Source organism: Prionailurus bengalensis, chromosome B3, assembly GCF_016509475.1.
Source record: "Prionailurus bengalensis isolate Pbe53 chromosome B3, Fcat_Pben_1.1_paternal_pri, whole genome shotgun sequence".
Lineage (NCBI taxonomy): Eukaryota > Metazoa > Chordata > Mammalia > Carnivora > Felidae > Prionailurus > Prionailurus bengalensis.
The window spans coordinates 101,296,145-101,584,502 of NC_057355.1; the positions used below are offsets into that span (position 1 = coordinate 101,296,145).

Genomic DNA, 288,358 nt, shown 5'->3' on the forward strand with positions numbered 1-288,358 from the left:
TTATTTTCTTTTTTTTTTTAATTTTTTTTTTCAACGTTTATTTATTTTTGGGACAGAGAGAGACAGAGCATGAACGGGGGAAGGGCAGAGAGAGAGGGAGACGCAGAATCGGAAACAGGCTCCAGGCTCTGAGCCATCAGCCCAGAGCCCGACGCGGGGCTCGAACTCACAGACCGCAAGATCGTGACCTGGCTGAAGTCGGACGCTTAACCGACTGCGCCACCCAGGCGCCCCTGGATCTTATTTTCAAACAAGGTCACATTCATAGGTACTAGAGATTAAGACTTGAACATATCCTTTTTGGGGACACAATTCAATCCGCTACAAATCCCCATGTGTAGTCACAGGTTCTTCCCTGGCCTGTCATCAGGCACCTGGGATTCTTCCAGATATCCACGGGGCGGGGCCAGATGGAATATACTCTAGACATGAACAAGATCTCCATCTGGAAGACATTAAAGATGTGGACCTTATTCTGGGATTCTCATCCCTCCTCTTTCTTCTCTTTCCCTATAAGTATTTATTGAGGGCTTTCTATAGGCCAGTGATAATTCTAGGTTCCTGGCGATTTAATGGTAAGTAAAACAAAGTTCTTACCTTTATTAAGCTAATATTCTAGTGGGAAGACAAATGATGAAATCTTTCAGATGATAAGGAAAAAAACCCACAAAGGACTGGAAGAGAGAACAACACTACTTTAGACAGGAAGATCACAAGCAGCGTCTCTGATGAGCAGAGACCTGAATGAGAGAAGGACCCAGCCATGCAGTGATCCTTGGCGGAGGGAACAGGTGCAAAGGTCTTGTGATTGTTATAAAAAATATGTCCATGAAGGCATGAAACCCTTCAAGAATCAGAACTTAATCCCCCTGCCCTTGGGTGTGGGCTGAATTTGAAATAAATAGAATATGACAGAACTGATGGTATGTTACTTTTGTAGTTTGGTTTTATTTATTTTTTAATTTTTAAATGAAAAAAAATTTAATGCTTATGTATTTTTGAGAGAGAGAGAGAGAGAGAGCAAGCGGGGGAGGAACAGAGAGAGGAGGAGACACAGAATCTGAAGCAGGCTCCATGCTCTAAGCTGTCAGCACAGAGCTTTGACGTGGGGCTTGAACCCATGAACCATGAGATCATGACCTGAGCCAAATTCAGACGCTTAACTGACTGAGCCACCCAGGCACCTCCTGCAGTTAGGTTTTTTGTTTGTTTGTTTGTTTTATAATTTATTTATTTACATCCAAGTTAGTTAGCATATAGTGCAACAATGATTTCAGGAGTAGATTCCTTAATTCCCCTTACCCATTTAGCCCCCCCCCCCACAACCCCTCCAGCAACCCTCTGTTTGTTCTCTATGTTTCAGAGTCCCTTATGTTTTGTCCCCTCCCTGTTTTTATATTATTTTTGCTTCCTTTCCCTTTTGTTTAACTGTTTTGCCTCTTAAAGTCCTCATACGAGTGAAGTCATATAATATTTGTCTTTCTCTGACTAATTTCACTTAGCATAATACCCTCCAATTCCATCCACATAGTTGCAAATGGCAAGATTTCATTTTTTTTGATTGCCAAGTAATACTCCATTGTGTGTGTGTGTGTGTGTGTGCATATATATATATATATATATATATACCACATCTTTATCCATTCATCCATCGATGGACATTTGGGATTTTTCCATTCTTTGGCTATTGTCAATAGCACTGTTATAAACATTGGGATGCACGTGTCCCTTTGAAACAGCATACCTATAGCCCTTGGATAAATACCTAGTAGGACAATTGCTGGGTCATAGGGTAGTTCTGTTTTTCATTTTTTAAGGAACCTCCATACTCTTTTCCAGAGTGACTCCACCAGCTTGCATTCCCACCAGCAGTGCAAAAGAGATCCTCTTTCTCCACATCCTCACCAACATCTGTTGTTGCCTGAGTTGTTAATGTCAGCCATTCTGACAGGTGTGAGGTGGTATATCATTGTGGTTTTGATTTGTATTTCCCTGATGATGAGTGATGTGGAGCATTTTTTCATGTGTCGGTTGGCCATCTGGATGTCTTCCTGGGAGAAGTGTCTATTCGCCCTTTTTGCCCATTACTTCACTGGATTATTTTTTGGAAGTTGAGTTTGGTAAGTTCTTTATAGATTTTGGATACTAACCCTTTATCTGATATGTCGTTTGCAAATATCTTCTCCCATTCTGTCAGTTGCCTTTTAGTTTTGCTGATTGTTTCCTTCACTGTGCAGAAGCTTTTTGTTTTGATGAGGTCCCAAGAATTCATTTTTGCTTTTGTTTCCCTTGCCTCCAGAGACATGCTGAGTAAGAAGTTGATGCAGCCAAGATCAAAGAGGTTGTTGCCTGCTTTCTCCTCTAGGGTTTTGATGGCTTCTGTCTTACACTTAGGTCTTTCATCCATTTTGAGTTTATTATGTGTATGGTGTAAGAAAGTGATCCAGGTTTATTCTTCTGCATGTCGCTGTCCAGTTTTCCCAGCACCACTTGCTGAAGAGACTGTCTTTATTCCATTGGGTATTCTTTCCTGCTTTGTCAAAGATTAGTGGCCATATGTTTGTGGGTCCATTTCTGGGTTATCTATTCTGTTCCATTGATCTGAGAGTCTGTTTTTGTGCCAGTACCATACTGTCTTGATGATTACAGCTTTATAGTACAACTTGAAGTCCAGGATTGTGATACTCCAGCTTTGATTTTCTTTTTCCAGATTGCTTTGGCTATTTGGGGTCTTTTCTGTTCCCATACAAATTTTAGGATTGTTTGTTCTAGCTCTGTGAAGAATGCTGGTGTTATTTTGATAGAGATTGCTACAGTTAGATTTTAAAGAGATTGCAGCTTCCATTCTGGATTGCTCATTTTCTCCCATACCACTCTCCCTAGGGACAGCCAACTGCCAGGAGGGCTGCTCTGTGCTCTACAGAGAGGCCTGTGTGGCAAGGAGCTGAGGGCAGTGTCTGGGTAGCATCCAGGAAGGAAGTGAGGCCCTTAGTCCAAAAATCCATGAGGATCTGTGGCCTGCCAACAACCTTGTGGGTGAGCCTAGAAGGGGATCCTCCCCTAGTTTAGCCTTCAGATGAGACTGCAGCCATAGCCCAAAGCTTCACTATACTCTCATCCAAGACCTCCAGTCAGAACCAGCCAGCTAAGCCACTCCCAGCTCTCTGACCCTTAAAAACTGTGAGAAATAATAAACCTTTGTTATTTTAAGCTGCTCTGTGCATTTTATGAAGCAACGTGTAATTATTTAGGCCCAGAGGCTGCAGCTTGCTTGCCAAGTTGGAGAAATAGCAAGGGGCCTCACATAGTAAGACAAAGTGGGCAGGAGTGGGCACAGTAGGTGATGAGGTCAGAGGGCAAATGGGAGACCGGCTTGTGGAGAGTTTTGTGAGCAGCAGTAATGACTCTGGCTTCTAGTCTGAAGGAGGTGAGGATCCCGGTTGCAGAGTTTTGAGTAGAGGAGTGGCATGATAAACAGATGGACGTGATGGCACAGATGTTTGGGGAGTTTGAATGTGGGAGGCCAGTGGGGAAGCTGCCAAACCAGGAGACTGCCTGCATTGGCGAGGGCGTGGTGATGGTGCTGAGGGCTGACAGGGCTCCAGCAGGCCCTGAAGTTGGAGTCAGTCACAGAGGAAAAGATGGCACATTTCTGAAGAGTCTGGCCTGCATGCTAGAATTAGAAGAATTCTATGAAGCTTCAGGGGGAAAAGATGAAGTAATAAAATTGGTTTCCAAAGTACCTGGCAGCTCTCTTCTCTGACCTTTGGGCTTCTTAGGGAGACTCTTGTCCTCACAGATGTGTCTTCATGTTCCTTTTCCTCTTCCACTTCCTACCTATGAAAATCTCCTCACAGGGAAGAATCTATCAACTTGTTCCCAGTGAGGTATAAATAATTGATGAGATAAAAATCAATAGCATTTCTTTACACTAGCAATAAGCAACTGGAAAATATGTAATAGAAAAATAAGATATCTTTCACATGAGCAACAAAAGCTGCAAGTGACTCTAGGAATTAAAGAAGACACTTGAACTCTAGAAGGAAAAATTTTAAACTCTATTAAGGGACATAAAAGGGAGCACCTGGCTGGCTCAGTTGGTGGAGCATGTGACTCTTGATCTCAGGGTTGTGAGTCTGAGCCCCAGGTTGGGTGTATAGATGACTTAAGAATAAAATCTTTTTTTAAAAGGACATAAAAGATCTGAATAAATGGAGGGGTATTCCACACTCATGAACAGAAGAGCTTAATCTTACGAAAATGAAGATTCTCTCCAAATTAATGTATGAATTCAATCTTATCAAAATAACAGGTTTTGTTTTGTTTGTTTGTTTTGGAGAAACACTGAAAAGTTATTCTGAAATTTATTTGGAAAAACAAGTTCATGATTTAGCTAAGTCTACTTTGAAAAAGAAAGACATAGCAGTGATATTTAAGACATACTACTAAGCCACAATCATTTCAGACATTATGATACTGATTCAAGAACAGACAAATGGATACTTGGAACAGAGTAACAGGTAGCTTAGAGACAGAGCTGTGCTTAGGTTAAAACTTGGTTCCCACATATAAATGTGGGAAAGGACAGACTGTTTATGAGGTGAGAAAACTGGCTCACTATATTGAGAAAAATAAAACCGAATCCCTACCTACTGTATAGACAAATGTTAGCTCCCAAAGGGTTAAAGATCTATTTTCAAAACGATCATGAAGTTAGTAGAAAAAGTAGAAATCGTTGTAACCTATGTCACACGTGGGGAAGGATGTCTTAAAATGAAAAAAGCACAAACCAAGAGATGAAACAAAATTTGCTGGACATTGTTGAGGTTGCACTTTCTGTTCCTGCTGCACCCGTGGAGTGCTGGGCCTCCAGGGTCACCTGTGCAGACAATGTGATCTGGGCCAACCCAGTAGCTCTTCAGAGTGGTCCATTCCACTGATGGGGAAGTTCGCCCCCAGAGACTGAGGCATCTTTACTCACCCAATCTGACACACTGTGCAAATGGGACCCCATCTTTGTCACTTCCAGAAAACCTGTAAATCCTGTCCCTTCCCAGCTAAGCTACCCAGGCTTGGGGAAATGCTTGGTTCCAAGCCTAGCCTCTATCCAGTCCTCCTTTGGACTTACTTAAATCAATCCTCCATGCTGGGCCTCAAGTACAAAAGTTCTCTACTTTTCATTGGGAGAAAATAGTAAAGACCACCCAGATTTTTAGAGTCAACACACAACACATTAAGCACATATAACACAATGAGTAATTGAGGGGGAAAAAGCCTGATGTAACATTTCCTCCTGCTCTCCATCATCACAACGGGTTTTGAAAATTTAGAGAAGTCTTTACTTCATTCAGGCCCCCATTTATTTATTCAGGGTGCCATTCTGATTTCGGCTTTTATACTTGGCGCATCTAAGGGCCTTTGGAATTACTCTGAGATTTGGAAATGAATATTGGAGTGTTTCATGTCTGGCACCCACTCAAGTTACAGGGGTACATATATCAAGTTGTTGGACAAGGAGAACCCAACCCATGCCTCAAATATCCCACAATCCCAGTGGTGGATGACTGATAGAGACAAATATGGTGGGAGGTGCTAAGTCTAAGGAGGCATGTGCAAATGTGGTGTGGGATGTCACCTTGAGCATGACAATTACTATGAGGCAGAGCTTTCCCTGGGCAATGCTATTGTTCTGTGTTTTGAAGCTAATTGCACTTTTATTTATTTTTAAAAAAAAATTTTTTTTTCAACATTTATTTATTTTTTTGGGAGAGAGAGAGACAGAGCATGAACGGGGGAGGGGCAGAGAGAGAGGGAGACACAGAATCGGAAACAGGCTCCAGGCTCTGAGCCATCAGCCCAGAGCCTGACGCGGGGCTCGAACTCACAGACCGCGAGATCGTGACCTGGCTGAAGGCGGACGCTTAACCGACTGCACCACCCAGGCGCCCCTCAGACTGGTTTTAAAAATAAGGAAATGTGTTGGGGCGCCTGGGTGGCTCAGTTGGTCAAGCGTCTGACTACATCTCAGGTCATGATTTCATGATTTGTGAGTTCAAGCCCTGTGTTGGGCTCTATGCTGACAACTCAGAGCCTGGATCCTGCTTCGGAGGCTGTGTCTCCCTCTTTCTCTGCTTCTCCATGCCACCGCCCCCCTTGTCTCTCAAAAATAAACATTAAAAAAAATAATGTGCTAATTCATATAATAGGAGCTCCAAATATATGGCAGGCTCAACGATATCATTAGCCACCTAGGTTTTTTCTGCCTCTCATTACTGTTGTCCATAGGACTCATCTGAAGCCTGGTTCCCCTTGTGTTTCTAATATGGCTGCTCATAGCAATTTTGGCTACATGATTCTTTGTTCGTATGCACTAGATGAGAGAGCAAGTAAAATCCTGATGGACCAACTCAGTTCATATGCCCACCTCTGGTTCAGTAGCTGTCACCAAAGGATTGCCATATGTTGTTTGGCTTAAACCTTGGTTACTGAACCAAACTCAGCCAAAAGGGGAACAGGAATTACTGAAATTGGTTTGGGTTAATCAGAGCACTTTCCTAGAGCAGAATTAGAGGAGATGGAACCATCTCTTGAATCTCTCGGGCTGCATATAAGGGTATTGGATACCTCAAGAAAGTTGGGATTCTGTTGGGAAGGAGGGAGAGGGGAATGGATATGGAGCGGGCAACCCAAAGTGACAACTTCAAGGCCTGATCTACAATAAAGGGAAGGGCTGCCGGATGCGGTGCAGATCAAAGAGGGCTGGTGAAGACACCAGCAGGGATCCCTGCAGTGTGGGTCTCAGACAAATTCCCCCACATAGTATGCCACGAGGGAGAATTCAACACTCCCTCGTTAGAAACATTGGGAACAGGATGCTTAGGCTGACTGTGGGAGTTTCCAGATGGCACTGAGAAGCAGCAGGAGAGGTGGGGTTAAATGAAGAAACACACACTCTTGCCATATTTGTAGGAAGCAGTCTGTCAGTGAAGTAGGTAGGGTAGGGAAAAAATACCTATGAATTGTGAACAGCCCCATAGTTGTTGACCACTGCAGACTCTGGAGTAGAAAGGGCTAAAGCATTACACACACACACACACACACACACACACACAATTTTGTGTTATAAGGAATTTTTGCCAGCTAACACCAGTTCAGTTCCTCCTTCACCCACACCTCCCACAGATTGCTCTTTCAGGCATACTCCCCTCCTGTCTGGGTCTGCCACTTGTTAGCTGTATGACCTTGCAAACTTGTTGAACCTCTCTGTATTTCATTTTTCTCTTCTGTACATTGGTTTAGGTTATCAGGATATCCTTGTGTATCAGGACAATAGTAATAGTGACCCTCCTAGGGCTGTTGTGAGGACTAAATAAGTTAATACATACAAAGCACTTAGAAAAGCCCTTGGAACTTAGTAAGCACAATGTAACTCTCTCTATATACCAGTATATGCAGGGTATAGACATTTTGAACAGATCTAAACCTGTGAACTGCTGTGGACAGTGACTCTATTTTACTTCCCACGTTCTTCCTTTTTGAATGGGAGTGTTTCTGTTATCCTTTGCCTGCTCCCCCCCCCAACACGCCCCCCTGCCACCCTGCATGTTAGGTACATGGGCAAGTGGCAGTTCACATTTGTCTCACAGGTCCACAGATGAGCAGGAATTGTGGTCCAGGAGCTGGACTTCATGAACTGCACCTGTGGAACCTCAGCCACACCTGGCTTGGTCCAGACTTCAGAGTGATGCTTTAAGGGGATGAGACTTTTGCAGAACTTGAGAGCAGGTGGGTGCATTTTCCTTGTGGGAGGAAAATGAATCATTGGGCCCCCAGTAAATACCCACATCCTAGTAGTCACTCCCTTGTATAATTCCCTCCCCTTGACTTTAAGTAGGACCTGTGACTTAATCCTAACCAACAGAATGTGGCATAGAGGGTGGAATGTCACTTCTGTACATTACATAGGATGGGATAAGATGGTAAACAACTTGTCAGCAGACTCTGTCTATTGACTCTCTCCCCTGCTGGCTTTGATGAAGTGAGCTGTTGTGGGGAGAGGCAAGGAACTTAGAGTGGCTTCCAGCAGCCAGCCAGCCGGAAGCCAGGCCCTCAATCTGACAACCTACAACAAACTGAATCCTGTCAACAGCCATGTGAGCTTGAAGCATATCCTTCTCCAGTCAAGCCTTAGATGAGACCCCGGCCCCAGCTGACACTTTGATGGAGCTTTGCGAAAAGCCTTAAAGCAGAGGACCCAGCTAACCCGTGCCTGGATTCCTGACCCACGGAAACTACAAGGTAATAAAGGTGTGTTATTTTTGTCACTAAATTGATGTTGATTTATTATGCAGCAATAAATCACTATACAAATATATTTGAAAACTTAAGTTTCTGATAAAGGTAGCATTTCAGCTTCATGGGGTGAGGATTGGATTTTTCAGTAAGATAGTGTGGGAATAACTGGATAACCATCTGGAGAAAGGTGGAGACTAGATCCTACCACTACAGAAAATTCTGCTGGGTCACAGATATAAATGCTAAATGTAAACTAATACATATTATATAGAAAATATTGGGGAATATGGGAGAAATTTATCATAATTTCAGTGGAAATACTATAGAAGCTAAACTTTCTAGATGCCAGGAGTGAAAAGTTAACTTCAATAGCAGAAAACTAAGAAGAATTCTGTATGAAATAAACATTGCATGCATGGGGAGAAGAAAAACAAACTGACAAAAATTTTCTATATATACATTGACAAAGGGCTGTTTTCCTTAATTCATAGAGTTCAACAAATCAGAACCAATAGTACAATAGAGAATGGGCAGAGAACAGAGCTCACAGAACAGAAAATACTGTTGCCTCTCAAACATAGGTAAAGATGCTTAGCCTTACCAATAAGAAACCAAATTAGGTGGCACCTTGCTGGCTAAGATGGTAGAACATGTGACTTTTTAAAAAATTAATTTATTTTATTTTTAATTTAATTTTTAAAAATTCATATCCAAATTAGTTAGCATACAGTGCAACAATGATTTCAGGAGTAGATTCCTTAATGCCCCTTACCCATTTAGCCCATCCCCCCTCCCACAACCCCTCCAACAACCCTCTGTTTGTTCTCCATATTTATGAGTGTCTTATGTTTTGTCCCCTCCTTGTTTTTATATTATTTTTGTTTCCCTTTCCTCATGTTCATCTGTTTTGTCTCTTAAAGTCCTCATGTGAGTGAAGTCATATGATACTTGTGTTTCTCTGACTAATTTTGCTTCGTATAATACCCTCCAGTTCCATCCATGTAGTTGCAAATGGCAAGATTTCATTCTTTTTGATTGCCAAGTAATACTCCATTGTGTGTGTGTGTGTGTGTGTGTGTATGTGTGTATATATATATATATACATAATATATACATAATATTTATCCATTCATCCATTGATGGACATTTGGGCTCTTTCTATACTTTGGCTGTTGTTGAGAGTTCTGCTATAAACATTAGGATGCATGTGTCCCTTCGAAACAGCATACCTATAGCCCTTGGATAAATACCTAGTAGGGCAATTGCTGGGTCACAGAGTAGTTCTATTTTTAATATTTTGAGGAACTTCCATACTGTCTTCCAGAGTGGCTGCACCAGCTTGCATTCCCACCAGCAGTGCAAAAGAGATCCTCTTTCTCTGCATCTTCACCAACATCTGTTGTTGCCTGAGTTGTTAATGTTAGCCATTCTGACAGGTGTGAGGTGGTATCTCATTGGGGTCTTGATTTGTATTTCCCTGATGATGAGTGATGTTGAGCATTTTTTCATGTGTCGGTTGGCCATCTGGATATCTTCCTGGGAGAAGTGTCTATTCATGTCTTTTGCCCGTTTCTTCACTGGATTATTTGTTTTTAGGGAGTTGAGTTTAATAAGTTCTTTATAGATTTTGGATACTAACCCTTTGTCTGATATGTCGTTTGCAAATATCTTCTCCCATTCTGTCGGTTGCCTTTTAGTTTTGCTGATTGTTTCCTTCACTGTGCAGAAGCTTTTTATTTTGATGAGGTCCCAGTAGTTCATTTTTTGCTTTTGTTTCCCTTGCCTCCGGAGACGTGTTGAGTAAGAAGTTGCTGTGGCCAAGATCCAAGAGGTTTCTGCCTGCTTTCTCCTCAAGGATTTTGATGGATTCCTGTCTTACATTTAGGTCTTTCATCCATTTTGAGTTTACTTTTGTGTATGGTGTAAGAAAGTGATCCAGGTTCATTCGTCTGCATGTCGCTGTCCAGTTTTCCCAGAACCAATTGCTGAAGAGACTGTCTTTATTCCATTGGGTATTTTTTCCTGCTTTGTCAAAGATTAGTTGGCCATACATTTGTGGGCCCACTTCTGGGTTCTCTATTCTGTTCCATTGATCTGAGTGTCTGTTTTTGTACCAGTACCATACTGTCTTGATGATTACAGCTTTGTAGTATAGCTTAAAGTCTGGGATTGTGATGCCTCCTGCTTTGATTTTCTTTTTCAAGATTGCTTTGGCTATTTGGGGTCTTTTCTGGTTCCATATAAATTTTAGGATTATTTGTTCTAGCTCTGTGAAGAATGCTGGTGTTATTTTGATAAGGATTGCATTGAATACGCAGATTGCTTTGGGTACTATTGACATTTTAATAATTTTTGTTCTTCCTATCCAGGAGCGTGAAATCTTTTTCCATTTTTTTTTTGTGTCTTCTTCAATTTCTTTCATAAGCTCTCTATAGTTTTCAGTGTATAGATTTTTCACCTGTTTGGTTAGATTTATTCCTAGGTATTTTGTGGTTTTTGGTGCGAGCATGTGACTCTTGATCTCAGTATTGTGAGTTCAAATCCCATATTGGTTGTTGAGACTAAATAAATAAAACAGAAAGAAAGAAAGAAGAAAGAAAGAAATGAAAGAAATCAAATTAGAATTATGAGAGACCATATTTTAACCTATTAATTGGTTAAAGAAGTTGGATAATCCTGTGCTGAGGAATAAGGGAAAGAGACACACTCTTGCATGGAATATAAATTGGAATAATCTCTATGAAGGACAATTTGACAAAATATCAAAATGTCAAAATACCGGGAGCCTGGCCGTGTTAGTAGAGCATGCAACTCTTGATCTTGGGGTTATAAGTTCACCCACAAGTTGGGTATACAGATCACTTAAAAATAAAATCTTGAAAAAAACCACAAAAAAATAGCAAAATGTCAAAATATAGCAATCCCACCTCTACAAATTCAACCTATATATAGACTCAAGGATATCCACCTGAAGCACAGTTTGTAATGGGTAAAGAACGAAAACAAACGACATGTGTAGTAACAGGGCACTGTTAAATATCCACTTAAAATGAACACATGAACAAGGGAATTCTATTTGTTCTGATATGAAACCTTTCCAAGGCTGTGAAAAACAAAGAATGAAACATTGTGCAATGTATGCTATTTGTATAAAAATTTACATACCTCAGACATGTTTGTACATGCAAAGAACACTTCTGGAAAAATACACAAGAAACGAATAATAAATAGTGCTTGCTTCCACAATGGAGAAGTAGGTGCCGGGTGGGCAGAAGGGAGAGGGATAGTACTTCTTATCCATAGTTTTAAAGAAATATTTTGGATGAATGTTAAGAATGGATCCTTTATTCACAGTTATTAATAAAAAAGCTTCAAAAGGGCAAAGTTTTGACACCCAAATGCTCTGTCTGGGACTTGCAAGGGAGTAATATTTTCCGGCAGTGAGAGCCAGTGAATGCCCCCTGTGTTGGAGTAAAGAACAGAGTGCCCACTGCATTTTTACAGTGCATCTTAAAATAGTGTGTTGCAAAGCCCAGGGAGCTCAGCCCTTCTTGATTGTTGGTTAGCAGACTGCCAGGGATCATTTTCCAAAAACCAACTTGCAATTCTCTATATTCCAGAAGGTTGTTTTTTCTGTGAAAATGTTCAGGACTTAGAGAACTGGAAAGCAGGTGGGGAAGGTTCAGAGGAGCCGCCCCCACGCACCCTTTCTCCCATTGCTGTCTTTCCTCATTCCAGCCAGTGCCACCGCTCCTCTGTCCTGGGTCCAGCCTTTGACACAGGCCCTGCAGCTGCTTCGGCTGACCCCTCCCCGCTCCGTCTAGGGGTCTGGAACAGCCCTTGCTGGCACCTCCGCAGCTGTGACTCATTGCAAATGCTTTGCATTCCGGGATGTTCTGCAGGGTCTGGGTCTCCCCTGTGGCTCGAAACATTAGGCGAGTTGAAAGGGAGGAGAAAGGAGGCCCCACAGCTGCCAAAACATTGCGAGGAAGAGGGGAAAACTGTGAGGAAAACTGGAGAGGTTTTGTGCCGGCAGGACCCCAGCCAGCCGCTCCCTGGCTGGGGCCTGCTGGTAACTTGAGCAGGGCCCGGGGACGCGGTGGAGGCAGACTCAGGGGCTTGTCCAAGCCCCTGCGAGGCCCATTCACACATCCAGAAGCACCACACGCCATCTGGAGACCATCTCCATCTGTCTGGGAAGGACTGGGTTGAAGCCACTCTAGGAAGCAGACATGTGTCTCATCCAGAAAGTTTTTGTTTCGAATGTTAGTTTACCTTTATTTCACTGGGATTGTTTTATTAGCTTATTTTCTCCCTGCCACCTATAGTTGTACACAACTTATACTCAGGTCAGTTGACATCTACTTTTAAAACGGTAGTGTTCTTTCTTTTTCTCTTCTGGAAGCTTTGGAACTCCATGTTGAGGTCTATGTTAAAAAAAAAACCAAAAAAGCTCAACTGTCCAGGTAAGGGCTGGGGGAGGGGAGAGCCCTGCCCACTCACCTTCATCTTCATTTCTTCCCTGCTGCTCTATGCGGACTCTAACGGGACATATTATTAAAAATCTTTGTAATCAGTCAACTTTATTGAAGTACATTTACTTATAATAAAATATACCCATTTTAAGTACACAGTTTGATGAATTTTGGCAAATATATATATCCATGTAAGGCCTAATTTGAAGCCATTGGCTGAGTAAATATGAACATAATGAAATAAAGGTACATTAAATTTGTTTTTGAATGTTTATTTTTGAGAGAGACAGAGCACGAGCAGGGGAGGGGCAGAGAGAGAGGGAGACACAGAATCTGAAGCAGGCTCCAGGCTCTGAGCTGCCAGCACAGAGCCCGATGTGGAGCTCGAACTCAGAACTGTGAGATCGTGATTTAAGCTGAAGTCAGATGCCTAACTGACTGAGCCACCAGGTGTAGCAAAATAAATGTTCATTTTTAAAGACGGAAATCAATAGTATTTAATATTCACTATATTGTCCCAACTGCATGGGTATGACATCATCACATGCTAAGGTTCCTTTATTATCAAACAAATCATGATAGTTAATTTACTTTTACTTGGGTAGAAGGAAACAACTTGAATTTAACACAAAACAGAATCAAAGGGAGTGAAAGATTTGCTAAATCTCCATAAAGTTGTCTTCCGTATGAGAAATGTTAGCTTTTATAAGCTCTTTAAAATTCAGAAGCAGGGCATCAGGCTCTTGATTTCAGCTCAGGTCATGATGTATAGTTCATGAGATTGAGCCCCAAGTCAGTTTGGGTGTGGAACCTGCTTGGGATTCTCTCTCTCCCTCTGCCCCTCTCCCCTCCCCCTTCTCTTCCCCCTCCTCCCTCCCCACTGTACATGAATTCTCTCTCTCAAAAAAATAAATAAAATTCAGAAGCAATTGTGAAAGTCATGTTTTTCTTTTTTTTTTTTTTAGCATTGATTGACCTTTTCTGTAAAAGATGAAGATAATGTTTTCACAAGACTCCCATCTAAACATCCCTTCTAACTTTTACATTATTTTTATACTGACATGTTTGTGACCTCAACATTCTCATAAGTGACTGTCCAATAGTTTGTACTGGCCTATATGTAAGTGGATTTGGTGTTCACCTAGAGCCTTTTATATGGCTTCTCTGTTCCTTTTTTTCTTATTTTAATTCTTGTCTTAACTGCCAGCCTATTATTGTTAAGTAGTTTTTTGAGAGAGGCTCATGGGTGCTGGGTTTCCTCTCCTTTTCATGTTTTGGAAAGCCTATCTACTAGAATGGCAACTTATTTTGTTAAGATATTCTTGGGTTACACGCTAGTCATTGCTTCTGTCTTTTGCCACTGGGTTCTGAGGTCAGTACGTCCCCTGCAGATAATTTGATCTTGTTGGTCTGAATGCTTGAAGAATCCTTTCTTTACTTTGGAACTTCAGTCAGGAGGCGAAGATAGGTCTTAGGGTTGAGCGGTACATTTGGAAGTTTCCTGAAACACAGCGTGTTCTTTAATTCAGCAGAGTCACTTTGGTCTCAGGGACATTCTCTTCAGTATTTTTAATTGGATGGGTTTACTACTTCAGGAACACCATTTGTCATTACATGAGAGCACTTTCATCCAGTCCCCATTACCTACCCCCTTTCTACTTACTTTAATCTCTTAGTTTCTTTTTGTTTTAAAACTGCATTTACTGTGGTTATATCCAATCTTTGCTTTATGTTGTAATTCAAGTTTTAGCTGTTTCTTACTCTGTTCCTTGCTGTTTTTACTTTAATCATTTATTTTGTAATTATGTGGGTTTTTTTGTCCTCAATTTTTCCCCAGCTCATTCTGCTTTTTTCTTTTTTTATCACAGGCTATTTGAGCTCATGTTTTATTTAATTCATGTTCTTAAAATGTTGTTTTGTGGTATAAAGCATTTGTAGGCAATTCCCTTGTTACTAGGGTTTTTCTTTTTCCTTTTCTCCCCCTAGGGTTTTTCTAAGTTGGACCCTTTATTCTATCTCTCATGTTTATGCTTTTTTCCTTTGAACTGGTAAAAAGCAAGTATGTTTGTAAAATAGCTTTGTAATTTTTTTCCCCCATCTGCTCACATTCTATCTAGATTTTCTACTCTCTATTTGTTTTGAATCAGGATTATTTTTCCTCTATAAATATCCGAAAGCACTCTGTTCCAGGGTGTTCTCCTCTCTACCACAGTCTGAGGGCTGGAAATTGTGGGTCCTCACACTTTGCTGGGACCTGAGATGATAGCAGGGGATGAAGGAGATCTACATCAACTAGGCAATATGCAGTCTTAGAAGATGTGTGCTCCGCTTCTCTGAAATTTTCTTAAATATCCTGGACAAGTTTTCTTTCACCCTGTTGGAGACTTCATCCTCCTCCTAGGGCTGAGGGGAAGAAGACTTCGAGGATTATTTAACAATCAGGATTAATCATTTAAACTGGGATTAAATAATTAGTAATGTGGATGACTCGAGAGCCTTACTTGCCAATTAGTTATTCAAATTTGTGGTATTTGGTGAAGTCCCGTTCTTGTTTGATTACTGTAGGTAAATATTTGCTTTACTCCTTTAAAAGATTATGTGTTCAGGAGCGCCTGGGTGGCTCAGTCGGTTAAGCGTCTGATTTCAGCTCAGGTCATGATCTTGTGGTTTGTGGGTTCAAGCCCTGCATTGGGCTCTGTGCTGACAGCTTAGAGCCTGGATCCTGTTTTAGATTCTATCTCTGTCTCTCTCTCTGCCCCTCCCCTGCTCTCTCTCTCTGTCTCTCTAAAATAAATAAACATTAAAAAATTTTTTTAAAACTATGTTCATTTCATTCGTCATGGGTTATAATTTTTTACCTGGAATTCTCTAATTTTTTTTTTTTTTTAAATTAAGAATAGCGTGCTGAGCCATGTGGGAGAGAACTGTCCTGGAGTTGACTTACCTGCTGTGATCATGAAGATTCCCCTTTAAACACAATCATGTCCAATGAGACAGGAAAACTGATTTCTTCTTCAATCATATTTCGTCTCTTGAGATTACTAAAAAGAAAAAAAAGAAAAAAACATAATTAGAACATAATTATGAGCAAAGAGAAAAAAACATAATTAGTTTACTCTTTAATGCCTATTACCTTTGAGATATGAAGAATGGAAACTTTATGTTTTAAATCCTTGTTGGCTACCTTATTATCCCCATATCTCTGGTGGTCGCTGGACAGAACATGTTAACTAACAAAACTGATAGGTTTAATAGATTGGTAGATAAGGGTACTGGTAGATATCTAGTGTATCAAGATTTGTTCAAGGCATCTGAGAAAACCTTTCTTGATATCTGTCATTTAAGTGACAGGATAGAGGTGTGTATACTGGGTGATTAATCAAGTAGGAGGGTTATAGCTGGTTGTCTAGACAACCATTTCCTGAAGATTAATGTGTGGCCCTCAAACCCCAGGGAAGCCTGGTCACAATACGTACTTTGACACTATCCTCTGTAATCCTTGGAGTCTGGAGAAACATGAAAATCTAGCTTACCAAGTCTGTAGCAGCAGAAATCTAGGAATGAAAACTAACTGGATGACAGAATCAGTCCCTGAAAGATATTATTTGCAAGTAATGAACCCATATCCACAAAACGAAAATATAGGTATAATAGGTATTTATAATTTGGGCTGCCCGGCATCTAAAATCTTTTCCTATTTAGGAAGAATCCTAAGATAATGATAGCGAAGCAGCCCTCTCTTCTACTCTAGAGATGAAAAGGGCCGCTATCCCCCTGGGACCACAAGCAAGGACAAGATCTAAGCACAACTAATCAAATGCTGCCACCTGGGACTATATTCTGAAGGGGTAATGACAAGGCTGAGGTCAATTAGGTATGCTTCATGGTGACTCTGCAAGGGGGAAGGTGTGGGGAGTCTGGAAGGATGAGGTGCATATCTAATGACAGTAGAACCAGCACAGAGGTGGTAGGTGTCCTGATGCCAGCTTTGGGACAGTGAATGTCCTCCTGGAAAGTGCTATGTCCTGAGCAGCCTGCTCCTGTGCTGACAGCTCATCTGGGCCTTGCCTCCCTGGGCTCCTATGTTATTCATTTCTACTGTTCTTTGTTTTTGTTTTTTGTTTTTTGTTTTTTTTTTTTTTAATTTTTATTTTTTATTTTTTTTTATTGTTGAGAGAGACAGAGCATGAGCAGGGGAGGGGCAGAGAGAGAGGGAGACACAGAATCTGAAGCAGGCTCCAGGCTCTGAGGTGTCAGCACAGAGTTCTAGGCAGGGCTCAAACTCCCAGGCTATGAGATCATGACCTAAGCCAAAGTCGGACGCCTAACCGACTGAGCCACCCAGGCACCCCATTTCTACCATTCTTTGATTCCAAGAGCCATGAGAATCAAAATACAGTCCATTTCTGCTATGGAACCATAGTTGTTTTCTGTTATTTACCATCAAGAACCTTGATAAGTACAACATCTCTGAGTTCAGGATCCAAAAATCAACTGAGAAGACCTGGATGCTTGGCAATTCATGTGAAATAGACCTCGCGAACTGTGATGTAATGGTTGTCAATAAAAGGGCATGGCTGCCAGAGGGCTGCAATGGGCAGGACAAAGATGGTCAGAGGCCATCTTATTTACTCTTCTGCTCTTGTGAACGACAACTTGAGTATATTTTCCTGTTCAGAGTGTTTTAAGGCAGAAAGGGACAGATTAAAATATGTACAGTGGGAGAATGGCCAGAAAGTTAGAGTCTATACGAGGAGCTGGAGAAATCTAACTTAGAAAAGCCATAGGGAGGGGCGTCTGCGTGCCTCAGTTGGTTAAGTGTCTGACTTCGGCTCAGGTCATGATCTCACGGTTCGTGAGTTTGAGCCCCACGTCCAGCTCTGTGCTGACAGCTCAGGGCCTGGAGCCTGCTTCGGATTCTGTGTCTCCCTCTCTCTCTGCCCTTTCCCTGCTCATGTTCTGTCTGTCTCTCAAAAATAAAATAAACATTAAAAAAAGAAAAGAAAAGCCATAGGGAAGACATTCTATGATTTTTCAAATTACATTACTGCTATGGGCATTGAGGAGGGCACTTGTTGGGATGAGCACTGGATGTTGTATGTAAGCGAGGCACCACCGGAATCTACCCCCAAAAATCAAGAGCACACTTTACACAATGTACATTAGCCAATTTGATAATAAATAACATCTAAGAAACAAAATAAAATAGGGGCACCTGGGTGGCTCAGTCGGTTAAGCGTCCGGCTTCAGCTCAGGTCATGATCTCATAGTTTGTGAGTTCGAGCCCCCTCCCGTCGGGCTCTGTGCTGACAGCTCAGAGCCTGGAGCCTGCTTCAGATTTTGTGTCTCCCTCTCTCTCTGCCCCTTCCCCGTCCATGCTCTGTCTCTCTTTCTCTCTCTCTCTCTCTCTCAAAAATAAATAAACATTAAAAAAATTAAAATAAAATAAAAGCTAACCAGATTGTTTTGCAAAAAAAAAAAAACCCACAAATTACATTACTGCTGAAATAATTTTATAAAAATATGATACAAAAACATGCAAAATGGCCTTAAAAATAAAACAACATCCCCCACACCAATATTGAGCTCTATGTTTATATCACAAAAGGAGAGAGAAAGTGAGGGCTGAGAGTTTTCAGATGGGACCAGGATAAGAAGGGAGGGTTGTTTGGACACTCCTGTCACAGGAGAGTGAGCCTTGGAGGGACCATTTCCTGGACTCCAATCTGACTAACACTTTCTTCTTCAGGGCCCTTATTCCTGGGGTGCAGATATCCTTTACTCCAATGGTGTTCTTAAACTAACTATTGTTCCAGAGACTCCATTGTAGTAGAAATACGAGATGTAAATTTACTGAAATATTTACTGAATATTTACTGAAATATTCCAAAGGTATCCTAGCATATACTATTGTATTCTTGCTCTGCCTTCTGCCTTCTAGTTTCTAAGGTGTTCACGTGAGTAATAAACCTTAAACCCTGTCCTTCCCCAAAGCTTCATAATACATCTAAGGCTGTTTCCATTATCAGAGTGTCCCTGAGGATAATATTGATTATTTTGAATTAACTATTTCAAGTATGAAATAATGTTATACATTCATTTCTTACTTGATTATTTCTTCCAACTTTTATGTGGAATGGAATTGAAATAATTGAGGATATTTTGCATTTTTGAGAAACCAAAACCTCTGAAGGTAATTCAACTCTTTTGCAAGCTTGTATGCAAACTGGTTCTACCACTCCCCGGATGCCCTGGCGTCAAGCATTGAGAGAGGGTAGGAGGAAACGGAGGCCTCCCCACCTTCAAGTCTCCTTGGCAGAGTCAGGGACCACGTCTTCTCCCAGAGAATACAATCAGGGGATTCAATACTGGCAGAGTTTAGAGCGTCAAACAAGAGCTTCATTCAGGCTCCTGAGGGTTGCTACAAGTAATACTGCTGTGAGTATCCTGCTGACTACTGAGCATGCATATTAACTAGCTTAACTTTTGTTCCTTGTTTTCACAGTTATGGCAAATGATCTGGGTTCAGCCATTCCTCCTTCCCTCGGTCCTGTCTTGCAACACATCTCTCTGTGAAGTCTGATTGAGGCTAGAAGAGCAACGGAATGGGCTGCGAGCTCCTCCGCGTGAGGGTGGGGAGGTGTGGAGAGGAGGAAGCATGGTTTATGGGATATTCTCCCTACAGCACTTAGGATAGTCAAAGCGCACAGTAAAGGACTGCTGGATTGAACTGAACTGAAGGGAACGTAACTAGCTGTCTCAGTATACCAAAACCACGCACAGGCAAGGAATGCTTGCTAGGGATCCGCACATTAGATAAACCAACTTTTTGGCAGGGAGAGAAGCTAGGGATGTATTTTTCCTTGATTTTCATATTATAGCTTGACCCATTGTATAATAATTTATTAAGAAATAAAGGAACGGAGGAATGCCATTTTAAAGAAAGTCAATAAAAACAGCATCCTTTTAACTCCTGTTGTCGTACTAGGTTTATTGCTTAGGAAAAGTGAATTGTCAACAATTCCAAAATACAGAACCACATGACAGTTAAATTTATCATGATATTTACCTAGAAGAAAAAAATAATTAAGGACTTAATTCCATTTCTCCTCACTAAAATTTTATTATCTCTTTTTTTTTTTTTAGAGAGAGAGCAAGTTGGGGAGAGGGGCAGAAGGAGAGAGAGAGGAGAGAGGAGAGAGAGGAGAGAGAGAGAGAGAGAGAGAGAGAGAGAGAGAGAGAGAGAGAGAATGAATCTTAAGGAGGCTCCATGTTCAGCACAGAGCCTGCCTCAGGCCTCATCCACAATTCTGGGATGATGACCTGAGCTGAAATCAAGAGTCAGACACTCAAGTGACTGAGCCACCCAGGGCTCTCCCAACTTTTTTTTTTTTAACAATTGTTTATATGGGGAGCAATATAAATGGCATATTAACTTTTATTTAAACAATAAATAATTTTATCTAAGCAATTAAACAAAAATATTACCTACACAGGAATTGGCATTATTACACTTAATACAGCAAAAGGAAGGAATGCATAAAGATAAAGAATTGGACAAAGGAAAATGGTAGTACTGATAAATCAAAAACCAACAAAATTAATAATTAACTTATTTTCTTTTTAATGGAGAAAGCACATGTGCTTAAAATAGGAAATGAAAATAGATTTAATAACCACAGACATGGGAGAAATTAAAAGACTTCTAAAAGCTGATTTTGCTCAGTTCTATGCAAACAACAATTTTTAAATGCACAAAATGGATGAATTTCTGGGCCAAAGTCAGATGCTTAACTGATTGAGCCACCCAGGTGCCACAGTAAAGTAAGATTCATATAAGGAATGCAAAGATGATTCGATCTTATGAAATATATCTATGTATTTCACCATATTAATGTTTCAAAGGAGAAAAATCATAGTGTCATCTCCATAAACGCTGATGAAGCATTTGAAAATTTCAACCATTTTTGATTAAAATGCTTAATAAAGTAGGAATAATCATTTTATATCACTCATACATACATACCTTACATGCTATATAGGCAAATACTAGAATGTTACCCTCAACACTATACCCAACCATCATTATCCTGGAGGTAATAGCCTATACAATCAGACAACAGAAATAAGTGAGAGGTATAAAAATTAGATAGTAAAGATAGAATATAAAGATGAATGTTTATTTATAAATACATAAATTATTATTTATAGGCAATGTGATTATATACCTGAAAAACTCGAGAAAATCACTTGAAAAAGTATGGCAAACAACCTGAATATTTCACTAAGGTAATTATGAATAAAGTCACATGAAAGAATCATTAGCGTTGCTATTAGGAAAGCTATATGAGATTGCCAATGTTGAACCTTTTTTGACTTACAGAAATGGCAATTTCAGGTGGGTCAGCCTAATTACAGATAAATAACAAACGCTGAGAAAACATAATGGGCAAAAGAGGTCATATGTAATGGTCACAAAAAAGGCAAAATAGTTCAGGATAAAATTAAGACGTGTTCATAATTCATACAAAGAAAACTTTCCAAAATTCTAACGGACACAAAACAAAACCTGAATGAAGGAACTTATCCTTTTGTTAGTTAGGAGGCTGCCAAGTCAACAAAGATTTCTGCATCTTCCCAATTAATCTGGAAATTTAACATAATCTCAGTGAAAACACAAAGACAAGTTTTTTAGAAGTGGAAAAATGGATTTTAAAGTTCTTATTGGAAAGCAAAAAACCAACCAACCAACCAACAAACACCCTTCAAAGTGAGAGCCAAGAAACTTAAAAAAAAAAAAAAAAAAAAAAGAAGAAGAATGAGGAGAAATCAACCCTACAAGACAGGGTAACATTATAAAACTGCAAATGAACAGTAAGGGCTTATTGATTTTTTTAAATTGAACCTACTCGGGAAACACTTGGAGGAGGGACACTCAGACCCTCCTCTTTTCCCCTGAAAGCAGGAAACAAATGTCCTTTATGAAAAATAGCATCCCTGTAATGAGAAGTAAAAAAGACATCCTTATCAACAGAAATAGGGACACTGAAGTCGAGAAAGCTATAAAATAAGCTTTGCTACTTTTTCACTAATTTACTACCTCAGCCCCAATTCTGCATAGAATTCCTTTCTAATTAAAGCCCCCAAATGGCTGTTTTCCTTAACCTGCAAATTCCTCATAAATCTATCATCCCTTTGTATAAAATGTATAAAAACTGCATGCCTTAGTCATTTCTTTGACTCTCAATTTCATTATTGGGTCTCTGTTCGCAAGGAACAAAAATTTCTTTTTTTCTCACGTCAATTTAATTCTTAGTCCACCTGGAAGACCTTGAGGGTAGGGGAGGAATTTTCCCGCACGAAAAAAGTCAGGGGATCTCGCTTGTTCTCCCTCTCACTCTCCCTCTCTCTGGAGTCTCTCTCTCTCTTGCTCGCTCGCTCTCCCCTCTCTCTCTCTTCCTCTTGAGAGGAAGATACTCTTGAGAGGAGGAAGAGAGAGAGAGGGGAGAGAGAGCGAGTGAGACAGACTTGTGAAGAATTTTAGTATGATAAATGTGGCCTTTTAGCTCCATAGGGAAACGATTGATTATTCAATAAAAAATGGTTGGACAGTTAACTGAGTGACTAGCTGGAAAAAAAAATTCACTCTATATCTCAAAATAAATTTGAGATAGAGCAATGGATTTAAATAGTAACACATGAATCCACGAGAGTACTAGAAAAAAAACCATGGAAAGATTTTTATGAGTAAATACTTAGGAAGAATTTTAGGAAGTTCTTTGGAGGAAGCAAGTTTTTTATGGATCTCAGGAGAAATGAGAGGTCTTAAAAGTCTAATTTCCTGACCAAGTGCTGGAGATTGGGTTAGCTGAAACCTCTGAAACTTTATTCTTAGAGGAAGGAGTGGGAAATCCAAGTAGTCCCTGTGTGCCGGCCTAATGATGTTGATATAATAAATGTATTGGACCATTTCACAATCTCTTGTGTAGGTTTTGAGTGGAGGGAGGTATATGCCATATGTCAGCTGGATAACCTTCTCCTTTGAAATTCAAAGGAAATTAGCTTGAGCTCTTATGTTCTCCCTCAAGGAAATCTAGGTAATTTCCAATTCCTAGGGTATTTTCCAATTCCCTCAGATTTTGGAGAATTAATTTATCTACTGTTTTGACCCACCATGGTTAGTATTGTGCACTTCTTTGTCCCCAAGGGAGGAATGGCAGCCCTTTGCTCTCCCTCCACCTTACATTATCATTCATACAAGACATTTGAATATGGAGCAAACTGTACAGAAGTTTGCTTGGTTCCTTCTCCCTTGAGACCCTCTTCACATCTTGTCACCTTTAACTTACCAGGGCTCTCAGGGCTCTCAATGCGTTGGTTCCATTCTCTTTACCTGCAGAACTATTTTGATCTTTTCCAGGCTTGCCTTTGCATATCCCAAAACTCATTGGTATGGATTGCAAAACTATGGCTCATCTAAGCGAATGTGAACCTTGAGCCTGCCAGGAGTACCAGCAAAAGACCTTTCTTTTTGGCCTCTGTGTGAAGTAGGGACCAGATATTTCCTCACTGGTAGGAACTACTATTCCATTGTCCTTAGGAGGCAGAAGTGGCTACAGTCAGTTTTGGTCTTACATAATTTGCTTCTCCATCATAGAAAGGACCAGATTTCATAGCCATCTGAGTTACGTTCTCCCCCTTGCCTTACATTACTCACCGCATAAAAGAAACAAGAAACAATTCAAAGGTAAAACACTACAAAATGACAAACTCATTTATGGAGTTCCTAGGTCCTGTGGGAAAAGTACTCAATCTAAGTCCCGTTGAGCATACTTAAATACTATTCCTAAAAAGTTTGGGCCACGCAAAGGCCAGGATTCATGGGCAAGTGTTATGATTTTTAAAGTTATTTAGGTTATCACGCTGACTTAAAGCCATGTCTGGATCGATACTTAGTTACTGAAACTCTTTCAGAATACTGAGACAGATAGTTAAATTGTCCTTTTAAGAGATTCTGACCCATTATTCCTCTAAATGTCTGGATAAGATATTTCTTTCCTATTTCCTATATTCTAAATTTTCCAATGCCCACCTCTGGGATAATAATCATATTGTTCAATACTTTCACAAGAATAAGAAACATTTATATTCTATGGTATTTAGACTGTGGTATGTAAATTTTTCAGAGATTATTCTTCATATTATTTTATTTCTGCTATTGGTGTTATATTGTTCGTTGTTTCTTATAGAAGAGAAAGCTTTTGGGTCAGTAATTTATGAACACAGTTAAAAAGTCAAAAGACACAAAAGACTATATACAACTAAAAGTGAGTCGTTCCCACTCTGTCCCTCACTACTTCTCTTTCGCAGAGGAAACCACTAGGAATAGCTTCTTATCTGAAAGATACACTATCCCCTTGCCCCCAAGTACACATTCTATACACTCCACGTTCTACACTGTGTACACACTGCTCTGCATTTGGGTTTTCACTTGAACATGTAGCTTGCGGATTGTTGCATACCTGTATATACAGGTTAGCTCTTTTGGTAGAATTGCCTTCTCTTTAAGTATCTTTAAGCTGCGCATCATTCAATTTTAGGAAGGCATTATCACTTATTGAACTAATCCCAATCAGTGGACACTTACATTGCTTCTAATTTTTAGCTCTCACCAACATTTCTGCAACGAATTACTTCGTATGCAGGCCATTTTACAGATAAGAGAGTATTTGAAGGGTATATTAGTGAAAGCAAATTGCTGAGTTAAAGGGTGTGAGCATTCTCAATTTTGATAGTTATTGTCAAACTGTCCTCCAAAAGGGTTGTGCCTAGGGGCGCCTGGGTGGCGCAGTCGGTTAAGCGTCCGACTTCAGCCAGGTCACGATCTCACGGTCCGTGAGTTCGAGCCCCGCGTCAGGCTCTGGGCTGATGGCTCAGAGCCTGGAGCCTGTTTCCGATTCTGTGTCTCCCTCTCTCTCTGCTCCTCCCCCGTTCATGCTCTGTCTCTCTCTGTCCCAAAAATAAATAAAAACGTTGAAAAAGAAGAAAAAAAAAAAAGAAAACAAAAGGGTTGTGCCTATTCATGTTTCCACTAGCAAATATTTGAAAATACCTGTTTGCTAGTACCCTGATCATCAGAGCATGTCATTAAATTTTTCGATTTATTTTTCACTTGCTTGTTTTTTTTTTTTTTTTTTGCTGTCAATCTTACAGGTGAAAAGTGTATCTCATACTTTTAGATCCTTCTCATGAAATGATTCAAAATGTCATCTTTATCATATACTAAATTTGTCTATTTGATGCATTTCTGGGCTTTCTGGTTTATTCCATTGGTCTCTGTTGTCTCTTCATACACTATTTGTATCATTTTGATCACAGTAGTTTCATAGTATGTTCTACTTTATCATAGGTCTAATCACCCTTACTGCCCTTCTTTCCCCTAAGAAATTTGCCAGCTAGCTTTTTCTTCTATATGAATTTAAGAAGTAGTTTGTCTTGCTTCAAAAAAAAATCCTGTTGCATTTTTATTGAGATTGCATCACATTAATAAATTATTCAGGAATACTACTACTTGCTAAAGTTTATCATTGCAGACTTACCATTTCTTATTGTTCTTTTCAGTCATGTCTTCCTGATGCTTATAACAATTATTGATTCTTCACACCATCTTTGGAAACAGCAGGGAAGATAGAAGATAAAGGATTAGCCCAAGATTACATGAGATAAAAAATCCTAAACTGGTTTTGTATCTACTATTTGGTAATGCCTCACCAGCAGATTTTACACAAATTCAAAAACAAAACATACTCTTCTACCAAGGATGAAATTTTCCTATTGCAAAAAGCCAGCAATGTGCAGCAACTATTCTGCAAATGTATTTCTTGTGTGATGATCTGTGGCCAAGCACAGAATGCATTCCTATCATGGAGTAACAATTTCAAAGGAATTTTGAAACCAGAGTTGGCTTGAATGTTGTACAATGACACCCAGGATCTTGGCCTACTTCCCAGATTTTCCCTTTTTGGTTTTCTAGCAAGTTTGGTCATGCCTGGGAATTTGCTGAATATGGTACTTGGATCAGTGACTTCCTGAATGTGACATTGGGATCAATGGCATTTGTCTGCCCAAGGATTTGTGGAGTACAATTTTTAGAAGTACCGCAGTTGTAAATAAGTTCTTTATTGAACTGATGCTCAGGCACAAGGGTGCAAATATGAAGGACACTTTGTGAATTGATTATGGAAGGCAAAGAACTTGAGAGAGAATGTTCTATTATGAATATTGCATTACATACCTGGGCACACTGGTGTTCCAGCTGGAGGATCTTCAAGTTCTTAAATAAATATCAAATGGATTTAAGAGCTATCTTTAATGCCTCCTTTGACAAATGGCCACTTACTAAAGGTCAGCCAAGACTTGATAAACAGTGGATTATCTGCAGCATCCCAGGCACGTCCTACCATCACCCTGGCTCAGTTAACATGGGGAGAGCTGACAAAGAGCCTGCGTGAGTTACTGAATTACTTAGGACCCAAGCACGCGTTGACATAGATCTGAGTGTATTTTTGGATTACATTTCCAAAACTATTATTGTTTTCACCGTTTTGTTTCAGTCAGCATTTTCTTCTCAATGCCACATATAATTATGAGCTGACTTAGGTAAAATATTTTAAAAATGTGTAGTAGTACATATGTACCTATATAACATCTGAGATTATTTGCCATAACATAAACGAGAACACTCTTCAGCTTGTCCCTCCAAAACAAAAAGACTACTGTACTCTGGAGTGTTATGCAAGAATCAGAAGAGCATAGTTTACTGAATGCTCAGCTTGTTTAGCGACATACCAAAGAGTAGGACAAAGGCTAAAAGCAAAAACATGGGGCAAGTTTTAAGCAATGAACTTAAAGGTATACGGATGATGAAATATTTAATTATCAAGGCAGAGAACAGGTTGTAAAATCTAGCTAATGAAAATATAAAGAGGAGTTATTAATGGGATAGCTGTTTAATTAGATGATTCCTTGGTTTGTTTTAAGCAGGAAGAGTGTTGCCAAAATCACAAGATTAGACCTCTCCGAACAGAGAATGGTGATGGTGTGATGTCATCTATCAGTTGCCTTTTACTCCCACTATAATGGCCACACCTTAGGCTACAAATATTAACTATTTAGACATGAGAAATTAATAAAAGGTGAGGCAAAATGGGCAGCAAAAGGAAATTGTTATGTTAAATTAGGCACATGAAGTTAGGAAAGCATTTACAAGTCTAGGAAATGACATAATACACATTTTATGATTCTCCTTAATAGAATTTGTCTCAACCAGGTCATACGAGGAATGCTTTTACAAACATGACTGTGCTCCCAGATCTTGAAACTTACATGAAGTATTATTAGATTCTGTGGTCACAGGACTCAACAAATCTCAGTTAAGTGGAGAAGAACAAATTCATTATGGAGGTCCTAGGTCCTGAGAAAGTGTTCAGTCTAAATCCTGTCAAGTAGGATTGTTGATATATGTCCTGTGTGTGTGTCTTTATATTTAATTTGTACTTATATTCTGAAAGATTTCAGGGTCTGAATTCTGGAAAAGACTTAACACCATTAAAAATGTGGTTCCTGGATGATTATGACAGAGTATAATACAGGTTATTTTCAGTCTTCTTAAACCTAAGGTATGTGGATTGACCATTCCCAGGATGATTTTATTCTTAGGCAAGAATATTTAGCTGTTGTATGTACTGAAAGAAATACAGGTAAGATTATACTCACTGAGCAACCCATTCGTCAAGACATCAGCCTTTTCTGCTCACAGCCCTGAAGGAGGCAAAGTAGGATGTGATCACCTTGGTCAATTTTTCTTGTGAAATGTGCGCATTTCTATTCTACTTGCAAGCACTGTGGTTATTTTTTTTTTTACCAGCAATAGAGACCACAGGCAGGGGAGTAAGCTAGAATTCTGAGTCACAATTCCCAGGCCTCTTCCTACGGATATGTATGTGGAGTGTGGTCCTGAGGCCCATCTGGAACACTTTCCCACACATTAGGCCGGGAGAGGCAGCAGGGCACAGGCTTAAGGATCCCTACAACATGGCTCCACCATCATCTTGTGTCTGTGTGACCAGGCACCGGCTACCTAAACCTTTGTGCCTTGGTTTCCTTGTTGGAAAATAAGGCCTGACAACAGTGTTTACCTCGTAGAGGTATTGTGAGGGGATGAAGGAATACATCTAATATTCCTAGGACAGTGCTAGGTACAGGTTAACAGTGGTTTTATATACAAGCCACTCGTGAGGATTTAATAAATTGTGCAAGCTGTAGGCTTCCATACCTATGTATGTAGACATATCAAATCTTTTTTACAGTTGAGGGGGAAAAATGAGCAGGGAAAACTTTGAAAACAGGTGGTGGTAGCAAATGTTTACCACCATAGATCCAGTTGAGAAAAATTCCCAGGCTTTGATGTGTCAGAAACAATTGTTTTCCAACTTGGCTCCAACAGCCCCCAGACAAGACACCCCAGTTGTTCCCATTGCCTGAGTAACTTTCCACTGTCACTACCTGTGGGACCAGCTTCTCTCCCAGACCTGTCCTTCCCCTCCACTGTCCTTTCCCCACATAAGTCATCTTTAGTGCATGTGCTCCAACCATCAGAGGCAAAGTTTTGTATAAGGACTGACCTTGGGGCATACTTATATATGGGTACAAACCTTAGCCCTTCCCCCCCAAAAGTTGTAGTCCCAAAGTTAATATTTATTTGAAACTTGGGAGTACACTCCCCTCTTTATAAACAAAACACTAAAGCAAAATGTTCTAGTCTCTCACACAAATTAATTGCCCGATTACCATTTCTCACGAATGCCATCTTTTTCTCCTTCCATTATGTTTCAGTTGCAGAGAGGGTAAATCATAAATTACTGTCTAGTATAGAGAGAAACATTCTGCAGCTGGAAGAAACTGAGAAAGCACTGTTTTTTGATTTTTTTCTCAATCATGAATTCAGTGATTACTGACTTCAAAATAGGTAACGGTCCCATAAATGGGAAAAAAGAACACATTCCAGGATGAAAGGATGGCAAGTATAAAGGTAGAGAGATGTGAACATGCATTGTTATGTTTAGGGAAGAGTATATGGCAAGAAGTAAATAATTTTTGGTCTCCGTAGGAAACTGCCAGTGAGTTACCACGGGCCCAAGTTGGGGAGTGCCTGTAATTGCATCTAGCTGGCCACATTCATTTGGTGCCGGTTAATTGGACTAGCTTTAAAAAGTATGCTCAAGTTCTATTTTGAACTCTATCCTGACGTACTTCCCACTCCTTTGCCACGCCCTAAGAGCTCATTTTGCCTTCTTTGGTGGTGGTAAAAAGCAAGGTCCCTTTTGTCTGAGCCTCGTGGTTCCAGGTCGCGTTTGCCTTTCCTCAAGGTTTTTCCCAATTCAGCAATTCCCATGAATTTTCATCAGATAGTTTTCCCACTAGGATGCAAATTCCATGAAAGCATGAATGTTCACATCTTAAAATTCACTGTTATTCCTAGTTCTTAGAATTGAGCTTGGTACATAGTAGTCTAGATATCATTCAAAAAATTTAAGAACCTATTATGTGTTGCCCTATGGAGGGTCCAATGATGATTTAGGTATGCTCTCTACTTTTAAAGATCTTACAAATGAGGAAAATAGATATATAAACAAACTCCAAGTCAAGGAAGAATGAAACCAGTGCAACTATTGAGGTATACATTGCTAATAGGGGGGTGCTATGGACTGAACATGTGTCTCTCCCAAATTCATATGCTGAGACCTAATCCCCAATGTGATAGGTTTAGAGGTGGGGCCTTTGGGAAGAGGTTAGGTGACAGGGTGGAGACCTCTCAAATGGGATTAGTGCCCTTATAAAAGAGATCCCAGAAAGTCCTTACCCCTTCCTCTTCATGTGAATGAGGAAGCAGACGCCGAATTGCTGGTGCCATGGTCTTGGACTTCTTTGCCTCCAGAACTGTGAGACATGTTTATAAGGCATCCAGGTTATGCTATTTTTGCAATAGCAATCTGAAAAGACTACAGCATGGGGCTCACAAGCGGTAATTAATTTCAACCAGGGGATTGAGGAAAGGCTTCACAGGACGTTGTCCTCAAAGAGAGAATTTTCATTAGGGATGTGGAGGTTATTTTTGGTCAAGTGATCATTAATTTGAACTCTTCCATTTCCAAGGGACAGAAACGCATCTCAAAATAGTTTACACAAATACAAGGAAAGTGTAACTGGGAAATCTGGCTTCAGCTCTCCCAGAACTCTTGGCCCTGCTCATGTGTGGATGCTGCCTTCTCTCCCATAGCAGATGGACATAATCTATGTTGCAGGAGGAAGGGGTGGAGTTTGGCCACAGAGAGCTCCATGCTCATATCACACTGGATTGTAGTTAATAGCCATAGAAGGTTATCTGCATTTCAAGGCCAGCAAATAAGATCGCATGAAAAAGTCTCTGCTCAGTCTAGTTTCAGTCATGGGCCTATCTCCAAGCTAATCACTGTACCCATTGCCAGGCCATAGTACAGACAGTGCTAGGATAGAGCTGTGTTAATAGGGACTCATACAAAGCAGAATATAATTTTAACCAGACATGGGAAAGGTTGCAAGAAGACTTTTGTAGGATTTGTAGCTCTATTAGAACCATATAGAGTGGGCAGGGCTGGGGTGGTACTTCATGAGAAGATCAAGAGGACCCAAAAAGAGAAGAAATAAGATGTTGGGCAGACGAGTACGACAGGTAACCATTATACTAAAACGCATGCACTCGTAGGCCAATGGGATGCAGTTTGCTGTCACAGAAATTTGATTGCCAGGGATAGGCAGTGGATCAGGCAGGAGACTTAGGATGGGCTAGGTCACGGGGAGCCTGCACTAATAAATGGGAGTCGTCAAAGGGCTCAACTGAAGGAATGTTGTGATCAGACCTATGTTACTTTACTTCCCCTTTCGCAGAAACATCACTCTGGGCTAACTTTTCTGGAACATCTAAGCTGTCAGACTCTCACAACCATGCACCAAGTCTCCTCTTCCAGTCCCGTTTGCCTTTTCTTTCTCTAGTCCTCACACTATCTTGCCTCAATTCTATATATAGTCCTGCCATCCTGGCCACTTGTTTCCCCACCTAAGGTCAATACCCCATTAAGGAATTACTTTTGTCCAGCACTGAAATTCCTGGATTCTTACAGCATACATCTAAAACCCTACTTTTCAGTCACTGTGGCACCAACCAACGGGAGGTGGAACCATGCTAGCATGTAGCTAATTGGCATGGGTTAATGGGGTTAATTTCTATCACTTATCACATATTCAGATTAGCCTGAAAGCTTGAGAACTGTGGTCATCTTTTGAACTCTGGACTGGTAAACTGTAATGGATTAAACTGTACACGATCTGAACATGCCAATCTCTTTCTTTACATGTATTTTGGTGTTCTTGAAGGGGTCAGTGTGTCCCTGTGGCCACCAATCCTCCTAGTGGGAGGTGGTACTGTGGCCATAGCTCATGAATGTGTAGATTTTAGTATATTTTACCCTTCATAAACTTTTGGGGATGATTACCATAAACTGTATAGGATCAGGAGGATTATGATCCTAAGAATGCTTAGAATAGTCTACTCTTTCAGGCTGTTACCATAGGGCACAATTGCTTGCCCCTAGTGAATGAGATAATGAATGGATCGATTCAGCTAGAGAAACATAGTATAATCTGAGAGAAAACTACATTTACCCCCTCCCCCCCCCCACCTGCTTCCCTGACATTATTAAATGTGCATGCACTAGCTCCAGCTGAGAAAAATCAAAATGGAACAATTCTAAAATGAAAATTATTTTTTTTGCCACGTAAGCAGATCTCTGCAGAGATAAAATAGGAATAACGTTTCCGTAAAAATTGAAGTTTCTAAGAAAATTAACCTTTCTTGACTATTGAAAATGAGAGGTAAGAAAAGAAAAAGAGAAAGGCCACCTTCTAAGAGTCATTACTGCAACCACTGGCAGCATTTCATACCGTTAGGGAGAGTGGGTGAACATTAGAAGAGGTCACAGAATGGGGCACCTGGGTGGCGCAGTCGGTTAAGCGTCCGACTTCAGCCAGGTCACGATCTCGCGGTCCGGGAGTCCGAGCCCCGCGTCAGGCTCTGGGCTGATGGCTCAGAGCCTGGAGCCTGTTTCCGATTCTGTGTCTCCCTCTCTCTCTGCCCCTCCCCCGTTCATGCTCTGTCTCTCTCTGTCCCAAAAATAAATAAAAAAACGTTGAAAAAAAAATTGAAAAAAAAAGAAGAGGTCACAGAAGCTGAAAAAAGGAGACAACATAAGAGTCTCGGGAGAGTCATAGTGCTGGCTACTTCTGAGAAATGTACCTAGCAGCAAAAAGCAAAAAGCTCCTCAGACTCTTACTGGCAGAGTTTGGATTTATTATGACAACCTTAGAACCAAAAATGGCTATATTTTTCTATGACAAATCTCACAGGAATCAAATATTTTCAGAGATCAAGCAGAGAAGGTAGTGCATGTGGTAGTGTAGCCAAGGGAAGGTATGAACAATGCTCGATGTTTTCCAGGAGAAATCATTAAGGGTGAAGTGCTAATACACTTGTTTTTCATCTTACTCCAACAGAAGACCACATGTAATCTTCCTAAAGAGTGACTCCCCAACATATCCTGACAACAGCAGGGTGGGGAGGAAGCAAGTTACGAATAAGTGAAAAACCATAAGGTAACAGACAATACTAAGCACGCTCCCACCCTTATCCAAACACAAAGGCAGGGGAAAAGTTCCTGCTATCTGCCAAGAGATTATTTGGGGGGGGTGGGTGGGAAACAAGCACACACACCCCCACAGCAGCATCAAAAATTTTCCTATTCTCCAAAAAGTACTTAAATTAAAAAATTTCTATTAGTTAACCTATGTTGGCACCATTTTGGTGGGGAGTTGTCATAAATTGATAAAAGGCCAACATACAAACACTAAGGAAGGGAGTGAAAGGAATATCAAATGTTATTTGACGCTACGCAACTTCCCTACCAAGGTTGCATTTGTCACCAAAATGGAAAACGAATAAAAGATTCTGGGGTATCCTTTTTTTCTTATTTAATTTTTTCGTCCTTTGGTTTTTCTTTTTCTTGAGTATGTTGAGTCTGAGACCTGAGAGGCCCTCTGTCCTGATCCGGTAGGACACTCTTTAATGAATGCCTTGGAAACAAAGGAGACCAACTGGGGAACCCACACCCAGAGCCACTTGTCAAGAGCCTGCAGCCAGTAAAGCTTCAGATTACACAAGAGGACTGGGTGGGGTGGGAAGGATGCACAAAAACTGAAAGTTTCTGCTCTTCAGAAGTTCTGATCTACTAGGGGAAGGAAACAGGCAGTACTGGGAATGGGTTGGGGTGGGGGGTGCAGGGGTGGGGACTAGGTTCTAATTCTGACTCTGTCATTGGCTGGCCACGTGCTCTTACGGGGTGGGAGTAGTCACCTGTCAAATGAAGAAATCACATGAAGGGGCAACTCTCTGTAAAATGAAGTAACAAAATGTGATCAGCATTTCTCAAAGTAGATTCCAATTAAAAAAAAAAAAAGTCTGGTTGAATAAGTTTGGGAAAACTTCCCTACCCTGGTTGATCCCCAACAGTACCAGATAGATTCTTACTGGATTTAGTGTATCAAAGACTCCTAGAGTCTTGCTGTAAAGGATTTTTTTAAATTTGGCACTTCCCAAACGTATTTTCTGGAAAAAAAACATCTGTTGACATTTGCAGAACATGCTTTGGAAAACACTGATTTCTATGCTGCTTCCAGCTTTAGAATTCTATCCTTAGTCGTTACTTTTCCATACAGACTCCATCACTTCCCTTCTCTACTGCTGTGTACTCAGTCTTTCATTGAGTCTTTGTGCTGAACCTCACATGCTGCCTCTCCTCTGGCTTTACTTTTCATGACTTTATGCTATTCAAATGTTCACATGAAACTCAAACAGGGTTGGACCAGATGACCTCTAAAATCTGTACAAACCCTGAAACTTTAGGATTCTTTGGTAATTATCACAAACATCCACTGAAGACCGAAACAGGATGTATATAACTGAGGCTGTTCTCATCACAGCACTGATATCTACTAAGAACTCTGAGATGAAATTCTAGATCCTGTCATTCTGAACACTGCTCTAAACTCAATACTATATTTCCTTGCAACTTCCTTTCCCCTGGACCAATGCAAAAGGAGAATACACAGGAAGACAGTGTGGGTTGTATGGGCTCTCTAGATCCATCTAGAAGAAATATAATTAAGAGTTCAGTGGGGGTGCTTCCTACCAAATCTTCTCTTTGTAGGTACAGCAAAAGTTTTTCACGTAAGTTATTATAACCCATATTGCCCATACTTCACCATAAAAATATTTAATGCAGGTGTTTCAAATTCAGTCAGAGGACCATCCAATTCCTGGCAGAGGCTTGAGGTCCAGGAATGACAGCAGAATATGGGTAAGAGACAACTTGAGAATATCCACAGACGTCAACTGGCCAACACTCAGTTTAGTAAAATTCTAGTTCTTTCTCTAGTGTATGATTATTATACCCTCTTTTTAGCTCTGCCTTGACCCTAACTTAGTGTCACACGTTTCTTCTTTAGCTCCGTTTCCATGCCAACAGGATTGTTTAAAAATACTTTTAAGACAGGGGCACCTGGCTGGCTCAGTCAGAAGAGCATGCAACTCTTGCTCTCAGCTGTGAGTTCGAGCCCCACATTGGGTATAGAGATTAAACTTAAAAAGACATTAAATACTTTTAAGACATACTCAATTTTCTCAATTGTCCAAATGTAGTAGCTGAGAAGACAGAAATATTAACCAACCTAATTAATCAGAAAGCCATTCAACTATTTTTCCTCTACTGCAGGCCTTATAGCAAAACCTCTAGGTCTGGTCTGCTCCACTTTAAGGGGCTCAGGTGCCATCATTGAAATGAGTGGTGAGCTGTGATACTGCCCTGACGGTTTCTTTCCCCGGCTACTCTGCAGGGGAATGCAAACCTGGCATATGGTGTGTGAAATGCCTTGCAGACTAAGATACCTCAGCCCCCAAAGAGGAAACAACAGAGAGAAAAAGAATGAAGATGAATGTTCACACATCACTGCCTGGAGGCTTCTACAGAACATGTGCAGTGTGAGAATTTTCAAAGGCTGACAGATGCGCTTTAATAGAAAGAGGTAAAAGATAAGATTCATAAGGCTTGCTTCACATTTTATAAAGGGATAGGTCTTGGGAAGCCCAGTATACTTTATAATTATGTTTTAAAATACAGTAATGTTGGATTATAACATAACTACTGCTGAAAATAAAGTGATGAGGGGTGCCTGGGTGACTCAGTCGGTTGGGCGTCTGACTTTCGCTCAGGTCATGATCTCACAGTTGGTGGGTTCGAGCCCTGGGTTGGGCTCTGTGCTGACAGCTCAGAGCCTGGAGCCTGCTTCAGATTCTATGTCTCTTTCTCTCTCTGCCCCTTCCCCACTAGTGCTCTCTCTCAAATAAATGTTAATTTTTTTTTTTTTTAAAGAAAATAAAGTTACGAACTAACAAAAAGGCTTTAGCAAAGGTCAATTTCAAAGTAAAAATAAGGTAAGATTTAATCCAAAACATTCTCCTTATTCTAAGTTTTGGTAATTCTTGGGACCCTAACTGGATTAAAATAGAACGATATGACCAGTACGCTGAAGAATCATCATAGCGTGTACACAAAATAGAGAATAAATTTTTAATGGTATCAAAAACAGAACTTTTTGGCCAATTTAGTACTTGCTGGAATAAAGTTGCAAAATGTTACTCAGTAACGGACTTAGCTTCTAAATCAAGCCGGAATTACACATACTCTGTATATTACTTGAGTATATACAAGTACATTCCATGATAACATGCAGAGACATGGAAACAAGAAGAGTACTATCAAGTCAAGATCACCATCTCTATTCTCTGTTGATGAAATACACTGAAAACAAAACACCTGTTCAGTAATCCAGAATAGCTAATTTTGAAAAGGGGGTTTTAAATGTTGCTCTTTTCAAGAACTCAGATAAACTCCGTGGGGTTAAATTTGATTTTGTTTTCTCAACGTGAAAAAAGAAAAGCAGATAATCTGCTATAGCTATGGGAATATCTTTTTCTTTTTCTTCCATATCAAATTAAAAGGTTTGATAGACTTACTGTCCCCAGGAAAAAGGACTCTTCGCATTCTACTGGTAAGAATGAATCCCTTAAAGCTCTCAGACATACGAGTGTCACACCACCTGCAGCAACATATGCTTAAAGTACCTTTAATGAGACGGTCACATGAGACAGGAGTTTAATTTTCCTGAGAACTAAAGTAGACGTATGAAATAAAACAGGGTATGAAAGTGACCTGAGTTCACAGGAGTCTCTAAATTTGAAAGAGATTGCTTCAGCTTTGCGAAGATCTCATCAAATGCCTTTTATAGCAAGAGTCACATATTTGGTCACGGGGCTTCGGGGCCTTTTTAAGCACTCAAAAGAAGTGCTTTATGTTGTGCAAATTCCATGAAAGCCCAGGACAAGGGACTGATGGTGCTCAGGAAAACCTACAGGTGAGCCCACAGATTCCACGGCTTTTTGTAAAGAAAGGAGTGGGTGAGATGCACAACTGACCAACTTTGCTCCCAGCTTGACAATTATTGGGCAGCTAAGAAAATCCTTGGAAGATAAGCAAAGACAGCACCTTACGTGGAACCTAGGGGAAGCCACTCAAAAGTGAGTTAGTTGGGGTAGAGATGGCTACTGGTCTCTTCTAAGTAACTCCTCCTTTGTATGTGAGAACCACAGAACATATACGACAAGTAGGACAAAATATCGGCTTCACAGTCTTCTCTCCAAATTACGCATTGCAACTTCTGTTATTATTACTGTCTGCAAACTACTAAGAGGTCACGTGGGAATTGTAGTCACTGAATAGCATATAAAAGAATACAGTGCAGCTTCAATCTGAGCTCTTCTATTTGCTCTGTAATCTAATTCAAGGCACTTTAAAATGTTTTGGTGCCTTAGTGTATTAACACGAAACAGGAGGAAAACACTCATTTACTTACCTCAAGGAGTACTACAGAGATGACTGAATCTTAAAGCACTTTGAGCTCCTCAGATGAAAAGCACTGTGGAGACAATCACAGCGGAGGAATACTCTTCCAGTGCCTCGGGATCCTGATCTATTGTGTCTTGTGTCTCAACCATGTTTTCTCGAACACTTCACAAGTAAAATCTGTGAGTGGCACTCCATCCCTTTATATACGTTAATTGTTTGGCACACAGATGGTTATATATTGAAAATAGTTGTAGTAGTCACCACTCCAAAGTTGTTTACTAATTTTCCCATAAGGTTAATGAAATGTAGCCATGATGGAGTACTTTGTGTCAAATTTAGAAAACTTTAGCTTTCTTCTGAGGTACATGTGACATAACGAAAAGTTCATTTTGTTTTCAAAATAACTGAACTAGTGTTATTTATGTGAAACCACAAGTTTTTAATGACAAAAATACTGAAAGTATGCCACAGTGTCTATATATTCATCTGAAGAGTACAAAGATGGAGTTTTGAGGAAAAAAGGGTCTTAACACTATAGAAAAGAAATGTGGTTCTTAAATTGTTCAAAGGAAACATTTTAAAAATGTAATGCTTCATGTATTGAAATAAAGCAGTTAGAGGTAATAAATTATAAATACAGTAGTTCAAATATTGTTTCTTTTTTTAGCATTAGTTTTTCTAAGCAAGTTAAATTCAAAAACACCTTAAACTCTGTTATCCTCTTCTGTCAAAGGACCTGTGGAAATAGAAGCTTTTGCAGAAATCGACAACAGTAATAACACCTTGTGGTCTTTACGTAGACTACACTGGATCTTGACCATTTTAGAGTTACAACATATTTTGGTTAATACATTAGATTCAACTCATTAATATGCCTTTATATTTGGGGGAAATTGGATTGTGATTTATAACGTAGTTCACCCAAACTCAATTCCAGGTCTTGCTTGATTCTCTGCAGGAGGCTCTGTCAGACTCATAATTAAAATGATGAAAAGTGTAAATAACTTCTTTCAGACTGAAAAAATATTTGTTTTTTAAATAAAGTGCTTTAAATTCAAATATTTCTTGCCCTAAACAAAACTGAAACACACTTAAACCTGAAATCTCCATCATATCTTGACACACATATTTTAACAGGAAGAAATCAGTTTGGGGCCATTAGTGTCCTTCAAGAGTTCAGATTGGATCTAAATTGGGTTTTGCATTATTATCGTGCTCATGTTTGTACATGAAGGTTAAAAGAAAGAGGGCAACATCCAAGGATGACCAATAGGCGGTATGAGATGTGACAGCTGACCAATAGCGGCTTTCCACAAGGCCTTCTCGGAGTTCAAAGTCAATTCTGTGATCCAATTCCACTGAAAGGAAAAGAAAGTCAAACAAGTGAATAAGTATTACAATATGTTCTATATAGACTTTACCTAGAGTTGAGAATAAAAATTTAGCTAATAGAAATGATTCTTTTATCCTTTCCCCCCCCCCCTCTTTAAAGTGACTTTCCACTCTAATCTCATGGAAAACAAACGAACACCCAAGACAGACTCAATAGCTCAGGATTCTATTTGGGAGAGTCCTTTCCTTTGTATGCTTAGGTCAGTATGGGATAATAAAGGAATAAAACAAACAAATCACTTGGTATCATAGAATATGTTTGGAGTAAAGAAACTGGGCTCAAATCCTAGCTTTCCCATTTAATCTTTGTTCCTAATCTGTAAAATAAGGAAAACAGCCCTCTGGCAGAAGTGTGGGCCAGGCTTATGTGCAATAATGTCTGGGAGTGCATGCAGCAGGTCACTCAAAGGCCCTCTCCATCACCTCGTTCTGTGGTTACTTTTTGTAGTCCTAGACTGCCTTCCTCCCCATGTGGCCACCATGGCACAGCCTGGTCCCCATGCAGTCAGCAGGGCCTCACATGTGCCTGAGACATACAAGTCCTCACTAAATGTCTGTTTGATAAAGAATCCACTGGGTGGCTGGGACAGTTAAACCAGGAGGAACAGTGGTGATCCCTGGGAGGAAGGACTTCATTTATAACAGCGCTGCGCTCAAACAATTCAGTGAATTTAATCAAGTCTTTTTCTAAAAGCCACAGAAAGTCCTTGCAATACCTGTTGGAGAAAAATCAAGGCTATAAGAGAATTGCAAAGGATCCATTTAATAAGTCCTTAGAGATAAAACACTTAGAAAAATAATACTTTGATCTCTAGGAATTCCTTTAAAAGAGTCAATGAGCTGTATAAGACTTTGAAGGAGCTATCTTAAAAACAAAGAACACCCAAATCTTTGTTCGAAGTGCCAGAAGATGTAGCAAGTGGCAAAAATCAACGAGGCTGGAGAAAAAGTTGGGTTTTGTTTTACACTGGGAATTTGGTTAGTTGCACATGGGAAATCGTATCACTCTAGAGAATGATTTCATATAAATGTTTAGCTAATGCTTATTTTAAATAGGTATTTTGTGACAATATCTTTTAGTGATTTAAAAGGGCATAGAGTTGTTACTTTTCTATTTAACTATGCTTTTCTGACAAGGAATGCCCACTGATCTATCTGTATATTTTAAGGTTACCCTTAAGCAGCATAAATACCAATTAGGTTATAAAACACTTGTAAAATATATTTACAAATTTTTTAAAACTTTTTTTCTCACTTAAATTACAATAAGCTAATCTGTAATACAGCAGAAATAGCTGAAATCTATATGGGGAACTGGGGGGTAGTAATGTCTGAATTTTTTATCTCTTGTACTCCATAGGACATTTGAGTTCGATTTGTCGGCACATTCTGGCACAAGATACAGGAAGATGAAAAACGAGGAATTCTCAGGCGTGAAGAAGAGAAGTCAAGCTGGAGGTAGTTACAAAGAAAAGAGGAGAAATAAAATGAAAAACAGAAGAGATGAGAAACCCACACATTAATATCGGCAAAGACCACGAAGTTATCATTTCTACTTTAAAATGCCACTGTAGAACAGCCTTTCCTAGTCCAACGGCCTTAAGTTAAACTTTTGTTTTAAAGTAAAAAAAAAAAAAAAGGGATTTGTGTTTTGTTATAACAACTATTATTTGGCTTTGATTTTATGTCCCTGAGATTTATTCTTAAATGTGGTTACTGTTGTGAAACACTGCCTTTCATATACTAGACACTCAAATGCTGAACTTAATTATTGCCCTACTCTATGCCCTTGTCATTCTTACCACCTACAGTCAGTATGGTTAACTAGACTTGCCATCTCTCACCCTGGTTATTTATGTGTAGGCTATCCTCATCAAAACGGTAATTAGGTAGCCAGCCTGTACCTGATGAATCTGTTTTAGTCTCTCATCCTCCTTCCAAGGTTTACAACAGGTAGTGTGGTTGCCAGTGCAGGTGACCTCACAGGTGCTGGTTCTGCAGGCGGATGGATGGAATAAGGTGGGCCTACATCTCACATCTCTTCCTTTTATGTAGGTCACAGAATTCCCAAGGGAGCAAGGGTCTAGATGGCAGTTACCATTCTTTATGTGCCGTGAGATGAGCTCTTGGCCCAAATAGGCCTAAATCTATATGGAGTTGCCTTGGACCTATTTTCTTAATATTAGCACATCAAAAATGAGTGGCACAACACAGCGGGTAGTTTTTTCCTAGTTTTACTCACTGAATTAGGTCAAAGAGAAAGGAAAACATAATATCATCACTCTGTCCCTTTTTTCTCTCTTTTGAGTGCCTTAAGTGCTAGAATTCCTCTATCCACAAAGAAAGGAATGAGATCCTGAACTGAAGAGAAGTGAAACTGAGAAAAAATACTGTGGGATCTTATCAATCATCAGCAGTTGCCTTAATACTGCCTTAAAGCATGGGTTATTTTCTTTTCTGGGGAGTCTGGCACAGAGGCCTAGTTCCCTTCCTATTCCCCAGAGAGAATGTTTGCAGTGTATGAAGTATGTAGGAGTGAAGTGTCATCAGGACTGTGCTTTCATCAGAGAATTCTCTGCACAAGGCTTGTCCACATGGATACTGTATTAGAAAACATAACACATGTGAATAGGAAGTGCACATCTTAGTCTTAAAATGTGTACGAATTGGACAGGTTTCTATTGCTTAATGGCTTTAACTTCCTTGGAGAGAAATTTTCAAAAACTTAATGAATCTTAAAAGTGGTCTTATTTGTAAGTATTAATTTTGGTCATAATTGCATGATTTTTGGCTACAGCAGACACCAAGAAAAATACCAGTAAAGCAAGTTGTGTTTTCAAATGACTAGCAAAAGCTTCTTTCATAGTAAAAAAGATTATGCTGAGTTCTTACTGGGTAAATTATGTCTTGTTATTTCTGCGTTGCCTCAGAGCAACTATACATTTCATGTGGTTAGGTGTTTGACATCAAGGAATATTTACATTTTGTGAACAGTTATAATTTCAAATATATTTGAGGATATTCTCTGTCCTTGATATTATATTCAGTTTTCATATCTGCCAAAATAATTTCCCAACACTAATCTGTCCTGAAAGATATTCAAATACCTAATGTTTGATAACAGATGGGCTTTGTGGGTAAATCTTGAATACAAAAAAACTCCAGGAGATGGCCCTCTACAATCTGGTTTAAGAAACTTTTCCAATCACATTCAGAACTATTCCCTTCTATTCATCCTTGGCTCTTCTCAAGAAAACTAACTACATACATACATACCTCTACATACCCTGTGCTTTTCCATATGCTGTTTCTTCTCCCTGCAATGTCTTTTCATCACCGTGTGTCCAAATTCTACCTCCACAGAGCCTTTTATAATTTTTCGAGGTGAAAGCATTTTCTCATTCCCTAGAACTGACGGAGTCCTTTACCAGTACCTTTGTTATGTGGCTCATCACATCTACCATATGTTATAAATAATTATGTAGCAATCTACTTCTCTACTAGGTAAATATATATTCTCTAGAAAATGCTCAATTTCCACACTAGCATTTAGTATCTTTATGGGCAGTACTGAAGTCTGTTTCATTTTGGTATCTTTTCTAGTGGCTATCTTGGTACTTTGGCTCATGGTAAACATTTAATAAATAATTGTTAAATGCAAAAAAGTAGGGGAAGAGAAATAGAAGCCATACACACATTACCATTTGAATCAGTTTGGTGTAGTTAATGTTTAGATAGCTGAGATGGTTTTAAGATAATACGTGTAAGGGCTACTTGAACGCAGGATAAATGAGTGGATTAACTTCTGTGTTGAATTAAATATGCAAAAACCAAAGTCAAATAATTTCTTCATGGATGTGACTAACTATTACATGAGCAGGGGGCAGAGAGAGCACTTATATAAGATCATTCCTTAAGGGAAATTCATGAAGTTTCATCAAAACAAACTGTTGCTAGGGAGCATAAAAACACAAATCAGTTTGTTATATTAAAATACTGTTTTGGAATTTTTATCAAGGAAGTTTTTTTGAAAACAGAAAAAATATGTATGGAAATTAGCAATTACATAGAGAAGTTGTAAAATTAAATGTGGTTAAAAATCCAAGGAAAAACCTGTAACATTTTTTGTTAAAGACAAAATCCAATATTAAAAAAAAAAAAAAAAAAAAAAAAGGAAAAGGAGAGGAGCTGTGGAAAAAGGAATGAAAGTTAATGATAAAAATGATTTTAAACTAAGATTAATCCTTAGTGGTACATTTAGAATCTGCTAAAAATTAAGAGACTGAAAATATCTCTTGTATCCAATAATGCTAATTTTTAAATGCAAACCTACCCTTCTTAAAGAAAAAAATATTTGTGTTGAAACCAGATAGCAGCAGCTAGGGCACACGCACAGCCCTAAGTAGTAGCGGTACTGATACCTGAAATACCTAGGAATAATTACATTTCTTACACTATGAGACTTTATATCTAAATGTCTTACATGTAAAGAACAGTGAACCTCTTTGCAGCCTTTGGGACAATAAAGGAGGAAGATGACCTCATGCTTTTCTTCCCTCTCCAAAAGGTTGCTTCTTTGTAGGAATGTACAGGAGTATCATTTTAGCACACTAAGGGACTAATCAATACTTGGGTTTCAGGACCCCTACTATTTAAGGTTAGAATATACAGGAAAAAATTACATATCAAATGGTCTGTAATGGTTAACATTCAAGCTGATCTCATAGAAGAACTGATGCAAGTTTTCAGTGAGCAGAAGACCTATAAGTGGATCATTTTTATTGTACTCTGAGTGCTATTCCTGACATATACCATACCGAGGGTATTATCTTTATTCTGCATTACATTTTCCGGAAAAAGAAGTTGTGGGAGATTAAAGAACGATTCCTGAAGTCTGAAATCTGTGAAAAAAAAAACACAAGATGCTGTAAAGTGTTGGCTGATGGTTACAAAGGGCCTTCAATGATGCAGTGGCCAAAAGTTAGAACAACACTCCCAAATATGCTGATTAAACCTAGCATACATAAAGAAGTACACACTTTGGTTTTTATGAAGAGCTCTTTCATGGAAAATGTAAGCATCGTTAACTTTGCAATACAATGTCATAATCTGTTAACACCCAGATATCCCCAAAATTAATAGCTCATTTAAGTTCTAACCTTGAGGCAAAACAATGTTAAAAGAAACAGATATTTTCTTTCCGTAATATGATACAAACATAAGGGAGTACAAGAAATGAAACTGTAAAACTACCGTAAATAAGCCCGGACTTTTCAAAAGAAATGAAGACTAGCTATTGATATTCAACTTGATGAGAATAAAGTGGGTTCAATTGACAACACATACTCTTCAAAGACAGAAACCCTGATGGATCATGAAAATTCAAAGCCCGTGTCCATCTTACCCTCAAAAAGCAAGAGAATCAAAGTTGGCAGCTTCAGAATAAAGGTCATCAGGAACTGAGGCAATCAATGCAAGCAGAACGAAGAAAGGAAGGAAGCCAGAATCACCTAATCACAATGACCAAATCCCAGAAAGAAGGCTTAAGGAAGAAAGGTTTTAGGATTTGCAAGATACAGCCACTATGTGCATAATAGAGCAACTATGACATAAAAAAACATCCAAATCAGGATTACAAAGAAGAGTGTATTATTGAAGCAAGTCTAACAATTAGTAAGGCAAATCTTGAGAATCTGATTTTAAAAGGTGGAATTCTACTATAATAGTTTAATTTGAATAGTTACATCTATGTCTAGAGATAAATATCTATAAGTAAGACTCATGATTAGCTCATATTTAGTGGAGTCTATAGTCTACAAGGACTTTACCATTAAGACCAACAAAGAAAGAATTTATATGCAAGACTGACAGAAAATGTATTTTGTTAAGCTATCAAAGTATAATGATGCAATGCAGCTGAGCACCTCTATTAATTGTTGTCCTGAAAGAAGAAACAGGTTTCTCTGCTATCATTTTGAAATTACTATGTTAAATAGTAAAAAGACCACAGAAACAGCTTTCTTCCTTCAGATCCTATGGATTCTCTCTTTGTCTTCGTTACCCTTTCTTGGGGGCTCAAATCCCACTTCATTCTTGTTCCCTCAGTCACCCTAATGTTTATTTACTAGCATCACTGCTGTGTATTAACATTACAAGGAATTGTGACTTTTTACCTGTCATCTTACAAAATTCTTTTAAACTATTTTTCTTCAGAAACTTTAGAGCTGTGATCTCTGTATGTCACAACAGAGTTTTGTATTTTTACAGCCGCATTTCTGAATAAGTAGAAGTGAAAGCTTAAGTCAGCAATAAGAAAACGAAAAAAATGAATTTTATACAAATATCAAAGTCTGAAATGAATTTTCTAGGCAGTGTTCAAAAGGCTTACAATTATAAAATTTTTAGTAATCAGAGTCTCACATAAATAGGAGTAAGTTAAAAAATGCTATTGGTCCGAATAGAAATGTCCAACTCAGGAATGTCCGGGATAATGGCTCCTGGAGTAGGGCTAACTGTGGAGAAAGATCCAGCCTCTAGAACCACCACACTTGAACTTCCTTTTTAAGTATGTTTGATGGATGGCAATGGACACTGGTCATTTTAAAATACAGAGTAGCAGACACAGCAAGAAGACAAGGCTACAAGTATCTGAAATAAAATCTGTTTAAACATTTATAGAGAAAGAAAGGAAAAGTTTTCCCTGATTGCTATAGTAACAAAAAGCAGCTAGTCTGAGAATCTACATTTCTTTATATAAGTCAATGGAAAAATAGGACTTATTAGTCTTCTTTTATGGACACTTGAAAATAAGGCTCAAATTTAGACCCTTGGGATTAAATACATATTAAATGTATAAGAGTTTCACAACTATTCAAGATTTTAAACCTTAGAAGTCTACTGGAAAGAATTAAATAGAGCTCCATTCCAATGCTAAGTCCAGCATAACTATCCATTCACTTATTCATTTCTTGAATATCTACTTTACACTAGGTAGCTGGGATAGAACTGGAAACCACACAGCGGATCCAATACAATATAAGCTTGAAGGTCTTTGTAATTTGGCTGGATGAATGAAACTCTGGAATTAGCAGCAGGATGGCTTTTAAAAAGTATCAAGAATATACACAGCAGAGGTTTAAAGCAATTACATGAATTTTTAAGGCTGAGAAGACCATATTTTTTAAAAATCTACTTTCTAAAAATCAGGGTGCTTTCTCCCAAAGAGATCTGTTTTATGCTCGGTGTTTAAGACCCTTGTGCCACCAGGCCCTGATTATTAATGTTCTTAACTCTTCATTCACCAATGCAGAGAGCAAAACTGCATTTACCTGGAAATTATACTTAAAAATATAATCAGGGGCATCTGGGTGGCTCAGTCGGTTAAGTATCCAACTCCTGATTTCAGCTCAGGTCATGATCTCACAGTTGTGAGATTGAGCCCTGTGCCAGGCTCCATGCGAAGTGTGGAGTCTGCTTTGGATTCTGTCTCTCTGCCCTTGCCCTGCTTGCATGCTCTCTCTCTCTCTCTCAAAAAATAAATAAAAAATATAATCAGAGGAAAAGTACTTTTTTTTAAAAAAAGCTAACTTATGCTTTACATTTTAGAGTTGACTGCTACCGTTAGTATCTTCATCCTCCCCGCCTTCAAGTTGTAAGAGATAGAGTATTAACTTAAAGTAAGAAAAATATGAACTAACATGCAGAATCCAGAAAGCCAGAACTGCTATGTGGAAGGGTCTGTGTTGCAACAGTGGTAGTGGGAAGCGAGCCAAGTGACTTCTTCTCGTCTTCTATTGAGTCTTTTGATGTCTCAGATGGCTGTGATGTAGATGAGCGTCCAAATCTCGAGAACAACATCCCTCCAAGGCCCTTTCCAATGCTAGCAGCCCCTATATTTCGCAAAACAGGGCAGTCAGTCTGTTGGAATCACACCACATACCAAGCTAAAGAGCACCATCCATAGTTACAGCCAATTGGCAGAGGTTCCAAGTCCTAGTCATATTTTTCCAGGGTGGGAACATAGGAAAGTTACAATTTACACTGTAGGTTTCTAAGTAAAAATGGTGTTGAATAGAATGAGAGTTGTACAAACTGCAGGAATACAGTGTACAAAAGAATAAAGATTCTATTTTATTCAAGTGATCACTGTTGATTACAATATTTGGGAAGATTAAAAACGTTAATGAAAGAATCATACCATTGACAGGGGCATATATTTACTATTGATATGCTTTACTACTGAAGTTAAGTGAGTATGTTATAAAAAGCTATCAATAAACAAATCTGGGAGTATGACAAAGTGAAATCTCAATGAAAAGCCTATTTATAGTGCCATCTTGTGGCACTTTATATTAAGGCAACCTGTAACTAAAAAAAAAAACGGACAAATTCAAGAGGCACATAAACCAGCGCTACCCCAAACATTGTGGCTGGTGCTGGAGATGATTCAAAGAAATTAAATATCCTTGTTGACCCCAGGACAGACACGGTTTGAGAGACTGTTAAGACATGAATTGCAGAACTGGTTGGCAGGGACACCCTTAGAACTCAAGCACTCCCTCATTTTACAGATGAGGAAGCAGGCCATTAAAAATGATGGGACTGGGGCGCCTGGGTGGCGCAGTCGGTTAAGCGTCCGACTTCAGCCAGGTCACGATCTCGCGGTCCGGGAGTTCGAGCCCTGCGTCAGGCTCTGGGCTAATGGCTCAGAGCCTGGAGCCAGTTTCCGATTCTGTGTCTCCCTCTCTCTCTGCCCCTCCCCCGTTCATGCTCTGTCTCTCTCTGTCCCAAAAATAAATAAACGTTGAAAAAAAAATTAAAAAAAAAAAAAAAATGATGGGACTTCCCCAAGATCTCATAGAAGGTGGTAGGGCCAAGATTAAAATGAGGGCCTTGATTCCCAGACCTTTCCTTGTCTATCCAGCTATCTCATATTCTAAATGTACAAGATCTGATCTAGTTAGAGAACCTTTGGGGATTTTAGCTCTCAAGTATGAACAGTGAGAGGGTAGTTAATTCTAGACATGGGGATTAAATGTTGGATGTTTTGTAATATGCAGAGTATTTTCAAGTACCCCAAATTTAATGCCTATTTAAAAAAGTACTTACATTTACTGATAAGAAATACTTAAGAGAAATTACCTAATATGCTTGCTTTGCCTATGTTTGTTATAGATTCCCCGTAGTGTCGACGGGACAAGACTGGTGAGGTCACAGGGCTTGGTATTGTTGAAATGCCTTCATTCTCTGAAATTGAGGTAGGTTCTTTTGCTGGGTGGAGAAAGCTTGGCTTCATATGCTCATAAGGTAGAGGATTAGAAGTATTATACCAGTGGATCTGGACAGGTGAAATGTTGCTGTAGTGTTTCAGTATTAATGGTTCTAATCTATAAGCCTTGATTTAAAAAAAAAAATGCAAAGAAACACAACATTAAGGCACGATGCTTGGATTTTAGTAAACTGTTTATTCTTATTCTATTGCATGCTCAATAGACCTTAGGGAATTAAAAAAAAACACCTGGTATTTCTAACATGCATTCCCATTTGTTCACTATTAATAATATGTAACTTGGTCTAATTATATATCCTTAATGATGAGATTATGGAAAAAACCAATTAGTGTTGGTCTAAGCTAACAGTGCCCATTAATTTGTTTTTCAGAAAAACAGATTCATTTTTATTAGGTTCTGATATCATATAACAATTAGATTTATGTTAGTCTCACCAACAAAGCTGAAGCAATAAACAGTAAACTAGGACACAGTAAATAAAGCCAATCTGTAACATCTTAGAAGCTCTTTGTAAACTCTATTTTCAAATAGATTAACATAGTAACAGCACAAATTAGATGCTGATTAAAGACCATTTGTCTAATGTGAAGAAGGGATAATATAGCAGAAAAGACAATGAATGGACTTGGCATTAGAATTCCCCAAGTTCACATTCTGGCCTCTGTCACTAACTGAATAATACCTACCAAGTCACAAGGTTTCAGAGTCACTGTTTCCTGAGCTGTAGAAATCAGATTAACACTTCCTACCTCACAAGGATGTTGGCAAGAACAGACAACATTTGTAAATACTGCTTAGCACAGTTCTGACATAAACTTTATTTAAAAAAACTTTACTTAAAAAAATCACAGGAAAAACTATAAAATGAATAATAAAAATAACTTAATAAAATGACATTGGAGCCCTCCTTTATGATATAACAAAACTTTAAGATTATACCAAGGACAGGGTATACACTGATAACTCAGAGTTCCCCTACAAACTCAAGTTCACTTTCAAGTTACAAGATAATGAGTAAAATGAATATATATTAATGAAATACTAAATGGTTAGCTGGGTGTTTTTACATATATTTTACTTAATCCTAACCATCTTAGGAGGTAAAATTTTGTCATCTGCATTACATAGATAAGTCTTGGGAGTGACTTGGCCAAGATTGTGCCGTCTGTATTTGAATCTAATACTAGATTCTCAGTGAAATTCATTTCTTAAAGATAGCATTTTTGATTCTTTAACACATAGGGAATTGTTAAAATTTTAATATTTAATCAATGCTATATTTACTTGGTACTAAAGATATTTGAAAAGACTTCACACAATTACATAAAGCAAACTTTCTGAGAATGAAGGTTATTTAAAATAATTTCTTTTAAATTTAGTTCTATCTAGCCTTGTCCCCAAAAAGATTTAAGAAGCGTTTTCTCATCTAAAAATCTTACTTGGTAGTATACAATTTACCCGGATGCAAGATCACTGGAGTGATTAAAAACATTAAACACTAAACATTAAAAAATTATTAACAGTATAAACATAAAAGAGAATGAAAAACCCCAGATTTAAAATTCGACCGGGCTAAAATAAATTCTTCCACTTTTTCATGTTTAATACATTTCAAATAGGGTCTACCAAACACATTTCAATATGGTAGCATGTTTTAAAGAAAAAAAAAAGTAAAATGGAATTTTCAAAATTTGTGGTTGCTGGGTTATTGGTATTACAATTGGTTGTGGTTAGACAGTCCAGAAGATTCCTATTCCTTGTACTATTTGTCCAGAGATAATAGTTTTTTACATTATGCTCTTATAACATAGATCACCTCTGAGGTATTTCCGAGCCCTAAATTAACCAAAACACCAATGTCTTAAAGATATGAACCTATGAATATATAATCAGATAAATCAACTCATTTCTCATTAGTTCAGTTGTACCTTGCAATATTTCATACAGAGTCTTTTATGAATAATTTAATGTTGAGGGAAAAATGTCTATAACTGCAACTCACCACTGGATCTGTTGGATGAAAAATATTCAGTAACCGATTACAAATCTCTCTGGGCAAAATATGGTCTTGACTTCCAGTGTTTCCTGGGCGGATGCCACGCAATGCCAAGAAAACCGCTAATGGGGATCCCATGCAGAAGAAATTCTCAACCTAAAATGATAAAGTCATCCCAAATTTTAAAACTGGTGGTAGTTTTTCTCAGCAGAATTTGGGCACAACATAACACATGGCAAAATATGAACAATAAAATTATCTTCAAATATGTCTTTTTTCACAAGCTTTGTTCAGATGGTATCTGCCACAATTATATGCCAACCATTAATTAGTCTAAAAAAATCCATTTTTAGAAGCAACTTCATTATCTTTAAATCTAACAGAAAACAAAAAATGAGAAGAAGAAAAGGAGAAGGAAGACCATTTCATTGTGTGTTTTCACACACTAGTCCAAGTTTTATCAAGCTACTATTTTGTGTAAAGTAATATTCTAATGCTATCAACGTTTTAATAAAGACCAATAAGGCAGAGGAATCCTGTGGGGGAGGCATAATAAAATAAATGAATAGGGGGAAAGCCTGCTGTAAGAGAGGGATAATTAATTCCACCTCAGAGTTTTTACACAGGAGGAAGCATTTTTTTTCCACATTAAGTTTTTTTTTTTTAATTCCAGTATAATTTACATTGTTATATTAGTTTCACGTGTAAAATATAATGACTCAACAATTCTATACATTACTCAAAGCTCATCACAGTAAGTGTCCTCTTAATTCCCTTTACCTATTTCATCCACATTCCACCCACCTCCCCTCTGGTAACCATCAGTTTGTTCTCTATGGTTAAGAGTCTGTTTTTTGGTTTGTCTTGTTTTCTTCTTTGTTCCTTTGTTTTGTTTCTTAAATTCTACATGAATGAAATCATATGGTACTTGTGTTCCTCTGGCTGACTTATTTCACTTAGCATTGCACCCACTAGATCTATCCATGTTGCTGCAAATAGCAAGATTTCATTCTTGTTTTTATGGCTGAGTAATATTCCACATCTTCATCAGTTCATCTATCAATGGACACTTAAGTTTCTTCCCTAATTTGGTTATTGTACATAATGCTGCAATAAACACAGGGGTGCATTTATCTTTTTGAATTAGTGTTTTCGAATTCTTTGGGTAAATACTCATTAATGGAATTACTGGATCATATGGTAATTCTATTTTTAATTTTTTGAGGAACCTCCATACTGTTTTCCACAGTGGCTGCACCAGTTTTCATTTCCACCCACAGTGCACAAGTATTCCTTTTTCTCCACATCCTCTCCAATACTTGCTGTTTTTTGTGTTTTTGATTTCAGCCATTCTGACAGATGTGAGGTGACACCTCACTGTGGTTTTGATTTGCCTTTCCTTTATGCAAAGGATATGATATTGAGCATCTTTTCATGTGTCTGTTGGCCATCTGGATGTCTTCTTTGGAGAAAAGTCTGTTTGTCTTCTGATACACAGGAGAAAGCATTTGCACTGGCCATAAAAAACAAAAAGGATTTCTACACCTGGGGCTGGTCATTGGGGCCAGAAAGGAGGACATTTTAGGTTGATACAATCCCATGAACTAAAGCAGAGGCAGGAGACAACCTGGCTCAATTTAGGAAGAATAAGTAGTCTGACATAGTTGAAAAATTGGGTGTCAGGAAAATGTAACTTGGAATGAGAATGCACAGAATCTTGACTACTTGGTTAAAAAAGTAGGACCTAATCGATTTTATGAGTAGTGAAGGAGAACAGGATTTGACCCATGTTTTAGGAGGTTAGTAAACCTGGTAGTAGTATGTGGATGAACTGGAAAATTTAGAGTCTGGTGACTCAGAGACAAGTTAGGAAACTACTGAAAGTGTTTAGGCAAGAGATAATCTGAACCTGGGCAGGGCGAGATGTTCCATTCAGAAATAGAAATGGGAGAGGAGAAGGTGGAATCAATATGACTGAATGAAGATGAGGATGAGGAATGAGTCAGAGGCAAGTCACAAGGTTTGGGTCTGGCTGACTGCGAAGACAGTGGTTCCATCAACTGCAACAGGAAACTCTAGGTAAGTTCTGTTTTTGTTCACAATTAAGTTTGAAGTATCTGTAACGTATCTAATTTACAGGGGCTGAAATTCTAAGGCAAGAGATACAGAATTGGATATGTCATCTCCCAACTCTATGTATCACCATTACAGAAGTGACACGTAAAACCAAGAGAAGTGGTAAGATGGCTTATGAAGTGCATAGATATGCATAGTGTATATCTCTCAAAATAAACAAACATTTAAAAGTAAAAAGGAGGAGTGCCTGGGTGGCTCAGTCAGTTGGGCATCCAACTTCGGCTCAAGTCATGATCTCATGGCTGGTGAGTTTGAGCCCCGCATTGGGCTCTGTGATGAAAGCTCCGGAGCCTGGAGCCTGTTTTGGATTCTGTGTCTCCCTCTCTCTCTGTCCCTCCCCAACTCACGCTCTCTCTCTCTCTCTCTCTACTTCAAAAACAAATAAACATTACAAAAAATTAAAACAAAAAAGAAAAAAGGAGAAGGGCTTTAGCGAGAACTACATTTGATTAGCAGAGGAAGGAGGTAAGACTGCAAAAGGGGAGGGAAAGGAGAACCACGATAATGCAGTATACATGAAAGGCACGCGAGAGGGCTTCTAGAAAACTGGTGTGGTCAGCAGCACTGGATTATATATAGAACATGACACTTGACCTCTTAAGGTTGCCTATCTTCTCTCATATGTCCCATTATCCTGATGGGTGAGACGTCCCAAATTCATCATTCCATCTCATCTCCAACATCTAAGAAGTTATTGCACTTCACCTCATGGTCTTTCATCTGGACTATAACTATATATACTTGTCTCTGCCTCCAGTTTTACATCCCTTTAATCTCTTCCCCACACTACATCTGAAGTGATTCTTCTTTTTTCCCCCCAAATAACGAATATATATTTTGAAAATGGTACCTCCATGTTAAAGAAGGTTTGAGAAAGTTTTTGTTTGCTTTTAAAGGACTGGGTAACTTCGACATGTCTGAAGGCTGAGGAAAATTAACTTGTGTTAAAACTATAAGAAAAAGCATTTGAAATGGTAGATAGTAACTGGGCTGTCTGAGTGGCTCAGTCAGTTGAGTGTCCAACTCTTGATTTTGGCTTAGGTCCTGAGCCCTGGGTTCGTGGGTCTGAGCCCTGCATTGGGCTCTGGCTCTACACTGACACCATAGAGCCTGCTCGGGATTCTCTTTCTCTCTCTCTCTCTCTTTCTCTCTGCGCCCCGCCCCCCCTGCTTTTGCATGCTCTTTCTCAAATAAACATAAAAAAAAGAAAACAAAAAACATCATAGACAGTGACACAGATGAAAACACCAACTTCTGAAAGGATTAAGATAATTAAAATAATAAAGGATAGGGAAAGATACAAAATATAGTTGAGATAGAAGAAAATTTAATGCATGCATGAGTGGGGGAGGGGCAGAGAGAAAGGGAGACAGAGAATCCCAAGCAGGCTCCATGCTCTCAGCACAAAACCCAGCAAGGGGCCAGAATGCAACAAACCATGAGATCATGACCTGAGCCAAACTTCTATGCTCAACCAATGGAGCCACCCAGGTGCCCCAATCCTTTTTTTTTTTTTTAAATACACTTTAAAGTTTATTTTTGAGAGAGAGGGAGAAAGAACGCAAGTGAGCAGGAGAGAGGCAGAGACAGAGGAGCAAGACAATCCCAAGCAGGCTCTCTGCTCACTACAGAGCTCAATGTGGGATCAAACCCACGAACCTTGAGACCATGACCTGAGCTGAAATCAAGAGTTAGTCGCTTAACTTAATGAACCACCCAGGCACCCCTATGTAAATCCTTTCTGCTTGATGTATACATACCTGTAAATACATGTACATCCTAGAAAAATGCTTTATGCTTTGGTCAGGCATTTCATAAATTTTTGTTACATTGTTATAAAACAACTTTTCTTTCTTTATGATTGGTATGCAGTTTGACAGACAAACACACAAAGGAATTCTTCTGTTTTTAAAATGTTTATTTATTTTGATAGAGAGAAAAATAGAGCACGAGTAGGGAGACACAGATTCTGAAGCAGGCTCCAGACTCGGAGCTGTCAGCACAGAGCCCAATGTGGGGCTTGATCTCACAAACCCGAGATCATGACCTGAGCTGAAGTCAGATGCTTAATTGACTGAGCCACCCAGGCACCCCACAAAGGAATTATTCTAAGAGTAATGACTGATTTAGTGAAATCTACACCCATCAAAGAATTTTCAAGGTGAAAAAGAGCTTTGGACCTTTAATCTAACCTCCTTTTCCAGAGATGAGTAAGCAGACGAATTCAGAGATGTTAAATAATTGGCCAGTGTTACATAACCAGTTAGTGGCCAAGTTTTGTGATCACAACCAAATTTTCCCACTCTTCAGACCAATATTTGTCAATAGTTTTTCTTTGTTTTTAAAGTTAAGTGGTCACCTGTAACAGACCTAACACCTATACTCTGAAAGTAAACCCATCTTTTGGTTAACAGGCATAGAAAGACTTCTGTTCCTTCTAGATCCCTGGAGTTCTAAATATTAATTTGCCAGTCATCAGATAGTCCTTTTTAAATTTCAGATTTCTGTATTTTTCCTCTATGAGTAATTAAACAACAATTAAAAATTCATATTATTAGACTACACATGAGTATATACTACAAGAATACACAATTATAGTATTTAAGTTCTAGTAATATGAATATTGAATTTTGAGATCCTAATACTTGGTGGATCATACTCTACTCTCCAGTAAAAAAAATCCAGGACATGAAATACAAGAGTTTACTTTTTCTATCAGATCAATTCTGCATATTTAACATATTGATCATATATAAAAATGGTGGTAAGGAGGCACCTGGGTGGCTCAGTGGGTTAAGCATCCAAGTCTTTTTTTTGGCTCAGGTCATGATCTCACAGTTCACGAAATCAAGCCTTGCATTGGATTCTGTGCTGACGGTGTGGAGACCGCTTAGGATTCTCTCTCTTCCTCTCTCTCTCTGTCCCTCCCCCACCCTCAAAATAAATAAATAAACTTAAAAAAAATGGTGGTAGAGATGGAACTCAACTTCCAGGTGGGATCACTCCAAAGATCATGCTCATATACTTTTTAAATACATAAATTTACCTTATGGCTTTTAAATATATATTTTTTAATGTTTATTTCATTATTGAGAGACAGAGGGAGACAGAGCATGAGCATGGGAGGGGCAGAGAGAGAGGGAGACACAGAATCTGAAGCAGGCTCCAGGCTCCAAGCCGTCAGCACAGAGCCCGACGCGGGGCCCAAATTCGCAAACCACGAGATCATGCTCTGAGCCAAAGCTGGATGTTTCACCGACTGAGCCACCCAGGTATCCCAACCTTATGGCCTTTAAATATGGAAGTTAAAAAAAAAAACATTGTAAGTCATAGAGATAGATTCTTATAAAAAATTTTCTACATCATTCCATTACTTAAGCAGTATGTTAAGTTCTTGTGATAAAAGATATTTCAAGAAGAGATGATATAGTACACTATATATGTGTATACATTCAAAAGGAAATGAGTATTAGGGAGCTTATGACATGCTCCATTTAACACTGCAAACGAGTTATTTGTTATTCAGCTACAGGCTATGTCCTTTCCAACAGGCAGGTCAAGGTCGACATCTCTCTATCATTTTTTATTCTTCTAAACAACTACTTTACCACAGCTCCATTCTGATGCTCAAAAACCCTTCACATGAAATATAAGTTCTTTATTTCTAGCTCTTCCTGTTATCCCACAGCCCCTTTGCCCCAAATCCTGTAAATTCTAGCTAAACTGTTTTGCCTACCCTGCTCCAAACCAACCACATACACCCCATCCTGTACTTTTGTCATATACTTCTCACTAAATGAAAGCAAGCTTTCCATCCATCCCTAAAATCATCGCTATACGCTTCCGCTTATTTTTCTTATCATCCATAACTAGCTGGTTACTAAGGCTTGTTATTTCTAAATACTAAATATTTCCCAAACCTATCTATATTTTTCTCTTCCCACTACTTGAGATTATTTCATGTTTCTTGGAGGTACTATGGGGTCATACCCCTTCACACCCCTGTTGTGCTGTTTCTCTTTTACACAGAATAGCATTTCTCTTTTCCTCCACTTGGCAATATCCACTTTACTGAGATTAAGTACAAATGTCATTCCTTTGTAAACCTTTCCAAGCAAAATTACAACCTCTCTCTCATGTATATATCATTCTATAAGCTACTAATCGTACCGATAACGCTGTGTTACAGATCCTGAGGGGTGGGGAGCCATCTTGTCCACCCTTTTCCTTGTAAAACCCCAAAACTAGCAATGTCCAACACACAGTATGTGTTCAGTATATATTCATTTGAAAGAAAAATTCAGGTTTCACTTGAATCCTACTGTCACACTTCAAATGATGTTTGAAAAGAAATTGAGATAAATGATGGAAATCTTATCTCTTTCCTTACCTTAAATTTTAAGGCAGGTGTTTGTGTCATGGATGACGCCTTCAATCCATGTAGCCGTTCTTCTATTTCTCTCAGTCTAGGAAGCAGTAGGAGATAATGTACTAATATTTATATTCACAATTTTATAAATATTAGATGCTCGCTAGTTCACTAAAGTATAAAGAAGAAAATGATGAGCCATTATCCAATCCCTCAAATTAATCCCTGTTGACAGTATTTGATAAATGCACCTGCTACAGTCTATAAACATTTATAAAATGATTAGTAAAAGTAGCCCTACTCTTCATAATAGCTGTTGTTAACAGCTTTTTGGGAGGATCCTTTAGGGAAATGTGAGGCAAATACAAACATATATATGACCTTAAAAAAAAAATCACACTAAATGTTCGCACCATATACACAGTTCTATGCTTCTTTTTTCTACACTTAATAGTGAATCTTGGAGCTCTTTTCATTTCATTGCCTCCTGATCTACTTCAATCTTTGTAAAAGCTGTATAATTGTCCTTCATACAGATCAACCACAGTTTATTAATCCTTCTCTGCTGATGAACATTTGGGTTACTTCAAATTTTTCCCATTATTATGTTTTGTATCTACTTACATTTAATAAATAATGGAACTAAGGTTCTGTTTTTTTTTTTTAAAGGTGCAGCTCATTTTCTAAACCTGTTTATTATTATTTTTTTACTGGATTTTATATCTAAAAGGCTGCTTGGAAGTGGTGCTGGGAAAACAGGGCAGCGACATGCAGAAAAATGAATCTGGACCCCTTTCTTACACCATACACAAAAATAAACTCAAAATGGATGAAAGACCTAAATGTAAGAGGAAGTCATCAAAATCCTCGAGGACAAAGCAGGCAAAAACCTCTTTGATCTTGGCTGCAGCAACTTCTTACTAAACATGTCTCCAGAGGCAAGGGAAACAAAAGCAAAAATGAACTACTGGGACCTCATCAAAATAAAAAGCTTCTGCACAGCGAAGGAAACAATCAGCAAAACTAAAAGGCAACCGACAGAATGGGAGAATGGGTTAGTATCCAAAATCTATAAAGAACTTATGAAACTCAACTTCCAAAAAACAAATAATCTAGTGAAGAAATGGGCAAAAGATGTGAATAGACACTTCTCCAAAGAAGACATCCAGATGGCCAACCAACACATGAAAAAATGCTCCACATCACTCATCATCAGGGAAATACAAATCAAAACCACAACGAGATACCACCTTACACCTGTCAGAATGGCTAACATCAACAACTCAGACAACAACAGATGTTGGCGACGATGCGGAGAAAGAGGATCTCTTTTGCATTGTTGGTGGGAATGCAAGCTGGTGCAGCCACTCTGGAAAACAGTATGGAGGGTCCTCAAAAAACGAAAAATAGAACTATCCTATGACCCAGCAGCTGCACTACTAGGTATTTATCCAAGGGATACAGGTGTGCTGTTTCAAAGGGACATACGCACCCCAATGTTTATAGCAGCACGATCAACAATAGCCAAAGTATGGAAAGAGCTCAAATGTCCATCCATGGATGAATAGATAAAGAAGATGTGTGTGTGTGTGTGTGTGTGTGTGTGTGTGTGTGTATACACACACACACACACACACACACAATGGAGTATTACTCGACAATCAAAAAGAATGAAATCTTGACACTTACAACTACATGGATGAGCTAGAGGGTATTATGCTAAGCGAAATTAGTCAGAGAAAGACAAATATATGACTTCACTCATATGAGGACTCTAAGACACAGAACAGATGAACACAAGGGAAGGAAAGGGAAGCAAAAATAATATAAAAACAGGAAGGGGGGCAAAACACAAGAGACTCTTAAATATGGAGAACAGAGGGTTACTAGAGGGGTTGTGGGAGGGGGGATGGGCTAAATGGGTAAGGGGCATTAAGGAATCTGCTCCTGAAATCATTGTTGCACTATATGTTAACTAACTTGGAGGTAAATTAAAAAGCAAAACAAAACAAAAAATGGCTGCTCTGAAGCATGCTTATACCTTCTTTCAAAACTATCAATTATTTTGACATTACAAAATATATGTATCTAGCCTATGGTACTTAATAATATTTTAAATAAAATCCTTAGACAACTACTTATGAGACTAAAACAAATCCAAGGCTTTCTGAGTAAAATTTTTGGTCAACTACATTGGTTGTTTTCATATGATGTTAACTATCAAAATGAGTGACTTTTTACTGTTCTATTAGAATCGATGAGATGCATTAAGAGGACAAAGAAGATAAAGGATGTAACTATCGATGAAGACAGGAATGTAATTAAGAATTATAAGGTAGTATCAGGAAGGCCACAAGTGATCAAATAATTATAAATCTGCCAAAAATTCATTTGCCAAGGAGAAAAGGGATTTAAAATTATTTTCAGAATAATAAGAAAGGCAAAGGCCCATCTCTAAGATTAGTAAAAATTACAAAGGATTACAAACTGGTAAACATTTTCAATAAGGATTCTGCACAGTGACTCAGCTTGGAATAAGTTTTAGATTTCACTCCTAACAAATTCTGAAGAAGAGATGGAAGGAAAAAGATGATGACAAAGCAATTTATTTTCTGCTATTGGAACATGCATGGAATTAGCATGAAAATTAACAAAATTGTCTCTCGCCGATTAGGCATGTTACCTAATAGTCTCCGTACTCCAAATATTATCATGAAAATCTTACAGTTTTCTCCTAAGAAGTCCAGTAATTCCATGAAGACTTTTAAAATTCTTTTAAGAGACTAAGGTATTTTACCGTCGCTTTGTTATATAGAGTTCATCCAGTAGATGTCGTTCTTCATAGCTCATCCATCGTTCATCAGGCAACTCTTCTTCCTTCTGTAGCAACTGTTCATAGAGTCGAACTGGATTCCAGCCAGTCATTATGTCATAAGTGATTACACATCCCAAGGAATGTGACACTATTGAGACTTTACCCCCTTTTTCTTCAAAGTCTGGATTCCGAGAACAGAAAAGGGAATATAATCGGTTCAGCTCTTGCTGAAGGCCTTTAACTAGCTGTTTGAAATAAGAAAACATTATCATATTAATCACTGACTTTGCTATAAACTTTATCTCCAAACTCAAATACATTAAGAAAGAAACATAGACATTACTGGCCAAATATACCTAGGTTATTAAAATGAACTCAGGTATTTCAAAACCTTGCGGAAAATGAAGAAAAGTAAACATAATGCGTAATCTGTATCATCACTAAAAAATACAGGCAGATATCACCCATCTAGCTCCTTTCACAGTGCTTATACTAATTATATGAGCCAGCAGTTCCAAAGATTAAAAAAAAAAAAATTCCGTGCAGATTCCAGTAAGATTTCCAAAGAGCTCCTTCAAATTTTTTCTTCATTGCAACTTACTCGTATGCAATTCTAAATTTTTACACCTCATAGTTTAAGCTATAGTAAATGTTAGAAAAAGAATATCTGAGTTTATAACAAGTGTGCTAATGTACTATATATATTACATTATGTGTTTAGATAAGAGTAATGTAATCAAAGGCCATTGTATAATTGAAAAAAAAAACTACTGTTGATCCACTTGAAATTCCAAAATTCCCATTGAGTTGGCAATATAGATACGAGTAAAAAGTTGTTTTATGTGGATGGAAGGCGGGTTTTTTTTTTAAGGCTTAAGGTTATCAATGTGGGAAGTATCTTAAGTCATTTTTTCTTTGTAAAACTACTTCCTTTGAAATTTAGCTCTAACAAATATTAACTGAAATATTCCATAAAGTCAGAAAAATGTTACTCAAACCCATACTGGGCCCTCGTCAGTTATAAGGTAGTCCTCTCCTCTTCCTATCATTGCTTGCTACTTTTTGATTATAAATTTCCTGCTTGATATTAACTTAATTTCTCATTTCAGTACTTACTATGCCAGCTGGTACTCTGACATACAAATATTCATTATGTGTTGCTTCCATTTTCAGTTTTATTATTTTGTCTCAAGAGGCCACTACCCTCTATTAGATTTTACTGAACATGTTTTACCTGCTGATATTAACCTCTAAGTCATTTGAGCATTCATGCATGGCAGGGTTAGCAGTGACATGAATGAAGGCATGATGTTCTCCCTTAATTGTTGGCACTGCAGAATTCTACAATGCAATACCAAGGTCTGCTTAAAGCTACTGAAAGCATGTGTTGGGTGTCATGAAATATATCTAGCCAATGAAGGAAGAGAAGGAGAGGAGGAGTTGCCACTATGTGCTGTCTTTTCTCTAGGGACAAATGCAAAGGTTTTACTTTAACTGGTTGTTTTAATTTCTGTCTTGGGAAAAGCCAGCTCCAACAAAGTGCACCAGCATCATGTGGAGGGCTTGTTAAATACAGATTGCTAGGCTCCATTCTCAAGTATCTGAGCAGTTCTGGGCACCACATTTTAAGAACTACTGCCTTAGTGGCAAATGCATATAAAACCCTTCTAAGACATGGGTTGTAGGTAATTCCAGCCAATATAGTTTAAAGAGTATGCAGTGTGATATGAAATTTATAGGGCTCTCCTCAAAGGGGGCTATAATGTAATGCTTTGGACTTGGCTTTGATAATACCAAGTAACCCTTAAAACTTGTAATTTTCTTGATTTACAATCTAGATGATAGGAAGTACAGAAAAAGCTAATGTTTAGATAAAATAAAATTCCTTCAAAAGCAACATTTGTTAATAGTTTTTACATTTGAAGCCCTTGATTTTAAGCCTCACCCCAGGCAAGTCTAGAAACACTAAAAGATACATCCTTAAGTATTCTGACAAAAGGTACCCAATCCTTTTGTTTTTAAAATACCATCCCCCCATTAAAATAAAAAGATCTATCAGTATCTCTACCAGTGAATAACCTATTTCATATCAAAAAATTTAAAGCATTTCTCACCATACCCAATGTTTCAGCAATCATGTATGCGTAACTAAAAACAAGTGTAACTATCTGAGGCAGAGAAAGTTATTTGACCTTAAAATGTTTCACCGTGAAATGAAACACGGAATGGACAATTCTGAAGAGCTGATGCTTTCATCTTTCATCTGTTCTAATAATCATACACTTGAATAGAAGTGGTCTTTGTGTTTCCTTATTAGAACATATCTAGATATGGTAGCAATTTTAATCTTTTCCTATAGTTTACATACACGGGAATGTTTGTGTTTCAAAACATTATGATTTTGAAAGCAAAGTTTTAAACAGTTGTGTTTAAATGCTTTTATAAATCATCCAGTCAGCAGCAAAAGGAGAAATCCACGTCTATGATGTGTCCAAAAAGTCTACTCTAATTAGGGTTTTTTTCTTCCCCCCCTTTCCTCACTGATCCAATTACATTCTCCCAGCTATGATCTCTTAGTGACCAAGTATATTCATTTGAGACATATGAACCAAGATTAATGATATACCCTATGGTATTAATTTTATTAGTTCTACAATATTATCTAATCAAGTCAGCTAACCTTTAACACAGTAGGCAACGGATGGCTTTTCAAAAGCTTAAGAGTTTTTAATTCTCATAACTGCTGCTTACAAGTTAAAATTTATTAAGAAAATCAACCCAAAAAGAAAAAGCCAGCAGTTTCAAGAGAGAATCCACACATATATAGTCTGACTGAAAAATATAATTAGTCCTTTGTTCTTCTCTCTGCTTCAGGAAATTTTAATGATATGGCCACGACTATTCTCTTTGTAATTTTTCACTTTTAAAAGTCATTGAGAAGAGAGTTCAGATGTACATAAGATATATATTTCTCTCTGGATTTTTCATGATACTTTATTCAGGGTCAAAGTAAGGGCCAAAAGGTCTCTGATGATGTCTCTGAAGTCTGGATTAGTTTCCTTTTTTTTTTTTAATTGGTCCTTGGATAGTATAACCTGAGAAGTAGTAATTGATACACAAAACTGTTTCCTGAAGCATGGCTTTTTAATGACTATTGGTGCAATCACTAATTAGGTCCCTCCCATGAGCATCTCTCACAATCTCCCATGAAAAGGGAACTAAGAGATGATCTAATTTAAACTGCTCTGAAGGTAGGAGTCCCCTCAGTGGCATCCCTGATAAGTCACTCACCATCTACCCCAGGGAGGATCTCCACTCTAAAGTGGACACTTCTAGTTTTTGAAAACTTTTTTCCAGTTTATTGTGATAGAATTGACATACAATATTGTATAAGCTTAAGGTATATGACAATGATTTGATACATGTATATATTACAAAAGATCACTATAAATAAGTCTTAAGTTTTTTTTTTTTTGATGTTTATTTATTTTTGAGAGAGAGAGAGAGACAGAGCATGAGCAGGGTAAGGGCAGAGAGAGAGGGAGACACGGAATCTGAAGTAGGCTTCAGGCTCTGAGCTGTCTGCACAGAGCCTGATGTGGAGCTCGAAACCACAAACTGTAAGTTCATGACCTGAGCTGAAGTCGGATGCCCAACTGACTGAGCCACCTAGGCACCCCTTAGGTTTAAAATCTATCAGGGACACCTGGGTGGTTCAGTCGGTTAAGTGCCCGACTTCGGCTCAAGTCATGATTTCACGGTTCGTGGGTTCAAGCCCCACGTCAGGCTCTGTGCTGACAGCTTGGAGCCTGGAGCCTGCTTCAGATTCTGTGTCTCCTTTTCTCTGCCCCTCCCCCACTCGTATTCTGTCTATGTCTCTCAAAAATAAATGTTAAAAAAAAAGTTTAAAATCTATCACATTACTTACAATTTTTTTCCTTGAGACATTTCTATTTTTTTTTAAAGCAGCTTTAGTTACTTAAAAAGTTCTTCATTAGTAAACAAACATGTTCCTTTCCATATTTTCTATCACTGATCTTTATTCACTTTCTAGAGTTAACAGAGTAAGTCTATTCTTTTTTTTTTTTTCTTAAATGGGAACCCTTGAAATACATAAAGACAGATATATAATTAATCACAACTTGAGAATTGTACTGGGAACTTTATATACATTACACCTTTAATCTTCATGACGACCTTTATCAGGTATGTATCTTGTGTCCATTTTATAAGTGAGGAAGCTGAGAAAGTGAGAAATTTGATCTAAGGTCACACAGCTAGTTAAGTGGCAGTTTTTGACTGTGCATCCATTTAACCCCAAAGGCTGAGAGGAAGGGAAAAAAAAGCTCTTTCATATGCCTATCAAATAAATAAACCAAACAAGGTTCATTCACCAGGCAAGAGATAATCATTAAGATTATCACTGTTATTTATCCCTAAGGAAACACAAACTGCTTAAAAATAATTTATTCTAGAATATTGGCTAATGTCAACCTTGTGCTAAATGGGCTTTGATTTGCAGAATTTGCTTTCCTTTTTTAAAATTAAGAACAATTTTGGCCTGCTTCTCACAGAGTTTTCCTTTGTTCTTCATGATACCTTAAGCAAGGTTTCCCAAATTTCCCTGATGGTACCACTTGGGGAACTGTCTTAACACAAATTCATAAGCTCTATGTCAGACCCTCTGAATCAGAATCTCCAGGGAGGGGACCTTGGAAACCATTTTTTTTTTTTTGGTTTCCTTTTTTTAACTTTCTACCTGGAAATAATTTCAAATTTATCAAATGTGGCAAAAAAAGAAAAAAAAGGATAAAGATCATCCATAAATCCTTTACCCAAGATTTACCTATTGCTGGCATCTTATCCTGTTTGCTTTATTGTTCCTTCTGTTTGCTTTTGTAGCACACACATGTGCATACATTTTTTTTGTGAACCATGTGGTTTTGCAAACCATGTGAGGATATATTATGTCATGGTCCTTTATCTCTAAATACTCCAGGGTATATTTCCTAAGACTAGGAATATTCTCTTCCATACTCAGAGTGTAGCAATCAACTTCATAAACTTACTTTGAGGGGAACCTGGGTGGCTCAGTTGGTTAAGTGTCTGCTCTTGTTCTTGGCTCAGGTCATGATTTCATGGTTTGTGAGACTGAGCCTCACACTGGGCTCTGTGCTGATAGCTCAGAGCCTGCTTGGGATTCTCTCTTCCCCTCTCTCTCTCTCTCTGCCCCTCCCCGGCTCTATCTCAAAATAAATAAATAAACTTAAAAAAATAAATTTACTTTGATATAACATTTCAACTAATCTGATCTACCATTCACATTCTGTCACATGATTTAATAATAATACACTTGGCAGCATTTTCCCCCAGCCAGTACAAGTTATGGTCTAGGATGAGATGCTGTCTTTAGCCACCATGTCTCTTTAGCCTCCTTTAATCTGGAACATTTTCCATAAGGATTCTTTGTCTTTCATGATATTTACATTTAAAAAGGACCTAGTCCCATTCCTACTTTATTTGAACTTCCTTATTTTGTGTTTGCTTGAGGTTTCCTAATGATTGGAGTACTGCATAAATGATGCTATATCCTCTGAGTGTCCCTCAGTAACACCCAGTAAAGGTACTGCCTAATTTCTCTACTGTATATCTGTTCTTTTTTTTTTTTTTTTTTAGCTAATAAGCAGTCTGTGAGGATACACTTTAAGACTATGCAAATATCCTGTCCCTCATCAAAATTATACCCTCAATTTAGCATCCATTGATGAATCCTGCCCAAGCCTCTTGTATCTGATCCTACCACAACAAATGCAAAATGAGGGTCTTCCTCCAGCGTGCCCTCCACATTTTTCAGAAAGCCCTTGGCATTTACAGTAAGCAGAGAAGCTTTCTCCCCTGCTTATTTATCTATTTGTAATCGAAATGGATTATGAATTTTGCAGTGATTTATAACTCCTTATATTATCCTTATAATTCTATATTAAAACTATTCCTAATTCCTAATAATAAGTAATGATAATTCCTTAATTATTTTGGTGCTCAAATTGTTCCAGATTTGGCCAGTGGGGATCTGCTTCTTTAATTTGGCTCCTGTGTCCTTGTGACCTGCCCCATCATTCTTTCAAGCATTTTCCTGTCATGACAAGCAGTTCCAGCTTCGACCCTTACCAATCCTGCCTCAGTCCTGGAATCAGCCATTTCCCTTAGGAACACTAGTTCTTCTGAGAGGGTATTAACAGTATTGGAGACAAAGGTCTGGGTGCTAGGTGTACTCATTGGATTGGGGTGTCTTTACTTTGTGGCCCTTTCAATGCACACAGGTGGGAAATATTTGCATGCATATGTACATATATCCACTTAAATATATAGATATCTCTACATATCCCAATATGTTCAAAATCACTAATTCACATTAATACCCTCAATTCCAATGAGCCCCATGAGGCTGTTTGTCGGCTGTATTTTTAATGAGTACCCCAAGTAACTGTTCTACTTAAGGATGTTTGGGAAACATTGCTCAGGACTGGTGAAACTCAGCCACAAGTTCTTTAGAGCTTTTCTGCAAAATTCAACTGGATTAAAGGACAGACTAATTTAAAACGCTGAGCGTTCTCCATTTATTTCAGTCATCAGTTCCCTCTTTCTACCGAATATCTGTTTTACTAAACTCCATTCAAAGGATAACTATTTTTGAAGGTGTAAGTGTAAATTAGAAAGTGACTACTTTCTCCATCATCACTAACTAACGTTCAGAGCTTTGAGTCTGATACTTTTTCTAGTTTTTCTTGTTATCAATGTCAACCTAAATCTTTTTACAAAACTCTTATTATTAGTTTTGGGGGACATGCCTCAGCACATTTTACCCTTAAACATTCTGGATACCTTCTTAGGAATACTACCAACCATATATCTGTGTGTATAAGGTATAGCCATGGCATCTGAGTGTGTGTGTGTGTGTGTTATATGCTTTCAGCCATCCTCTTTCCTTTCTTTCCCCACTAACTAGTTTCACTTGCAATACTATAATTCAATTTCTTAACCTTTAGGACATATTTAACAACACTCACCATATACTATAAAGGACTACCAACAGGTAAATTCTGTACTTCATGAACCAGGCCTTCCTTGTTGGGTTAGAATGAGGTCCAGAATAGTTTCTTTTACTGTTATCAGATCGTGGCAGACTACTCTGTACTGGTAGAGATACAGGGGATACAGAAAGAGGGGATCCAGAAAGAGGAATGGCGAAAAATCCTAAGGGGATGGCAGCCCAAAGAGAAGGAGGTTCTTCGGCGATTAACCAAACATATTTCTGTAGATGTGCAAGGGATATCCTGAATGAATCAGGTATGGCTCTGAATGAACAAAATCAGAAATGAATTGGCTTGGAGCAGCACAGAGAGCTGTACTAGTAACTACTCCTTGTACCCGTTTTCTCATCTTTCAAATGAAGATATTAATTATATCTACCTCATAGGGTTTTAATGAGGATTAGACAAGATAACACAAGCTAGGTAATTAACAAGGTTATTCCTATGAAACAATTCTTTTTCTCATATCAATAAAGTGACAAAATGTATTCAGTAGAGGATCTCTCATCCCTCTGAATAAACTTTTACTCTTATACCTCTCAGGGTTATTTTTGTGATGCATAAGCAACATTACTATTTAAGAACTAAATGAATCCACATGCAAATGACACAATAAAAGCAAGTCTATTACACACAAAAAACTTGAAGGAAATTTCTAAATGTCTAAAACTCTTTTGTGAGCATAATAATTATAGATACAATTAATCAGATTTATGAAAAGTGATATTTTTCAAAGAGCTATTTTCTAACCTATCTATTACTTTCAGGTATTAAGGGCTTCCCAATGTGTTGAAGACAATCAAATTCACTAATACAGGCTATTTGTAGATTAATGGATTCCTGTAAATGCTCATTTGCTTGTAAAAAAAAAAAGTGCATAAAAATTTCAAATTCAGGACACATGCACTAACACTCTAAAAGATACCCAACAGCAACAAGACAATCATGATACTTACTTCATCTCTATAAAGTGGGCTAGTATAATACATTATGTCCATTGCACTGCTGTTCAACATATCCCTTAAACCGCGTACTTTGTCAGGAGTAATGGAATCAACAGTGTCTACAAATTAAAAAAAAAAAAATTTACAGAAGATCTTTGTTTTAGGGAAAAATATGAAAAAAATTACATTCTCTGAAACAATAAGTCTTTAAGTTCATGTTTAAGTGTTCAAGAGTGGTTTGGAGAACAGTATGGAATTTCCTCAAAAAAACAAAAATAGAACTACCCTACAATCCAGTAATTGCACTATTAGGTATTTACCCAAAGGATACAAAAATACAGATTCAAAGGGGTATATACACCCCACTGTTTATAGCAGCGTTATCAACAATAGCCTAACTATGGAGAGAGCTCAAATGTCCACTGACTGATGAGTGGACAAAGAAGATGAGGTAGACATATACAATGGCATATTACTCAGCCATCAAAAGAATGAAATCTTGCCATTTGTAACGATGTGGATGGAGCTAGAATGTATCATGCTAAGTGAAATAAGTCAATCAGAGAAAGACAAATACCATATGATTTCACTCATATGTGGAATTTAAGAAACAAAACAAATGAGCATATGGGAAAGGAGGAAAAAGAAGAGAGGGAAACAAACCTCAAGATACTCTTAACAAAAACAAACTGAGGGTTGATGGAGGGAGGTGGATGGGAGATGGGCTAGATGGGTGATGAGTATTAAGAAGGGCACTTATTGTGATGAGAGCCGGGAGTTGTATGTAAGTGGTGAATCACTGAATTCTGCTCCTGAAACCAGTATTGCACTGTATGTTGATTAAAAAAAAAAAAAAGTCTCAAAGAAAAATATTCAAGAGTAGCTTTGGATCTAATGAACTTTCCTTTCTTGCAAAATGTTGCAATCCCCTGCCCCCACCTATCCCCCCCCCCCGCCCCCGGCGAAAAAACCAGTAAAAGACAAAAGGGGACGTGGGAAGAAGAGGAACATTAAGGATGAAAACCATTATCAAATCTATAAAGATTTACCATTTTTTCCTACGTACTGGCTTTTGCATGACATTCAGGGGTACCCAGAGCAAAACCAGGCCATCTCTATTCTTGTAACAAGTGTTAAGAGACATGACCTCACTCTTTCTATACCTCTTTTCCTGTTTCCTTTCTCTTCTCCTTCTTTGGCCTCCACACCTTGGCCTGGCAATACCCATATGGAATGCCTAGAGCCACTGGTGACAAACCAGCAACAAATTAAAAAGTTTGCCTACACTGTACATGTATCTATCTTCAGTGAACCAAAGGTGCTGTGGGCAGGAGCTGCCAAATTACAAATATGCACAAAGGCAAATCAGCAACGGGCCTCCGCAATAAACAAGATTAAGTTGGGATAATTTATTAAAAAAAAAAGTTACATAAATTGTAGTGCAATTACAGCTAACTTGTGGAAATTCTACTTTGGGAAGATTATTCTATTAAATGCCTAACAAAGTGAAGAAAACTTTGCACTTCTTATAGAAATATAAAGAATCACTATACCTGGATGAATATCATAATATGAAAGCGCAAGGTGGGCAGCAGAAGGCTTATATTTTTATCTTCCAGTTTCTCACTGCATTGATTTTTATTTATTCCCTACTTTAATACAATCTAATAATGACTGGAAGACAAGGATTCAGGCAAAAGCCAGAAGTCTTTTCAAAGACATAAAGGATATGGATTGCACTACCTATTTTACAGCCTGTGCCCATTTTTAAATTGTAAAAGTGAAAGATGTGACTACCGTGCTGATATGAAAAGTTTAAATGTCATTTTAATGCATTTCCAAAAAAAGTTTGTAGTGGGCAATACACATGCATATGAAGAAGATATTTAATATTTTTGTGCAACTGAAAGAGTAATTTATATATGGGAAAACATGTTTCTGCCACCTAGCTTAAGAATATTGCCAGTACTTCTAAAACCCACAGTATATCCCTAAATGATCAAATGCCCCTTCCTCTCAAAATAACCACCAATAAGAAGTTTGTGTTGAGCCACCTGGATGGCTCCGTTCGTTGAGCGTCTGACTCTTGATTTTGGCTAAGGTCATGACCCCAGGGTCACGGGATCGAGCCCTGTGTTGGGTTCTGCGCTGAGTGAACAGCTTGCTTAAAGTCTCTCTCTTTCCCTCTGCCCTTCCCCCAGCTCACATGCTCTCTCTCTAAAAATACAATAAAATGAAATAAAATAAGTTTGTGTTGATTACACTCCTTACTTTTCTTTACAGATTTCCTACATGTTCATTAATAATTTTAGCCAATTCTGTAGCATTGGCTAGCAGAGACTAAATATTTGATTTCATTTTGTCTGTTTCGGAACACTATATAAATTAACCTACTGTCCATTGTTTGTTTCACCCCGAATACTATGTTTCTGAGATTCACTGATGTTGAGCCAGATAGCTGTAATCCCCTCATTTTCACTGTTGTACAGCACTACACACATAACAATGTACCCATTTTCCTTTGAAGACATCTGAGTTATTTTTAGTTTTTTGCTAATATAAATTATGCTCCTAATAACACTGTTGTAAATGTCTCCTTGTGCACATGTATGGGAGTTTCTTTAGGATATATACACCGAGGGGTGAAACTGCAGTCACAGGGCACATGCACAGTCAACAAGATAAGAATATGTCAAACCATCTTCCAAAGTGATTGCACCAATTCATACTCCCACCAATAGTCAATGATAAATGTCAATGCTGAACATCCTTATCAATATTTGGTATTGTCACTTTCATAAATTTTTGCCTGATGGGTATTTAAAGATATTTCATTGTGGTTTTAAATTGCATGTCCTTGATTACTAGAGGGATGCACTTTTTTATTATATAAAAATATGTATTTAAAACACACACACACAGGGGCGCCTGGGTGGCGCAGTCGGTTAAGCGTCCGACTTCAGCCAGGTCACGATCTCGCGGTCCGCGAGTTCGAGCCCCGCGTCAGGCTCTGGGGGGATGGCTCGGAGCCTGGAGCCTGTTTCCGATTCTGTGTCTCCCTCTCTCTCTGCCCCTCCCCCGTTCATGCTCTGTCTCTCTCTGTCCCAAAAATAAATAAAAAACGTTGAAAAAAAAAATTTTAAAACACACACACACACACACATATATATCCACGTGTGTGTGTGTGTGTGTGTGTGTGTGTGTGTGTGTGTGAGTGCGTCTGCCTATCAATATCCATTTGAGTTTCTTGTTCTTTATTCTGGATATTAAAGCTTTGGTGGTTATATCTGTTGTTCTGTTGCAACATCTTTTCCATTTGTGGCTTGCCTTACTTTTAATGGTATCTTTTGAGAAAAAGAAGTTCTTAATTTCAATCTAATCAAATTTATCCATGCTACTTTATAGTTGTGTTTTTGTGTTTTGTTTAAGAACACATTCTCGGGGCGCCTGGGTGGCTCAGTTGGTTGAGCATCTGACTTCAGCTCAGGTCATGATCTCACTGTTCATGAGTTCGAGCCCCGTGTCGGGCTCTGTGCTGACCGCTCAGAGCCCGGAGGCTGCTTTGGATTCTGTGTCTCCCTCTCTCTCTCACCCTCCCCCGTTCATGCTATGTCTCTCTCTGTCTCAAAAATAAATAAACGTTAAAAAAAAAAAAATGAAAAAAAACACAACATATTCTCCCATATATTTTTTCTAATACATTTTAAAGTCTTAGCTTTCATAAATTATGTGTTTGATCTATCTGAAATGTGAGGTAGGGATCATTTTCATTTTTTTCCCCCATAGGACAACTGGTTACCAAGCACCATTTATGGAACAGGCCACCCTTTACCAGTGATCTCCAAGGCCGTCTCTGTCATACATCAGGTTTGCAAACTAAGCGCAGATCCTAAGCACAAACTAGGGGTATCTAGTCTGGTGCACTGATCTGTTGGCTTACCCTTCTGCCAATCTAAATTGTCTTAAATACAAAAGTAGAAAAATAGTTCGGTTATCTACCAGGACATGACACCCTCTCTATCCTCTTGTTCTGTATCTTGCTACTTTTGGGCCTTTGATCTTCTACAATAATTTTAGGATCAGCTTGTTGAGTTTTGTGAAACTCTACTGGGATTTTGATTGGCATTGCATAGAATCTATAGGTTAGTTTGGGAGAATTAACATCTCTAGGATACTGAATCATCCAATCTATGAAAATGATCGTTGTACATATTTAAGCTGTACTGAATATCTTTTAACAGTTTTTTTTCATTTTAAATATAAATATACATATTTTATTAGATTTCTAGGAACCTTATATTGTTATGCTATTTCAAATAGTCTGCTGGGATATAGAAATGCAGCTGTTTTCACATATAGAGCTTTTATTTCACAGCCTTGTAAACTATCTTATTAATTTCATTTTTTCTGCAAATTCTTTTGTGTATTCTGTGTATACAACCATAAGACCCGCAAAGGAAAACAGATCTTTTCCATTCCTTAAAACTATTATTTCTTTTCCTTATCTTATTGACTGGTTATGCCTTTCAGTTGAGGAGCTGTTATAAGAATAGACATCCTTAGCTTATTCCTGATTTAAAAGAAATGTTTTTAGCCCTTCAATACCAATGAGGACAATGATGTTTATTGTAGGTAAGTCCTCCTTATCAATATTTTTAAATCTACAAACAGTAAAATTGACTCTGAGTTTTAATGCATATATAGTTTTGCATAACTAGCACCTTGATCAGGATACAGAACTGTTCCCATCACCCTAAAAAGCTGCCCTTTAAATTAAAACCCTCCCCTAAACCCTGTGACCACAAATCAGTTCTGTTTCCATAATTTTGTCTCTTCCAGTATGTCACATAAGTGGAAGCGCAAATTATGTAATCTTTGAGCTTGACTGCTATAATATCGTGATACACAGCTGGCCCCAGACAACAAGGGTTTGAACTGTGCAGGTCCATTCATACATGGATCCTTTTCAATAAATACAGCACAGTACTTACTATAAGTGCATTTTCTTTTCCTTATCATTTCCGAAATAACATTTTTTTCCTTTCTCTCCTTTTTTTTTTTTTAGAGAGAAAAAGCACATGTAGGAGGGGGGCAGAGGGAGACAGGGAGAAGCTTAAGCAGGCTCCATGCTCAGTGCAGAGCCCGACATGGGGCTTGACCTGAGCCAAAATCAAGAGTCAGATGCTCAACCAATTGAGCCACCCAGGTACCCCAACAATTTCTTTTTTCTAGCTTAATTATAAGAATACAGAATGTAATACACGTAACATAAAATATGTGTTGATTGACTATGTTATCGGTAAGCCTTCTGGTCAACAGTAGGCCATTAGTAGTTGAGTTTTTGAGAAGTCAAAAGTTATACACAAATTTTTGACTATGTGAGTGGAGGGGTCAATGCCCCTAACTAGCCTCCATATTGTTTAAGAGTCAACTGTAATAAGAAACATATGTTTGATCTTTGTCCCTGGTTCTTGCCACAGGGTTACTAAAACCCATATAATTTCCTGAGTGATGGGTGAAAGAAATTCTTTTATTATTCATAATAAGCCTCTTTCAACCATACCTGAGTTTATGCTAATAAGGCAACCCTTGAAGGATGGGGGCTGATTGCCAGAGGAACCAACTATGTCATTAGAGGTTAAACTTTCTGCCTCATCCCGACCTCCATAAAGGAGGGGCTTGAGATTGAGGTCAATCGCCAACGATTTAATCAATTACATCTACATAACGGAACCCTCATAAAAACCAAACAACAGGGTTCGGGGAGCCTCTGGATTGGCAAACACATGGAGATACTGGAAGGGTGGTGCACTCAGACAGGATATGAAATCGCCACACCCCTTCCCCATACCTTACCCTGCCTGTGCAGCTCTTCATCTAGCTTTTCAGTGTATCCTCTATAATACCCTTCAAACCAGTACATGCGTTTTAAGCTAGTAAATGCAAACAAATGCTTCTGTGAGTTTTGTGAGTCATTCTAGTAAATTACTGAACCTCAGGATGGGGTCATGGGATCCCCCACGGGATCCCCCTTCCTCAATTTATAGCCAGTCAGTCCGAAGTACGAATGCCAACCTGGAATGTGTGACTGCCTCTGAAGCAGGGTGGGAGGGGTAGTCAGTCTTGTGGCCTTGAGTCCTTAACCTGACTGCTGTCTCTTTGGGGAGTCTGTGGCAGAACTGAGTTAAATTGCAGGACACCCAGAACTGGGAGAAATGGTTGGTATAGGGAAAAACCTCCACACTTTTGGCACCAGCAGTTTTGAGAATAGAGAGAGACAGTAGTGTTTTTCCTTTAGCTTCTTTCACTCAGCACAATGCCTTAGAGATACTAACACAGTAGTTTAAATCTAACAGAAAATTACAAATTTGAGTTTTATTAAGTGTTCATTCATCTGTGTTGTCTACATCCCTGAGCAGACTCAGAAATTCATCTGGGTAAATGGGAAAAGCCCAAAAGATAGTGTTATTACACTAGAACTTTACATATGTGCTCCTGCTGCTGAGAAGGCTTCTTTAGTCACTAGCATTTTTTTTTTTTTTTAACTCATTACAAGTTTGGATGCCATTTTGGTTTATAAGTGACATTCCTAACTGACTATGAGACAGAATCACAGTCTTGGAAGAATCCTTGGAGATCATCCAGGGAGGCAGTTTGGTACTGTGACAACAAGGCTCTGGTATCATACAGACCTAGATCCTGCCTGTCATTCTTAGTTAGATTCACTTACCTTTTAATGAGTTTCAGTTTCCTTATCCGTAGAGAAAACAAACTAGGTATATTTCATTTGTTTATGAGAAAATTCAATGAGATACTCCATGTAAAATGCCCTGTGGAGTGCTATGCACACATGCAAAGCTCCACAAAAGCAGCTGACATCATGTCTAGTACAACTCATTTTCCAGATTATGCAAATCATCGACTGAAACATGCTACTCTAATGGTTTAAATATTAAAATATTAAAACACAGTCATAACTCTGTGTAGAGGAAGATGCATATTTTGGATAACAGCTCTTAAAGGAAGCAAACAAAAATGATTTTTAATTAAACAAACATTGTATAATTCTCTATGCTAGATTATAACAATTCACCAGCCTGAGGAATGCAAGAACCACAAAAGAACACAAAAAACCTGAGATTTTTATCTTCCAAATATAGGAAAAGAAAATTATTAGAAAGAAAATGTAAGCTCATATGGAACCGTGGACAAATATTTTTAGTGTTGACAAATCACTTTCTATCAAAACCTTTAGACATTTTGTTCCTCCCACGTGCTCCCCCCCCACCCCCCCAATCCACAGAGGGCAGGGGTGAAAACTGTGCTGTGAAATCAACATGTCAATATAATTATTTTAAAAATCAATGGATTTTATGTTAATAATCTAGAACAAAGAGTATACTCAAGACAACTTAATGAAAGGCTCTTTGTTTCCAATGAGCAACTTTGTTGCCACTGACTAAATCATTTAATTTTTAAAGAAACTGTACCTCCATCAAGAGTAAGTTTTGACCGCCACTCAACAGGCAGAAATTCAACATGTGTTGCATGGTTGGAAAAATGCCTTTCTTCTATTTTTCTTGCAGCTTCTCTCATCCTAAAAACAAAACAAAACAAAATGTTATCAGAGTAACTTCTCATATGTATTTATATGGTATAAAATATCTTTAACCATACAACTTCTACTTGCTAACTTTGTCCAATTATATTTTAATTATTGTTACACTGTGCAGTATTTCACAATACTAGGAATCCCTCATTTCAAAGATATTTCCCTAAATTTGTCATCAGTGATTTCAAGTATTACAAGCTTTCACATTATATTCTAAATAATTATATATATTAATCTTCAGTAGACAGAAAGTGCAACAAATCCACCCTGTGCCATCACCCTGCCCCAAATATTGTCAAGTCATGGCCTGTCTTATTTCATCTATTTCTCCACTCATTCTCCCTATAATATGAATTTTTAAATTTTATTTTCAAAATTCAGATACAGCAAAGTTGACTTTTTTCCCCTTTTGGTATCAGTTGTATAGATTTTGTGGTTAGCATCACCACAATTAAGATATAGTTCTATTATTTCCCCAAATCCCTCACACTAACTCTTTATAGCAGTGCCCTTCCCCCATAATATTTTAAAGGAAATCCCAGATATCACATCATTTCATCTGTAAACTGTTTAGTATCTATTTCTAAAACATAAGGAAAACAACCTATTCTGTACTATTATCATACCAAAACTTTTTAAAAATGTTTATTTATTTTTGAGAGAGAGAGAGAGAGAGAGAGAGAGAGAGACAGAGAGTGGGGTGGGGGGAAGGGGCAGAGAGAGAGGGAGACATAGAATCCAAAGCAGACTCCAGGCTCTGCACAGTCAATACAGAGCCCGATGCGAGGCTCGAACCCATGAACCATGAGATCATTACCTGAGCTGAAGTGGGACACTTCACCAAATGAGCCACCCAGGCACCCCCCCCAAAAACTAATTTTTTTAAAGTTTATTTCTTTTTGAGAGAGAAAGAAAGAAGATCCCAAGCAGGCTCTGCACCACCAGCACCACTAGCTTGGAGCTGGACGTGGGGCTCCGACTCACACACTGTGAGGTCAATGACCCGAGTCAAAATCAAGAGTCGGAGGCTTAACTGACTGAGCCACCTAGGTGGCCCAATCATACCAAAACTTTGAACAATTCTTTAATTTCAGCAAATATGTAGTTTAGCAGTTCCATTTTCCCAGTTAGACTATATTATTTTATAACATAAAATATATTTTTACATTTTAATTGAGCTCCAAATACAACAGTCCCCCCTTTACATGTGGGGATATATTCCAAGACCCCCAGTGGATGCATGAAACTGAAGATAGTACTGAACCCTATATATATTGATTTCTCCTATACATACACACCTATGACAAGTTTAATTTATAAATTAGGCACAGTGAACGTTTAATAACAATAATAAAAAACAATTATAACAACACAGTGTAATAAAAGTTATATGAATGTGGGCTCTCAAAATCTTATTGCATTGCATTCATCCTTCTTCTTCTTGCCACGATATATGAGATGCTAAAATGCCTACGAGGTGACATGAAGTGAGGTGAATGACACATACATCGTGACACAGCATTAGGCTACTATCATCTGCTTCCAGACTGCAGTGGACCCCAGATAACTGACATCAGAGAGGGTGCAACTGCAGATAAGGGTGGGGGTTGGTGCGGGGGGGGGGGGGACTACTTTATAGTCCATGCACTGTAATTGGCAGGTATATCTCTTAAGTGTCTTTTAATCTACAGGTTCTTCTCCCCCCCTCCCCCCACTTTTTTTTTGTTTTGTAATTTATTTTTGTCCTGCAGAGTTCCTCAGAGTCTGATTTTTAATGACTGTATCCCCATGGTATTTAACATGTTCTTTGTCCTCTACTTCCTGTCTCTTGTTAGTGAGATATAGGGGCTTGATCAGATGAAAGTTCTACTATTTTGGCAAGACTACTACTCCATAGGTGCATACATCTGTGTTTGTCTCTTTCTGGTGAAGCTAGCAGTTATGATGATCCCTGCTTAGATTCATTTATTTATTATGGTTCCATCACTCCTTATTTGTTTGTAAAGCTTATAATTCTAGAAAGAGAAATTTCTTCACATCAAATATTTGGTTGCTTTGGAATACAACCAAATAGTTTCTGTATGAAATGAGAAAGTGAAGGATGAATAGTTAATTCTTATCTTCTATTAACAATTTTCAAAATACTGAGTTCTTAGCTTCTATATTTTTTGACATATTTACTAACTCATACACTTAAACATATTTGAAGTGGAGTGTTTCAATCCACTGTAGTTATTATTCTTATGGATGCTCAAATTGTCTCCTTTTTTGATCAGTAAATCTCTTCAAGTTGGCTTCTGGTGTCCTTTTGACACGACCTCCCTAGTTTTTCCTTCTGAACAATCAAGTGGCTTTTTGGTTTGTTCATAGAGTTGTGCAATCACCGCTATTATCTAATTTCAGAACTTACATCACCTGCAAAAGAAATAATGTAGCCATAGCAGTCACCTTCCCATATTTCCTCTCCCTAGGCCCTGGCAATCACGAATCCACTTTCTGTCTTTATGGATCTGCCTATTCTGGGTATTTCATATAAATGGAATCATACATATGTGGCCTTTTGTGTCTGGCTTCTTGCACTCATCATAACGTTTCAAGGTTCACCCACGTTTATTGTGAATCAGTACTTCACTGCTTTTTATAGGTGAATAATATTCCACTGTATGAATATGCTTTTGTTTATCCATTTGCATTGGAACGTTTGGATTGTTTCTAATTTTTTGGCTGTTATGAATAATGCTCCTATGAATATTCTTTAAAAGGGTTTTGTGTAGATATATTTTCAATTCTTTTGGGTATATACCTAGGGGTGGAATTGCTGGCCTGTATGCTAACTCTACATTTAAATTCTTGAAGAGGTGCCAAACTATTTTCCAAGGCAATTATACTATTTTACAATCCCAACAGCAACATAGGAGAGTCTAATTTTTCCACATCTTCACTAATACTTGTTATTTTCCAACTATTTGATAAGAGTCAACTTAGCAGGTATAGAGTGACATAACATCTCTTTGTGGTTATGAACTGCATCTCCCTAATACTTAAGGATTTTGAACATCTTTTTATGTGCTTATGGGCCATTGGTATATTTTCTTTGGACAAATGTTTATTCAGATCCTTTACCTATTTTAAAAATTTAGGTTTTTTTAACTGCAAAAGTTCTTTATATATATCCTAGATACCAGATCCTTCTCAGATTATGATTTGCAAATATTTTCTCCCATTCTGTGGATCGTCTTCACTTTCTTGATAATGTCCTTTGAAGAACAAAAGTTTTAACTTTTGCCAAAGTCCAATTTCTCTTTTCTCCTCTGTGGCTTCTACTTTTGATGTTGTATCTCAGGAACCATTGCCTAATCCAAGGTCACAAAGATATACTCCTAAGTTTTAAGAGTTTTATAGTTATGGCTCTTATATTTGGGCTTTGATTAATTTTGAATTAACTTTTGTATACATGTGAGGTAGGGTTTAATTTCATTCTTCTGCAGATATATATCCAGGGTCCTAGCACCATCGGTTAAAAGGTTATTCTTTCATCAATGAATTGTTTTGGCACTCTTGCTGAAAATCAGTCCAACTCTGATTCTAATCCATTCATCTTGCTTTGTAGCAATTTATGAAACTGGGAAGTGTTAGTCCTCCATCTTTTTTTTTTTTTTAAGATTGTTTTGGCTACTCTGGGTTCCTTGCATTTCCATGTGGATTTTACTTATTTATTTATTGATTGATTGATTACATGAAATTTATTGTCAAATTGGTTTCCATATAATACCCAGGTGCCCTCCTCAGTGCCCATCACCCACTTTCCCCTCCCTCCTACCCCCCATCAACCCTTAGTTTATTCTGTTTTTAAGAGTCTCTGATGGTTTGCCTCCTTCCCTCTCTATAACTTTTTTTTTCCCTTCCCCTTCCCCATGGTCTTCTGTTAAGTTTCTCAGGATCCACATAAGAGTGAAAACATTCCATGTGGATTTTAGAATCAGCTTGTCAATTTCTGCATAAAAGACAGGTAGGACTTTAATAGGAATGTGGTAAGTATTGCCATCTTAACAATATTAAATCTTCTAATCCAGAAACGTAGGTTGTTTTCATTTACTTAGGTCTTCTTTTATTTCTTTCAATGGTGTACTACAGTTTTCAGTGTACAAAACTTACACTTCTTTTGCTAAACTTATTCCTAAGTAGGTTATTCTTTTTTTCTTTTTGATACTGTAATAAACGGAAATGTTTTCTTTAAAAAAAAAAAAAAAGTAAACTCAACCCCAACATGGGGCCCAAACTTATGACCCTGAGATCAAGAGTTACATGCTCTTCAAACTGAGCTAGCCAGACACCCCTAGAAATGCTTTCTTAATTTCCAGATTGTTCACTGCTAGTATATAAATACAATTGATTTTTGCATATTGATCTTGTATTCTGTAACTTTGCTGAGTTCATTTGTTAGCTGTAACAGTTTGTGTGTGTGTGTGTGTGTGTGTGTGTGTGTGTGTGCGTGTATAGATTCCCTAGGATTTTCTCTATTTAAGATCATGTTATCTGCAGAGATCATTTTATTTCTTCCTTTCTAATCTGGATCTCTTTTATTATTTCTTTTACTTGCCTAATTGCCCTGGGTGAAACCTCCAGTACAATGTTGATCAGAATTGGGAGGTGACATCCCTGTCTCATTGCTGATCTTGAGGAAAAGCTTTCACTGATTCATTGTTAGAGTGCAATATTAGCCATGGGCTTGTAGATGCCTTTTACCAGAGGGAAGAAATTCCCTTCTCTCTCTACTCTCCTGAGTGTTTTCATTAAGAAAGGGTGTTAAATTTTGTCAATGCCTTTTCTGCATCAAAAACCACATGATGTTTTTGTTCCCCTTTGCTCTATTAGTGTGGTGTATTACCCTTGATTTATTTTTAAAAATATGTTGAATCAATTTTGCATTCCTAGGATGAATCCCAATCAGTCATAAGGTATAATCTTCTTTACATGTTGGTGGATTCAGTTTGCTAGTACTGTGTTGAGAATTTTTGGGTCCATAAAGAATAGTTATTTGTATTCATAAGGGATACTGATCTGTAAGGTTTTTTTCCTTATGATATCTGTCTGATTTTGGTATTAGGACAATACTGGCCTCAACGAATGAGTTGAGAAGTCTTCCTTCCTCTTTTAGTTTTTTGGAGAGTTTATGAAGAATTGGTGCTCTTTTAATGTTTGCAGAATTTGCCAGGGAAGCCATCTGGTCCTGAGCATTTTTGTTTTTTTGGAAGGAAGTTTTTTGATTATTAATTCAAATGCTTTACTTCTTAATGGTCAGTTTAGATTCTATTTCTTCTTATTGATCATCAAATCAGTTTGGTAGTTTGTATCTCCCTAGAAATTTGCCCATTTTATCTAGGCTATCTAATTTATTGGCACAGAACTGTACATAGTATTCCCTTATAATCCTTTGATTTCTGTAAGGTCAGTAATTATGTCCCCTCTTTCATTCCTGATTTTAGCAATTTGAATCTACTTTTTTCTTGGTCAACAATACATCACACTTTTTTTTCTTGGTCTTCTTGACCAAGCTGCAGGTTTCTCAGTTTTGCCAAAAAAATAAAAAAAAGAAAATCAACTGTAGTCTCACAAATACAAACAAGATTCAGAATGGCAGTGACAAGGATGAAGTTAATTTTACTCTTTTTACAGTTCTGGACTACTAAGGAATTGTAGAAAGCAGGGAAAGAGTTAAGAGATCCTCTGGATTTTCTTGTTTATAATTAATCAGAATTTCTTTTTGTTTATTTTCTATCAATTACTAGTTTATGTGGGGGGGTTTTCCATCAAATTACCCTGTCTCTGAAGGAATGACGGCAATCTTCTCGATAGCAGATACTTATTTTTTTAACCACTCTGGATTCATTCATTCCACTTACAATAATAGCTCTTGATTTTTATTTGTGGCTCTACCTCTCCCTATAGTGATGATGAAGCCAACTTCCATCTGACTCTGGGAGATGACAAGCTCAATACATCATACCCTGCATGGCCGCATGTACAGATTCATGCGGATGAATGCAACGCCATTGGTTGGATGGCGTAGCTGGATGCAACGCCATTGGTCACTGAAATGCCTAGGCTAGCTGGGACTTCTGGAAAAACAGGGTTACTCTTTCTTCTGAAGTTGAACATAATATAATATAAACCGTATCTGGAAGCACACACAGGAGATGTCTGAGAATAGCTAAAAAATGAAAGAAAGTACAGTAGAAACTGGATTCTCGGTTCTCAGGACTGACACATCTTACATTTAGACTTCTCAGTGTTATGAACTACTAAATCCTCCTTTTGGTTCAAGCCTTTTTGGATTAGGTTTCCCCTCACCTACATCCAAAGAAAGCAAGCTGATACCTTCTCATTTATCAATGGCGCCAGAGCGAATCTGTCATTAAACCCGTATCTCAGATTCCTAGATATCCAAGCAAAAGATTAGCATTTTGACATAAGAATACAAATATTATAAAAAATAACGTGCAACTCCTCAGAACACAAATCAGAAAGAAGAGATTTTTGTAATAGAAACTAGGAAGATTGACAAAAAATTAGGGTGGCTTAGCGGTATCTAAGTTTTTAAAAGTTGAACCGTACTTTAATCCATCAGTTGACATTAAGAGGTGTTACAATAAAAGGTGAAACAAAACTCAACATTGCATTATTATAGAGATGTTGATGAGGACAAAGTTTCTGGTATTGCACAGTATTTGCTCTATAAGGACTCAAGAAATACATTTACTTGAAGCCTCAGAACCAGATAAAGTGTGCTCTGAACCAAAAACTGATCTGTTTCATCACATCATAAATATGATTAGATTTTTCTTCATACCGATGGCTAGTTTAGAGCCACATTTATGGTGGCTTAACCCTAACATTTCCTTTCAACACAGTCCTTAACATTTTACAAACACACACAAGTATAAACATCCCTCACCCCCATAACATCTTACAGTTTTTAGACTAAAGATGGGAAAAAAAAAGAATAAAGTTGAATAAAAATAAATTAATGAGGTAAATAATGTACGTGGTGTGTTGGTAAATAATCCACTGTTCTCTGTGTAAAATTTAGAGTTCAGTTTCCTCTGGTAGTAATTAATTGGCTAGGTTAAGCTGCTAACTGGCAATTTATTTACTTATTTATTTAAAATGTTTATTTATGGGGCGCCTGGGTGGCGCAGTCGGTTAAGCGTCCGACTTCAGCCAGGTCACGATCTCGCGGTCGGTGAGTTGAGCCCCGCGTCAGGCTCTGGGCTGATGGCTCGGAGCCTGGAGCCTGTTTCCGATTCTGTGTCTCCCTCTCTCTCTGCCCCTGCCCCGTTCATGCTCTGTCTCTCTCTCTCCCAAAAAAATAAATAAACGTTGAAAAAAAAATTAAAAAAAAATAAAAAATAAAATGTTTATTTATTTTTGAAAGAGAGAGAGAGAGAGAGAGAGAGAGAGAGAGAGAGAGAGAGAACATAATCAGGGGAGGGGCAGAGAGGGAGGGAGACAGAGGATCCAAAGCAGGCTCTGTGCTGAGAGCGGACAGTCCAATGTGGGGCTTGAACTCACAAGCTGTGAGATCATGACTGAGCTGAAGTCAGATGCTGAGCCACCCAGGTGCTCCATGACAATTTAAAAAATTCTTATGTTTTTCATAATTATGCAACCTTGTAATTATTCTGTTTCTGCAGTTCAGTGAGTAAGATACAAACTAAGAATTACAATTTTTCTTTGCTTTCAACCTTAATATAATGTAAATTAAGAAGTTGAAAACACTTTCTTATTCTTCCTCTTCTCCATGCTGTGGGGGAAAAAACCTCAAATATCATCATCATCATCATCATCATCTGGACATAATCACTCTCACAATTTGGTCTAGAAATTCCATCTATAACATAAGAGATATTAGGGTAGTTTGCATTGAACATGCGGTGGAATGATTAAACTCTGTTATACCCCGGATAAAAGTCTGGATTCTAGTGATGGAGAATGTATTCATCAAAGAACTCACTCACATGGCTGTATTTTTGATAATTCTTCCTTGGTCCATTTTCTGTCCAATGCCGTGCACAACAAATACAATATGAGTAGTCTGTGATGGCTTGTCTTCTAATGTGGCTTCTTCTACATAACCTCTATGAAGTCTAGTCCCACTACTTGATGCTGTAGAAAAATTATGATTGTAAGTTTACTATTTATTCCAGAAATAGCATTTGGGCATACATTTAAAGAAATAATAAAGAAAAAGGAGTACTAGCAAAAAATTTCACTGGGTTGGGTGGGGATGAAATTTGTGAAATGATGTACAGTGACTGGCTCAGAGTACATGACACCAAAGCCAGAAACCATAGGGAAAAGAAAAGCAAGGAGGGAAGGATGGACTGAACACATAAAAAATTTAAAAAGTTCTCTGTAAAAAAAAACAAAAAATACCATGAAGCAAAGATAAAAGATGAATGATAAACTGGGAAAACTTTTGCAAAATTCAGTGCCTAATGAGTTAATTACTGGAGTGCAAAGGAGAGCTTACTAATCAAAAAGTGAAAAGACAACCACTGAAATAGCAAAATGGGCTAAAGACAAGGTAATTCACAAAACAAATACAAATGACTAGGAAACATGTAAGAAGATATTCAAGTACATCTTATTATCAAAGAAATTATATAAGAGGTAATTGCAAAAAAACTGATATCAGACTTAACGAAACTTTCTGAAAAATTTATTAATAATGCTCTCACATCTTCCTCAAGCACCATTTCCTCTTTCCTTTCGTCAAACTTCTGTAAAGAGCTGTCTATTCTTACTGCCTCTATTTCTTCCCCTACTTAGACTTCAACCCATGCCAATCTGGCTTCTGCCCCCTCAATCCATCCAAGTCACCAATGACCTCTACATCACTAAATCCAACAGAAAATTTTTAGTTTTCACCTTCAATTGCCATGTTTTATTTTCACATCACTGCCTGAGGTTTGAATGCTGTTGTGTTTCTAGAAGTATAAAAGATATTTATTAATTTTGTCAGATCATTCTAAATATGTGATTATTCACTGATGAATACATGTGAACTCAATCACCTTAATAAAGGTTTCATTTAACAGGGCAGTAACTATCACTAAATTTAATACATATTTAAAATATACTAAAAATAGAATCTGAATAGTCCCTTTTGAATACAAGAAAAAAAGATTCCCCAAAGTTTGACAAACTATATTTAACAATTACCTTTAGAAAATCCCAGTTTTTGGGTCACTGTCCTTGCAATTTTAGAAGTTGTTGCATCACTGTAAAGATACACTTCATCCACACTGTGCCAGTCCACATGATTTCTACTCAACTTGAAACTATGAATAGCTGTTGCAAAAAGGAAAAATTAATTTGAAGGTCTCTCATTTGTGCAAAGAATTAGAATACACAGATTTTTGAATCAGTATTTGAGCTCAGTTGAATATAAAATTATTTTGCTGAAACACATATTAAATTGAAGCAAGTGATGGATAGGGGCTTTATTTTATAAATGATTAACCATGCTACAGGGAATGGTAATTCGTTAGAACAACACGGAATAACTGGCTTACCCACCATAGTTTTAACCTCTAACTGGTAGTTAACATGCTCTGATTATTAAAGAACTGCTTTTCCCAGGTGATAGGACATTTCTTCCTTCTAAGGGATAATTTATACCTTCATGAAAGTCCTCAATACCTTTGACATAGAAACTTAAGTTTCTTTTCTTCTGTGGACTATATTTTTGGATCTGTGAAAATTTCACTCAGTGGTGCAAGACAAAACAAGACTGAGAGGAAGACGGGGAAGACAACAATCTAACTGATTAGAAATAGGTAGTTTTGGAATGGATACCAAACGAATTATCACTGGATATTGCTCACCATAACAGAAATCCAAAGTTGAAAGATGTTTTAATAAGAAATCAAAGAAATTTTTTCTACTGTGATGTTCAAATCAGTATGGTTATTACATTTCTGAAAATAGGCTCTAAAAAAAAAATGAAACCTATATGCTCAAGGAATACATAAGCTCTGTGAGGCAAGGACTACGTCTTGATCATTTTGTACCACGAGCACCAGTGTCCTAGCAGAGCCTAGACCCATTTCACAAACTCAGTGATACGTGTTTGTGGAAGCAACAGATTAAGAGAAGTGTCATAACATATCCATCGATTCATACTTGATAATTCTTATATTCTGAAGGCCTTAAACTTTCCTCTGTATCTCTGGTATAGAGATGAGAAAAATTCACATACCTTTCAGAAAACCAGGCACCTTAAAATCACTATGTCTGATTTATTTTTTAAAAAATCCCTTTTAAGCAAAATATAACCTCTACTATATATAAAGACCCAGAGGTACAAAGAGTCCCTTAATAGGGTCTTGCCACAAAGCTAGTTACCAGCAGAGTCTAACTATTCAGATTTGAGGATGGGTTGGAAATAACCTCAGCTTATATATGAAACGTTATAGCCCTTGTCAAGATCTAAGACCATAAGTCATTTTTATGAAAACCTATTCCCTACTAGAATACATAGAAAAGTAAATCCTTTCTGGGGAATTGTACTTCTTAAGTTATACTACAAATACAATTTCAAAAACTTATAAAAAACCAATTTGTATTTCACTTATTTGCCAGGACATATTACTAACACTAAACACAGACCAAGATGCAATTAATGTAACAAACATTAATATCTTCAATTCTCAAAAAAAAAACTTCAGAAAAACAATGTACAAACTCAGCTTTTTTCTATAAAATAACTTTTCATAAATTAAGAAAATATTTTGTAAGAGTTTAACAATTATTTACTTTTTCTATGCCTGATCCAAATCACTACTTTTATGCCTTTTTATCTAATGTTTCTAAACCACATTTTTGTTCAAATAGTTTTGAGTAACATATGCTTAAAACATTGAAACTATAAGACCAAGGTAATGAACAGTGGTAAGTCAATGAAATCTTGTTCCTCCTCAAACCATCCACATACTGTCTTAAAGTAAAACGTCTTAGTATTGGTGAACATGTCATTACTGGGCCACATACATTATTTACAAATGCTCATAGCGCTTAAAATTAAGTAACTCTAAACAAAATAGCACACTGGACACAATTCTAAAAACTAATAATTTCTACGCTTTAAATACTGAATGCTATAAGCCAGGGTGTATAACTACATGGAGAAATAAAACTACAATTACTGTACCTTGAGAACGCTTTCGCTTAAGACCTGCCGCATCTGTACTCTCCTTATATCCTCTCCATTTGAACAGAGAAGGGAGGGAGAAGGGAGGGAGGTGGTAGACAACTAAGAAAGCAAAAACACTGAGCTTCAAAGTAAATTTTAAATGAGGTTTGCCATTTTGCCTTTTTGTTGTATTAATTTTAAAAAATGAGTTGTATTTGACAAACATTATTCTAAATGATTTATTTATATAATTTCTCATTAAAAATCAGTAAAGCAAAACATTCGTTTAATAATGTTTATCAAATATATGCTCTACTTTTATTGCAAGAAAAAAGGCAAATGATACCTATCAGTTAAAGATAACTATGCGATCATATTGAATGTCTTTGCACACATAGAATAAAAATAGGTCATGGTATTTTTTGTATGCATAAGGGATGTATAAGTCCCATCTTCACAATACTAAGGTTATTTACTCTCACCAAATTTGTGACTATGACATAGCTGACAGCTGATATGCAAATTAAGAAGGCAATAAATAACATTTTAAACATCAATGCAGTTTTCCTGAGAAAATATCACAGTATACATTCCACTAGATGCCTTCTATTACTGAAGTATATAATGGAAGCTTCCCACAGAAACAAAATATTCTTTTTGCAACTTTGTTCAAGTTGCTAAAAGAATTTTTAAAATGAAACTTTTGCCAAAATAAATCAAATTGGAAGCTGTGCTTTTAAATGATTAGTTATAAAAAAATGAAAGATTAGTAACACATAATGAAAAAAAAAGTCACCAGTAAAAATGTATGCTGTGACATCTAGTAAACATGAAACTGACAACATAAAGCCAGACATAGACTTGATATTTGGCAAATCAGCAGAAAACCTTGAAGTCAACACTTTCCCTGTCAAACATTGCTAAAGTTACATATCAGTAAATTTCTTTAAAATAAAATAAGCAATTTATTCAAAATAAATTTTATTTAAAATAAACAATTTTTTAAAAATCCACTTGAAATGGAACTTTACAAATCAGTTCAATTAATGAACCACAAGAACCTTTAGGACTTAGTTCAAATTTGTGTTCTAAAAAGCATTTGCTTTTGCATCCTCACTCCCTTCTACATTAACATGACACTCAAAGGTTAAATACTGTTCAAATATGAACATACTTAATTCCTGTTGTATGGTACTAGAAATATTTTTTAAAATCTGTTAAATGTACACATGAAATATATTCAGAGATTTGTGCAATAAAGGTAACAGAAATGCTTACAAGGCACTTAATAATTACAACCACACGTAATTAGATGGCTACAGACTAGGATTAAAAACTGGAATGTAACATCAAGATTATAAAAACATTTCATTGTCACAGAGGGGTAGAAAATGACAACTGAAACAATTTTCTTCACTGAAAAAGTGTCTTCTCTCAGGCACCTTCTGGTCAGTTATTGAGGAGTAGATGTACCAGTTGCAGGAAACATTTTTAAACAAAAAATTCATTAAGAAAATGCTAACTATCAAAGTAGATCAAATTGACATAAATTTGAGACTTTAATACTCAAAGAAACAAAACCTAGATTTTATATTTCCACTAGTAAAACTAACATGAACCAAATCCATATTTACTAGAAGAAAATTAAAAGAATAAAAAAAGTCATTAGTACAAAGTATGCTGTGACATTCTGTAAGCATGAAATAGCCAACATAAAGCCAGACATAGACTTGATATTTGGCAAATCAGCAGATAACCTTGAAGTCAACATTTTCCCTGTCAACTATTGCTAGTTACATACCAATACATTTTCCCATATTTTAAATAAGCAATTATTTAAAAATTTACTTGAAATACAAATGGACCATTTGACTACATTTCAAAATTATGCAAACACTTTCCGAAAACTAGTCAAAATATAAAAAAGAAAGGCTTTTCTTTCTAAAGGTACAGTACAATTTAGGGATTAAAAAAAGACAAACATCCCAATATAACAAAAATAGAGAAGCACATTTATTTGAAATACTTTCACAAAATTAAACAGATATGGTTCTTTACCTTCCTCTCAAATTAAATTCTTATTTTCACTTGAAAGTCACTTGCTGTATCTGTCACAACATCCCATAGTATAGTTACAAAGCTCAATTTTTTTCAACCCAAAGCACAGAATTAGGGGTACTATCATTAGTACAGTAGAGACAAAAACTAATTACTATCAATCCAAACGGGGATCACCACTAAATGAAATTCAAGTGATAAAAAAGCATTACTTAATTTTTCCCCGTAAAATAAAGTTTTAGTTAAGAATTCTTATGTTAGCAAAAATATGCATAAACTCAAAATGTTCACTTATTAAATGCTAACATTTAATTAAATGTATACTAAAGCCTACACAGCAATGAAAAAAATTTAAAGTACTTTAAAGCATTTCCAATAGGTTTTCTTACTAATCCACCTCTTAAAGAGATTTTCTTCATTATATAATTCTGAAAGCAACAGAGTATCAACAAAGGTGGTTGCTGATGACATACTAATCCTCAGAATAGAACAACTCAATGACTTTTCCCGTTCTAAAAGCTGTTAACCTATATAATCTCAACTTTAGGGGAAGCCGGTCTGCACATCTCAAACCTGCCAGCTATGAGAAAACTCATAGAAACCTTGGATCTCAGAGAAACTAATTAGATAAACTCATAAAACATAGTAACTAAAAGCTAGAAGGTGGGAATCCCGATTACAAGGGTTAGCACTCCTCCAACTCCTCTCACCTTTTTGACTTTTGCAATTCTATATTCACAGTTTGCAATTCTATATTCACTATATTCTTATCCAGTAACAGTGATAGGAATACACACTTTACATGGCAAATTGTTAAATGTTTTAAGTCAAGATCCACCAACACTTGTGATGTCAGAGCACCCCAAATTAGTTTGAATAGTAACTTAGCTACGACTTTATATTGAGAGGGTGGCTCTTGTAGACAGCATATAGTCAGGTTTTGCATTTCTAATCTGGCAATCTCTGCTTTTTAATTCAAGCATTAGTTCACTTACGTTTACTGTGATTACTGACATGAGTGAATTTAGGTCTACTATTTCCCATTTGTTTTATTTGTTCCATCTGTATTTTGTTTCTTGTTTCTCCTTTCTTGATTTCTTTTGGATTAATTAAATATTTTTTTTTACTATTTTAATTATCCTACTGGAATTTTTAAAAAACTTTTTATTGTGTAATAATTTTATACTTACAGAAAAGGTGCAAAAATAGAACAGAGAATTACCATATATTGGCTTCCCCTAAAGTTAGGGTAACTATAGTACAATTATCAAAACTAAGAAATTAATATTGGCACAACACTAGCAACTAAGATATAGACTTCATTCAGATTTCTCCAGTTTTTCTAATGTTCTTTTCTGTTTTAGGATCCAATCTAGGATACCATGTTGCATTTTGTTGTCATGTTCCCTTAGTCTCCTCTAAACTGACAAATTCTTCAATCTTTCATAACTTTGATACTTAAAAAAATCATTATTGAGGTATAATTGACAAAAGTATAAGATATTTAAAGTGTACATCATGGTACATTGATATACTTACACATTGTGAAACAATACCCCTCATCTAGTTAATAGGATCCCTTAACACTTTTGAAGAGCTCTGATCAGTTTGTTTTGTAGAATGTCCCTTAATTTGAGTTTATCGATGTTTTCTCATGACTGGATTGAGGTTATACATTTTTTGGCCGGAGTGAAGTACAGGACTAACCCATTTATTTAACCTTTTTAAAACTGATTATTGCTTGCACAGAAAAATTATGAAGTGAGTGAAATACCAATCTAGCAGAATGTTTAAGAATTTTCAAAATTACTTATTTGCAGGCCTGATTTTATTTGTATAATCCATCCCCAGTAAAACTCTAGGCTGCTAGAAGGTAGGGTGGGAAGAGAATTTGTATTTTCATTTTCAAAGGAAACAAAATTTAGATTAAAGTATCTAAGTTGCAAAAAGTGATTATATTTTTATAGGTTATCTTTATTTGTATGCTAAAAAAGTTATGCTAAACTCTCACCTATCTATTTAATTCAATGCTTACTTTGAGATTAGTAGGAAAATTAACAAGGAGAAAATATTAAAAAATCCAAGTTATTTGTAGCATCAGCTACCCTAACCAAAACACAGATAAGGTGAGGAAAAAAAAGGAATTGCTGTTTTATTTTAACATTCTTCAAGGCAAAGGCTCTGTTTCTTAGCATTTTCACAGAGGAAGGGGAAAAAAGGAAAAAATTCCACAGAGCACTTCAGAGTTCCCAAATATACCATTTAAAAATGTTTTTAATTATTAAATGGGACTTTTCCAGAAAACCGTATTTGAAAAACTCCACGGCACTGTGATTTCCAACTCTCTTTATTCTAAATCTTTTTGCAGAATATCTAATTCTGTATTCACTGTTTACTGTGTTACCTTTTACTTACACTTTGTAACTATTCTCATCTTTGGCTGTCTTCCCCAAAACTTCTTGAGGGTCAAAACCCTGTCTATTTCTTTCACAAAAGTGCCTAGCACAGTACTAACTGAACATGGAAATATTAAAAACCTCCTGAAAATATGAAGAGTCAAGGCTTTATCTTACGTACATGAGAAAATTTAGGTGGAAAAGATATTTTTACCCTAATTAATTAATGAAATAGGATATTTCAGAAGCTTGGAGGTAAGAAGCAAAGTAAAAGATTAGAATATGTTTTTCCTTTGTAGATATGGCAAATTTGATTTATTTTTCCAATAATGGTGGCTTTTTGGACAGCAAATATTCTTTCCTTAAGACCAGTGATAATTTTTAAATGTACTACAAAATTTCCCATAATCTTCAAAGTCAAACATCACATCTTAATTCATAAATGTATGTTTTACATAAAACTGAACAACTAAAATGGCTAGAAATTTATGAAAACAGTATATATGCTAAATTGAACTTAAAATCTTCGTTAATAACATGCTAAAGCTTTACCTATATGCCATAGCATATTTTAAAAAAACAATTTTTCTTCTAGTGAACCTTAAAGAATCATTTTGAAAGATCACAACACAAAAATGTTTAAGTTTAAAAATTTTGTTATTACTAATTGGAATTTTACTATTCAATGTATATCCTTAAAGCTAGCAAATATATTGTTATAATATCCTAGACTGATACTCTAGAATCAACATACACAAAGACATACTAAAAATCTAATCATACAAATATACCATGTTCTTTATCAGACTTATTTAAATGACTGGCTCATAAAATTAGGGCACTTTGAAGGAAACTGAAGTATCCTGCTACACTTAACATTTTGGTAGGGAGTAGAAGTAAAAAGCACACACAGAATTCTAATTTTTATTGTAATAAAAACAAGATTCCGGGGTGCCTGGGTGTCTCAGTTGGTTAATCATCCCTCTCTTGATTTCGGCTCAGGTCATGAACTCATTGTTCCTTAGATCAAGCCCTGTCTTGGGCTCCTCACTGAGACCACGGAACCTGCTTGGGATTCTCTCTTTCCCTCGCTCTCAGCCCTTCCCCCCACTCGCACATGCTCTCTCTCTCTCTCTCTCAAAACAAACACCCCAAGATCCAAATAGATGGGTTCTAGAGATGAAAAAGAGCTGATAACTAACTTCCACAAGATGGATTAGCAAGAGGAAAAAAATGTTTTGAATACAGTACAAAAAAGGAGAATAATCTACTTATATTTTTATACTCATCCTTTTCCTTCTCTGAGCTCTTGGGTTTTTGTCCCTATACTAATAGTAAGGAATGTGGGTGGCTAAACTAAGTTTGTTAAGGTGAATTGCCATTTTTGAGGCAGGACTGAAGGAGAATTCACAGAAAGCAAAAATCTAGAATTCGGTCTTCTCCAATAGCAATTGTATTTTGGTAGTGGTGATGAGAAAGTACAAAATACTTCACTCACTAGTATAAGATCATGGATATATAGAAATTGTTACTTGTGTTATAACCAGAGAAAGTATTGTTTTGACAGCACTCTGTGGGAATGCAGACAGAGCTCTGCTCTGTAGACACTGAGCTGCTCTTTACATATTGGTATGTAAGAACCTTGAGCTTGAATTTTACAGTAAAATAAGGACAAATCTGACTCTACAGATTAGGAAAATGAGATACTTAAAATTCCAAGAGTATGGCATCTGGCACATAATAGATAACTACTATTATATATATTTGTTAGATTTAATTGCAAATTTATTCAGAAGCCAATCTTTCCTCAGTTATGTGGACTTTTAATCAACTATACAAAACCGGTATGTTAATTTGGCATAAATTAAACTAGACAGTTTCCTTGCTTGTGACAAGTGGTGTGTGTGTGTGTGTTCAGAGACAAAGAGTAGGAGAAAGAAAAAACTTGGGATGTTTGTTACTAATAAGAAAAAAAAAATAAGCCGATTTAAAGCTTATTGTTTTGCCATTAATTATGTCATGTAAACAATTATTTCCAACCACATAATTTTTTCCAAGCTGCATTCTGTGAATTACTTGATCGATACTGAGTTTTCCTGCTTTAGAGACGTTTTACAAGGGGAAGGGGAAAAAAAAAAAATCACTTAATTCATTAATTCACTAGATTCAATAGGGCTTGCCAAGAACCTCCAAAATAAAGGCAAGCATAGATGGAGAAACTTTTTAGAAAAAAATAGTTAGAGAAATCTACAAATTCTAATCTACCTGTATTATTATACTCACCAGAATAGCTGATCCCACTGCCTGCAGTAAATGGAACAATAGAAGTATTTTTAACTTTACCACATATTTTAAATTTTACTCAAGATCAGATACATAATGAAGCATGTCAATCTTGGCTATTATATAAATATTTTAAGCTACTGCAAACATATCCAAACGCTGAATAAGGGAATATAAGGAGTAGACTGTTTCAAATTAAAAGTTGATGTGGTTATCAATACGGAGACAGCTCAAAGATGCTTACAGAAAGGAAATTAAAATTGTTTTTTTTTTAATTTCAAGAAAAGAACAAACATTAAAATATTAACAAAACTGCTCTTTTGATAGAAGGACGTTTTTTGTAGATTCAACTTTCATTAATAATTAAAAACTACAGAAATGACTAATTCACAGAACATATTATCACAATTTGTACAATTATAGTTAAATCATATTAGTGTCATGCCAGTGAACATATATATTAAGCAAAATAAAAATTGAGATGGTTCAGAAATTCATAGCAGTTTTAACTTCTAAAATAATCAAATATTTAAAATTATCAGAAATTTTATAAATTCTAATACTCATGAATTACCACGTCAAACTTAAGAACTACTCTAAACTTCATCAAGAACTTACTTAGTTTACAAAACATATTAAATGTATTAATTGGTCTTACCATCTTTTCCATCTATGGATTTTGACACTTCAATATCAAAATTTTCCTGCATCTGCTGACCTCTAAAACAGCTGAGATGTTCTTGCTCAATTAAATTACTTTCTTCTTCTTCTAGAGGCTGCCAAGTGCCATCAATAAACCACTGTCCACGCATTACTGGTATTTTATCAGCCTCTGAAAAGAGAAATCACAGAAAGAGACATAGTAACTATAATTTTATATTTTGTTACTACCGTGGCAAAAACTGACTTTCTTGACCCAGAAGAATCATTTAAAGTTTTAAATTTTAGATTTCACCACAGTATGTATATTTTTTTACAGTACATAATTTTATTTAATTGGGTATTATGCACAAAAATTATTTTGGCATTAGAAAGGTAGATGAGCAGTTATATTTGTAACTGTGGCCCTGAGTAATCCAAATGAGTAGGCAAAGGGATTAAGACAAGTTCATGTAAGACTCTGGTGACAGTTCTAATGTCTTAGAAAACACTGATGTATCCTCCCAGAAGCAACTGAGAAACAGTGTGTGGGGTAGTAGTGTGTTGCACTTTTTAGGGCTTCCTTGAAGGTTATGGACTCCCAGTTAGGATAGAGGAATAGCTGAAACATTTAATTATAGTAAATTCCTCACCCATTTAAGAAAAAAACTGAGTAGAAAATTTTCTTGAACTCCACATTTTTTTGATTAAATACTGTTCCTAAAAGTCTAAAACTTTTAGTAGCTATTTATTCATTTTTTTAAGAATAAACCACAATTGTCAGCTATGCTATCTTGAATCCTCTAAAATTTGTAAAAAATAAAGCAAAAATGAAATGGAAATGAAAAACCTTAAAAATAAAAAGCAAAATAAAATGAACTTAATTATGTAGAGATATGGTTTAATCATACATAGAAAAATTATTTCAAGTGGATTTAAAACACAGTAATTTTTATATACATATTGGGATATACCCTATGGACAAAAAGAACTGCAAATATATCTTAAGCTTTTTGTAGTAACTGCACTGTTATAATTGTTAATAATTGTAATAATACTGGTATTGTTGATTTGAAACTCTAGGTTAAAATGAATATATTAATTTTATTAAATATCATTAGGAAACAAGAAAAAAGATACAAATACAAATATCAAAGAAATAAAAATTATAATTTTAAATTTCAAGTAGGGGGCGGGGCACCTGGGTGGCTTAGTCAACTCTTGGTTTCAGCTCAGGTCATGATCTCACAGTTTGTGGGTTCAAGCCCCGCTGGGCTCCACACTGACAGTGCAGAGCCTGCCTGGCATTCTTTCTCTTTCCCTCTCTGCTCCTCCTCTGCGTTCTCGTTCTCTCTCTCTCTCTTTCCTCCCCCCTCAAAATAAAAAAACTTAAAAAAAAGTTTTTGATTTCAGTTAGAAATATCAGCATGAACTAAAATGATGTATTTTCTCTTTTAAAAATGCCTGTGGCACCTGCGTGACTCAGTTGGTTAAACAATCAACTCTTGATTTTGGCTCAGGTCATGATCTTGCTGCTCGTGGGCCCAAGCCCTATTCAGGCTCCATACTGGCAATGTGGAGCCTGCTTAGGATTCTCTCTCTCCTCTCTCTCTGCCCTCCCCCCCCTCCCCCGCAACACACATGCACACAAGTGTGTGCACTCTTTCAGAATAAACTTAAAAAAAACATTCTAAGCTTTGTGCACTGAAAAGGCCTAGAAACACACCAACAGTTGAGCATTCCTGAAACAACGACCATGATCTCTGAATACCATTTCCCACCAAAAGAAACCAAGATCCTTCAAGAAATGGCTATTCTGGGTGTGAGACAGAAAATTTACCAGATGATCATGAAATATGTTATTGTATCAGACTTGTACTGTGATGTATTAAAAATGTAATATGGGTTTCTACTTCTTACATTATCCTATATTCTGCTATAGCAATTCTGTATGTAGGTGTTTACTGTGTTATTTGGTACACAGATACTCAAAAATATTATAACTTCATTGTGAATTACAGTTTTTAAAACTATAAAGTATATTGTTATGTTTAATGACTTTTAATCTGGATCCTACTTTGTGGAGATTGAAACCCTTGCTTTCTTATTTTTTTCTATTTGCCTGTGACAGTTTTGCACATCCCTTCATTTTTAACTCTTTGAATCACTAGGTTTTAGATGTCTCTTATAGACACCACAGAATGGGTTTTGCTTTAGGAAGCCATTTGAAAATGTTTTTCTTCTAATAGATGAGGTAAGCCCATTTATACTTATGGATATGACTGATACATTTGAATTGTGTGTTCTTTTATAATTAACATTTTATTATTCATACTTATTCTTTTTTCCCCTATAGTTATTATTGTTTTATTTTTATTTTATTTTATTTATTTTATTTGTTTAAATTATTTTTAATATATAAAATTTATTGTCAAATTGGTTTCCATACAACACCCAGTGCTCATCCCAAAAGGTGCCCTCCTCAATACCCATCACCCACCCTCCCTTCCCTCCCACCTCCCATCAACCCTCAGTTTGTTCTCAGTTTTTAAAAGTCTCTTATGCTTTGGCTCTCTCCCACTCTAACCTCTTTTTTTTTTTCCCCTTCCCCTCCCCCATGGGTTTCTGTTAAGTTTCTCAGGATCCACGTAAGAATGAAAACGTATGGTATCTGTCTTTCTCTGTATGGCTTATTTCACTTAGCATAACACTCTCCAGTTCCATCCACATTGCTACAAAGGGCCATATTTCATTCTTTCTCATTGCCACGTAGTACTCCATTGTGTATATAAACCACAATTTCTTTATCCATTCATCAGTGGATGGACATTTAGGCTCTTTCCATAATTTGGCTATTGTTGAGTGCTGCTATAAATATTGGGGTACAAGTGCCCCTATGCATCAGTACTCCTGTATCCCTTGGGTAAATTCCTAGCAGTGCTACTGCTGGGTCATAGGGTAGATCTATTTTTAATTTTTTGAGGAACCTCCACACTGTTTTCCAGAGTGGCTGCATCAGTTTGCATTCCCACCAACAGTGCAAAAAAGTTCCCGTTTCTCCACATCCTCTCCAGCATCTATAGTCTCCTGATTTGTCCATTTTGGCCACTCTGACTGGCGTGAGGTGATATCTGAGTGTGGTTTTGATTTGTATTTCCCTGATGAGGAGTGACGTTGAGCATCTTTTCATGTGCCTGTTGGCCATCCACATGTCTTCTTTAGAGAAGTGTCTATTCATGTTTTCTGCCCATTTCTTCACTGGGTTATTTGTTTTTCGGGTGTGGAGTTTGGTGAGCTCTTTATAGATTCTGGATACTAGCCCTTTGTCTGATATGTCATTTGCGAATATCTTTTCCCATTCCATCAGTTGCCTTTTAGTTTTGTTGATTGTTTCCTTTGCTGTGCAGAAGGTTTTTATCTTCCTGATGTCCCAATAGTTCATTTTTGCTTTTAATTCCCTTGCCTTTGGGGATGTGTCAAGTAAGAAATTGCTACGGCTGAGGTCAGAGAGGTCTCTTCCTGCTTTGTCCTCTAGGGGTTTGATGGTTTCCTGTCTCACATTCAGGTCCTTTATCCATTTTGAGTTTATTTTTGTGAATGGTGTGAGAAGGTGGTCTAATTTCAACCTTCTGCATGTTGCTGTCCAGTTCTCCCAGCACCATTTGTTAAAGAGACTTTTTTCCATTGGATATTCTTTCCTGCTTTGTCAAAGATTAATTGGCCATACATTTGTGGATCTAGTTCTGGGGTTTCTATTCTATTCCATTGGTCTATGTGTCTGTTTTTGTGCCAATACCATACTGTCTTGATGATGACAGCTTTGTAGTAGAGGCTGAAGTCTGGGATTGTGATGCCTCCTGCTTTGGTCTTCTTCTTCAAAATTACTTTGGCTATTCAGTATTCAACCATACTTTTGTGGTTCTGTATGAATTTTAGGATTGCTTGTTCTAGCTTCGAGAAGAATGCTGGTGCAATTTTGATTGGGATTTCACTGAATGTGTAGATAGCTTTGGGTAGTATTGACATTTTGACAATATTTATTCTTCCAACCCATAAGCACAGAATGTTTTTCCATTTCTTTATGTCTTCTTCAATTTCCTTCATAAGCTTTCTATAGTTTTCAGCATACAGATCTTTTAGATCTTTGGTTAGATTTATCCCCAGGTATTTTATGCTTCTTGGTGCAATTGTGAATGGGATCAATTTCTTTACTTGTCTTTCTGTTGCTTCATTATTAGTGTATAAGAATGCAACTGATTTCTGTACTTTGATTTTGTATCCTGCAACTTTGCTGAATTCATGTATCAGTTCTAGCAGACTTTTGGTGGAGTCTATCAGATTTTGCATATATAATATCATGTTATCTGCAAACAGTGAAAGCTTAACTTCATCTTTGCCAATTTTGATGCCTTTGATTTCCTTTTGTTGTCTGATTGCTGATGCTAGAACTTCCAACACTATGTTAAACAACAGCGGTGAGAGTGGACATCCCTGTCATGTTCCTGATCTCAGGGAAAAAGCTCTCAGTTTTTCCCCATTGAGGATGATGTTAGCTGTGGGCTTTTCATAAATGGCTTTTATTATGGTTAAGTATGTTCTCTCTATCCTGACTTTCTCGAGGGTTTTTATTAAGAAAGGATGCTGAATTTTGTCAAATACTTTTTCTGCATCGATTGACAGGATCATATGGTTCTTATCTTTTGTTTTGTTAATGTGATGTATCATGTTGATTGATTTGCGAATGTTGAACCAGCCCTGCATGCCAGGAATGAATCCCACTTGATCATGGTGAATAATTCTTTTTATATGCTGTTGAATTCGATTTGCTAGTATCTTATTGAGAATTTTTGCATTCATATTCATCAGGGATATTGGCCTGTAGTTCTCTTTTTTTACTGGGTCTCTGGTTTAGGAATCAAAGTAATACTGGCTTCAAAGAATGAGTCTGGAAGTTTTCTTTCCCTTTCTATTTTTTGGAATAGCTTGAGAAGGATAGGTATTATCTCTGCTTTAAACGTCTGGTAGAACTCCCCTGGGAAGCCATCTGGTCCTGGACTCTTATTTGTTGGGAGATTTTTAATAACTGATTCAATTTCCTCACTGGTTATGGGTCTGTTCACACTTTCTATTTCCTCCTGATTGAGTTTTGGAAGTGTGTGGGTGTTTAGGAATTTGTCCATTTCTTCCAGGTTGTCCAGTTTGTTGGCATATAATTTTTCATAGTATTCCCTGATAATTGCTTGTATTTCTGAGGGATTGGTTGTAATCATTCCATTTTCATTCATGCTTTTATCTATTTGGGTCATCTCTCTTTTCTTTTTGAGAAGCCTGGCTAGAGGTTTATCAATTTTGTTTAATTTTTCAAAAAACCAACTCTTGGTTTTGTTGATATGCTCTACAGTTTTTTTAGATTCTATACTGTTTATTTCTGCTCTGATCTTTATTATTTCTCTTCTTCTGCTGGGTTTAGGCTGCCTTTGCTGTTCTGCTTCTATTTCTTTTAGGTGTGCTGTTAGATTTTGTATTTGGGATTTTTCTTGTTTCTTGAGATAGGCCTGGATTGCAATGTATTTTCCTCTCAGGACTGCCTTCGTTGCATCCCAAAGCATTTGGATTGTTGTATTTTCATTTTCGTTTGTTTCCATATATTGTTTAATTTCTTCTCTAATTGCCTGGTGGACCCATTCAATCTTTAGTAGGATGTTCTTTAACCTCCATGCTTTTGGAGGTTTTCCAGACTTTTTCCTGTGGTTGATTTCATAGCATTGTGGCCTGAAAGTATGCATGGTATGATCTCAATTCTTGTATACTTATGAAGGGCTGTTTTGTGACCCAGTATGTGATCTATCTTGAAGAATGTTCCATGTGTATTTGAGAAGAAAGTATATTCTGTTGCTTTGGGATGCAGAGTTTTAAATCTATCTGTCAAGTCCATATGATCCAATGTATCATTCAGGGCCCTTGTTTCTTTATTGACTGTGTGTCCAGATGATTTACCCATTGCTTTAAGTGGAGTATTAAAGTCCCCTGCAATTACCACATTCTTATCAATAAGGTTGCTTATGTTTGTGAGTAATTGTTTTATATATTTGGGGGCTCCTGTATTTGGCACATAGACATTTATAATTGTTAGCTCTTCCTGATGGATAGACCCTGTAATTATTATATAATGCCCTCTTCATCTCTTGTTACAGCCTTTAATTTAAAGTCAAGTTTGTGTGATATAAGTATGGCTACTCCAGCTTTCTTTTGACTTCCAGTAGCATGATAGATAGTTCTCCATCCCCTCACTTTCAACCTGAAGGTGTCCTCAGGTCTAAAGTGAGTCTCTTGTAGACTGCAAATAGATGGGTCTTGTTTTTTTATCCATTCTGATACCCTATGTCTTTCGGTTGGAGCATTTAGTCCGTTTACATTCAGTGTTATTATAGAAAGATATTGGTTTAGAGTCATTGTGATGTCTGCACGTTTCATGCTTGTAGCGATGTCTCTGGTACTTTGTCTCACAGGATCCCCCTTAGGATCTCTTGTAGGGCTGGTTTAGTGGTGATGAATTCCTTCAGTTTTTGTTTGTTTGGGAAGACCTTTATCTCTCCTTCTATTCTAAATGACAGACTTGCTGGACAAAGGATTCTTGGCTGCATATTTTTTCTGTTCATCACATTGAAGATCTCCTGCCATTCCTTTCTGGCCTGCCAAGTTTCTTTTTTTTTTTTTTTTTCAATATATGAAATTTATTGTCAAATTGGTTTCCATAGAACACGCAGTGCTCAACCCAAAAGGTGCCCTCCTCAATACCCATCACCCACCCTCCCCTCCCTCCCACCCCCCATCAACCCTCAGTTTGTTCTCAGTTTTTTTTTTATTTTATTTATTTATTTTTTTTCAACGTTTATTTATTTTTGGGACAGAAAGAGACAGAGCATGAACGGGGGAGGGGCAGAGAGAGAGGGAGACAACAGAATCAGAAACAGGCTCCAGGCTCTGAGCCATCAGCCCAGAGCCTGACGCGGGGCTCGAACTCACGGACCGCAAGATCGTGACCTGGCTGAAGTCGGACGCTTAACCGACTGCGCCACCCAGGCGCCCCAGTTTGTTCTCGGTTTTTAAGAGTCTCTTATGCTTTGGCTCTCTCCCACTCTAACCTCTTTTTTTTTTTTTTCCCCTTCCCCTCCCCCGTGGGTTTCTGTTAAGTTTGTCAGGATCCACGTAAGAATGAAAACATATGGTATCTGTCTTTCTCTGTATGGCTTATTTCACTTAGCATCACACTCTCCAGTTCCATCCACATTGCTACAAAGGGCCATATTTCATTCTTTCTCATTGCCATGTAGTACTCCATTGTGTATATAAACCACAATTTCTTTATCCATTCATCAGTTGATGGCCTGCCAAGTTTCAGTAGAGAGATCCGTCATGAGTCTTATCGGTCTCCCTTTATATGTTAGAGCATGTTTATCCCTCGCTGCTTTCAGAATTTTTTCTCTTTCCTTGTATTTTGCCAGTTTCACTATGATATGTCATGCAGAAGATCGATTCAAGTTACGTCTGAAGGGAGTTCTCTGTGCCTCTCGGGTTTCAGTGCCTTTTTTCCTTCCCCAGATCAGGGAAGTTCTCAGCTATTATTTCTTCAAGTACACCTTCAGCACCTTTCCCTCTCTCTTCCTCCTCTGGAATACCAATTATGCATAGATTATTTCTCTTTAGTGCATCACTTAGTTCTCTAATTTTCCCCTCATACTCCTGGATTTTTTTTATCTCTCTTTTTCTCAGCTTCTTTTTCCATAATTTTATCTTCTAATTCACCTATTCTCTCCTCTGCCTCTTCAATCCAAGCTGTGGTTGCCTCCATTTTATTTTGCAGCTCATTAATAGCATTTTTTAGCTCCTCCTGGCTGTTCCTTAGTCCCTTGATCTCTGTAGCAATAGATTCTCTGCTGTCCTCTATACTGTTTTCAAGCCCAGTGATTAATTTTATGACTATTATTCTAAATTCACTTTCTGTTATATTGTTTAAATTATTTTTGATCACTTTGTTAGCTGTTGTTATTTTCTGGACGTTTTTCTGAGGGGAATTCTTCCGTTTCGTCATTTTGGATAGTGCCTGGTGTGGTGAGGACCTGCAGGGCACTTCCCCTGTGCTGTGGTGTATAACTGGAGTTGGTGGGCGGGGCCGCAGTCAGACCTGATGTCTGCCCCCAGCCCACCGCTGGGGCCACAGTCAGACTGGTGTGTGCCTTCTCTTCCCCTCTCCTAGGGGCAGGATTCACTGTGGGGTGGCGTGGCCCGTCTGGGCTACTTGCACACTGCCAGGCTTGTGCTGCTGCGGATCTGGCGTATTAGCTGGGGTGGATTGGCAAGGTGCACAGGGGCAGGAGGGGCAGGCTCAGTTCGCTTTTCCTTCGGGGATCCACTTCGGGAGGGGCCCTGCGGCACCGGGAGGGAGTCAGACCCGCCAGAGGGATGGATCCACAGAAGCACAGCGTTCAGTGTTTGTGCGGTGCAAGCAAGTTCCCTGGCAGGAACTGGTTCCCTTTGGGATTTTGGCTGGGGGATGGGCGAGGGAGATGGCGCTGGTGAGCGCCTTTGTTCCCCGCCAAGCTGAGCTCTGTCGTCTGGGGCTCAGCAACTCTCCCTCCCGTTGTCCTCCAGCCTTCCCGTTCTCCGAGCAGAGCTGTTAACTTATAACCTTCCAGATGTTAAGCCCCGCTTGCTGTCAGAACACACTCCATCCGGCCCCTCCGCTTTTGCAAGCCAGACTCGGGGGCTCTGCTTGGCCGGCAGGCCACCCCTCCGCCCCGGCTCCCTCCTGCCAGTCCCGTGGAGCGCGCACTGCCTCTCCGCCCTTCCTACCCTCTTCTGTGGGCCTCTCGTCTATGCTTGGCTCCGGAGACTCCGTTTTGCTAGTCTTCTGGTGGTTTTCTGGGTTATTTAGGCAGGTGTGGGTGGAATTTAACTGATCAGCAGGACCCGTGGTGAGCCCAGCGTCCTCCTACGCTACCATCTTCCTCTGGGCTCTGTTTTTTTGTTTTGTTTTTTTTTTTTTAAGGTTTCTTTCGGTATTTAGGAAGATTTACACTTTTTGTTCTAATTGTTACCTTCATACACTGCATGTGTGTTTATGTGTATGTGTGTATTTTAGGGAATCTTAAATCTGTTTTCTTATTTAACCTTTACCATCTGGTTTGTCCATTTTAAGTGGTATCTTAGAATCGCCACTTAATATTTATACAATAGGGAATGATCTTATTCTATCTTCTCTTTCTCTCTTCACTCATTTTTAGTTTTATTCTTTCTACTTTGTCAGAATATATAACACTCACACCCATGTCCCCACCACTGTTTTAGTTCTGGATCTACAATTAAATATATTAAATTCTAAGAACTTCCTAACCTTTTTCATGTTCAAAACTGTTTGTCACTCTGATACTTGAAGGACAGGATAACTAGCTTGAACTTTGTTTCCTGGAGTTTAATATTTTTGTTTTTGGTTTTTTTTTAAGTGAGGTGTTTTTTTTTTTTTTTCAACGTTTATTTATTTTTGGGACAGAGGGAGACAGAGCATGAACGGGGGAGGGGCAGAGAGAGAGGGAGACACAGAATCGGAAACAGGCTCCAGGCTCTGAGCCGTCAGCCCAGAGCCCGACACGGGGCTTGAACTCACGGACCGCGAGATCGTGACCTGGCTGAAGTCGGACGCTTAACCGACTGCGCCACCCAGGCACCCCTGTTTTTGTATTTTTGAGAGAGAGAGAGAGAGAGAGCGAGAGAGAGAGAGAGACCGAGACCCCGAGCAGGGTAGGGGCAGAGAGAAAGGGAGACAGGGAATCTGAAACAGGCAGGCTCTGAGCTATGAGCGCAGAGACTGACACAGGGCTTGAACTCCAGAAGAGCAAGATCATGACCTGAGCCGAGGTCAGACACTTCACTGACTGAGCCACCCAGGAGCCCCTCCTTGAGTTTTTAAAAATGGGATCCTACCGGTAGTTTTCCTTGGTATATTGTTCTTGAGAAGTCTGATGTGAGCCTAATTTATTATTAGTAGTAGTAGTAGTAAAGTCATTTCCTGCTCACTCTTTACCCCAGAGGGCAAAAAAAAAAAAAAAAAAATTGTCTTTGAAGTCTAATATTTTCCCTAGTCTTTAAAATCTAAAATCTAATAAAATCTAATCTGACTCAGAGTTCATTGTTCTGAATCAATCTGTCCAAGGTGGGCCCTTTTAGTGTGTAGATTTCAGTTTTTCTCTTACTTCTGAAAAGTTGCCTTGAATTATGGCTTAATCGTTAGTTCTGTTCCATTGATTTCTCTTCTTCAGGGGCTCTAATTATAAATATGTTGGGTCTCCCTTTGTCTATATTGCATTTCATACACTTTCTTTCTCAAGCTTTTTACTTCTTTCTGCATCTCATTTTCATTATTTTTCTTGTTTTCTTTCCTTTTATCAATGCCTCTTCCATCAATACCCCTATTAGTATGTCCTCAAGTTTGTTTATTTTTTATTTGCTTGGGGTAGTTTAATAGTTTCCCAAAACTTCCAGGGAAGATAGTGAAGTAAGAGGATCCTAAGCTCACCTCATCTCATGCATACAGAGAGATAACATCCACATCAGTATAAGTAACCCAGAAAACAACCTGAAGACTGGCAGAGCAGACTCTAAAGCTAATTGTAGGGAACAGGCCACATCAAAGATGTGGTTGGCAACCAAAATAACTGGGAGACTATCTGTAGGAGGAAGTGATGCCACAGGCACAAAACCAGAAAGGAGAAGATGCCTCATTAGGCATCTGAGGTATGGGAGACCTGTACTGGGAAGAAGAAAACCCTCATAACATATGGCTTTGAAAACCACAGGGTCTTAGCATTCGAGTTCTTACAATCAGTGAGGCTTAAAAACTGGAATTCTAAAAATCAGTGGGCTTTGCTCCGGGACAGCATGAGAGAAACTGAGTCCCTGCCCTAAAAGAGAGAGTATAAGAAAGAACCCAACTTAGATGTAGACTAGAAGCAGCAGTTTGAAAAACACCTGGGGAAGATTCATTTATGAATCTCAGAATGTATGCTGGAATGGCAGGGATTTTTAGGAGACTTCTCTAAGAACAAAAAAGCTAGAGAGCACAATTTCCTCCTCCCTCCCCACAGCCTAGATACAGGAAACACTGGGGGAACCACTAGAAACACTCCCCAACTAGCCTGTTAACAGAGTGCTCTCCTGTGGACTTGCTCTCCCCTCCCCCGCTCCAACAGGCCCTAAGCAGAAGTCAAAGCAGTGCCACAAGTGTGGCAGTGTGCAAATGTGCAAACAGCCCCAGCAGGGGCAGCAGCACTCCAAAGTAACTCCTGCCCTACACAGAGTGGAAGACAACCACGCACACCAGTCCCACTGCAACCCCAGCAGTGGGTAGAGGGTCAGACATGGTCTGACTGTAGATTCCACCCACCAACGAAAGCTTCTCAGAGGACAACACAGAGATAGCACCCTGCAGTTTAGTGATACTGCATCTCTGACAAACACCTAGTCTGACTCAAGGTAGCCCCGGACTGGCCCATTAACAACACAGGGACTGAACCCTATCTGCAATAGGCAAAGAGAGCCATTTCAGAAGACTGGACTGAAGGCACATATGGCTCAACCACAACAGTAGGGCACACGCAACATACTCGGGAGACATCCCTGGAGTGAACAGGGGACACTGCAGGGCATTATAGGACTCGTCTTCATAAGGTCACTATTTTCAAAAGCAGGAGACATAGCTGGCTTACCTAACACACAAGAACAGTTAGTCAAAATGAGGAGACAAAAGACTATGTTCCAAATAAAAGAACAGGACAAAAAACAGCAAAAGAGCTAAATGAATTAGAGGTAAGTAATAAGCCTGCTAGAGAATTTAAGGTAATCATCATAAAGATACTCACTGGACTTCTGAAAAGGGTGGAGGACTCCAGTGAGAACCTCAACAAAGAGAAAAACATAAAAAAGAACTAGTGAAAGATGAACTCAATAACTGAAATCCAGAATACACTGGAGAGAATAAACAATACACTAGAGGAAGCAGATGGATCAGTGACTTGGAGGACAGGGTAATGAAAAACAATCAAGACACATAGTAATTAAATGGCAAAAAGTAGTGATAGAGAATTTTATAAGCAGTAAGAGAAAACAGTAACATACAAGGGAAATCCTATAAGGCTATCAGCTGATTTTTTTTTTGGCAAAAACATTGCAGGCCAGAAGGGAATGGCACAATATATTCAAAGTATGGAAAGAAAAAAACCCTACAGCTAAGAATACTCTATCCAGCAAGGGTAATATTCAGAAGAGAAGGAGAGATAAAGAATGTTCCAGACAAACAAGAGTTAAAGGAATTCATCGCCACTAAACCAGCCTTATAAGAAATGTTAAAGGGGACTCTTAAGAGTAAGAATAGTAGGAAGCATAAAAGCAGTAAAATTAAATATATCTATAAAAATCAGTCAAGGGATTCACAAAATAAAAGGATGCAAAGTATGACACCATATACCTAAAACATGGGAGGGGGTGAGGAGTAAAAATTTAGTGCTTTTGGAATGGGTACAAATTTTAGGGGCAATCTACTTAATATAGATTGCTATATGCATAAGATGTTATACATAAATCTAATCGTAACTACCAATCAAAAACCAGTTATAGATAGGCAAAATATGAAGAGAAAGAATCTAAGTATATTACTAAAGAAAGCCAGCAAATTGTGAGAGAAAAGAACAAGAAAGGAACAGAGAACTATAAAAACAACCATAAAAACCAGTAACAAAATGGCAATTCAGGGGCGCCTGGGTGGCTGGCTCAGTTGATTGAGCATTCGACTTCAGCTCAGGTTATGATCTCAAGGTTCATGAATTTAAGGCCCACATCGGGCTCTGTGCTGTCAGCTGGGAGACTGGAGCCTGCTTCAGATTCTGTGTCATTTTCTCTCTGCCCCTTCCCTGCTCCTGCTCTGTCTCTCTCAAAAACAAACATTAAAAATATTAAAACAAAATGGCAATATGTATATACCATCAACAATTACTTTGAATGTAAATGTACTAAATGCTCCAATAAGACACTGGGTGATGGAACGGATAAAAAAGCAATACTCATCTATATGCTGCCTACAAGAACCTCTTTTCAGACCTAAAGACACATGCAGACTGAAAGTGAACTGATAGAAATGCATTTATCATGCAAATACAAGTGAAAAAAAAAACTGGGTAGCAATACTTACAATCAGACAAAACAGACTTTAAAACAAAGACTGACAAGAGTCGAAGAAGGACACTAAATAATCATAAAAGGAACAATCCAACAATGTGTAACAACTGTAAATATTTATGTACTCAGCATGGGAGGACCCAAATAGATAAAGCAGCTAATAACAAACATAATGGAAGTAACTGATAGTAATACAATAATAGTGGGAGATTTTAACACCCCACTTACATCAATGGATAGATCATCCAAACAGAAAAGCAACAAGGAAATAGTGGCTTTGGATGACACATTGGATCAGGTGGATCTAACAAGTTATATGCATAACATTCCATTAAAAAAACAGCAGAATACACATTCTTTTCCAGTGCATGGGGAACATTGTCCAGAATAGATCACGTGTTAGGACACAAAACAAGTTTCAAAAAATTCAGAAAGACTGAAATCATACATCTTTTCTGACTACAACATCAAAAAAACTAGAAATCACAAGAAGAGATCTGGAAAGAACACAAACACATACATGCAGGTTAAATAACATGATACTAAAACAATGGATGGGTCAACCAAGAAACCAAAGAGAAAATCAAAAAAACACATGGAGGGAAATGATAATGAAAACACAATGGTCCAAAACCTCTGGGATACAGCAAAAGCTGTACTAAGAGGGAAGTTCATAGCAATACAAATCTACCTCAAGAAGAAAAATCTCAAATAAGCAACTTAACCTTTCATCTAAAGGAGCTAGAAAAAGGACAACAAACAAAACCGAAAACCAGTAGAAGTAAGGAAGGAAATAATAAGAATTAAAGTAGAAATAAAATAGAAACTAAAACAAAACAAAAACAAAAAAACCCCCAAAAAACAACACAAATAAAACCCCCCCAAAAACAAAAACAACAAAAACAGATCAATGAAACCAGAAGCTGGTTGTTTAAAAGAGAAATAAAATTGATAAACTTTTAGCCAGACTTAAGATAAAAAAAAAAAAAAGACTCAAATAAACAAAATCAGAAATGAAAGAGAAATAACAACCAAAACCAAAGAGAAATAACAACCAAAACCATAGAAATACAAAAGATTATAAGAGAATATTATGAAAAATATGCCAACAAATTGGGCAACCAATCTGGCTTAGTTTCTTTCTTTTTAAATATATGAAATTTATTGTCAAATTGTTTTCCATACAACACCCAGTGCTCATCCCAAAAGATGCCCTCCTCAATACCCATCACCCACCCTCCCCTCCCTCCCACCCCCCCATCAACTCTCAGTTTGTTCTCAGTTTTTAAGAGTCTCTTATGCTTTGGCTCTCTCCCACTCTAGCCTCTTTTTTTTTTTTTTCTTCCCTTTCCCTCCCCCATGGGTTTCTGTTAAGTTTCTCAGGATCCACGTAAGAATGAAAACATATGGTATCTGTCTTTCTCTGTATGGCTTATTTCACTTAGCATAACACTCTCCAGTTCCATCCACGTTTTTACAAAGGGCCATATTTCGTTCTTTCTCATTGCCATGTAGTACTCCATTGTGTATATAAACCACAATTTCTTTATCTATTCATCAGTTGATGGACATTTAGGCTCTTTCCATAATTTGGCTATTGTTGAGAGTGCTGCTATAAATATTGGGGTACAAGTGCCCCTATGCATCAGTACTCCTATATCCCTTGGGTAAATTCCTAGCAGTGCTACTGCTGGGTCATAGGATAGGTCTATTTTTAATTTTTTGAGGAACCTCCACACTGTTTTCCAGAGCGGCTGCATCAGTTTGCATTCCTACCAACAGGGCAAGAGGGTTCCCGTTTCTCCACGTCCTCTCCAGCATCTACAGTCTCCTGATTTGTCCATTTTGGCCACTCTGACTGGCGTGAGGTGATATCTGAGTGTGGTTTTGATTTGTATTTCCCTGATGAGGAGTGACGTTGAGCATCTTTTCATGTGCCTGTTGGCCATCCACATGTCTTCTTTAGAGAAGTGTCTATTCATGTTTTCTGGCCATTTCTTCACTGGGTTATTTGTTTTTTGGGTGTGGAGTTTGGTGAGCTCTATAGATTCTGGATACTAGCCCTTTGTCTGATGTCATTTGCAAATATCTTTTCCCATTCCGTCAGTTGCCTTTTAGTTTTGTTGACTGTCTCCTTTGCTGTGCAGAAGCTTTTTATCTTCCTGATGTCCCAATAGTTCATTTTTGCTTTTAATTCCCTTGCCTTTGGGGATGTGTCACGTAAGAAATTGCTACGGCTGAGGTCAGAGAGGTCTTTTCCGGCTTTCTCCTCTAGGGTTTTGATGGTTTCCTGTCTCACATTCAGGTCCTTTATCCATTTTGAGTTTATTTTTGTGAATGGTGCAAGAAAGTGGTTTAGTTTCAACCTTCCGCATGTTGCTGTCCAGTTCTCCCAGCACCATTTGTTAAAGAGACTGTCTTTTTTCCATTGGATATTCTTTCCTGCTTTGTCAAAGATTAGTTGCCCATACTTTTGTGGGTCTAGTTCTGGGGTTTCTGTTCTATTCCATTGGCCTATGTGTCTGTTTTTGTTCTGGCTTAGTTTCTAGAAGCATAAACCCTCCCAAAACAGAATCAGGAACAGACTGATTACTAAACAGTGAAATTGAATCAGTATTCAAAAAAACTCCCAATAAACAAAAGTCCAGGACCAGACAGCTTCACAGGTGAATTCTAACAAACACTTGTTTGTTAGAATTAATATATGTTTTTCTCAAGAATTAATATATGTTTTTCTCAAATTATTCCAAAAAATAGAAGAGGAAGGAAAGCTTCAAATTTATTGTGAGGCCAGATTACCCTGATACCAAAACCAGATAAAATGTCTTTTGTAAAGACACTACAAAAAAAGAGAACTACAGGCCAATATCTCTGATGAACATAGATGCAAAAATATTCAACAAAAAATTAGTAAACTGTATTAAAAATATATTAAAAAATCATTCACCACGATCAAGTGTATTTACTCCCAAGATGCAAGATCGGTTCAATATTTATGAATCAGTCAATATGATACATCACATCAATAAGAGAAAAGATAAAAACCATACGATTATTTCAATTGATGCAGAAAAAGAACTTGACAAAGCACAAGATCCATTCATAATAAAAACCCTCAACAAACTAGGTTTAGGGAAACATACGTCAACATAATAAAGGCTATATATGAAAAATCCACAGCTAACATCATACTTGACAGTGAAAACTGAGGGCTTTATCCCTAAGATCAGGAACAAGACAAGAATGTCCCCTTTCCCCACTGTCATTCAATGTAGCAGTGGAAGTCCTAGCCACAGCAGATAAGAAAAAGAAGTAAAAGGCATCCAAACTGGTGATGAAGAAGCAAAACATTCACTATTTGCATGTGACTTAACACACATATACATAACCCTAAGGACTCCACCAAAAAACTATCAGAACTGATAAATGAATTTAGTAAGGTGACAGGGTACAAAATCCACATATAGAAATCCAATGCATTTCTATATACTAATAATGTAGTGGCAGAAAGAGAAAGTAATAAAACAATCTCATTTAGAATTGCTCCAAAAATAATAAAAACCTAGGAATAAATTTAACCATGGAGGTGAAAGACCTGTACTCTGAAAACTATAAAACACTGATGAAAGAAATTAAATATGACACAAAGAAATGAAAAGAGATTCCATGGTCATGGTATGGGAGGACAAATATTGTTAAAATATCCCTACGACCTAAAGCAATCTACAGATTTAATGATATCTCTATCAAAATACCAACAGCAGTTTTTACAGAACTAGAACAAATCATCCTCAAATTTTTATGGAACCGCAATAACCGAACAGCCAAAGCAATGTTGGAAAGGAAGAACAAAACTGGTGTTAACACAATCCCAGATTTCAAGATATAATAAAAGCTGTAGTAATCAAAACAGTACGATACTGGCAAAAAATTAACACATAACATAGGTGAATAGAACAGAATAGAAAGACCAGAAATAAACCCATGATTATATTGTCAATTAATCTATGGCAAAAGAGGCAAGAATATGCAATGGGAGAAAGTCTCTTCAACAAATGGTATTGGAAAAACTGGACAGCTACATGCAAAAGAATAAAAGTGGACCACTCTTTTACACTATACACAAAAATAAAACTCAGAATGGATTAAAGATCTAAATATGAGACCCGAAACCACAAAAATCCTAGCAGAGAGCACAGGTAGTAAAGTAATTTCTCCGACATTGGTTTTTCTATGTACATCTCCTAAGGCAAGGGAAAGGAAAGTAAAAACAAACTATTGGGACTATACCAAAATAAAAGGCTTCCGCACGGCAAAGGAAACAATCAACAAAACAAAAGACAACCTACCGAATGGGACAAGATATTTGCAAATGGTATATCTGATAAGGGGTTAGTATCCAAAATCTATAAAGAACTTAGAACTCAACACCAAAAAACCAAATAATCTAATTAAAAAATGAGCAGAGGACATGAACAGACATTTCTCCTAAGACATACAGATGACCAACAGACATATGAAAAGATGCTTGACATCACTAACCAGTAGGGAAATGCAATCAAAACCACCTGCCAGAATGGCTAAAATAAAGATGCAAGAAACAACAAATGCTGGCGAAGATGCAGAGAAAAATGAACCCCCATGTACTGTTGGTGGGAATGAAAACTGGTATAACTACTGCGGAGAACAGGATGGAGGTTCCTCAAAAAATTAAAAATAAAATTACGACATGATCCCATAATTCCAGTACTGGGGACTTAGCCAGAGAATAAGAAAACACAACCTTGAAAAGATACATGCAGCCCTGTATTTATTGTAGCATTTTTTTTTTTTTTACAATAGTCAAGTTATGGAAGCAATCCAAGTGCACTGGTGATAGATAAATGGATAAAGACATCACACACACACACACACACACACACACACACACACACACACACACACAGAGGAATATTACTCAGCCATAAAAAGGAATGAAATCTTGCCATTTGCAACAATATGGATAGATATGTGAGCATAACGCTAAGTGAAATAAGAGAAAAACAAATACCATATGATTTCACTCACATGTGGAATGTTAAGAAACAAAACAATGGAACACAGGAAAAAAGAGACAAACCGAAAAACAAGACTCTTAAATACAGAGAACAAACGGATGGATACCAAAGGGGAAGTGGGTGGGGGTATGGGTGAAAGAGGTGAATAGGATTAAGGGTATACTTACTGTGATGAGCTCTGAGTATTGTACAGAACTGTTGAATCATTATATACCAGAAACTAATATAACATTACAGGGTACATTAAGGGTGGTGGTGGGTGAGTATCGAACTTGTGTGCCTCGTTTCTCTTTAATCTCTATAGTACCCTTCTTTTCTCCTTACATCCTCCTTTCCTCTCACTGTGATGGCTCCAAGGGGCACCATCCCTTATCTCTCCCAGAGCAATGTTTCTCTGATGCTGCTTGTGGCCTCTCTCTTTCACACACCTTCGCTATAGCTACTGCTATGAATTCCTAAGTCCCAGGCCTGTGTTTGTATCTCCTCAGCTGTGTGGGGGATATTTTCTTTCTGAAGGTCATTTTGCTTGCACGTCATTATAAACCTCTGATTCCTTTCTTCTCTCTTCACTATCGCTTAAGCCTCTCCTTGCCCTACTCTCCAGACTCAGAGGTTTGTAGCAGTGACAGAACTATTGTAACTTGTTGTTTCTTTCCATACAAGTAATTTAAAATTCGTGGTATTATCTATGTTATACTAATGCTGAAGGTGTGAGTTATACATGGGTTATGCGTATGTGTGTGTGTGTATGTGTGTGTGTTCCTGTTCAATCTTATGGCTTTTGGGGAGGATGTGTGGATTTACATATGGACAGTTGTCATAATCTTCCAGACCCAAAAGCTCATCTCATTTAATCCTTATAGTAATCTTAAAAGATAACTGTAATTACCCCAGTTTTACAAATGAGTAAGCTGAGTCTTATTGAAACTAAAAACTTGCCCAAAGGCACACAGCTAAATATGAGAACCAAGATTCCCACCAGACTGTGACTCCAAAATTCATCTAAGCTCTTTCTACTATACAACACAACCTTCTCAAATAAGAAAAATCCCTTTTCAGCCCTCTTCCCAAGAATTACAGTCTATTTAGTTGTGTTGGTAATTTGAAAATAAGTAATTTGGGAGATTTTATATTGACAGCCTATTATGAGACCTACAAACCAGAGCCAACCATGCCTCCCCATAAAAATAACAGAAGTAAAAAAGCAGAGTAAAAAACAGTAAAAACAAGTTTATAGCAAACATCTGCCATCCTAACTCTTTTCCTCTCTGTAGCCTAATAAATCTAAACTTGTATTCTATTGATAGATGTTTTGGGGGTTTTACCCAAGCTCTAAAAACTACCAGTATGCTACCAAATACTGTATCATCTTTCTGATTCAGGCCTCTGTCTTGAACTTCAGACCCAAATATTCAAGTGCCAACTAAACATCTCCTAGTAGACGGATCAACACAAAGTGATGGAACACACTAGGTTCCTCATGGAAAACAAAGGGAACACAAACTTGTTCCTCAACATGTATTCCCTATTATAGCAAATGGTGTGCTGACAGTTTTCAGCTGGTCACCCAAGCCAGAACTCTGGGAGTCATCCAAGATGACTCTTCCTCAAGTGCTTTTTATAAATGGACATTAATCACCATTTATTGTATCTCCTAAATCACCCTCAAATTCATCCCATATTCATCGGGCCCACAGTCTAAGTCCATACTCTTATCATTTCTACTCATTTTAGGAACTTCCTATCTAAAGTAGTATCCCTAGCTTCAACTCTCATCATCACTACCAAAAGACTGCTCACAAGTATAGGTTATACACACACACATACATTCACAAATTCTGCTAACTTACTCTCTTCTTTTTAGAAACTCAATCCATCTTTTACAGAGTAGCCAGAGAACTTTTCTAAAATACCACAAATCATATTATTCCAATGCTTAAATTCTTTAATGGCTCCTCACTGCCTGCCAAATGAATTCTGAGCTTCTCAGAAGGATTTATAAACTCATGATCTTTCCTTGTCTATCTCCTCACATACCTGATGCTACATCAAGTATTTACTTATCTAAATAATATCTGAATGTCTACCATAAAACAGGCTCTGGGGTGTGCTCCAGTGATACGTAAGATAATGCTGTTGGTCCCTGTGCTTTCCACGTCAACAAGGACAGTTCCTTGAATGTGTGATGCTGAGTTCTACTTCTGTATCCTGCACATGCTGTTCCTTCTACCTGGGATGCTCTTCCCCATTTTCTTCATTTAGCTAACTTTCATCCTTATCTCCACCAGGAAGCCTTTGGTTACCTCCTCTTCTCTAATTAACTCTGTGCACATTTATCAGTGTTCATGTTATTGTATTGTAACTGCTTAGCCTTCCTCATTTCCACAGGATCCTTGAATGTAGATACTGTGTCCTTAGGTGCTTCCAAAATCCAAAAGATAAGAGCACCTATGATAAAGTAAGATTTCAGTAAAGGCATGCTGAATGTTGCTGAACAAGACATATTTCATTCAGCTTACCTCACTATCTAGCAAGTTTGGTAGACCGAGCACTTTTGTTCGTGCTCCAAATTGGTCATTAGTTTGAGCAGTACTTGCCTATTTATTTAGTTGGTTTATGCTGTTGTCTGTCAGCCATTAACATTCTATTTTCTTTTCTATTTTTTGCGAGAGAGGGACAAAGAGAGAAACTTAAGCAGGCTCCATACCCAGCACAGAGTCTGACGCACAGCTCGATCTCATGATCGTGAGATCATAACCGGAGCAGAAATCAAGAGTTGGACATTTATGTTTAACCAACTGAGCCACCCAGGTGCCCAAACATTCTATTTTCTAACAATTATATCATTCAGAGGAAAGAGTTTGACTATTTTCCAAGAATAAAAGAACTGGGATTTTTTTGGGGTGAACATTTTGTTGAAGAATTATATACATATACAAAGGTGTGCTAATCATATGCATTATACCTCAATGGCTTTATACAAGTTAACAACACTCGCATCAAGAAAGAAAAGATTATCAGCATTTCAGAAGCCTCCTCTTGTATCTCCTTTCCAGGTGCTACACCTCACCTCTCACTAAGGGTAAACAGAATTCTAACCTCTAGCATCACAAATGAGTTTTACTTTTTAGTAGTTTATATAACAGAATCATGTAGTATGTGCTCTGCTATTTAGTTTCTTTGGTTCAACATTATATTAGTGAGAGTCATCCATTATAGACTGGATTATGTGTATGGTTAAAGTACTTGCCAGATATTAGCAAGTGAGTATTTAGATAGCTGTGAGCTATGCTCTTAGGCTAGCTTCTTCTACTATTAAAATTATTCCAAATAGCATGGAGACATCAGCCAAAAAAAAAAAAAATCCCTAATTATATATGGTAAAAGAAAGTAAATCATCAAATCAGTATTGGATCTCCTTAGGGACCAAGCTCTAATGTAGGGAAACAACCCTAAATGGGCCTTTAGTCATATAAATGAAGAACTCTCTTTTTTGGACTGGAGAGGATAGTCCCTGCCTCTCTGATATGGACATACTTTTCATCCTGCCTGAGGTTCAAAATACCACATACCAGGCTGCCCTCATGCCTGGATATCTTCCTAACCCCACTTGTGCTCTGACATCCCACAATAAGCCATGATCCCTGTGGCTGCCCTCCTCACCCCAGCTGGCCCCCAATATCCCATGCTAGCCTGCTTCTCACGTGGACATCTCTTCGCTCAACTTGGGCTGTGACATCCCAAGCCTGGCTGTCCGTATTGCACCAAAGCAGGAAAAGAAAGAAGGGCTAGTGTACTGGTTCTCATTCTGGGACAATTTCCCCCCAAGGAGACATTTGGCAATGTTTGAAAACATTTTTGATAGAAACAACTGGGGGGGGTGGGGGGTGGGACGATGTTGCTGGCATCTAGGCCAAAGATGTTGCCAAACCTCCTACAATGCACAGAACAGTTCCCTTGACCTCACACCACCCTGCCCAACAACGATAAATTATCTGGCCCCAAATGTCAACAGTGCTGAGGTTGACAAACTCTGGGATAGCAGCACCTTTTAAAACCTAAAATATGGGTATCTTCTTACTGAGCAATTCCAGAAATATATTTTATAGAAGAAACTCTTGCAATAATGTCTGAAGATACAGTTAAAGATATTTACCTCAATGTTGTAACAGTAAACAAAAGAATAAAAACAAAATGACCTAAATTTCTACCACTAGAGGATCAGACATACAAATGTTGCTTGACATATAGTAGGTATTAAAAATATTCATTAAATAAATCAAAATATGAATGAATGGATAATATACCCACAGTGAAATAATGTTCAGAAGAAGTAGGTCTATATTTAATGACATGGAATAATGTCTAGAATAAGAATTAAAAAATGAAATCATAGTACTACACGTATGTATATTTTTGTATGTGCATATATGTGTATAAATAGTGTAATCTTGTTTTTTTAAAATATATACATTAGTATATATACTGCAAATAAGTGGAGAAAAATATACTAAGCTGTTACTAACAAATATCTCTGGGAGGCAGGAATATAAAGGAAATTTTTATTTCTACATTATAAATGTATATAATTGTTTGGCATTTTTACAATATACAGTAAAACCTTGGTTTGTGAGCATAATTCATTCTGGAAACACGCTTGTATATCCAAAGCACTGTATATCAAAGTGAATTGTAATCACTTTGTAATTACAACATGCTTGTAATCCAAAGCACTGTATATCAAAGTGAAATTTCCTCATAAGAAATAATGGAAACCCAGATGATTTATTCCACAACCCAAAAATATTAATATAAAAATGATTACAATATTGTAATATAGCACAAAATAATAAAGAAAATACACAATATAAAGAAAAATAAACAAATTAACCTACACTTACCTTTGAAAACCTTCATGGCTGGTGTGAGGGAGACAAGAGAGAGGACGGTTATTATGTAGGACGACTTTCACTATCACTAACGGAATCACTGCTATCTACTGGCTCAACGGAATCTTTCTTTTCATGCAACTTTAACAAGGAACCTATCCAATGACCTAGAATGAAGCAAAGCATTCCTAAGCTTACTCTTGTATGGAAAAGCAAAGGACTGCCCATAGGTGCTTTGAAGTGACAAAAAAATACACTAGTGCCAGTTGTGGGCACCTTCCAAGGTTCTGAAAAATCACTGATTTCTGCCAAACACTGTGGCCTGAGACTGAGAGCATCTGAGTATGGGAGACGATCACCCACAGTGGGGGGGGGGGGGGGGGGGGGAGAGAGAGAGAAAGAGAGAAGAACCATTGGCTCAGCTGTGATCATGTGATGTTCAGCATCCCATACCACTCCTATTGCAAGACATCACTCATTTATCAAGTTAAAATTTATTAGAAATGTTTGCTTATCTTGTGGAACACTTGCAGAACAAGTTACTCGCAATCTAAGGTTTTACTCTAAATGTTTTAGTTTTATATTCAGTGTGATGTTAATCCTATGTATCAACTTAATTGGGCCACAGGGTACCCCAGATACTTGGTCAAATATTCTGGGTGTTTCTGTAGGAGTGTTTTTGGATGAGGTTAACATGTAAATCAACAGACTGAGTAAGGCAGATTGCCCTCCATAATGTGGGTGGGCCCGATCTGATCAGATGAAGGCCTGAATAAACAAAAGGGTTACCTTCCCGCAAATAAGAGGGAATTCTGCCTGATGGACTTTAAACTGGAACATTAAGCTCTTCCTGGTTGATGGCCTTTGAACAGGGACACTGGCTCTGCAAACTTGCCAGCCTCTCTAATTTTGTGAGCCAATTCCTTGTAATCTCTTTGTTTTTGGAGAACCCTAATACCTTCAGGAAAAAGAAACTGCTAGATGACCACCCTATTTCTACTCTCCTCGTATTCCTTATAACAGAATACCAATTTATTCAGGGTAGCAATATACTCAGTTAAAGGACTATTTCTAGTCTACTTGTGCATCTAGGTTCAGTCATATGACTGAATTTGGGTAACAGGATATATTGCAAATTATTGGTGGTACAGCTCTTTGACTTTTACCTCTTTTTTTTCTGCCACCTATATGTCTTGAGCTCTTGGAGATCTCTTGGATCAAGTCATTTACTATAATATTGTGATTCAGAATGTTAAACAGAAAACCACAGGCCCAAGATGGAGTCACTCATACCAGACCAAGTCACCAAACTGGCTTAATACCTAACTTAATGCAGTTCCAATCTCCCCTAGAAATGCAGTGTTGTCAGTCAGAAATTTCCTCTTCAGAAAAAAATGCTGGAATCTGTCTCTTGGGCCCTCTCCATCCCCCAAAGGAAGATGAGATAATCCCACCTACCAAATGAGATCCTTGCCCTTTCCTCTAGGGGAAGGGGACCAAGCCTGAAATAACTCTTTTCTTTGGCTAGTAATGTCTTGCCCCACACTCCTTCCTTATAAAAACCTTCCATTTTGTACAGCTCCTGGGATGTTGCTGCCTGATTCACGAATCACTTAATAAAACCAATTATATCTTCAAATTTACCCAGCTGACTTTTGTTTTTTGTTAATAATAAGAAATACATATTTGGTCTTTGTCCTTGTTTCTGGCACAGAGCTCCTAAAACCCTTGGAATTTCATGAGGAAGATAAAGGTATCTTTTCTTATGTTGATGAGGTGGCTTTTGGAATGTCCCTAGATCACCTAAAGATGGGCTGGTCACCGGAGTTGGAATTTTCAGGGCCACCCCCTCACCTCCTGGGAGAGGGGCTGGAGGTTGAATCAATCACCAAAGGCCAGTGATTTAATCAGTCATACCTATGTAAGACAGTCTACATAAAAAGCCAAAAGGAGGGGTGTCTGGGTGGCTCAAAAGGTTGACTCTTGATTTTGGCTCAGGTCATGATCTCTCAGTTCGTGGGTTAAAGCCCTGTGTCAAGCTCTGCTCTGACAGACAGCCTGGAGCCTGCTTGGGAATCTCTCCTTCTCTTTCTGCTCCTCCCCCAGCTTGCACATGTGCTTTCAATCTCTTTCTCTCAAAATAAATAAACTTTAAAAAATAAACCAAAAAGGATAGGGTTTGGAGAGCTTCTGGATTGGTGAACATGTGGACTTGTGGTAAGAATGGTGCACTGAGAGCATAGAAACTCTGCATCCCTTCCCACATAACTTGCCCTATGCATCTTTTCCATTTGGTTGTTCAAAAGTTATACACTTTTACAATAAACTAATAACTATAAACAGTATAAATAAAACAAATAACTGTAATAAACTAACTATTGGATACTAAGTAGAACATTTCTCTCAGTTCTGTGAGTCCTCTAGCAAATTAATCAAACCCAAGCTGGGGGTCATGGAAACCTCTGATTAATAGCTAGTCAGTGAGTACAGGTAACAATCTGGACTTGTGGCTGGCTTCTGAAGGGGAGCTGGGAGAGGAGACAGTCTTGTATGACTTAGCTCTTAACCTGTGGGTTTTGATACTATCATTGGGAAGACAGTGTCAGAACTGAGTTTAACTATAGAACAACCACAGGTAGCATCCCTGCAGAATTGCTTGGAATCTCCCTCTTCTCCCCCCACCAGACCACCACACATGCACACACACACTTGGAACTGGCTCCAGGAGCCTAGGACAGAAAGCTGAATAACAACAGAAGGAGCCTCTGTCCCTGATTACAGTGCAACTACCACACAGCCCTGAACTGTAGACATTCACACTTCTTTTAGTGGAAAGCAATACACCTTTTTGTGTTTAAGCCACTTTTACTTTGGCTTTTTAAAAATCACACACAGCAGGGCACTTGAGTGGCTCAGTTAAGAGTCTGACTCTTCATCTCGGCTCAGGTCATGATCTCAAGGTCTGTGAGCTGGAACTACTCGTTTGGCTCTGCACTGACAGCACAGAGCCAGATTGGGATTCTTGCTTTCTGCCCCTCTCCCACTCATGCTCATGGCACTCATTCTCTCAAAAATACATGAATAAATGTTTAAAAAAAAAGTAAATAACAGAATCTCATGGTGACATGGACTTGCACAGATATATATTTAAAATGTCACCTTACTTTGTAGTTATAGAATGGTGAGATCTGGATACGTCTGTTAAACAGACTATGTGGTTAGGGACCAGAGAAAAACTTTTCACAGGATAATGCATGTGAAGAATATGTTATAACTAAATTAGCAAAGTATTACCTTTTCATTTATAACAACACTCACTGAAATCCATTTTAAACTTAATATAATTAAGACTAATACTTGTAATTACTACCTGCCTATCAGAAAATAGGAAGTAATTATCCAAATTATAACTTTTAGGCAAAAAAGAAAGGCCTTTACTAGAATCATGTTCACTGCAGCATTATTTACAATAGCCAAGATATGGAAGATATGGAAGCAATCTAAGTGACCATCAAAGGATACATGACTAAGGAAGATGTGAGATCAATCTCTCCCCCCCACCCCCCATACACAATGGAATACTATTCAGCATAAAAAAGAATGAAATCTTGCCATTTGGGTCAACATGGATGGACCTTGAGGGCATTATGCTAAGTGAAATAAGTCATACAGAGAAAGACCAATACTGCATGACCTTACTTATATGTGGAATTAAAACAAAAACAAAGCAAGCTCATAGACGCAGAGAACAGACTGATGGTTGCCAGAGGTGGGGAGTGGGTGAAATGGATGAAGGGAGTCAAAAGGTACAAACTTCTAGTTATAAAATAAATAAGTTATGAGGATGTACTGTACAGCATGGTGACTGTAGTTAATAATATTATTGTACCAAACACCTTGTTTTATTGTGCTTCACAGATACTACATTTTCTTCACAGTTTGAAGATCTGCAGCAACCCTATGCCGAGCAAGTCTATCGGTGCTATTCTTCTAACTCCATTTGTTCACTTTGCGTCTCTGTGTCAAACTTTGGTAATACTGCACTATTTCAAACTTTCTTATTATTTCTCATTATTATTATTTCTCATCATTATCCTATTTGTTATGGTGATCTGTGATCAGTGATCTTTGATGTTACCACTGTAAATGTTTTAGGACACCACGAGCTGCACCCATATAAGAAGGCAAACTTAATTGATAAATGTGTGTCTGACTGCTCCACAGATGGCCCATTACCCATCTCTCTCCCTCTCCTCAGGTCTTCCTATTCCCGGAGATACAGTAATATTGAAATTAGGACAATTAAGAGCCCCACAATGGCTTCTAAATGCTCAAGTGAAAGGAGGAGTTGCACATCTCCCACTTTACATCAAAAGCTAGAAATGATTAAGCTTTAGTGAGGAAGGCCTGTTGAAAGCTGAGATGGGCCAAAAGCTAGGCCTCTTGTGCCACACAGTTAGCCAAGTTGTAAATGCAAAGGAAAAGTTCCTGAAGGAAATTAAAAGAGCTACTCCAGTGAACATATGAATGGTGAGAAAGCAAAACAGCCTTATTGCTGCTATGAGCAAAGTTTTAGTGGTCTGGATAGAAGATCAAACTACCCGCAACATTCCCTTAAACCAAAGCCTAATCCAGAGCAAGGTCCTTACTCTCTTCAATTCTACGAAGGATGACAGAGGTGAGGAAGCTGCAGAAAAGTCTGAAGCGAGCAGAGGTTGGTTCATGAGGTTTAGGGAAAGAAGCTGTCTCCATAACATAAAAATATAAAGTGAAGCAGCAAGTGCCGATGTAGAAGCTGCAGCAAGTTACCCAGAAGATGTAGCCAAGATAATTAGTGAAGGTGGTTATACTAAACAGATTTTCAATGTAAAGTAACAGCCTTCTACTGGAAGAAGACGTCATCTAGGACATTCTCTTGCTAGAGGCTAATGCAGTTGGTGACTCTGAGTTGAAGTAAATGCTCATTTACCATTCTGAAAATCCTAGGGCCCTTAATAATAATGCTAACCCTTCTCTGCCTGTACTCCATAAGTGGAACAACAAAGCTTGGATGACAGCACATCTGTTTATAACACGGTTCACAGGATATTTTAAGCCCACTGCTGAGACCTACTGCTTAGAAAAAAAAAAAAAAAAGATTCCTTTCAAAATATTACTGCTCGTTGAAAAGGCACCTGGTCACTCAAGAGCTCTGATGGAGATGTATAACAAAATTAAATTTGTTTTCATGGCTGCTAACACAACATCCATTCTGATCAGTTTACGGATCAAAAAAATATATAAATTTTTAAATCTTATTATTTAAGAAATATGTTTAACAAGGCTACAGCTGCTATGGTTAGTGATTCTTCTGATGGATGTGGGCAAAGTCAATAGAAAATCTGCGGGAAAGAAGTCACCACTCTAGGTGCCACTAAGAACATCGTAATTCATGGGAAAAGGTAAAAATATCAACACGAACAGGAGTTTCGAAGCAGTTGATTTCAACCCTCAAGGATGACTTTGAGGGTTCAAGACTTCAGTGGAGGAAAGCACTGCACATGTGGTAGAAACAGCCAGACACGCAGAATTAGAACTGGAGCCCGGAGATGGGACTGAACTGCTGCAATCTCAGGATAAAACCTGAATGGACAAGGAGCTGCTTCTTATAGATGAGCAAAGAAAGTGGTTTCAAAATGGAATCCACTCAGGGTGAAGATGCCTGTGAAGACTGTGGAAATGACAACAAAGGATCTAGAATACAACATAAGCTTAGTTGATAGGGCAGCAGGACAGTTTGAGAGGACAGACTCCAATTTTGAAAGAAGTTCTATGGTGGTTAACATGCTATCAGATAGCACTGCATGCTGCACAGAAACTGTGAAAGGAAGAGTGATGGACACAGAAAACTTCACTGTTGTTTTAGCTTAAGAAACCGCCACAGACACCCCAACCTTCAACAACCACCATCCTGATTAGTCAGCAGCCATCAGTATTGAGACAAGACCCCCCCCCCCATTAGCAAAAAGATCATGATTCACTAAACCTCAGATGATGGTGACCATTGTTTAGCCATATTTAAAATTAAGTTATGTACGGTTTTTTTTAAGACATAATGCTATTGCACACTTGATAGAATACAGTATTAGTGTAAAGACAACTTTTATATGCACTGGGAAATGAAAAAGTTCACTTGACTTGCTTTACTGTGATATTTGCTTTATTGTGGTGGAGGAACTGAAATGACCTGTACTTGAAAGTTACTAACAGAGTAGGTCTTAAAAGTCCTCATCATAAGAAAATATAATTTTTTGGGAAATACGTATGGTGATAGATGTTAATTTTAATTACAATTACTGTAGTGATCATTTTATAATATATACAAATACTGAATCACTATGTTATACACCTGAAACTAATGTAATGTTATATGTCAATTACACCTTAATAAAAATGAGAAAGAAAAAAAGAAAAATGGGAAGGTTTTTGTTGATTAGAAAACAATTGCCAAGGTCCACTTTCCACTCTGAACACTTTCTTCATTTCAGCAAAAGCCTCAATGTGGGTGGGGGATCTCTTACATGTGGGTGGGGGAAACCTGGTAATAAAGATATTTATGTATAAAAAGCCACACTTCCACCAGGAGGCAGAGAGAACAACTGTTAAGACTTCTAAAGGACTGTTTTCAAGAACTATTTCAACCCATATTACACTCTGCATTTTATGTATAGAAAGCAAGTCTTCACCTTTCCCTCCAGCTTAGCACGCCCCTGTAGCTTTATGCACCGGGGTCCAAGGCAGGCCTATAATTCACTGCTCTAGGAACGTACACAGCCAACCTGACTACACAGGACTTAGAGTGGAACAAAGTCATGGAGTAAGGGAAAAATAAGGATGGTCGAGTATTGGTATTCAGGGGGAAGAAGAAATCAGCAAGGATTAGATATAAGAAAAATAGAAGACATAGGAGGAGATAGGAGAGACCAGGAGGATGGAAAAGAAAGAGTGAAGATGAGGAAAAATCATTCTTAAGGTTTATTGTGAACTTAACTATTTGGGAACTCTGAATATACTCCTCATAGAATTAATGCTGTAAATAGTAGATAAGTTTCCAGGATCAGTCCCACAGAGGCCTACCTACACCATTTGTGCCTAATATATTGATGAACTACTTCCACCAAATCATCTTTCATGATGGAAGAGGAAGGGGTTTCTCTCCCTAGTTCTGGTGTGCTCACCTTATTGGGTTCTTGCAGGGTGTGTACATTTTACTTTTCAGCAGCACCCCTGTGCTAACAGCAGTAGCACCTTCCCATGGGCAGCACCCCCACCCCAAGCAGTTTCAGAGCAGAAGGTCACCTGCTAGGCACCCCCAAGTCCCCAGGCACCTCCCTGTGGAAGGCCTCTCCCAGCTGTCCAGCGGGTAGATTTCCAGCCGTCCTACTGGGGTGGCACCTCAGTGACCACCGTCTCATTCTCCAACAAGGTCAGAATCTCAGGCCTGAGAGGAAATGGCCTCTTCCTGGGGTGCTCTAGCTCAGTCATAGGGGTGCTGGCTGCTGTGTGCATCTTCGAATTCTGTATTCTTCACAGAGTTCTCTTTGCCCTGTTCATTCCTCCAATAATTATGTTACAATTTCTCTGGTGAAATTACTGTGTGTTTTTGCTCCTTATTGGACTCTTAACTGATATAACAAGATTTTCACAGAAAAAAAACCAACCCCAAATAGTCAATAAATACATAGCATGAAATATACTCAGATTCATTAGTAAGCAGAGAAAGATGGAATCTGAAACAGTGCCATTCCTAGGTATATACTCTAGAGAAATTCTGGCACATCTGCACAGATGTATATAAAACTGTTTATTACAGCACTGTTCATAACAGTGAAAAATTGCACACAACAGCTTGCCCAAAGAGGAAAACAAACTATGGTATATTCATACAATATAACACTACTATTCGAGGTAAAAATGAATAGCTGGAGTTACATGATTCGGTATGGATAAATCTCAAAAACCTAACCTGAACCAGAAAGCAAATTGCAGAAGGAACAAACAGAAATGGCATTTACATAAAGCCAAAACACGCACGCACGCACACACACACACACACACAAGCCTATGGATATAATAATCTAAAAAGTGTATGGAAATGAATAACAGATTAAGGAGGGTGGTTACTTCTGGACTAAAGAAAGGGGAATAGAAAGGGTCACAGAAGAGATACTGATTATAATCTGCAATGTTTAATTTGTTAAGCTAAATGACAGGGAGTACTGATTGCTGGTTATGTTATCTAGCTCTTTTCATATACTTGAGATATTCAAAATAAAACCAATAATTAATAATAAATTGGGGGCACTTGGCTGGCTCAGATGGTAGAGTATGTGACTTTTAGTCTCAGGGTTATAAATTCAAGCCCTGTGGTAGGTATAGAGATTACTTAAAAATAAAGTCTTAAAAAAAAAAAGGTGGGGGAGGTGGTTGTGAAAAAAGTAATAATAAACTGACAGTTCTCAGAGGGTGGGTGATAAAATAAAAAATGTATTATGTACGCAAAGGAAGTTTTATTGGTAAATAGAATGAAAGGTAGTATATTAGGATCTTGATATCAAATTTGAATACCTGAATACTTGTTCATCCATTTGAATACCTGAATACTTGTTCATTCACTGCACAAGAAACTATAATCTGGAAGAATAATGTAGGACAAAAATAATTACACAATCATTACCCTAATCATCATTTAGCTTGGCCACAATGTTATAATTGCAAAACTGGGTTCAGAGTTAGCAATCACACAAAATTCCATCTTATGAAAGAAATACTTACACCTCAAAACATAGCCAGGCCCACATCTGAAAGTAACAATTACACTAGGAATATTAAATTATGTTTAGGCAAGAGCTACTGTCAATAATATCTACTACTCACCAAGTTTAAAACAATTTCTTAGAGGTGAGAAACTCAGGGCAATTTAATATACCCTAAATACTGCTTGCTTCTTTTGATTCAGGGAACACGGCCCTTTGGGTTTTAGAACCTTATATATTTCTTAGTTCTTCTATAAAGTTTAATAAGCAATTTACTGTTCTTGTATTGGTTTGTTGGGGCTGCCATAACAAAATACCACATTCTGGGTGGTTTAAACCAGAGAAATTTATTTTCTCACAATTCTGGAGGCTAGAAGTTCAAGATTAAGGTGTTTTCATCTTTCGTTTCTCCTGAGGCCTCTCTCACTACAAACCCACATGGTCTTTTCTTTGTGCACATGCACCCCTCCTGACTTGTTCTGTGTCCAAATTTCCTCTTCTGATGACACCAGTCAAACTGGGTTAGTGCCTACTCTAATAGCTTTATTTTAACTTAATCATCTCAGTAAAGGCCCCATCTCCACACACAGTCACATTCTGAGGTAGTGATTAGGGCTTTACCATATGTTTGTGGGGAGGACAAAATTCAGCCCACAGCAGTTCTCAAAAATTTTTATGACATGATCCTTTCAGGTTTTCCCATTGCATTTTCATCCTTTTCTCAAATTTTAATTCAAAGGGAGCAGATTTAAGTGCTGTTCGCAATCTCATTTCAAATGGAGAAAAAGCTTTAAATCATTGGCTCTTTTGTCTTTAGCCTTCCACGTTTAATATTTGGGTGGGTCTAGGCAATGCAGAATTTTACATGCTTAGGAAAAAAAAGTTCTCTAGGTCCTTGGCTAGTTAAAAAAATGTTTGATATAATATGTGTGGATATGAGAAAAAAAACCTGTGCCAAAAATGGAGTATATAACATGAAAACAGACTTTTGAATTGTTAATGTTAATTTTAGCTTAGTGGAGATAATCAGTTCAATACCATGGCCATATTCCATCAGACTATTAAATCAAAAGAATATGAATTAACAAATTTGACCTTTCAGAATCAGCAAAGTATCATTCTCTTTCTATGCTGTACATGTTTCTCACAGTTTTAACATTGGTTCTCTCAAACTTGGCCAACTATCAGAATCACTTTAGGAATTAAGTTAAAAAACGGATTTTCGAGATTTCTCATAACCTTCTGGAGATGGGATCCAGAAATATGTATTTTTTAAAACTTTATTTATTTTGAGAGAGAGAGAGAGAGAGAGAGAGAGAGAGAATGAGAATCCAAAGCAGGCTCCTGGATGTCAGCATGGAGCCCAGCATGGGGCTTGATCCCACGAACCATGAGATCATGACCTGAGCCGAAACTAAGAGTTGGATGCTTAACCCAACTGAGCCACCCAGGCACCCCAGAAACATATATTTTTTAAAAGTTCTCCAGGTTGTTATTGTAAAGCAAAATACTCAGAAGTGAACACTAGTTCCCAACCAGCTTAAATTAGTAATCACCAAAAATATTTTGAGCACATTCTCATACATACTTATTTCTAAATTATGCATATGTATTACTGTTCTACATATATTACATACATTAGAAAACATTCAAAAATAGAAAACTTGAAGGGATGAAATAGAAAGTAAATACAAATTCAAACATTTTCATTTAACATCCCCAATAGAGTGTTTGCATGTACATTTTAGAGACCTTGGCTTAAATTGAGAAGATCTTTGCATCTTTAATTGCAATACTGTTTTCTTCTGATCTCAGACCTATGTATCCAACTGCCCACTGGATGCTTTCTATCTGGGTGTGCAATAGACACCTTAAATGCAATATATAGACATAAACTACTATTCACCCTTCTTCTGCCACCCCAAGGTGAACTTGGGTAGGAAATCTTTTCTTCCTCCATAATCCACCCAAGTTAAAAACATTAGGGATAAGTTGGATTACCCTCCCTCTTACTCATATGGCATTGATAGTGTATATTCTACTTCCTTAACATCTTCCTCCAACCCTCTAATAACCATTGAAAAAGTGTTGCCTTAGACTCTGCTTCTCTCTTGAATATTACAATAACTCCTTTACTACTCTTCCTGATTATGACATCACATTTCCAGATTTCCATTTATCTTCTATACTGCTGCCAAAGTCATAACCTCAAAATGCAAATCTGATCAAGGTATTGCCCCATTTTATGCCTTCCAGTTTGTATTCCACATGATAAATCTAAATTTCCAGTATGAAAAAAGACTGATCTAGTCTTTGGCTACCTATATCCAGTTCCTTTCTTCTACCCTTTTCTCCCTTATTCCCAATGCTCTTGCCCGAGAGAACCTCGAGTCCTCTGAATGTATGAGTCCTTCTTCAAGAATCCAGGCCAATAACCATTCCCTCTGCCAATAACACCCTTTAAGATCCAAGTCAAGTATCTACTTCTCTGGAAAGCTTTTTGCAAACTTGAGGTAGAGATGATCCCTCTTTTCTGTTACCTAACAGACACTAGATGAATATTTATAGAATGAAAGTAATAAAATGTGATCTGCTGAGTTAAAAAAGTATTGAAAGAAAATAATTCACATTATAAGAGACAAGCACAAAGTTTAGGAAGACGGCAAACAAATGTCAGTTGGTCAAAATAGTTTCTCTTTAGGTGGGTTCAGTGGCTATAAATGAGATGTGATCATTTCAGAATGTAAGCTCTAAATTGGGTCAAAAATCAAAAGAAAAGCTAAAATCTTTTGTAAAAAAGAGGAACAAGGGAGAAAGAAAGATTCATGTAGTCAAAATTCAGAATGCTAACAAGCATAAAAACAAAAATGTGAACATATGCAAAAAGAACCTGAAGAAAACATTTAAAAAATTCCTAAGCCTAAAGTCACAAGAAACTTGAGGAATATATTTAAAAATCATCAAATAGAAGGAATAAGGAGCAGTAAAAATGGGCAAGTGATTTTTACATAGGTTACAAAATAATCTAAGATATTAAGTATTACTGGCATATAATCTTCACATCTGCTCAGATGGTACAATCTGTGAGGTCACAGATGGTATACAGGTGAAAGGGAACTGGTTAAGACTCAGAAGGCTTGGCCTAATTCTAGTTCCATTTTTAACTTCTCTCTGTATCCATCGGTAACATGAGGATATTCTATCTCATTGCAAGGTTATAATAGGGATTAATAAAACAATGTATGTGAAAGCACTCTGTAAATTATAAAATACCATTCCTAATTATGGTGTTACTCTAATTCACCTAACACCTTTTAAAGTTTCTAAAACCACACGCAGTGGTTAAATCTGGCTAGATCAAGACTAGCTTTCTAGAATCCTCAAGCCATTTGGCTTAACTAAGCTCCCTTTTCCCCTGCCATCTCTTCCAAAATGAAAACCTCACACTATGACAACTGGTGAAATCCAAAAACTAAATATAAGCTTAAAACCTACAGATGAGATCACTGCAGACATACTGTGACTGGCAGGTTAATCCAGTGCTCTGATTTATTTCCCACTGATACCAGTGAAGGGGGTGGGGGGGGGGTTCCTTTGATGTGAAAACAGATCCTCAAGAGTCTGTTTTTACATGGAGCTGTAAGAAATAGAAAAAAAAAAAAAGATGGAAACTAGGAAGCATGAGAAATTAAATGTAGCAGTTGGTTTGTAGGCTGAATGTAATATGCCAGCAGAAAGAGGCAGTCTAACAAGTCTAACAAACACTTCTACCCTATAGCCCAAAAAAACAGCTGCAGAAGACATCTTGATTCTCATTCCGTATGGCAAAGAGCCGATTGACCCATGTTAGCTCACCAAAGGTGTTACTGTTATCCATTCCGACACTCCTGGGCAGAAAGACACATATGATATGAGAGTAATAGGTTGTGCCTAACAAAAAGAGACATAAAAAAGACCACCAAGAATGTAAAGAGTAAATCAGTTTGCTAAATTGGAAGAACAGACTTCTATTTCTAGTCATGATGGAGTAATGCACACTGGGTTTGCTGCCCCACCTTAAACAACTAGAAAATCAGATAAAATATATGGAACAATGGGGCGCCTGGGTGGCTCAGTCGGTTAAGTGGCTGGACTTCTGGTTTCAATTCAGGTCATCATCTCACGGTTTGTGAGTTCGAGCCTGTAATCAGCCTCCGTGCTGACAGCGTAGAGCTTACTTTGGGATTCTGTCTCCCTCTCTCTCTACCCCCTCCCCTGCTTGCTTTCTACCTCTCTCTCTCAAGAATAGTTAAAAAAAAAAAATCTTTAATAAAAAATAGGTATGAACGATGATTTTCAGATATTGCACAACAGGCAGAAGACCGTGATCATGGGAGAACTCCTGCAGCTGCCCAAGCTCAGTGGCTGGAGCTTCTGTTCTGCAACACCGGGAGAGATAACCCAAACAGAGCCTGGCAGTCTTGCTCAGATGCCAAATGGCTCAGAGTGCAGAGAGGCCAAGATAGAAAGAATCTGTGGGGTAAAATATTGGTAAATAGAGGGCTATACAGAAAGACAGTGCTGAAGATCTCTAGAGGAGTTTCTTTGAGACTTTGGTCAAAAACTTATCCATGCACACATGGGAGAAAATGATCTGAGGCCAAGGAAAAAGACCACTGGAAAGGAGTAAGTGTACCAATCTTTAGAGCTCATATAATGCTGGGAAAAGTTCAAGTTCCAGTGATCAAGAGTAAAAAAGACCTGATTCCCTAGGGCCTGAGTAATGTCCTCAGAAAGGTATTGCCTTAGTAGTCAGGATAAATGGTCCCAAAACTAAAGGCAGCTCTGACCACCTTAATAAAGGTCAAAAGAAAGCCTTGATAGGATCAAACAAATTTGAACTTAACTGTGTACTAGAGAAAAGCCCAACAATATTAAAGAAATCCTACAAAATCCAGCACACAACAGGAAATTCATAGTATCTGGTATCCAAAAACAAAAAACAAAAAACAAGTGTTAAAGCAGCACAAAAATCTAACCCACAATCGAAGAAAAAGTCAGGCAATGGCAACAGATCCAGAAACAACACAGATGGTAAAATTAGCAGACTAACAATATTAAAACCATTACACTCTGTAGATTCAAGAAGGTGGAGGAAAACATGAATGTGATGAGGAAGGGCATGGAAGATACAAAAAATACTTAAACTGAATTTCTGTAGATGAAAATAACAACATCAGAAATAATAAATATACCAAATGAGAGCAACTGTGGATTACAAATTGCAGAAGACCAGTGAACTTCTTGAAGTTTATAACAAAGCAAAAGACCATTCAAAAACATAACAATAGAAACCATCCAAAATTAAATACAGAGTAAAAAGAAATTGCTAAAACAGAAAATGCACAAAGCTATAAGACAGTATCAGGCAGGCTAACATACATGTAGTAGGAATCCCAGAAAAGGGGTAGGGTAAACAGAAAAAAAATTTTTTTTCAGGGAAATAATAGCCAAATATTTCCCAAATTTGATGAAAACTATAAACCCACAGTTCCTAGAACCTCAAAAAATCCTCTGCAGAAGAAATATGAAGAAAGCCACACCAAGACACATAATCAAATTGGGGATGGAAAAGCTGCCAGAAAAAAAGATGACATTGAGAAGTAACAGGATTTTCTCATCAGAAAATATACAGATGGTTCAGTCAGTTAAGCATCTGATTTCGGCTCAGGCCGTGATCTCACAGTTTGTGAATTGAAGCCCTACAGGGGCTCTGCGCTGACAGCTGGAGCCTGCTTGGGATTCTTCCTTTCTCTCTGCTCCTCCTCCCCCCAACCCCCGCTTATGCTTGCTCTGTCTCTCAAAATAAACTGACAAAAAGAGAAAATATACAAATGAAAGACAATGAAGTGACATGTTTAAGTTCTGAAGGGGGAAAAATGTTAACCTAGGATTTTATATCCAGCAAAAATATCTGTCAAAAATGAGGAAGAAATAAAGACTTTTAAAGAGAAAAGCCAAGAAAATTTCTCATCAGCAAATATGCACTAAGAGAAAAGGTAAAGGAAGGTCTTCAAGCAGAATTTCCATAAAGGAATGAAGAACAATAGAAATGACAAGTATCGGGAAGCCTGGGTGGCTCAGTCAGTTGAGCGTCTGACTTCAGCCAGGTCACGATCTCGCGGTCCGGGAGTTCGAGCCCCACGTCAGGCTCTGGGCTGATGGCTCAGAGCCTGGAGCCTGCTTCCGATTCTGTGTCTCCCTCTCTCTCTGCCCCTCCCCCATTCATGCTCTGTCTCTCTGTCTCAAAAATAAATAAACATTAAAAAAAAAAAATTAAAAAAAAAAAAAAAGAAATGACAAGTATCTGGTAAATATAAGACTTTTTTTTTTCATTTAAATAAATCTCTTAAAAATTGACCTCTTAAAGCAAAAACAATTTTGGGGTTTATAACATATGTAGGAGTAAAATGTGTAACAATAGCCAAAATGGTTGTGAGGGTAAATGGAAGTACACTAATAAGGTTCTTTCACTCTACATGAAGTGACAAAATAATTTCTGAAGTCAGACTGTGACAAGTTAAAGATGCACTCTGAAAATCCTAGAGTAACCACTACAAAGATTAAAACACAAGAGTATAACTGAATCTCAGTCTTTGCTTAGAATGTAGAAAGCTAGAAGAGCATTGCTCTTACCCTTCAAACAAAAGTCATACATTTAATTTCTAAAACTGTAATTTTTCTCAAATTTTTCAGAGACCTGAGGTCACAGGGCAACTAACTAATACAATATCTAAGACAGGAAGAAACTAGTTATGAGTACTTGCTTGTTATGGGTAGATACCAGATGTCATAAAAGTGAGTAAAAAAATTTCAGCTAAAAATTTTTTTTAACAAATTGCTAATGGTAAAGTGGGCTACAGTGAGAGCATAGGATCCCTGGGGCCTCAGACACAGAGTAACTGCATCCCCTTGCACATTCTTCTTCAAAAACTTTACAAAAAGCTCCTAAGAATGACTGGGACAAGGATGAGAAACCTGAAAAAGGTGCATGGTGCAGGCCTGGAGGAGGGAACGGCAGCAGCTATGGGAAAAATATGAAGCTTTGCCTGGGTCTTTCCTATCTCACCTATGGAACAAATGACGTAAGTGATTGTTAGAAGGGCAGAAAACACTGTTGCTTTTAGGGCACAGATGAAGACCCACAGCAGCTGGAAAAAGGCACTAGAAAAAAACCCTTGGTGTAGGGGCAGGGCACTGTCCTAGGTCTTGACCATGAGGTTTCCTATAGCTGGGGTAGAGGCAGAATCACTAAGAAGGACCCATTCTCAAGATTCAGATACTGTGCCTAAGAATGAGGCTGAATCAGAACAAAGAATGCCCCTTCTCCACTCTCCTACCATCATCACCAATATAGCAAGCATTTAATCTACTGCTGGGGGAGGAAAACAGCATGGAGAAAAACTCTGTGGCAAACCAGCCCTCACCCTAAATAGAAGTTAATGCCAGGGGACTTTGAAGCCTGTGGTGCATTGATGATAACAGCTATAGTGACAAAACCCAAACCCAGTTTAACTCTCAACCAGATTGATCAATCTCTCATACTAAAGGCCGAGCAAAAGATAAGGTGTAACTATTTCTAGGCTAATTACACTACTGTCCTATACAAGATGTCTAGCTTTCAATAAAAAGTTGAGACATACAAAAAAGCAAGAAAGAAAACATACCATCAATAGATAAAACAACAGAATTAGATCAGAGATGTCCCAGATGTTGGAATTATTAGAGAATTTAAAATAACTGTGATTAATATGCTAAAGGCTCTGGTGGAAAAGGTGGGCAACATGTATAATCAGATGGATATCAGCACAGAGATGGAAACTACAAGAAAGAATAAAAAACTGGTAGAAAAGGGGCGCCTGGGTGGCGCAGTCGGTTAAGCGTCCGACTTCAGCCAGGTCACGATCTCGCGGTCTGTGAGTTCGAGCCCCGCGTCGGGCTCTGGGCTGATGGCTCAGAGCCTGGAGCCTGTTTCTGATTCTGTGTCTCCCTCTCTCTCTGCCCCTCCCCCGCTCATGCTCTGTCTCTCTCTGTCCCAAAAATAAATAAACGTTGAAAAAAAAAATTAAAAAAAAAAACTGGTAGAAATTAAAAACACAGGAAGAGAGATAAAGAATACTTTTGATGGGTTCATCAGTAGACTCAACACAGCTGAGGAAAGAATCAGTGAACTTGAAGTCAACAGAAGTTATCCAAACTGAAACAAACACACACAAAAGTGGTAGACAAAAAACAGAATAGAGCATCCAAGAGCTGTGGGACAATACCAAATGATCTAATACATGTGTAATTATAATCCAAAAATATCACAGAACACCAACCAGGAAAAATATGAAAAAGGTATCCCTAAAAGAGAATCATAACAAATAATGCAAAAGAAGGCAGGAAAAGGAAAAAAGGAACAAAGAATAATGGTACGAATAGAAAAACACTAGCAAGATGGTCAATTTAAACTCAAATGTAGCATTAATCATATTAAATAAAAATGGCCTAAAACACCAAATAAAAGTCAGCATTTGTCAGAACAGAGTTTAAAAAGCAATATCTAAGACGTCTAAAACACATGCAGGTTTAAAAGTAAAAGAATAAGGGGGCACCTGGGTGGCTCAATCGGTTAAACGTCTGACTTCGGTTCAGGTCATGATCTCACAGCTCATGAGTTCGAGCCCCGCATCAGGCTCTGTGCTGACAGCTCAGAGCCTGGAGCCTGCTTCAGATTCTGTGCCTTCGTCGCTCTCTGCCCTTCCCTGATTTGCGCTCTCTCTCTCTCTCAAAAATAAACAAACATTAAACAAAAAAAGTAAACAAAAACAAAAGTAAAAGAATAAGGCATATTATACAAATACTAAATCAAAAGAAAGTTGAGTATCTAAATTAGTTTCAAAGTGGACACCAATATAAGAAATAAACAAGAGATAAAGGGGGACATTTCAAAATGATCAAGGCTTTATTTCATCAAAAGGATACAACAATCCTCAATGTGTATGCATCTAATAATAGAGCTTCAAAATATAAGAAACCAAAATCAACAGAACTAAAAGAATAAATCCACAATTATAGTTGAGGACTTCTTCCTCCTCAATAATTGACAGAATGAGTTTACAGAAAATCAATAGAAATATGGAAGTTTTAAACTGGAAAGGCAGAGCAGAAATAGGTAAAAGAAAAACAAAGATGAAATAAAGATACCAATTTGTGGGTCAAAGGCTGGTTCCTTGTGAACCACCTAAAATACAGCCTTGGAGTGGCTGAACTGGTTATTCTCAGATTGAAAATGAAGACAACCTAAGATGAGGCATTTGAGAGCCATTTAGACTGGAGGAATTAATGAACTGACAAAGTTATCAATGTGAGGTCTATAAACCCCCTGCAATCAGAATTACTTGAGGTATATATTGAACAGAAAGATTCACAGATCTCTTGACTCTAATCTCCAAGGATGAGATCTAAAAATCTACATTTTTTAAAAAATTATTTTTTTGAGAGAGAGAACGTGAGCAGGTGAGGAGCAGAGAGACAGGGACAGAGTATCTGAAGCAGGCTCTGAGCTGTCAGCACAGAGCCCAATGTGAGGCTCAAACTCACAAACCGAGAGACCCTGACCTGAGCTGAATTCAGACGCTCAACTGACTGAGCCACCTAGGCGCCCCTAAAAATCTACATTTTTAATAATCTTCCCGGTGACTGTTAGGCTCGATGAAAGTACTGCAAAGTACTGGTCTAAGATTGGATGCCATTCCACAGGCAAGGGAACCCAGTAAAGGTGATTGAAAGGCTGAAGTGTATTTCACTGTCCTCACCACACTGAAAGGTCTTAATTATTCAACGTCAGAGTCTACAAGAGGACTTCAGGTCCCTGTAGTGTGGTACTTCATTGTGATTCCCAGAACTCTGGAGGGAAAATGGTGGTGGTGGGTAAGATTAAGGAGGTTTAAAATGAACACAGAGATCTATCTACAGAAAAGGGTGGGGGAGGGGGAAGGGGGAGGAGCTATGTGTGTACATATGTGTTAAGGGTGTATATGGTCATCACATTTAAGGCTGAAATAATTTTGGTTGAGCCATATATTCCCACTCTTCTTTTTCCCAAATAAAATAGGTCAACCACACACTTTTTAATTTCCAGAAGCTAGGTTTCTTGTTTAATAGCCAATATATCAGCATGGCTTAAATATAATAGCTAACACTTATTGAACCAGGTACTATGCTAAGTACTCTACATATGTGAATTTTAACAGAATCTTTATAACCACCTCACAAAGCAGGAATTATTATCCCATTTACACAGGAGAAACTGGGCCATGGAGAGATTATAACTTGCCTCAAGTCATATGGCTATGATAAATCAAGGATTCAAACTGAGGGAAACTGGCAACAAAGATCTGTTTTCTGAGCCTACTCAGCTTTTATTGCCAGTGCTGGTGAGAGATGGCTCCTTCAAATCCCTGGACTAAAGGTAGATTCATATTTGAAGCTAGATCTTGCTCTTGGTGCCAGAACCGAGCTGCCATTCCTACCACTACTGGTTCAACTGCAGGTCAATTAAGAGGAATCGATTCCTTCAAAATTTTCATATTGAAGTCTCTACTGTAAAAGGAATTATGGGCCACTTCTTTCTTGCCAGCATGGCAAAAGACCAAGAACACTACTGGCTCTGCCTCAACTGAAAACTGAGCAGTCTTTTAGAAAGCCGTCAACTTCTCTATTGTATTAAAAATCCTGGTAGCTGGTGGAGATGTTCTAAATGGGCTTTGGGGGTGAAGTCAGTACCTCCCACAGCTGGTGACAGGATCCGCATACCAAAAAAAGTAGATGCTCAAAAACTTAGAATACTTTCATGTGAAGGAATTCCTCCTTTCCCACAGTCAGTGTATTTGTAAGAGAAACCGTGCACACCTCTGATGCACAAACCAGGAAAGCTCAAGACAGCAGCACAGCTCTTTCTGGGGCCTGAAAGACTAGGCAAAAATCCGTCAGGGTTTCTCATAGGAGCAAGCAACAGTTCACAAGGGGTTCTAGGACTGTGCCTAATCGAGAGTCGATTACCAAGAGTCAAGGCTAAAGAAAAGGTTATGTCAGGAAAGAGACTACAAATTGAATAGGAGAGCTGAAAGCCAAGAATGTCAAGTGGGTTGTAAATTTGAAAGGACAGAAGAGGCAGGAAAACGGAGAAGTAATAACACTGTTATATAGAACTTACTATCTATCATGAGATGTTTCAAGATCTTTGAATATTTTAACACATTTACTACAATAATCCTAGGAGGTAGGTCCTATTATCCACATTTTACAGAAGGAACTGGGGCACAGAGAATTTAAGTTGCCCACAGACAGACAGTATATGGCAGAGCTGGGATTCTGACCCAGACAGGTGACTCCAGTGGTCATTTACATTCATGAACAAGATACAATGCTGCCTCTCTAGAAAAACTAGTAAGAATTGAAATGGAAGTGGCAGAGATAAAACTGATGAGCTGAGGTAGGGTAAAAGCTATTCTGAAAACAAAGGTTGTAAACCAGATCCACCCTTAATGTGTGACCTACCCTACATTTTGATGGGTTCTAGGTCTGTCCATGAAAGACAGAATCCTGTCGGGCAATCAGAATTCCAAACAATTCAATCCGATATTCCAGGATTAGGAACATTTGTTATATGTGAAGTACAGTAACACCTTTCTCACCCACCAAAAAAAGTGTAATGCGTGATGTAGTTTATACAAAATGACAGGCAAAATAGCAAACAGGTTAAAAATAAAAATATACTATATCCAAAAAAGATATTCTAAAATATAAGGTCCCAATTTTTTCTAGTGAAAGACAAAGAACAGAACCATGGGTAGTAGTGCTAACCTCATATAAAAAGAGTAAGAGTGGTTAGCAATACAATGAAAATGTCAAGCAAAGGCAAGCATCTGTTCATAAACCTTACATACACACCTGCCTCATTTAGTGCTAACCATATACGAAAGGTTCATTTCAGCAGGACAACCAGCATGGTAGAGTGAGTGCCATTAAAAGTGCTTCAACAGCCAGATTGTGCTTTCTTCAGTTTGAGTGGTCCTCAACAATCTCTTCCTAGTAGACTCTCTTTTCTTTCTGATTTTTTTAATTTATTTTTTCAATTTACATCCCAGTTAGTTAGCGTATAGCACAACAATGATTTCAGGAGTAGATTTCTTAATGCCTCTTATCCATTTAGCCCTTCCCCCCTCCCACAACCCCTTCAGTAACCCTCTGTTTGTTCTCCATATTTAAGAAGGACTCTCTCTTTTCAATGACTGTCTTTTGATTCACAGCAAGATTGTTTTTTCTTTTTTTTTTTTTGAGAGGGAGAGACAGAGTGCACACATGAGGGTGCATGCGGGGGAGGGGCAGAAGGACAGAGAGACTCTTAAACAGTCTCCATGTGTGAAGATCTTGCCACTGTGAGATCATGACCTGAACTGAAATCAAGAGTAGGGGCTGTTTAGATGACTGAGCCACCCAGGAGCCCCAAGACTTTGTTCTCTAAAGCATAAACAAACTTGGGGGTACTTAATGTTAAAACATACCAGAGCCTTAGTGAAGGTCTAGATGGATGAAATAGGAGGACAGGAGATACCCTATCTAGAAGCGTATCTAGAAGCAATTCTACAGAATGAGAAGAAAATAATGGATGCAGTCAATAAAATACTAACTGAAAGTTGATCATTTGTAATAAAGAGTAATATGAAGGCTTAGAAGTAATTCCAATTCTGCTCCCTGTGCATCACCTAAAGTTACTGAACAGCACCTTCCATAGCATATGATATAGAAGATGTATGTTTGGCACAGTTTATCTAGTTCTTTGTCCCATATCATGTGTCTCAAGTGCTATCCTACATCAGTTTTCAAAATGATGGTTCACTGAGAAGTGGCCAAAAAGTGAATTAGTAATATTAGAGAGAGATTCCCATTCATATAGTTAAAATTATACTTTAGCAAATAAACTCTTAACTCTCAACTATTTGGAAAAGATCTCCATTCAGATGGAATTTATATTTGTCTAAGATTTCCAGATACCTGAAGTCCTGGGGTACAGAAGTACCAATAACAATGTAATTTCCAAAGGCTGGCCTGGCCTCAAAAGTCATTTGACAGATTTTATTTAAACATACAATGATTATAAAGATTATCTAGATATAGCTTAATGTAATAAGACATTAGAATAAATATTAATGAGTATATAGTTTATTCTTGTATGGCAACTGATAAAATTAGAAAGCAGTACATAAAATAGAATTATTTTTATATGATCATATCAAGATTTCCACCATTTTTCTTTAGTTCTCTGGCATAGGCAATCTTGATAGTAAACCGTGGGTAGTGGTTTTCACAATCTTGAATTTCACTTGTCCCCTAATGTTTTCACCATCTTGGGGACTCCTGTCCCCTAATCTGGGAGTACCAAAAAGTATCTACATTTTGCCTTTCATTCCATTAATCCACTCATTTGTCAGTGATTCAACATCTTTTGTGAGTATAATTTCCCTTTACCAAAGTGGACACAAAAGAGTAGAATTGTAAGTTATATAAACTGGCTCTACAAAATGAAGTTTTTTCTTGTTCCACTTTTAACTTAGCTTTTAGAGATGTGCCCTGGCCAAAAAAAAAAAAAAAAAAAAAAAAAAAAAAAAAAAGAGGGGGGGAGGGGAGAGAGAGAGAGAGAGACTAGTATTTATACCCTTTATCAGTGATGAAGTTTCTCTTGATAACATGTACAGGTTAAATGTTATTACACTCATAAAAGATAAAGGACTTAGATTAGATTCCCCAACAATCAGGGATTCTAGAACTGTCTACCTCACCACCTCTTTTGCCCCAATAATCATCTTAGGCTTCCTTTGAGTGCATTTCCCATTTCCCTCTCCCTTCTATCTCCCTACTCTCTTCACCCAGTGTCCATAATTTTATGAGGATTCCATGACCAGCACATCCAGCTCCCCCACCCCCGATCAGAAAAGGATCACCCCTAAAGTTCCAGACATCAAAGCATCAAAGATCTTAGCAAAGCAGAAACTATAGGGTGTGATGTGGAGATAAAAGACCCAGGATATAAGATTTGGAAGAAGGAGCAGTACAAAAGTTCTCTTTTATGAAAAACTTGTAAAGGAGGGAAAAAAAGAGGGGGGGTGACATATGGAGTAAAGAAAGACATACCAATGACTCTGAACATTTATATAAAGCATGTGTACAACATGCATTATTACATTTGTGCCATATACAAATAAGGTGGATCAATAACTGATACTAGATCAGTTTTAAAGTAATCGTACAATGTAAAGGAAAACAAAAGTCCTGAATACCTTGGCCAGGTTGTACTAAGTCCTGCCCTCCATACAGATGTCTCAGTGTCATTCTTATCTTTGTACTCTTTCAGGAGGTCACTGAAAAATGCAGTCTAAAGCAGGCTTGATCTAAAACAGGGTTCTCAGAAAACTTCTGCCAGGATTCTGCAAACCTGAGCAGCCAGGGTTCCAATACAGCCCAAGGCTGCTTTCCAGTCTGGGCTACTGGGAGACAATGCAGTTAAAAAGAAAAGACTCAACACTTTTTCAGAATCAGGCATGACAATATCTGGTCTCTACTCCCTATAGTTTGCTTTACTGGAGGCAGAAACTGATCAAGAAAGAGTGCCTTCTACCTGGTTGGACTCCATTACTTTCCCATGATGCCCTGTGAGACGGTTACAGTCATGCCCAATTAATAAACACCATTTAATTTGGGTACTTTCAGAAAGAGCCCTTATTTTTCTATCTCATTTTGGTGGGAGTATTATTTTTTCCTCAATATATCATGAAGACTGGTTAATTTCTAAAATGTTTGAAAGTGGTTTAGAATTATAATAATGTAAGTAGACCTCAAGTATACCAGAAAGTGGGGGAGGGGGAAGAAACTACACATTCATATAAATATTTGGTCGGGGCGCCTGGGTGGCACAGTCGGTTAAGCGTCCGACTTCAGCTCAGGTCACGATCTCGCGGTCCGTGAGTTCGAGCCCCGCATCGGGCTCTGGGCTGATGGCTCAGAGCCTGGAGCCTGTTTCCGATTTTGTGTCTCCCTCTCTCTCTGCCCCTCCCCCGTTCATGCTCTGTCTCTCTCTGTCTCAAAAATAAATAAACGTTAAAAATAAATAAATAAATAAATATTTGGTCAAATAAATAAATATTTGGTCAAATAAATAACTTTAGTCAATAAATGGAAATTACATACTCCCTTGTGCATAATGCACACATCACTGCCATAAGAATTGCTTTGAGACTATTCTAAACTCATTAAGTATCTCCATAATGTTCCATATGCCTTTCCACCACTATTACTAAATGCTTGGGCCACTTTCTTGCTAATTCTTTACAAACACTCTTTCACCTGTGATGACATAAAGGCCAATAGCAACAAACCTTGGGTACTTGACAATTTGGCACTGGTCAACCTTATTAACTTTCATGTGAGTTTCTACAAACAAGGATTATTGTTTTCTGAGATCCACATAGTTAGAGTTAAACTTAGTACTTTGTGCCAACCATTGTTCCAGGCACGTTATGTACAATAATTCTCAAAACAATCCTATGAAATGGCTACAAGTAGTTTAGGAAGAAGAAGGGGAACAAGGGAGTTCACTTAGCCATTACTCAGCAATAATCAATTTTTTATCAAAATGTCTACAGGCAGTAAGAAAAATATCTAAACAGACAATAAAATGAAAATAAACTTCCTACAACACTTTTTTCATATATAATAATACTGGCTTCCTGTCTATAGAAGACAAATTCTATTTCCCTTCTGATTCATGTACCCAAAATTGGTTCAAATTTTATCTGCTAGTAAGAGTTCAAAAGGAAGAGCAAATATAAATGGCACGTTTCTTTTAGACTGAGCATAACTAACTTACTGGCCTTGACACCCAGGTGTAGTGGGCTTAATTAAGTCACAAAAAGCCTAAATCAGCACTGGAATCCTCCTACCACTTTGTAGGAATTTTTGGAAGTTTTTTTAAATTTCAATTTTTTTAATGTTTATTTAATTTTTTTTTATTTTAAATTTTTTTTTCAACGTTTTTTATTTATTTTTGGGACAGAGAGAGACAGAGCATGAACGGGGGAGGGGCAGAGAGAGAGGGAGACACAGAATCGGAAACAGGCTCCAGGCTCTGAGCCATCAGCCCAGAGCCCGACGCGGGGCTCGAACTCACGGACCACGAGATCATGACCTGAGCTGAAGTCGGACACTTAACCGACTGCGCCACCCAGGCGCCCCATAATGTTTATTTAATTTTGAGGGAGAGAAAGAGAGAGTGTTAGAGGGAAGGGGGAGAGGATCTGAAGCAGGCTCTGCACTGACAGCAGAGAACCTGAGGTACAGCCTGAACTCAGGAACTGTGAGACCGTGACCTGAGTCGAAGTCGGATGCTTAACCAACTGAGCCACACAAGTGCCCCAGGAGTTGTTTTTTTTTTTTTTTAAACTTTCATTGCCACCATTCAGGAAGTTTCCAGAAAGGTTAAAAAAGTAAAATGAGAAGAAAGTCAAAAGCTGCAAAAGCTGAAGAGACCATACTGGGACTGACCCCTCTCCCCAGCAAGAGAAACGTGAGAATTTACATAATACAGAGACCTGAAGAACCAATTGGAGCAAAGTGACATGGGAGTGGGGATTTTGGGGGGAATGGTAAAACATGGACAAAAAAGCACTACTGTATTTCCATTGTAGCTCATAAGGAAGGCCTGGGACACCCACAGGATTGTATATCACAGAAAAGTATTTAGAAAATGCTAAAATGGAGTCAAAATAGGTGTTGCTGTCATGCTAGTTAACACAAATTAATTTATAACTTATAACTGGTCTGTTGGCTATCTGCTTTTGAAAAGAAAATGTGAGAAGACTAAGTCCACATTTCCTTTCAGATTAACTTCTGTAAGCCCTCACTGATTTTCTCTTGATTTATGACAAGACCATTGTAATGATATTTCCCAACTCTTCAATTTAACCTTTGAATTAATCACCTAAGTAATAGAGAACTTTCAATTGTTTCATTTCTTAATACTCACAGGATAAAGTTCAAAGTCTTTAGCATTGCATATCTATCTTGTTCCTTTCCTAGTTACTCTCCCAGATGTACCATTCAAAGGCAGGTCCTCCCTTCACAATTTCCACCTGCCCTTGACCAAACAACTCTGTCTGTTATGGTCAAATCCCAAGCCTACCCTATGTGTCTTGGCTGCTGTAGGTGCAGCCCTAATTTCCTCCAAATGCCATGTAATTTCATGCTTCTCTGTCCCTGCATATGTTACCCCGTCTGGCTGAAAAGCCTTTCCTTGCATCTCCCCAATTTTTTTTGCTTCAATTCACCCTTTAGAACTCAGTCTTACATTATCTGGGAAGCTTTCCTGATACTGTTACCTTTGGGTGGTGGGTGGGTCAGATGCTCTTTGGACACCACACTAGACTTTAAAATGCTTCATCACTTCTAGCTGAGAAACCTTGAACAAGTTCATTAATTTCACTGAGCCTGTCTCTTCATAAAGAGAATGATATCACTATGAAAGAATGTGAAAAATCACTTTATAAACAGTAAAGCACTATGCAAGCATTAACAATTTTATCATAAACCAAAAGAGTACACAACATTCTAGGTGAACATACTTTAGTCAATTTAAGGGTAGGATTCATTCATTCTTTGGTCTCCAGACTCCTCTCCAAGGATGCCCTGCAAAGTTTTACCCAACTTTTTGGCTCCACTAAGTCCTATTCTTCTATATTCAAAGGAAAAAAAATTTATAGTGATGTCTAGGACATTTGAAAAGACTAAGTGGAAAACTCCTGAAGAGTAAGGATTGTCCTTTCTTCCACCTTTCCCATGCCTTCACAAGACTACTGTATTATGCACACACAAATACTTGGCAAGAAGAGCTGAATGAATGAATAAATGAATGAGTGAACATAAGCATACCCCATCCTTAGTGAGTTTGTAATTAAAGGGAGTGATGTGACAAATCCCATATGAATCTGGCCTTGTGAAAATGTTAACAAATGCCTTCAATGTCAGTGAGAAATTTAATTTTCTGCCATGCTTATTTTATTTGGTGACTTGATACATACTGTAATTGCTATCTTAGGGACTCAGGCTTAACATATGAATGTTTTAACATTATCAGAATCACCCATGCAATTCAATACCTATTTATTAAATATCTACTGCACTAGGCTCAATGAGAGTATGAAGATAGAGGTGAACTCTGCCCATAAATTGCTTAAAATACAGAAAGGAAGCTAAGTCACCAATATATGTTAATACAAAATAGAATATTATAAAATACATGGAAAACCTAAGGCTAGTAACAGTCAATGAAGACATCTGAGTTAAGGCACTAGGCCCATAAAACTAAAACTATATATTACAAATTATTGGTGGCCAAAAGTTTCATTAGAGTAGAATATACATATATTACATATGTAACATTTGCTTTTAATCTAATTTAATTACAAACTTATTTGTGTTGTTATCTAATTGAAGAAGAACCATCGTTAACTTATATCACACGTGTGCCAAGCACAGTTTCCAGCCAGTTAGGTACATTATTTCATTTACTCTACGACGTAGATACAAGTATCCCTATTTTATAAATGAGGAAACCAAGGCATAGGCCTTGCCACTTTTCAAGGTTAGGAGGCAAATTGAGAATACGTAAACAAGAACCTAAGAGACAAAAACGAGTATTCCACAGAGAGTGAGCGGACCCATTTGCCAGCACTGCTTTTCATTTCTCCCCAACGCACCCGGTGGAAACCACCTATCTCCTTTCCTTTCCCGCTGTACTGTTGTTGTTTTTTTTTCCCCCGAGCCCATAACTTAACTGTTGATTCTCGTGCAGATCACCTCAAGCATTCCCACTTCAGAGGACAGGCTGCTCTTTAAATCATAGGCAGTTCAGAGTAAATAAGACTGAATCAGATCCCCAGGTGGACAAAGCTCAGGTAGGATCACGAAATTAAACCTTCGGGCTGGGCATCCGTTCCTGGATCACCTCCAAGGGATGGCAGCAGCACCCAGCTCACCCAGGAGGCGCTACCCTGGCGGTATCTTCTCCTACTGACCCCACGCGGCTTGTATTTTGCCATCTGGTCATTCACCCTTCACCTGCCGGCGCTGCGGGTCTAATCTCCATCCTGCTCCTACCAAACGCCAGGCCTCAAACGCCTCCCTCTCCGCGGCGGTCAATCCCGAACCCACCCGGGTGCTCCTCGGCCCCCGCAGCAGCAGCCCGTCCCGCTCCCTCCCCCGGCCGGCTACTCACGGTTCCAGTACACCGGGTAGCACTCTCCTTGGGTCACATCCACCTCGTACAGGCCGCCCCGCACACACACCCGCTCGATGTTCACCAGCTCCTCCATCTCGGGCTCGTGCCCCGCGCCGCGCGGGCAGAAGCCGCAGACGCGGTCCTCATCGTCGTCCTCCCCCGAGCTGGAGGCTGGGCCGCACACAGGGTCGCCGTCCGGGTCCCCGGCCCGGGGCAGGCCACCCGTGGCCTGCAGCAGCGTTCGGAAAGCGAGCTCGATGCGGAGCGAGTCATAGCCGATGAAGGGCTTCCAGGTCTTCTTGTCCTCCTTGTAGAACCAGCGAACCTCCTCCGGGCCAAGCTCGGTCACTACCTCGTAGCGATGCCGGGCGGCCGCGCCGCCAGGCCGGGTGCGCTTCCTCTCCCCGAGCCCTCCTCCCGCCGCCCCGCTGCCCCCAGCGCTCGACGGGACCAGCGGCGGCTGGGGCGGCGGGTGCAGCGACGAGGAACTGCCGCCGCCGCCACTCTCGCCTTCGCTGTAGTAGCGCAGCGAAGAACCGGACTCCGCGGAGCTGAAGTCGTAGGTCTCATCACTGAGACAGGAGTCGAGCGTCAGGTGGTGGTTGTGGTCCTCCGCGCCCGGCGCCAAGTGCAGCCCGGGCTCTCCGCGCAGCAGGGCCAGGGGCACCTCGCCGTCGCCCGGGTCCCCGCCGGGCAGGTGGTCGAAGCAGCACACGCCGCCGCCGAACGCCGGCTCCGCATCTGAGCCCAGCTCCCAGGCTGCGTTGCCGCCGCCCCGGCCGTTATGCTCAGGGCTCCGCGGAGACCCGCGGCCCGGGTAATTCATGGTGTGGAGACGCCGCCGGCTGCCCGGCCCCGCGCCGAGCCGCGGCCCCCAGCGCTTCCGCCACACATTCAACGCCGTCGCCCTCTCCACCGGTAGTTTTTAATCTTTCAAATCCCAACCGGGGCTGCGGCGGCAGCGGCAGCAGCAGCGGCGGCTCCGCCCCTCCGAGGCCAGCGGCAGCCGCAGGCACGTTCCAAGGCCCGCCCCATTGTCGCGCAGCCCGACGTGGGCGGTGCTTAGCGCCGGCCCCGCCCCTAGGGCCGCGCGCGCCACACCGGAAGCATCTCGTCTGCCCGCGCGTGGCATTAACCTCGTGGCTTTCCCCTCTGGCCTGCGGTAGTGGGTCAGCTCAGGGCACCTGCAACTCTTAGGATTTCTCAATTCTCTTACGCCTCCCCTTTCTTCTCCCTGCACACCTGCCTCGGCCCCCGCCTTTCTGCGGTTCAGAGCCCAGATGAGGAGAAGCTTTATCCCACTCATCCTGGCAATCTGGGTCATGAGCCCAAGGGCTTAAGGTACAGGAGAGGGCCCCTGGAAGTTGGGTTCTCCTGACATTGCTTTTGTGATCTTAGGTCCTCATTTGGACCTTCTCAGTCACCTAGCTCTGGTTCCTCCAGAGCTGTAGGCCTACACGAAGGCACCCCACCGCATACGTGCGATCTCTAATGTTGACATCACCAATGCCACTCAGAAACCAGAGTCTAAACCTCTCTTCAGAAGCCACCTCATATTATTGTTTATTTTTCGATACTTGTTTCCTGTTTTCTCAACCTCACTCTTAGGCCATCGGTGGAGACCAAGTCCATATGTCTCAACCTCTCCCACACAGTGGGTGCATAATCAACGTTCATTATAATGATGGCAAGTGCAACCGATTGTGATAGATTATTATTTCGAAAGCCAGAAAACATTAGGTTCTAGACTTAGTTTTACTAACTAACCACTAACTAACTAACTAATCATCTCCTTGATCTTTTTGGTTTCCTCATCTGTAAAATGAAGTGATTATTGAACCAGATGATCTCTAAAATGTCTTCCAGCAATGGAATTCTATGATCCAACAGTTTCTTCATGTTCTTTACGCATCTCTGATTCTGCAGCTTACTTTCTGGGATCAGATTGAATGCTGAAGCTCCCCTATGTAGTTATTTTATACTACAAAAAAGTAATTTTATGAGCACATCACCCTATGTTGAGAATCCAGAGAAAAACAATCTCCAACCTCAGTGTTCTCAATTCATGACCAGACAATCTTCACTGTTTCTTTTACTCCTTTGGTGGAGGAATCAGATTCCTGGGGCAGTTTTTCTTGCCTTGTGATCTAACCTGTTAGATTAAGTCATAATTTAAAGCAGGATGGTCTCTAGCTTGTACAGTGTTAGATGAATTTGAAAGGACATTGCTTCCTGTATGCAAGGTAAGATACAAAACAGTGTTGCAATTCATATCTTGGAAAGCAGAGTATGGTTTGTTTTGCTCCAATTTGTACCATTGCCCAAATGATAATTTTATGTAGTGAACAACCTGTCCGACTGAACACTGCAGCCCTGACTCAAACATCTAAGATCAGAACCCTCATCTCCATTTATAGTGCTTTCTGAATGCTTGCTTTTCAGTTTCTTCTCCAGTCTTTCTATGACAACATGCAGAATATGAAGTTTAGTTATGAGCTTTGCTCTGTTTACTTCCCATGAAAGTATTTATTCTACAGTGCTTTGATAGTCACTTTTGTTCTGGGTGTCAATAAAAAAGAGAATGGGAGAGACTCAGTTCCTTCTTTAAGGACCGTATAGTCTAGTGGGGGATATAGGCAAATAAACAGATACATTAGCGTAGGGTGTGATAAGTACCATGAAGTGGATTCAAAATAAGAGATATAACGTTTAAAATATTGTCTATTTCTTTAGGTTTCTTGATGGAGCATAGCCTACCCATATGACTTCTGATTATTTTAGCTGAATGTTAACTCATTAGGACCATACAATTCCTATTAATGAATATCATCCTTTATAAAAAAAGATTACTCTCTACCTTGTATTAAATGCATATTTCTATTGTTTAAATGTTGTGATCATATCAAGATTTCCACCATTTTTCTTTAGTTCTCTGGCATAGGCAATCTTGATAGTAAACCGTGGGTAGTGGTTTTCACAATCTTGAATTTCACTTGTCCCCCTAATGTTTTCACCATCTTGGGGACTCCTGTCCCCTAATCTGGGAGTTATCCTCTTCTGGTCCATTGTGTAAGGCCATACTCTTTTAGGTAGCCTTAAGAGGCTCTTGATCCTCAAAGATGATGAAAAAAAAAAAAAAAACCAAACAAACCCCACAATCCAGTTGACAGGAGAAGGGAATCCCACATTCTTTTCTGATTTCACTATTTTGGTTTAGACTTTGGTGAAGGGAGATGTCACTCAGTATTTTGGGGAGTTGAGATTGCTTCTGCCTCTTGGAAATGAGCCGAACTAGGACAGACCCATGTGGCTGGCCTCAGGCTGACAGTGAGTAAAAGATACGTGAAAATATAATTTCTAATTTCGTGCAACTGTATGTGCTTATTTGCTTGTTATTCCTTAGCCATGTCAAGGCAAAGGCCATGAAGTTGCTCTTCTCAGCTTTCTTTTCTGCTTAAAAAAAAATCATCCTTCCTGCTACTACTCTCCTACTTTTGCTCTTTTGAGTATCGTTTTAGATCATAATATCCTGATAAGGGGGGGAAGGTTTCCTCTGTGCAGTCCGAACTTGTTGGCATAGGTGTCAGGTGGCTCTTTATCACTACTCTACATTATAATTGTATGCAGTTGACACAGCAGTATCTGAACATTCATGGTATGTGTGTAAAGCATTATATTATATTTTAGTCATTACCCAAGATCAAGCCTCCTACGGGTAAGCCAAATAAGTTTGATTGATTCAGACTTCTGGTATTTGTGTATCTAGGCTGCTGCAATAACCAGGTGGAGGTGGAACCAAGCCTGGGGGAGTTCCTGTGGGCGTGGGAGAGAAAAAAGAGGCAAAGGCAGGTGGTTTGTACTATTAAAGACTGAAGTAATTCATCTGCACATCCTGCCATCTTCTCTTCCCCATTAGGTATATATGACTGGGGCTATCTAGCAACAACAACCATCTTCCCCTCCTTATCTCTCGAAAGTTACATGGTTCAATTTTATACCCTCTTTCCCTTTTCTTCTCTAAGGTTTCCCTGTTGCTCATTTTAATCCATTTTCACCTGTATAAAAATATCAGGAGTAGCCTTATGCCATGCGGTTTATACTGAGTCAATAACCCACACCCATATTTGAAATGACTGTCCAAAGTATGTGATGGAAAATTTCGAATGAAGAAAGAGGGTGGCTATATAGCCATACCCCTATCTGCTCTATCTCGGATTTGATAAGCCATCCACTACATTACAATTTTTATTGTACTTTTTATTTTTGTAGGATTACTATTTATCCAGTTTGAATGTCCTAGTGTTTTCATGCTACTTTAACAAAATACCGTAAACTGCATAGCTTATCAACAATAAACATTTATTTCTCACAGTTCTGGAGGCTGGGAAGTTTGAGATCATGGTGCCGGCAGATGTGTGTGGTGAGATCTTCATGGCTCATTGACAGTCATCTTTTCATTGGGTCTCCATGTATCAGAAGGAATGAGGGAGCTCTGCGAGGCTTCTTTTATAAGGGCCCACCTCCTAACCCCATCACCTTGGGGATTAGGATTTCAACATGTGAATTTAGGAGGGTGCACAAACATTCAGACCATGACAGAGGGTGTCTTTTTTGGGTGCACAGGTTAAATGGAATGATAAACTAGACTAAAGCAGGGAACATTCATTGAATATATATTAGTTATTTGCTAAGTTCCAGGTACTAGCTAGGCCCTACAGTGAAGCATTCCCAGTCTAGAGGTATCTTTAAATAAACCCAGAATGCCAACTTTTTAGCTTCTATAAGGAATATAGTTGTAATGCAGAATGACCGCAGGAGTCATTCTTTCCCTAAAGACAGATCAATAGAGGAAGCCAAATTACAATAAAAATGTAGCTATGTGAGCAGAAATAACATATGAAAACATAATGAATAAAGTCATTCATCCTTCTATTTATTCATTCAACAAATATTTATTGTCTACTGCTATTTTGCTGATGGTTTGTTTTGTGTTAATTGAAGTCACAATTAAAATGTAGAATTATCAAATGCATTTACTTAAAGATTTGGAAGAGGTCTGACCACAAAATTGTTCCTACCAAAACCCCATAAATTTTTTTTAATGTTTATTTATTTTTGAGAGAGAGAGAGAGAGTGCAAGTAGGGCGGGGGCAGAGAGAGGGGGAGAGAGGATCCAAAGAGGGCTCTGCACTGACAGCAGCAAGCCCAGTGTGAGGCTTGAACTCAGGAACTGCGTGATCATGACCTGAGCTGAAGTGGGGTGCTCAATCAACTGCACCACCTAGGTGCCCCCCAATTTTTTTTATATTCCTTCTGGAAATAAAGGCCAATGGCATTGAAGGTATATATTCAAATGAAACAGATTGCAGATCAATACAATATTGATGCATTCTTAATGGAGGCAACCACAAAATCCTTAGCTTGTTTACATCGGAAAAGAAGATTTGGCTATATCCCTGCCCTTTCATTATAGAAAAGTGTGTTAGACTATGACCATAGGCTATTGTGAGGTCTGCATTATGCATCCACTGTGGATGCATTTGATGACTTTTGTGTTCTAGGAGTTTTTCCTATCTTATCCCAGAGGTAAACCAAAAGTAAATATTTATTTATTCACAAAGTATATGGTACATAATTCATACATAGTATGTACATATAGTATATAATTCATATCAATTACCTTTAACAATAAGTAATTGATAATCATAAGTTTTATTAAGACTTAGATATAGTATCTTGTATATTTGTAGTTTATTCTGATTCTCATATGATAAGTGAGAAAGGAGAGAAAAAAGAAGCTATGTTTCAGTAGGGATTTCCACTAGTGCAACTCTGAGTAATTTGCTGAGTTTTTAAAGGACTGAGTGGCAGAATCAATTCAGTGTTGTAACTGCTGCTTAAGACAGTGTCTTTATCCTTACATCATAAGTCAGCATTTCAAGTGTCAATCTATATGATTGTAGACTTACAAGCCCACAGACCCCTTTCACAGCTTTCCCATTGCTTTTTGAACCATACTTTTAAGACATTAGGGTAATATCATTTACAAATTAAAATAGGATGGTAGGAAAGCAAAGTTCTTCAGAAATTTAATCTTCTTTAAGATTAAGTAACCTGTATTTTAAATATAAGAAATGAGTAACAATGGTCTCACGTTTACAATTCACTTCTTTACTTCTTCAGTTTAGAACTTCAGAGTCAAACTAATTACTAATCATCAATGAGAGCTCACAGTCCTTTATCTGATTATTCATATTATTATACTTCTTGAGTTAGAAATGATAAGCCCTGATCACTCATATTACCTTACTTTCAGGTTAGAAACTATAAACCTCTTGAGATGCTCTTGGTTCTTTGGAGGTAATCTTAATGAAGATATAGAGGGACAGTGTATTGGTGTCCTAGAGCTGCCATAAGTAAATTTCTACAAACTGCGTGGCTTAAAACAACAGAAATTCATCCTTTCACAGTTTTGAATGTTGTCAAAGTTGGTTCCTTCTGGAGGCTGTGAGGGAGGAACTGTCCCATGCTTCTCTCCTAGCTTCTGATGGTTGCTCGCCTTTAGCTGCCTTTCTCTAATCTCTGCCTTTGTCATCACATGATCTTCCTTGTGTGTCTGTATGTCAGTCCTTCCTTTTCTTAAAGGACACCGGTCATTGGATTAGGGCCCACTCTAACCCAGTATGACCTCATCTTAACGAATTACATCTGCTAAGACTATTTTTCCAAGAAAGGCTACATTCTGAGGTTCTGGCCTACATTCTGAGGTTCTGAGCTACATTCTGAACAAGAATTTTGGGGGGATACTAGTTGATCCACTATAAACAGTAAATGCTTATATGCAAGCACAAGTGCTTAAACAACTTTGTCAAGCATGTAAAAAATGACTAGATTAATTTTTACCAAAGAGCTTTTATATATTTAAGTGAAAATAGGAAATGTAAAGACCATAAATATAGATGCAGGAATTCAACATTCCAAATTCAGAAAAGGATATGGTACAAAGAAATTCCGTGGTATGTTTACTGTAGTAAAGGCAGTAATTCATTGCAAAAAAAAAAACATTATACAAATAAGGAAAAATAATGTTTGACAGAGGTAGCCCAGGAAAAGCTGCCTTTTGGCTCATTCAACAATTTCTGTCTGTTGATCCATCCAATCATCTGTTCATCCTCTCACCTATTCAAAAAGAATTTGAGTAGATTTCTAGAAATACACTAAAAACAATGAATATAAGTGAGAAAATAGGAGAAAGGGGAAAAGTGAGGTTAGAAAAATAAAAAAAAAATCAGGAAATAAAACATACTGGGTTAAGTCCCTTATATTTGCAAAATAAAGATGGACCACAGTTCAGCTCTGCACTTTCCTAGAGATTGTTATGTGATCCATAATCTCAATAAGATGAAATATTTGGATATTAATATTCTTTGTCTGTAAAAAGGAAATAAAGCATTATTCAGCAAAGGGAATTCCTTATTTTCATCTTTAGAATTTTAGGTGTTAATTATTAGATGATATATTATTGTAAAACTTTACTATGTATACACCTTCCTGAAATTTCACAGGTAAGTCACAGATTTTCTGCAAAACATTTCTGAGGGGCAATGAGAGAGAGAGTATCTTTACTAAATCCTTTCTGACAGAGACGTACTACTAGGAAATATAATTCAAAGTGGATCATATCTGTTTTGAAAACAAAACAACAATCAAAACAAAATCCAACCCATAATAGGAAACACCTTGACATTGGGAAGAATGGCAAAATGAACTATTGTATATCTCAGACTATGGGGCACTGTGCAAAAAGCAGTTAAAAAGAATGTACTGGTAGAGAAAGATTGCCAAATCATATTCTTAAGTGAAAACAGCAAGTCACAGAAAAGTGATCTGTGGTTTGATCTTATTTTTACATTAAAAACACAAATCTAGGGGCGCCTGGGTGGCGCAGTCGGTTGAGCGTCCGACTGCAGCCAGGTCACGATCTCGCGGTCCGGGAGTTCGAGCCCCGCGTCGGGCTCTGGGCTGATGATGGCTCAGAGCCTGGAGCCTGTTTCTGATTCTGTGTCTCCCTCTCTCTCTGCCCCTCCCCCGTTCATGCTCTGTCTCTCTCTGTCCCAAAAATAAATAAACGTTGAAAAAAAAAACACACAAATCTACACTATACATGTACAATATACATATATGCATATGTATATATATATATATTCACCCATATACACATAAATCATCAGTAAAAATCTGAAGGAATAAGCTCCAAATTACCCACATAGCTAGTCCTGGAAGGTGGTGAAGAAATGAAGTTAGATCTTAAGTTCTATATTTTTGAACTTTATATGATGAGTATACATTTGTATGTTACTTGTATAATTAAATAACATTTTTAAAAAGTAAACTAAAGTGGAGAGTAATGTAGGGGCGCCTGGATGGCTGAGTCAGTTGGCATCCGACTCTCAATTTCAGCTCAGGCTGTGATCTCACGGTTAGTGGGTTTGAGCCCCATGAGGGGCTCTGCGCTGACAGTGTGCAGCCTGCTCGGGATTCTTGCTCTCTCTCTCTCTCTCTCTCTCTCTGTCTCTCTCTCCTCCCCCCTCCCCCTAAATAAATAAACATTTTTTTTTTTTAAATGGAGAGTAATGTAGTGTTGACCTCTCTCACTGCCTTAGAGGTTTCTCTTTTCCAAGTAGCCTTCTCCTCGTATGACCACATCAATCTTATTGACTTGCTGATTTGAGTAAAATCACTATCTACGGGTGTCACTGAAATCACACAGAGGTTGCAGACAGACCTAGATCCAGTTCTCAGTCCTGTCAGATTAGCTTTGTGAACTTTGAGCTCAGATTCATCATCAGTTACATGGAAATAATGGCAATACTTGCCTCACTTTGTTGTGGTGAGGATTAGTTAAGAAAAAAACAGGCTAATCTATATGAAAGCACTTGCAGAACCTCCATGACTGTCACCTGCTACTACCGGCAGCAAACACATTATGCAACACGGTATCTTCCTATATTTCCAAGCCTTCCTTTTTTAATGTTCTTTTTCCCTTTCCCCCTCTGGCTTCCTTTTTGTTTATAAGTTTTGTGAGGTAGAATCAGTGGTATTCAGCATCTAAAGTACCTTTTATTTTTTTTTAACATTTATTTTTGAGAGAGAGAGCATGAGCGGGGAATGGGCGGAGAGAGAGAGAGACACAGAATTTGAAGCAGGCACTAGGCTCCAAGCTGTCAGCACAGAGCCTGACGCGGGGCTCAAACCCATGAACTGTGAGATCATGACCTGAGCCAAAGTCGGACGCTTAACCAACTGAGCCATCCAGGCTCCCCGTAAAGTACCTTATTTTTTAAAAAAAAATTTTTAAACGTTTCTTTTTCTTTTTTTTTTTTTGAAGTAGAGAGAGACAGAGTGTGAGCAGGGGAGGCACAGAGAGAGAGGAGAACACAGAATCCAAAGTAGGCTCCAGACTCTGAGTGCCAGCACAGAGTCCAACACAGGTCTCAAACCGGTGAACCGCGAATTAATGACCCAAGCCAAAGACTGACGCTTAACCAGCTGAGCCACCCAGGCACCCCAAGTACCTTATTTATTTACATTTCAACTAGCCCTGTGATTCCTCATTTATAAACCTGTTCTTCTCAGAACTATTGGCCAATCCACACAGACGTCAACAAAGGTAATTCAACTTCTCAATCCTTAAAATTGTAAAATTAAAATTTTTATATTGTAAAAATGCTTGTAAAATTACTTGTATCTTTTTCTTCGAAGCTGTTCACAAACTCTTTTTGGCTCCCATACCTTGGTGAAACTCTGAGGAGAGGCCATAGACCTAAATTTTAGGTCACATGGAATCTTTTTTTGCAACTCTGCTCTCTCCCCTACCTAATGCTGCTGGCTTTCTTACTAATAGTGGCACAGCCTGTGGGGCTAAAAACAAAAATTCAACAAACTCTTCCATGTATGTTGAAATTGTCTTTTGAGGAGTCCAGGGACCTCTGAGATTCTTTGATATCTGCAAATTTCTGATCTCCTTCAAAGGTCATGAAAATTACAAGAACCCTATTAGTGCTAAATGAATTTTAAGATTAAGTGAAACTTTCTTGGAGCTGTTTGAAGACTTAGTCTGAGTCAGAGGCAAAACATGGAATTCATTATAATTCTTAGAGAGGAAAAGGATGTAAATGGAATTTTAATTTCAGTGGCATCTTTCAGCAAGATGTTTCTACTTGTAAAATCAAGAACAATTGATATGACCTTTCTCTTAAGGGGTATCAGTTATTAGGGGAAACTGACAAAAGATCAGTTGAAATGGACACATATATACTGCATGCCTATTAAGTAAGAGTCAAGCACTGAATTAGGGGCAAAACTCAGAGTCCAGTGACAAAGTGGACAATTAAATAGGCAGATAGAGGAGCAGTCTGGTAAGCCTCCGACTCTTGATTTCACTTAAGTCATGATCTCAGGGTTGGTGGGATTGAGCCCCATGTTGGGCTCCCAGCTGATAGCATGGAACCTGCTTGGGATTCTCTCTCTCTCTCTCTCTCTCTGCCCCTCCTCTGCTTGTACATGTGCTCTCTAAATAAATAAATAAATAAACAAGTAAGTAAGTAAAATAATTAAAAAAAATTGGCAGATGGAAAGCTGAAAGTAGCCATGAGAAAAGCCTGGAAGGGTGCTGTTGCAGTACTCAGAAGACAAGAATGGGGACATTCAATCAGAGAAGGCCCCCCAGCAAAAAGACGCCTAAAGCAGGACCTGAATGGTAAATAAAAGGTAGCTGAAAGAGGAGAATGGAGGGGGACTGCAAAACAATATTCCATGAGAAGTTCCATTCCAAAAGAATCATGTCCACGCTGATCCAGGACTTGAAGAACTAGAATACAGAGAGTGGGGTAGGAGAGGAACGTACATACAGATTGTTGGAAAGCCAAATAATATAAAACCATAATTATGCAGACACTGAAGAAGTCTAATGTATTTTGAAAAAAATGAAAAGTTATTCCATGGGAGCTTCTTTGAGAGGATTACAATCCACTGTATTTAAATAGCAGGCTTGGGGCTCCTGGCTGGCCCAGTCAGTACAGCATGCCACTCCTGAGCTGGGAGTTGTGAGTTTGAACCCCACATGGGTGTAGAGATTACTTAAAACTAAAATCTTAAATAAAATAGCAGAGCTAAGTCCCTGGAATGATTGCAGATAGGACCTTCCTAAGTCAATCCAACTATAGGCACTTTGATAGCTCCTGATTCATCTGGCACAGGGCCTTGCTCATAATTGCCACTCAGTCTATATTGCTGACCCAGGGCACTTCCATTCCATGACCTATAATGATATTGTCATCATTCTCACATGGGCTCACCAGGGGCTCATCCTCTGTAAGTCACTGTTTGGATTTTGATGTGAAAGACATTGCAGAGCCCAATCTGCTTTAAAATCTGCTCAGTTGGTTGAACATTTGACTCTTGATTTCATCTCACGTCATGATCCCAGGGTCATGGGGCTTGTCAGGGGTCAGTGTGGAGCCTGCTTGGGATTCTCTCTTTCTCTCCCCCTGCCCTTCCCCCACTCACATTATCTCTGTTTCCCTCAAAATAAAGAAATAAACTTAAAAAAATAATAAAAATAAAATAGTTCCTCAATAGGCCTGCCATGGTGGGTTTTTCATTCCTAACAGGTCTCACATATACCTGTAATCTGAGGTACTTTCTTGAGTTACGTAATGAAGGTAGGGGCATTTTCCTCATAGATGTATCCTTAAAGTGTGTGCAACTGATATGGTCAGGCTTTTCACTAAGTATATATGAGGTCATATTAAGTTTTTAATGCCCAAATTATGACTTGAATCCCCACTGACTTGATTACTAGCCAAATATTTCCAAATATTGCTTGTTGGTCCCCAATGGAGAGCTTACATCTGTTTACAGTTTGTTCTGTCTACCACAATAAGCATCTTCATCCACCATGTCCCTTCTCCCCTGCTCTGGCAATACTGTGTCCACCCCTGTGCCCTTCCTGGCCTCCAAGTAGCTTGAAGGAAACTTGCTGTTGTCTCACTACTGGTGCTGTCCCCTCCTGATGTTGGTGGTGGCCTTGCCAAGGTGCTGTCTTCTGACTCGCCCAAAGCCGCCTCCAATCTGGGTTCCTGCAAGAGCAGTGCCAGGCTGAGCTGGGAGGAGGGAGGGTCAGTCCTCTTTCCAGCTCTGAACCTAGTGGGTGCACACTGCCCTGCCCAGAGTCATAAAGCTTCCGCTTCAAACTTTCTCTTCAGTTTCTACTCCCAGAGACAACTCTCAGCTCCTCTTCCCCTTTTTCCTGTCCTCCCACCATTCCCAAAATAACACAAAAAGCCTCAGAGCTAAAGCTTGGGGTCAACCACCACAGAATAGTATGTGATCGTATAGCATCCATGGCCAAGTTAACATACTAACAAGGGGAAGCATCTTAATAGGTTTTCTCAAGAACAATTACTAGTCTCTTCCAAAGTGAAGAAAGATGTCTCCACTTCTGGGTGCAAAAGAACTTGCAACTCTTAAATGACCACTTCCTCACATATACTCACCCAGGTTTCAAAAATCTTAAGACCCAGGTCTAGCTAGGGCATCCAGGGCAGAGAGGAAGGTCTACCACTCAGAAGGAAAAAAGACAGCTCTTTTTTTTTTTTCTTAAACTAACCCAATAATTCTCAATAGTTTATCAGATTGGTAAAGGTACAAAGGATCAGAACTCTTAAGGCTGGTCAATGTCAATTTATGAAATATCTGGAACCAGAAAACTCTGGATAGTTTTATATGACTTCGGTAGAAGACAGCAAGGGCAGAGGGTGAGAAGGAAAGCATCCAGAAAGAGATTCTAGACATGAATGGTGTGAAAGACAAACTCTGGTCCTACCAATTAAGCTGTAAGTGTTTTGACTTTCTAAATTCACCCTTAAGTTAATATCATCGACTCTGAAAAAGATGTCATAAACATTCTTGATATAAGATTACATGCCTTAATAGGTAAAAGAGTTCCTAGTTCTAAGTTGGAATGACTAATAATCCCCTATCAGAAGTTATAAATAGAAAATTAGCAAACGAGGAAGTGAAAACTAAAAAAATAGTTAAAAGAATAGGATGAAAGGTTCATCTGGCACATTAACAACAACAAAAAACATAAAATAAAGCAATAATTGCATGCTACTTTGTGCCAAGCAAAATTTGTGCCAAATCATGAGGCTACGAATTACCATGTTCATGAGGGCTGGAATTTATTCGGTACATGATAGGAAGACATGGACAGATTTTTAGCAGGAGAATAACATCTTCTTAGAGCCCTCTCTTTTTTTAAAAGGAAAGATTAATTAGTCAATTTGGTATAGGATGGATTAAAGAAGATCAAGATCATAGTGCCTACCATTATTTTAAATATGAGGTAACAATTCCAGAAATGGTCTGTACAGGCATGTTGCTACATATCTAGGTTTGGAAAAACCCATGAGAAAGGACTGGATAATGCACCGACTTCCTCCATCCATTATGCTGTCTCTCAGTAGAGCTCGCTGCCTGATAAGTGATGTTAATGTACCGTGAGACTCTGTATAACATGATATCACATGAGAACAGCCCAGAACTCATTTTTCAAATTGAACAGAGGTGTCCTTTTAAAGAAATTTTGTCTTTCCACGAAAATTAGGAAGCATCAGCATCAAGAATTGGGGGATTTCCATTTTCAGAAAGTGCTTTGTGTTTTTTCTTCTCAATGCCCATGACACATGAACAATTTTCTTAGCTCCTTATGGTGGCTATGGCATTCGTTTTTAATGGTCCTCCTTAATTGCAAAGATATCCTGTGGTAAGAAGGCTTCCTTAAGTCTGGCTTTACTCCAAGGACAAAGAGTTTTCTGATACATATTTTTTAAAAATTTTGCAACCTTCTTAGAAGATGCCTTTCCCTAAATGAACACAAACATTGTTTCCTTCTTTCAAAGAAATAACTGAACAACAGTTCTGTTTAATTGGCAATAACATTGAGCAAAGCCCCATTTTTCCTGCCACATTTCTCCTGTTTACTTCCAGTGTGTTAAGCCTGTCTCTTAGGACCTACTGATACAACGATGGTTTACCCTTTCCCCAGTTGAGGTCTGCTGTCATCCACACCATCTGCTGACTATAATCTAATATAGTGACTCTAGAGCCAACGTTTTTTTTTTTTTTATAACTTATTACTATTATAAGAATTTTCCAGAACTTTTCCATGTAGAGCTCTAAGTATGGAAAAACAGAGTCTCTGGGCTATCATAACTTTCTTTTTCTTTTTGTAAGTAGACGCAGTAGGCTTTGTTCATCTCAGCCATCCTTAACTGCGTCCTTCATAGAAATGGAAGGAAAAAAAGTTGGTGCTATTGACAGAAATCAGGGAAAGCATGTGTGTTTCAAGATGTGTAGTGAATAGCAACGTGGTAAATAAGGAGTGAAATAAGTACAGGATAGGAAATTAGGAAACCTGGATTCCAGACTCAGGCCTGTCACCAACTAGACATTTGAACTCTGGCAACAGTTTATCCTCACAGGGTATGACTTTTTTTCATTTGTAACATGAGGAAATTGAGCTAAAGTCATTTCTACTTATGACCTCTTACGATTATTTTTCCTACTCCCAAATTCAGCGTCTGTGACTACATGAGACTTTTGGCTTTTTTGATAAATGGGGGCATCTGGCCTGCCATTATTAGCATCAGTGAAGCTGTGAGCAATTGAAATGATAGGTCATGTTAACCTAGAGGAAAGTAAAGCTATTGAAATAGTAGGGGTATCCTAGGAGTTGGGGCAATACTGGATGTGGCTTAGAGACTGTTTGCATGATCTACGTATTATCTCTCTTCTTTATACTTCTCTTGTTTTGTTCATTCCTGTCCTATCTTATTTTTGTGTTTTCTATTTTTATATTCTTCTTCCAACCCTGACCCTTTTCTTTCCTTTATAGGGTTTAGGCTTCAGTGTTCGTGGAAAGTAATTTTCAGAATTCTGGGTCTGAAAGAAATGTCATATTGTAACTCTTGCTAACTGAAATGTAAACCTAGCCAGCTTTCATGTGTCAGTTCACACTGTGCAAAGCCTCTGGAGTATGAGTGTGGGCGGCGCTGCCCCTGCAAGAGTTCCTGGCACCGGAGTTCCCGGGAGAGGATCCCTATACATGTCATTCAAGTACAAGTGCCACATGACTCACATGCCATGAGGCAGAGGCTCCCCATTTGCTTCTGTCCATGTCCACCTTGTGCCCTGTCTTCTTGTTTCTTCTTTTTAAAAAGATTTTTTTTAATGTTTGTTTATTTTTGAGACAGAGCATGAGTGGGGGAGGGGCAGAGAGTGGGAGACACAGAATCTGAAGCAGGCTCCAGGCTCTGAGCTGTCATCATAGAACCTGACCCATGAACCGCAAGATCGCGACCTGAGCCGAAGTCAGATGCTCAACAGACTGAACCACCCAGGCACCCCTCTTGTTTATTCTTAAAAATGGTTTTCCCTCAGTACACTTATCACAATGAGCACTGAGTAATGTATAGACTTGTTGGACCACGTGAAATGAACATCACACTGTATGTTAACTCTACTGGAATTAAAGTTAAAAACTTAATTTAGAAATGTTTTTCTCTCTAGTGTGTTAAATTGCAACTTGTTTTATCAACCAACATGGAGGGTACACATTCCAGGCTGCACGTGCAGTTATGTAAGAAATGTGCCCTCTTTTTCTCTCTTCTACCAGGTGGTAAAATATTAATCTTAGGGTCTGAGTTCTGGGGTGCTCACCTGTGCCAAGGAGTCAGACTGGAGGTGAGAGTTGGGAGCATCTCTTTTACGTTGTCATCATTTATCCATCCTGACACCTATCAAGATTGTCAGCATTCCTGCCTGATCTTTGATGAGTGATCAGTGGGTCACTGTTGTGTCTTTCTGGTCCCAACCTCGTGTCTTCAGGCCTGCTAGCCCTCTCTCAGTAACGTGTTGACTGTCGTTCAGCTGGGGTACCACAGTGGCATACGGAAAACTCCATGAAGCTGTCTCAGGCCCTCTGGGCAAGAAGCGACATTGTGAAGCCATCGCTCTCTCTCGCACAAGCCTGAGTGGGCAAATCTGAAGGACTTAGCAGGCTTCCTAGGCTCTTGGCTGAGACAATAAATAAGGAAGGTCCTAGCTACAGGGGCCCAGGAAGGGGCTAAGAGTACTAGGTGGCGGTAGGAAGGATGGGGTAGAGGAGGGAATAAGGGGGAAAATTCTAGGTTAGTATTTCAAATATTATCCCACTACACAAATATTAATGAGTCTGTATTTAATCCTTGATTTTTGGCCCAAGGCAACAATAATAAACCTGTAAACTATTTTGACCTTTTCATTCTGAAGATGTAGCTCAGGTAGGATATTGTTTTCAAAAGTCCAATGCTGTCCATAGTAATAGTGAAACTGCAAAGGGGTGATGTTGCCTGGTGCTTCTATTTCCTTTTCTTCTCTCTTTTTCTGTATTGTAGTGCTTTCTTTTCTCTGAGTTGCTTCTGTTATCCTGGTTTCTTCTGTCCTGGGGAAAAAATGAGGTAAATTAATTCATGCTAAAAGTCTCTGTCTTATAAAAGTATTTACACTTTAAAAGAGGGTAGCAAGGATAGATCAGTGTTTAACAGAAAGGAATGGACCATGGTAGATGGAACTTACCATAGTAGTAGGGGAGAGATTTTTACCTTTTTCCCATTACAGGACTAACCACTCCATGGTTCAAGGTAAAGGGGTGGCATTCTCTCCCTCTTCTCTGAAAGGCTGGAAAAAATCAGGTAAGCGAGGAACAACAGACAAAGGAGGGGATCCCTGAGGCAGAGTGAAGGCAGAATTACAAAGCTGCTGTCAGAGGAACCAGTTAGAGATAGGCGTGGAACCAGGCTAGTACACTGGGACGTCAGGACAGAGAAGTATGAAAGAGGCAGAGGGCTTCCCAGGTGAAGTGTGCAATAGGAGCGAGAAAGGAGTTTGCTTTATGTGGTGCTTGGCCTGTGCTGTGAGCTTAAGGATACTGAACCAGACCGGTTAGAGGTCATGATGGTGAGAGATGAGAGAAACAGACTCTCTGGAAAACCTCTACCACGCAAGAATGCTGTTTCTTGCTTTTTGAAATATGGTCAAGAGTTTATATTTGGCATACTCCTTACGTACCAAGCAAAGTTCATTTTAATATATGACTTTCAGGTGTATCTTCTTTATTACCCATATTCTCAGTGCAAAAGTTGTAAAAAGTCCATCTTAGCCCATTTGGGTTGCTATCACAAAAATACCATAGACTCGGTGGTTTATAAATGACAAATTTATTTCTTACAGTTCTGGAATCTGGGAAGTCCAAGATCAAGGCATTGGCAGATTCAGTGTTTGGTGAGATCTACCTTTTGGTTCATAGACAGCCGTCTTCTTGCTGTGTCCTCACATGGCAGAAGGGGTGAGAGAGCTCTCTCAGGTCCTTTTTGCAAGGCAGTAATCCCACTCATGAGGGCTTTACCTTTATGATCTAATCGCCTTTCGAAGGCTCCACCGCCTAATACCATCACATTGGAGGTTAGAATCTCAACAGATTAATTTTAGGGGGATACCAACATTTAATCAATAACACATAATATCTTCCAACATAGTTTCATTTCACTTTTAAAAAAAAAATTTTTTTTAATGTTTATTTTGGGGACAGAGAGAGACAGAGCATGAATGGGGGAGGGGCAGATAGAGAGGGAGACACAGAATCGGAAGCAGGCTCCAGGCTCTGAGCCATCAGCCCAGAGCCTGATGCGGGGCTCGAACTCATGGACCGCGAGATCGTGACCCGAGCTGAAGTCGGATGCTTAACTGACTGAGCCACCCAGGCGCCCCAGTTTCATTTCACTTTTAGCCCAGCAAGGTGGGCCAAGGTCAGTGCAAAAGGAATCACCTAGAAAGTTCTCAGGCTTCCACTATCCAGATGACCTGCCCACCCCTGGTTCAACATCTCCCTACTAGAGTTAGCTTGTCTGATTGCATCTGTATCCTATTAGTCAACCCTCCAGCTGATTGGCTGGTTGTGATTCTGGACTTTGGCACCATTCTCCTGTCTTTCTGATCACAGGTCTTTGATTTTGGTCAGATTCTGGATGAACGTGCCAGGCCCTAAGTCCTCCCTTTGGCACATTATTGCCCAGACATGAGAACATTGGTTAGGGTTATTAGGTAAGAGGGTCAGGATTGGGAACCCTAATAAAGACAGATAAGATATAATCTCATTTCTCCAACTTGCCTTCATTTATTTAAAAAGAAACTCATTTTGGATACTAAATGTAACTCTGTAAAAACTCCTTTTCAATAGCTTGTTTGTGGCCTTACAGTCACAGATGGCTAGTTAATTAAAATAAAACAAACAACAATTTTCTGTCCTTCCATTTCTCTAGGAGACAGGCCAGCAGCACATACCTTTAGAGCCAGATGCTTCTTAAGAATTATTAGCAAAAGGGAGTATTGCTTGAAGTTTCACAAAGCTTGCTTGGGAGACTCTCCTGAGGTGAAATGAAAGTTAAGACCACAGAAGAAATGGATGCATTGAAACAAATATGTATACTATTCCTGGCTTTGGATTTTAGAAAAATGACAGGAAGAAGCAAGCCAGTCATACCCTTAAGAATCTCTGATGAGGTGTTCCTTTCTGAGAAACATTTCAGGACAGAGGTTAACTAGAAAGACAGTTTCACAAATACAGCCCAGTCTTGCAGAGAGCAGGCTTACTTTACCCAGCCTTCTTCAGAGAGCAAGAGGTCCATTTGCACGGTAGCCAGAGCCTGGGTTTTGGAGCCAGGCAGGCAAGTTGGGATCCTGGCCCTCGTTTACCTGCTGTGGGCTCTTGTGTGAGATGACCAACTCTTTCTCAGCTTTGGTGTTTTTTTTCAACCATTAAACACGGTAGTAATATTCATCTGAGAGTTCAATGTAATGATTAAAGACAATGCATATAAATCTTTTGGTCATTAAACAATTAGCCTTGTTTCGGTGAAGGAAGGTCAAATTCGAGTCACTTTCAAGGTTGGCAGCCTCTTTATCTGGTTATGACAGATAATATGCATGTATTTCTGGATTTGAAGGCCCGGCTCAGGATGGCCTGTTGACTGCCAGCAGGTTCCACAGGGGCCTGTTTCCAGACTTCCCTTATTTTTGCAAAGTAGAGATAAATGCTGATGGAAGCTGTCACTTGTCACATTCCCAGGAGCCAGCCATCTCTCTAATCTCTGTTCCTCTCCAAGCAGCGCTGTCGGGGAAGGCAAATCAAGAGTTCAGACAAGGGACTGCCGCTTTGGCATCACTTCTTTGCCCCCTCATGGAGACGTGTCGAATGCCCAGAGCTAGCTCGGAGGAACAGATACATGTCCTTCAGAAATATCTGGAGGAGCCTGGATATTTTCATAGTAAAAGACACCTTCACGCATTAGTTTGAGGCAAAGGCTTATATGTCTGTATGATAAATATTACTCCTTAAGTATGGTTACAGCCAGAATTACTCACAGCTGTAATCCACAGTCCTACAGTATGAGCAAGTAGGAGGTCCTGGGAAGACGTTTGGGACTTTTAAAGTTCATCTCAATAAAAATTGCAGAACTTCTGGGCACTGACATGGATTCTCACTTCCTCACTACATGGGTTCCATTTCCTTATTTAATTACCAACTTATTTCAAAATATGAATTTATGTCACTAGTGTCAGAGTGCCAGTGATTTTATAAGGTTAGGCCTAGAGACAGAAATGAGGCTTGTTTTCAAAAAAAAAAAAAAGAAAAGAAAAGAAAAGAAAAGAAAAGAAAAGAAAAGAAAAGAAAGAAAAGTGGATAAACAAAAAACCAGACTCTTAAATACAGAGAACAAACTGGTGGTTACAAGCCCTGTGTTGGACTCTGTGCTGACAGCTCAGAGCCTGGAGCCTGTTTCAGATTCTGTGTCTCCCTCTCTCTCTGACCTTCCCCCACTCACACTCTGTGTCTCTCTCTCAAAAGTAAACATTGAAAACATAAAAAAAAAAAAAAAAGAGACTACACTTGTTGTGATGAGCACTAAGTGATGTATGGAATTGTTGAATCACTATATTGTATGCCTGAAACTAATATAACACTGTATAAAAAAAGGTAAATCTTAGAAATACCATGGGAGAATGGTCAATAAAATCTTGAACTAGGAAGAAAAAGGAAATGTGGTTTGATTTTAATTAGTGTCATCTGCTGTCTTTCAGTCACTCATGTATGAACAGTTTGTTCATTCAATGCCTCTACTGCCTCAAGTCAAGTGACAAAGGCTATTAGAATCACCATCACAGAGGACATTATCACTGGGCATTATTTATCATGAATTCACTGCTGCACAATGCCAAGACAAGGTAGATAGGCAGAATAATTGCCCACAGCTAAAGACCGTTTAACACACAGATCATTTCCCAGAGCCCTTTAGACCCCTGTGCAAATATCCTAATGGAATCTTAGATGTTAATTTGCAACAAAAGCAAATTGTATGGATAAAGGGGCAGGAGAGTTGGTAATATTCTAAAAGTTATTTGATTACAAAATATATATCATCATTTCCTTACCTGTAAGGTCTTCCAAAAATGGAAGTGGGAGGCAGTATACTATAGTTTAGTGGTTTCTAGATACTTGTTTTTAATAAATCAGTTAAATTTTAAAGCAAAAAATGGGAGGGACTCATTAATACAAGATTGCCAACTTTTTTTGCAAATTTTGTGAAGGAAATTAAAAAAGGAACTTCCTATAAACTAATGCTATAATTTCATGAAGAAAGACATTTGAATACCAAAATAAAAGAGTGGATATAATTTCAGAATAAAGAATGGTCTTTTAAAGTATATGGTAGTGTTTAACACTTACATAAAAGGTACTAAGACATTTGAATGTATTGTCTTACACAACCTTGCGAGATGAATACTGTTATTATTCCCATTCTACAGATAAAGACATTGGGGCACAAAGAGGTAATGTGTCTAAAGAAACACAGTAATGGCAGAGTGTTTATGCATTTCTTTCCGGAGTCTGTGGTTTTAAAAACTATGTGATAAGTGTTAATAACACTTTACAGTTACTGTCACTAAAAAAAAGGTTACATAACTTGCTTTCCTAAATTTGACCTCAGCAGGTCACAGACCTGCACCAGTCTGAAAGTGTCTCTTGAAGTATCTCGTGTGTCTGAAGTGTCTCTTGAAGAAGGAGCCAGAGGTAGTTTGTGACCGTGGGAGGCTGCAGTAGGTGTGGGCCTCAGCTTCATGAGGGTCCTCAAAGTCAGACTTTTGATGTTATCTTCAAATATTGTCATACATATAGACACAAAGAGACACCAACTGGTTTAGAAGAAAAGTCAAAGGAGTCATTCACCAAACGTCTTTTTACTTGCATACGATCATCAGACATACCGCCTGCAGTGCACTATGAATTGATTTTGTTCAAAATGCATTTGTTAAGTACCTTTTGAAAAACACCCATTCTAGGGGAGCCTATGTGGTGCAATTGGTCAAGCATCTGGCTCTTGATTTCAGCCCAGGTCATGATTGCCTTGTTCGTGAGATTGAACCCCATGTTGGGCTCTGCACGGATGGTGTGGAGCCTGCTTGGGATTCTCTCTCTCTCTCTCTCTCTCTCTCTCTCTCTCTCTCTCAAAATAAATAAAATAAACATTAAAAAAAAAGGAAAAACTCCATTCTACTGGTATTGAAACTATATTGTGAGTGAGACAGTACTTATTTCCTACTCTTCATGGACAGGGATGGACCATCCATTTGCTTCCAGGAAGAATAGACACACCAGGACGCCTTTTATCTTCTATCTCCTCACTCCTCCTCCGACAAGATGGAATAACGTACATAATTGGTGAATGGCTTGGCTCTGTGTCTTTGGGGCTTATCTTCCAGAGCCAGTCTGTCTCTAGGATGCCCTCTGCTCTTCCCTATGGGCTACCTAGGAAGACAGACATTGAACAATTAACAAATAACAGATGACAGCTGCGATGACTGTCATGCCAGGTGCACATAACCTCTAGCCTGGACATATAACCTCTAGCCTGAAGGGTCAAGGAAAACATTCTTCCCTAAGAAAGTGAGAGTCAATTGTGAGCCTCCACAGTGCATAGGAGTTAATAAGACAAATGGATAGGTGGATGGGTGGGATGATGGGAGTAAGGATGAGGAGTGGGCAGTATTCCAGGAAGAGGGTACTAAAGCTGGGAGAGTCTAAAGTGAGAAGGGGCATGGAGGCCCATGGCACTGAAACAAATTTGCTGCAAATGAGGTAAGGGAGGAGATAGCACCAGATGACACTGGAAAGCCAGATTGGGGCTACAGTAGAGGCTTTGCAGTCCATGAGAAGGCTTTTGGATCTTGTCTCAGGAGTAATCTGATGCCTTTGAAATGTGTAAATAAAGGGAGTGACAATCATTCCCAATTTTCTCTGTAGCATTCCCCATTTCTGACTACATCAGAAAGAAAATTCCTATCATGTGCTAATCTCTCTTTAACACCTTGATGCTTTTGATGAATTACTCATCTGCCTCTTAATAATGAGCAGTGTGTGTGAAATCTGTTCAGCAGTTCTCAGCCACGGCTGGGCCTGAAAAACTTTTAAATATTCTGATGCAAGGCCACACTCAAGACCAATGAAAACAGAATCTCCAAGCATAGGAACTAAGCATCCGTATTTTTGAGACACAACAGCCTCTGCAATTGAATTTAACTAACATTTATTGGGCCCCTACTGATCCTAAATTGAAGCACTGCATTAGACCCTGTGCATACAAAGATGACTAAGTGTGAACAGCTGTTTTCAGCTGGGAACTATTCCAAAGTTGTGGTGTTTGCAGCTGCTACAAAAGGAAGCAAGGCCGAGGCAGCCCCAGGGGTCAGGAGGCAATTAAAAGAATCCTTGAAATCAAAGTCAATAAAAATACTCATGGGGTTGTGTATCTACAGTGTCTCACCTGGCCTTTTCATCAGAAACGCCAGAAATCAGGAACCCTGAGCCAGGAAAGATCTGTCTCTTGGTGCTCAGTGTGAGGATTCAGAGCGGTCTAGGCACGCTGCTGCTTTGATTGCTCTCTCCATCCTTGCCTTGGGGAACTGGGCTGAGAAGGGAGGCGACACACCCATTTATTCATTTGTTCAGTTATTGAGTACCTACCTTGTGTCAGTGTACTAGGCATGGGGGCCACAAAAGACCATTCACGTTTCCTGAACTCAAAGTTGCTCACAGAAGACCAGGGATCTAGTCTGTTTTTTAGTTTATTTGTCAGACTAAATCACAATGAAAATGCCTTCTGAATGTATTTCAAAAGGCTGATCTGAGGATAACAATAGATTATAAATATTCAAATTCTTTGGAACATAAGGAATCCATGATAGGTCAACAGAGAATTCTATACCTTGAATTGTGAAACCATAGAACTTCAAGTTTTACTATTTATACTACTGATTTTGGAAATATTTTCAGTTTATGCTACTGATTTTGGAAATATTTCAAAAAATTTTAAAATTTGTTCCATGTATCTTCTAGCATTGTATCAGGTACAAAAGGGTATTTAACAATTTTTTTTTAGTATCACTGAATAAGTCTATCTAAATTGGAAAGGACACATTTTTTTTTTCTGAACAAAGTTTATAAAGAAAAAGACATTCCAATATGAAAACAAGCCAAATGTTGAAGCCAATTAAATTCTGAAAGTTTTAAAAGAGTATAGAACCACATCTTTATTTTTAAAGCCTATGTTTATGATGGCCCCTGGGGAGCTTGAAATTCTAAGATTTCAACCCGAATAAGACAGGAAGGCATCTTTTAAAAAGAACATATGGGAAAGAAAAATAAAGGGTGAGAGAGAGAGAGGGAACCAAACTATAAGAGACTTAACTGCAGAGAACAAACTGAGGGTTGATGGAGGGAGGTGGGCGGTGGATGGGCTAAATGGATCATGGGCATTAAGGAAGGCATTTGTTGTGATGAGCACTGGGTGTTATATGTAAGTGATGAATCACTAAATTCTACACCTGAAACCAACTTTACCATATGTTAACTAGAATTTAAATAAAAACTTGAAAAAAAATCCAAGTTTTCATCAAAGTGCTTTAATTTCTTCTCTTATTTGGCTCCATTTTGAGATAAACCAAGAAAAAAGATGTATCTCATAGCCTTAGAGAATCCTAGAACTGAAGGGTAGGGAGAAGGGTTGGGAAGATCCAGAAGACATCAAGAATGACCTAGAGAGCTTTTTCAGAAACATGCTTGCCTGGTTTCTGATGGGGTTTCTGATGGGAATAGAGAAGTGGGGGATTTGACACAGATACTTTTAAGAAACTCTCCAGGGTCGGGGGGAGGTGCCTGAGTGGCTCAGTCGGTTGAGCCCTGGACTCCTGATTTCAGCTCAGGTCCTGATCTCACAGTCATGAGATTGAGCCCTGCGTAGGGCTCTCCGCTGGCAGCATAGAGGTTGCTTGAGATGCTCTATTCTTCTCCCTGTGCCCCTCTCCCACCTGTGCTCTCTCTCTCAAAAAAGGAAAAAAATAAGAAAAGAAGCCCTCCAGATGATTCTGCTGCCTATTCTGGTTCAGAACCACTCATCAAGTCCAATCATTCTATTTTATAGATGCAGAAACCAAGACCCAGAGATTTGAAGTGAGCTATTCAAAGTCTTACAGCTAGTGACAGAACTTAATTTTGTGTTTTCTATATCACATAGATTTTCATATTTTTGCTAACATTACCATAGCCTCAATTCCACTGACATAGCCTTTGCTCTATAAATAATTAAAACATTTTTTTTCTTAGATGTTGTATAAGAGGGAAGCTTACTTAGCTCTGGATGGACCAGAATGTTTAACCATTAGCAGCAGTTAGCAGGTATGATTATAAATGCCTCAAACAATCATTTAAATAAAAGATAGGGGTAACTTGGTATGGTCTCCCAGGATGTGGAATTAACAGGAAACTGAAAAATCATTCACTTGGTTTCAAAAACAGAATGATATTCATCATGATACAATCTTTTTGTTCTACTCTGACTTTTGAATGAAAAATACCTAGAGTTAGTTAAATAAAACAAAATCCTACTATTGTATACTGACAACATATTTAAATTTTTCTTTATAATGTAATAATTTGGGTATAGGTAACTTTTCTTCCCACCTGCCACTAAGCATATAAGGTATTAAATCTCAAATTTTAAGTGTGATGAGAAACATATCTAACCGAGCTAAATATATATTGAGTGGAAAGTTGTGCCACAGTTTGGATTTCACACACAATTCTCACTTATATTTGTTTTGAAATACTTGAGGGATTGGTATGCATGGTGCTATTTATTCTAATGCTAAATATGAATGCAAGTCCCAGTGGAACTGCAAATATGTTTGTTCCAACAGCTCCAAATTACAAGGTTAACAACCTGTTTTTGTGCTCTTCTTTTCTGCTTTTTCTAAAATTGCAAATTGCTCTGCTAGCTTCGCTCATGGATAAACTGAAAAGGACAGTATGGGGGTGGAGTTGTGTGTGTGTGTGTGTGTGTGTGTGTGTGTGTGTGTGATGGAAGGAGGAGAAGAGACAAGGTTAAAGAAGGGAGTTCCACTGAACTGCTGTGGGTAACTGGTCACCTTTATATCACTTCCAGATTGCCATTTGGTAAATAGTCTTTTAATTTTTGTCCCACGCAGCTATCTCTCTTTTTCTTTGTTTCTTTCAAGTTTGTTTGTTTGTTGTTTATTTATTTATTTAGAGAGAATGAGTGGTGGAGATACTGACAAGCATGCTCTGTGCTGTCAGTGCAGAGCCCAGCATGGGTCTTGAACCCATGAACCAGGAGATCATGACCTGAGCCAAAATCAAGAGTCAGACACTCAACTGACTGAGCCACCCAGGCACCCCTCTGTCTTTATTTCTTAGAGAGAAAATGTTATGCCACTAATATTAGAGAGGTTAATCATTTCTAGTACCATAAAAAGCATTAAACACCAAGTGACAAAAGGTCAAATTTACAGAAGCTCAAAATCTTAAGGAAAAAAAAGCCATGCTGTGAAGCTATCCATGATTTTTCCTCCTCAAAAGGCGATCCCTTTATAGACCCTGATAGAATTTTGCCCATGCCCTCCTAATGCCATGTGCCAGCTTCTACTTTGTACCCTTAATTCTGCCGTGCAAGGTAAATGCATTGTGGCCAATATGTTTAGGTATCTGTATCTCCCATTGTCCCTGATCTGGTACCTTGTGCACAGTAAACATTCATAAAGAATATCAGAACACTGCATCTCTAAGATTAACCTAAAGGGAGAGGAGTAACTACTTGATTAACAATGGGGCATAAAACATTAATGTAAGGCTTGAATGCACCTGTTTCATGAAAGAACTATTCTCAGGTTACACAGCAATCAGATGCTTTAAGAGGAAACAGGTTTCTTTCAATTGGTATGTCATGTGATGGGACTTTGAAAGGAGATACATCTAATACTCTAGAAAGCTCTTAGGAGGAGCTCCTTACCTCTCTAGGAAAGCTAAAAATAGGAAAGGGGAAGATAACAATGCAAACATTTATGGAGGCTCTCTTCACTTGCAATCTTTGATACAATAACATCCCAACTTGACAGCCTCTCAGAGGCAATATAACCTGGCTCTAAGGACTGACTCTCTGAGATTTTCTATGGTTCTTAAGTTTTGGTTCTGAACCAAATTCTAATAGTTCATGTTGCTTGGGAACTGGCTAGAAATGTAAAATTTCTGACCCTCCCAAGATCTAATGAATCAAAAATTCCAGGGTGGAGCCCAGCACACTATTCTTTAATAAGCTCCCCATGTGATTCTGCTGCAGACTAAAAATTTGAGAATACTGTTCCACTCTGACCCTCCCCAGCTGCTGTGTACCAGTGGTTCAGATCACCTGGGAAAAGCTCCCTTGGGCCTTGGGCTCTTGGACAGTGGAGAAAATGAATGTTTGGTGGGGAGAAAGGGGAAATGAAGCTTACTCTCTTGTTCTGTCCTACTAATATAAAAGTACTTCAAAGGTTTCTCTACTAAAATAACACTTTAATTATCCATTGTAATCTTAGTAGGGATTTGCTAATTCAGCTGAGACCTGGGATAGTGCTTAGTCAACACTATAAATTGATCTGGATGCACTGGGCTGAGTCAGCCTGAGTTGACATTTGTCTTCTGTGATGGCCATGAAGGAAGGGGTTAGTAAGATAATCAATAGTGTATGAATGATTTTAAGAAATATGTTTCATTTACATAACAAAAAATATTAGAGATGCAAGAGGCCTTAGGAACTAATTTTTTTTTTCTGATCTTATTTTACAGAGATCTCATAGCTACTTAGTGATAGAATCAGGACCAGAAATCAAGTTGTTACCATTTGTGAAGGAGTGCTTATTCTAGGGAATCTAATGCACTGTCTACAGTGCCAGGAATAATTTATGCTACTCAGCACTTACATTTCAACATTTTCCCTACATGGAATGGATAGAAGGCTTAAATTCTGGATAAAGCAAAGACCAAGATCATAATTCGACCTTAAGGAATTCAGTCTGATGTTTTCTAGTCATCTTAATATCTATTCAAGTTCTGGTTGAGGACCTAATTATGCTCATTTGTCACTTCATTGAAAGAGTCAAGAAAATTCTCTAAAAATCTATTGTATTAATTAGAATGGTTTTGGTTGCCAGAACAGAAGCCTACTGGAGCCAATTTCAGCAGGAAGGGGGCACTAATTACAGCGGGATTGAAGAAAGAGTTGGACAAGCAGGCCTCAGGAGAATGGAAACTGGGGCCAGGAGCACTGTAAAGAGACCAGAAAGAGCCCTCTTTCTGGGTTTCCTCTTCACCTGCTTCTTTTTGCCCATAGGTCTCATTAATCTCTCATATAACAGAATGATATTTTTCTATTTCACAGGGGATACAGGAGAGAAAGGAAGCCACAGTTAGTGGTATATACAACTTAAGTTTTAGGGGTGCCTGGGTGGCTCAGTTGGTTAAGCGTCCAACTTAGGCTCAGGTTATGATCTTGTGGTTTGTGAGTTCAAGCCCTGTGTCAGACTCTGTGCTGACAGCTCAGAGCCTGGAGCCTGCTTCAGATTCTGTGTCTCCCTCTCTCTCTCTCTCTGCCCCTCCCCTGCTCACACTCTGTTTCTCTCCCTCTCAAAAATAAATAAACACTTTAAAAAAAAACCACATAAGTTTTATATGTTGCATACAGAACTGATACTTGATATTTTTCTTTTTTAGAGTTTTTTTTTCAATAACAGGTTTATTGAAATATTATTCAAAAATTCATATACCACAAAGTTCATTTTTAAATAAAGTTGTACAACGCAGTGGTTTTTTGTACATTTGATTATTCATGGAAATGTGCCCAGTGGCAAAAATTTGAATTGCTGGACATGCACATCTCCAGCTGAGGTTGGACATCTCTCATACTAAAGACAAGTGGTCTATTTAATGCCATGGTTTTTGCATTTTTATGCTTTTTATTGGTGATGTTGCTCTGTAGAACGGCCCCAAGAACAGTGCTGAAATACTGGTCAGTGTTCCCAAGCACTGGAAGGCTGTGATGTGCCTTACAAAGGAAATACATATATTAGATAAGCTTTTCTTTCAGGCATGAGTTATAGTGCTGCTCTCTATGAGTTCAATGTGAATGAAGCAACAGTGAAGTACATCCAGAAAAAAGAGGAGGAAATTTGCCAATCTGTTCATGAGGCTGCTTTGGAAAGTGCTAGAGTAACATCTACAGTGTGTGAAGAAGCTATGGAGAAGATGGAAAAGTGCCTAAATTTGTGAATTCTTGAGATGGTAATCAGTCTTAAAGAGCATAAAGTATAGTGGATAGCATTGTTGTGAGACTGAAAGTCAAAAAAATTTGCTGTCATATTACCCAAGGTGAGAAATGTTAAACTCTTCTTGATTAGTGTTTAATATAAGGAAATATTGCATACAATTAATTATAAGAAATACATATTAAGTAAGGTGTTTTTAGACAGAAATATGCATAAAACAAGGTTATGTATTGACTGCCTGATGAAAATGCTATGAACAGAAGCTTGTGGGAACCTAGTCTTATATTTCCCTCAGGAATAATGTCTTAGTATTTCACTACTTCACTGTTTACAGCAACTTTATAGAATATAATTACATTGAAAATGAGAATCTATTGTATATATTCACAAAATTATGCCTCAAACACCACTATCTAATTCCAGAACATTTTCATCATCCCCAAAAGAAATCCCATACCCATTAGCAGTTATTCCCCACTTCCTCTTTACCCCCAGCTCCTTGAAACCACTAATCTGTTTTCTGTCTCTGTGGATTTGCCTATTCTGGACATTTCATGTAAACAGAATCATATGATATGTGGCCTTTTGTGTCTTGGTTCTTTCACTTAGCATAATGTTTTCAAGGTTCATTCATGTTTTCCAAAGTGGCTGCACCATTTTTCAATCTCACCAGCAATGTATGAGGATTCCACTTTCTCTACATTCTTGCCAATGCTTGTTACTGTTGTCTTTTTTATTTTGGCCATCATAGTGGGTATGAAATGATATTTCTTTGTGGCTTTGACTTATATTTCCCTGATGACTAATAATGTTTAATTAACCTTTTCATATACTTATGGACAATTTGTAAATCTTCTTTGGAAAGGTATCTATTCAAATCCTTCCCCCATTTAAAAAATTGGAATATTTGTTGACTGTAAGACTTCTTTATATATTTTGGATACAAATCCCTTGAAAGATAAATGATTCACAAGTATTTTTTTCCATTCTGGGGGCGGTTTTTTATGTTTTGATGGCTGAATAGACTTTTGATGTAGAGACTTTTGATTTTGATTTTGCATAGGTGTCTACTTTTCAGGTGATGGGGCAACATTGGCAATTACTTTCTATGTAGCCATGTGAAGACACAGGGAGAAAACAGCTATCTACAAACCAAGAAGACAGGCCTCCAATGGAACTAATCCTGATGATACTTTGATCTCAGACTTTTAGTCTCCAGAAATGTGAGAAAATACATTGCTGTTAAGTCATCCAATCTGTGGTACTTGGTTATGTCAGCCTTAGCATACTGATACAGCTAATGTTGCTATAGAGATGATGTTTTTAGGTATCAACATTCCCCCTGTATCTGAGAAGTGGTATTATTAAGGGCTTTGAATGTATTCTTATTTATGTGCCAACATCTACTAAATTAAAATATGTCATTAAGACAGGTCCAGAGGAATTGCTGACTGGACATTCTGCTAAAAGGATTGCTATATATGATTCTAAGCAACAAGCTCTTTTAAATTAGCATGCAAATGTAACTTTTTACCAACTGGCTTATCCTAAATTAAAGTAAGCTAAGGCGGTTTTGTTTTGCTAGTTTAACAATTCAGGGATTTTTATTCTTATGCTCAAAAGTTCTTTCTTCTTTTTCCTCTAGAGAAAACACTGTATCCTTGAGAATACACTTATATTGCATTGACTATTGACTCATTGACTATGAGCCATACGGTAGTCTGAATATTTGTGTCCCTGACCCCCTCCCAAATTCATATGTTGAAATTCTTTTATTTGTTTATTTTTTTTTAATTTTCGAAACAGAGAAAGACAGAGCATGAATGGGGGAGGGGCAGAGAGAGAGGGAGACACAGAATCGGAAGCAGGCTCCAGACTCTGAGCTGTCAGTACAGAGTCTGACGCAGGGCTTGAACTCACAAACCACAAGATCTTGACCTGAGCTGAAGTCGGGCGCTCAACTGACTGAGCCACCCAGGCGCTCCCATATGTTGAAATTCTAACCCCTACACAATCAGGGCATTTTTCTTTGTGCAAAGGTGATTCTTTTTTTTTTTTTTTTAATTTTTTTTTTTTTTCAACGTTTATTTATTTTTGGGACAGAAAGAGACAGAGCATGAACGGGGGAGGGGCAGAGAGAGAGGGAGACAACAGAGTCAGAAACAGGCTCCAGGCTCTGAGCCATCAGCCCAGAGCCTGACGCGGGGCTCGAACTCACGGACCGCAAGATCGTGACCTGGCTGAAGTCGGACGCTCAACCGACTGCGCCACCCAGGCGCCCCTTTGCAAAGGTGATTCTTAAGATTATTACTGTCCCTCCTCCTCTGCCTCTTTGGAATCTGAGGTGGTCCCTCCTAAGGGCCAAGGTATTGTTTGCCCTCCAGTCAACAAAATCAATCTGAACCATTCTAGTAGCTATAAGTTTACTGTCCCCCTCCCCCAGTCATCCCCTACTGCATCCACACACTTTGTCAGGAAGGGTCAGTTGTAAGATGGACAATGAATTTTTATAAAAGTCAGAGATATCTGTATATCCCCTACTCTGACCCATGCAGGCCACTGTACAAAGACTTAGTGAGCAGTGTATTTAATAAAGTGGTTATTATCCTTATAATATAGGACTATGCTCATCCAACAAAGGAATCCAGGTAACTAAACTAGAATAAGATTGCGTGCCCTAGGCCTTCTTTTGGGAGGGCTGCTCCCTGGGAGATGTACAAATCAGGCTAGCCTGGGGTTGGCAGTAGGGAAAGAAAGAAGTATGCCCAGCAATTGGGTTGATTCCTAGCTTTTCAAAAGAGGTTGCTATAAACACATACCCCTTTCATCCTGATCATTAAGGAGCAGCTGAAAGATGATCTTTTCTGGAGACAGCCAGATTCACTGACCAGGAGGAGGTGAGGAAGGTAGTCAGACTCTGAGTTGATTTTTATGGAGGTTGTTCCAGCCTCAACAAAGGCAGATTCCTGTGCATGGTAGGAAGTGTGGAAAGTCCATCAAATAACTGTACTGTGTGGCTTTGGTGAAAAGGCACACTGTGGTCCAAAAAGCTAAAAACATTACACAGATTAGTTTCAAGGATCACAATGGTATGGCCCGAGTCAGTTGGTCTAACTGGAAACGTAGCTGACCATTGGTAGACTCTCATGGGTTTGTATCAATTTAAGCTGAGGGCCTACTAATTTTTATTTACTTTTTTTTTAAGTTTATTTATTTATTTTTGAGAGAGAATGAGAGATTGAGTGGGGGAGGGGCAGAGAGAGAGAAGGAGAGAGAAAGAGAGAGAGAGAGGATCCCAAGCAGGTTCTGCACTAACAGTGCACAGTAACAGCTGCCTTATTTTTTTCTATAAAATGTCAGGTAGAAGGGGCACCTGGGTGGTGCAGTTGGTTAAGTGCCTGACTCTTGATCTCGGCTCAGGTCACGATCTCACAGTTGGGGAGTTTGAGCCCCGCGTGGGGCTCTGCACTGATGGTGTTGAGCCTGCTTGGGATTCTGTCTCTCCTTCTCTCTGCCCCTCCCCTGCCTGTGCTCACTCATTCTCGCTTTCTCTCTCTCAAAATAAATAAGTAAAACTAGAAAGGTCAGGTAGTAAATATTACATACTTGTGAGCCATGCAGTCTCTGTTGTCACTATTCAACTCTGCCACTGGCCTGCTAAAACAGCCATAGACAGTATGTAAAGAAGTAGACAAGGCTGTGTTCTAATAAAACTTTATTTACATAAATAGCTAGTGAGTTGGATATGGCCCAAGGGCCATGGTTTGCCCACCCCAGTCTAAGCTTAAGTAAGTTCATACCTTCTTTGAGCCAAATTCCTACTTCTTACATATATTTATTCTATACCACAACCTTTGTATTTATCTTTCTAAGTGCATAATTTCACCAGTAATAATTTAAAATTACGTGGCTACTTTAGGGACCTTTTGATATGGACAAAATTGTTCACTTGAGAAATCCCTTAGAATAAAAGGAGGACAAAATTGAAAACATCCGATACTCTAATTTTTTGATTGGTATGACGAGGCACCATAAAAAATTCAGATTCCAAAACTGCTTCCTGAGAGGATTGCTTGGTCAAGAAATAAAACAAAACTGTGAAAAATGTACATTAATCTCCCCAAATTACAACCTAATAGCCTTTATTCTACTCTTCTTGTTCCTCTATATTCTTTTGCCCCCACATCTTCTGACAGGCTCCCCTTTCTCTTGGCCAGCCAGAAATCCCCAGATATCAGTTAGCTCTTAACTTAGAAGGAAAAATCACTTGTGGTTGATTTTATTCTTGTCTCATTCTGAGATGGCTGTCTGAGATGAGAGCCATTTTAAAGACTTTCAAAAGCCTAGGTAAAATAGAAATCTGCAAAGAAATTTAGATTATTGTTGGAATGTATAATAGGTCATATGTTAGAAGAAATCTTGGGTACAAAATAACTGTATGGAAAATGTAGAAGTGGAAAACACTAGAGTAACTTAAAAGATGCTGATTGCACAGAAACAAGAGGAATTTATAAAAGTTGTAGATGTTGTACCAGTTATTTCAGAAGCTATCCTAAAATCTTCCCTATGAAAATAGATTAGGCTCTGTTCAGTCCTGTAAGCAAAGAAAGGATGAGTCCAATTGGAGATGTCAGGGATCAGCTCTTTAAGTCTTTAGACAGCATTCAGGAGTGGAACCAAAAGCAGCTGTGAACCCGGGTTCTCTCCTAACTTTTTACAAATGGCCTTAAGACAGAAATAGGGGTTTTAATATGCAACGAGAACAATGGGAACTAGCTGTATTGTCAGATCTCCAACCCCTTCTAAACATATTGAAAGGAGTCCTAAAAACGGAGTAAGACTCAGAGTAACTTGATAGCCTTACAGATAAAACAACTAAATGCACTTACCCGGGTCCTTAACCACTGGCAGAGGGGGTCTTTTTATAAAGACACTTGCGGTTTCAAGAAACAGAAAAGGCATTGGAAAAACAACGATCTATGTTAATAAAAGAGAAAACAATGAAGGGAGTGATCAAAGAAGGTGCTCCAAGGGAGACTCAAAACAGCCCAATTTTTTGCTTGAACCCACAAGGAGAAATTTCTCTAAAAACAAACACTACATTCTCAACTGTAAACCCTACCATTATTGTACAATTGCTTCCCCATGGTCAACAAACTGCTCAGTTTGTGAGCATCTCCAATAATTCTCAGACATTCTCCATGGCTCAGACCTTAACTGTCACCCTGGGACCTTTAATCTCAGCATATTCTTTCCTTCCATGACACTCTACTCACTAACTTAGTAAAGAGGAATTTACTTTGCAAATGAAATTGCCAGCTTAAATGCTCTCTCAATGGTCTCCTCCTTGAAATCTGTAGAGATCCCAATTCATAATGAAGTCATAACTAATTTAGATAATTGACTTGCAGGTATGCCCAAGCCTAAATCAAGCCAAAATTGAAAGTATCAGAGTGCCAGCCAAAAAACCATACTGATGTAGGCAGGATTACTGGGGTTGAACCCATCAAAGTTCTAAACCTCTACACAAACTTGTGCAATACTCTTTAAAACCAGAAGCTAAAGAGAGACTAAAACCTAAAGTTGAGAGCCTGATAAAGGACTCATTATCCTTTGTTACTGTCCTTGTAATACTCCTTCTTTTAAAAAAAAATGTTTTGTTTATTTTGAGAGAGAGAGATTGGAAGGGACAGAGAGAGGGAGAGAGAGAATTGAAGCAGGCTCCATGCTGTCAGTGCAGAGCCTGACGCAAGCCTTGATTTCACGAACTGTGAGATCATGACCTGAGCAGAGATCAAGAATCAGACGCTCAAGTGACTGAACTACCCAGACGCCCCACTCCCATCTTCTTAGTAAGAAAACCTAGTGGGCAGGGATATAAATTCATTCAAGACCTTAACACCATACATAAGAATCATTCCCTATTACCCTGTTATTGTGATACCAACTGGTGTGCTGTAATACAATTCAGTTCTGACATTAACTTCTCAGAATTAGTATAAAACTCCACAGGCTTAAAGGCGTAGTCTACAACTACCCCACTTCAGAAACCAGCTGCAAGTGAGGTTCTCAGGCTACCTGTACTTCTGACCAACTGGCTACAAATCCAGGGGGTTCCCATGACTCCCCTTGGGTTTAATAATTCACTAGGATGACTCACAGAACTCAGGAAAGTGTTATACTTACAATTATAGCTTTATTATAAAAGATATACATTAGGACCAGCCAAATGAAGAGATATAGGATGAGATCTGGGAGGGTCCCAAAAGCAGAGTTTCCATGATTTTCCCTATGGAATCAGGGCACCTTACCTTCCTGGTACGCTGATGTGTTCACTAACCAGGAAGCTAGAGTTTTTATTGGAGTTTCATTGCAGAGCTGCATTTGATTGAATCATTGGCCATGTGATTGAACTCAGTCTCCAGACCTTCTCCCCTCCCCTGAGGTCAGGCTAGCTGAAATCACCAACCATCTAATCACATGGCTGCTCTTTCTGGTGACCAGACCCTATCTTGAGTCATCTTACCTTTTACCATAAACTCAGGTGTGATTCAAGGGGCTCATAAATAACAAACTCCTATCACTCAGAAAATTCCAAGGGTTTAGAGTCTCTCTCCTAGGAGTCAGGGATAAAGCCCAGTAAAGTTCTTTATTATACAGTTGGCCACCTTGTGGCCTTTGGCCATTATTCTTTTTTTTTTTTTTAATTTTTTTTTTTCAACGTTTATTTATTTTTGGGACAGAGAGAGACAGAGCATGAACGGGGGAGGGGCAGAGAGAGAGGGAGACACAGCATCGGAAACAGGCTCCAGGCTCTGAGCCATCAGCCCAGAGCCCGACGCGGGGCTCGAACTCACGGACCGCGAGATCGTGACCTGGCTGAAGTCGGACGCTTAACCGACTGCGCCACCCAGGCGCCCCGGCCATTATTCTTTTTGTATGCATAACATTTGGAGCAGCCAGTGTGGGGTAGGGATAGAAGGATGTTAACTTCATCTCCCAATATATTTGACTACCAATATCAGTATTATAATCAGTGTTATAATCTTATCAACAATGTCAGTATACAGTATGGTAAATGTAACCTGAAAAATAAGTTAAAAGATACTGATTGGTACATTAGCAGACTCCCATTTAGTTATTAATAATTAGTCCACCATCGTATCATATGACCAAAACTCCCAGGGTGAGATCACCCAGGTTTGCAGGATTTCATTTGATCTCAGCAGTTTCCCAAAGCAAGAGTGGTTTCAACAGCACATGTGCACACACACACACACACATACACACACACACACAGGAATATTATTCAGCCACAAAAAAGAATGAAGTCATGCCATTTGCAGTGACATGAATGGAGCTAGAATATATTATGCTAAGCAAAACAGTCAGTCAAAAACAAATGCCATATGATTTCACTCATATGTGGAATTTAAGATACAAGACAAAGGGCAAAGGGGAAAAGAGAGAGAGAGAGAGAGAGAGAGAGAGAGAGAGAGAGAAATCAAGAAACAGACTCTTAATTATAGAGAACAAACTGATGGCTACCAGAAGGGAGTTGGGTGGGTAAAGTACGTGATGGGAATGAAGGAGTACACTTGTGATGATGAGCACCAGGTGATGTATAGAAGTGTTGAATCATTATAATGTACACCTGACACTAATATAACACTGTAAGTTAACTAACTGGAATTAAAACAAAAACTTAAAAAAAAAAAGAGTGGTCTCAACAATATATGATTTGATCTTTTCAGGTATCTGGCTGTTACGGTTGAGCTGAGAGACAATTTCATTTCTTGTTCTGAGCCTCTTTTGAAGTGTTAATGTCATATTTTGTTTCCCTTTTTGCATTACCTATTTATTAATTCCTTTAGTTTCAGCTATGATTCCTCCTCTCCTTCCACCTTTGAAGGGAAGTTAGGTTAGGCCACTGTGCTGGTCCATCAGCAATATTAATCTATCAAACGCCTCCCAGTCAGTCCACACCCAATCATGTAGGGTATGATTACATAGGTACAGAACTAGTGGGTTATTTCTACAACTGGGCAATATAGCTTCATTCAAAGGCCAGGCAAATATTTTGTTATACAGAACCTGTAGTAGCAAATCCAAATACTATTTCATCTTTGCTGCCTCTGAGGCTGTATATTTTGTAGTTCTAGTTTTGTGTTCTGCTTTCTTTAGTGTCCTGTTAGATCAAAATAATCAGTACTTGTTTGCTTTCTCCTGGGAAAATCAATAACATACCTAACTTGTCAGGCCACAAGGGCTTTTGAGGTACCCTCTTACATTGCACAAGTCCTCAACTAGGGCTTGGGATTCTATTCTCATGTAAATGTGAATGACCTTTCTGTTGTGTTCCAAGGCTGAGGTAAGCTCTACAGCTAATCCTTCTGTCAAATTATTGTTGTAGTCTAGAAAGAGGTAAGATTTCCAAAGAGAAATAACAATTTGGTTATTAGCCAGGACATGGTTTGTCCAGAGGTAAATTCCTTACTTTTATAGACTACAAACTATTAAAAAATTTCCCCAGACTAGTAATATGAGACAGTTAAGAAGATTTCTGGATTTTGCTGGCTACTGAAATTGTCATGCCATCATATGACTTAACTAACTCATGGGTAACCACTTTCCTGTGAAGCTAAACATTAACAGGCCAGGTTTATCTATTTATAAATCTTTCTACCTTTTTTACTTGAGAGATCTGGACAAGCCCTAGGTATTCTGACTCACCTCGTTGGAATTCATGAAACACCAATAGCTTACTACAGTCTCTTGACTCAGTGACAAAACCTATTGGCTTTGTCTAAGAGCACTAACTGCAGCAGCTAAACTAGTGGAGATTTCTGTTGACTTGATTTTAGGTCTCCTTAAGCCTCATGGTCCCTCACATTGTATAATCTTTTTTTGCACACTGAAAACACGCGACATTCTCAGCAAGAAGGTTTACCTCTTATGAAACCCTATTATGTTCTCCCATTCATCATTGTGGTACTTTCAATTCTGCTCTTCTTCCATTATCTGAAGAAGGAGAAACTCACAATTGTTCCACTTCTGTTTGTAAACCATCTGAGCCCCAAACTGATTTACTAAAATCTCTTTAGAAAATTCAGACTTAGTCTAATTCGTTGACAAGTTATACCTTAAAACTGAAACAGGAAAATATCAGGTGGCATACACTATAGCAGGTCTCACTTCACCTCTGAAATATGACCAATCTTTCTGGTCAGTAGCCAGTGGATGTTCATGGAGAAGACCCTGTGAGTAGATAAAAACTACATTTGCAACTGCTGCTCCTAGGGTTCTTCCTCTCACAGGAGCCCAATAAGGGGTTAGTTTTCAAAATATGTAAGGATTTATACAACTCAACACCAAAAAGCCCCCAGACAATCTGATTAAAAAATGGGCAGAGGACATGAATAGACATTTCTCCAAAAAGATACAAAGATGGGCAACAGACACATGAAAAGATGTTCAGCCTCGCTAATCATCAGGGAAAAATGCAAATCAAAACCACAGTGAAGTATCACCTTACATCTGCTAAAATGGCTAATATAAAAGACAAGAAATAACAAGTGTTTGCGAGGATGTGAAGAAAAAGGAACCCTTATACACTAGTGATGGGAATATAAATTGGTGCAACCACTGTGGAAAACAGTATGGAGGTGCCTCAAAAATTAAAAATAGAAATACCACATGATCCAGTAATCCCACTCACTATTGGATATTCACCCAAAGAAAACAAAAACACTAATTCAGAAAGATATTTGCACCTCTATGTTTATTGAAGCATTATTTACAATAACCTAGATATGGAAGCAGCCTAAATGCCCATCAATAGGCAAATGAATAAGACGATGTGGTATATATACACTATGGATTATTACACAGCCATAAAAAGGATGATTTGTGCCTTTGAGACAACATGGATGGACCTGGGGGGTATTATGCTATGTGAAATAAGTCATATTGAGAAAGATAAATACCATATTATTTCATTCATAAGTAAAATCTAGAAAAAAACTAAACAAAAACCAGAATCAGACCTGTAAATACAAAGAACAAACCGATGGTTGCCAGAGGTTCTTTTTATGTTTTGGATATTAATCCCTTATTGGATATATTTGCAAATATCTTCTTACATTCACTAGATTGCCTTTTCATTTTATTGATGGCTTCATACATTCATACATTTATTGATGTACAAAAGCATTTTATTTTGATGTAGTCCCAATTGTTTACTTTTGCTTTTGTCTCCCTCGCCTTGGGGGACATATCTAGAAAAATGTTTCTATGGGTGATGTCAGAGAAATTACTGCCTATGTTCTCTTCTAGGATTTTAATAGTTTCAGGTCTTACATTTAGGCCTTTAATCCATTTTGAGTTTATTTTTGTGCATGGTGTTAAAAGGTGGTCCAGTTTCATTCTTTTGCATATAGCTATCCAGTTTCCCAGCACCACTTATTGAAGAGACTGTATTTTCCCATATTATATTCTTGCCTTTTTGTCATAGATTAATTGACTGTATAATCTTGGGTTTATTTCTGGGCTCTCTATTCTGTTCTTTTAATCCATGTGTCTATTTTTGTGCCAGTATCGTGCCATTTTGATTACTACAGCTTTGTGGTATACCTTGAAATTTGGAATTATGATACCTCCAGCTTTGTTTTCCTTTCTCAAGATTGCTTTGACTATTCTGGGTCTTGTGTGGTTCCATATAAATTTTAGTATCATTTGTTCTAGTTTTGTGAAAAATGCTCTTGGTATTTTCATGGGAATTGTATTGAATCTGTAGATTTCTTTGGCTAATACGAACATTTTAACAATATAAATGCTTCCAGTCCATGAGCATTAAATTTCTTTCCATTTGTTTATGTCATCTTCAGTTTCTTTCATCAGAATTTTGTAGTTTTCAGAGTATGTCTTTTTCCTCCTTAAGTTTAGTCCTAAGTATTTTATTCTTTTTGGTGGAATTGTAAATGGTATTATTTTCTTAATTTCTCTCTATGCTACTTCATTATTAGTGTAGAGAAGTGCTATCAATTTCTGGGTATTAATTTTGAATCCTGAAACTTTGTTGGGTTCATTTATCAATTCTAATAGTTGTCTGGTGGAGTCTTTAGGATTTTCAGGTCATCTGCAAATAGTCTCAGTTTAACTTCTTCTTTACCAATATGGATGCCTCTTCTTTCTTTTTCTTGTCTGACTGCTATGGCTAGGTTTTTCAGTATTACGTTGAATACAAGTGGCAAGAGTAGACATCCTTGTCTTGTTCCTTATCTTAGAGGAAAAGCTCTAAGTGTTGCACTATTGACTATGATGTTAGCTCTGAGTTATCATAAATAACCTTTAATACGTTGAAGGATGTTCTCTCTAAACACACTTTGTTGAGAGTTTTTGTCATGAATGGATGTCGAAGTTTGTCAAATGCTTTTTCTGCATCTATTGAGATAATCATATGATTTTCATACTTTGTTTTGTTAATGTGGTGTATCACATTGACTGACTTGCAAATACTGAATCATACTTGCATCCCTGGAATAAATCACACTTAATCATGGTGAATGATCTTTTTAATGTATTATTGTATTTGTTTTGCTAGTATTTTGTTGAGGATTTTTACATCTATGTTCATCAGGGATATTGGCCTATAGTTTCTTTCTTCCTTTTTTTTTTTTTTTTTTTTGGTAGTGTCTGTCTAGTTTTGGTGTCAGGGTATTGCTGGCCTAGTGGAATATATTTGGAAGCTTTCCTTCCTCTTATATTTTTTGTTTTGAAATAATAGAAGAAGAGTAAGTATTAACTCTTTTCTAAACATTCAGTAGAATTTACCTATGAAACCATCTGGCCCTAGACTTTTATTTTTTGGTAGTATTTTGATTACTGATTCTATTTTTTTACTTGTAATCAGTCTTTTCAGATTTTTTATTTCTTCCTGGTTCAGTATTGGAAAGTTGTATGTTTCTAGAAATTTATTCAATCCTTCTAGGTTGTCCAATTTGTTGACATATTATTTTTTATAGTATTCTCTTGTAGTCCTTTGTATTTCTGTGGTCAGAAATTTCACCTCTCACTTCTGATTTATTTATTTGGGTCCTTTCTCTTTTTTTCTTCATGAGTCTGGCTAAGGGTTGATGAATTATGTTTAGATTTGCAAGGAACCAGGTATTGGTTTTATTGATTCCCCCCACCCCCTGCTCTTAGTCTCTATGTCATTTATTTCTGCTCTGATCCTTATTGTTTCTTTCCTTGTACTCATCTTGGACTTTGTTCTTTCTCTATTTCCTTTAAGTGTAAGGTTAGATTATTTATTTGAGCTTTTTTTTTTTTGTTTCTTGAGGTAGTCCTGTATCACTATGTATTTCCCTCTTAGAAGTGCTTTTGCTGCATCTCAAAGATTTTGGACCATTGTGTTTCCATTTTCATTTGTTTCCATATATTTTTTGATTTCTTCTTTGATTGCTTCATTGATCTATTGGTTGTTTAACATCGTATTGTTTAGTCTCCACATGTTTGTGCTTTGGGGAAGTTTTTCTTCTTATGGTTGATTAATAGTTTCATACTATTATGATTGGAAAAGATGGGTGGTGTGATTTCAATCTTTTTAAATTGATTGAGACTGGCTTTGTGCTCTAATACGTGATCTATTCTGGAGATTGTTCCATGTGCACTTGAAAAGAATGTGTATTCTTTTGTTTTGGGATGGAATGCTCTGTATATACCTGTTATGTCCATCTGGTCCAATGTGTCATTCACAGACACCGTTTCCTTATTGATTTTCTGTTTGAATAATTTATCCATTGATGTAAGTGGGGTATAAAAGTCCCCTACTATTGTTCTGTTACCATCAATTTCTTTCTTTATGTCTATTAATTAATTATGTCTATTAATACATTTGCTTTATGTATTTAGGTGCTGCAGTATTGGGAGTGTAGATATTTACAATTGTTATATCCTCTTATTGGATTGATCCCTTTATCATTATGTAATGCCCTTCTTTGTCTCTTGTTAAAGCCTTTGTTTTAAAGTCTATTTTATATTATATAATTATGGCTACTTTGTTTTGCCCTTTTCTAAATCTCCATTTGCATGGTAAATGTTTTCCCAATCCTTCACTTTCAGTCTATATGTATCTTTAGTTCTGAGGTGAACCTCTTATAGGCAGTGTATAGCTGGAACTTTTTTTTTTTCTTAACCCATTCTGCCATCCTAAGTCTTTTGTTTGGAACCCGTAGGCCATTTGCATTTAAAGTTTTTGATTGGAACTCGTAGGCCATTTGCATTTAAAGTATTTGATAGGTATATACTTACTACCATTTTGTTATTTGTTTTTCTCTTTGTTTTTGTGGTTGCTCTCGGTTCTTTTCTTCTTCTCTTGCTCTCTGTGACTGATGGGTTACTATAGTGTCAATTTTGGCTTTCTTTCTCTTTCTTAGTGTATCTATCATAGGTTTTGGCTTTGTGGTTATGATAAGGTTCATATGTAACATTCTAAGTAAAGAGCAGTGTATTTTAATTTGATGGTCATTTAAGTTCAAACACTTTAAAAAAACAGAAAAAACCTTTTTTTCTTTTCTTTTCCCCTTCCTTTCCTTCTTTTTTTCAACTCCTCTCTACATGTTTTGTATGTATTGTCATATTTTACATCTTTTTATTTGTGATTTTCTTATGTCTAATTATGGCAATTTCTTCTCAACATAAGCCCCTTTAAACACTTCTTGTAAGGCTGGTTTAGTGGAGATAAATTCGTTTATCTTTCATTTGTCTGGGAAACTCTTTGTCTCTCCTTTAAATCTGAATAATAACCTTTCTGGGTAGAATAATCTTTGTTGTAGGTTTTTTCCTTTCAGCACTTTGAACATATCATGCTCCTCCCTTCTGGCCTGCAAATTTTATGCTGAAAAATCAGCTGATAGCTTTATAGATTTTCCCTTGTAGGTAACTTTTTGCTTCTCTCTTGCTGATTTTTAAATTCTCTCTTCATTTTTAATCTTTGGCGTTTTGATTATTATGTGCCATGGTGTGGACCTCCTTGAGTTTATTTTGTTTGGAACTCCTGTACTTTGTGAACCTGGATGTCTATTTCCTTTCCCAGGTTAGGAAAGTTTTCAGCTGTTATTTCTTCAAATAAATTTTCTACCACTTTGTCTCTCTTCTTCTTCTGAAACCCCTATAATGTAAATGTTTGTTTGCTTGATGTTGCCTAAACCCTTAACCTATCCTCATTTAAACTTTTTTTTTTCTCGTTTTGTTGTTAAGCTTGGGTGCTTTCAATTACCCTGTCTTCCAGATCATTAATACATTCTTCTGCATCTGCTAATCTACTCTTGATTCCCTCTGGTATGTTTTTAATTTCAGTTTTTGTATTCTTCAAATTTGATTAATTCTTTTTTTTAAATTTTTTTAACGTTTATTTATTTTTGAGACAGAGAGAGACAGAGCATGAACAGGGGAGGGGCAGAGAGAGAGGGAGACACAGAATCGGAAACAGGCTCCAGGCTCTGAGCTGTCAGCACAGAGCCCAACGCGGGGCTCGAACTCACGGACCGCGAGATCGTGACCTGAGCAGAAGTCGGCCGCTCAACTGACTGAGCCACCCAGGAGCCCCCAAATTTGATTAATTCTTATATTTTCTATCTCTTTGTTGAAGATCTCAGTAAGTTCTTACATTCTTCTTTCTAGCCTGGTGAGTATCTTACAATCATTTCTTTAAACTCTTCAGATATATTGCTTGTCTCCATTTCATTTAGTTGTTTTGTTTTGTTTTGTTTTGTTTTGTTTTGTTTTCCCTGAGGTTTTGTCTTATTCTTTCTTTTGGAACATATATCTGTTTCCCCATTTTCCTTGATTTTCTGTTTGTTTCCATGGATTAGGTATTACAGCGACTTCTCCTAAACTTGAAGTGATGGTCTTATGTATGGTCAGCTCCTAGGTAGGCTGTGTGCGTGGTGACTTTTGCTGGCTGCCTGGAGCTGTGGCTAGCATGGGCTGGGGTTCCTGTGGCTTTTACACAGCAGATGCCTAGTCAGATCGTGTGGTGACATTTTACTTGTGAACTGGCTAATGCATTCAGCAAGACTGCTGGATTTCCTTGTGGGAATCATCCATCTTTCTTTGGTATTGGTTACTTGTAATGGATCAGTTGATTTTCTGGGTAACTTGACTCAATTGTTAGGTGGTTTTTTAAAAACTTTTTTAATGTTTATTTTTTTGTTTTTGAGAGAGAGAGAGAGAGAGAGAGAGACATAGCATGAGTGGGGGAGGGGCAGGGAGAGAGGGAGACGCAGAATCTAAAGCAGGCTCCAGTCTCTGAGCTGTCTGCACAGAACATGATGCAGAGATCAAATCCACAATCCATGAGATTATGACCTGAATTGAAGCTGGACGCTTAACTGACTGAGCCATCCAGGCAACCCCTCAATTGTTAGGTCGCTTTTAAGATGACAACACCACAACAGGTCACACAGCCATAAATTTAACATGCTTTATCACATCCTATTTAGGAAAGAAATTTCCTATCTCTACCAAAATACTTAGAGACCTTTCATGGGAGCAGCTTTGTAATTGAATTTTCACAGAAATAGAGTGTAGAAGAGAATCAGAGAACAGATGGTATATTTTTGGAGACTGTCTTACTTTTATAGATCTTGCAAATAAGACCACTTCTCGTTTGCTAATGATATTGCTACTACAAATTTCATTGCCTGGTCCTGCATCAATCGTGATTCATGGTGCCAAAATATTACACCACTATGTGACAATGTCTTGGGTGTATTTTGGCTAAAAACAGATCATAGGGTACTCTTTATGACTGGTATTGGATTTATATACAAAGACCTCCTGGCTGCTATTTGCAAACTGTACAGGAACTTGTTATGTTGGTAAACCAATACTTGCATCTAGGATAGTTCCTGATCTTACATGGAGCCCATTTTGGTCAACTGGATTCCCTCATAGAACAAGATGTTATAAGATAACTTAAATCAAGAAGGAGAAACTTGGGCTTTGATTGGAAAAGCAAAACCCTAACTACCTGAAGGGAATTCTGGACTGCTTTCTTCTCTCTTTCAGCCTCTTTCCTTAATGTTTTATAATAAGTCCAGAAAGTAGGGAAACCCTACATCTATAGTGCAGAGGGAGAGAGACATTTCTACCACGACTATAAAACTCTTTATCCAAGAAGTTCATGAAATTCAACAGGCGTTTGTTCAGAAGAGAGCATTTTCGATTTAATATTGGCCTTTTGAAAGGTATCTTGTATAGTTTTTGAGGAAGAATGTTGTGTTTATATTCCTGCAGACCTCTTTGGGATCTTTAATATCATTAAAAAGCTCTAGAGAATAAATAAGTAAATTATAAAATTAGATAATTTGGCTGATATTAGATACATGGTTCTGCGGACTCTTCAGATTGGGGATGGGATATGTCCTCTGGTTTAATTTGGACATTCTAGGCTAGGGATGAAAAGTAGACTATGAACTCTGATCATAATTCCTTCTCTTATTTGTGCTTCAGTGTTCAGATGAGTGATATTCTGAGTCCAAGTCCTGATGTGTAGTCATTGACCCATCAATTGATCATCCAAAAAAAGAATTAAGGAGGTTGAAAAGACCACCTTGACACATGATACATAATCACTGCTGTCAAAGAGTAGTGAACTTCTGGACTGATCATGCTCCCAGATGCTAAGGGCCCACCCTTCAGTTTAGGCTTAAGAATGACCACAAGAGAGGACACTGAAAACTGAAACCATTTACATGCAAAGAGCATGCATTCTGCATTAATATAACGTTCTTATTTAAATGTTTTCATTATGGCTTTATTACTTCAGGAAGTTCTTAACTGGGAAGATAAAAATGATAAATAAATGCATTTTCCATTTCAAGAACTTCTTTAAAAACCTATTTAAATAGACATCAAAGTATCTAATACATGGCATAAAATGACAATTTATTCCCTAAGACTCTTTAAAACTCTTGCCTCAAAACACTTAATCTTGCTGTATACACCCATCCTGAACTATTGTATTACCATCCTTACCCAATGTTAATCAAACCACCTCTTTATTTGACAACTTCCCTTAAACCAAAAGCTCAAACCTCATAAACATCCCAACTTAGTCTTTTCCATTCAAGACACAACTAAGACTCTGTCAAGGTGCTGCTTTGTTGTATCATAGTAAGCAATAAATTCAGCCATGCCTTATGAAGAGATTATTTAGGCAGTATTTTGAGGGAGTCGGCATCAGCAATACTTAGCAGTGGGTATAGCATGGGTACTTGCCAATCAGAAGACATACTGGCTGTGTCACTGGAGCAGGCTCCTGGAAGTCCTGACTGTGCCTGGGAATAACCCTGTAGTTATTGGATTGTGGAGGAGGTAAGGAACGCTCTGAGAGTGGAGGAGAGTCAGGGTGGCCAGGTCTAGTGGGTGGAGGAGAGTGGGGCAGCATCTGTTTACCAATTAGTTTAGAAGCTTTTCAACATTTTAACAATTGGCTAAAACATTGCACTGGGTGTAGTGGTAGGTACCAGCTAAATAGCGGTTCTTGGCGGAGTGATCATGGTAAACCAGATGGAAAAAAAAACAAACAAAACATGGATGCCAGCATAGATTGATGACTATTTGAGGCAATAGACCTACTTGTCTCTTGGCTGCCTTGCCACCCCCTAGAACTTAAAAAGAACCCTTAGAAGAGTTACACAAAACAAAACATCTGTTAGGAAAGTGGGACATTAAATTGGTTAAGATTAAGTTTTTGCCACTTGGTTAAATAGGAATTCAACATAGACATTATATCTAATCCTGGAGAAACAAAGTTACCTTTTTTGGGGTACACTTCAGACTATAGACTGAGATTCAGAAGAGCTAGTGTAAATTTTTTCTTTTTACAAATGAGATCACTGCTATTTTCTACTTAGTAATATGTCTATGATATAACTATAACAGTAACTTACCTTATCCTTTAATATGGTTACATAGTATTTTACTGGCTGAATGCACTAGGAGTGATATAACAATTTCTCTGATGGACATTTATATTGTTAGAATTGTGTTGCTATGATAAACATTGCTGAACCAAAGCATCTTTTTACATACATTTGAGGAAAAATTCCTGCAAATGGAATTTGATATTGCCTAATTATCTATCAAAAAGTTTACATCAATTTATATTTCACATCATGTATGAAAATGGGTATTTTATCATTACCAATATTCTGTATTATAAATTTTGATATATTTGCCAGTCTGCTAGGTGGAAAACAATATCTTTTTCAAAATGTTTATTTAAGTGGAAGTGAAGTTAAAGTTATTTATATATCTTTAGTGACCACTTTGTGTGTGTGTTTGTGTGTGTGTACTGACTGCTCATGTTGTCTACTTTTTAAAAATTTCTTGGGGCGCCTGGGTGGGGCAGTCGGTTAAGCGTCCGACTTCAGCCAGGTCACGATCTCGCGGTCGGTGAGTTCGAGCCCCACGTCAGGCTCTGGGCTGACGGCTTGGAGCCTGGAGCCTGTTTCCGATTCTGTGTCTCCCTCTCTCTCTGCCTGTTCCCCGTTCATGCTCTGTCTTTCTCTGTCCCAAAAATAAATAAAAAACGTTGAAAAAAAATTAAAAAAAAATTTCTTGTTTATTTTGATGTGATTTGAACTCTGTTGATGAAATTATTCTCTAATCTATTTTGTGTGTTACACTGTTTTCCCATATATATATTTTTTGGACTGGATTCATGGTGATCATGAATTTCCTATATGGAAGTTTGGTATTTATATGTAATTAGATTGCTAACTTTTCTCCTTTATTTTCCTAGATTCAATATCATACTTAGAAAGTCTTTTCTTTACTCCAAGAATATTATTTTTAAAAACCTCAATCATGTTCTATTATTTTTTTGGTTCCTTTTTTTATTTTTGAATCTTTGGCATATTAGAAAGTCATTTTGATGTAATATGTGAGGTAGTAATCCAACTTTAATTTTGCAAAATACTCTCACTTTCTACTTGCTCAATATTGAGTATAATGGGTTGATTGCTTACTTGTTTGGAATCTGTAATGACATTTTCCCCAAGACTTTCTGAATGAGAGTGCTTAAATTCCACTCTAGGGGTAGTCTTTAGCAATTCATTCTGCATGTTGTTTTCCCACAATTGCTGGCTGATGGCAATGGGAAAAAAATTCTATTGAAACTAGAATAGGCTGCAGTGCTTTAACATAATAAGGGAGTGGCTTGATTCACAACAGAAGAGATGGCTTTAAGAAAAATCTTGGCAGACATTTTGGATGGGAAAAATGAACCCCTCCCCCTCCATCCACCTCACCCCAGGGCATAGCCCATAAACTGTGGGTGAATTGCTTTGCATGAGAAAAGGAAAAGGAAATTGAGAGTGCTAACCTCACAGTTAGGAGAACCAGGGGATGGGAAAAGGATCTTGGGAAGAACGTGGGAGAAGATGGCAACAAGCCAGAGCCCAAGGGAGAATTTGGACAGCAAGAAACTGCCCCAGGGAGAATGAGTAGTGGCTTTTTAGACGAGCGATTTTCAATATCCCATTTCAAGTTGTTGCTTGCATTTCATTATGTTATGATCTCCTTCTAACAAGCATGTTGTACACACCAGTTTGTATTAGTGGTGCTCTATGGGGAGTGAAGAAAGTGGGGGTGGTATTTGCTCCCAGGACAGAAGAGATGGCATCGGCTACCAGGATATAGGGGAATACAAGGAAGTCAGCTTCAGAGTGGACTTACCAGAGCAGCCTATCCCTTTCTCAATGCCCCTACTCCAACCACACATAGAGAGAATGAAAGTTCTATGATGGCAGGAATTTTTAAACCTATGTTTCTCAGGCTCTATCTCTAGTGCCTGGAATAGAGTACATGACACAGGGTAGTCACTCACACGAAGAGTTGGAATGAATGAATGAAAATCCAACCAGAGATTCTAGCCAGCCCATAGTACTTAGGATGGAGGTTTGAACCAGTGCATTTGGATGTTAAAGCAAAAGGTGACCCCAGAAGATTAGAGACTCAGGAATCTGGCTTTGAGTCCTCAGCTGGGAATCTTGGCTGTTTTAGCTCTTTTCTCTCACGTGAGATGTCTGTGCGTACGTTTGAATTTGCTGTCTGTGGATAAGCAATCTGTGACACTGCAATGATGGAAAGGTCTTTAAATTATGTCCTCAATGGAATCTCAGCTGAAAATGGATCTCCCATTGCATATTACCATGACACTTTCTATGTAGCTCAGTTACCTCAGTCCCTCAGGGACATTACACCTACAATGAGGTGATTTGGGGCTCAAAGGAAACCTTTTAGCCAGCAGTTTATTCTCCCACAGGGAGGTCATTTAATTTTTGGAAGAAAGGACCCAGAAAGGGAAGGCCTTAGTTCAGGAGTCTTCTTCGTGTGACAATGGTGAAGAGGTATTACTCTCAATAAGGAATGGTCTTTGTGAATCTACCAAAGTGAGGACTGGGGCTTTAAAGAATTCTTTCAGAACCTTGGATGCCTCCACCATGGGTGTGATTCAGGTGATCCTCAGATAAAATGATGTCCATTCTGCGCTGTGGTGATAAAATGCGAAATACATCTGTGGAAGTACTTGACTAGGTTAGGAACTGCTGGTGGTCTGAGGCTTGGAGTGGGAGTTACCATTCTAAGATGGCTAAAATATTTGAGAACAACGATCTGGCCTCACAGAGAGGAAAAAGGTGACCTAGGCAGTTGGCCTCTGATTCTTTGAACACACAGCTTTCTAAAGATCCGCTGAGCTTCAGTTTCCTTATGTAAAAAATGGAAGTCATGATACCTATCCTGCTGGGTTTTGGTGAGGTTTAGAGGTAATCTATCTATAAATACCTGGCTGAATCCTGGGTATCCGATCAACACTGAATAAATGGTAGCTGTTATGATCATAAACGTGTTTCAGGTTTGCTTAGAAATAATTAGACAGCTGGTAGCTCAGGAAAGTCCAAATAAAGGACATACGGAGGCCAGATTATTAACATATTAACATAGACACAAAGTACCTGATTGGCACCTCTTTCCTCCTCTAATGTAGGAAGCTAGGCAAGAGGCCACACGTTTATATATATTCACCAGAGCTAAAATGTTTTTCAATTGCTGGAAACATGTTTAAAAGACAGTTTTATTTTCCTGGCAGAGCCTCATGAAGTAAAGGAAATAATAATGAATAATCAAAATGATAACAATAATTTGTGTTTTAGAGCATTTACTAGGCACAAGACCTTGTACTGAGTGAGCACTCTCCTGGCATTTTCTCCTATCTGTTGGCCCTCAGAGATCCATGCCCTCTGGTTCTGGCCCAGGAGGTAGTAGATGAGCTGGACTGAGGAATTTTATGTTTATCCCATTAAACTCATTCTGGTTAGATCTGGCCTGTTAGTGTAGATGGTTGTGATTTTTTGTATTCTAGTTCAGTCATTCTCCATTATTGTTCTTTTCTATCTCCAAGCTTTCTGAACATTTGATCATTGGGCCAAAATTTGATCATTATCCTCATTTAAGTTGTCAATAAAAGCACGAACTAGTTAGGGACAAGGACAAAGCTCTGCTGAATGTTTTTAGAAATCCCTCTCTGGGGTGACTTTAATAATTTAGCATTCTTTGGGTTTGCTCTACTATGCTTTTAAGTAGTACACATTTATCCATTTGTCTGCAAGGATATCATGATTCCTGAAATACAGATTTGTAATATCTATAGCAGCCAATCTTAGCACTCAACACCACTAATCTTAGCAACCCCCCCCCCCCCAAAAACACACACGCACACACAAAAAAACCCCTTGTTTTGGGTGTTTTTGAATGCAGGGTGTTTCCTTGTGATCACAAGTTCCCCTTTAAATGCTTACTGTCTTTTAAATAATTCATTTTAGAATTTTTCCAAGAATTAATGGCAGACTTACCTGCCACCCACTTTGGTTTTATAAAAGTTATATTCTTCCCTTTGTTGAAAACCAAGAATAAGAAAAGGTATTCTCCAGATTTCTGGTACCTCTTCTCTTTTCTTTGGGAAGTTATTGATGACAAGTTTTAGAAAAGAGATAAGGTGTTGAGTTAACTGGAGGGGATTTTAAGGTGTTGAGTTAATTGGAGGGGAATAAAAGTCAGATCTTAGATTTCAAAATGCCTTTTCGCAGTATGTCCAAAGCATTTTTTAATTTGTTCTGAGTTCAAGCATAAGAGTAAGAATTTCAGTCCACTAAGAAATTTATGTATAGATAGCCCTTTGGCTTATTTTTGGTACTTTTTCTTTCTGTCAGGTGGTTATTTATGAAACAGCACAATTTATGGAACATGGCACCATTCTTGCCCTTTTTAATATGTAAATCATGCTGTTTCAAATATGTCTTTGATGATTACATTCGACTGGATATTTGAGATTACCAGAAAAAGAATATCATAAAAATTGTACCTAATGAAGAGTTTCAGTCATTAGTCTTTCAAAGCTTTTCATTTCAATCTTTTATTCTTGAAGGATAAGAAGCCACAAGAGGCCTGATTTCAAGCCCTCAACTTTGGTTTGCCCAAATGCATAATTGAACTTTTCTTTTTCAGTCTGAGAATCAGCTACAGAACACTGGAGTCTGCAGCATTGGCCAGTATCTTTATCTAGGATTGTATATATCACATTTTAAGGCATATTCTTCTAAGGAGTGATTCTGGAACTTGCAGCCTGATTCTGGAACTTGCAGCCTAGAGTCTGGGAGTCAGGGACTTGGATAGATTATGCAGCCTACTTTTTTTTTTTTTAATGTCTATTTATTTATTTATTTATTTATTTATTTATTTGAATGAGAGAGACAGACAGAGAGTGAGCGGGGAGGGGCAGAGAGAGAGGGAGACACAGAACCTGAAGCAGGCCCCAGGCTCCGAGCTGTCAGCACAGAGCCCCACATGGAGCTCGAACCCACGTACCATGAGATCATGATCTGAGCTGAAGTCAGACGCTTAACCAACTGAGCCACCCAGGTGCCCCTTATGCAGCCTGCTTCTAGAGCAATATTAAATCACCCAAGCTCTGGAAAGTTTACCATTGTCTGGGCTGCTTGTTTAACACCAAGACTAAAGTCAACTATATAGTCATTCCTCACATTGTGGCCCAGGTACATTTGGGAAATGTTAGTAGAAACTGAGTTGAGGATTGGACAATATTTTAAAGTTACGCTGGTGGCTTAATAGTTGAAAGAATTTTTTAAGATCTTTTGCAGTATAAAAGAACACTGTCTAATGTATCATCTGCATAAATATGGATTTTTATTTGATTTTTTTAAAATAGATTTTTGTTTTAAAAAACCTGACTCTATTTCTTTAAGAGAGACTGTGCAAACAGTGGTCTGCTCTGGAAGTCAGCATCCTGACATTTGGCATATGTTCACGTTCACGGTATTTTCTTTGGGGATACGTTGCTCTATTTCTAAGAAAAGCATGTACCATAATTAAAATGGTCTAAATAGTTCCTGTTTTAACATGGTAGCTTGAGAAACATCAAGTAAAGATTGACTTTAAAAGCTGTCAGAACTTTCTTTCCTGGCTGGCTTTTAGATGATGCTATTTTCTGGACAAGGATATGATACTATGTTCAATAAGTGACTTAAAAAGAATAAAATGATATATTTGGTATTATCAACATCAGCATAATTATAAGTAATGCAAAACTCCAATAATTTGCACCATACAAATTTGGATTTAGGTAATTTGACTAGATCATGTGTGGTGATTTAGATATCAATAGCTCTTAGCTCTGGTTTTGCATTAGAATTACTGAGCTCTGAAAAGACACTGATGCCTGAGCCTCACATCCGGAGATTCTGACTGAATTGGTCTGGGAAGTGGGCCAGATACTATGTTGTCAAAGGTTCCCGGGTAATTGTAATGTTCAGTCAAGGCTGGGAGCCACTGTTACATAGCCTTGAAACTTAAAGTGTGGTCTTATGGACAGTATTCGCCTCACCTGGAACGTGTTAAAAATTCAGACTCTCAGGGCCCACCCCCAACTTCCTGAATCAGAATCTGCATTTTAGGCAGATCTTGGGCAGATTCATTTGCAGCATGTTTTTCATAGCACTTTGACTTTAAAAGGACTTTTATAGTTATTCTTTTGCTCACTTTTATATGGGGGGGTCTATTTATTAAGTATATGGTGGGAACAGACACTTCTCTAGATAGTAAGATTGAGTAAGATGAGTAAGATTTGGGCCTACCTTCCAAAGAGCTCACAAAGGAGCAGGGTGGGAGGGGCTGGAGACAGACATGGAGAGCACATTCAGGACTAGAGCTGTAATACAATAGTGAGTTGTCTATAATTTCCTCGGAGGAGAAGAGAAAGGTGAAACAATTACCCACTCCACCCCATCCTCACTCAGGAGTGGGATTTAAGCTGGGTTTTTGAAATAGAAGCAGGTGTAGGGCCAATGGTTCTAAAGTATGGTTCCTAGACCAGCAGCATCAGCATTATCTGGGAACTTGTTGGTAATGCCAACTCTTGGGCCTTTTCCAGACTTAATGAATCATGAACTCTGAGGGAAGGCACCAGCAGTTTGTAGTTTAATAAGCCCTCCGTGGGATCTGATACATACTCAAACTTGAGAATAGTGGGTGTATACATTTTCCAGACAGAGGAGAGGGGAAAGAAGAATTGCGGGCCATTGGAAAAGTAATGCTCATTTGCGTGTACCATGAAGTTGGCTTGTACATAGCATGCTGACTGTGCTGGGGATTTCTCAACGGTTTTGCTCAACATTTTGTTCCATGCATCTTTATTGCTCTGTGAAGTTTAGTCTCTATCTTTTAAGGTCATTTGGTATAATAAGTCATGCCATTACTCACATTAAAAAAAAGAGCTTTATGTTTGGTTGTATGGTTATTTGATTGTTTTCTTTTTTGAAAATTAAACTCTGCAGTTGTCTGAAAACTCTTATTGTTATAATTGGAAAACACTGAGATTTCTACAGGAACTTATGGGAAAATCACAACCTAAGGACATCCTTCTTTATCTTTAAATGAAGCTGCTTTAAATGGTCTTTCTTGGTGTGGAGCTGAATTTACATTGTCTATAATATTATGGGATAGGGTAAGTCTGTATAAACCCAAACATCAGGGTGCAAACATCAATTTTAGTGATGTCAGTTTTTACCTTTTATCTTTTACCTTCTTTACCTTCTTTTTATTTTTTTTTTTTGAGGATCTTGATAATTTTTTATCATAATACCCAGGAAAAGAGCAACCACATTTTTACCTTCCTTTTGCTCCTTCTCAAATTGAAGTGCTTAATTATCAGTTTAATTAGTATGTTGGTGGCCAAGTGGAGGTAACTGAAGAGAGAAAAAGGGCCTGCGTAATGAATTGTGAAGTAGAGCTCAAAGAAAATTCCCATTGGAGAGCTGGAAGGGATCCCAGAAATCAATTGGTTCGGTTTTCTCACATCTCAGAGGCCTCTGAGAGCTTAAACAAGCTGCTCAGAATCACATTGCTAATGGAGAAGTTGCAACCAGCAACCTTGTTTCCAAACTCCTTCAGCATTCTATTATACCATGGACTCATAACAGACTACTATATCACTGTGGAGGGAAGACACAACTGTATGTGAGTGACTGTGAAACATATGATTGGTTTTTTCCTTTGCTGTAAGGGGCTAGTAATATATTATGTCACATCCAGTTTGATGGCTTTCATTATATATTGATTGTTACCTTCAAAATCCTTTCTGGAATGAATTAGAATGTGAGTAGATGATAAAAAGTAAATGTGAAAATCGATCAATCCAATGCTAACTTCCCTACTGATGCCCAGATTTTATGTTCAATAACCTCCTGAGCAGGTCTACCTGGACATTCCATATAGGCATTAAAAAATAAACATTTCCCTGATAGTATGCATATTCTCTCCTAAAACTTGGCCTCCACCTCCTTATATTCTATCATTATTCACTCTGAACCTTTGAAATCACTCTCAACTCTCTTTCTCTCACCTCACACATCTATTCAATCACCAACTCTGTCAATTTTATCTCCTGTCAAACTTACCTCTTAAATAGTTTTCAAATCCAATGCTTCCTCACCACCTGCCCTTCCATTTGCCTAATTCAGGCCACTCTTTTCCCTTATCTCGGCTACTGCAGCAAGCTTCATCCTGGTTTCCTGCCCTCCAGCTTTGCAGTTGGAAATTTATTTTTCACACTATTTCTGGAGCAATCTTTCTAAAGTGCATGGTGGATCATCCCATGGCCTATGTTTAAAACCTACAATAAGTCTATCACCGACAAGATAAAAACTTAGCACAAACACAATTTTCTATGATTTGTCCTCTGTTTACCACTTTATCCCCACTTCTGGTCACTCTTCCTTAAATACCCATGCTCTAGCAAGATCAGACAGCTTACAGATAACCAAACATTCTTGTTCAACAACTTCTTTGATTGCCTGGTGAAATTCTATTCATCCAGCATAACTTAGACATCACCTCGTTAAGATTATCTCTGACGTCTTTCTACCTTTCTCCAGAACTATAGTGAAAAACCTTCTTTTCTGTACCTCCGAACCTTAAATATCTTCTATAGTCATATAATTTCCCTGAACATTTTATCATGAACATTTGCAAGCAGACAGAAAAGCTGTAAGAATTTTGCACTGATTTTACAATTAACATTTTACTGTGCTTATTTTGTCCCTTCTCTGTCTCTCTATCCAACCATCAATCATGTTTTTAAAACGCATTTCACGATAAGTTGCAGTTATTGATATACTTCCTTCCAAATAATTCAGAATACACATCATTCAGAGTTTATACATAACATGTAGAGTTCTACACTTGCAGCTCCTTTGTATTTTAAATGTCAGGTAATGTTTACATATAATGAAATGCATCCATATTTTTGTTACTTAATCTCCCCTGTCTCCCAAGAGATGGTAGTTTTCTTACAGGAAATAGTTGTGCTCCCTGAATTTTTTTTTTCTTTTTAAAATTTGGAAATAAAATTTAAGTATAGTTGACAAAAAATGTTATATTAGTTTCACATGTAGAACACAGTGATCCGACTTTTCTATATATTACACTATACTGTATATACACTATACCACATGGGTAGCTACTGTCACCACACAACACTATTACAATATCATTGACTATATTCCTTATACTGTGCCTTTTATTCCCATGACTTATTTATCTCATGACTGGAAGCTTGTATCTCCCACTGATTTTCACCCATTTTGCCTATCCTCCCTTCCCTCTGGCAACCATCAATTTATTCTCTGTATTTATAGATCTGATATTGCTTTTTGTTTATTCATTTTAGATTTCACATAATGCATGAAATTGTGTGGTATTTGTTTTTCTCAGTATGACTCATTTCACATAGCATAACACACTCTAGGTCCATCCATATTGCCACAATCTAGTCCTTATTTAAGGCTGTGTAATATTCTGTTGTGTATATATGCATAATATCCTCCTTATCCATTTGTCTATCGGACACATAGGTTGTTTCCATATGTTGCCTATTGTAAATAATGCTGCAATAAACATAGGAGTGCAAATAGCAAATTAGTATTTTCCTTTTCTTCGGGTAAATACCCAGTGGTGGAGGTACTGGATCATATGGTATTTCTATTTTTCATTTTTTGAGGAAATTTCACACTGTTTTCCATAGTGGTTGTACCAATTTACAATCAAACCAATAGTGTACAAGAGTTCCTTTTTCTCCACGTCCTCTGCAACACTTGTTATTTCTTGTCTTTTTTGAATTTAGCCATCTGACTACTGTCAGGTGATACTTTAATGTGGTTTTGATTTGCATTTCCCTAATGATTAGTGATCTTGAGCATCTTTTCATGTGTCTGTAGGCCATCTGTATGTCTTTTCAGAAATATCTATTCAGGTCCTCTGCCCATTTTTAAATCAGATTGTAAGGTTTTTTTTTTTGGTGTTGAGCTGTAGGAGTTCTTTATGTATTTTGGATACTAACCCTTTATTGGATATATCATTTGCAAATATCTTCTCCTGTTCAGTAGATTGCCTTGTTTTGTTGATGGTTTTCTTTTTTTTTTTTAACTATTTTAACTTGTTTTATTTTTTATATTTTAAATTTACATCCAAATTAGTTAGCATATAGTGCAACAATGATTTCAGAAGTAGATTCCTTAGTGCCCATTACCCATTTAGCCCATGCCCCCTCCCACAACCCCTCCAGTAACCCTCAGTTTGTTCTCCATATTTATGAGTCTCTTCTGTTTTGTCCCCCTCCCTGTTTTTATATTATTTTTGTTTCCCTTCCCTTATGCTCATCTGTTATGTCCTCATATGAGTGAAGTCATATGATTTTTGTCTTTCTTTGACTAATTTCACTTAGCATAATACCCTCCAGTTCCATCCACATAGTTGCAAATGGCAAGATTTCATTTTTTTTATTGCCAACTAATACTCCATTGTATATATATATACCACATCTTTTTTATCCATTCACCCATCGATGGAAATTTGGGCTTTTCCCATACTTTGGCTATTGTTGGTAGTGCTGCTATAAACATGGGGGTGCATGTGTTCCTTTGAAACAGCACACCTGTATCCTATAGATAAATGCCTAGTAGTGCAATTGATGGGTCATAGGGTAGTTCTACTTTTTGTTTTTTGAGTAACCTCCATACTGTTTTCCAGAGTGGCTACACCAGCTTGCATTCCCACCAACAATGCAAAAGAGATCCTCTTTCTCCACATCCTCGCCAATACCTGTTGTTGCCTGAGTTGTTAATGTCAGCCATTCTGACAGGTGTGAGGTGGTATCTCATTGTGGTTTTGATTTGTATTTCCCATGATGAGTGATGTTGAGCATTTTTTCACGTGTTGGTTAGCCATCTGGATGTCTTCTTTGGAGAAGTGTCTATTCATGTCTTTTGCCCATTTCTTCACTGGATTATTTGTTTTCTGGGTGTTGAGTTTAATAAGTTCTTTATAGATTTTGGATACTAACCCTTTATCTGACATGTCGTTTGCAAATATCTTCTCCCATTCTGTAGGTTGCCTTTTAGTTTTGCTGATTGTTTCCTTCGCTTTTAATAAAAAGCAGAAAAGCTTTTTATTTTGATGAGGTCCCAATAGTTCATTTTTGCTTTTGTTTCCCTTGCCTCCGGAGATGTGTTGAGTAAGAAGTTGCTGTCGCCAAGATCAAAGAGGTTTTTGCCTGATTTCTCCTCGAGGATTTTGATGGCTTCCTGTCTTACGTGTAGGTCTTTCATCCCTTTTGAGTTTATTTTTGTGTATGGTGTAAGAAAGTGGTCCAGGTTCATTCTTCTGCATGTCGCTGTCCAGTTTTCCCAGCACCACTTGCTGAAGAGACTGTCTTTATTCCATTGGATATTCTTTCCTGCTTTGTCAAAGATTAGTTGGCCATACGTTTGTGGGTCCACTTCTGGGTTCTCTATTCTGTTCCATTGATCTGAGTGTCTGTTTTTGTGCCAGTACCATACTGTCTTGATGATTACAGCTTTGTAGTATAGCTTGAAGTCTGCGATTGTGATGCCTCCTGCTTTGGTTTTCTTTTTCAAGATTGCTTTGGCTATTTGGGGTCTTTTCTGGTTCCATACAAATTTTAGGATTTGTTGATGGTTTTCTTCACTGTACAAAACTTTATTTTGATGTAGTTCTAATAGTTTATTTTTGCTTTTGTTTCCCCTGCCTTAGGAGAAATATCTAGAAAAACGTTATGGCTGATGTCAGATAAATAACTGCCTGTGTTCTCTTCTAGGATTTTTATGGTTTCAGGTCTCACACTTAGGTCTTTAGTTTGTTTTGAGTTTATTTTTGTGTATGCTGTAAGATTGTGGTCCAGTTTCATTCTTTTGCATGTAGCTATCCAGTTTTCCTAGCACCATTCATTGAAGAGACCGTCTTTTCTTCATTGTGTATTCTTGCCTCTTTTGTCATAGATTAACTGACTGTATAAGTGTGGGTTTATTTTTGTGTTATTGATACTCTTCCATGATCTATGTATCTATTTTTGTGCCAATATCATACTGTTTTGATTACTATAGCTTTGTAGTATACCTTGATATTTGGGATTGTGATACCTCTAACTTTGTTTTTCTTTCTCAGGATAACTTTGGCTCTTTGGAGTATTTGTGGTTCCACCCAAATTTTAGTATTATTTGTTCTGTTTTTGTGAAAAATGCTATTGGCATTTTGATGGAGATTGCATTAAATTTGTAGATCGTTTTGGGTAGTATGGACATTTGAACAATTTTTGTTCTTCCAATTCATGGGTATGGAATATCTTCCCGTTTGTGTCTTCTTCAATTCTTTCATCAATGTTTTATAGTTTTTGAGTATAGGTCTTTCGCTTCCTTGTTTTTTTTTTTCTTGGTATTTTATTATTTTTGGTGCAATTGTACACAGGATTGTTTCCTTAATTTCTCTCTCTCGTATTTCATTATTATGTATAAAAATGCAATAGAATTTTGCCTATTAATTTTGTATCCTGCAACTTTATTGAATTCATCAATCAGTTCTAATAGTTTTTTGGTGGAGTCTTTAGGATTTCCGTATATAGTATGTCATCTGCAAATAAACAGTTTAAGTTCTTCTTTACCGATATGAAACCTCTTTTTTTTCTTGTCTGATTGCTATGGCTAGGACTTCCAGTACTGTGTTGAATAAAAATGGGAGGAGTGGACATCCTTGTCTTATTCCTGATCTTAGAGGAAAAGCTCTCAGTTTTTAACCATTGAGTGTGATGTTAGTTGCGGGATTTTCATAAGTGGCCCACTTTATTGAGAGTTTTTATCATAAGTGGATATTGAATTTTGTCAAATTCTTTTTCTGTATCTAGTGAGATAATCATATGATTTTTATCATTTTTTTGTAAATGTAGTGTATCATATTGATTGATCCACAAATATTGAATCATCCTTGCGTCCCTGGAATAAATCCCAAGTGATGAGGGTAATCCTTTCAATGTGTTGTTAAATGTGGTTTGCTAATATTTTGTTGAGGATATTTGCGTCTGTGTTCATCACGGATATGGGCCTGTAGTTTTCTTTCTTTCTTTCTTTCTTTCTTTCTTTCTTTCTTTCTTTCTTTCTTTCTTTCTTTCTTTCTTTCCTTCCTTCCTTCCTTCCTTCCTTCCTTGCTTTTGTGGTGTCTTTATCTGGTTTTGGTATTAGGGTAATGCTGGCCTGATGAAATGTGTTTGGAAGTTTTCCTTCCTCTTGTATTTTTTTGAATAGTTTGAGAAGAATAGTATTAACTCCATTTGAAATGCTTAGTAGAATTCACCTGTAATCCATCTGGTCCTGCACTTTTATATTTTGGTACTTCTTTGATTACTGATTCAATTTCTTTTGTAGCAATTGGTCTGTTCAGATTTTCTATTTCATCCTAATTCAGTTTTGGGAGATTATATGTTTCTAGGAATCTGTTCATTTCTTCCAATTTGCGGCATATAATTTTTCATAGTATTCTCTTAAAATCTTTTGTATTTCTGTGGTATCACTTGCTACTTATCCTACTTCATTTCTGAATTTATTCATTTCAGTTATTTCTGTTTTTTTGAGAGTCCAGATAAAGGTTTACCAATTTTGTTTATCTTTTTAAAGAACCAGCTCTTGGTTCTTTATTTTTTCTTTGTTTATTTATTTTGCTTTTTTAGTCTCTATGTCATTTATCTGTGCTCTGATCTTTATTATTTCCTTACTTCTACTCACTTCAGGCTATGTTTGTTCTTTTTCTAGTTCCTTTAGGTGTAAAGGTAAATTGTTTATTTGTACTTTTCCTTATTTCTTGAGGCAGGCCTATATCACTATATCGTTCCCGCTTAGAATGGTTTTCTCTGTGTCCCAAAGATTTTGTTGTCTCCATGTATTTTTTGATTTCTTATTTGATTGCTTCATTGAGCCATTAGTTGTTTTGTATCATGGCATTTAGCCTAGACGTGTTTGTGTTTTTTTACTTTTTCTTGTGATTGATTTCTAGTTTCATGCCATTGTGATCTGCAAAGATGCATGCTATAGTTTCAATCTTCTTAAAGTGATTGAGGCCTGTTTTGTGGCCTAACATGTGGTATATTCTAGAGAAAGTTCCATGTGCACTTAAGAAGAATACATATTCTTTTGTTTTTGGATGGAATGGGCTATATATACCTGTTATGTCCATCTGGTCCAATGTGTCATTCAAAGACACTGTTTCCTTATTGATTTTCTGCCTGGGTGATCTATCCTTTAATGTAAGGGGGGTATTGAAGTCCCCTACTACCAATATATTACCATGATTTTCTCTCTGTATGTCTGTTAATATGATCTAGGTATTTAGTGCTGCAATATTGGATGGGTAGATGTTTACAATTATTATATTCTCTTGATTCCTTTATCATCATGTAATGCCTTTCTTTGTCTTGTTACAGTCTTTGTTTTAAAGTCTATTTTGCCTGATATAAGTATTGCTACCCCAGATTTTTTGGTCTCCTTTGGCATGGTAAATGTTTTTCCATTCTTTCACTTTCAGTATGCATATGTCTTTAGTTTTGAGGTGAGTTTTGTGTAGGCAGCATATAAATGTATCTTTTTTTTTTTTTAACCCATTCCACCACTCTATGTCTTTTGATTGGAGCATTTAGGCCATTTACATTTAACGTAATTATTGGTAGGTATGTGCTTATTGCCATTTTGTTATTTGTTTTCTGGTTGCTTTTGTAGCTTTTCTCTGTGCCTTTCTTCTTCTCTTGCTCTCTTTCTTTGAGATTAATACATTTCTGTAGTTTTATGTTTGTTTTTTCCCCTTTTCTGTGTGTGTATCTAATATAGGTTTGGGGTTTGTGGTTATCATGAGATTCATATATGACATCTTAAGTAAACAGCAGCGTATATTAATTTTATGGTCATTTAGGTTGATACACATTCTAAAAAACTATAATATGTTTTTTTAACTCCCTCCTTCACATTTTATGTATATGCTGCCATTTTATTACATCTAATAATGGCTATTTATTTTCCACTTAAAGAAGTCCTTTGAACATTTCTTGCAAGTCTGGTTTAGTGGTAATAAACTCCTTAACTTCAAAAAAAAATTTTTTAATGTTTATTTATTTTTTTTGAGAGAGAGAGACAGAGCATGAGTCAGAGAAAAGCAGAGTGAGAGGGAGACACAGAATCTGAAGCAAGCTCCGGGCTCCAAGCTGTCAGCACAGCGCCCAATGCAGAGCTTGAACTCATGAACCATGAGATCATGACCTGAGCCAAAATCGGATGGTCAACTGACTGAGCCACCCAGATGCTCCAACTCCTTAATTTTGTTGTTTGGGAAACTCTCTCTCTCTTTCAAATTTCAATGATAGCCTTGCTGGGTAGAGTATTCTTGGTTGTAGGTTTTTTGTTGCTATAGTAGTTGTTGTTATTGTTATTGTTGTTCTTGTTTTGGTTTTAGCACTTTGAGTATATCATGCCACTCCCTTCTGGCCAGCAAAGTTTCTGCTGAAAAATCAGCTTATAGCCTTATAGTGTTTCCCTTATAGGCAACTTTTTGCTTCTCTCTTGCTGCTCTTTAAATTCTCTCTATATCTTTAATCTTTGACATTTTAATTATTATGTATCATGGTGTGGATCTCCTAGGGTTAATCTTGTTCAGAACTCTCTGTGCTTCTTGAACTTGGATGTTGTTTTCCTTCCCTAGATTAGGGAAGTTTTCAGTTATTATTGCTTCAAATAAGTTTTCTGCCCCTTTCTCTCTCTCTTCTTTCTCGCCTGGGATCCGTATATTGCAAATATTTGTTTGTTTGGTGTTGTCCAAGAGAGATCCCTTAAGCTATCCTCATTTCAATAAATCTTTTCTCTTTTGTTCTTCAGCATGAGTGTTTTCCATTATCCTGTCTTCCAGCTCGCTGATATGTTCTGCACATGCTAATTTACTGTTGATTTCCTCGTGTGTGTGTGTGTGTGTGTGTGTGTTTAGTTATTGTATTCTTCAACTCTAATTGGTTCTTTTTTGTTCTTTCTATCTCTTCATTGAAGGTTTCATTAGGTTCTTCCACTCTTCTCTCTAGCCTGCTGAGTATCCTTATGATCATCATTTAAAATTCTTTATCAGACATATTGCTTATCTCCAAGTCATTTTTTCCTGCTAAGGTTTTGTCTTGCTCTTTCTTTTGGAGAATATTCCTCTGTCTCCCCGTTTTGCATTAGTTTCTGTATTTGTTTTGGGGATTAGGCAGAACAGCTACTTCTCGTAAGCCTGAAGGAATAGTTTTGTGTATGATCACCCCCCATGTAGGTGATGTGTTGCTGGCTGGCTGGAGCTATGACTGGTGTAGGCTGGTGTCCTGGGTCTCTCCATGCAGTGGGCTCTCTGGAAGGACAGCTAAAGCTGATGTGGGCACAGATCAGTGTTGTTCCTGGGCTCTTCATGCAATGTGTGCCATGGCAAGATATTTAAGGCCAAAATGGGTGCAAGCCAGGGTGTTCCAGGGCTCTTTGCCTATAGGGTGCCCTGGCAGGGTGGCTGAAGCTAAGGTACAGTGTGGCCTGGGAAGTCCCTGGGCCTTCTGTGCTGAGGGAGCCCTGGCAGGATAGCTGAAGCTAAAGTGGATGTAAGCTGGGAGAACCCAGGGCTCTACACACAGAAAGAACTTTGGCAGGATAGTTGGAGTTGAAATAGGTATAAACTGAGGTGTTCCAGGATCCTCGGTACAGAGGGTGCTCTGGAAGGGTGGTTGGGGCCAAGGTAAGATACAGGCTAGGGAGGGGGTGGGTCCTGGGACACTCCATACAGGGTGCATGCTGGCAGCACAGCTTAAGTTAAAGTGGGTATGGGCCTGGTCCCTGAGCTCTCCATGCCAAATGTGCCCTGGCAGGACAGCTGAGGCTGATTTGAGAGCAAGCTAGGGTGTCCTAGGGTTCTCAGTGCAGGGGGGCCCTGGCTGGGTAACTGGAGCCGATGCTGGAGGAGTGGAGGTGTTCTAGGTGTTTGGAGAAGTGGGTGTTCTGGCGGGGTAGCTGGAATCAATGCAGACATGGGCTGGGGTTTCCTGGGGTGCTCTGCAAAGAGGGTGCCCTTTGCAGTATGCTGGATCTGGAGCAGGCATTAGCTCAGAGATGCTAGAGCACTCTGAGTCAGCTGTGCCTTAGCAAACCATCTGAAATGGAAGTGGTGTAGGCCTGGAGTGTTCTGGGGGGTGCTTTGCACCTGTGTCACCTTGCTGTAAGGACTGGAGATGTAGTGAGTGCTAACCAGGGGTGTCCTGGTATGCATCATCCTGTGACCATGAAATGCACAAATCTTAAGTGTCTTATGAGGTCTACTAAGAACATATTCTTGAGCAACTTAAACCTCTATCTACTTACAACATTACCATTACCCTGGAAAATTCACTCATGTCCCTTCTCAGGAAATCCCTCCTTCCTTTCCTTGCAAAGGCAATGATTGTTCTGATTTTTTTCCCAACTAGTCTTGCATGTTGTGGGGCTTTATATTAATGGGGCAGTATATACTTTTATGTAGGACTTCATTCACTCAGTATGTTGCTTTTGAGATTCATTCATTGTATATGAATTGGAAGCTCTTTCTTTTTATGTTACTAATACTCCAGTGATACGTAACAATTGGTTTTACGTAAATCCATTGTCTGATAGATACACACTTGGGCTATTTCCAGTTTCTGACTATTATGTATAAAGCTACTATGAATATTCTTGTACAAACCTTTTTGTGGATACAGGTCTCCCACTCTTTTGGGTAAATGCTAGGATCAGAATTTCTGGGTCATGAACATCTACATTTAGTTTGACAAGAAACTGCCAGATTTTCCCCAGAGGGGTTTTACCATTTTATTTTACGCTCACCAAAAAGTTTTGCTTCACATCTTCATCAATATTTGTTGCTATGAGACTTTTTAATTTTAGCCATTCTGGTGGATGTGTAGTGGTATATCATTAGGGTCTCTCATATGAGTTTTGGTTTATTGGCCTGTCTCTATAGACATCTTCTTGAAGACAGGCACTTTACTCACCTCTATATTTCCTATGCCTAATAATGTCTAACAGAGTACAGCTCAATAAATGTTTGTTGAATCAAACTAATCCAAATTGAATCCTGTACTCAGAAAAAAAGATGATCTTCTTTTATAACTTTATTCCTTTGGTCAAAGAGCAGAGTAAGCTCTTTTGTTACAAGCAGTAACATTTATATTAAGATTAGAATGCTATCCAATTGGAGTGATTTGAGGGATCAAGCATCCCTTTCCCCAAATATGTGTTCCATTGTCCCTCTTTTATTTTAACAACTTCATTCCTCTGGGTCTTTTTATGTGGCTTTTCCATTTTCATAGGGCCCTACTAAAGTGGTAATCTATGTAGGAGGAAGATGAACTAATGCTTTAATTACAACCAATAAAAGACCAGATTGTAACTTTGATTTTTCCCCTGATAGTTGGATAGTGGGGTTGGAGTGGATACAGAGAGAGGGCAGGAAAAGTTCATGATCCAGGGAAGGTGCCAAAGTCAAGTGATTGCTGGAAGAAGGACTTCTTTAGTGTTTCAGAAGTCACACATGGACCTTTAATCAAGATTTCCAGCTCAGGCACACCATGGCTGTCTTTTTCCTTTCCTTATCAGTTCCTTCCCTCCTTCCTTCTCTCTCTTGTCCCATTCTTGTCTCAGTTCACAGTCATTTCTGGCACCTGAGTGGTACCTAGAATAATTTAAGTGTTCAATAAATATTTGTTGACCAAATGTAGACTCTTTCCCCAGGGCCATTCAACTTTCTAATAAAATTACCAGTTTAGGGTCAATTAGTAGTTAACAGTGGTCTTCTCTACCCTGGAGACATTTGTATATATAGTTATAAAAATGGCAATAGGGTTAGTCGTATCTTGGTTTGAATGCTGGCTCTTGACTGCATGATTTTACACAAGGTACTGAAGGCCTTTCAATCTGTTTCTTTATGGGTAAAGTGGGGATAATGTTGCCTATTTTGTAAGGTGTTATAAATATTAGAAACCTACTTAGCCATTCTTTCCCCTTATTTAAAAAGCTGCTAAAAACAAAGCTCATCTACAAAGCCTTCCCTGATGACCATGGTAGGGATGCCATCATCTCATTTGACCTATCTTAAGTATTTTGCTATCCAATTTAGGGTTGGTTTCATGTTCCTATTCTGGTTCCCATAAGACGTTTTGAGTTCCATGATGATAAGGACCAGGTCTATTCAACTTTTAAAGAAATTATAATCCTTAAGGATTTTGACTTTTGCAATTAGGTACTTACTACTTTTTTTTTTATAAAGTTGGTGACATAAATGCTGGTATCAGAGAAACAAAACCCTTATTTGCTTTCAATTGCTTATTCAATCATACCAGTAGACTGTTAGTAAAACAAGTAATAATACAGTTTACATTTGTATTTAGTTAATTTAATTTGATGTAGTAAATTTAATTAAATTTGTATTTAATACAGTTTAAAATTTGTATTTAAGGTGTGCCTGGGTGGCTCAGTCAGTTGAGTGAGTGTCTGACTCGATTTTGGCTCAGGGTAGATCCAGGGTCGTGGGATTAAGCCCCACTATGGGTTTGCACTGAGCATGGATACTGCTTGGGGTTCTCTCTCTCTCTCTCTCTCTCTCTCTCCCTCCCTCTGCCCCTCTCCCAACTTGCGTGCATGCTCTCTCTCTCTCTTTCAAATTAAAAAAAATTGTATTTAAAATGAAATATATGTTCCTACTATTATTTGCTTTTGGAAGTGACATGCCATCACTTTAACTTTCCCTTAGAAATGAAGACAGAGAGAAACATAAAGGCTGTTTTAATTTCAGTTGTAATGGCTTAATTGTGTGTCTTTTACTCCAAGCTGCCTCAAAATCATTTTAGAATTTTTGTATTTATATAGAAAAAGATCAAGTAAGTTCACGAAGGAAATAAGTACTATAAGCCCCTTCATCCCGTAACTGTCACAAATCTTACTTACTGGGTCTTTCTCTCAGAATAGGCAACACTTTTGCGTATCCCAAAAGGATGATGACTGAAGGGGGAAAAATTTTGTAATAGTAACTGCTTTTGTTGCACAGCTCAATTCAAAGCAGGATTTTCTTTTGAGATGATAAAATTGCTGGTGATGGAATAGCGGGGGTGTGGGGGGGAAATTAAACAAAAAAAAATCCTTTAATTAAATACTTAAGACATCTTTCACAAGGAAGAAAAAGGAGATTGATTTACTAGAATAAAATAATTCCTTGACTCATAAAAATTCTTTATTTGGAAGCATTCAGCAGCTCCCTCACTTTGTCCTAAACATGTCATTACTCTCTCTCTCTCTTCTTTGTGTAATTACCTAGTCCCTTCTCTTACTTCTGAAGTCAGCTTATTCTCACTTCACTTCTTTGGCCTTCTGTCCTAAGAATGAAACAGGTAAGAAAAAGAAAATGAAAACCAAGGACCTCATCTCTGTACATACACACAAATAATTTGATCTTGCTTTCTTGGAATTTTGACTATAGCATCATACGTTTTGAATCATGTTGGGGATCTTCCTGTGCTTTAGGGCTTACAAGAAAGGTCATTGGTTTCAGACTTAGAAGACCTACATTTGAATATTGCCTTACAGTTTAGCAGTTGCATGAACTCCAGCCAACTCACTTAAACTCCCTGAATTCCTCATCTCTAAAATGGGGATAATAATGTTTGTCTCACCAACTTCACAGAGTTCTTACATCAAAGTGTGTAAAAGCAGCTTATAACCACGAAGCCCAGTATGAACCTGTTATTATCACAACCATCGTTTGACATACGAGAACATGGAGACTAGTCAGAAAAGTTAAATGTTTTCCCTAAGGATGCAATGCCTGTGAGTAAAGGAGCAGGAACTAGAAGCTGAGTGCCCAAATTTTTAGTTTGGATTCTTTTGCACCGATTCTTTCTGAGGTGCTTTGTTTCAACTTGTAAGAGCTGTGTTTTTCTCTCTCCTTCTGTATGATTTGGTTTCATTGACCAGTGCATAAGGTAAAAATTGAAATCATGTCTTTCTATTTTACAATTTTAGACTTTGGACTGAGGGTACACGTTAACTCCCTGGATTTAGAGGAGAGACTCAGAAAGTTCACAATGCATTCCGCTTTTGCAGACTGGTTACAGGAGCTCGATTGCTCCTCTAAGGAGTAGTACATGTTTTTATGGGTGGGGAATTCACCTCTCCCGTGGCTTCTCTGCTACAACAGGTGGTGGCAGAAGATGTATAGAAGAAGATGTATGGTGTTTGATTGCATAGGTCCAAAATACCCCACACAGTTTCTAATCTTAGATGGGCTCCTCCAATAGATCTCCTTGAGGTTAAGACATTGGACTTAAATAACAAAGTGTTCTTTTTTTTTTTTTTCTAGATAAACAACATAATATCTTCTCTACATGATGTTCTGGTCTCTACGCCTCTCACCTCTTGTGTTCTAGTTAAGTGGGAGTAGATATTAAATGGGAACAAAAGAGACCTGTGTCACAGAGCCCTGTAACCAGAGGGAGGAAGTTTGTTTTAAGTAGCATGAAGAAGATAAAAAGTGAAAAATGTGTTACACAGACACAAAGTGGGTAGGAGTCTGTCTGAAGGTGATTTTGGCAGTACAGACAGTTTTCAATTACGTACTTCTTGTTACTATCTTAGATTTCTTTTCCTTTTTCTTTTTCAGTGCAAAAATATGTTTTTATTAAAGCGTGAGGACAGAATCTGTGGGCAGAAAGAGCTGCCACCATTTTAGATTTCTATCAAACTGTTTACTTTTTAAAGCAAACAGCTGGAGGATTTCAAATGGAAATAAAGGACTGCATTGGAGAAGGTATACTTTCAAACCCAAACATGTATATAGTGATTTAATACATTGGATAAAATAAAGGTTCAAGTACAATTCATTGAACCTGACGAAACCAAGTGATTTTCTCACGCAGTCAGAAACAACCCCAGAAAAACACATACTTGGGGGATACCACTCCTTCCCCAAACATCTACCTACAAGAGCTCTGTATCGAGACAGGCCAAGAGGGAATAATATTTATAGACATTTTGTAAACACCTGCAGTAGAAAAATCTTTTGTCAAATTAATGAGGGAAGTTGATCGGTACATAAGAGTCACAAGGAATGAGAGACAAATGACTTTTGTTGGTTATGGCTGCTGAAAGCACACGTGTGTGTGTGTGTGTGTGTGTGTGTGTGTGTGTGTGTGTAACAAATAACTTGCAGCAAAATCACAAATTCTCTCATTCCTTTACTACAGCATATATATGGGGTGATGGGGGCAGGGGGCAGTGCCTTGATTTCACTGTATTGTGGTATAAAATTCTTGGATCTCAGAGCTAGAACAACCTGGTTTTATATCTCAGTACTGCTTCTTATGAGCTCACTATGAGGCCTATAAAGAAAAGATAAAGTTTGGGATTATCTTCAACTGAAATACAGAACACTCAACCAAATGTGGCTTAAGCAATAAAGACATTAAATTATATCACTTAAAAAGAAGTCTAAAGATAAGCTACTGCAGAACTGATGCAGCAGTTTAACAACATCATCAAGGGTCCAAGCTCTCTTTTTCTAAATTAATTAATTAATTAATTAATTAACTTATTATCTATCTATCTACTTACTTACTTACTTTTTCTTTATCATCTTGAATATATTGTTTTTCATTATTAGGCTAGTCAGATCATGACCCCAAGATGGCCACTTAGCTCAAAAACATTACCTCACATAATCATGTCCAGAGCAGAAAAGCAAGGAGTTGGGGGCAATGGGACTCTCTCCTTATAAGGCTCTTTTATATGAAAGAAACTCTTTCCCAAAAGGTCCCTGGCTCACTTTCTCTTGTCTCATTGGCTGTATTTGGCCCCATCAACTCGTGATTTTGTGTGGGAATGGGGTTGGGATCTGTTTTCTCTGCTGAGATCTGTTAGCAACTAACTCTGTCTGCTACAGGTAACATCTGTCTTCCAGGATAAGCATCAGAGAAAATATGTGTAAAACTGTTAGCACTTCGCCTAGCCCATCTCAGGCAACCATTAAATGATCATTATTATAACTGTTTTGGAATAATTCATAATTAATGTTAATGTAAATCAACTGATGAAAAGTATTTGCCACAGTAACTTCTAATGCATGTATTTAATCATTTTAGTTTGATGCTATCAATAAGTAATAATAAATTATTTTTAAATCCTGCTAGAGTGTTTCTTTTTTTTTTTAACGTTTATTTATTTTTGAGACAGAGAGAGACAGAGCATGAACGGGGGAGGGGCAGAGAGAGAGGGAGACACAGAATCTGAAACAGGCTCCAGGCTCTGAGTGGTCAGCACAGAGCCCGACGCGGGGCTTGAACTCACAGACCGTGAGATCATGACCTGAGCCGACGTCAGACGTTTAACCGACCAAGCCACCCAGGCGCCCCTAGAGTGTTTCTTATTTAAAACGTTGTATTGCCTCATGTCTGGGGCACATCATAGCCATGTGGGCAAGCAACGAAGGATATATAAAGTCTTTTAGTAACCATGGTCTGCATCCCCAGAGTTAACACCCTGAAGCTATAGTTTAGACCTATTGCAGCAAAGGAGATTGCTTTACTATAGAACCCTGGATAATTGGGAGGGCCCCAGAGAAACCAACTTGATTTTGTGTCTATTAGGCAACTCTAAAGTATGTGGAGAGATAATGGTAGAGGCTGATATATTGATTTTTGTTCCTTGTGGGAGGCACACCCTGAAAGGATGGCTAGGGAAACTCAGGTTGTTAGGAAACTCATTTTGGGAGGGGGATTTGCGTGAGTCTCCCAGTATATAATTAATTAATCCTGCTTAATTGCTCTGAGCCAGCCAGGTATTTCCCAACCATTCAATGAGGAAATATAGATGAAGGTATAACTCCATGCCTGGCACCATAGTAAGCACAATTATGATGATTATGAGGATGACCGGGCCACTGAAAATTTCCAGTAACTTTGACCTACAACTTTTTTTTTTTCAGTATATGAAGTTTATTGTCAAATTGGTTTCCATACAACACCCAGTGCTCATCCCAAAAGGTGCCCTCCTCAATACCCATCACCCACCCTGACCTACAACTTCTGATAGCAGGAAGCCAAACCTGAGTTTAAGTTATGTTCTCTGCTGGGTCGGGTGGGCCCTGATTTATTTCTCAATGAGGAACTGAGAAGAGAGCTGAAAAAGGTGAGGGGAAAGCACCAGGCACTTGAGTTCGATGCAGAAATGGTGCTTCCCAAGGATGTGAACTGCCGTTGTACTTGTTTAGGGAAAAATGTGTGATACCACTTAACCCTCTTTCCTTAGGATGCTAGTTAAATAAATTATTGTATTGAATGAAATAACATTTGGTAGTTAAAAAGAATGAGGTAGGTCTATTTGTACCGACACTGAAACATCTCTAGGATATGGTCTCAAGGAAAATAAGCAAATTTCAAGCAATATATAAAGATAATTATTTATGAAAAAAAATTGAATATGAGGAAAGAAACAAATTCAGTCAACTCAGTCCAATTTAATAATTTAAAGTGTTTTTTCTTTCATTTCCCTTCCTTCCTTCCTTCCTTCCTTCCTTCCTTCCTTCCTCCCTCCCTCCCTCCCTCCCTCCCTCCCCAAATTTCCTCTCTTTTCCCTTCTCTTCCACAAGCTGGTAACTATGTATATGGAGGTACTTACGGTCCTTGGGTCTACATGGTGCCCACGGGCTTCTCTTTAAACCTCACCAATCTATGTAGAGATAATGCTCCTTTTATTTCTGGCCACTGCTCATCCTAACACGTCTGTGGCTTAACTCAGTGGCTGGTAAACTCTCGATCTCTTCTTTTTGCTCACATAGGGCTCTATGGTCCTCCCTGGTGTGTTGAGTTCAGAAATCTGGCTGTGACTCCTAATTGGACCCAAGTTAGGAATATCTACCCTTCTGCTCCAAGCTACAGGGTTACCTGGCCTTATTAAGACAACTACCATAGGCTTGCCTGCATGCACCATTTACTTTTCTAAAGCAAATGGAAACTTTTTTGTTAAAGGTATATATTTTTAAGGTTTATTTATTTTTGAGAGAGAGAGTGAGTGCAAGTGGGGTTGGGGCAGAGAGAGAGGGGAAGGGGGACAGAGGATCTGAAGCAGGCTCTGTGCTGACAGCAGCAAGCCCGATGCGAACTCATGGACCACAAGATCATGACCTGAACCAGAGTCAGAAGTTCAACCGACAGAGCTACCCAGGTGACCCAAAACCAAATGGAAAATTTTGAAACTTTTGGTAGCTCCCATATCACATGGCTGCAGAGGGAGGCCTTGAATTCAGAATTTCCTTTGGTTTAACCATACTGCAACCATTATAGGGATTTCCTTTCAGACTAGTTTTTAGAAGTGGGGAAAAGTCCCTCATACCATGCCCTCACCTCCCTTCTTAAGCTAACACATCTCTCTTTAGGATGTTTACTAGGAGGGGAGTGATCACTATATACATTTTTACCACCTGTTCTTCCTACAGCCATATCTTTCTCTTTTCACAGTGCTTTTAAAGGAGGGATAGACTTTCTATTTCCTCTGTACGTGTTTTAGTAAAACATGTAATTAGCTCATGATCTCGGGCACCAAGTTTGAATCTTGGAATACTAAAGGAGGCTAAAAAATTTTTTTTTTTTAATTTCTTTTCTGTCAACAACAAAGCCTGGTTTTAATACTATTGTATTTTATCAATTTGAAGAGGCTATGATTGTTAAGACACACTATTATTTTGTGTACCTTGAGACTATGACACAATGCCCTAATCTGACAGTTCTGTGGAAGGCATGAATTGATTATACCACCCTTGGATTGCAGTGAAATATCTTTTATCTACATCAAGGGATTTGGGATTTCTCTTGCCTTTAATCACAATGCTTGACAAGTGATGATCATTTCACAAGAATGTCAGTAAAATAATGTAACCTAATTTCAGTGACATATCAATATCTTACTCTTGTAGGGATATTACAGCACTTGGTTGTTGTTTTGCAACAAAATAAGACTTGTAATAATCGGTCCAACTACAAGTTTTGCCTTCCTTGTATCGAATTTACATTCTATTGCATTATTTTTATGCCTTTCTGTATATGCAATACTTTTTTTCCCCCAATGACAAATCATAGTATAATATTTTTGAAGACTATTTAAATTGCAATTACACTCAGCCCGGAAAAAGATGATTAAGTTTGGGATCATGAGTTGAGTCTTGAGGTGTTCTTGATGGTGGAGCAGAAGCAGAGGTCAGACTGAGGAATCCTACCTGGCTAGGTGGGCAGCAGAAGCCCTGGCAGTTAACAATACTGAAGGAAGAGAAAGGGAAGGGGAAAACCATGGGCGTTCACATGGTAGCTGCCTGGGACACTCTCATTTTCCATCTTCCTTCCTTTCTGTCCTCAACAAAGCTCTTTCTGACCCATTAGAGATTAGGTTAGCTCTTCTATTAAGTTCTCCTATCATAGTACCTAATTTAGTTTTTTAAAAAATGGCTAGTTTAACTATATATCTTCTTACCAGAAAGGAAACTCTATGAGGATCTGTCTTGCTTACCATTTGATCTCTCTGCTTACCATAGTTCCTGAAGATGCCAATAAATAATTGATTGGAGTGATGACATAGAATAAAACTTTTCAGGTTCTGGAGTCCTGCAGTAGCATAGAATAACTAACATCTTTGTTTTAGAGTTTCTGGATGCTGTGTCCAGATGAGGAAGCAGAATCACTCATACTTGCTGATGATATATCTATATTGGGTCAATGGATTTGTCTTCCTATTAGTGTGTCTAAAGGTCCTTTTTGTTGGGATGGGAGAATTGGGGAAGGACAGCCTAGGCTTTGGTAGAGGTATGCTTAAACGCTCGTTCTCCTGCCAGGAAGGGTAGATTGTTGGTACTTCACTTGCAGTCTAAAGAGGTATTCTAGGAGCACCTGGGTGGCTCAGTCGGTTAAGCCTCCAGCTTCGGCTCAGGTCATGATCTCGTGGCCCGTGAGTTTGAGCCCTGCGTGGGGCTCTGTGCTAACAGCTCAGAGCCTGGAACCTGTTTCAGATTCTATGTCTCCCTCTCTCTGCCCCTCCCCCACTCATGCTCTGTCTCTCTCTCTCTCTCTCTCTCTCTCTCTCTCTCTGTCAAAAGTAAACAAACATTGCAAAAGTTGTTCATATATTCTTATGCTTTATGCTGATCAAATCAATTAATAAGAATATTGTAGGGGAGCATGGGTGGCTCAGTCGGTTAAGCGTCTGACTTTGGCTCAGGTCATAATCTCGTGGTTTGTAAGTTCGAGCCCTGCTGACAGCTCAGAGCCTGGAGCCTGCTTCGGATTCTGTGTCTCCTCCTCTCTCTGCCCCTCCCATGCTCATGCTCTGTCTTTCTCTCTATCTCTGTCTCTTAATAATAAATAAACGTTTAAAAAATTTAAAAAAAGAATATTGTAAAAATTCTTATATAATTGTGGTAAGCGGAATAATGACCCTCCAAAGATGGTCATGTCCCAATCTCCAGAATGTGTAAATATGTTACATTATATGGAAAAAGGGACTTTGCAGATATGATTAAGGTTAAGAATCTTGAGGTGGGAGAGTATCCTGGATTATCCAGGTGGAACGAATCTAATCACATGGGTCCTTTAAAGACAAGAACCCTTCCTAGCTGTGCTCAGGAGATAGGACTATGGAGAAATGGTCAAAGATATGCAACATTGCTGGCTTTAAAGATGGAAAAATGGGGCCATGAACTAAGGATTGTAGATAGTTTCTGAAATCTGGAGAAGACAATCAAAATATTCTTCCCTCCTCCAAAAAAGAATGTACTGTTGTTGATACTTTGATTTTAGCTCAGTGGGAACTGTGCTGGACTTCTATTATCTTAGGGATCTGTAGCCTACAGATCCCTAAGATAATAAATTTATATTATTTAAGCCTTTAAATTTGCATCAGTTTATTACAATAGCAATAGAATACAAATATAATAATGATCTATAATTAGTAATTTTATTCTAAGGTACTCTCTATATGCTTCAACAATATTGTATCTACTAAGTCTTTTTTGTTAAAGATTCTACCAGGGTCACTTAAGAGCTAACCCCTAGATGATCAGGCAAGTTACCCCAAAGGGTGACCTCACATCAGTGGGAACTGGGAATGGGTGGATGAAAACCTCAAATTTCTGGGGCACCTGGGTAGCTCAGTCGGTTAAGTGTCTGACTAGTGATCTGGGCTCAGGTCATGATCTCACGGTTCATGAGTTTGAGTTCCATGTAGGGCTCTGCACTGACAGGGTGGAGCCTGCTTGGAACTCTCTCTCCGTCTCCCTCTGCCCCTAACCCACTTGTGCTCTCTCTCTCTCAAAATAAATAAATAAACTTAAAAAAAATTTTTTTTAAACTCTCAAGTTTCTGTACTCTGTTGGGAAATTTAAGGTGTGTTTCCCATGCTTTCTGAGAGGGGCCCTAGTGGAATGAAACCGTGTTGCCCACCACAATAACCCTTCCCTATTTTTCCTATTTCTTCCCTTGAGTGTTAAGTGGAATTAGGCATAAATGAGCTAAAGTTGGGAAGTCATGACAGAGGAAGGAGAACCACACCCAAGAATGCTACCTTCTGAAGGCCAAGTATCTATGGTCTAGGGAGAAATACAGGAAACTCTAGCGTAGAGGCCTTTCTGAGTAATCCTGGGGATGGCAATGCATTTGGTTGCTAGGTGGTGGCTGGCCAAGGTCTTAAACCACAGTAAGCCCAGCACCATGAGTAGGCCCAAGCTGTGAAATTTGCCAATGAATAGGCTGGAATTCTGGGGGAGCTCTGCTCTTACATATTCTGGGAGTCAACTGGTAGAGAAAAAAGAGGAAGAGCTCCCTTGAAGAGTAAACAGTATGTGCACAAGCATGGGGCCTTAGAGTGACTGGAAAAGTGGGGTCAGGATGAGAAGTGGAAAATGAAGCCAGAAAATCCACCCTGATAATATTCCTAACAGAGAACTTAACTATATAAAGTAAATAGTAACAGACATAAAGGGAGAAATCGACAGTGATACAATACTAGTAGAAGACTTTAACACCCCACTTACATCCATGGATAGATCATCCAGACAGAACATCAACAAGAAAGCAGTGACTTTGAATGACACATTAGACCAGATGGACCCAACAGATATATACAGAACATTACCTCCAAAAAAAGCAGAATACACATTTTTTTTTCAGCTACACATGGAAAACTCTCCAGGATAGATCACATGTTAAGCCACATCACAAGTCTCAGTAAACTTAAGAAGACTGAAATCATATCAAGTATCTGACCACAATGGTGTGAAACTAGAAATCAAGGATAAGAAAATATCTGGAAAGAACAAAAACACATGGAGGCTAAATAAGATGCTAGTAAACAACAAATACATGGAGACAAGTGAAAATGAAAACATAACAGTCCAAAATCTTTGGGACACAGCAAAGGCAGTTTTTTTAAAAAAAATATATTTTATTTTTAAGTAATCTCTAGGTCCAATTTAGGGCTTGAACTTATAGCCCCAAGATCAAGAATCACATACTTCACTGACTGAGCCAGCCAGGTGCTCCCAAAAGCAGTTCTAAGAGGAAAATTTATAGTGATATAGGCCTACCTCTAAAAACAAGAAAAATTTCAAATACATAACCTAGCCTTATACCTAAAGGAGCTAGAAAAGAAGAACAAAGCCCAAAGCTAGTAAAATGAGGAAAATAAAAATATTAGTGCAAAAATAAATAAAATAGGGGCATCTGGGTGGCTCAGTCAGTTGAATAGTCAACTTTTGATATTGGCTCAGGTCATGATCTCATTGTTGTGAGATTGAGCCCCAAGGTGGACTCCGTGCTCAGCACAGAACCTGTTTGGGATTCTCTCTCCCTCTCTCTGCCCCTCCCCCACTTGCACGTACGTGTGCTTTTTCTCTGTCCCCTCTCAAAATAAACTTTAAATAAGTAAAACACAGAAAATTTTTTTTAAAAATCAAAGAAATAAAAAACTGGTTCTCTGGGAAGATATAAAATATTGACAAACCTTTAGACTCATAAAGAAGAAAAGGGAGAGGACTCAAATAAATAAAATCAGAAATAAAGGAGGAGAAATAACAACCAACATGACAGAAATACAAAGGATTATAAGGGAATATCATGAAAAATTTCATGCCAACAAACAGACAACCTATAAAAAGTAGACAAATTTCTAGAAACATACAATCGCCTAAAACTGAATCAGGAAGAAATAGGAAATTTGGACACATAAATTAGTAGTAATGAAATTGAGTTAGTAATTAAAAAAAACTTTCAATAAACATCCATAAACCAAAAAGCAACCTACCAAATGGGAGAAGATATTTACAAATGGTAATTTTGATAAGGGATTAATATCCAAAATATATAAAGCACTTATACAACACTGAAAAAAGAAATAGCCTGATTAAAAAAACGGGTAGAAGACCTGAATACTTTTTTTTTCAAAGAAGACATACAGATGGCTAACAGACACATATGAAAAGATGCTCAACATCACTAATCATCAGGGAAATACAAATCAAAACCATAATGAGATATCACCTCACACCTATCAGAATGGCTAGCATCAAAAAGACAACAAATAACAAGTGTTGGTGAGGATGTGGAAAAAGGGAACCCTGGTGCACTGTTGGTGGGAATGTAAATTGGTCCAACCACTGTGGAAGACAGCATGGAGGTTCCTCAGAAATTAAAAATAAAGGTAACGTATGACCCTGTAATTCCCCTTCTGGCGATTTACCTGAAGAAAATGGAAACACTAATTAAAAATTGTATATGCACCCCTATGTTTAGTGCAACATTATTTATAATAGCCCAGATATAGAAGCAATCTAAGTGTCCATCCATAGATGAATGGATAAAGATGATATAATATACATGTACAGTGGAATATTACTCAGTTATAAAAAAGAAATAAGGGGCGCCTGGGTGGCGCAGTTGGTTAAGCGTCCGACTTCAGCCAGGTCACGATCTCGCGGTCCGTGAGTTCGAGCCCCGCGTCAGGCTCTGGGCTGATGGCTCAGAGCCTGGAGCCTGTTTCCGATTCTGTGTCTCCCTCTCTCTCTGCCCCTCCCCCGTTCATGCTCTGTCTCTCTCTGTCCCAAAAATAAATAAACGTTGAAAAAAAAAATTTTTTTAAAAAATTAAAAAAAAAAAAAAAAAAAAGAAATAAGATCTTGCCATGTGGCAACACAGATGGACCTGGAGGGTATTTTACAAGTGAAAGAAATTAGAGAAAGATAAAGACCATATGATTTCACTTACATGTGGAATATAAAAAACAAAATGAACAAACAAACACTCTTAAATATGGAGTACTGGTGGTTGCCAGAGGGGAGGTAGGTGGCAGGGATGGGCAAGTAGAGATAAGTAAGAGCTACAAACTTCCGTTACAAAATAAAGTCACAGAGGTGAAAAGTACAGCAGAGGAAATATACCCAATAATACTGTAATAACACTGTATGGTGACAGATGGTAACTACACTTATGGTGAACATTGAGTAATGTGTAGAATTATTTAATCGATATGTTGCACAGCTGCAATTGATATAACATTGCATGTTAACTATACTTCAATAAAAAATGGAAAAGAAGAAATGGGCCTATATTGCAATATCACGTTGAGTATTAAAAACAAAAAAAAATAGGCAAAAATAATAATATTCCTAACTATTACAGCTTATTGAGTATTTATTATGTATAGGCACTGGGTCACAGGCTTTGAGGGCGATTGCGTTTTGTTCTTCCAACCACACTACTGGTCATTTGCTTTTTGTTCTTAATCCATTCTTTCCCTTCCCCTGGCTCTGGGTAGTATCATAGGAGGTCACAATTCCCAGGTTTGATTGCTAATTGGTGGCCAATGAGAGTTCAAAAGAAGACGCTGGCGAGGAGAGAGAGGGAATTCAGGGTATTTCTCTTTCTCTCACTGTCTCCGGTCTTCCACAGCAGCTGCATCTCCTCTCTGGCCCCAGCTTCTGCTCATAGCCCACTTCCCTGTTCTGTTCGATGATCTGGTACTCCAGGGTGGGGCTGGATCCTACATTCTGGAATATGTTCTTCCAGTTCTAGGAGTGGTGGTAGCTTTCTATTGTTGTAAACCTCGGGGTTGCCTTACCTGTTTGGCCTCAACCCTTCCCTCACCTGTTTACCCCAAGTACCGCATTGAATTTCCTTGGAAATACAAGAGTGGTTTCTGTCTTCCTGACTGGACCCTGACTGGCACAACCTCCAAGGGAGGCAGGCACTATTGAGAATCCATTTTAGGGCTGAGGGAGCTGAGGCTTGGGAATATTAAGTGGTAGGCTTCAGGTCTCACTGCTAGCGAGTAGGGCAGTGTAGGCAATAGATATGGCCTTGGATCCCAGGAATTGGGTTTGGTTATGTAGGAAGTGGAGATCAGCAAAGGCTTTACTCAGAAGAAGGACATAATCAGAACTGTGTTTTGCAAAGGGCAACGGCGGAATGTCTTCCATCTCCAACACAGTAGCTTATTCCAACAAAACTACCTGGTTTCCACACAGATCTATGTTGCAAAGGCACAAAAGACCTTAATTGAAATTGTCTGTTTGTTCCTCGGTTTCTCTTAATTGTATGCTACATTTTTCTGCAAGTTGAGCTAAGAATTATTTCACCAATGAAAAGTCTTCTGTGCAAGCCCAACTATTACTACCTGACCAATCAAAGTCTTTGTGAACAGACTGTTTTCAAGTCTCTGTAGGTTCTGTGATAATCTGTAAATACTTCTTTCCTTGAGGAAATACTATCTGTAAATACTTCTTTCCTTGGGCCAGAGTGTGCCAGTGTACAAAGTGAATCTATAGGATGTAAATTATCCATGAGAATATAAGATTTACTCTACACATTATATGAATAAATGAGGCAAAATCATGTTTTAGTATTGACTTATGTCCTACAGGTATGCCTGATTTACCAATAAGTTTAATTATAAAAAAATTAGGCTATACTTCCCAATCTTAATGTATTTTCCCATGGACACATTGCCTTTTAATACATTTAGGCCCAGCCAGTTCAAAATGTCTCTTGCTGCTATAATGTCCTTACATATTAATATTCCATAGTTCTTTATCTGGATAAAAACTAGATTCATAAAACTCATAAACTGCCCCTTTTCAGTTCTAGCACTTTCTTTTGTGTCCCTCACCTCTTTTCTAGCTTTTTGCCTTTCTAACCTTGCATAGGATTATATAAAATGCAGGCACTGATCAATGGGAAAAATTGTAAAAAAATGGAAAAAAATCCAAAATACTTTAACATCCATTAATATGAAATTTCACTTTTGCATTTTACATTTTTAGTGAAGAGTCTTGTAATCCCATGAGAAGCTGCATGTATGATGATTAAGAACATGAATTCTTGAGCCTAGCTGTTAATCCAAACTACCTACTTGCTAAAAATTTATAGTTTGTATAGATCACTTAACCTCTCTATGCCTCAGTTCCATCATATATAAAATGAAGAATAATACCTATGTCATAGGTTTGTTATGAACATGGAATGAGTTTAATAGGTTTGAAACATTTAGACTCGTGCTCAGCACAGTCAACAATTATAATTATAAAATATTATGTGAGTCAGTCCATGGTTTGGCATGGAAAATTTTTATTGCTACCATATAAGCCAACAAAGGTAGGAACATTATTACATTTATGGGAGGAGAAAAGATAATGGTATGCAATACATTTCCCAACACTTAACTGGTAATATTAAACTATTTAAGCTTCATTTTATTGGATACCAGTATCATTCATTCATTCCTGCCGTCGGAATGGATGTTCTTGTATCCCAAGTCACTGGTGATTGTTAACGCCACCAAGGCAGGTCTTCAAATTCGGAGCAAAAAAGAGGGTGAAGAAGGGGTCAGAGAGGGTACTGTAGCAGTTAGGGGAGGGACGCTGGGATCCTGTGGGAAACTCTTCGAGGGCTGATTTGCTGGTGTTCCTCTCTCTTTCCTCCCATTGGCTTCAGAGACAGAGTTGCCTACTCCCATCCCCTCTGGCACTACTTACTTACAAGCTCCAGATCAGGGGTTCTTTGTGGCAGGCTAATCTGAAACATAGTACCAGCTACAGGCTCTCTGTGTCCTCACTGAAGCAAGCACACATTCACTTTTACAGTTTCTAAATTTAGGAATGCATGCTGATAATAGAGAAAAACCAGGGAGTTAAAGTGGAATGTGGGGCTGCCCTCTTGCTCTCTCTTGCCTGGGATTCCCTCCTTACTTCACAGCTGCGGTGGCTGCTCTACATTCTGTCCTTTGGCTCCTTACACAGCAAGATGGCTGGTTTTCTGTTGGAGTTTTAGCCATCCCAGAGGGATCCTGCTCGTGCTGTTCCTTTAGCCAGAAATTGTAAAAATGAAAAACTTACTCAGTACAAGTCCCTTCTTCCAAATGTTGACTCTTCTGCAGAATGTGCCTGCTTTTGGTCACTCTCCAGTGCCTGCAGACAGTTGTTTTTATAATTTGTCTGGAGTTTAGAGTCATTATCTGAAATGGTTGTTATGATAGAAATTTACTTGTCTAGTAACAGATATGGAACCCTGTATTGATCTAAAATTAACATTCACTGAGTTCTTAATTTCATTTACTGTATTTTTTCAGTTGTAGAATTTTCTAGTTTTTTTAAAAAAATAGTTGTATTTAATTGTTAAAATTCTCAGTCTTGTGTTTTGATTCCCCAAATTTATTAATCATAATTATTATAAAGTTTGTTGCTTATACCTCCCTTATCTGGATCTACTGTAGGTCTGGTTTTTTTAATTAAATTACAAATTCACCATCAATTAAATAGTCAAGACCAGACATGAAAAAGAAGATAAATTCATTTCTTGATCTCATTCATCCTGCTAGCTATAGCCCCATTTCTTTGCTTCTTTTCACCACGGTATCTTTGAGAGAATCCTTTATTCTTACTTTTCTTCAATTATCTTCATCCATTTTTCCCCTTCAACTCAGTCTGACTAATCCTTCTCTTTTTTGCCTTCCACTGTTTTTATATGCCATGAGTGGCCTCCACATTGCCAAATCCAATGGTTAGTTGTCAGTTCTCATCTTTTTGATGTGTTGGTTGATTATTTCCTCCTCCTTGAGAAATTTCTTTGCTTGGCTACCAGAACACTGCTCACTCACTGGTTGCTCCTTCTTTTTCTCTTTTATTGCTTTTTTAAATTGTATTTTCTTTCTGACCTTTTTCTTCCCTTTCCCCCTGCTTTTCTATCTTGGATTGACCCGGTGCTAAATTCTTCATCTTCTTTCTTTAGCTGTACTCATTCCCTTTGTGATCTCCACCATCATATAGTTTTAAATATATTATATTTATATTTATCTATATATTAAAACTCTAAAAATTACGTCTCCAGCCTAGATTTTTCTTTCAAATTCTAGACTTATATATTCAACTGTCTACTTGATCTATATATGTGTGATTACAGGTGCTCAGTGATGAATAACCTAAAGGGGTAGTTAGAATTTGGGGTTTATACACCTAACACAGTAGGATGAGGGGAGGGGGAAGAAAAGCCTCCTATAGAGAGAACAAATAGATTTCTTTATGAAAGACAAAAGGGTTTTTAGGAGAACAATGAGATATAAGAAAATTTGTGATGTTTGTTTACGCAGGTGCCAGTGGTTTTTCTCTCTTCATGGCTCTGAAACCAACCTCCCCGCCCCCCCCCCCCCCCCCGCCGGAGATTTATGGTAGGTTTACTCTCCTGGGAACTGGCCTATCCTGAAGAGGGAATTTATAGTAGCCTCATTTCTCAGAAGATTCTGCTTTCAGTAAAATACGTGAAGCTCCAAGAAGGCTTCCTTTTGCATTTGCTCAATCTCAAATGTTTTTATCTTAAAATAATATTTATACCACTTCTGGGGGTCTGAGTAAGTCCCCACCAAGTCTTTACTCAGCTACTAAGACTCTCAGATACTGCTTTTGGAATCTGAAAACTTGGAAAAGCATCCTCAAAGGTTATACTACTCTCTCAGTTTTCCTCTTCTCCTGGATTTTGATTTTATAATTCTATCTAGAGAAATCTCCAATGCCTTTCAGTGAATTAAGAAAGTATTTCATGAAACTTTTCTAGCTGTTTTTTTGTAGGAGGGTTGATTTAAAAATGGTCTCTTCTTCAATCAGTTAAGCATCCAACTCTTGATTTTGGCTCAGGTCATGATTTCACAGTTTGTGAGATCAAGCCCTGGTGCTATTACCATGGAGCCTGCTTAGGATTCTCTCTCTCCCCCCACCTCTCTCGCTGCCCCTTTCCACTCTCATGTGCTCTCTCTCCTTCAAAAATAAATAAATAAACTTAAAAATATGGTCTACTCTGCTATTGCAACAAGCAAGACATTTTAGGCATTGTTTGAAGGAGCCCCCCCCCCCCAAGATAAGTAAGCAACAATTATCAGTCCTTCTGTGCCTCTTTATACTTCCAGTTGTTAGCAATCCCTCAAAGTCTACAATATCTAGATGGTTAAATATGTTGTTTGCATGCCAACCAGAGTTAGTTCCAGGCTCCATCAACTGGAGGTGGTATAAATAGATCTTCCATTTCCTGTAGGAACTAAAAATCTTCTGAGCTAACCCCAAGTGTAACCCCAAGTGTACAGGACAAGGGATGGGACTTGTGAAACCACTTTGTCATACTTGCTGCAGATGAACGAGCCAGTCAGGCAATAGAATGTGGGAGGTTATCCCACACTTCTCTCCACCCTCTCATGAGACAAACTTTACTCCATCTGTGTCTCTGCTTTCCTCTCATTCCTCTGTTGAGCTCTGATGTCTGCAAGGCTTTGGTTGCTTAACATATGTGAGCTGTACACACTCCTTTAACTTAACCATTTTATTAAAATCATCTTTCTTCTTAAATGTGGATCACTTATCATGGAGCCATTTCATATATATCATTTTGGAAGTTATTACTATTTATCATAACAAGATGTATTCTATGATTTGATTCCATTTGTTACTTTTCATATCTACTGGAAGCTGATTGCTTTGGAAAAGCTACCTTCTCTCCACTACTTCACTCTTTAAATGACATTTGTTGCGGTAAACTAATTCCATTTTAATTGCTCAGAAACTTACTTTTTGAGATCGTCAACTAAATTGTTCAAAATTAAGTAGACAATATGTTACCTAAGTAGATGTGACCCTTTCCACATCTTTTCCATCAGATTTTATACTCTGTATCTGGTCCTGTCTTCTTTTTTACACACCACACAAATAATTTCAATTTCAAACTTACAGATAGAACAATTTCTAAATGTTGAGTAACTTATATTATAACATATTCCCTTAAGGGAAAATGGGAACATCATACAATGTTCAGTACATCATACAATGTCATTATTTCATTTTTATTTTACATTAACTTTTTTAATGTTTTATTTATTTTTGAGAGAGCGTGTGAGCGAGTGGGGGAAGGGCAGAGATAGAGGGAGACACAGAATCTGAAGCAGGCTCCAGGCTCTGAGCTGACAGCACAGAGCCTGACACGGGGCTGGAACACACAAACCATGAGATCATGACCTGAGCCGAAGTCTGACGCTTAACTGATTGAGCCACCCAGGTGCCCCACAATATCACTAGTTCAGTAGAAACAGTAACAACTAATGTTTATTGCTGGGCATGTTCCACACCTTACCCTTGGTTACACCTTTGGTTTCAACTCATTCCCTATGAGTTGAAGGTATCCTCTAGGACCCAGAATGATTCTGTACATGTGTGGATTGTAAATATCCTTTTGGTTTAATGATATGCTTCAAATAAGGTTATGTCTTAAATGTGTTACACTTATTAATGGCCTTTTGTTAAGTTTATGATGAATACGTGTAAGTTTATTATTGTATTAAATGTTTTACCTACATTAACCTGTTTTATTCTGATTATGACTTACTTCATTTTATAAATGAAGAGATATATAGATGTATGATGTTTAAACAAGATAAAAGGTCATAATTGGAAATAGTGCAAGAAGGGTTAAAGCCCAGGTATTTTCTTTACAGCCTTAATATCTATGTTATGTTACAATTTTTAAAAAAGAGAACTTCATCTTTGTGTTTTGCTACCACCAGCGTTAATACACACACACATGTGCATGTGCACATGCACAAAGTTGCAGAAGACAGTGAAGTAACTATAAGTAAAACAAGATCCATATCAGAACTATTACAACATTAAAGGGGAAAAGAGACCTGGCATAAAGATTGAGAATACACCCACAATTTCAAAGAGTGAAAAACCAGATGAAGATTTCAACAAGATTAGTATTAACTACAAAGGAGTAGAATTAAGAAATAGTTACTGTGAATATCTCAATAAAGCTAGAAAAAGTTGAAGTAGCTGCTATGAGAAAGGTATACACAATAATGCTCAAAAACTGTTCAAAGCTTGAGAGCATAGTAAAAGAAAAAAAATGTCATTGAAACCTTTAAAGAGCATAATTTATTCAGAACAAGGATTAAGTTATAATAAAAATATATCTGTAAAGGAATATCAAGTCACAGCAAGACGTACAAAGCTAATGCAAAAAAGAAGTTGATTTATTCATACAACAACTCTTTATTGAGTATTTACTACTGAGTACTATGTATTGGAGATAACTCAGTGAACAAAAGAGCTACATTGTTTATAGGAGTTTATATTCTACAGAGGGAAGATAGATGATAAACAATTAAAAGATATATGTATTAAGTATTAGGTGATAATGAGAGATCTGGGGAAAAAAGACCATGATGAGGAAAACAGATTATCTTTGGGGTGGGGGTGAAATTGGTATTTCATATAGGGTGGTCAGGAAAGGCTTTGCTGATAATGTGATCTTTGAGCACAGAGCTGAAGGAAGTGAGGGAATGAGCCACATGGACAATGAGGGAAGAACATTTTAGCCGAAGAGATCAGTAAATGCAAAGCTTGAGAGGTGGTGACATGTTGAGAAACATCAGGGGGGACTTGGTTCTGAAGGTCAAGGGGATAATTATAGGAATCAGTGAATGAGACACTAGAGATTTGTAGGGCTTTGAGGTCATTATAAGGCTTTTACTATGAGGATGATGGGATGCCTTTGGAGGGTTTTGAGCAGAGGAATGTCACAATCTGATTTATGCTTTAAAAGGATCATTTGGCTGCTCTCTTGGGGATTCATAGGAGAAGACAAAAGAGGAAGCACGGAGATCATCTAAGAAGCTATTTATTTTTACTAAATTTTTTTTAATGTTTATTTATTTTTGAGAGAGAGAGAGAGAGAGAGAGAGAGAGAGAGAGAGAGAGAGAGAGAGCGCACAAGCATGAGTAGGGGAGGGGCAGAGAGAGGGAGACAGAAGATCCAAAGCTGACAGAGAGCCCAGAGCAGGGCTCAAACTCACAAATTATAAGATGATGACCTGAACCAAAGTCAGATGCTTAACTGACTGAGCCACCAAGCACCCCCTAAGAGGTTTATTTAAAACTTCAGGGAGATGATTGTATGGGAGGGATGGAAATGGTGGAAACAGTGATAAGCGGTGGAATTTCAGAAATGCTTGATAATAGATTGCATGTGGGGTATGAAAGCAAGAGAAGGGCCAAGGATTATTCTAAGCTTTTAACTAGATGGACTGAATAAACACATTTTCCACTTACCAAAATGGAGAAGAAAGTAGGAAGAGCAGGTCTGGGAGTTGGGACATCTACCCAAGTCTGTAAGCTGGGAATTCAAAATAAAAGCCAGGGATTGAAAAAAAATGTGGGAATTGTCAATGTACACATAACACATGGTCATAGAACTATATGAGATCATTAAGACATGAAGGTAAATCGAGAAGGAAAGAGGCCCAAGGCTCAGTCTGGGGAATTCTAACATCTGGAGGTCAAAGAGAGGAAATTTCCAGCAAAGTAAACTGATGCACAGTCATCAATGAGATAGGAAGAGAACCAAAAGAGAGTGGTGTGGTAGAAACCGAGAGGAAAAACAGCTATAGAAGGAAGACACAATCAATGGATCAAATGCCGTTGTGAGGTTGAATAAAATGAGGTCTGAGAATTGATCATTAGATTTACAATCACTGATAATCTTGCCATAATCAGTTGCAGTAGAATGGTAGTGACAAAATCCTGGCTGGAGTGATTTCAAGAGTGAATGACAGGAGAGGAGGTGGAGACAGTGAGTACAGATAACATCTTCAAGAAGTTTTCATGAAACAGAGAACATAGAATGAAGTGGTAACTAGAGGGGGAAGTGGGGCCACATTTTTCTTTTCATAATGGGAGATATTATAGCATATTTATGGGAGTGATCTAGTAATGAGGAAACATTTGATGATGTAAAAGCAAGAGGGAACATTTCCTAATTTGGTGTCTTAGGTGGGTTAAAGGGGATTTGACCTGTGCAGAAGTTAGCCTTAGCTGGGAGCTAAGGGCTGGCTGGCAAGGAGCATCTATAATCCATCTGCAGTAATAAGAAAGTCAGAGTGAGATGAGGTGACTACATCATATAGCAGTTTCACAGTAAAGTTTCTCACAGAAATGGGTAGTAAGGTCATGAACTGATTACGTAGAGAAGGAAGGAAGTTTAACATAAGAGAAGTGTGAACACTGGAGTAGGGAAATGCAGTAGGGTTGCCCAGAAGCACTAATGGTCTAGTTGAGGTTAGGTATCAAGAATTTTTTTTTTTTAAAACAACCTACAGCACTTGGCAGTATAGCCATAGACAAGAATTTAAATTGAGACTCGTCAACATATTTATGTGTTCTTCTTTAGCCACATTCACCATGAGGTAGAGTGGGTAGAGAGTTGGATATATTTACAGCTGGATTTTACTAGATGTGATGGTTAATTTTACGTGCCAACTTGACCAGGCTAAGGATTACACAGATGGCTGGTAAACTATTTCTAGGCATGTCTGTGAGGGTGTTTCCAGAAGAGACTAGCATATGAATTGGTGAATCCCAATATGATTAGGCATCATCCAGTTTGTTGAAGGTTTGAATAGAACAAAAAGGCAGGTAAAGGGTAAATTCACTCTCTCTCTGCTTGAGCTGAGAGATCCATATTTTCCTGCACTCAGACATCAATGCTCCAGGTTCTTGGGCTTTCAGACTCAGATGGGACTTACACCATCAGCATGCCAATTATCGGGCCTTTGGATATGAATTGAATTACACCACCAGTTTTCATAGTTCTTCACACTTTGCGGATAGCAGATTGTGGGACTTGTTGGCCTCCATAACTGCATGAGCCAATTCCTATAATCCATCTCCCTCTATATATATAGGTTCTGTTTTCTGGAGAACCCTGACTAATACACTAGGAGGGAAAGAGAGACAAGGTGGTTGAGGGTGTGTGTTTAAAATAACGGTCCATGGCAGCTAAGCTAGGTAAGGAAGAAGTGAAGCAGTGCACTTATGGATATAAACATAGTCTAGGGTATGTCCTGAGAGTATCTGACTGAGGTAGAGTGGAAAACAGGATTGGGAAGTGGAAGGTCAGAAATCGAAAAGCTAGAGATTGGAAGAATTATTAACATAGACATTGAAATTGCCAAGTAATATGTCAAGAATAGTATAGGAGAAAGTGATAGTGGCCAGGTACTAATATTCCTCATGGTATGTGAGGGATGATCCAGGGGTCTGTGGTAGCTACAACAATGAGGAATACAGAGTAGTGAAATCCCAGGACATAATTTTCAAGACAAGATGTTTTTTAGGAAGAAGATAAGGATCATGTTATACAGGTGGCACAGAGGAGCAGGCAGTGCTCCACTGTCTATACTCGAGTATAAACTATCAATACTCTAGTCTCGGGTACAAGGGCTGTGGGAAAGAACCTCCACCACCTGAGAGGGCTAAAGGGAACAAGGTATTCTCAGGAAAGAGCCAGTTTCAATTACAGCAACAAGGTGAAGGGAATGTTCAGAGAAGAGGTTGTGCTTTTGGGTGGTTCGGTTGATGGTGAGCTGAGTTTGAGAGGGCACGTTTGAAGGTTTTTGGAAATCTGAGAAGGGTGGGAAATGGAATTCAATTAAGGGATGTTCAGAGTTGTGTGGAGATGAGGGTGATGGGAGATGATCTTGGGCTTCATGTTCAGATGAACATAAGCAGGGATACTGGGAATGATCACATTGGTCCTTGTGGTCTCAGAGCAGAGCATGATGGTGAAAATCTGACCACTGTGGTGGAAGGAGGGTACAACATGTGACACGATTGTGTGGAGCTCTGGGCATATTTGGAAAATTCACTAGCAAAGCTATTGAATGTTGCAGTTTCTTTGTTGGAAGAGTTTTAATTACGGATTCAATTTCTTTGGTAGATATGGGACTGTTCAGATTTTTATTTTTTTTGTGTAATTTTTTTAAGTTGTATTCAAGTTCAATTTTTCAAGTTGTGTTTGTAAGTTGTATCTTTCAAGGAATCTGCCCACTTCACCTGATTTTTCAGATAAAATTTTATTATTTGATTATTGACATCAAATTGTTCATATTAGCTTCTTACTATCTTTTCATTGTAGAGTTAATAGTGATGTTCCCCTTTTCCTTTGTGTTTACTGTTAATTTGTGTTCTTTACTTGATCACTTTTGCTAAGAGTTTATTAATTGGATTAATCTTTTCAAAGAACTTTTCTAAAAACTTTTGTGTTTGTTAATTGTCTCATTACATATATGTTTTGCCCGTCATTGTTTCGCCCTTATTTTATTATTTTCTTTTTTCTACTTTGTTTTTTAAAATCTAATTTGTTATTCTTTTTCTTGATTTAGAAGTTATAGCACAGATTTTCACCTTCCTTCTTTTTTCATAAATGTGTTTAGAGCTATAAATTTTGTGCTAAACACTGGGTTAGCTGCATTCTACAAGTTTAGATATGTCATGTTTTCATTGTTCTTCTGATAAAAATATTTTCTAATTTCACTCATAATTATTTGTTTAACTTGGTTATTTAGAAGTATTTTACTTAATTTCTGAACAGTTGGAGATTTTTCTAGTTGTCTTTCTGTTACTGAGTTATAATTTAAGTTCATGAGGTCAATAGAAGTCCTCTGGTAATTTTTGCATGGTATCTTTTCATGAGCTGATTGTAGACATATCTTACAGGTAGAAACCATATGACTTAACAATGGATTCGTTTGGTGGATGTTGAGGCAAGTGAAGGAGTTACCTCTATAAAAGTCATGTCTTCTGTTTTTTGTGGTTCTTGGTACTTTCATTATCAGATTTCCTTAGGACTCTATGAGTGAGAGTCAGTGTTTCTTTTTTTTTTTTTTTCAACGTTTATTTATTTTTGGGACAGAGAGAGACAGAGCATGAATGGGGGAGGGGCAGAGAGAGAGAGAGACACAGAATCGGAAACAGGCTCCAGGCTCTGAGCCATCAGCCCAGAGCCTGACGCGGGGCTCTAACTCCCGGACCGCGAGATCGTGACCTGGCTGAAGTCGGACGCTTAACCGACTGCGCCACCCAGGCCCCCTGAGAGTCAGTGTTTCTAAAACTGATTGGGCCATGGAATTTTCAGAATACTTTGGAAAAATCTAAACTAGACCCTCTCTTTATATTTAGGGAGTGCATCCTAAATTAACAATAGTTCATAATTAAATTTCACACTTATGGAAAACTCTCTTCAAAGTAATGTGGTTTTTCCTCTAGGGCAGAATTTATATGTTTTTGTTTTGTTTGTTTTTAATTAAAAATTTTTTTAACATTTATTTTTATTTAATGTTTATTTATTTTTGAGAGACAGAGTGCAAGCAGGGGAGGGCAGAGGGAGAGGGAGACACAGAATCCAAAGCAGGCTCCCGTCTCTGAGCTGTCAGCACAGAGCCTGACACGGGCTCGAACTCACTGACTGCGAGATCATGACCTGAGCTGAAGCTGGATGCTTAACCAACTGGGCCACCCAGGCACCCCACATTTATTTATTTGGGGGGCAGAGGGGCAAAGAGAGAGGGAAAAGAAGGAAAGAAAGTAAAAAAGAAAGAAAGGTGTTTTTGTTTTCAGCAAAGTCAAGCATACATAAAGAAAGGATTTTGGATATTCACAGTAAAGACCACAGAACTACTAATGTAGAAGTTAATATTTACAGACAAACATTGTTTGGGCTAATACAAATGAATCCCTAATACAATAAGTGAACGTATTTTTTAGAAGTGGATATTGGTATATAACGGAGACTTGAAGGATATGTAAGATCAAAGTAACATTACTTTTTGACAGAGAAAAGAAAGGGGTATTTCAAGGTGGTGAAATAACATTGACTAGGATTTAAATATAAGAAGTCCCATATAACAATCCTCTTGTTTACCCCCCTTAATTTCTGATTCAGGAGTAGACTATTGTCATGTTACAAGGACATCAGGATGGCAAAAGTCTGGCAATGAAAAAAGGAGTTTTTTTGCAGAAGCAGAATGGACTTTATCCACATGTGCCACAATCTTACAGTATAAAGAAAGCTTAGTTATTACTTATTTGGCACTGTTTCCCATGTAATTTACATATCAAATGAGCCTCATTAGTTTAACTAATCCCTTGAAATATTCCAGGTCAAAAAGGTTTCATTTACAACTTGGGAAGTTTGTAAAAAAAAATATCAAAAAGAAGGTTTTAAAGCACTTGCCTAAATAGGATCACGGATCATTATGAAATCTCATACTTAAAAGGTAAAAAAACTTTCACAGTCTTATCAAAAGCAGACCAAAAGTCCATGAAAACTTTGTCCTTTTAATAGAGAGAAAACCAAATTCTAATTTTGCACAGGCTTACTTTTCATATTAAAACTCCTTACATAAATTTATTTTAATCTTAGCCAGCTTGACCACACATTAAAATTCCTTTTCAAAGATTCTTTTTCTACAAACCTTCTTACAACTTTCTTCTCTACATTCTGCGTTTGACCTATGTTTATCCTCTTTAAACAACTAGCCTCACTTTAGAACAAAGTTACTTTCTTTTCCCTCAACAAAAAAATGCATCTCCATTTCTCATACGTTCTTTTACTGAAAACCCGTCCTACTTTGCTGGCATACAGAGATGTTTCCCTTATTATTCTAGCAGCTTTAATTACATATGTTAATTAGAATGCTTAACCCTTAGGAACCTTACTTTCTAGTGAAAACTAGGAAGGAAGTGATTATGAACTGTCTGTTATAGCCGCATTCTTTATATTCGCAAATTCATGAATCCTTTCATGATTTCTAGAAGCATATACCTTTTTTAATTTCCCAATATAGCAGTAACACATCCAAATATCTTTTAGTTTTTCTGTAACAAGAAGCCAAAAGTTTATGTTCAGTAATTAATGTTTCAGTATTTTATCTTGTTTGGAAAGGATCTAGATATTCCATGACTATCCATTATGTAATTTAATTTAGCAAAACTCAAAGGTTTTTAGTTACAAAAAAAGATTTGGAGAAAAAAAGATGTATCTATTGTAAATAATTGATTTATGGCGACATAAATATTACCGAAAAATGTGTTTATAAACTTTTATTTTATTTGCATCTATTTATTGTTATTATTTTTCAAGTAGGCTCCATGCCCAGCACAGAACTCAGTGCAGGGCTTGAATTTATGACCCTAAGATCAAGACCCAGGTGCTTAACCAACTGAGCTACCCAGCTACCCCTTATTTGCATTTATTTAGTTCTCTTGTCTTGGTAACTATGTTTAGATTAGCCATGAAAATTTCCCAAGATATTAAACAACTATCATCTTCAAGTTATCTTTTCTGCTGACAAGTTCCGTAAAAGAGATAACACAAGCTTATTTGACTTTTAGTGAACCTAGGTAGAATAAAAGTATTAGATTTAATGCTGATAACTCTAAAAACATGCCTGTTTTACTTAAACCGACAAATTTTAATTAGCTTTGATTTGTTAAAGATTAATCCTAGATCACATGAATTTGAAACTTATTTGGGTTAGTTTCTATTATATTTCTGAGAATTTAGAGTATGTAAGTGCTTAATTGTCTTTAAGCCAATTAAATGAGCTCACTTACAATTTAATTTAGATAGCACCGCCTGGAGATAGAAAGCACCACATGTCTATAACACGTATGAACGTAGAAATAGATGCAAATGGAAGTCTTACAGTTATTGTCATAAAATTTTTGTCCATGAGATAGGTATGCTAAAGCAGAACTAATTTATAAAAGGACAGCTAGATCCAAGTGGTTTTTCTGGCAGATAGAATAAGTTAAGTTTACCTACTCAGATGGCTAAAGCTTTTTTTTTTTTTTTTTTTACACTAATATTTGTGGAGAAGGTGTGGGATAGATTTTGAGCAAGGGTGTTTCTATAGCTGTTTTTTTTTTTTTTAATTTTTTTTAAGCCTCTTTTCTCCTTTTATTTTTCTTCAGTTTTAAGAATAAGGGATGATCTAGGCAATGGTTTCCAGAGTGATTACAAGACTTCTGAGATAAATGGGAGAGGTTTTGGGATTGACGGAAAGGATAGCTTGAAAGACGTGAATGCTCCCGGAGGCCGTATTTTTAGTTTTGCAAAGATTTGTTAAATAAGAACGGTTGCTTTTAATCTCTTAATGACGTCTTACGTTGATCTACCCTTGCAACCACACCTCCTCTATCTGCTTTTTCGCCTTTGGGTACATAGCTCTAGTTTTAATTTAGAGATGAAATCCTTAAACAAATTCCTACCAGTTTCTCAATATCAGCTTCTAATCTGGCCAATTTTTGACTACACAGATTAAAAAAATATCTTGTTGGTTTTCAGTCAGGACAAACAGTAAATTTTTCGACAGTATTAAATAACTACCCTTGGGCGTAAAACGAATCCCCAAAGAGGATGCAAAGGATACACCGTTTCCAAGATCCAAAGATAGTCAAAACAAAGAACCAACAACCTGCACCTCCCAGGCAGGTGGAAAGTCAAGTCCAATTATGCAAACTGAGACAAGCAGGAAGGCAATAGTTATCCCTGGAGGAAAAGGACCAATAAACAATGGATTTGGAAAGGAAAAAACAACGTGAAAATTTATTTTCCTTTCTCGACTGGGCACTACAGACAGAGATTCAGAAAAGCTGATTCTGATAAGAATTTCCACCTTTCTATGCCAGTTTTTCCAGTATTTCCTTTGTAGGTTCTGGTATCTACTAGAGTTTTCCCTTGGATGTTTAAAGGAATAATGTAGCAGGCTACCAGAAAATCTTAGTGTCATCAACTCTGGAAGGGGCCCTCTTTTGAGGGTAGATATGGGGTGCCTGTAAGGCCATGAACTTGGTGGGCTTTTTTTATGGTTGTGTAATCTTTTTAGAGTGGAAAAAATAATTTAGAGGATTAGTAGAATGCATACTCAAAGGTGGGTAGAGGAGAGACTAGGAGTTACATCAGTCTTATAGTCTTTTGTTTTAAGTACCTCTTACATCTTTAAGTTTCTTTAGCCTTTTGCAATAAATCTTTTAATGAAATTATTTTGGAATTTTGAAAACTGTAGAGGCTTCTGCTTGCCAATTAAAACAGGTATCCCATTGTGTTTAATTTGGCAGTCCTTGCTTTCAAGTACTCTTCTTCTTTTTTTTTTAATGTTTATTTATTATTGAGAGACAGAGAGACAAAGCATGAGCATGGGAGGGGCAGAGAGAGGGGAAGATACAGAATCTGAAGCAGGCTCCAGGCTCTGAGCTGTCAGCACAGAGCCCGACGCAGGGCTTAAACCCACGAATGGTGAGATCATGACCTGAGCCGAAGTCGGACACTCAACTGACTGACCCACCCAGGCACCCCTCAAGTGCTCTTCTTAAATGATTTTATCCAACTAGAATGTTCCCCATAATGGCCATTGTCTAGGTTGTAATTCCCCTGAGGACTGACAACAGTTTCGGCAGGATCCTAGCCACATATGCAGTTAACCCACATTTCTGTCTAGCCATTTCTAGCTGCAAAGGGTGTACAATTCACATTTCTGTCCAGCTTTATTTGGGGGTCCACAACCTGATAGTTACCAAGCCAAATTCTTTAGGACAGGAAACAAGCTTGTAGATTTTTTACAGCTACCAGGACTATAGTTCTTAGAAATAAAATAAGCAAGTATACCAAAAGGTAAAGTGCTTGACTCTTTAGAATTTAAGAATCCCATTAGCTAAGTCTCTTACACAAAAGCAGACAAACGTGTACCCTGACATACCATCAGTAACCAAAACATGCCACTGTTGGACTGGCCAAGAAAAGGTAGTGTATACCCCTGGCAATTCCCAGTGTGGACGAAACCAGTAGACTCCATGAATACAGAGTACATTCTGGAAATGGGGAAACGACTAAGCCAGCAAACCCCAGTAAATGGGGACTTCAGAGTGGAACTGGGGAAGGGATTCCAATGTGGAATCGTGGGCTGAACCAAGGGCTAAGACCTGGTGCTCTGTTAGAGCTTCTAGTTAGCTCAGTCTGACCCCTTAACCTTGGACTGGAAAAAGAATTAGATCAGTAGTTGATATGCAAAAAAAGCAAAACTCAAACCTAGAGTCACTTACCAGCGACCCTTGGAAATGGTGAGAAAGGCAGGGAACTCAAAAGGGTTTGCAGGGTACCATGCTTGTGTTTCCCATTGTCTCTGAATGCCGGAAGAAGTTTGCTTTGGATCCAACCACTGCCACCTAATCTGTTAAAAAACAAAATTCGGCCGAGTCAATCTGAAGATCTAATTTGGCTTTATTAAATGATTCATGAATTTCGCATTTCCATTTAGCAAATTGAGGACAGCTCTGAGAAGTTGTACAAAATAGAAGACTTTTTTAGGAAGGAGGATGGGGCAAGAGAGTTTTTAGCAAAAGAAAAGAAAAGATTGTTCCAGGCAAGGTCACCTTCCCTTAGTAAAAGGGCAGGAGCCTTATTGGTATATTACCTCATATTCCTTTAGGGGATAGAGAATGACAGATTACCCCATTGGTGTTGATCAGAAAATTCCTCCTGCCTGACCTGTTAAGACTACATTTCTGGGGGAGGTATTAAGCCTCTGGTGACCTGGCCTAAGTGATGCCATTTTGTGCCTGTGGTCTTTTACCTTTAGGAAAAAAAGATTCAAGATCTTTAAATGAAATCTTCAAAAAACAGTCTGGGGAAAGATGTCCTTGCATTTAGGGAGGGTATTCTACATTTAGAATAAGTGAAAAGTTAAATACCACAGTTATGGAACTCCCTTTAAAGCCATTTATTGTATCTGTCAGCTGTTCTCTTTACATTTTATCTAAATTAGTTTCTTGAACTCTGACATTTTAGACTAAAATTTCAGAAAGTGGCCTCTTGCTGCCAAGTAATGTTTTCTTCCTCACACAAGATTGAGCATCATAATTAATAGAATATACAGTGTGTGTGTGTGTGTGTGTGTGTGTGTGTATTTTTTTTAATGTTCATTTATTTTTGGTAGGGAGACAGAGCACAAGCAGGGGAGGAGCAGAGATAGAGGGGGACACAGAATCTGAAGCAGGCTGCAGGCTCTGAGCTGTCAGCACAGAGCCTGATGCGGGGTTTGAACTCATGAATTATGAGATCATGACCTGAGCTGAAGTTGGACACTTAACCGACTGAACCACCCAGGTGCCCTACGGTGTATATTTTTAATGCTGTAATTATGGCACTGGTTTTTGGAGAAAAGCCACTGATTTGGCAATGAAATTCTATAGCAAGAGCTATCTTTTACTGGAAAGTGGACAAATACTATCTTTGTGTTTTAAGATCAAAATGTTCCCACTTTCCTAAAGTAAGTTTCTCTTCCATTTTAATGACAATTATTTTGATATGTTGATAATAGAGTGCCTTTCTGCATGTATCCTATCAAATGTAAACCGTAATAGTTTGCATCTTATCAAATGTAGTGACATCAATAAATTTTTCTCTTAAGTCAATCACTCAATTGCACTAGCTAAGAAAAAGCACAATAGTTAGCCTCACGGTATAAGCAGTCACAAGTCATTAATTACAAGCCAATCATTTTTTTTGTAGTCCTTTATCAAATAAATATTTATAGTTCTCATATATCAAATACAAAAAAGACACAAGAAGCATTGCTGAACTTTCTGAAAGACAGGGGCTTCTGTACAACTATTTGGTAATCTAATGAATCATCTATGTTATTATATATTACATGATTTAATTTTATTGCCTAATATATGATAATGATCCTGTTGTGACTTGGCATCTTCTGGGAACTTATTTTATACTTCAACTTATTTTATGCTTACTGTGTTTTAGGAGAATTTAAGTGTTTTTCTCCAAAGGTACCTTAATTTTGCCATTCATGTTGTCTTTGCAATCGAACTCTAATCTATGATCTCACTCGAGATAATTTTTATAGCAACATCATGATTTGCAGAATGATTAAAGCTTTCTGGTATTGTGAAGTATTTCTAGTTAAACTGGGTGAACTGAAGATGCTTTTAATGTCAATCATAATTGCTGAATAATCTTCTAAATACATTTTCCCCCCAATTTATTCAGTAGACTGTAACAAACATGACACTTTGATAATTTGAGATCTTCAAATACTTCAAGATGACCATTATGGATATCATTGTGCATGACCACTGATACAGGATATTTATGCTAATGGGTCAAATCTTCACAGATTAGTAAATAGTTTAAGGATATAGCAAGCAGCTCACCAAGGAGGGAGCTATGGGTGGTGGTAGCTGTTTGCTTAGCTGGGAGGAGTCTTGTATCACTGCTTATGTGGGAACCGCTCACTCGAGGCTATGTTAAAAAACAGAATTTTGGCTTTGTTTTATTACTATTTTAAAATTCTTCACAGAGGGACACCTGGTGTCTCAGTTGGTTGACTGTCAGACTCTTGATTTCTGCTCAGGTCATAGTCCTAGGGTCATGGGATCAAGCCTCATGTTGGGCTCTGGGCTGAGCGTGTAGCCTGCTTAAGATTCTCATTCTCTCTCTCTTTCTCTCTTTCTCTCTCTCTCTCTCCCTCTGCCCCTCTCTCCTGCTCGAACTTTCTGTCTAAAATAAAATAAAAGGGGCACCTGGGTGGCTCAGTTGGTTAAGCATCCGACTTCGGCTCAGGTCATGATATCGCGGTCCATGAGTTCGAGCTCCGCTTCGGGCTCTGTGCTGACTGCTCAGAGCCTGGAGCCTGTTTCAGATTCTGTGTCTCCCTCTCTCTCTGTCCCTCCCCCGTTCATGCTCTGTCTCTCTCTGTCTCAAAAATAAATAAAGGTTAAAAAATTAAAATAAAATAAAATATAATAAAATAAATAAATAAAATTCTTTGCCGAAAATACATCCCCATGTTGACGGTACCCATAACAGACCACCTCCGCTGCCTCCTGCTTGGCATGCAACCAGTATACAGAATAGTAGAGAGGATAATAAAATGAGTATCTGTCTATTTACCAACCAGCTTTGTAAATCTTAATATTTTATGATACTTGCTTCAGGTTTCTCTTATTATGATGAAATACAACATTACAGATATGACTGAACCCCCTCGCACGTTCCTCTTTCCTCTGTTCTTTCTCCAGAGAGAGTCATTATGTTGGTTTTCTCCATTCCGATGCATATTTTTATCTTTTACTGCATAATGTGTGTATCCTAAACAATAAGGCTTGTACATTCCATAAACAAAATAGTATTATTTTTGCACATTTAAGAACTTAATATAAACGGTATTGTAATGTTTATATCTACCTGCGACTTGTTTTTCTCCTCAAATTTACATTTGTGGTATCTATCCATCTTGACACAAGTAGCTTCTAATTCGTTTTCACTGCAGTCTGGTGGCCCATTGTTTAAATACACCATAAATTCTCCTTTTGTGACATGTAGGTTGTTTTTGATTTTTTTTGTTATCGAACAATGCTGCTATGAGCACTCTTGTTCATATCTTTTCGATATAACGTAGGAAAGGTTTTCACTAGAGTGTACAGCTAGGAGGGGAGCTGCTATGTCAAAGATCAGGCATACAGTTAATTTGAAAGACATCATCAAAATCTGCAAGAGGCTCTGAGATGGTGGGACATCCATCTAGGCATGATGACCATGACCTGTTCTCGTGTTAGAAGATTTAAATGTCATCTGGGACAAGACACTCATTTATAGACTTGGAAACATGCTTCCTAGTTGTCATTCTTTGGGCAACTGCATCTTACAGAAATGAATTCTTTTCTTCCCCCTCTTAGTCTTCCTGTGATGCCTTTCGATCTTTTCGTCATTATCAATCATTAACATCATAGGAGTGAATTTTACTAACCTTTACTATTCTCCAGGCACTGTGTGGAGTCACTTCATATGCACTATTTGACTTATTCCTCATAACAGTCTCACGGGGTAGGTGCTATAAATTATCTCCACTTTACATGTAAGGAAACCAAAGCCTAAAATAAATTAAGTACTTGCCCACAGTGACAAGTCAGGATTCAGGCTGTTACAACCCAGTTTCCAAGCTCTTAATCACTATGTGATATTGCATTTCTCTATTACTTTATGGTTAAAATTACAAAATCATTATTTTCTTTTTCCCCCTTTTTATTAATGTTTATTTATTTTTGAGAGAAAGAGAGAGAGAGAGAGAGTGAGCAGGGGAGGGGCAGAGAGAGAGAGACAGACACAGAATCTGAAGCAGGGTCTAGGATCTGAGCTGTCAGCACAGAGGCCAACATGGAGCTTGAACCCACAGACTGTGAGATGATGATCTGAGCCCAAGTCAGATGCTTAATCAACTGAGCCACCCAGGCGCCCCACAAAATCATTATTTTCTAATTTGCAAAAGGAAGAGAGGTATATTACAAGAATACTTATATAGCATCATAGAAAAATCAGGAAAGTGTTCAATAACAATCACTACATTGTGATTTGAAATCCTTAATCATTGACTTGGGTTCAGGACAGCGTATTCATTCGTTACCTTTCCTCTTACCCTTTAAAAAGTTATTATGTGGAAACATTCCTAAAAAGGTGGAAACATGTTATAATAGACCTCATTATTATTTTTGCATATTCCCATCTTCAGTATTATGAATGTCTTTTACTTTTACACACTACAGTTTTAGTGTACATGTAATTAATCTTTCTCGTTTAAGATAAGCATTATATCATATGCATTTTCCATACTATAATATCATAACAATCATTTGAGTGGATGTGTTAGAATTTATTTACTCGTTCTATTGTTTTCAAAGAATATTTTTGTGCATGTTCCGTTTTCTTCCATCTGGGTCATTTTTTCAAGATAAATTCCTTGGGGAAAAATTAATAGGCCAATGGGCTGATCATTGCTATGATATCTGATACTTTTTAACATCAGATATGTGCATAGAAATGGGAATGCTGACTAAATCTGAACCATATGAGGTTATCACAGCATGATCTCTATGGAGATACCTTCCTGACATATCAATTCACTGCTTACAATTGATGTTAATTAGAGGTTTATTTGCCTAATGTCTTAACTGATTGGCATTCTCTATGGTTGTTCTACTGGTCAATGTGGTTAGGTCTGGTTCATGACCTCACATCCATCTGAGATTTATGTTCCTGGAGTTGCTATAATGTTTAGTGTGCATTTTAACTGTTGAAATAGTCATAGGTTTGTTTACTCCTCTAGAAAACACTCATTTGTTAGGATTCAAAAACTTAGGACAAAATTGGGTTAAACGACAGGGAAAGAGATCATAGTGGCACAGACAAAAGGAAGCAGAATGGCCTGCTGTGGTCTTTGTCCCATTGTGCCCACCCTGTTGTGCTGCTGACCATTGCACTAATCCATGCGGGCTGCACAGCTGAGCACTAGGGGAGGTATTCATGATACTAAGTTGATTTCCAGGAGAGTTTGGATAACTTCCAATGCCATTAGCTATAAAATCATGTGCCAAGTTATCCAAACCTCCTCTGGATTTAATTGGAAGGTCATACCTACCTTTGCCATTTTTGCTCTTGCCCTTCTTCAGCTTAGCCAACAGGCCTTGAACCCAGAGGCATTACCCCAAAGTGAGCTGTCCTCTCTGTGCTGTGAACATGGCCTATGCTGAGGCCATCCCAACTCTCATCACTTATCCCTTTGCCCCAGCATCTTGATAGGCATGTCAGGGAAAGCGTATGTCATAAGCTGTTGGGGGGGACTGAAGCCAGTATCCCATTACATATTTATAGTTGGAAATACTAAACTTAAAATGCTGGGGCACCTGGGTAGCTCAGTCAGTTAAGTGTCCCACTCTTGATTTTGGCTCAGGTCATGATCTCACGGTTCATGAGATGAGCCCTGCATGGGGCTCTGTGCAGACAGTGCAAAGCCTGCTTGGGATTCTCTCTCTCCCTCTTCCTGTCTTTCCCTGGTTTGTATGCATGCACTTGCATGCCCCCCCCCTCAAAATAAATAAATAAACATTAAAAAAAAGATGTTAATCAGTGACTTAAAGTTTTGAGATTTTGCCCCAAAAGTCAGATTTCTTGAGTGTGGGTTTAGTTATTCCTTCATTTTATACCATGTGAAGGTGTCACATGTTGCCCATACTTTGCCTTAAGCCCACCAGTTTTCTACTGGTGGGTGTGGCTCAAGTGCAGCTTACTGCCCTTACCTTCCCCATTGGCTATTTGCCCTGTCTTTTGTACTCAAAGTCCAAGAGAAATGATATCTTTACCTTCTAGTTTCACTTTCCATTGAGCCTGTGAATGTCTCATGACCCGTGACCCTTCCGCAAGTCACAAGACAGTAATGAGGTGTGTTAGAGACACTGGTGAGTATCTCAACCCAGCAAGTGGCTAAGCTGATTTGCTGTTTCTTGCCTCTTCATTGAAAATTGATGCCTTAACCCATTTCCTTGGCTATGGCTTTGGGTTATTATGGTGGTGATTGTGGTCCTTTAGTCTGGTTACATTGTTTCCATGTAAACATTTCTCGCATTTCAGCCTTGTCCAAGTTCCTGCTACCTGATGTTGTTGCAGATAAGGCCAACATTTCCCATGGCCTGACACGGCCTCCATCAGCTGAGGCTGAAGAGCAGTGGCCCTCGCAGGACAGGACTGGCATTTGCCAGTTCACCTCAGGCAACACCCAGTCCACACTGCCCACTTAGAATGCTACTTTGGCCATGACATTTGAATTTGCAAAGCTTGAACAGGTTCGTTTCCCTCCACCTGCATGCATGTAGGCTCTCCGTCTACCTGTATTCTCCTGCATCCCTAGGACTGTGTCTTACATTTACTAATCTGTGACTGCTCTTGTTTTTGCCATTCTGAGCTAGGTGCTACCACCACAGCTGCTGTTATTGGTGCTCTCTGGGGGACAGATGTTTACCAATGACCCCCCCCCCCCCCCGCCCCACCATTAAGGCTATTTGTTCAATGCTGTGATGGTTCTAACTCTGCTGGGTGCAGGGCCACATTTTATCTTCCCTCCTGTCATCCTCTGTTAGATGGGTCTTACAATAGGTTGCTGGGCCCTGATTGCTACATAGTTTGATGAGAGCTCCGAAGTCACATACACTCAGATGTACCCTGACACAGCTATGGGGCTGTGAAGGCAGGTTCAAGAGATAGTATTATGCCATTTCAGTATCTATTTTTTTATTAAAAATTTTTTTAAATTTTAATTTATTTATTTGGAGAGAAAGAGCGAGAGAGCATGAGTGGGGTAGAGGCAGAGAGAAGAGAGGCAGAGAATCTCCAGCAGGCTCCATGCTGTCAGCTCAGAGCCCAAAGCGGGGCTCAAACTCACAAACCACGAGATCATGAACTAAGCGGAAATAGAGTCAGATGCTTAACCGACTGAGCCACCCAAGTGACCAGCCATTTCTGTATCTCCCTGTGTTTGCCCTGTGGTGGAGTCTGGCTTCCTTTAGGATGATTTTCTTGCAGAGTCCTGAAAGTGAACCCTTTTCAGTTGGACTCTATTGGATTTCCCTGAGCTACTTCTTGGTATTTCAAAACCCACTTGTGGTTTTCCACGGTCTCCCCAGGAAGCTTCTCAGCCTCCATAAAAACTGGAGAATGCAATAGATATGGGGACGGAGAATGGACTACCCTTACCTCCAGAGACCTGAACCATTTATATCTCAGCCTCATCCCACAAAGCACTCCTTTGATATTCATGAAGTATATAGTATAGCATCTTGTTCTCCAAAACATGCTGCAACAATGTATCTGATTCATGCCAGTGCCCCCCTAAGTGCCTGGCACGGGACCTTCTTTGTAACTGGTATTTATGTTTTAATTAAATTAGTACATGTTTGATGGAATAAAGGTATGTTTTAAAGACAAGGAAGAGAGCTGGGTATAGCTAAGTTGAGGTTGGATTTCACCAGTTTTCATTTTGTGTTTTCGGTTACAAAGTTATTCAGTCCTAACTTAAAATGCTTAAGGGGCTTTTAAGTCATCTGAATAACAATGTTTTCTGGACTGGAAAGATGGGGCTGGTTGGTGGCCAAATATGGCAGAGCAAATCATTATCAATTGATATTAAGTGAAAAGTTAGGTTTAAGATAGGGTGTATAGCACGATCTCATTTAAAAAATGTTTTTGCATAGAGAAAAGAAGGACTACAGGACATATGGCATGGATATTAACATTGATGAGAGGCATGATTATGGTTCATGTTTATCTTTTCTTTTTGATTACCTCTAGTTCCCTAAAATTACAACAATGGACATATGTTATTTTTGTAATAAAATGTTAAATATAATAGCTTTAAAAGTTTTATTTTATTATATTTATATTTTATTATAGCAACAAGGATGCAACAGAGTGTAGAATATTGAGCCCCTCTGGGTTGTTCCTTGTTTGAAAACAAATGCTTACCTGAAGGAATTCTATTCCTAAAAAATTCTAATAGAAAAGTGTATGAGGCATCTTAGCTCTCCCCCCCTGGGAGGAAATACTGGGAAGTTATATTGTTTTTCAAAGAAATAGCCTTGGCATCTTCTATATAAAACAGAATGGGTAGCTTTTCCTCAGGCTTTTTGCATACTGGGGGAAAAAACACAGAAATGTTCTCACAAAATTTCAAATGACCTTTGTGCCAAAGGAAGGGTATTTTTACTAGGGGAGTCCCATGAAATACTTTGTATCATCATTATCATTATTCATAACAATAGCAGTATAGCATTGTGATAAAGATCATGGCCTTGGCATCCCACAGTCAAGTTTGAATCCTGGCTGTTACCTACTGTGTCATCCTGAGCCAACCATTTACCTTTATTATTGTGACCTTCCTAATTTATTTTATTTTAACTTAAAATATTTTTAAAGATTTAGTTATGTAAGTAATCTCTACATCCAAGATGGGGCTCGAACTCATGATCCCAAGATTAAGAGTCACAAGCTCTTCTGACTGAGCCAGCCAGGCACCCCAGCTTCCTAATTTTTAAACTGATAGTAGGAATGCCTGGGTGGCTCAGTAGGTTGAGAGTTGGACTTCAGCTCAGGTCACGATCTCGTGGTTCATGAGCTTGAGCCCCGCGTTGGGCTCTGTGCTGACAGCTCAGAGCCTGGATCCTGCTTCAGATTCTGTGTCTCCCTCCCTCTCTGCCCCTCCCCTACTCGCACTCTGTTTCTCTCTCTCGAAAATAAGTGAAACATTAAATAAAAATAAACTGATAGATAATAATGTCAACTTGATAGGGTTCTTGTGAGAACTAACTGAGGTAATGTAGGTAAAGAACATATGCTTTTGACTACTACTACTAATAATCATTCAGTACAAGTAGGTATTGCTGATAAACTATAATAATAGCAATTGGTGCTATCACTTATTGATTTGTATTATATCAAAGTCAGCATTTTATTCTACTTGTATCTTGTTTTCACTTGTTCCTTTAATTAACTTTATGACATGGATGAGAAAACTGAGCCCCAGAGAATAAGGTAAAGAAATGGGTAATGAAAAAATCTAAGGTTGAAATTTGAACCAATATCAACCTGATTTGAATATTTCTTTATGTATATCAATATTCCACAGGATTAAAGACTGATAAAATATTAGTGATCATAATGATTCATTTTTAGTAATTACCAATAATATAGTTTGACTACCTTCTCAGGAAAACTCTGAAAACAATGATAGGAAAAAAATTTATCTGACCACCAGGTGGCGCTTGACCAAGGTTCTGCAATTACACTTACCCCTCAGAGCCCTTCACATTAGCTACATCTAAAGTGAAATAAATAGTTTGCCAGGTTCCACGTGGGGGGAATTAACAAAGGGCAGCAGTTTATAAAATGAAGTAAATGCGTTTATTTTTGAGATAGAGCCTATTTTATATAGTCTATATGGAAAAATACGGGAATAACCCTTTGGACTATTTTGGGACTTAACATCCTTAGGCACACAATTTACTTAATGGATGTAATCCAGTTTGATATGTATTAAAATAGCATCTGGCTTAATAATTTTGATGGTAACTCTGGATTTAATATGATTTTAATGTGCTCAGTTATAATACTTGAAACTTGAGATTTATGGTAGAAATGGCAGGTGGCCATTAATTCTGGTTACAAGGTAGAGCAAGGGCATCTATGTTATTGCCCCTGAAGGAACTGAGCAAGTGCACACCTCTTTTCCATAAAGATGTAGTGTGATTAAATAAAAGCCAGTATGCTGCCATTTAACGTGTAGTTCAACAACTGAGCACTTGTAGGGAGTATAATTTTTGCTCTGTTAGTCTTGGTACTTTCTGCAGTCTATAAGTCTACCAAATCTGTTCTTCTAGGCACTTAATTAACCTGTAGCACGTTGTGTCAATTGTAATTACAAGAATGTGCACGGTCATTACATATTTGAAACGAGTTTAGAATATTTGTAGTTTAAATCTGCCAATAGAGAAAATATCCTATAATGTTAAGAGAGAGGAAATGTGAAATGAGAAGGATAAATTCTGAGTTATCAAAAATTGAGTTATTCAGTTTTTAGATTATGTGAGTCATTTTGCTTCTCATTCACTCAACAATTATGAATTGGCACAGAGTTTAACAAATAAATGTCGAAAGGATGAATAATGAATGAGTGCTTCTCATGTGCAAAGTGCAGATCAGAGGCTGTGGGGAAAATAAAACAATAGTTTCCATGACCTCTGATCTCTAGGAAGTTTGTGATATAGTTGGAAGATCAGAGGCATAAAAAACAGGAGAAATAACATAAGTGTGAAGTAACAATAAAAGGCATCATAAGGAAGATATATTGTACTGAATGCTACATAGGATGACTGCCATAAATTTGAAGGAGAGAAGGATTTCTCTGGACATCTGTGGTCAGGAAAGGCTTTCTGGAGGAGGTGGGACATAAGCTGGTCTTAAAAGGTAGGAAAGTTGGAGGAAGAAGATGTCACTTCCAAATGGTGAAGGAAATAGAAGATAAAAGAATGAAGTGAATCAAACCAATGTAATGAAGATGAGACTCTATAGCACATGGGTATATGTGGTGGTAGAGACAGCAGGCATGTTAACAAGTATACGGGTCCATGCTTTTCAGACTACAGTATTCACCTCCCTAGTGGACTTCTTGGCCCTCTCATATAAATGGGGAGCATTTCCTCTCCTCCAACTTAAGCTTAAAAAATGTGAAGGATAAACGTGAAACAATTTAACTGGCAAGTCTTAATATTAAAACAAATGTGGATGTACTATGGAGGAGAGCTGAAGAGACAGAAGTCCTGAAAGTTTCTGACTTGCCCAAGGTTGTAGAACTTGTTCAGAGGACAAGCCGAGCTGGAATGGCCCATGGAGAAAGTTGTCCTTAGCTTTGAATATCATTTTGCTTTTGCCCCACCATTATTTCTTTTTATATTCTCTGACAAATCTGCCAAAAAGTGGTCAGGGAAAATAATAAAAGGAATTTGAACAAACTCATCATTTTTTCCCCCTTGTTCATACCTCTTGTGTAAGGATTAAGAAACATTACATCATATGGGAATGCAAGCTGGTGCAGCTACTCTGGAAAACAGTATGGAGGTTCTTCAAAGAAACTAAAACTACAACTACCCTACGACCCGGCAATTGCACTACTAGGCATTTATCCAAGGGATACAGGTGTGCTGTTTCGAAGGGACACATGCACCCCCATGTTTATAGCAGCACTATCAACAATAGCCAAAGTATGGAAAGAGCCTAAATGCCCATCAATGGATAAATGGATAAAGAAGATGAGGTATCGAGTATTACTCGGCAATCAAAAAGAATGAAATCTTGCCATCTGCAACTACATGGATGGAACTGAAGGGTATTATGCTAAGTGAAATCAGTCAGTCAGAGAAAGACAAAAATCATATGACTTCACTCATATGAGGACTTTAAGAGGCAAAACAGATGAACATAAGGGAAGGGAAACAAACAAACAAAAAATAAAACAGGAAGGGGGACAAAACAGAAGAGACTCTTAAATATGGAGAACAAACTGAGGGTTACTGGAGGGGTTATGGTGGGGGGGTGATGGGCTAAATGGGTAAGGGGGCACTAAGGAATCTACTCCTGAAATCATTGTTGCACTATATGCTAACTAATTTGGATGTAAATTTAAGAAGATAAAAAATAATATTAAAAACAAGAAACATTACATCATAGATAAAATAAAGTTTTAAAATAATTTGTTATTTACAAACTTCTGTGTGTTCCCTGACCTTTATTGTTATCAGAGACAGATTACTAGTAAAAACGTACTGTAATGACTACTAATAGGAAGATTGTATATATTTTTCAGATCTAGGACACATTTGATTTTGGGGAAGAAACAACGGATTCACTTGGCAGATGTACTAGATGAACACAGCCAATTCAAATACTTTTCTGGGTCCTGAAAAATAGCCCTCCATCTTTATGATGACCTGGCTGGAAAGAGTCTTGAATGTCAGGTGGGTGGGCTGGATTTCTTCTGTAGTCATAGGGCAAACCTCTGAAGACATTTCCAGAAAGTCTTTTCAGCAGAATGCTTTTAAGGGTTGAATTAAAATCTAGGGGCACCTGGGTGGCTCAGTTGGTTGAGTGTCTGACTCTTGATCTAGGCTGAAGTCATGATCTCATGGTTTGTGAGATCGAGCCCTGTGTCAGCTCTGTGCTGACAGTGCAGAGTCTGCTTGGGATTCTCTCTCTCCCTCTCCCCCTCCCCTGCTCATGTTTCTCTCCCTCTCTCTCTCTCTCAAGATAAATTAATAAACTTAAAAAAAAGTCTATAGAAAGCAACTGAGAAATGCTACATTATTAGCATCCAAAAGGTAAGGGTACGATTTGGTTTCAGGGTTTCAAGTGACTTGTGAACTCACTTGCAAATATACATGGTACCCTCTGAGGTAATTGTGTCCTGACTTGCCTCTCAGAAATTCTGGAAGCAAAGGAAAGAGAGCAAAGTAATGCATGTTTTGGTTTGAACCCTTAGAGTGTTGCAGAAAAAGATGCTGATGATTTGAATGAAGATCCAAGGTGAGATTTAAGACAAAATGTTCCGCCATGGAGACGTGGGGTGTAAGGCAGACCTGTGGGTCCAGTCTACCCTGCTCTAACCTGTTTCCCCCTGCTCCACACCCTGTGAATAAGGACAGCTTCCAAGCCTTCTGGCTCTGCTTCTACTTGTTCCTTTGGGAATTTGAACCTCCTGGTTTCCACAAATGATTCTGAAAGCCCTCAGAGGGGTATATCACTAAGTATATGATTTTCCAATTGCAGCTGTAGCAAATTATCACACGCTTAGCGGCTTAAAACCACGCACATTTATTATCTTATAGTTCTGGAGGTCAGAGACCTAAAATGGGTCAGCAGAGCCATGCTCCCTCCAGAGGCTCTACGGGAGAACCTATTTCCTTGTCTTTTCCTGGCTTCTAAAGGCCCCCTGCAGTCCTTGGCTTGGGGTCCCCACTCTCCATTTTCAAAGCCAGCAGTGTAGCATCTTCAAATCTCTCTCTGACCTCTGCTTCTGCTGTCAGATCTCCTCTGGTTCCAACCCTCCTGCCTTCCTCTAATAAGCACCCTCGTGATTACCCTGGGCCCTCCCGACTAATCCAGGATAAACCTCCCATCTCAAGATCCTCTACTTCCTCACATCCACAAAGTCCCTTTTGCCATGCAAGGTAACATATTCACAGGTTCTGGAAATTAGGACATGGCAATCTTTAGGGGTTGATTAGTCAGACGGCCATAACCAGTGCTCTGAGAACGAATTCTCTTGGTCACAACAGAGGTCTGTTATTTTCTTTGTCTTATACTGGGTCACCGTAATGTGGCTTTAGTCCCCGCTGAGGTTTCTTTTCCACCAGTGGCAACAGTAGCCTTGGTGCCACTACAGATGCCCCTCCCCCTGCATGGGCACGATGTCTTGGTGGAAACTGCCAGTCTCCAAGACCGAGGGTGGTGCTGTCGGTCCCCACACTGCCAAGGCCACTGCTGCCTTGTTGCCACTACCATCAATGCGGCCATTACTGCAAAGGGGACCGTTAATGTCAACACACTTCCGGTGTTTCTCTATCCTCTTGGGAATTGGTTGTGAGTCTGGGAAGGGGGCTACAAGATACGCGGAGCGGCGGGCACCGTGTTCTGTCAACAAGCACACCTCCTATGGGTCTTGAACCAGCTTGTCTCTTTCGCCTTGGGATCAGTCTTTCCCGCAGGCTCCTCGGTCCCTCCTCACACCGCCACTGCTCCTTCCAGGCTCAGATATTTTGGAATCCTAATATAAACACAGCTGGGACTCAGGCTGCTCCAGAACACAGGCTTCTCTGAGGCTACCTTCCCAAGTGTTTACATTCCATGCTTGAAGAGTTGGCTCCTTCACGAAACTCGGGGGAAAGAAAGTCAGCACAGTTCTTAATTTTTCACACTTTCTACCTAGTCTAGGGTTAAGCATCTGGATCCCATTGGATGCCATTCGTCCTAATTTAGCACTTCCTATTAATTTTGTAAGGGATTACTATTGAAATACATAATTCAGTAACTTCAGATTTTACAAGCCATGTCAAGTGCCATACCAAATAGGGTTTGACTGGATTTATTACTGTTGAAAAGGAAATCTTTGATTTCACCCCTCCTAGCTACTATTGATTCATTTCGTACTAGAGTGTGTGAAATTACAGCTATAGAAAACATGTTTTTTTTTCTTCCTCCCTTGATCTGGTTGGAATAAATGTTTTCACTTCATGAGATAAACAGTGAAAGGCTTTTCATGAATTTGCATGTATTTTTAATGAGTTTTTTTCTCCTGATGGACTGTATTAATACTTTACATGTTGTCCTCCCAGGAAAGTGAGTAATCTGAGATCCTACACCAGCTTCAGTTTATCCAGTAGGAATTAATATTGATAATGTTCATGACAGTGGCTAAACTTCTGGTTTTGTAGGCTGACCTGGCAGAGGAGGCCAGTTGAAGACAGGCTAGGAATTGTTGCGCTAGGGAGTTTCCCTGTACATCTTTTAGTTTCTTCAGTTTCAGGGTGAGGCCACAGGTTTCTGATGACTCAGGAATATGTGTGCAAGTCTTTAAAAAGTACTGAAGGGCAGGGAGATGAGGGGTAGGGGTGGTGGGAGAGTTGGGGCTCATGGAGACCACAAGAGGTCCATGAACAGGGTCTGAGTTATTGGGCTGTAGTTCTTCCACTGACCTTTTCATTGATGGCTAAGATTTGTTTATTGATTCTTAGCCACTTTCTGGGGTAAGAACCTTTTCCTGGGGGTAAGAATCATCTTCTCCATCAAAAAGAGATTGCCAAGTGGAGTTCAGTCTACCCATTTTTTAATATAATTCCTGATATCTTGAAAATGTATATTTACTTCATATTTGTAGTTATACCCAGACACATGCATGCATATTACTTTTGGGGATGGAGCTGTAGCTGTGTTCCATGAACTGAAACAAAGGACGTGTCTGCCACCTCCTGGACACTCTGAGAAATTCAAAGGATTTTTCCACAGGAAGAGGGCGAGTTTGATAAATTTTGTTTCAAATTTACTTCAACAGATGAGAATTTAGCCAAGTATTAAACAGATTAATTTCTGCCTTTGTGAAGGCTTGCACGTCTTTGATCATTCAGTCGTTTTAATGAACTCAACGTGGTTGTTTCCGATTTGGCCTTGAAGTCTTGGCACCTTGCCATGGTCTGAGTGGTGGAGCCTTACTGCCTCCAGCTTGGGTTCCTCAGTTTTGGCAGGGCTTGCCTTCCCACTGATGGAAGGTTTACAAAGGAAAAAAATCATTATGTCTGAAATTCTGCCAGGACACATCAGCGTGTTTCCAGGCTGCCATCTATCGTGCAAATCTCTGAAGATTTAATATTTTTTAAAAAATTGCAATGCACCTGCTCCTAAGGAAAACCATCTTGTCATATGATAGCATGCTTTTATTAAATCAGCGAATTTAAAATTTTATTTATTAGGGCTTACAACTTGGGTTTCTTCCCTTAGGCTTCCTCATCTCTGTGTTAAGTACAACTTGCTTCCAAGGTCAGCCTCCCACCCTCCATAATAAGCTCAGAGATTTACCAGGGACTTCTGACACCAGCTTTACCCGGCAAGCTGATCACAACACTATTTGTGGTCATACCCTAAGTGATTCAGCAGCTCTGCTATCTTTAGACTCTTGTCTCATCCCACACAAAGCTCTTTTCAGACCCCGTTTGACATTATGATATTGTACTGTGGTCCTGCAGGGTCAGAGAGTATAATGTGGCGATTCAGTATATATCTTATAGCAGGAAAAGGGCATTCAATGTTTGGCAAAAGGACAGTCTGACGACAAGGAGCGTGCAAGGCAATGTTCAGTGGCTTCTGCCACTTTTCTGGGTAGGAGTGAAACATATCACCCTGAAAAAAATGGCTCCAGAAACACATGAATTTTTTTTTCTGTTGGTTTTTAGCTTTTTGGTATCAGGGTCTCAGACCTGGTTGTGTGTGGCTGTAGGAGAGGCTCTTTTTGGGGATCCCTTCCTTGGTGTACTGTTTTGTGGCAAGTCCACTGAAGCAGGGTTTGTTGAAGTCAACTCAAGTCATTGAGAAGGTCTGCTTATGTTGTTAAATATCAAAGTTTTGCTGGTGTGCTTGGAAGCTTAAATCCATGAGAGGCTTTTCCAAATTTTATCCTCTACTCTTCTTTCCTTTGACTTGTTTCTGTACCGGGTCCAGTTTTAAAAAGTTATTTGTAGCCATCCCGGAAGTGAGAATAATAGAGCACTCAAGACAAGTGGGATACTGGGTTTGCTTCATGGAATATTTAATACCTAGAGTAGCCTTTCATTTCAGAGCTATTTTAAACCTGGGACCTCACTGGGAGAGCAAACTGATGGGTAGGACCATAAAAAATAGAAAGTTTGTGTGGACATGATTTACATGCTAGCTATTTACATTTTAGGGAAAAAAAATGACAGCCATAATCTGTCCCTTGCTGATTAACATGCCATTTCTAACTATTAATGACAAGTAAAAACAATAATAAAGCCCACCTCTTACCATGTTTCTCAGACCTGGGAGACTTGTATTAAGTTTCTTCCAAGTTTACTATCCCACCCCAGACAACTTGAAGGGATAATGATGTCTACATTATCTGGGTTTTAGTAATTTCAAAATTGTGATTATTTGCTTGAGGCAGTTTGAGAGGAAGTTTATCTTTGCACTGTCTATGAAGATCTTGTTTGCTAGGCAATTTAATATTATCAAGGGGAGGTGGGATTGTATTGTGGAGAAGTGCTTTGCGGCATGTGAGGACAGTCTGCTACTCACCAACTGCATGGTCCTGGCTTAAATTTTCTCATCTGGAAAGTGGTTGGTGTAATGTTTTCTATAGTATCTTCTAATTGTAGAATTCTATCATCTGCCTTCAGAGGAAGGTATGCCATTTGGGGGGTATTTAGAGTATATAGATAAATTTCCAACAAATTAATCTTGCATCTGCATTTAAATAAGCTTTAAATTATTACATGATCAGTTAAAATATATCCTCTATCCATTTATGTATCTATCTTTCCTCTATCTTTCCATTCTTCTACCCACCCATAAATACACACATCAAGCTGGGTTATCAAGTAGGCAGATTAAGCCATTCTTGATCAGTGGTACCAAAAGAGTTTCAGAAAGAATTTGGTATTTGATATATGAAAAAATATCATCCTGAAAAAAGTTGACTTTAACAGATTTCCTTACACTTATTTTAGGGGTAAATATTGTATATTTTGGAGGCAATGGTTCTGTAACTTTTTCATATTTTTAGGGCTTCTATAGATTTTAAATTGGAGATTATACCTTTATCTTGAGTTTTATCTCTATCTCTGTATCTCTCGACACACACACACACACACACACACACACACACACACACACTTCTCACTTATATGCCAGGCAACTACTGAGCACTTATATACACTGAATCATCAGATTAACTTTAGGATATAATATAATGGATTTGGGGATTGTGGTTGTCCTCTCAGTACTCACTCCCATTATGTTTTGCTCTGACTCTCCAAGATCCATTCCTCTTGGCGAATTGACTGGTGGCATATTAACAAAGATGGTCCAATACGGAAAAGCAAAAGGTTATTAGATATCTAGGGAAGAGACACCCTGTTTATTGAGTATAAATAAGAAAACATGAAATCCCAGAAGCTTTTGGTGGCCATCTTGCTATCACAGTGCAGCCAGCCTTGGAATGATATGGATGCTCCAAAGAACAGTGTAGAAGATGGTAGAGTAGGAGGATCTTAGGTTCACCTCGTACCATGGATATACCTAGATAACACCCACATCAGGATAAATATCCTAGAAAATTACCCAAAGATTGGAAGAACAGATTCTCTACAGATAAACGTAGAGAGGAGGCTACATCGAAGAGGGTAGGAAGGGCAAAGATGCAGTTGTGAGCCAAGCTGAACTGTGGGACTGTCCTCGGGAGCAAGGGACACTGTGGGCATGGAGAGGGGAGAGAAGCAGATCCCACACCAAGCATCCTAGGCACAGGGCACTCATGTTGGGAAGAAAAATGCCCATAACATTTGGCTTTGAGAACCAGAGGGGTTTAACTTCACTAGTTCTTACAACCTGTGGGGGTTAACACCTGAAACTTTAAAAATCAGTGGGCTTGGCTCCAGGAGAACTAGGATGGTGATAGGAAACTGAGTCCCTGCCTTTAAAGAGATGGTATAACAAAAAACCCTCTGAGATATAGCATAGGTGCAGTTGTTTGAAAAATGCATGGAGTATATGGGAGGAAGATTTATTTACTAATTTCAGTGCTGGAGATGTAAGGATCTTTGGGAGACCTTTCCAAGAACAAAAGAGCTGATAGGTGCCATTTCCCCTTCCTCCCATAGCCTATATGGACACATGGATGCCTGTGGGAACCTGTGCAGCACCAACATTTTCCACATAGCTTGCTAACGACATGTTCCACCCCAGCATTCTCCTGCAGACATGCTCCCTCCATCCTGGCCATAGCAGGAATTTTCCAAAGTGGCTCAAGGTCCTTACCCACAGCAGACTGGTGCAAGCTATGCTAATACCACGAACCCCACCCACTCATTCTCCTACAGACCTTCCCCCTCCCAATCTGGCCTTAGCAAAAGTTTTCCAAAGCAGCCACAGGTCCTTGACCACAGCCCACCTGCACAAATCTTTCTAACAACTGGTGTCCCACACCCACATTCTCCTGCAGACCCACCCTTGGCAGGAGTTCTTCCAACTCAGCACCACAAATGTGGCAATGTATAAGCAGCCCTGACAGGGGCCAGCACCATAACCACACACACCAGTCTGACTGTGCCCCAGCAGTGGGCTGGGGGCAGACATCTGGTCTGACTTTAGGCTCCACCCACCAACGAAAGCCTCTCAGGAGACAACATAGGGAAAACACCCAGCAGTTTAGTGCTACTGTATCTCTGGCAAACACCTGGTCTGACTCAACTCAACACCAAGGAGGTCCCAGACAGGCCCATCAACATGGAAACCAAACCCTGTCCACAGTAGGCAAAGAGAGCCATTGCAGATCACTGGACTAAAGGCAAACATGGCTCAACTACAACTGTAGGGCACATGCAACACACATAGGAGACACCACAAGGCACCAGGTTCTAGTGAACCAGAGACACTGCACTGCAGGGCACTACAGATCTCCTCTTCACAAAGCCACTACTTTCAAGAGCTAGAGACATAGCTCACTTTCCTAATACATAGAAACAGACACAGAGAGTTAGACAAAATGAGGAGATAGAGGAATATGTCCCAAATGAAAAAACAAGACAAAAATCACAGAAAGAGAGCTAAATGAAATGGAGATAAGTAATAATATACCTGCTGGAGAATTTAAAGTAATGATCATAAAGATACTTGCCGGACTTGAGAAAAGAGTGGAGGACTTTAGTGAGAATCTCAAGAAAAGAGAGAGAGAGAGAGAGAAAGAGAGAGGAAGTAAAAAAGAACCGGACAAAAGACTCAATAACTGAAATTAAAAACACACTAGAGGGAATAAATAGTAAACTAAAGGAAGAAAAAGAAAGGATCAGTAATCTCAAGCTAAAGTAAGGGTACGCAATCAAGCTGAGCAGGAGAGAAAAATAATAAAAAATGAAAATAGATTAAGGGAACACAGTGATACCATCAAACATAATAACATTTACATTATAGGGATCCTAGAAGGAGAAGAGAGAGAAAAGGGGGGCAGAAAATAGTCTCAAAGAAATAATAGAAAACTTCCTGAATCTGGGGTAGGAAACAGAAATCCAGACCCAGGAGGCACAGAGAGCTCCCAACAAAATCAACCCAAGTAGGTCTACAGTAATACACATAGTAATTAAAATGGCAAAATATAGTGATAAAGAGAGAATTTTAAAAGCAAGAAAAAAACAGAACAAAACAAAACAGTTACATACAAGGGAAACCCCATAAGGCTATGAGCTGATTTTTCAGCAGAAACTTTTCAGGCCAGAGGGAGAGGCATGATATATTCAAAGTGCTGAAAGAAAGAAACCCTTCAACCAAGAATACTCTATCCATTAAGGCTATCATTTAGAAGAGTAGAGATAAGAGTGTCCCAGACAAACAGAAGTTAAAGGAATTCATCACCATTAAACCAGTTTTATAAGAAATATTAATGGGGATTCTTTGAGTGGAAAGGAAAGGCTATAAGCAGGAGTAAGAAAAGTAGGAAGTATAAAATTCAGTCAATGGATTTACAAATTAAAAGGATGAGGAGTATAATATTATATATCTAAAACTTGTGGGGTCAAGGAGGAGTAAAAATTTAGTGCTTTTAGAATAGAATGGGTTCAAACTTAAGCGACCATCATAAATAAGAGATGTTATTTAAAAACCTAATGCTAACCAAAAATCAAAAACTGGTAATAGATATGCAAAAATTTAAGAGAAAGGAATCTAAGTATATCACTAAAGAAAGCCAGCAAACATGAGAGGAAAGAACAAGAGAAGAAAGGAACAGAGAAGAAGTACAAAAAAAAACATAACCATGAAACAAATAACAAAATGGCAATAAGTGCATACATTTGAATGTAAATGTATTACAAACGCTCCAGTAAAAGACATAGGGTGATGAAAGAGATGAAAAAGCAAGACCCATCTATATGCTGCCTGTAAGAGACTCATTTCACACCAAAAGACACATGCAGATTGAAAGTGGAGGGATGGAGGGGAGCCTGGGTGGCTCAGTCAATTAAGTGTCTGACTTCAGCTCAGGACATGATCTCCAGAGCCCATGTTGGGCCCTATGCTGACAGCTCAGAGCCTGGAGCCTTCTTTGGATTCTGTGTCTCCCTCTCTTTGCCCCTCCCCTGCTCACACTCTGTATCTCTCTCTCTCTCTCTCTCTCTCTCTCTCTCTCTCTCTCTCTTTCTCTGAAAAATAAATAAACATTTAAAAAATTAAAAAATAAAAGAAAATGAAGGGATGGAAAAGCATTTATCATTCAAACAGAAGTGAAAAGAAAGCCCAGGCAACAATACTTCTATCAGACAAAATAGACTTTAAAACAAAGACTGTAAGAAAAGACAAAGAAGGACACTCCATAATATTAATGGGAAGAATTTTTGTTATAAGATATAACAATTGTAAATATTTATGCATCCAAAGTGGGAACACCTAAATACATAAAGGAAGTAATCAGTAGTAATACAATAAGAGTAGAGGACTTTAATACCCCACTTACATCAATGGACAGATCAGTCAGACAGAAAATCAACAAGGAAATAGAGGCTTTGGATGACACACTGGACCAGATGGATCTAACAGATATATTGAGGACATTCCATTCTAAAACAGTGGAATATACATTCTTTCCAAGGGAACATAGAACATTCTTCAAAATAGATCACATGTTAGGCCATAAAACAAGTCTCAACAAATTAAAATAGACTGAAGTCATACCATTCATCTTTTCTGATCACAATACTATGAAACTAGAAATCAACCACAAGAAAAAATCTGGAAAGAACACAAATATATGGAGGTTAAATAACATGACACTAAAACACTGAATGGGTCAACCAAGAAACAAAAGAAGAGTTAAAAAAAAATATATGGAGACAAGTGAAAATGAAAACACAATGGTCCAAAATCTTTGAGATGTAGCAAAGGCTTTTCTAAAAGGGAAGTTTATAGCAATACAGGCCTACCTCAAGAAGCAAGAAAAATATCAAATAAACAAACAAACAACACACCTAAAGGAGTTAGAAAAGAAGAATAAATAAAACCCCAAACCAGTAGAAGGAAGGAAATAATAAAGATTAGAGCAAAAAGAAATGAAATAAAAACTAAAAAAACAATAGAACAGATCCTGAAACCAAGAGCTGATTCTTTGAAAAGATCAACAAAATTGGTAAACCTTTAGTCAGACTCCTTAAAAAAAAAGAAAGAAAAAAGAGAGAGGACTCAAATAAACAAAATCAGATATGGAAGAAGAGAAATAACCAATACCACAGAAATACAATTATAAGAGATGTTATGAAAAATTACATGACAACGAATTGGGTAACCTAAAAAAATGGCTAAATTCCTAGTAGCATATAACCTCCCAAAACAGGATCAGGAAGAAATAAGAAATTTAAACAGACCAATTACCAGCAATAAAATCATATCAGTAATCAAAAAAAACTCCCAAAACACAAAAGTCTAAGATGGCTTCACAGGTGAATTCTACTAAACATTTATTTATTTTTTTAAAAGATTTTATTTTTAAGTAATCTCTACACCTAACATGGGCCTCAAACTTACAACCCTGAGATCAAGAATTACATACTCTACCGACTGAGCCAGCCAGGCAACACTCTACTAAACATTTAAAGAAGAGTTAATCCTATTCTTCTCAAACTATTCCAAAAAAAATGGAAGAGGAAGGAAAGCTTCCACATTAATTCTATAAGACCAGCATTACCCTGATACAGAAACCAGACAAAGACATTACAAAAAGGAGAACTACAGGCCAATATCTCTGATTAAGAAAGACACAAATATGCTCAACAAAATATTAGCAAAGTGAATCCAACAATACATGAAAAAAATCACTCACCATGATCAAGTGAGATTTATTTCTTGGATGCAAGGGTGGTTCAGTATGTGCAAATCAATCAGTAAGATACATCAATAAGAGAAAGGATAAAAACCATATGATCATTTCAATAGATGCAGAAGAAGCATTTGACAAAGCACAACATCTATTCATTATAAAAACCCTCAGCAAAGTAGGTTTAGAGGAAACATACCTCAACCTAATAAAGGCCAAATATGGAAAACACACAGCTAACATCATACTCAAGGGTGAAAAGCTGAGAGCTTTCCCCCTAAGATAAGGAACAAGATAAGAAAGGTACTCCCACCACTATTTTTTTCACCACTTTTTTTCACCATCAGTACTGGAAGTCTTAGACACAGCAATCAGACACACACAAAAAGAAATAAAAGGCATCCAGATTGGTAAGGAAGAAGAGAAACCTTCATTATTTGCAGATGACATGATAATATATATAGAAAACCTTGAAGACTTGACCAAAAAATTACTAGAACTGATAAATGAATTAAGTAAGGTCACAGGACAAAAAATAAATGCATAGAACTCTGTTGCATTTGTATATACTAATAATGAAGTAGCAGAAAGAGAAATTAAGAAAATAATCCCATTTACAGTTGCACCAAAAATAATAAAATATCAAGGACAAATTTCACTTAGGAGGTAAAAGACCTGTACTCTAAAACTATAAAACACTGATGAAAGAAATTGAAGACGACACAAACAAATGGAAAGAGATTCTATCCTCATGGATTAGAAGAACAAATGTTGCTAAAATGTCCATAACTACCCAAAGCAATCTACAGATTTAATGCAATCCTTATCAAAATACCAATAGCACTTTTCACAGAACTAGAACAAATAGTCCTGAAATTTGAATGGAACCATAAAAGACCCCAAATAGTCAAAGCAATATTGGAAAAGAAGAACAAAACTATAAGTATCACAATCCCAGATTTTAAGATATATTACAAAGCTGTAGTAATCAAAACAATATGGTACTGGCATAAAAGTAGACACATAGATCAATAGAACAGAATACAAAGCCCAGAAACAAACCCACCATTATATGGTCAATTAATCTTTTACAAAGGAGGCAGGAATTTGCAATGGGAAAAAGTCTTTTCAACAAATGGTGCTAGGAAAACTGGATAGCCACATGCAGAAGAAGGAAACCAAACCACTTTCTTACTTCATGCACAAAAATAAACTCAAAATGGATTGAAGACCTAAATGTGAGACCTGAAACCATAAAAATCCTAGAAGAAAGCACAGGCAGTAATTTCTCTGACATCAGCCGTAGCAATATTTTTCTAGATATGTCTCCTGAGGCAAGGGAAATAAAAGCAGAAGCAAACTATTGGGACTACATTAAAATAAGAACTTCTGTTCGGCAAAGGAAACAGTCAACAAAACCAAATAAAAACCTACTGAATGGGAGAAGATTTTTGCAAATGACATAGCTGATAAAGGGTTAGTATTCAAATAGATAAAACCAAAAAAGCAAAGAATCCAATTAAAAATAGGCAGAACACATGGACAGACATTTATCCAAAGAAGACATACAGATAGCAAACAGACACGGGAAAAGATGCTCAATCAACATCGTTCATCATCAGGGAAACACAAATCAAAACAGCAATGAGATATCACCTCACACCTGTCAGAATAGCTAGAATCAAATACACACCAAATAATAAGTGTTGGCAAGGATGTGAAGAAAAAGACATTTGTGCACTGTTGGTGGGAATGCAAACTCGTACAGCCACTGTGCAAAATGGCATGGAGGTTCCTCACAAAATTCAATAGCAATACCATATGATTTAGTAATTCTACTCCTGGGTATTTTCCCAAGGAATACAAAAACACTAACTCTAAAAGATATGTGCACCCCTGTTTATTGCAGCATCATTTACAATGATTTCATATCATTTACAATGATTTCATATCATTTACAATGATATGATTTCACTCATATGTGGAATTTAGGAAACAAATGAACAAAGGAAAAAATAAACAAAAAACCAGGCTCTTAACTATAGGGAACAAACTGATGGTTACCAGACAAGAGGTGAGGGGGGCTGGGTGAAATAGGTAAAGGGGATTAAGAGTACACTTACCATGATGAGCACTAGGTAATGTATCAAATTGTTGAATCATTATATTGTACACCTGAAACTAATATAACACTGTATGTTAAGTACACTGGAATTAAAAAAACAAAGAATAGAAAACTAAAAGTCAGAGCCGACAACGGAAAGAAGCTGAATATGTCATGAAATTGGTAAGCCTTTCCTACCACTGGACTTTTCAGTTATATAAGACATTAAATTCCCTCATTTATTTGGGTTTTATGATTTATCACCAAAGATCTCCTAAATGACACAGATAAACGTTCTCCCTATAAACGTTCAATAAATTTTATTGATGAAGAAACTGAAGCTCAGCACATTTGAGAGCGGCTAAATACCCTGACCTTTAGAAAACATCCAAGGTCTCACAGCTAGTGAGGGCCCAACTGGATTGGAACCCAGGCTGTCTAACCACCAAGTCATTTTTTCTCTTCAAGAGAACTGTTGTATAATCAGATGTCAGCCATTTAACAGTGGTTTAGTCTCTACTTAGGGACTAAATCTAGAATCTTAAAAGTGAAGCCAGGCAGTATTTGAGAAAGAATGAGATCTGGGTTGCATGGCATAGGAGCTATTGTTTCCACCTGCCCAACACCTCTTCTCTCTTCTGCTCACAACCCTTTCACCCTCTACTGTCTCTGCACTACCCACCCTCAGCCATGTGGCTCAGCTGCCCAATCAGATTCCTGCCTCCAACCCCCTTTGGAATCTGAAGTCTCCCTGCAGGCAGAGAGTGGATAGAGTAGTCATCTATGGGAAGCACCTCAGAGAGCAGACCATGAGCTCCTGCAGAAGCTTCCAGGTGCTGATTCTTTCTGATGCCTGGTTAATTCATGTGTTCTTACAATTCTAAGAGCTTCTGTCACATCCTCTTGCACAAACCTCTTTTGGCCTTAAATTAGCCAGACTCGGTTCCTGTTGCTTGTAACAAAACATCCTAGGTTATACTTATGGCAGTATTCAAGGCTCTATTCCTAAGGCTACGTGTACATTTGGTATTTGGATAATTGGTGGACTGCAGGGGATGAGGTTATTTCTAAATACCAAGAAGATGATGGTCCCAGATGGTCCGTTCAGCCTGCCTATCTCAGGAGCTTCCATTTTAGCAACATTCAAAAGGATTCTTTTAAAAAGGACTGTGAAAAGTTGCAATTTATTTAAAAGGGATCAAATTATATCAAGCAAATTATGTAATTTATACTTATTAATATAGGTGTACTATAATTTATAGCGTTAGGAGTATTTTTATTTAATTACACACTCCCAACTCCACTCAGTTAAGGACTGGTAAAAATCTTCTTATGGCTGGTTAGAGACAAAGAACTCTAATCTTTATCCTGATCTTGGGCTTTTCCTCACATTATTCTCTCCTTGTGTTTCATGGTCAAAGAAATCAATGATTTTTCTGTTTTCTCCTCTCAGAATGCTTGGAGGGACTGTTTATCCTGCCCCTGGAGTTTGGGACTAAAAAAACGATTTCTGGGAAAGCATGGTTGTGTGTGCATGCTGAGCCGTGGAAAACAGCAGGATTTTCTTTGGGATACTTTCCTCCTCACTTACCCCCCCCCATTTTTTTTCATATTGCCCCTCATTTTGTATCTAGGACTAGTGTCAATTTATACTAATCTTCTTCAGCCATCCATAGTATGACCTATTAATGCTCAGTTCTTGAGTCAGCACTGACAAGTTCAGATAGTATGGCAACAGCATCAGTGGTCCCCGGGGAGAAGGGTAAGGATGCAGGATGGGAGTGTGATGCCGCTGGGCTAGATATCCAGTGAGCAGAGACGAGGGCTGAGGGCCTATGTAGCCTTCTTATTTACAGCATGATTTTCCTGTCTTTGTTCAATCTGATTAAACTTTTTACTCTCAGAAAAGATTTTTGGTTTTTTCCCAGAAAGCTTGGTGTCCTTTACTGCCATCTAGCTTCAGTAATGGGCCACCCTAGTCCTCCAGAGAGATCTTTAACCACTTTAAAGAGTAAAGGATTGGAGTTTCTGGTTATCTTTGTCTCTTTCAAAAGGTCCCTCTGTTTTTATGTAAATTATTGGGTGCGAATAATTGGTGCAGCTCTGGGTGTGGCTGTAGCCACGCTCTATGTTCTGTTATACCAGTGCCTCACAGCATTAAGTGAACAAATCTTTCTCCACTACAGATACTCAACAATACAGTTTTCTATAACACATGCCTAGACTCCTGTAAAAGAGCCAGATCCTGTTTTTGTATAAGAAGGTCACTAAATGTCTAAAATGGAAATATCAAGAACTATTAGCATCATCACATGGTGGTAACTATTGTGAAACATAGCTAAGAAGTTGAAAATGTTTGCTTCTGAACAGTTATTGTTAGGTCTTATAGAAGATGCTAGTTTTTAAACTCACAGCTTTTGATTTTGAGGGAAATGAACTTTCTAAGAAATGGCATCATTTTTCCTTTGATGGGCATAAAATTTGCTTAGTCTCCATGGATTATGTCTGTGGCCTCAAAGTCCCATTTCTTAAAATTTTGAGCTCACTTTTTCATGTTAGTAACTTTCCCTAAATATGTGATATTTGTGGCTATTAGCTCATATTGAAGTGTGCAACACTGAGTATGTATATATATAGAGAGAGAGCTGAATGTATTTCTGTGTGTGAGGGAGGCATTATTGAAAGGTATCCTGAACTGTTGAGTAACTGGAATGGGCTTCTTTGTTAGGGTCCTCCGAATGACAGTCCCTAGGACTTTCCCCGTGGACTGGTGTTTTTCCAATGTGACCTTGCCATCTCTCATCAAGAGGTGAGTGTATTTCTCCACCCCTCTGAAACTGATAGGCTCTGGGGCTGCTTTGACCAGTAAATCCAATGGAAGTGATGCTGAGGGCAGTTCTGGGCTTGGTCTTCAGCTAGTTTTGTAGCTTCTGCTTCCTGTGTCTTGCAAGCCACTCTCCATTTAAGAAGTACAACTATCCTGAGGCCACACTGCTATGAGAAGCCCAAGCCATAAGGAGAGGCTCTGGAGAATGTGACAGGCTAGGGGAAGACAGAGAGGGAGATAGGTAGAGAGAGAGAGGGAGAGGGAGAGAGAAAGAGAGGCAGAGAAAGAATGGGGAGAGAGGGAGGGAGAGAGGGAGACGGGGGGGGGGGGGGAGAGAGGGAAAGGGTGGGGAGAGAGAGAGAGAGTAAAAGGGCGGGGACAGTGAGAGGGAGAAAGAAGGAGAGGGAGAGAGAGAGAGGATGGGGAAAGAGGGAGAGAGAGACGATGGGAGAGAGAGGGAGTGAGAGGGAAAGGGGGAAAAAGAGAGAGTGAGAGAAGGAGAGGGAGAGAGGAAGAAGGAGGGGGAGGAGGAAGAAGGAGGGAGGGAAGAAAGCAAACTCAGGTATCCCTTAGGTATCAGAATGTGAGTGATGAATCCACATTGGAAATGGATCCTTGTGCTTTCGCTGCCCCAGCGAATGCTATGAGGAGCAGAGATGATCTGGCCAGCTGAACCCTTCCTTAATTCCTGACCCATAAAATTGTGAACACAGCAAAATGGCTGCTTTAAACCACTAAGTTTTGGGGTCAGTTTTAATGCAGCGGTAAATAGTAGAAACATTGCATTATGTAGATTTTGAAAAACTCCTTTGGTTTTCAGGCTTGTGCCGACTCTTTCTTTCGTTAAGAGGTGCAAGGTGCCTCCAGTTCTTGAGGCTTCTGTAATCCAGATCAGCTTGCTTCTGGCTTTGCCCCTCAACCAGGTTGGGTTTTAGTTTTCTCAAGTCTGCTAAGTCAGTTATCACTAGTCCATTTGCTTTTCAGCTTACACAATTTTATTACCCTACTTTCCCTTATTGTTTTCTTCCTTGCAGGTTTATGTGTTTTATTCTTTCCTTACCATAATTTTTGTGGCATTTGGCAGGCAATGGAGGTAAATATACACATTCAATTTTCACATTTAACTGAATGCTTCCTACATGTTTTATTGACTATTTAGAATGGCAATGGTGCTTTGGGGCTTTGCGCACAGAGAAATAACGGTTTTTTGTGAGTCTTTTCAGCCCCAGGGAAAATTTTGAGATTTCTTCATAAAAGGTGAGAACTGAGTAGGGCTGATTCAGGGACCAAGCCCAATTCTGAGTCTGGTCAGGAACATTCCTGGAGGGGAATTACTATGGGAACATACTAGGTGCTTTGGCTAGCTGGCTCTGGGAAATAGGCTCTGGGTTGTCAAGGGAAAAAAGGACAGACACACACATTCCATTCTGTGTTTGTAATTGGGTAAGTTCATGAAGATTCTGGAAGAAGAAAGCAGGACTGTGAGACTTTCTAGCATCTAGATCACTTTCCATTCAAATGTTAGCTCACTAAAAGGGAGGGTGACATATGATACATTGCATGTTTCTGTAGAAAAGTCTTTCTCAATTACAAGAGGGGAACAAAGAGAACCAAAGCAAGACAGGATTTTGTAGGACATAGAAAAAGCTTAAAACAAAAGGTCTGTCACTTGGAGAGTTCCAAGTTCTCAGGTGAGGATGTGAGAACTTCTCTGACAATATGTGTTAGAATTCTGAGGGGAAAAGAAAGAACCAGCCTTTTGTCAGGTTCTGGTACAAGATGGTGAAGGAGAAAGATCCAGAATTCACTCCCTCCCACAGACACACCAAATTCACAGCTATATATAAAATAACTTTTTTCTGAAAAAACCCTAAAAACTAGCTGAGTGACTCCTACACATTGGGCAAATGAGAAAAAAAAAAAAAACAACCAAAACACCACATCACAGTGGGTAGAAGAGGCCAGGACACAATCTTGCCATAAACTCCACTCCCGGCACTGTGACCTATAATCAGGAGGGAGATCAAAACCTGGAGCTTCTCCCTGAGGAGTAAAGGGTTTGAATCCCACATCAGACACCCCAACTTTTAAGATCTGTACCTGAGAGACAAGCTCTCAAATTATCCAGCTTTGCAGACCAATGGGTCTCATGTCCACAAGACCCACCAGGCTATAGCAAACTGAGAAATGAAATTTGTTATTGTAACAAAACCCCAAAGGTCTGAAATTGCTTTAAAAAAAAATACACTACAAAAAATGAGACTGAAGCTTCCATTGAATTTATGTCAGAAAGTACTTCACATTGGTTGGCTGAATTATCCCACCATAAAAACCAAATCAGCCAAACTGAAAACATTTGCAGCCCCATTATTATTATTTTCTTCCCCTGATCTGACCCTAGCCTCTTCTCCAACATGAAAGCTATCTGGCCCTAACTTGGACAAGAGCAATTTTAGACCTAAGTATTAGGTTTTGAAGGTGTCATAGGAACAAAAGTAATAGGCTGAAAAACAAAGCCTAAAAACAGAGTCTCAGGGAAACAGTGAGTAGGAGAGATTTGTGACACCAGAAGTTGGGAGAAGATTATGAAAAGCGACAGGACACTTTTGGAGCAACCTTCTTTTTGGACGAAGTCCAAGGGCAACAAACAGTACATTCAATGACCTGAAACAAGTTTATTAGGAAAGACTTGGGTGTGAGGAACAGCTCCAGGTCACCCCCCTCCCCGGGGATGTGCACTGAAGAAATGAGAAAGCCAAGTTCAAGGAGATTTTGGTACGTGGGAGATCCAGAGATCATCCAATGGAAAGGAAGAATTAGCTTAAAAATACAAAGGAATTTTATAGATCCTAGACAATTCTCTAACTCATGGGGAGTTCCAAGTGTTGTGGTGAGTAGGAATTTCTCAGGCAAGAAGATAAACAACTCAAGAAGGAAAAACTAATCAAATAACCATAGCCAAACTTAAAAGAGAAGCAGTATGTGGGTAGTGCTTAAGAACACGGACATTATGGTCAGATATTCTGGGATTTTAGTCCTTTTTTACTCCCTGGCTAGTCATGTGATTTTGGGAAGTAACTTATTTTTTCTGAACCTCAGCTTTCTTATCTTTAAAAGTGGGATAATAAAAAGAATCTCATTGGGTTATTCTGAGGACACACTGAGAAACTATTTGTTAAGCACTTAGCAGGGGGACTGGAACACAGTAAATGGTAGCCTCTGCTGCCACCACCACCTCTATTATCTTCATTCTAGCAGATTTGGGTTGCCGTCCACAAATGATTCATGCTCCTTTTCCATAGAGAATTGTTTCTGGGAAGTGGCTGCCTAAACAGGGACTACATTTCCCAACCACCTTTACATTCATGTGGGACCATGTGACCAAATTCTGACCAATGGAATTCCAGGTGAAGTCCTGTACATCACTTCCAGGCCTGGTCCATAAGCACCTACTAGGTGATCAGCCTTCACTTTTTACCCCTCTGCTGACTGTGTCAGGGGCCAGGGTAACATTGGAAACCATGCATCGGAGATGACAGAGTCTTTGTTAGTCTGGTTCTTGAATGATTGCATGGAACAAAGATTTCAGGGTTTATCTGTTATAGGAGTTGTTACTTGAACAACACAAATAGCATCATCGTGGCTCAGGATCACAGTAGCCTGTCAAGTCTGAGCTCAAAAACAAGCCTTGGAGAAACCAACCAGCAAGAATCCTATGTCACTGGGGACTAAGGTGGCAAAGAAAAAGACTGGGCTTAGACTGAGGATAAACTTTAGTTGATCTGTATACTTGTAAATTACTCATCACATTCCATGTTTCATCATGAAATTTCTTTACACTGTGTTCTAAACTGCTGACTGGCAGTTTGTCTGGTGGATCTGTCACTGTAGACAAACCCCAGCAAAGGGTTGCAAGGGAGAGGCCATGGTCTTGAGCAGGAGAAAGCTCAATTTTCATGGGTGTTGGAGTATTCATTGCTAGTGACTAATGGAAGAAATACTTTGATTTTTGGACTCCTTGGCTGGTTTAATCCCAGGGCACTGCAAGTCTTTCTGCTACTCTGTTGAGGGTCAGGTTCTCCAAAAAGAAGATCAAGCAACTTTTAAAAGTCTTGAGTATGCAGACTTCATATTTAAGATCTAGCCAGGTGAGAGTATCTCAAAGAGAACTCAGTGACTGGGAAGTTCAAGCTATTGCAAATACTGTATTTTTCCCCCCTCTCTTGTTATTTGTAACAACTGCTCGCTCCTCATTACTTTCTGAGAAAAAAACCCTTGAAAACACCAAAAGTACAGGCCACTTTGGAGAGCCGGATACCCAATTAGCCTCTTGAGTAGTCTGATCTATATAGCAGAACAAACTGAAGCTGTTCTCTAGGTGGGAGTGGGTGGCACTCTATAGCCTTCATTTGGAGAGTGATGGTGAGAATGTGGGGAGTGGGTGGTAAGACAGGGAAAGACTGAAGCTCTGCCAAAGAATGTGGCATGGCTTTAAGACTCTGTTGTTACTTATTTCACATCTTCCCATCACTCTTCCCCAAATCTTATCAACCTTTTGGTTCTCTAGTGTTCCTGTGCTCCTGGTCTTAAGGGTAAAGCTGGAGGGAGGTCCCACTAGGTGGGAGGGAAGGAAGGGCATAGAAATCATGTGCATGAGCTCTCAATACTTGAGTGTAAGCCTAGTCAATTGGAAGGAGGCAGAGTATCCTAAAATCAGTGGTCAGGGTCTTAGAAGATCAAAGAATCAGAAGTGGGGCAATGACACCCTAATTTGAGATTCCTGAGGCACCAATGTCACAAAAGCCAACTCTATCATTTGATCCAATCCAAAAATGAGTGTTATTTTGTAGCTGAGTATGGCACCACAGCTTTAACCAGCACCTGAATCTCTAAGTGGGCCGCTGGTTGGGAGTCAGTGATTTTAGGTGTCTGGCAGAAGAAAACTCTTCTTAAACCCATTTGTCTCATTTATCATCTTTTATACAGATCACTGTTAATGCAGGCTTTGCGTATGGACCCTGAGCAAAGATGATGAGGAAGAAAACCCCTTTCAGTCCTTTTAGAAAGTAATATTGGCAGCTCTTTTGGTTTAAATGACCAGAAAGAAGGTAAAAAGTTCTGGGGGCTACTTACTAATTAACTAGAAGTATAAGACACTTGAATGCTGTGGTTTGTCATGATTGAATCACAAAAATGCTACTGCTTGGATTTCTTCTCTCTGGTAAGTCACATTGACTCAGTGTGAGACTCACAGGCTGTTAGGTCCAAGAAGTCAAGGTAGCTGATTCTGTGTGGAATGCAGGATTCTAAGATGACCCCTTATGACCTGCACCTTTGTATTATGCCATCCCTTTGAATATGGGAGAGACATGTGAATATGATGGGATATCACCATTATGATTTGGTTTCTAATCAGTAGACTTTGAGTTAATCAAAGGGAGATTATTCTGTGTGGGTATGACCTAACTGGGTACACCCATAGTAGAAGATAAAGCATCAGAGACCTGCTTCTGATGCCCAGGAAGAGTCACACTATGCCCTGCCCATGGAGGGCCACATGCTCAGGATCTAGAGGACCTCCTAGGGAACAGCCAATTGCTGGCATTGAAAGTGGGGAACTTTCTACCAACTTTCTACCAAATAACTCTGGGCTAAAAATGAGAATGCAGAACCAGTCATGCCTTGAATTCAGCCTTATGAAATTCTGAGTGGAGAATTCAGTTATATTATGCCCAGACCACTGACTCATAGAAACTGAGTCAACAGACGGGTGTTTGTTTGTTTATTTATTCATTAATTTTAGAAATGGGGGTGGAGCAGAGGGAGGGAGATAGAATTCCAAGCAGGCTCCATGCTCAGCACAGAGCCTGATATGGGGCCTGATTCCACGACCCTGGGATCATGACCCGAGCTGAAATCAAGAGTCAGATGCTCAACCGACTGAGCCATCTAGGCACTCCAGATGGTCATTATTTTAAGCCAATAAATTTGTAGTAATTTGTTTTGCAGCAATAGAAAGCTGATATATTCTGTTATCAGCATACTTCATTTTTTTTAAGTCTGGGAAATCAGCATTTGATTTATGTAAGGCGATAGGTCATTTTACTGTCAATACCACATTTTGTGACATAACAAAAAAAATAATATACTAAAAAAATCTTGTTGGTCTTTGAAGAGCTCACAAAAGTTCTGCATTTATCACTTAATTACTGACTATGAAGATATTTGAATAATGTCTATATATTCTATGTGTATGTATGTGTATGCACACACACACAAGGAATTGCCTTATTCAATTTTTGAGATCTGGCCAAACAAGCCTGAAGGGCGACCAGTCAAAAAGGGAATATTACATGCAGACTGGAAACCAGTGGGAGTGGACTGAAGCTTTGTGTCCATAGCCAACAGTCAGTAAGAACGATCCATGGAGAAGGGAGAACAATTATATGGCAGATGCTGTTTTTATCAGAGCAGTCTTGAGCCCTCTTTTTTTAATTAATAAACTTTATTTTTTAGAGTTTAGGTTCCTAGCAAAACTGAGTGTAAAGTACAGAGAAATCCCATGTACCTCCTGTCCTCACACGTGTACAATCTCCCCCACTACCAACATCCAGCATTAGAGAGGTTCATTTGTTACAGTCAGTGAACTTACATTCATGCATCATCGTCACCCAAAGTCCATAGTTTACATTAGGGTTCATTCTTGTTCTTATACATTTAATGGGTTAGGATAAATATATCATGATATGTATCCACCATTGTAGTATTTTACAGAATAGTTTTACTGCCCTAAAAATCCTATATGTTCTGCCTATACACTCTCCCATCCCCAACCCATGGAAATTTTACTTTCTATGTAGTTTTGCCTTTTCCAGAGTGACATATAATATCCTATTCTTTTGAAAGCCTTCCAACTGATTAAGTTAAGCCCTCCCAGGACAATCTTTTCAATGAACTGATTAGGGACTTTAAAAAAGTTGTTTTTAAATCTTTATTTTTTAGAGAGAGAGAGAGAGAGCACGAGCAGGGGAGGAACAGAAAGAGAGAGAGAGAGAGAGACACAGAATCTGAAGCAGGTTCCAGGCTCTGAGTTTTTAGCACAGAGCCCGACATGGGGCTCGAACTCACAAGCTGTGAGATCATGACCTGAGTTGAAGTTGGATGCTTCACCCAGGCGCCCCATTGATTAGGGACTTTAAAAACATTTGCAACATTTTTTCACAGCAGCACTTGTGTCAGTGTTTTAATGAATAATCAGGAGAAAAAAGCATATGCATGCTGCAAACTAGTCTTGCTTTCTTTCTTTTATCCAGCTCTTATGAGAGAATGTCTGTTATAGCTAACCCTAACCAGAATCATGTTAGAAAGGGACTTCTGGATTGCTAGTTCAGTTTAGCCAAGTCGACACATTAAAAAGTCATCACATATGTACATCTATGACAGTTTCTCCATCTACCAGTCTTTCTTTCTTTTTCTTTCTTTCCTTCTTTCTTTTTCTTTCTTTCCTTCTTTCTTTCTTTCTTTCTTTCTTTCTTTCTTTCTTTCTTTCTTTCCTTCCTTCCTTCCTTCCATCATCTATCTATCTATCTATTAATTGATCGATTATCTATCTAACAATCAAAATGCATGATTTCATACCCATACTTCCAATTCTAGTGTTACACTTCAGGATTCATTTCAGCCTTCCTCCTTTTCATATTTTAAAATTCCTCCATACCCAGTAAGAAGTGTGGTTCATATTACCCTCCATATATTTATTTGATCAATTAATTAACTTACCTGCTCAATATGACCAACCCCTGCACACTACCTCAACCTCCATTTGCCCTCTTTTCTCTACTGTCTTGCTTCCTAGATTCCTGGCATGCTGCAGTGCATTTTACTGCCTCTTCCTTGGATACTAAAATCTTTGCACAAAAAGAGAAGGGGAAGACATGAAGACAGAATGAGATGGCAGGAGGCGAAGGCAAGAGAAGATGGGGAGGAAAGGAAGGATGTTAGTTTCGAAATATCTTAAAGTTCTTTTCATTTTCCTGGTCTCATCCTTATTCAATCCAAAGCATCCATTGCCTTAGGGAAAATTCAGACTGTTAAAGCAGGAATGCAAAGAGGTAAAAACATGTTCCTATTCAGCCTTTGACTTCCAATATAAAAAGTTTAGAGAAACACAAGTCTTTAAACTGTGGCTTTATCTATCTCAATTCCAAATACTCTCTTCAAATATTAAAAGCCCAGCCTGGTGGACTATATCAAAGTGTAGAGGTGGCAGTTGATATATGAGGGATGCTTCTGCCAAACAGAAAAGTGGAATACCTCATTTATAGGGAGAAATGATTTTTTTTAATATATATATGAAATTTATTGACCAATTGGTTTCCATACAACACCCAGTGCTCATCCCAAAAGGTGCCCTCCTCAATACCCATCACCCACCCTCCCCTCCCTCCCACCCCCCATCAACCCTCAGTTTGTTCTCAGTTTTTAACAGTCTCTTATGCTTTGGCTCTCTCCCACTCTAACCTCTTTTTTTTTTTTTTCCTTCCCCTCCCCCATGGGTTCCTGTTAAGTTTCTCAGGATCCACATAAGAGTGAAACCATATGGTATCTGTCTTTCTCTGTATGGCTTATTTCACTTAGCATCACACTCTCCAGTTCCATCCACGTTGCTACAAAAGGCCATATTTCATTTTTTCTCATTGCCACGTAATATTCCATTGTGTATATAAACCACAATTTCTTTATCCATTCATCAGTTGATGGACATTTAGGCTCTTTCCATAATTTGGCTATTGTTGAGAGTGCTGCTATGAACATTGGGGTACAAGTGGCCCTATGCATCAGTACTCCTGTATCCCTTGGATAAATTCCTAGCAGTGCTATTGCTGGGTCATAGGGTAGGTCTATTTTTAATTTTCTGAGGAACCTCCACACTGCTTTCCAGAGCGGCTGCACCAATTTGCATTCCCACCAACAGTGCAAGAGGGTTCCCGTTTCTCCACATCCTCGCCAGCATCTATAGTCTCCTGATTTGTTCATTTTGGCCACTCTGACTGGCGTGAGGTGATACCTGAGTGTGGTTTTGATTTGTATTTCCCTGATAAGGAGCGACGCTGAACATCTTTTCATGTGCCTGTTGGCCATCCGGATGTCTTCTTTAGAGAAGTGTCTATTCATGTTTTCTGCCCATTTCTTCACTGGGTTATTTGTTTTTCGGGTGTGGAGTTTGGTGAGCTCTTTATAGATTTTGGATACTAGCCCTTTGTCCGATATGCCATTTGCGAATATCTTTTCCCATTCCGTTGGTTGCCTTTTAGTTTTGTTGGTTGTTTCCTTTGCTGTGCAGAAGCTTTTTATCTTCATAAGGTCCCAGTAATTCACTTTTGCTTTTAATTCCCTTGCCTTTGGGGATGTGTCGAGTAAGAGATTGCTACGGCTGAGGTCAGAGAGGTCTTTTCCTGCTTTCTCCTCTAGGTTTTGATGGTTTCCTGTCTCACATTTAGGTCCTTTATCCATTTTGAGTTTATTTTTGTGAATGGTGTGAGAAAGTGGTCTAGTTTCAACCTTCTGCATGTTGCTGTCCAGTTCTCCCAGCACCATTTGTTAAAGAGGCTGTCTTTTTTCCATTGGATGTTCTTTCCTGCTTTGTCAAAGATGAGTTGGCCATACGTTTGTGGGTCTAGTTCTGGGGTTTCTATTCTATTCCATTGGTCTATGTGTCTGTTTTTGTGCCAATACCATGCTGTCTTGATGATGACAGCTTTGTAGTAGAGGCTAAAGTCTGGGATTGTGATGCCTCCTGCTTTGGTCTTCTTCTTCAAAATTCCTTTGGCTATTTGGGGCCTTTTGTGGTTCCATATGAATTTTAGGATGGCTTGTTCTAGTTTCGAGAGGAATGCTGGGAGAAATGAGTTTTAAGAGGATGGAAAATTGAGTGAAGATGCTGCCTTAATATATAGCCTGGGAAGGGGCCAGGGTGAGATGGGGGTATTGGAAAAAAATCAGAAACATCAGATAGTTGAGGGAACAGCCAGGGACAGAGGTTACCTGTGCCCTGCTTCCCACTTCCAACTTTAAGAAGAGACTGCACCTTAGGGTTTCCCTGCATCTTCACGGGCAAGTGCAGTAAAGCAGTAACAGTGGAATGGCATGCTTCAGCAGAAGGACCAAGCCCCTTATTCTCTGTGGCTTGTGTGTGGCACCTAAGGGGTGCAGATATTCTCCCATCATGCTCCCACCCCCTGCGTGAGGCATGTGGGAAGTACCTGGAAGTGCTTGCTGGTAACCTTGCCAACTGGATGACTGAAGCAAAGGATGACAGGACTTTGTAGATGAGGACAGCAGGTGGCCTTTGAGGTTGGGGACTGAGAGTGGCAGCCACACCTCTGGGAAGGTACAGCACCAGGGAGAGCTGAAAGGGAGCCTGTGAAAACCCTAGAAGTAATCACCACTTACTATCATGCTGAGAGTCCAGCCCCCAAGTTACACCAGCTGAAGCTCTCTGCCCTGTAGCAAAGTGCAGACAGAGAGTAGGTCTAGAGGCACTCCCCTTAAAACACTTTGAGCAGAGGGCAGTGTATATACCAGGGAATATTTTAACCAGCATTATGAGTATATTTAAGCTTAGTCCTGAACCAAAATACCATCTTGAAGTGGGATAGGACAGGGTGAGAAAAATCCTTTCAAGACACAAAGAATCTGCTCTGTGAGAGGGTTTAGGCTTGGAAAAGCTATCAGGCTAAAAGGGATTCAGTTGACCAGTGAATCTTTTAAATAAGAGATTAAGTTGCCTTTAATGGATAATTGAAAAATCCTCTCTTTGTCATCTCTTTTCTCCAATACCAACACCATTACAACCCCATCCCCCAAGAGACCAGGAATGGAACTGCAGAAGCAGTTTAAGATTGATAATGGAAAATGAAGGAAGGTACGTTTCAGTTGTAGTGTATACATTTGGACCCCAATACATTGCCAAACAGCCTCATGTCCCAGGTCCTGCCTCAGGTAGTGAGTGCCATACGGATACCATGTTGTTTTGAGTTGAAACCGCACCCTTAAGCCCACCAGTTGGAATTCTTTTGGCCTGGTTTTCGTTGATTCAGCAAATTACTTAGGAGAGGATGATCCATTGTCAAAGAAATGATTCTTAGAGGGAATGCATGTCTGGCAAACACAGCCCTCAATTTTCAGATTGTTGCGGTACCTGTGGTAACGAGGATTCTGTATCTTTTTCCAATTTAAGAAAATTTCTTGCAGTTCTCTGTGATGATGATGTGTGGTTCTTGACATCCAAATGAACTGATATAATTCTAACAGTATGCTGCATATTCCTGTGGGGCTGGTGGCTATTTTGTACTACAGTGCTTTACAGTTTTCAAGGTGAACTTGACATCTCGGGAGTACTAGTAAATCTGTTTTATAAACCAGGAAACCTCTCCTAATATAATAGGTGAAAGTTTTCATTACACTTTTGTTGTTCTTACAATGAAAACTTCCATGTGCAAAATCTGAAACTCTCCCTCCAGGTGTGGTGCTTCAAGCCTGTGTCTGTACCTTGTGGTGGTTTGTAAAGAAAGCTATCCTTGCCACGAGCATCTAGATTAATTCTGTGGACAACTTGTTACCATTCCCCAAATTTCAGAGAACAGGGATTTTGTAATAAGTGAAGCAGACAGTCCCTACTACATTAGAAGTGCCTAATAATAAGCAAAAGCAAGGAGAAAGGTGAATATTTCCCTGTAAGAAAACTCAGTTCTGCAGCCCCATCAAACTGGCTACCTTGCTGGCTATATGGAAGATATAGAAAAATTGAGGGGGGAACTGATCCGGCTTCCTTCTCTCCCAGACCTACAATAAAAATACATCTTCGGAATTTGTTTTTGAATTAGCTGTAAAATATTGTAGGTTTAATCTCTTCATAAAGTAACCATTGTTACTGGAAGAGGACTTAGTAGATGAATCACCTTGAATTTAAATTGTACTTGTGGAAATAAAAAAAGGTGGTAAATAGGTTTATTAATTTCTTGTCGTTTATTTCTTGGCATATCCAAGCCATCTCACTGATCCATGATCCAGTTCACCGTATGTGAGCTCATGTTTCTTTTCAAAATATTCCTTAAAGGGTTTAATTTTAATAGTTGAAATCATCATGAAAAAGATAAAGGCAAAATTAGATACAAAAGACGGTAAAGGCTTTAAGAGGGAGGGGAAAAAACTTCATTTCCCTGGAGCAGACATTGTTACTCAGTGTTTATGAGAGAATGATAAACACCATGGCAATAAGACAAACAGTGATTTGTACCCTAAAGGCTATTCCACGTAGTCATGTATTAAACCATTAAAGAAAAAAAAAAACCCACATTTTTCCTTGGAAAAGCTTAAGAGGCAGAAGGATTAAGGTCAGAATCTATTATATAGCTCAGAGGAAAAATACAGAGGGTATGAAAAATTTTTAATTTCACAACATACCGTGAAATCCACAGCAGTGTTGTATAGTGAGGAGAGTAGACTAAGAATCTCTATGGGTGTCAGTGTTCAGGTCTGTGAGGAAGGGACAGGGTATGCACTAGCTCATGGCTGGCAAAGTCATGCCCAGCTGGAAAGAGTTAGATTCACTCTACAGGAGCCTTAGAGATTTGAAATAATGTATGTCAGAGAGTTATGGTTCCACTGACTTCTACTCTTTACTCTCCAAAGTCCAAGTCCCTGAAAACTTGTGTCGGACAGGACAGCCCGTTTCCCACTTTTCATCTCCTCCTACTTCGTATATACTCTTGCACACCCAACAGGGACACCTGTTTTGTTTTATATGTGAAATAAACATGGATAAATAAACAAAATGTATTAAGCCACTGAGGTTTCTGGATTTACCTATTACAGCAGCTAGGGTACTCTAATAAGGAAGACTACCTTGCACAGTTGCAATTATAAAGGTTATGGTAGTTTTATAAACAACAGGAAATTTAGTTGTAAAAGAGGCAAATTGGAAAGAATTCCTTTTTAGATGAATATAATGCAAATTTTAGAAATCAGAACAGAGAAAAAATAATCTTCATTTTTTTTTCTTGGAAAACTAGCATTTAAGTAATTATTTCAGCAAAAAGCAGTGTAGTATCAGGTGGTAGAATGTGAGAGTGAAAACCAGTGGACAGAAAAAATAACTTTCATTTCCATAGGCATTATAATTTTAAAGCATTTTTTTTGGTCATCATTGTATTTAGTCCTCACAATAATTCTGGAGTCATGTGGCAAAAATAATGATGTTTATTTTAAAATAACAGCGAATGTTTAAGTACTATGCTCCAGGCTCTGTGTTAAGAGCTTTACATGTATTTCTCATCTAGTTATGACAACACCCCAAAGATTGACACTATAATTATCCCTATTTTAAAAATGAGAAAATTGCAACCTAGAAATGTTAAATAGCGGTTAAATGTCACGCCCTGGGAAGAAAGCAGGAGGTGAGCAGGCAGAGAAGGAGGATGCTGAGTTCACCTCGTCTCCTTGACAAACTGAGGCAACTCGCTCTTAAAATGACCCGAGGACTGGCAGGACAGATCTTCCACTGCTCAAGACATAAAGAGAAGGCCACGTTGAGAAGGGTAGGAGGGGCAGAGATGCGGTGAGAAACAAACTCTCAACGAAGGGACTCAAAGGTAGGAGGAATATCACACTGTGGAGGAGGGAGGGGATCAAGCCCCACACTGAGTACCTCTGACCCGGAGGATCTGCACCAGGAAGACGAACCTCCAAAACATTTAGCTTTGAAAGTCAGCAGAGCTTAATTCCAGGAGGACTATAGAAAGCCAAGTCTCCACTCTTAAGGGCCAGCATGCTGTGTCACTTCATCCAAGACACGGCACAGAAGAAGTAGTTTGAAAAACACCTGGGCTATATGTGAAAGAGATTTATTGACTAATTTTAGACGTGTGCCAGAGGGGCAGGGATCTGTAGGAGCTTTGTCTAGGAACAGAAGTGCTGGTGGGCACTATTTTTCTTTCCCTCCTTCAGTCTAGCTGGATGGATGCTTAGAGGAGCCAATTCTGATATCCTCCATCTACTTTGCTAACCCTGCTTGGCACTCCACTGTGGACTTGCTCCACCCAACCTGCCTGTCCCTGCAGATACCCCTCCGAAGTGGCTTTTGTCCTGCTAACCCTTTGAGCAACTTCAGTCAGAACTGGAGTCCCCTCATGGTGGCTCCTTCCCTGCCACACCTGGCAGGTAGCTTTAGCTGGGTCTGGCACTCCCCCACCCCCCCCCCCCACCCAAAGTGATTGCCACTCCTGGGAGTGGGGAGCTAGACAAACCCACAAGCGTGCCTGAAGTAGTGACAGCCATGCTTCTCAGACAGCCATGCAGGGGGCAAACCCTGCCCACTAGCACGCCCACAGCAGTTGAAGCCCAACCACAAGACGGTGCATGTAGCACACACAGGGGTCACCCTTGTTTCTGGTGACCAGGTATTACTGCACTACTGAGCATCACAGGACACCTTCTACAAAAGGCTGGTACTCTCAAGACCAGGAGATATTGCTGACCTACTTAATGCATAGAGAAAAACAGAGTCAGACAAAATGAGGAGTCAGAGGAATATGCGCCAAATGAAAGAACAAGACAACCCCCCCCCCCGCAAAAGAGCTAAACAAAAAGAGATAGGCAAATGAAAATAATCAAAACTAATAATCATAGATATTTACTGGATTTGTGAGAAGAGTGGATGAACTTAGTGAGAACCTCATCAAAGAGATAATATAAAAAAGAGCCAGTCAGGACTAAAAGACATGATAATTGAAATGAAAAATATACCACACAGAACGAACAGCAGATTAGAGGATGTGAAAGAATGGATCTGATGACAGGGTAGTGGAAAGAAACCAAACTGAAGAGCAAAAGGAAAAAAGGATTAAAAAATGAGGATAGGTTAAGGGATGTCTGTGACAACATCGAGTGTACTAACATTCACATTATAGGGGTCCCAGAAGGAAAAGAGAGAAAGAGAAGGGCAGAACATTTTAAATTTCAAATTTCAAAGAATTATTTGAAAAAATAATAGATGAAAAATTTCCTAACCTGGGGAAAGAAACAGACATTCAGTTTCAGGAAGCAAAGAGAGCCCCAAACAAGATGAACCCAAGGAGCTTCACACCAAGACACATAATAACTAAAATGGCAGAAAATAAAGATAAAGAGAGAATCTTAAAAGCAGCAAGAGAAAAACAAACAGTTATGTACAAGAGAAATCCCTTATATGAGGCTATCAGCTAATTTTTCAGCAGAAACATTGCAGGCCAGAAGAGAGTGATATAATATATTCAAAGTGCTGAAAGGAAAAAGCCTACAACCAAAATACTGGCAAGATTGTCATCATTGAAGAAGAGGTGAAGAATTTCTCACACAAACAAAAGTTAAAAGAGTTCATAACCACTAAACTGACCTTACAAGAAATGATAAAGAGATTAACTAGAAAAGAAAAGGCCATAACTAGAAGTAAGAAAATCATAAAGGGAAAACATTTCACTGGGTAAAAGCAAAATATAAAGTAAAGGTAGTAGAGCAATCACTTATAAGCTAGTATGAAAGCTAAAAGACAAAATTGTATGTACAAAAATGAGTCTAGGGCTACATAAAATAAAACAGTGGAAAGTAACATATCATACACATAAAAAAGAAGGGGGGAGTAAAAATGTAATGCTTTTAGAATATGTGCAAATGTAAGTGACCATTAACTTAATATAGATTTCTATATACATAGGATGTTATAAAGAGCCTTATGATAACCATAAACCAAGAACCTGTATTAGGTACACAGAAAATAAAAAGAAAGGTATCCAAGCATAACAATAAAGAAAGCCATCAAATTACAAAGGAAGAGAGCAAGAGAGGAAAGGAACAGATGACTACGAAAACAACCAGAAAACAACAAAATGTCCATAAGTACATACCTATCAATAATTACTCTAAATGTAAGTGGACTAAATTCTCCAGTCAAAAGACAGGGTGACTAAGTGGATAAAAATATAAGACTCATCTATATGCTGCCTACAAGAGACTAACTTTAGACCTAAAGATACACACAGACTGAAAGTGAAGGGATGCAAATTAAAGTGACAAAACAAACTGGGGTAGCAGTACTTATATCAGACAAAACTGACTTTAAAACAAAGACTATACCAGACAAAGAGGAAATAAAAAATACATGGAGACAAATAAAAATGGAAACAGAGTATTTCAAGATCTTTGGGATGGAGTAAAAGCAATTCTAAGAGGGAAGTTTGCAATGATACAGGTATACCTCAAGAAATAAGAAAAATCTTAAATAAACAATCTAATCTTTTATCTAAAGGAACTAAAAGAAAATGAAACAAAGCCAAAGTTAGTAGATGGAAGGAAGTAATAAAGATCAGAGATGGAAATAAGTGAAATAGAAACTAAAACAAATAAAAAAGATCAATGAAATTAAGAATTGGTTCTTTGAAAAGATAAATAAAATTGATAAGCCTTTAACCAGATTCATCAAAAAAAAAAAAAGGGAGAAGACTCAAATAAATAAAATCAGGAATTAAAGAGAAGTTGCACCTGGCCCCACAGAAATAAGAGATTTTACAAAAAATTATTTGACAGGGGCATCTGGGTGGCTCAGTTGGTTGAGCATCTGATTTTGGCTCAGGTCATGATCCCACAGTTTGTAGGTTTGAGCCCCGCGTCGGGCACTGTGCTGACAGCTTAGAGCCTGGAGCCTGCTTTGGATTCTGTGTCTCCCTCTCTCTCCACCCTCCCCCACTCGCACTTTGTGTCTCTGTCTCTCAAAAATAAACATTAAAAAAATTTTAAAAAATTATATGACAATAAATTGGACAACATAGAAGAAATAGATCAATTCCTAGAAACACAAAATCTTCTAAGACTGAATCAAGAAGAAATAGAAAATCTGAAGAGACCAATTACTAGTAATGAAATTGAATCAGTAATAATAATGATAATAATAATAAACTCCCAACAGACAAAAGTCCAACACCAGATAGCTTTACAGGTGAATTCTACCAAATATTTAAAGAAGAGTTAATAATTGTTCTTTTCAAACTATTCCAAAAAGGAGAGGAAGGAATGCTTTTAAATTCATTCTGCAAGGCCAGAATTACTCTGATACCAAAATCAGACCATGCCACTACAAGAAAGGAAAATTCCAGACCAGTATCTTTGATAAATATAGATGCAAAATCTTCAACAAAATATTAGAAAACTGAATTCAAAAATACATTAAAAAGATCATTTACCATGATCAAGTGGAATTCATTCCATGCATTCAAGAATCATTCAACATCTACAAAGCCATCAGTGTGATACACCATACTAACAAAATAAAGTATAAAATTATATGATCATTTCAATAGATGAAGAAAAAGCATTTGACGAAATTCAATGTCCATTGATGATAAACAGCTCTCAACAAAGTGGGAATAGAGGAAACATATCTCAACATAATAAAGGCCATATAGCTGAAGGCTCAGAGCTAACATTATACTCAATGGTGAAAAGCTAAAAACTTTTCCTCTAATATCAGGAAAAAAGACAAGCATGTATACTGTCATTTTTATTCAACATAATACTAGAAGTTCAAGCCACAGCAATCAGACAAGAAAAAAGTAACCTAAATTGGTAAGGAAGATATACAACTATTTGCAGATGACCTGATACTATATATAGAAAACCCTAAAGACTCCACCAAGAACCATTAAAACTAACAAATGAATTCAGTAACGTTGCAGGATACAAATTAATATACAGGAAACTGTTGCCTTTTTCATACACTAATAATGAACTAACAGAAAGAGAAACTTAAAAAACTATCTCATTTACAACTGCATCCAAAACATAAAGTACCTAGGAATAAACTTAACCAAGGAAGTGAAAGACCTGTATTCTGAAAACTGCAAGCCACTAATGAAAGAAATAGAAGATGACTCAAATAAATGGAAAGATGCTCATGGATTGAGAGAATTAATATTGTTAAAATGTCCATATATCCAAAGCAATCTATAGATTCAAAATAATACCTAACAAAATTCCAGTGGCATACTTGATAGAACTTGAATAATTCTAAAATTTGTATGTCGCCACAAAAGATTCTGAAGAGACAAAGCAATCTTGATAAAGAATAACAAAGCTGGAGTTTTTATAACCTGATTTTGAACTACACTACAAAGCTATATAGTAATAAAAACAGAACAGTACTGGCACAAAATACAGATACATGGATCAATGAAACAGAATAGAGAGCCCAGTAAATCCAGACTTATATGGTCAGTCATTCTGTGACTTAGAAGGCAAGAGTAAAAATGGGGAAAAAGAGAGCTCTTCAACAAATGGTGCTGGGAAAACTGGACAGCTACAGTGACACTGGACCACTTTCTTACACCATACACAAAAATAAACTCAAAATGGATCAAAGACCTAAATGGATGATCTGAAAACATACAAGTCTTAAAAGAAAACAGGGGCGCCGGTGGCTCAGTCAGTTGGGCGTCCGACTTCTATTCAGGTTACGATCTCGCGGTCTGTGAGTTCGAGCCCCACATCAGGCTCTGGGCTGATGGCTCAGAGCCTGGAGCCTGCTTCCAATTCTGTGTCTCCCTCTCTCTCTGCCCCTCCCCCGTTCATGCTCTGTCTCTCTCTGTCTCAAAAATAAATAAACGTTAAAAAAAAAAATTAAAAAAAAAAGAAAACATAGTCAGTAACTCTTAAACATTGGGCTTAGCAGTATTTTTCAGATATGTCTCCCCACGTAGAGCAACAAAAGCAAAAATAAGCTATTGAGACTACATCAAACTAAAAAGCTTTTTCACAGTAAAGTAAGCCATCAACAAAATGAAAATTCAACCTACTGAATGGAAGAAGATATTTGCAAATCATACCTCCAATAAGGGATTAATATCCAAAATATGTAAAGAACTTACACAAGTCAACACCAAAACTCCCAAACAATCCAATTCAAAAATGGCCAGAGGAACGAAATAGACATTTTTCTAAAGAAGACCTATAGATGGCCAATAGACACATTCAGAGATGCTCAACATCACTAATCATCAGGCAAATGCAAATCAAAACCACAATGAGGAATTACCTCACACCAGTCAGAATGGCTAATGTCAAAAAGACAAGAAACAATACGTGTTGGAAATGATGTGGTGAAATGGGAACCCTTGTGTACTGTTGGTGGGGATGTAAACTGGAGCAGCCGCTGTGGAAAGCAGCATGGAGGATCTTCAAAAAATTAAAAATAGAGCTACCACATCATCCAGCAATTGCACTTCTAGGTGTTTATCTAAAGAAAATGAATACACTAATTTAAAAAGACATAACCATTCCTACGTTTATTGCAGCATTACAGCTGACCCTTGAAGAACACGAGTTTGAAGTGTGTGGGTCCTCTTATATACAGATTTTTTGTGATATAGTACAGTACTATAAATGGATTTTCTCTTTCTTATGAATGTTTAAGTAACATTTTCTTTTCTCTAGCTTACTTTATTGTAAGGATATAGTATATACGATGTAGAACATAAAAAAACAGGCATTCATTGACTGTTTATGTTATCAGTAAGGCTTCCAGTCAACAGTAAGCTATTATTGGTTAATTTTTTTTTTAAAGTAGGCTTCATGCCCAGCGCAGAGCCCAATATGGGGCTTGGACTCGCAACCCTGAGATCAAGACTGAGCTGAGATCAAGAGTTGGATGCTTAACTGACTGAGCCACCCAGGCACCCCAGTAGTTAATTTTTTGAGGAGTCAGAAGTTAAAAGTGGATTTGCAACTGGGCAGGGAGTCAGCACCTCTAACCCCCATGGTATTCAAGGGTCAACTGTATTTACGATAGTCAAGATATGAAAGCAACCTAGGTGTCCATCAGTAGATGAATGAAAATGTGGTATGCATACCCAATGGAATATTAGACATAAAGAAGAATGAAACTTGCCATGCATGACGACATGGGTGGACCTACAGAGTATTATGCTAAGTGAAATAAGTCAGAGAAAGACAAATACCATATGATTTCACTTACATGTGGAATCTAACAAAACAAAACAAAACAAAACAAAACAAACTAGAAACAGACTCATAGATACAGAGAACACACTGGTGGTTGCCAGAAGGGAAGGGTTGGGGGATAGGCAGAATAAGGGAAGGGCTTGAAAAGGTATGAACTTCCAGTTATAAAATAAATAAGTAGAGGGGATGAAAAGTATAACACAGGGAATATAGTCACCTACTATTGCAGTAACTTTACGCAGTGATGGATAGTAACTATGCTTATCATGGTGAGCATTTTATAATGTATATAATTGTTGATTCACTATGTTGTATACCTGAAAGTATTATAATATTGTGTGTCAACTGTACTTCAATTAAAAATTTATAAAAGTCCCAGCCTAGTAAGTGGCAAAGTCAGGAATGTAACCTGAGATGACTGTTGAGCCCGTGCTCTTCATCGCCAAGCCATGTGGCCTTTCATTTCATGCCTGGCCTCATTGCCACATGTGGAAGGAGCCGCTAAGGCCCAGCGAGTTTAAGTGAGTAGCTCAGGTCCAAACTGCCAGGATTTGTCAAAGTCAGATTTTCTGACTCTGACTTCAGTACTCTTTCAACTTGAAATACCATAAATTAAAGCAAACACTAACTTGGTTATGGGGCAGACAGTCAATATTTTTAGAGTGTTTATAGAAAGGAAGTAATTTTGGCCTGGCAAAAGAGCAAACTGAAGGTAGTTTTACA

General features: G+C 38.4%; 1 protein-coding gene and 1 long non-coding RNA gene across 11 annotated transcripts; both read right to left on the reverse strand.

Moving 5' to 3' along the window:
* Positions 1-13,713: 13,713 nt before the first annotated feature.
* On the reverse strand, positions 13,714-31,542 carry LOC122469105. 2 transcript variants are annotated; one of them, XR_006293382.1, is made up of 4 exons: positions 27,546-31,542; positions 25,370-25,437; positions 15,715-15,811; positions 13,714-14,271 (listed from the first exon to the last, which is right to left on the reverse strand). It is a non-coding gene; the product is annotated as an uncharacterized LOC122469105 (long non-coding RNA). The 2 variants fall into 2 exon arrangements; XR_006293381.1 differs by having other exon boundaries at positions 25,370-31,532.
* A 3,989-nt stretch (positions 31,543-35,531) lies between these two features.
* Positions 35,532-145,431, reverse strand: DDHD1 (DDHD domain containing 1). 9 transcript variants are annotated; one of them, XM_043556177.1, is made up of 15 exons: positions 144,418-145,363; positions 116,284-116,301; positions 93,118-93,291; positions 85,741-85,842; positions 83,751-83,879; positions 82,544-82,691; positions 74,404-74,510; positions 66,926-67,032; positions 58,861-59,123; positions 56,085-56,160; positions 49,565-49,714; positions 47,414-47,666; positions 45,970-46,161; positions 43,090-43,173; positions 35,532-38,238 (listed from the first exon to the last, which is right to left on the reverse strand). In XM_043556177.1, the coding sequence occupies exons 1-15, from the start codon at positions 145,244-145,246 to the stop codon at positions 38,057-38,059; spliced, it is 2,814 nt and encodes a 937-aa protein (XP_043412112.1). In that variant the 5' UTR covers positions 145,247-145,363; the 3' UTR covers positions 35,532-38,056. The 9 variants fall into 9 exon arrangements, with proteins under 9 accessions (XP_043412112.1, XP_043412114.1, XP_043412113.1 ...); XM_043556179.1 differs by lacking the exon at positions 85,741-85,842 and adding an exon at positions 92,460-92,480; XM_043556178.1 differs by lacking the exon at positions 116,284-116,301 and having other exon boundaries at positions 144,418-145,423.
* Between the last annotated feature and the right edge of the window lie 142,927 nt (positions 145,432-288,358).

What these genes read in the sequence shown, in the direction of transcription:
- DDHD1 (XM_043556177.1), bottom strand. Translation starts at nt 145,246, where the DNA reads ATGAATTACCCGGGCCGCGGGTCTCCGCGGAGCCCTGAGCATAACGGC. An exon ending in TAAGCGAAAGCGTTCTCAAG is followed by an intron (nt 83,880 to 85,740) that starts GTACAGTAATTG and finishes TTTTTGCAACAG; the next exon opens with CTATTCATAGTTTCAAGTTG. An exon ending in TTCATCCAACAGATCCAGTG is followed by an intron (nt 47,667 to 49,564) that starts GTGAGTTGCAGT and finishes TTTTAAATCAAG; the next exon opens with GCTTATAGATTAGAACCATT.